This window comes from Nelumbo nucifera, chromosome 2, assembly GCF_055504915.1.
Source record: "Nelumbo nucifera cultivar China Antique chromosome 2, China Antique-T2T, whole genome shotgun sequence".
In the NCBI taxonomy this organism is placed as follows: Eukaryota; Viridiplantae; Streptophyta; class Magnoliopsida; order Proteales; family Nelumbonaceae; genus Nelumbo; species Nelumbo nucifera.
In genome coordinates, this window is record NC_142650.1 from 16,941,146 (window position 1) to 17,229,503 (window position 288,358).

Below are 288,358 nucleotides of genomic sequence, written 5' to 3' on the forward strand. Positions count from 1 at the left end.
CTTAAAACCCGGGCGAGGAGACAGGTAATACGCTCGCCTACGCCCAGAGAGGAAACCCGCTTGTTTCTTAAGCATTAAGATGGAAGAGAAGATTTCCAGGTCTAAAGGAAAGCCCTACTCGCAAAATAGGGAGATTGTCCCCACCAAATTACGAATGGAGTTCGGGTGAAGCTGGCCGACCGTAACGCCGAAGTGATTCAAGACCTCGACAAGGAGGGGATGGAAAGGCAATCGCAGCCCCGCAGCGAGCTGCTCCCGAAATATCACGATCTCATCAGGACCGTGTTCCCAAGGAAAGCTACCCGAAGGTATGAAATAAGCGTACTCCCCAGGCAAATTGTAATAGGTAATAAGGGATTGGAGCCCCTCAGGCGTCATGGTCAAGGGGCCAAACTTGTCTAACGTCCGACCCCGACGAGAGGTGGACGCCAAACTACCCGAGGCGACTCGGCCTACGGGTTCGAACTCTTCCTCGAGCTCTACCTCCGGCTCGCTAGGACTATCAGGGGATGCAACTCGGTTCGTAGAACCTACATCTGACCCACTTGAAGAACCGTCTGAGCTATTCGAGCTAGACATCGAGGAGAGAATGTGGATTCCAGGAAGGTACTCACCCGGAAAAAAGCTTGAACAAGACTACGGGAACTTGAACGAGCAAAAACCTTGAACGCGAACTGAAAGCCTGGACGCGAGCTGAAACTTGGACGCGAGCTCAAGAGGCAAAGCACAGAAGTGACAAAACGACTAGGGTCCCCCACTATTTATACCCATAGTGACCGAGAAGCAACAGCACAGATCAAAGCCAATCCGACGGCCCGCAGTCACGTTGACCGCACGTCTCCTAAGACCGAGACGTGATTGGCGCACGTCTTTCTGAAACTGACAGAGCGCCGGCGCATGTCTTTCTGAAACTGACAGAACGCCAGCGCACGTCTCCTCACATTAAAGGAGGCAACGACACGTTTTCAAAATTTTGAAAAGATGCCTGCTGTCATGTCTGCCAGCGGCGCGCTTTTTGAATTTTTGAAATAAAGCGCGCGCTGTCACGTCTGTCAGCATTTGTAGGCAGGTCGGCGCATTTCCCGCCTTTTGGGCGCTCGAAGAAACCCAAACAACCCTGACAACGCACCTCACGCTATCAATCAACTGAGATTCGAAGTACGAGACAAATCCACCTGCCACTTTGCGAACTCCCCGCGCCAAGGCAAGACCCTTAGCACGAGGAGTGGGGGGCAATTGATGAAGGAAGATTTGGCCCGACCTCGTAATCACTCAACACGTGGCAAAGGCAAACAGCGCGCCCAGGGCGCGAGCACCAAAGGGAGGAACCAGCAGTCCGAACTCCCTCCCAGCAGTTCGAACTCCCTACAAGGAGCCCGAACTCTCCCTTAGGCCCTGAGCCTCACACAAGGCAATGACCCGAACTGGCCCGCCTCATGGCAGTTCGGGACACTCCCCTATCCGAACTCAAGACTTCACCTCGCTCACCACTCCAGCACTTCGCCTCCAGAATGCCGAACTGAACAAACGTACCATACCTGACACCGAGGAGGTCCGTATCCAAGGGCGGCGCACCTGACTGACTTGGGATCTGACGCTTGACAGCTGCACTTCAACGGCCACCTGCCACCATCATCGCCAGTCGCAGAGACGGCTCCGACAAAGAGAGTAGTGGCGGTTCTGTCCAGCAGAGGGGATGACACCCGAACTGGTAGGAGCCCAGAGGTAATCATACCCGACCTGACAGAAGCTTAGAAGTGATTGCACGAGGTGGTTATAAAAGGCTCCCTACCCCCCAAGAACAAGGTATGTGAACTTTGCGCCATCTGGTTTTATCTTGTCTTTGAGAGAATTCTAACTTGAGCTTCAGAGCATTCATACCAGGTTCCCCCCAGAGCTTCCTCATCTTCTCCGTTTCAGGCTCCCTGTAGCTCCAATAAGAGGCAAGGTCGTTGACAGATAGGACTAGCCAGATTGCGCACCATCACCTCTTATTATGTTTCTGAAAAATTCCCAATAAATTATTCACAGATCAACTGCCAACTAAGTGACAAATTTATAGCTGATTGAGAAATCAGCATACTAATTCATTCAGCAATCCACCCTAACATCAGAGAGATGGGCATGGATATGTAAAGTATCTTGAAGATAACAAATGAGATCTATTATACTATGCAAAATATCTTTGCCAAAGAGAGGAAGTGTGCAGGTGCTTGTCTGGCCATCTCTTTATTCTTATCTTAATTAATGATGAAGGGGAAAACATTTAATCCTTATAATTGCCTTCCTAGAAGTGAATACAAATGACTCATAGTGATACATTTGTACTGAAGAATGGTTTGGAAACCTGTGTATAGAAAATTCTGGGACTAAAACCAGTTGTCTATGCATCTCTGCACAGGGCACAAAACAGGAATTAGAAGAATATAGTGCTTGTCCTGAGGAGATTGTTAGAGCAGAATGCCATGATAATTGCCATGGTCCAAGAGAAACATCTTAACATATATGCAAATTTAGCAATTCTACTTCAAATATAACAAGAACTGTGGGACAAGAGGATTTAGAAAATAGATACACTAAGAAAAATGGGATATAGATACAAGGTAGAGGAAGCAGAGTGAAAAACAAATTACAACAATGACTAATTACTTGCTCTTGTCTGAATAAAACCAACAAAACCTAAAGGAAGACCGCCCACATTCACACCATAGAGGATATAGATACAAGGTAGCTTCCTTGACTGGTGGAGGGCCAACCATACCATAGTGGATGGTTGGCTATAGGAACCTCAGCCAGATGATCAATACCACCCTGTTCCCCACCATAAGTATCTTACATCATCCTGGGGCTAATGCCAATGAACAATGAACATTAATTAATTCTGTGTTGAAAACATCATTCCATTAGCACAAACAGCTGCTGGCTTGTAGATTTTTTATAAGAAAAATGCTATGAAATAAGCATTTTATATCATTCAACAGATTTCCGTCTTGTGTTTGAATGATATATTGAAAGAGCTGAGTTCCTCGGTTCTTCCTCTCCAGACGGTGGAGTTTAGGGATAGGAGAAGATGATAGAGGAGAGGAAAAGAGGACAACAGGTCAACAGGATATTTCAGTAAAAATATGAGTTCAGGGATAGGATAACAGGTCGACAGGGTTTTTCAATAAAAATATATACAAACTAATTTACAAAAGGGTAAAATGGGTATTTCAAAAAAACGATGCTCCGGTTTACCGTTTTTCTGGGTCATTGACAGAAGGTAGGTTTTTGTCAAATTATTTAAAAATCCAAGAGAGGTTTTTGCTAAAGTGATGAAACTATAGGGTTTATGATTGTCAGAAACTTCAGGGAAGTTTTTGTATTTTATCCTTTTTTTAATACCACAAAGTCATACTAATGAAAACGATCAGTTTGTATAATTTAATCCCTAATAGGGAGGTAGAGGTCAAATTTCAAGGAAAGTTAAAACAGCTGTCAAAATCCATAGGAGGGGTTTAAGTCATTTATAAAAAAAATAACAAACATATTCATACGTGGCACCACGTGGCTGATATTCTCTCAGGCACCAACGATTCCACAATAACTCATAAAATGGTATCATCAACTTTTTAATTACAAGGGGAAAAAAAAGATAAATTCTCAAGGAGAATTACTAGAAAACAGCAGGTTTACAATCCTCCCAGGCTCCCACAATGCCTACTGGATTATAATCTTTTATCTCAGTGCCCATGAACGACACAGCATTTGGAACCGCATATCTGGAACATCTCCTTGTAATTTATTATTCACGGAGAGATGTAACCAATGCACGGCTGCAACGTGCTATGAGGAGTGAAATTCGAATTCTACGGGAAATACTCCAATTCCAAAGATTCAGGCGTAATACGGTAATACTATACTCCACAGGCTGAGAACTGAAACATTCAGATGGGGAAAAATTGGGTAAGAGGGCTGAGTGGTTAGGAAGACGTCAGCATCAAGAATACCAACATCCAATCTTCCGTTCCGCCTGCTTCACCTACCTACCCAAAGCGGCTGAGCCACAAGGCAGGAAGAGGATGCCAAGATGGCCAAATACTGAGATCCAAGGGCTAAACAACACATTCTATAGTTGAGACGTGGACAATTCGGTGGCCACGACTATTAGAGTTATAAACAGAACCTAACCCAGTTTAATGATCACCTCATACCCGGATAATAGTGTTGAGATTTGTTAATAATTAACACACTGCCTGCAGCAAAGAAAAGCCAACCAAAGGTTAACACAGAGTCATAGACTTATAAAGATTAAACCTTGTACTCCCACAGGATTTACATCCTTGACCTCTGAAGTATATTTTTTTTTCCTGCTAACCTCTGAAAAGCAAAAATTTCAGAACTCATAGGTCAGTTCATGTGCTACCGAGTGTGACCTAGGTTTTGGCAGTTGCTAATAAAACCTTAGACAGGAGGCTGACAATTTGGATGACATGGTCAGATGACCATATACACCTTGACCTTCCTCAAAAAAAAATAAATAAATAAATAAAAAGATGATATGCACCATGTGTACATGCAGCAGCTTACCTAGTATCACATATAAAACAACGCATCATATTGTGAAGCCTGAAAAGCCATTCTCTTACCAGCGGTTCAGTGGCCTTGCTATGGTCTTGAGAAACACATCTTAGCTTAGGGGTTCTTCAGTCCAGTTGATGATTTTCCAACACTGTAACATCTAGTTCCAAGAGATTGCTATACATTTTTAAAGATAGGGCAGAAAGTGGCCTGTAGACAACATGCCAGGAGTTGGAAATCCAAAGCAACATAACGTGGTTATTCTTCTATGATTTGGATAAAAGGTTACTTCAACTCTTTCTTTGCTGTCTTATACCTGTCTCTTCAAGCTGTGCTATATTTGGTACGCATTTGAATGTAGGTCAACTATATAGCCAAAAATAGAAGAGATGTCAGGAAAAGCTGCAATTCTTCCCTTTATATACAGTACATATGGATGAAATCCTCATTGGTTTCATACTCCAACCGTAACAGTTGTCCAAAAAGAAAACAAGGGAAAAAGGACTAACAGTAATCAACATGATAAACTCCTGAAAACCAAACGGCATTCTTTTATCCTCCAATGCATACGAGTGCTGCTGCTTGGATTCAGCTGAGTACATCTGTTCAAGTCGGGTAATTGTATCGCGTAAGCATTCCCATATCTTCCTCAGTACTTTGACCTTTTCTTGTAGAAAACTTTTATTGAGAAGTCGCCAGTATGTACAGTTCCATTCAGTTAATACTGTGCAAAGGTTATCCACAGAATCTGCTTCAGGAAACTGTTATGCAAATATGTCTTAGTAAACTTCGCTTGAAACTTGAGAGAAAAGTTAAGAGTTAAAACCTCTCAAGTGCAAAGCGAGATGCTTGTTCAGTGACAACTGATAACACGGGAAATTGTGACTTAAGCAATATGACATTTTATACACTATGGCACAGTAACTGGTTTCATAAATAGGGTAGATTGACTTGGACAATAAGCCAAGTGACCTTTCTACCATATGATAATATCTAATATAGATAACAATATGCAAGGTATTTGTTTCAATTTCAATATGCAGTATAATCTGCTAACCTTCTCTCTTTTTCTTATGTTTTTGTATTTGTGAATGTGAACTTTATAAGATAATAAAGAACTCAGATTCTGCTTAAAATTTCTATACTTCACCAAACAGGGAAGATTTAAGAGAGCTTTGCAACGTGATCATCTTTTTTATCCTTAAAATTCAACTTCAGAAGTATTTTCCTAGTTGAGTCAGGGATGACGCATCCACTTCAAAGGAGCCAGCTATCATCAATTAATTCCAGGGACCCCCCACGAAAGATGTACAGTTTATCTTGCTACAAAGTACTAGGGTTCGGCAGTCAGTAGAGGTACCACTTACCAGTTTCATCAAAATTAACTTGATTTCCAGTAGAAAAGATATCCCAAAAGAGAGCACTGAAGAAATAAAGGAATGCTGTGAACATTAAAAATCCACGGAAAGAACCAAATAGCTCAACAAAGAAACCAGCTCCAACTGTTCCAATGATAGCAGCCAATGTTCCAGCAGTATTTGACATTCCTGATACCAAGAAAGTAATCATTGCAATAGACTTCATTTTAAATGAACTGTCAACTTCTTCCCTAATAGATTTCAAAATTCAACAATAATTTTCGTATTCATAACTTGCTTATTCATTTGAATATTCTGGGTAATTTTAAGGGATCAAGCCTGTTATGTACCTGTGTTCAAGAGGGATTTGACCAGCATTGTATTTGTTTTCTCTCTTCACATATAGATTATTTTTTCTGCCTGTGTAAGTTGCATATGACATGACCATGTATTTCTCTTTGCATGACTACCTATTCTTATTTTGGTTATTGATCAGATTTGGAGTTTTCCTCTGCTTTTTTTAATCAGTTTGGATTTTTCCTCCACTTGTCCATGGATCAACTGATTTCTAGAGAACTTAACATAGTATGACCAACAATACATGCATTCTATGCCAAAAGAGAAATTGAAACAGCTAATCACTTGCTAGATCATTATCCAGTCTACACTCTACACCAGATAGCTGGGATCAACATTGAATAATGACCTTAACAGATGCCTTGTCTACCATGTAGTCATTTGTTGCAAGCATCTCCGATCTACCCCTCCCCCACCCCCCTCTCCAACCTGTTTCTGACACATGAATGGATCCTGTAACCAATCTAGATCACCCATCAGATAGAGGAACCTCTAAATCAGTCAAGTGGTCATTCACATAGTTCACAGAATTACTACCACCAAAGTCCAACTTTCTATTGGAGTTTTTCCCAGTTTATAACAGCCATTCAAGCATCAGTCCCCAGACTCTCCACGTAAACAGCATCTCAAACAAAGATTACTTATTTCCCAAAGAGGAAATCCAAGAACCAGAAGGATTGGCTACCAATGGCTGAACATTTCTGATGTTGTATAACATTTCTAAATAAAAAATACATCAGCCATGTTTATCAAGGGGCTATACAGTGGGAATATACAGATTATGAGTGATTAGTATTACTGTTTATAACCAAGGTCTTTTTCAGTGACAACTGATATACCATATTATCCGGCTAATTTTTTTGCCTAAAAGATCTCCCTTGATGATAGCCATCAAGTGACAACAAAATTCCCGATGCACCAGGAATTTGAAAGGATCTTTGGTTCTCTTTCTGAAAAATCTTTTCATGCCACATGCATACATGTTTGTGACTTAAGCAATGGGTACATAGAACCAAACCCTATAGATTAAAGAACCAAAAAGGATTGAAATATATCAACAAAATAAATAATGAAAAAATAGAAAAAGAAGTTCGATAATACCATGTAGAACACCCGCATACTGTGGAGCAATCTCCTGGTCATGGTCATAAAAGACAGGCAAAAGATTAGGGGGGAAGGGGAAAAAAAGCACGACATCCTCTTACTTCAACCATCAATTCTTCAACAATACCAACCTGAAGGTTTACAAGGAAACCAGAATGGCTGAAAGATTTCAAGCCAACAGCTATTGTAAGCCAAGCAGTTGCAATAGTCGGATTTTTCGCAGTATTAAGACCCAGTAGAGCAATACCAGGACCAACAAAACCAATTGACTGCATGGGAGGGACATATTACAATGTTATTATTAATTCCATGCGAATACATTAAGCATGTTAATAAAAATTCATGATTGAATGGACACATGCAGAATTCTCTTACCCTTTCTTTTTGCAGAGCCATCTCTCCTGTTTCCTATGGCCTTTTTGGCAAAAGAAATTTGGTAAGACTAATTCCTCCTAAAACTAGAGTTTTTTGTTGAAAGGTGGTGCATAAGAAAAAAAACAACAAATGTTCTACAGAGGAGACCATCTTGATCTCATTCATCTCATATGTTCTACCCTTGCTTAAGTCTGGATCTGCTACACATGGTTGCCACAGACAACCGTACCTGCAATCAGTGTGTGATAGGAGTCCATAACTCATGAAATTCCACTTGTCTCCAACATAAGGGTCTTTGCAAATAAACAATGTATACCTGTCACACAGATTGCATGTAGAGCAGTGTGTACAGCAACTTAGTAGTGAGTCTATTATCATCTACTAATCTCCTGTCCAAGTGTCACAGGCATTTGTCAGCATTCCTTTTCCTACTTTAGTTTTTCTTGGTTGCTATCAGAAGATACAGATACTCATTTATGACGTCATGCCAATTTTTTCTTCCTTCCTTGTACAAGAAGGGGAAGGATGATGTGAAGATGTTTGAGAGCAGCTAATGTGAAGAAAACTCGTGTGCAACCTAGACTCATCCAGGGTGGAGATGAACTCAAAAATCATTGAAGGACCACTGCTTTGGTCTACTCAGGGCCTATAGTTAGAGGAACTTCAGCAGGGTAGAGATTCTCTCTTTAACTAGTAGGATTAAAATTTGCTAGATTTTTTAAGTGCCTTTCTTTGGTGGAGGGAGGAAACTAAGTAGTAATAAGAAGGCTGAGTGAAGAGTGCTCCTTGGAGATCACATTAGAGAAGATATGTTATTCTTAACCTCCAAGCTGAATTCCTCTTTTTTGTGGGTCCCAAACCTGTTAACTTGGCGGAAGATGAATCATGAATTGGTCAGACATGGGACTAACAGGGAAATGGTATGGTGGTCCATCTGCTGCAATAAGTTTTGGCCTGTTATGTAATTTGATTTACCCTTTTTCTGGTCTGTTAACAAAATCTTTGATTCAGTTATCAATCAAGAAATAGACACATCCAGAAAGCTATGAAGAAATTGAAAGGACAAACAGATGACATGGTCTTAAATCATTCTTCATATCATCCTGCCAAACATTCAATGTACATAGGAGAATGAAAGAAAGATGAGTAACAAATTGAGCAAAATAATAAGAAACCATGATGATTCCATGTCGTGAAAATAAATATTGTCAGACAATAGAGCTGCAAAGACAATTTATGAGAAGTCTACTCTTTGAAAAGGAAGACTTAATTATAGTAAAAGAAAATCTCATTAAACAAAAAGAAAGGAAGAAGAAACTGTCTTAGGTGATAAGATGTCACAAAGCTGAACTAAAACCAACAATACCCACCCCATCCCTTACAAAACATCCTCTTTACGCAACTAAACCAAGCCAACCAAACAAAATAAGGCAAAGACCTTCTACACTGAATCCCCTACCAGATTCCTTGATGCACCCGAAACAGACTGGTTTCTCAATCAGAGAACACAAAACCCCTAAGCCAACCAAACAAAATAAGGCAAAGACCTTCTACACTGAATCCCCTACCAGATTCCTTGACGCACCCGAAACAGACTGGCTTCTCAATCAGAGAACACAAAACCCCTAAAAGCCTGGAGCATCCATTATATCTCCACAAAGAAACCCCTACCATCCTTTCAAAAGGAAGTTTTAAATTCATAAATGGATTCGTACTCCTATTTTCCTCCAAAGATCTATGATTATAGACAGTGCATTACAACATACAAAAAATACTTGACTCATGGAGAAGCTTAAATATAAACATTTCACAACTTTTGCCCATAATCCCTAGGGAGTGCATTTTGCCCTCAAATTAGGGGCCGTTTGGCATGCCTTTTTGGGAAGATCTTCCGGTAGCTCTGACAGTTAAAACATACATTGAGCTTTTGAATGAAGATATGAGCAACCCGAAGCTAGTTTGGCTACTGTGTGTCTTTCCGTGTCTTTCCGTACGAGAATAAAGCGAGAAAGACATGAAAAGCTCCATTTGGAGCTTCCCAAAATCAGCCCAAAATGGACTTCTTGCGTCTTTTCAGCGCACCGAGTTTGGCGGCTAGATCTGTTACACACCGAACGGAAAAAGACTGCGCGGAAAGACGCACCAAACAGGGCTTTAGATAGCAGAACCATGTAGTTATTAGTAATTTGTCCACACTTAATAGATATCATATTTTGTCTAATCCTCACAAATAACAATATAGTAGATAGATGAGATACCTGCATTACTTTGCGTGTAAAAGTGACACTTTTACCATTCTGAATCAGCATATCCGACCAGACACCAGAAAAGTATCCCAGAACTGCCATCATAACCCATGGAACAGCACTAAACCATGCGGCTTGTCTGAGGTCTACTCGATAAATCTGTTTCAGGGAATTAATATTAGTTCTCTTTACAGCCATGCATCCTCTGCACCCATCAAATATCATAGTTGATGGAAACATTGAACCCTTACTGTGTTAAAGTAAATGGGCATCCATGAAAGCATAACAAAGTATCCCTGTATGTGTGGAATCAAAGCAATTACAGAATTAGACATAAATAGATAAATAAACACAAATAAGTAATAATAACTTGGCTTCTCTATGAGTAATAATAAGATGCATAAGCATTACCCAGCTGTGCATCACATTTGCAGATATGAGGGCCCATGTGGGCATCTTTGAAAGTAAGCGCTTGAAAGGGGGGATCAGTTTGGACGTCTTTGAATTCTTCACTGTGGAAGGCATTGAAGATTTTTTACTCGTATTCAGTATGTACTCTAATTCAAATTTTGATATTTGAGGATGGTGATCAGGTGTGCTTGATGTTGCAGATATCCATACTAAAACCCAAAGAAACCCAGATAATCCAAAAATCACAAAAGGGCCAAATACACCTCCTTTTGACATGAGGATAGGAGAAAGTGTCAGTCCAATAACATTTCCTAGCTGGAATCCAGCCATTGCAAGTCCAACAGCTTGGGCTCGTTCTGTTAAAGGAAACCACCTGAAAGAAAAGTCAGTTCAAACAGCTCTAAAATCTAATTCTAGGCAACTTTTTAATTCAATATAACAGAGGTCAGGTTTTTGAAGCAAACTATCACAAATCTAAAAATAACAAGGACTGTGACTATATTGCTAAAAATTCAACTGGGAGTTCTAAACATTTTTTATCAGATGGAGTTAAAAATATTTCAATACCTTGAAATCATATTGTTCATACTAGGAAGTGCCACACCTTCTGCAATGCCAAGTAGAACTCGTGTGGCAAGTAAGGCCCATAGGGAAGTTTCTGCAGCCCAAGGAGTTAAAAAGGTAGCTAGAGACCATAAAGTTACACCACATGCCATAACTACCTTGCCACCATAATAATCCACCAGCGCCCCTCCAGCTATGGGTGACATTAGGTATCCCCAGAGAAAAGATGACTGCGATTAGTAATTGGTAAAGAATCAGGGAAAAGCCAACGTGCAACTATGGAAATGTTAAACATGACACACATTGGCTACTAGTTCATTAGTAACCAATGAATTTGCAGGCACAACTTTGGAAACTATGCTCAACATATTCCCATGGAGCTTGATCAACATATACCAATTTGGCTAGCCTTGTAAGGTGGCTGTCTATCCTTACATGCATCCAGAAACCCTTTCAATGGTCAATATGTCATACAATTTTTGCTTAATTTAGTCGCACTAGCTACCAAAGAGAAATATGACTAGGAAAAGACAATTTCCAAGAAGAAACGTGCATTAGCACCAAGAGACTGCAAAAGTGGAAAGCCATAGTGGTAAAAGACTGCTTTAAGCAGAAGATGTTTCCCATCATAACATTCGCAATTTATATCTAGAATTGGCAAGAGCCGTGCTGAGCTTTGCCCAGCAAGATTCAGGCTCCTAAACTAAAGTCTATGCCCGGGCTTGGCTCAAGCTAATAGCTCATGCACACCTGAACTCGTTTAGGTCCATATTTTGGAACAATTGGATTAAAATTTGTCTACAAATCGCTTGTCCAATCTTTTAAGCATTTTTTATTCATATATTATATATTATGAGATATAAGAAATAGGTGCAGCCGGTAATTAATATATCAGAAGTGAATATTGAATCCATAAATACAATTTATTACTTCTGGTACTCATTTTCGAATTACTTCTTTATGACTTTGCTAATTACAAAAAATAATAAACAAATAAGTAGATATTTTTTATTAGTAACTTGCCAACATTTTAGTAAAATAAATAAGTAAGTATTTGTTATAGCAACAGTAAACTTAGTTCGCCCTAAGTATATCAAAATACTTAGTAGAAAAGAAGATGTCACAAAAACATTAAAAAAAAACAATTCCATTTGGTATAAGTTTTTCATCTAAAACAAAAATTGAGAACCAACAAAACCTTGCACGATTTAAGTAACAACAAAGAAATTTATAAGCCAAAAAAGAAAGTCAAATTACTTGAACAACGCCACCAAATGACCTGCTCCAACCATGAGCCAGCGATAATGGAACAATAGCGACTGACATTACAACTCGATCCGCATTACAGAGGGCCAAAGCTAATCCAAGCATAAAAACAACCTTAACTCTTTCCGAAGTGATGAACTCGAAGAAACTCGGCGCTTGCAATTCATTCTCATCGAAGATAGAACCACTTGGAAATGACTGAGCATCGTTCCGAGAAACCCGAGCTCGCGTTGAAAGCAAGCGAAGGGCAGGCGCATCTCCTCGAAGCGGAGTGAACGGAGAACTCCGAGAACCAAAAACTTTGAAGCATTCTCCCTTTTCCAAGAAACGCGAAGATAACAGACCATTCCTAAACTGCTCCCGGCCTCTGTTAGGGCTTTGGAAGTTCAACGAACGAAGAAGAACTGATTGATCGAAAGAAAGTCGAAGACTCATCGTCTTGCGCAGAACCAACCGCCAAACTCAGAAAACATGAGTAGTCGGAAGTTTGGTCATTGGTGAAGTGGCGGAAGGCGTCTGCTGGTGCTGGATAATAAAAAAGGAAAGGAAAGAAAATCATTATTATACGTGCCTTACTGGTTTTGGGTAAATTACCTAAAATGCCCTGGCGTTGTCGTTTTTTCCCGCCTTGGCCTACGAGTAGGGATGGGTTCGAGCCGAGCCGAGCCGAATAGTAACAAGCTCAAGCTCGGTTCGAGACTATTCTACGAGCTCGAGTTCGAATTCGGCTTGGCTTGAGTTTGATTTTGAGAAAAAAAAATTTATAAAAATAAAAATTATAATATTTTTATTATATATATATTCGAGCCGGTTCGTGAGCCTGACGAGCCGAACTCTAATAAGTTCGAGCTCGGCTCGTTGCCACCCCTACTTATGACTCTTTTTTCACTCCATAAAGAGAAATCCCTGGACCTGCACAAACAAAAACTCGCCAGTTGCCGCCATTTCATGGTCAACCAGGACTGGCCTGTTTCCCTTGGTTCAAGCTAACATCAGCCCAATTAACAAACTGGTCAAGTTTTGATCAAGTGTTTATAACCCGGCTAAGTAAAGTTGATAATCGCAATGAACAATATGAGTCCAAATGTGCTCCTCATATCTCTTCACACCAATCTTATAACACATTCAAGCCAAAAATCAAAAGAACATCTCTCATTCTTGTATTATTATTCAAGGGAAGATGTTACCAATAAGCAATGGGATGTACCTTGAGGTAGATTTGAAGCTTGTTCGAGGAGTAAATCCCAATTCCAGTAACACATGGAGCTATCAATGGGCCTATCTTAATCGATTTTATAAGATAGGCTCAAAACCAAACCAATTATTAATATCATATTAGATCAGATTATACTTGACATTTATAATTGCTTATGATAATAACGGTTTAAAACTTATACACACACATACATATATATATACACACTAGCAGGCTCTCATGTGATACACAAGATTGGACTAAAAAACTTATTGTTCTATGGAGTTACACAACCCGAGGGTAGGGATGACAATTTTCTTCATCTCGCCAAGTACCCGGCCTCCCCGATCAGGCAGGGAGGGGAGGAAGATTGCTTTAGCGGAGATAGGGTGGGCATAGCATTAATAGGAATATTTGATTGGGGACGGGGAGTGAAGTCCACACCCCACCCCAACCCTAATTATATATATTAAATATATGTGTATATATATTATATTAAATATATAATATTATTTATGATATTTATAAAATTATTTATCAAAATATATTTAAAATATTATTTGCATTTTAAAGTTTCCTTTATTTTAAATAAATACCTTTCTAAAAACAAACATTTAATTAAAAAAGTTCAGGAATTCATGTCCCCGATGGGGAAGCCCTCTCTGTCAAGGACCGGGAATGTAGGCTAAAATTTTTGATAGGGATTAATTAAAAACTCGAGATTGGGATGGAGAATATGATCCCTGCCCCGAACCCACCCATTGATTATGGTAATAATAAATTTAGTATCCAATGCTTATGGAAATTATTAAAATTTTCCAATTATTTATTTAAAAAAATTGGAAGTTTTATAATTTAAGTTTCACTAAATTAAAAAAATCACTAATTATTGCTAAAAATTATAGTAAATATCAAAACTACTGAAAATATAAAAAAAAATTATATTTGTTGAAATTAATTCTCCACTAAAAAATTACTAAAATTTTTAATTATTGTTTAATAATATCATTAAATATTAATAAATTGACCAAAATTACTGAAATATCAATAACTACTTATTGCTAAAAATTACTGGTAATTTTCAATTATTAAATTTGTATTTATTAATATTTTAATTAATTATTAATTTTTTAGTAATTATTGATTTCAATAATTAATTTTCAAAAATTTCTGAAATTAAATTATCAAAATCAGTAATTTTCAGCAAGTAATTCTTAATAATTAAAATTTTCAATTTACCAAAATTACGAAAAATTATAGTTTGGGTGTTGACATTTATTAAATAATATTCATTAATATCTATAATTATTGAAAGTATAAAAATATTTCACAAATTAATTTAACTACCCAAATTAATTTACCCACGTTTTTGGCTTTTAGATGGTTTATAATATAGATTAAGAGGTGTTTTAGGAGGAATTTTAGATGTGAGAGATTGTTTAGGAGAAATTTTAGGAGGGGTTGAGTCAATTGGTAACAAGAGAGAGAGAGAGAGAGTGGAATTCTAGTGAAGAAGAGATGGCTGCCATGTGACAATATAGATTAAAAGGTGTTTTATGAAGAATTTTAGGTGGGAGAGATTTGGAATGGCACTCTAGTGTAGAAGGGAGGGCTACCACGTGGCTACATGGGAATAGGGATGCAAATGAATCGGATTGGATTCGAATCTGACCCGACATTGTTCATGTCCGATCCGAAAATCCAATTGGATCTGATAGGACTTAATCTGAATTCGAATCCTATCAGATCTTCGGATTTGATTTGATTCAACTTGTTTCTTTAAAAATTAATAAATTATTAGAAGAAAATTAAAATATACCAATTTAAATAAAGAAAAAACAAAAAATGCAAGTATTTTTTAATTATTTTCATCATATATATACATGTTTTTATAAAAATACAATATAAATAATATATTTATAAATAAATAAATAGCATATATATACATATATATATATTAACACATTGGATCGGATAGGGGTGATCCAAATTCGATCTGAAGATCCGAATTTGACCATAAGGGAAAAAGGATAGAGGTTTAAGGAGAGAAGAGAGAAGGGAAAATGGGAGAAAGAGAGGGCTGCTGACGTGGGACTATATATAGGGAAATATCATAAGAGAGATCCAATCATATCAAGAAGCTAACTCCCACAGGAAATCAACTGCTTATATGTTGATAAAATAAGTGTTTTAACCAAAATTATGTTATATATTCTACGTATTTTATACTTTTATACATGAAACATAAAACATAACAAAAATAAGGAGACTTTTATATATTATCAATTATGGTCTTAATCCACAAGAACAGTCTCAACCCAACAAAACCATAGAACCAGAACTAATGCAATCAGGACAATGGATTTGGATCTATCGGATAGAACCCAGAGATCACATCTCCGCCCCACAACGCCCCACAACAAATATCCGCCGTGTATTGGGAACATCTCCCAATGATGGCATCATCAGGACTGGTACTATCATCGGGAGATGGTCCCAGTACATGGCGGGGATGTGCTGTGGGGCAGCTCCCTATGGGGCGGAGATGTGAACTCATAGACCCAGCCCGTTGACAGCTCTAAGTACATAAACAAACCCCCTAACCCACCCAATCCCCCATGCGCACACAAAGTCACAAACAAGCACAGATGAGCTTAATACGCAGTACAGATGAGGGGTAAGCAAATGAAAACTCTCCAACTAGCTCTCAAGGGAGGGATCCGAATTTAACCCCCCAAGGCTCAAATAATAGATTCCTTTAATCAATTCGGATCTAAATTCACCAAACCCCAAGATCTGGTTAAGATCCATCGCAGCAAATTAATATGTATACAAATATAAATACAAATTATATTCATTTAGTAAAGATTTTTGCAAGTATAATAGTTTTAAACTAAAAGGGTGTAGGTCAAAATCAAATTCAAGTGTTCCAACAATATAGTTGAATGAAAATTTGTTTTTCAGTTAGATACGAGAGAATACGAGAGAAAAGTGGGATATATTTCTTTTTTCTGCCCTTATATTCTGAATTGAATACTCAGAAGTCTTTCTTCAACTTAAGAAAATAACCAAAAGATAGGAAAGGCAAAAATTACCACGTTAGTCATCAGTAACCCAGAATACATTATCATGGGTGTGACATCCCAGTTATTCTCTCTTCAACCAGGAAAATTCACATCTTTCCAAAGCATGTCTGTTGATTCCCACAACAGCAGATAGAAATTCCCGAGTACTACATACACGGGCAATCTAGCCAACAATGCCTGCCAACAGAATGAACTGCCAATCTATAGCACCTGGCTCCAATTTACAAAATTTATAGCTGTGTCTAGACCTTCTGCCAAATCAATTGCTGCTCCAATGTAAGTTGGTGGAGTTAGCTTCAGAAGATTGGTCTTTGCTTCCTTTGGCAATTCCAAGCCTTCAATTAATTTTTGTATGCTCTCTTTGGTTACTGCCCTTCCTCGGGTTAGTTCCTTCAGTTTCTCATAAGGTTCTGGGATGCCATATCTTCACATCACCTAGAAAATGAGAGAGAAATCATGGTATATTTGAGAATGAGTTTCTAACATAAACACTGAACAAAAAACACAGAAGGAAAAAGAGGAGGCTGGTTTGATATGCGCTCAAGTCACAGTGATCCAAAAGTTGAGAAATTTATGTGACAACAATGTTTCTTAAAGTATGATTCTAGTCTATAGGTCTGCATGACGAATAGTGAAAGACATCATCCCTAAATGTGCAAAAACATGGATACATGAGCAGTATGTTCTAAAATTCAATAGGTTCTAGGCTTCTAGCAACTATATATTATAGACCAAAAAATAGACGTTCACATTCATGCAGATGGTGAACAATACTTTTTGGTCTATAAAAATGTTGGCCAACAATTATAAGAGTTACCTTCTAGACCATTAAAAGGATGAAAACTATGTTAGTAAGATAAAGCTCAGAAAGTCAGAACCAACCTGGGTTTTGGGTATATGTTGAATCCTCTGTTTTTTAAGTAGTAACTGAAAAATATCATCATCATCATCACCCATGCCTTATCCCAACTATATGGGTAGTAACTGAAACATATACCTCTACTAAAACTGAAATGCATACCAGTATTTATTGGACAACTGTTGGTTGTAATACTGACATGCTTGTTAACTACTATCATTATGGAAATAGTAACCAAGGAAACAATAAAAAGTCACATGAAAAAGCCAATGCATCCCATCATATTTAAATGGATAAAAAATGGTACCTGGTTATAGATGACCAGGTGTTAAGTAAATTTTACAAAAACAAGGACAGTATGAGATGCTTACAGTCTGTATTGGTTCAGCAAGCACCTCCCATGACTGCTCTAAACCTTCAATTAAGCGAGGTTCATTTACCTGTGGTCCAAAGAAAACAACTGAGATCACACAGAATATGCGCAAAGGTCTCATTAAGCATTAAAATATGAAATTTTCAAATCTCAAATAACAAGATCCAAGATGTTATTCTCTCCCACTAAAGTTCATTCCAAGAGTATCAAGCTTACATCTTTCTTGTAGAAATAAACATAAGTGATACATAATGACATCCAAGAGAATACAAGTGAGAGCAACTGCATCAATTGGATGCTAATTAATGATTACTATAAATTACACAATCAATAGAAAAGATCACTGCATCTAAACTAATAGGAATGGCAGGGTCACAGTATAGCCAGCCAAGTGGACAGACATCTTCTACTCTCTTTTCAATCATGTTACTTCGAAACATGCTGCATAAGGAAAATGCATTCTGAAACTAACATAAGATCAACTCCATAGTCATGTCTTGCGTTCTACCATCATCAACTTGTTCTTGTAGTATTTGGCAACATAATAGAAAGATAAGATCCCTGTCATCCAGGGTGAACATATTGCTAAGATGAACCCAGAGCAGTCAGTTGTCAAGGTGTCAAAGCAATTCTAAGCAACAGTGGGGCACCTAGTCACCTAGGTGTAGGCGGGCACCAAGGCAACAAGAATTTTATAAAATAAAAAAAAAAAAAACTAAATTTTGGCAAGGTCCCTTATAATACCATTCAGCATGCATATTAATTGAAAGAATAGCAATTCACTTTATTAAGAATCTAAGAACATTAAAATTCATTAAAAAAGAATTTAAGAATATTAAATTCCTTTCAAAACATGGCAAATCATCATACCTAAGAGATAAAAATATTTTAAATATACTATTTACAATTTCATATCAATTAGCAAGTAAAGAAGGTTATAATCTTGTATTAGTGACATGATTGTGGAAGGTACTTCCAAAATTATTGTGAATCTTCCAAAATTATTGTGAATTGCCTAACAACAATCCAGGGCCTTGGCAGTAGAGGTGATCATAACCTGGGCCCAAGCCTGGCCCAGCACAAACCCCATGCCTGAAATACAAGTTCGGGCCTGGGTCTATGCAGGTCAGGCCAGGCTTTGGGCCTATGTCACTAAAAACATTATATTTAATAATATATAATATTTTATATTATATGACATAAAATATGTGTTATAATTTATATAAATATAAAATATTACGCATAAAATGCTATTTGTGTTATTTTATAATATTTATACATAATATATCATATAATATAAAATAAACATAGATATGAAAATATAAAGTGTATATATTGTAGAGAGACTGGGCCGAATGGGCCCTAGCCCATTAGTGTCTTTCTTATCAGTTCTTTCATGTTATGTTTTCTTATTGGGCCTTTTCTTTATGGGCCTTAGTTCTTTTTATGTTTTTCTAAGTTTAGTGCTGATGTGGACGCCTACTTAAGGGCCTCCTTGTAATTTATGTAACTCAAGTATATTTTATAAAAGATAAGAGTAGGGGAAAAGAGGAGACATTCAAACTCCTTTCTTTCTCCTTTCTTCTCCAATCTTCCTCCTTCTTCTTGCTGTCTCCTTCTTCTTCTCTGATTTCTTTTACTTCATTCTGAAATATTCTACTGATTTTATAGTTTGAATCACATCTTGGTATTAGAGCATGTCTATCTTCCCTTTCCTTTTTTTTCCCATACATCTTTTTTCTAATCGAAAGGTGTATGGAGAGATAAATTGCTGATTATTCAGAGATCTTGTTTGCCTAGTTGGTAAAGGGTTTGGAGAGTCAAAATCTGGTCGAAGATTGCCAAGAAAGTGGGACTGCAATTTTTTTTTCCCGAAACCCTAGCCAACTAGAGAATTTCCAGTTACAGGTTGAAGAGGTTGTTTGAGTGTGGCGCTCAAGGCTTGGAGGTTTCCTTTTTATCTCCAAAAGTGGGCGGCTGCAGTTGTAAGTCGTTTGGATAGCTCTGGTTTGAGTGGCTACCTCTTCTCTCTTTCTTCCCGGAGGCCAGGTATGGTGAAACCCTAGTTTTGGGGCTTTTGAGTGCTTGACTGACCTTAGTTAGGTCTATAAAGGTTAAAAACATTGTTTTTTTATTTTCCTTTGATTGATGGAGCAATCTGGAAGTGAGGTGAAGCAGATCCCAGTGTCGGGATCTAGTCCCGTAGATTCCTTTTTTACAGGAGTGACTACAATTAAACTTGATGGAACAAATTACCTTGAGTGGGCACAATCCATTAAGATTCATGTCTATAGTAGAGGTAAACTAGGGTTTCTAACGGGTAGTAAGGCGATGCCGGATGAGTCTGACCCTACATATGAAAAATTGATGCAGGATAACTATACAGTTATTGGGTGGTTGGTAAATTCTATGTAGCCCCATATAAGTCAACACTATCTGTGGATGACTTCAACCAAGGAGATTTGGGATAGTGTGATAGAGACATATTCTCAGAAATTAAATGTTGCAAGGGCCTACAAACTAAAGAGTGATGTGAAGAATTTAAAGACAGGGGGAGAAGAGTGTGGCTGTCTATTATTCGATGTTGAAGTCACTATGACAGGAGTTGGATGTTATGGAAACATTTGCATGGGAAAGCACCAAAGATGCCAAAATTTTCAGGAAATTTGTGGAAGGAAACAGGGTGTTTGAGTTTTTTACAGGACTCAATCCTGAATTTGATATTACAAGGCAGAATATCTTGGCCAAGGATGATGTGTCACTTGCACAGGCATACTCTATGGTGAGCAATGAAGAGTGCAGGCGACAGGTACAGCTACAGACCCCACCTCCTCCAGAACATTTTGCACATGCTGGAATAAAACCAAAGGGGCTGAATGAGAAAAAGGAAGTGATATGTGAATACTGCAAGAAGCCGAAACATACTAAGGATTCTTGTTGGAAGCTTCATCTAGATCTTCTTCCTGAGAGGTTCCGGAACAACAACAGCTCTAAGAAGGGTAGTCAGTCTGGAAAACCCAAGAATGTAAATGTTGCCACAGTGTCTGAATGTGAAGAAAAATCTGCTATGGAGCAGTTGGCAACAATGAAGGCAGACTTTGAGAGAGATGGGAAATTGATAAATCACTTGGAGTCTACTGTTGCACCTTCCTCCTCAGGCACCCCCTCTACATCCACTTTTGCCCATTCTGGTATTCGTGCTTCTTCAAATCATGCTACAGTCTCAGGTAATCGTAGAATTCCTTGGATTATAGATTCTGGTGCATCAGACCATATGACTAGCCTACCCAACCTTTTTTGTTCATACTAGCTCCTCTCGGGTAGAGAGAAGATTTCTCTTGGCGATGGGTCTCTTACTCCCATATCTGGCAAAGGGAATATTAAAGCCTCTGATTCACTTGTTTTATCCTCTGTCCTTCATGTTCCCAAACTTAGCACTAACCTTTTATCTGTTAGTAGTTTAACCAAATCAATGAACTGCAGCATAACTTTCTTTCCTACTTACTGTGTTTTTCAGGACCTGAAGTCTCAGAGGACTATTGGGAGTGGCCATGAGGCGAATGGGATATACTTGTTGGATGTCTCTGATCAAAGTCCTGGATTACCTAGTGGAGTTGCTTTGGAGTCTGTTTTATCAGAGGCAGTTAATAGAGTCATGATATGTCATTTTAGATTTGGTCATTTGTCTTTTTCAGCTTTGAGTCATTTGTTTCTAGAAATGTTTAAGGGAATATCCCTATCGAGTCTTCATTGTGAGTCATGTGAACTTGCTAAACTTTGTAGACAATCTTTTTCAGTGAGTAATAAAAGATCTGTTTCTCTTTTCCATATTATTTACCTGCTATGGGGGGCTACAAATATTTCATTCTTTTCATTGATGATTTCTCTTGTTACACATGGATTTACCTTTTGAAATCCCGGGATGAAGTACCAAATATTGTACAAAAGTTTCATGAACTTATTCTTACCCAGTTTAACACTCGGATCAAAATATTCCGATCTGATAATGCAAGGGAATATTTTGAGAAGAGTCTCTCCTCCTACTTTGATACCTTTGGAGTTATTCATCAGAGTTCCTGTTCCTACACTCAACAAAATGGAGTGGTGGAAAGGAAAAACAGACATATGGTTGAGGTTGCGAGGAGCCTTCTTTTTGCTTCCCATGTTCCTGTTAAATTTTGGGGCGATGCTGTTCTTACAGCTACATACTTGATAACCGAATGCCTTCTCAGGTTCTGGGGTTTAAAACTCCCTTTAGCTTGCTTTTTCCAAATGAAGATCTGTTTTTTCTTCCTCTCCGGGTGTTTGGGTGCACTTGCTATGTCCGTGTTCAGTCATCAAAGACGTAAGTTTGAGCCTAAAGCACACAAGTGTGTCTTTTTGGGATATGCCTCCACACAGGAGTACTGCTGTTTTAACCTAGTCCGTGGCACTCACTTTGTTTCTAGATATGTCACATTTGCAGAATCAATCCCTTTCTTTGGTACTTCTCTTGAGGGGGTGCATTCAGACGAGTTGTTTGCATCGTCACCATCTATTCCTCTTCCAATTCCCATTGAATCTTCCATAGAGTCTACTCCAGTTAAGTCATCTATCCCTGCTCCCCCTCCTCCTCCTACTCATCCCCCTTCTTTTCTTTCTCATCCTATTATCCAGAGGTGGTACCAAAGACAAACACTAAGAGACATGCAAGTTGCTTCCACGCCTTCAGATGTGCCTCTTGCTCCTCCCATCACTGCTGAGATAACAAGTCAGCCCTCTTCTACCACTTCGGATACCTTCCCTGACCTTGATCTCCCTATTGCCCTTCGCAAAGGCAAATGGAAATGCACAACTCATTGTATTTCCAAACACCTGTCCTACAGCTTCCTTTCCCCTTCTTACTATTCCTTCCTTGCCTCTGTTTCCACACATGTAACTCCCCGGTCTGTCCTAGATGCCTTGTCCAAACCAGAATGGAAAGATGCTATGATGACTGAACTAGATGCTTTGCATAAGAACAATACCTGGGAAATTGTGGATTTGCTTGAGGGAAAGGAACTGGCTGGCTGTAAATGGGTGTTCACTATTAAATATCATTCTGATGGTACTGTTGAGAGATATAAGGCCCGTTTGGTTGCTAAAGGATATACTCAGATGTATGGTATTGATTACTTAGAAATTTTTGCCCCAATAGCCAAGATGACTTCAGTTCGGGTTTTGCTATCTTTAGCTACTGCTTTTGACTGGCCTCTTCATCAGTTTGATGTAAAGAATGCCTTTTTGAATGGGGACCTAAATGAAGAAGTCTATATGTCTTTACCTCTAGGGGTGTATGGGAAGGAGATGCAAGGAAAGGTCTATAAATTGAAGAAGTCTCTTTATGGCCTTAAGCAGTCTCCTAGAGCCTGATTTGACAAATTTCAGGCTGCTCTTGTTGCTTTTGGATACACACAGACTCAGTCGGATCATACTTTGTTTGTTAAGAGGAGAGATTCCTTAGTGACCCTCCTGATTGTCTATATTGATGATATTGTGGTTACAGGAAATGATACTCAGGAAGTTGTTCATCTCAAGAGTTTTCTTAACACTGAGCTTGAAATTAAAGACTTGGGAGAACTCGGATATTTCTTGATTGAAGTTGCCAGATCTAAGGAAGGTATTTTCATTTCTCAACGGAAGTATGTTCTTAATCTCCTTGCAGAGACTAGGAAACTGGGGGCTCGATCTACTTCTACTCCTATTGATCTAAATCATAAGTTGTCAGTGACTGAAGGTGAACTATTGCCTGATAAGGGGGTGTTCCAGAGACTGGTTGGGAAGTTACTTTACCTTTGTATGACTCGGCCAGATATCTCCTATGCAGTTAGTGTAATCATCCAGTTTATGCATTCTCCCAGAGATCCACATTTAGCAGCTGTTGAGAGAGTTTTGTGCTATCTAAAAGGGACTCCAGGGAAAGGTATCTTGTTTGCTAAGCATGGACACATGAAGCTGGAAGCATACACTAATGCTGACTGGGCCGGATGTATTGCTGATAGAAGGTCTACTTCAGGTTACTGTGCTATGGTAGCAGGGAACATTGTATCGTGGAGGAGTAAGAAGCAGTCTGTAGTGGCAAGATCTTCAACTGAAGCAGAATACAGGGCAATGGCACATGGAGTTTCTGAACTTCTATGGTTGATATCACTTTTAGATGAATTGGGTATAGACTGTGAGAAGTCAATGATGTTATATTGTGACAACCAAGCTACTATCAACATTGCACACAATCATGTTCAACATGACAGAACTAAACATATTGAGGTTGACAGGCATTTTATAAGAGAGAGAGTTGCCTCAGGAGAAGTCTGTCTACCATTTGTTGCTTCTGAAGAACAGTTGGCTGATGTTTTGACAAAAGGTGTTCCTAAAGGAAAGCTGGTTCATTATATAAGCAAGATGGGCATGATGGATATCTACGCTTAGCTTGAGGGGGAGTGTAGAGAGGTTGGGCCGAATGGGCCCTAGCCCATTAGTGTCTTTCTTATTAGTTCTTTCATGTTATGTTTTCTTATTGGGCCTTTAGTTCTTTTTATGTTTTTCTAAGTTTAGTGCTGATGTGGACACTTAACTCCTTGAAATTTATGTAACTCAAGTATGTTTTATAAAAGATAAGAGTAGGGGAAAGAGGAGACATTCAAACTCCTTTCTTTCTCCTTTCTTCTCCAATCTTCCTCCTTCTTGTTGTCTCCTTCTTCTTCTTTGATTTCTTTTACTTCATTCTGAAATATTCTACTGATTTTATTAGTTTGAATCACATCTTATATATATATATATATAAATATATTTCAGGCCAGGCTTGAAGTGTTGGGCCTGGGCCCAGGCTGGGCTTGAAATGATCACCCCTAACTTGGCACTTGGCAGCATCGTCATGTTGTGAGAGAAATAAGGAAGTTGGCACACAACTTAAAGAGTTCAGTTTTTGTGGACAACAAGGGATGCAAACTGTTTGGCTGATGATTTAGCCAAACAAGAGGACAACAGGGAATACTTGTATTGGAGAATGGCAATTGAGGATGTATATAAATGGGATTGATGGGTGATTTTAATTAGATATAGTAGAAAGGTTTGGACAACCTGTTTTGATATAAAAACTGTAAAAGAAAGAAGAAAAGAAAGAGGAGAAAAGGTTTCAGCTAAGAAAGAGAGAGATGAGAGATAGAAGAGGATGGGAGAAGCTCAGAAATTTTGGTCTGGCAGCCCCTTTCATTAGATTATATACTCATAAATAAAAGAGAGTACAAAGACAAGTATGTCCTTAGTAAGTCGGCTACTTGTGAGAACTTAAAAACACTCTTAACTTAAAACATAAACTAATGGGCCTAAGGCCCAATAACTCCCCAACTATGCTATGTAAATAAAAAGCATGAAATATCAGCCCAAAACTCAACACTCCCCCTCAAGTTGGGAATAAATGTCACACATTCCCAACTTGCGTAGATCATGTTCCAGTTTGTTTCTTGCAACTCCTTTTGTAAGAATATCTGCAAGCTGCAAGTCAAATGCAACATATGGCAAGAAAACTTCTCCAGATGTCACCCTTTCCCTTATAAAGTGTCTATCCACTTCTATATGCTTCGTCCTATCATGCTGAACTGTGTTGTGGGCAATGTTAATTGCTGCCTGATTGTCACAAAATAGCATCATAGGTTCTTCAACCTCAATTCCAATCTCCCCTAACAAGGAACAGATCCAAAGGAGCTCCGAAACACCATGTGTCATGGCTCTGCATTCAGATTCTGCACTTTACCTTGCCACAACTAGCTGTTTCTTACTCTTCCATGAAACTAAATTACCTCCAACAAGAGTACAAACTCCTGATGTAGATCTTTTCTCGTCTAGGCACCCTACCCAATTAGCATCTATGTAAGCCTCTAACTTCAACTGCCTATGGCTAGCAAACAATATGCCTCTACCTAGGTGTCCCTTCAAATAGGAAAGTATCCTATCAATAGCCTCACAATGCTGAACTCGTGGGGCATGCATGTATTGACTCACCACACTCACTATATAAGAGATGCTTGGTCGTGTCATACGTAAGTATAGCAACCGCCCCACTAACCTCTAATATCTTCCAACATCCTTCACTAGTTCACCCTCTTAAGCATTTATCCTGTGGTTCTGACCAATAGGTGTACCAGCTACCTTTGCCCCAAGCTTTCCTGTCTCTTGTAGTAGATTTAGAACATACTTTCTCTATGAGATGAAGATCCCATGCTTGGACCTTGCCACTTCAATGCCCAAAAAGTACTTCAGCTTCCCAAGATCCTTAATCTCAAACTCTTTGTGTAGATTCTTCTTCAGGGTATCAATCTCACTTAAATCATTTCTTGTAACTACAATGTCATCTGCATACACCATCAAAACTGACACCAGTGAACCCCCTCCTCTTCACAAAAAGAGTATGATCAAATTGAGTTTGAGTATAGCCAAATACAACCAATGCTCTTCTAAACTTGTCAAACCAAGCTCTGAGTGATTGTTTTAAAACATATAGGGACTTCTTCAACCTGCATACCTTTCCTTTTTCCACATTATTGTAGAAGCCAGCTGGAAGGTCCATATACACCCCCTCCTCTGCAAGTCCCCATTGAGAAAGGCATTCTTCACATCAAGTTGGAAAAGTGGCCAAGAGTATGTAGCTGCTAGTGATAGAAGAATTCAAACTGAACTCATCTTTGCCACTAGTGCAAAAGTTTCCAAGTAGTCTATGCCATAAATCTAAGAATACCCTTTTGCAACTAGCCTCGCCTCATACCTTTCTTTACTCCCATCAGCCTTGTACTTCATTGTATAAACCCATCTGCATCCAACCTCCTTGCCATCAAGCAAATCCACAATCTCCCATTTCTGATTTTTAATCAATGCTTTCATTTCCTCCTACATAGTTGTCTTCCACTCAGGTTTGGAGAGAGCCTCACTATCACTCCTGGGTATAGACACAGAGCCAAGGGAGGAAAGGAAGGGTCAATAGAAAGGGGATAATGCACTGTAGGAAAGATAGTGTGAGATGCAATGAGCAATACACTTCATCTTCCCTTTTCTGAGGGCAATAAGGAGATCAAGGTCATCTGCAATGGCGTTAGGAGTAGGGGTAGTAGTATCAATAGGAACTAAATCATCAGGGGGAACAAGAGGCATATCTAGGTCTGTGTCAGTCGAACTTGGAATCTCCGATGAATCGATAGGGAGTGATTGAGTGAAGTGGGTTCCGCTATTATGGAATCAACCTCCATATGCTATCGTAGGTGTTGTGTAAAACACAGAGACAGGACGCAATGGAAGTGGCAAAGTGGGTGAGATAGGTAGGTCAGACACTGGAGTAGACAAAGGAGCTGGAACAGGAAGTGGTATAAATTGTTCGCTTCCTTCTCCAAAACGCTTCCCCTGAGAAGAACCCCCCGAGAAAAAAAAGTGTGGATTCAAAAAAGGTGACATCCATACCGACTCCCGGAGATTGAATCATAACAACAATACCCCTTTTGATTTCCTACATGCCCAAGGAAGACACACTTCTTTGCCTTAGGATCTAGCATTGAGCGGTGAGGACCAAGAACATGGACAAAGCACACACATCCAAACACCCTTAGAGGAATATGGAATGTCTCCCCCTCAGGAAAAAGAAGGTTGAACGGAGTGCTATATCCAAGAACACGAGAAGGCACCCAATTAATCAAGAACACTGGTGTAAGAACTGCATCACCCCAAAAACGAACTGGAACTATAGAACTCAACATCATGTTTCTTGCTACTTTCACAATATGTTTGTTCTTCCTTTTTGCTACACCATTCTGTTGTGGAGTGTATGTACAACTGCTTTGATGGATAACTTCATGCTCCAAAAGGTATGATTATAGGTTTTTTTCAAAGTATTCCCTAGCATTGTTTGATCTAAACACTTTTGCTCGTACCCCAAACTGTGTCAACACAATCTGATGAAATTGTTGAACCAAAGACAACCTCATCATGGGATCTCATCACATATATCAAGAGTACCGAGAATAATCATCCACAAATAGAAGAAAATACCGATAGCCACCCATAGAGGAAACATGGTATGGCCCCCACACATTAGTATGAACAATATCAAAAACAGAAGAACATCTTTTATTACTTGCTTTAAAGGAATGTTTACAATGTTTTCCAAGTTGACAGCCCTCGCACTCCAAACTGGACAAACTGACAGTCTCAAACAATTTGGGAAACAAAAAACGCAAAGAAGCAAAAGACAAATGTCCTAATCGATTATGCCAAAGCATAATCTGATCCACTGACTCTGACTCAATACTCCTGTTGACATGATGACTCTGATGACTGGGAAGCGCATCAAGAAGATAGATTCCATTCACCTCACGACCACTCCCAATCGCCCTCTTTGATTCCAAATCCTGAAAAACACAATGACCAGGAGAAAAAATCACATAACAGTTCAAATTCTTTGTCTAGCTACTAACAGATAAACGATTAGTGCTCAGTCTAGGAACATGGAGGACAAAATGTAGGGTAATGGTATCAGTTGTCCTGACAGACCCTTTCCCAGCAATGGGAACATGTGATCCAGCAGCTGTGGAACTCTATCTCTGCCAGAGCAGAGGTGGTATGAGGTAAAAATGGTAGAAATGTTGGTCATATGTTCTGAGGCTCCTGAGTCTATAATCCAAGGAGATCCCCCCTTACTTATAGTGGATACATAATTTGCAGTGGCATGTGAACTACCTGTATGTGCAAACGAGGTAGAATGACTACCTCCTAATCCACCTGCACCTTGCTATCCACCTGATACTGAGTTGGAACTGGTTGTATCCTTTTGATTCAGGAACTATCCATATCTCTCCAATTCGGCCCTCACTGCAACTGCCGCAACAAATTCTAGAGAAGTTGTAGTAGGTGGCCCTGATAAATCACCACTCACTACCATATTCACATTTCCCTTCTTATTTCTGAGACGGCTTAGTACAAGGTGTGGGTAAAGCTTCCAGTAGGTATCTTTGGTATGTTTGGGTTTCTTACAGTAGTCACAGATCAGATCCCTTTTGTCCTCCTCCTTCCTCGATTCATTTCCACCCTTATCCCCACTCGGCTTAGGATTCACTGTGCTAACCATAGCTGATTGCTCAAGGCCTGCGTTCCTCATCATCATATTTCTCCTACTCTCCTCTCTAGACACAAAGGCATATGCCTGAGAAAGAGTTACAGTGTCTCGGGAAAGAATATGTTGTCGTGCAATATCATACTCAGGGTTTAGTCTAGGGATGGCAATTTTCCCCATTTCCCCGATCCCCATGGGGATCTGCCCTGAATGGGGCGAGGATGGGGATGATTTCCCCCTCGCAGGGATGGGGATGGGGAAATTTTCATCCCCGTTAGCGGGGACGGGGAGAGCACTCCCCGCCCCGCGGGGACCCCGATCCCCGCCCGTGGGATCCCTACTAATATATATGTATATATGTATATATGTATGTATACATTATATATGTATACATACGTCTATATATTAATGTTTTAAAAATATGGTTGAATATGTTTGAATCTTTTTTAATAGATTGTAAATTTTAATTATTTTATTTTTATTTTTTAAATAAAATAAAAAAACAAAAACAAAAATTATTAGCATTATAAAAAATTATGGGGAATGGGGATCCCCGTGGGGATGGGGATGGGGATAACCTTGTCCTCGTTAGCGGGGATGGGGACGGGGACTAGGACGGGGATGGGGATTTTCGCGGGGACGGGAATGGAGAGAGGCTCCCCGTCCCCATCACGTCCCGTTGCCATTCCTAGTTAAGTCCAACTAAAAACTCAAAGACCCTATTCTTTTGTACTAGCTTCTAATAAGTTGTTGCATCTTTGCTACTTTCCCAAACCATAGTCTCCAAATGATCTATCTCCTGCCATAAGGTTTTTAGGGCTGAAAAATAAATAGCAATAGACTTATCTCCCTGCCTAGTAGCAAGCACTTGGTTTCTCAACTGCTAAGCTCTAGCAACATTTTCATTCTGTGAATAGGTTTCTGCTAACTCCATCCCAAATCTCCTTAGCTATGTTAGCCCATAAAAAGTTCTTACTTATATGGGGCAACATGGAATTACACAACCAAGTCATCACCATGTAGTTCTCCTATACCCATCGGGAATGGTTAGTTTCAAGTTTCTTTTCCTCACCGATGGCATACCCCAATTTCCCATGAGCACCAATAGCCATCTTTGCATATTGTGACCATTCTAAGTAGTTTGTACCATCCAACTTGATTGTAGTGACGGTTCCGGCCCCGAAGAGGTCTCTAGCACCTCCTTTCCCGGATCTCATTTCTCCTGAAAATTTGTTTTCAACTACACAGCCCTCCATAACTCTCGTATTAGGTTAGGAAATCAATTTGAGATGAAAAAGAAGGTATTTATCTCCTTTAGAAACTTCAAACACCCTCTTGGAACCCTAGAAGCCCCTCTTTCCAAAGATTCCTTTTTTCCGTGGGAGTGGGAGAAGAGAGAGAAGAGGTTGTCGCTCCCTCCAGAGACCTCCAAAAAGGTTGGGACTTGAACCGCCCCCTTCAGAAAACCTCAAGGAACCCTAGAAAACTAGAGCGCCACTTCCTAGGTCAAAATTGAAGAGTCCTACTAAAACAGGACTCTTCCCCTTTCTCCAGTTCTTCCTGATTTTGGTGTAAAACCCTAGATCAGCTACAAGGGATTGCAATTCCACCAAAAAATCCAAAAACTGGGCTTACCTGAAGTCTTCGACCAGCCCTTTACCTTATCATGCAGTCGACCGATCTAGGGCTGCATGATGGAGCAGCTCAAGAAATGTTTAAACTTGCTCTGATACCAAGTAGAAAGGTTTGGACAACCTGTTTTGATATAAAAACTGTAAAAGAAAGAAGAAAAGAAAGAGGAGAAAAGGTTTCAGCTAAGAAAGAGAGAGATGAGAGATAGAAGAGAATGGGAGAAGCTCAGAAATTTTGGTCTGGCCGCCCCTTTCATTAGATTATATACTCATAAATAAAAGAGAGTACAAAGACAAGTATGCCCTTAGTAAGTCGGCTACTTGTGAGAACTTAAAAACATTCTTAACTTAAAACATAGACTAATGGGCCTAAGGCCCAATAACTCCCTAACTATGCTATGTAAATAAAAAGCATGTTATATCAGCCCAAAACTCAACAGAAATGCTTGGGGTGCTTAGCACTTCCTAATGTACATTAAGGGCCCGTTTGGCGCGTCTTTCCGTGCGCTCTTTCGGATGTTTACAAGCTGGGAAGACCAATTTTTGGTCTATTCCCATTTGGCTCACAGAAGATCTAGCCGCCAAAAGACGGTGCACCGAAAAGACGCAAGAAGCCCATTTCAGGCTGATTTCGGGAAGCGTCAAATGAAGCTTCCCGCATCTTTCGCGTTTTAATCTCGCACAGAAAGACGCGGGCAGACGCACATCTGCCAGACTGTCTTCGGGCTGCCCAGATCTTATGTCAAAAGCTCAATGCGTCTTTTGACTGTCAGAGCTACAAGAAGATCTTCTCAAAAAGACGGGCCAAAAGGGCCCTAAGCATTTTTTTCTCTCAAGTAATAAACTAATGATTTACCAATCAATAAAAAAAAGATCCCATTTTGGATGTAATTACTAAACAAGTCTCAAACTGGAAACTTGGACAACTATACAACGCAATAACTAGAGTTGGGCTTTGCTATTAGAATAGATAGATCATCTTTGGAGTGTTCAAACGAGATATCGTGATCTACTCTGCTAAGCATATGTGCTTTGTTTAAGCATGCAATATGGAAGATCAGGATGCTACCTAGTAGGAGTTTTTTTTAAACCAATTCTGATTTGAGCAATTTTTCATCTTTTGGTCTCGAGGTAAACTGGGACAAATGACCGAGGCCAAAATTGGAACCCCCACCCTTTTATTCTGATTTTGCTGCAACACAATGTTTAACCTTTGCAGGTTTTCATTGCGTTCTTTTTAGTCATGTTAGTTTTTGGCTTTCAGCTTACTTCATTGCCTAGGAGACATACTCATACATCAGCTTACTTAGAATGTATGTGCCTTGATGATGACTCAAACTTACCTACATGCCTACCAACAGGAAGTTACCCAAGACAACTCCTTGGTAGAGATCACAAGATCAGTAAATACATATGCATCTAATGTAATTTTTATATGATATGTATCATGCATTTGTTCCAAATTGCATGTCCTCTACCAGCATATGGAGCACATTTTTAGCCTTTATGACCATAGAAAGCATTGCTTAAACCATTGGTTAACTGAACAGCTGCTGATCATCCCAAGGATGAGGAATTTGTCGCATCTGCAAGGTAACTGTTTACCATTTGTTCCAAATTGCATGTCCACTACCAGATATGGTATATTCCAACTTGGTCTTGACTTCTAGGAGACCAACAACCAGAAGAGAACCATGGTCCCTCTATATATAATAGTACAGCTTTGATATAGTTTTATTCTTAAACTAACCTCCATAAAGTGGTAGGTGGGTATCCAGCCCATGAAATATACTCTGTTCAAATTGTTATCAGATGCTAAGGTAGTTCCTTATTTATCTAACCAAAGCCAAGAATCAGCTGATTAGAATAGTTCTAGCACCACAACAAATATGGGTCTTGTCGAACTTTGATCCATTCATGGTCTTCATATCACCTAATTTCCACATTGAAGAACAACTTATGGGTGCAGATTCCTTGAACACAACTTCTTAAGGAATTGACATTCCGTGGAGATCTTGTAATGATATATGAAAGTCAAATAAGTTGCTTCCCCATTTGAAGAGGCAAGAGATCATATTTGTTTGGAATGACAATAAGAGTTAAACAGGCATCTGTGCATATAGCTTAGCTTGAGTATGATGACACCATTTTGTATTCATTGAACTTCTAAAACAACCTTGATATTAAAACTCCAAATGTAAACACCATGGAAGGCACGTGCTACAGAAATTAATTGTATGAATATCAAATTATCTAGTGGGAAACTTGCTTAAAAGAAGCCTATCTATTCAAATCTTTAAAACAAAGGAAAAGAAAAGATAGCAACAATGACATAGAAAAAGGCATTTAGAACCAATACATCTGCTTGGAGAAAATAACAAAACCGGCAATTTAATGCTTACCTGTAACTTTGCAATTCCCTGTAGTGCACTTTTGTAGGCAAGAAGAGAATGCCCTAATCCTATACCCATGTTCCTCAAGACTGTTGAATCAGTCAGATCACGCTGTAAATAGCATCAAACAAGAATCACTGCTTATGATCTACACTTTAATATCATAACCTTCTCAAGCTGCAGCCAATTACCAAACAAAGGTAACTTATTCTCAAAATAATATACCCTGCATGATCAGTGAGCATATAGTTACTAACCAACACAGTATTCCATCAAGACCTAACTGCCAAGGAGCTAGTAGGAGTTGGAAATTGGAGACTTGGAGTAGAATTGAATCATTGGAGAACAAAATTTGAAAAGGCTCCAAATTTTTGGAAACACACACACAGATTGATTGATTGATTGATAGATCCTATCATTCACAAATAAGCGAAGATGGTCAGTTTGACTAGACAATTATGTCCAACCAGATTAATTAATTATTTCTTGATATCAATTTGATTAATTATTTTTTTGGTAATAAAAGAAAAATATTTTATTAAAATAAAAAAGAAGGATACGGAGGATGGTGACCAGCAATCACCCAAGAGAAAGAACAATCAAGACTACACCTCCAAAAGACCGACTCCAGCTTCTAAAAAAGCAAAGAAAGGAATAACCACCCACAATACAAGAAGCAACAAAGACCAATAAACAGACCAGCCCTGCTGGACCAGAACATGACACACCAACACCCTACAACAGCTACACAAACAATGCCAAACTCCACAAGATTAAACTGAAACCTTTTTGCTTCTCCTGATAGCTGTCTTTGGTTTTTCACTTTTCTAGTAGGCCCAATTCCAAACAAACCCCCTTTCAATCTTGCAAATACTGATGAGATCCAGACGGTTCAAGAAATTCTCTGACTGTTAAATCTTCTATTCACATTAGTCTTCTTCTGTAAAACTGTCAGTGTCTTTTGATCATCATTAATTATTATGCAATTGTTTGTAAATATGTAATAAGTTTTTTGAAAAAGCAAAATATGTCAAAGAAAGCCATTAGGATAAGAAGAGGATTTTAGAGACTCCTTTTGAAATACAAACTAATTTGTCACATGAAAGATTCTTAGGTCGCTAAGGAAAGCTCACAAGATGACCTGAGCAGAAAACCTACATGCACAGATGAAACTGGCTTCCTAATCAGATCAAGTAGAGACTTTTCCTACACAACCTACTTTATCTCAGCCACATGGAGGAATTTTGTAACCAATCCAGACCATTCATCAGATAGGGAACCCTCTGTATTGCCCAAGTTTTGAATCTTGCAGTCCATATCAGCCTTATATCAACCTGAATTTGAAATTTAAAATCTTACAGTCCACAAAATTTTTCAATTTTTATTTAAAAAGTTATTCATAAAAGAGAGCTTATCTAGGAAATGGGATTCTTTTGAAACCAAAAGTTAGAGACTTAAAATCCAGGTGGCACTCTTTTATGAACCACCGTTCAGAATAAATTCCACTTAAGAATATCTTGAATTATAAGTGGGCCCTATCTAAGCAGTTTCTTTCCAAAGAACTGTATTGAAATGCACTCCGGATTGAAATAACAAAGAGGATAGTGAAAAGGAGTATTCAAGAAAACTTCATATATGAAACTACGTATTTACCTGCCACCGCGATATGGGCAACTTTGTGCTGAGGTGATGCAGAATAGCATTAGCCACTCCAAGGTTACCCTCACTGTTTTCAAAGTCAATAGGATTTACTTTGTGAGGCATGGTTGAAGATCCAATCTCACCATCTTTGGTCATCTGGAAAATGAAAGGACACTTGAGACTTAATACAAGAAGATTTTCATTTTCTAAACATTAAAAAGAGTTGGGTGCCATCAGGTGCTCACCTGTTTAAAGTAACCCAAAGATATATAAGCCCATATATCCCTATCAGAATCCATCAAAATATTGTTGAATCAGATTATTGCATCAAAAAGTTTTGCCATATAATCATGGGGCTCAATCTGCACCGCTCATGAACATGTCATCAACATTTTTTTATCAAAGAAAGACTTATTAATGTTGGATGACATGACATGAGTTAACATGTCATCAACATTAATAAAAAAATGCACATATCATCAGAGCTAACCAAAAGACTATTTCATGCTGTTCTTAATTTCCAATATTACATTACATCTGTAGGATTCTTTACCAAGTCTACCCAGATATTGAAATAATATTGCATGGATGCAGAAATTATATTTGAAGTTTATAAGAGCAATCATCATGCAGAATGGGCCAGTTGCCCCAAAAGCATACAACTGCAGGAACAATTATTCTTCTCCAGCAGTAAGCAGTACAGTAGGTCCAACTCCCACATGGATTCCCTAGATTGGCTTTTTCTACGATGTAGCAGCCATATCAGATGATTCTCCTCAAGTTTCATGTATTTTCCTCTGTTGAATGAACAAGGACAGCCATGTTCTCAGGCCTTTTAGCTTCACTTCATTTTTTTATTGTTAAATGGTAAAGGTTTTATTGATAATAAAAACTGTACAGTAAATATTTACAAAAGGTATGTTCTTCCTTGAACTTTACAGAGAAACATGGAACAAACACATTGATGATCCCCCACTGTTCATAGAAAAACCACCAAAATAGTAAGTAGAAAACAAAAAATATACTAACTCCTTCACAAGCTAAGAAGACAGCAAAAGAATTGGCAGATCTAGGAACCCAAGAGAACACAGATTTTAAAATGTCAGCTAAACAACACATTGCTTTTCCGATATGATGTTTTAATTGCCAAGGTCCTGCAACTCCTTCCACTTCTTTCAGCCAGGAAATGTTAATCTGGCCGTCAACAAGCAAACTTCAAAATAATACCCATCTCACTCCCTGAAGCACATCTCTTAATTATGCCTTGATAAAGTTTCCATATGCACCTCCATTATTTTTGGTGGGTCACAATTGTGACTTTGGCTTCCAAAGAGGTATGAGGGATTGTTGGTTTGAAAATTTTAATAAATTCTCATGCAACATAATTCACTCAATCAAGTGATTGAGTTTTTATTATTTTGGGTAAGGCCCATTCAGGGAATCATACAGATTGTCCCCCTTAATTGCATCTCCACAAGAAAGTAGATAACATCTTTTGATTCTGACTTGGAAAATTGAATGCATAGAACAAAAGAAAAGAACAATAGGGTACTTAAAAAGAACTTTTCATTTGTGTTTCTTTTACATCAAGTGTACAAGAATGAGAAGAAAGAAAAAGAAAATACAATTGAGAAACTATACAACAATACATTTCTCTCTTTTCTTTTTGATACAAAGAAAATTTCCTTCTCACTCCTTTCTTCACAATAAGTTGTAGTCAATTAAATGAAATTTTGACTGTAGACAGCCTTAATCCTTGGATTTTTGCATACAAAAAGGGAACTGTAGTCAATCAAACTGAATAGTTGATTGTAAATGGTTTTTATCCCTCTGTTCTTCATTTTCATTTGAAGGGAACCATAATCAGCCCTTGAGAATTAGACTGTAGATGGTTTAATCCCTAACTTTGTCTTGAAAGAGGGACCATAATCAACCAAGTAGAGGCACCTAGTTGTAAATGGTTTATTTCCCTTTATTTCCTTTCTCAAAAGTGAAAATAAAAGAGAGAGAAAGAAGGATACATAGAAGAAGACATATATAGGAAGTATTCATGAAGAGGGCTTTCCTTTTCCTACTTGTATTAGTGAAACTTCTTTTCCTTCCATGTCTTCTATTAACAGGTGTATTATATGTACTGTACACAGGCTTAGTACCCGCAGGGGTATTTTCGTAATTCTGTAGGCATATTGTTATGTACGGCCAGAATAGTATAAATAGAAAGCTTCGCTCGCCTGAAGCTAAGTTTTGTTGAGGCCTTAACTCAGTTGCCTCTTATTCTTCTTCCTCTTCTTTTTTCTTCTTCTTTTCTCCTTCTTTTCTTCTTCTTCTTGGTCTCCTGCTCAACATGGTATCAGAGCAGGTCCGTCCAGGCCTAGAAAACAACTAGCTGAGGACTCTCTCCACTGCTGCGAAGGAGCTATAGTACTGATGCTTGAAGACAAGGAAGAGGAAGCTTTTCTAGTGCTGCGGTTAGTCTCCACTGCCGAGTAGGGCTCTGCTACAAGTATGCTGACTGTTCAACTTCCTAGCACAGAAAAACTGTTCGGCTACATGTATTTTTTGCTGGTAACCGGGTTGCTTCGGCTAAGAGGACTATAGAAATCCATCCCAGATGTTCGAAGGAATGCTCTGACCTGAAGGGAAGTTCGAGTTCATGACTGTACTGCCTATTGCTGGTACTGAACCTTTTTTTTCCCTGTTTATGGCTTCTTGCACGACTGTCAATGTCCCAGAATCTGAGTAGGGACTGTTCCCCTTCCTCCGATTGTATGTTGCCCTAGTCTGCTCTCTAAGGGGCTGTTGATGAACCCTAGAACTTGAGTGACTGTTCGGCTGCCCTGGAAAGTGGATATCAGCCGATTAGGTGTGGTGAATCACCACTTATATTGCTGCTCCTACTGTGTTTTTTTTTGGGGGCTGAGAAGCTGTATCAAAGTTGTGAACTGTAGGTCATTCAGACCTGGTTACACTGCATGTGCAGTTCGTATATTGTTCTGTGGACTCCTACACAGTGTAGGTTATAAACCCTAGTACTGCAGCTGCAGTGTTTGTACTTGGTTCTCTGTGAGGCCGAAAATCAGCAAGTGTCTAGTTGTGGACTGTTGCATCTCTATAAGACTGTGCTTTGGTTTTGTGTATTTCTAAACTGTGAATCATGAGTAGTGAAGATTCAGCTACATCCGGAATCTCCACAATGCAGAATGGAATGAGAGGGAACAGTGATCTATCATTCCCTATGGCTGTTGTTCCTCTTGACGGGTTAAACTACCTAGAGTGGTCAAGGGGGATCAAGCTATACATAACTGCAAGGGGAAAAGTAGGCTACATAAATGGAAGAATCAAAGAACCATCTTCTGGAAATGCAGAACACGATAAATGGGATCAGGAGAACAGTATGGTTATGTCATGGCTTTTGATCTCCATGCAACCACAAATAAGGAAGAACTTCATGTGGGTTGAAACTGCAAATGAGATCTGGGATCAGGCAAAGTCCACATATTCTGAACTTCGACACTATGCCAAAATTTATCAACTGCAAGCAGCTTCATCTACTTGTAAACAGGGGGAGAGGAGTTTATTAGTTTATTACTCTGACCTGACAACTGTTTGGAAGGAGCTGGACCATTACCAGAATATTGAGTGGAAGTGTGAGGAAGATGCAAAATTGTATAAGAAACTTGTCTCACAGCAAAGGGTGTTTGCCTTTTTACATAGTCTCAATCCTATCTATGAATCCATCAAAGTACAAATTCTAAGTTCTAAGAATCTTCCTTCAATTCAGGAGGTCTATGCACTTGTCCAATCTGAAGAGAGCAGAAGGAACTTGATGAACAGCACCGGAGGGGATGCAATTGTGTTGGCGGCAAAGGGGGGTCCCCTTACTAGTGGTGGACCTTCTTTCAAGAGAGTGGATCACCAGAAGAAAGCAGAAGATACTTGTTGGGATCTCCATGGGAAACCGAAGTGGGCTCAGGATTTACCTAAGAAGCAAGGCCCAGATGGTATTAGAAGACCTAGGCAGCAAGGTACCAAGAAACACCACATGGCCAATATGGTTACTCGGGAGAATCAGCCCTCCACCTCCACTGTGACTCAACCACCACATGACCAACATAACTACTCGGGATCCGACCCAAGGGAGGATATTGTCAACTCCTTCCGTGACCATTTGAAGCTTTATGGTAGAACAATTCGCCAGATGGATGCTCCTCCCACCACCTCTTTTGCATCCACATCAGGTAATCCTGCCACAGCTTTCCATGTTGCTTCTCACGACCTTGACTCTCCATGGATCATTGATTCTGGAGCGTCAAAACACATGACTGGTATGTCCTCTTTCTTCTAAACTTATCACCCTCTTTCCGGAAGAGATAAAGTGAGACTAGCTGATGGATCATACTCTCCCATAGCTGCTCAAGGAACTCTCTCTCTTCCCCTTGGCCTTACTCTTTCTAATGTTCTTCATGTTCCAAAATTTCCTATGAATTTGTTTTCAGTCAGTAGTGTTACAAATTCCTTAAACTGTTCCGTGACTTTTTTCCCTTCCTATTGTGTGATTCAGGATCTAGCCTCGGGGAGGACGATTGGTAGGGGTCGTATGGTTGATGAACTCTATATGCTGGAGAATACGGTTGACCTTCTTGTTACAGAGTCTATGAGTCAGTTCAGAAAGAGTAAAATGTATTTATGGCATTGTCGTTTGGGTCACTTGTCTTTTGAGTCGTTGAAAGTTGTTTTCCCAGAACTGTGTAAGTCCGTGTCTGTTTCCAATTTTTCTTGTCAAACGTGTCAGTTAAGCAAGCATTGTAGAACTCAATTTCCTCAAAGAAATAGTAAATCTAAGTTTCATTTTCACATTGTGCATTTGGATGTGTGGGGCCCTGTTACTTTACCTTCTGAGAGTGGCTACAAGTACTTTATTACCTTCATTGACGATTATTCCAGATACACTTGGGTATATCCAATGTGAACCCGTGAAGAAGTACCAAAAATTATCCAAGATTTTCAGCGGATAGTCTTCACCCAATTTCAGACCGAAATTCAAATATTTCAATCAGACAATGCAAAAGAATTTTTTCATAGTGACCTCACGGAGTTCTTTGCTTCACATGGCTCACTTCACCGGAGCTCTTGTGCCCGCACGCCACAACAAAATGGTGTGGTTGAACGGAAGAACCGTCACCTTCTTGAAGTGGCACGGGGTTTACTACTCCACATGAATGTTCCCAAACGTTTTTTGCTTGAGGTCGTCCTTTGTTCTACATACCTCATTAACCGAATGCCCTCTCATTGGTTAGAGTACAAAGCTCCACATCAGCTTCTCTTTCCTGAGGCCCCTCTTCTTTCTATTCCTCCTCGTGTTTTTGGTTGTCGGTGCTTTGTCCAAAACCTATCCCCCACCCGAGGAAAACTGGACTCTCGTGCTATCCCGTGCATATTTCTTGGCTACTCATTCTCTCAGAAAGGGTATCGTTGCTTTGATCCTGTTTCACGGAAATTCTATGTCTCCATGGATGTTACCTTCTTTGAGGATGAGCCCTTCTTTCCTGTTTCTCCTTAGGGGAGTGTAGGTATGAGGAGAAACTGGTTCAACTTCCTCCTCTCCCTACTCCTTCTCCTTCTCCCCTTTCTCCCTCTGATCCTCCACCTTTCCGTGTTTTTTCTCGTCGTCGTAAAGGCCAATCAGGTTCAAGAGCTTAGGAGAATCCAGAAGTCGTACCTCAAATGCCATCAAATCCCTTGGGGGAAGATCATACTCACTCAGGTAACTTGACTCCTAACCTCCCTGTTGCTAATGATCTTGACCTTCCCATTGCCCACAGGAAAGGGGTTAGGTCGTGCACCACCAAACACCCCATTTCCAACTTTGTTTCCTATGAGAACATCTCACCTTCATTTCGTGCTCTTCTTACCTCTATTGACAGTATCCCTATTCCCAAGAATGTGGCAGAAGCTCTCTCAGTTCCAGAATGGATGAAGGCCATGAAGGAAGAGATTGATGCTCTTAATAAGAATGGCACATGGGAACTTGTTGATCTCCCTAAGGGAAAGGATCCAGTTGGATGTAAATGGGTGTTATTTGTTAAGCATGGGGTTTATGGAACCGTGGAAAGGTATAAAGCTCGTTTAGTGGCAAAGGGTTTCACTCAAGTATATGGGGTTGATTATGCAGAAACCTTTGCTCCTGTTGCCAAAATGAACTCTATTAGAGTCCTTTTCTCTCTTACTGCCAATCTGAATTGGGATCTACATCAGCTCGACATCAAGAATGCCTTCTTGAATGGTGACCTTGAAGAGGAAGTTTATATGGTTCAACCCCCCGGTTTTTTGGCTCAAGGAAGTGAACAAAAGGTGTGTAAGTTGAAAAAGTCTTTATATGGGCTGAAGCAATCACCAAGGGCTTGGTTCAGCAGATTTCATACTGCAGTTCAGGAGAGGGGATACAAGCAATGTCAGTCAGATCACACACTGTTTGTAAAAAGAGTAGAAGGTAAAATGGCTGCCCTAATAGTATACGTGGATGACATAATTGTTACTGGTGACTGGAAGGATGAAATTCAAAGTTTGAAGGGCTTCCTTGCCACTCAGTTCGAGGTGAAATATCTAGGACCCGCCAAATACTTCCTTGGGATTGAGGTTGCCCGATCAAAAAGGGGCATCTTCATCTCCCAAAGGAAATATGTCCTAGATTTGCTCAAGGACACGGGAAAGATTGGGGTTAAACCAGCTGACTCTCCCATTGATCCCAACCATAAGTTAAGTGACAGTCAAGGTGAACCACTTAAGGATGTGAAGCAATTTCAGAGGCTTGTAGGGAGATTGTTGTACCTCTCCATGACTCGTCCAGACATAGCATATGTTGTTGGTGTCCTCAGTCAGTTCATGCATGCACCTAGGTCCACCCATCTTGAAGCAGCGGAGAGAGTACTACGGTATCTTAAGAAGTTCCCAGGTGCTGGTTTATTATTCCAGAAACATGGACACTTGAGGGTTGAAATTTACACAGATGCGGATTGGGTTGGATCTCAAAGTGACAGAAGATCTACTAGTGGTTACTGCACCTTTGTAGGAGGGAACCTTGTTACGTTGAGGAGTAAGAAGCAAACCGTGGTAGCTAGATCTAGTGCTGAAGCCGAGTACTGTGCAATGGCACACGGAGTAGCCGAAGGTATGTGGATAAAGAATCTATTAGGAGAGTTGGGTTTTCCAGTTGGTAAACCCATGACTCTACTCTGTGACAACAAGGCAGCTATCAGTATCGCTGCCAACCCGGTACTACATGATAGAACAAAGCACATTGAAGTTGACAAGCATTTTATCAGAGAGAAAATCATCACAGGCAAAGTATGCACTCCATACATCAGCTCTGAAGACCAACTTGCAGACTTATTTACAAAAGGGCTAAACCATTCCAGACATCAAGGTCTCTGTGACAAGTTGGGCATGATTGATATCTATGCCCCAACTTGAGGGGGAGTGTTAACAGGTGTATTATATGTACTGTACACAGGCTTAGTACCCGCAGGGGTATTTTCATAATTCTGTAGACATATTGTTATGTACGGCCATAATAGTATAAATAGAAAGCTTCACTCGACTGAAGCTAAGTTTTGTTGAGGCCTTAATTCAGTTGCCTCTTATTCTTCTTCCTCTTCTCCTTTTTTCTTCTTCTTTTCTCCTTTTCTTCTTCTTCTTGGTCTCCTGCTCAACATCTTCCCTTGAGCACTTCTCTTTTTTTTATCAATAACAGTAATTTTATTAAAAACTTACAGAACTGAAAACACCTATTACAATATAGCCCAAAAGAAATTAGATCTTCCCACCCCCTGTTTAGCCAAGGTGTCAGCCATGGAATTAGTGCTCCTCTTGGCCCATTGAACCCTTACGATCTGAGTTAGCTGCTTGATTTTCTTTCTTTCATTTGAGAACTTCCACAGGCTAGACTCTTCCTTCTGTAACCAACTAACAGTCAATTGAGAGTCTCCTTCCACCAGCAGCTTACTAATATTCAACTGCTTAGCTCTTTTTACTCCTTCTAGAACTGCCAGGATTTCAGCTCTCAGAGAATCCCCCCAGCCTATAGATCTTGAGAACATAGCAATAATTTGACCCTCTTCATCCCTGAAAATACCACCTATGCCTGAAGGGCCTGGATTACCTTCACTGCTACCATCGAAGTTCAATTTGATGAAACTCAAATCTGGTGGAGTCCAAACAGGTCTAATGGCACTAGACATAGGAGCTGATCGAGCCACTTCTTCCCAGTTTCTAATGATGTCTCCTACTGAATAGGCTTCAAAAAGCTTCAAAGACTTGACCCAGTGTGCCACCCTAACATAAACAATTTCTATGAGGGCTTCCTTGTATTTTTCTTTGTCATGAAATAATCTTTGATTTCTTTCTTCCCAAACCATCCAACAAATAGCAGCTCTAGCACATCTCCACAAAATTTTACCTCTTCTTTAAACCCCTCACTGGAGTGGAACTGAACAAGCTTTGCACACTTGAAGGGGAGGGCCACCTACAACCAAATAAAGAAAAGAACCAACACTAAATCTCTGAAACAAAAGGGCAAGAAACAAGCAAGTGATAACAGCCTTCACCAATGTGGAGATAAACACCAATTAGGCCTTTTCTTTTGAAGTATGTCACAAGTGTTACACTTTTCTAGGATTGCTTCCCAACAAAAAGCACTTACCCTAGGAGGGATAGGGCTACCCCAAACTTCCCGAACTGGAAAAGAAGACCCAGGTACCGGACTAGGCTGTGTCAATACTTTGAAAAAAGAGGAGCAAGAGAAGATACCCGAAGGGACAAGAGACCAAACCCTAGAGTCCACACGGGAAGGTTCAAGAGCTACCTCATCCAAGATTTTAAGCAAATTCGAAATGGGTTCCAACTCAGAATCTCTGAGAGCCCTTCTAAGACCCAAGTTCCAACCAATAGCAGAATTAGATAGGGTAGCAAAGGTTGCTACTGGTTCATTTTTAAACCTAGACAGAGCATGCAAGGAGGGGAACTGCTCTTTCAAAGGAAAATCCCCCACCCAAGTGTGTTCCCAAAAATTTACCGACAAACCAGAACCAAGATCATACCTGATGAAGGGAAGAAAAGACTGAAGGATGGCATGAATGGACTTCCAAGGAGAGGCTCTTGAAGCCCTAGATGATAGTCCTGGATCCCAGCCAGCTGCCTCTTGCCCATGAATACTTAGGATTATTTTAGCCCACAGATTCTCCTTTTCTTTGGACCATCTCCATAACCATTTCCCTAACAGAGCTTCATTCTTCTTCTTCAAGTTCCCCAGCCCCAGTCCCCCTTCATTTTTAGCTCTTGTAACTAGCCCCCACCTAACTCTATGGTTCCTTTTCTCCTCCCCGGGTTCCCATAAAAAGTCCCTCATTAGTTTTTTCAATTCCCTACAAACTCCTTCAGGGATTCTGAACACCGACAAGTAATAGACTGGAAGGTTTGCCAATGTTGACTTAATCAGGGTTATCCTACCCCCCAAAGACAAGTAATTCTTCTTCCAAGAAGCTAGCCTTTTAGTGAACCTATCAATCACCAGAGTCCAAAAACTCCTTTTTCTAGGATTATCCCCTAAAGGAAGCCCTAAATACTTCAGTGGCCAATGAGCTATCTCACAACCTATCGCTCGGGCCCTTTCCTCCACCTCTCCTTCACTCATATTAATACCAATCACACAACTCTTATCAAGGTTTACTTTGAGGTTAGTCATTAGTTCAAACACTTTAATCACCATCTTTAGATTGCTCACCCCACTAATCTCCTTGCCATCACAAAACAGAATTGTGTCATTTGCAAATTGTAGGTTAATGACCGGAACCCTATCCCTCCCCACTCTCCAACCACTAATCAGATTTCTGGAGTTTGCCCTCTCAATAAGCCCCCCTAACACTTCAACAATTAGGGTAAAGAGGAATGGGGAGAGAGGGTCCCCTTGCCTAATACCCCGGACAGTTGGAAAGTGATCCACCACTTTGCCATTTACTAACACAGAATAATAGCAAGTTCTCTTGCACCACCTTTGCCCAAACCCAAAAGACTCTAAAACTTCCATCAACAAAGACCAATCAACCAGATCATATGCCATCTCCAAATCCAGCTTACACACCAACCCTTTCTCCCCTCTACTTCTGTAATCCTTCACACTCTCATTTGCAATTAAGATTTGGTCCACAATTTGCCTATTCATCACAAAGGCACCTTGATTATGGGAGATAATTGAGGGGAGCACCACTCTAATTCTTTTGGATAACACCTTAGCAATGATCTTGTAGAGGTTGTTAACCAGACTGATTGGTCTGAAATCTTTAGGGTGACAAGCCCCAACCTTCTTCGGAATTAAAGCAATAAAAGTAGAATTCAAGCCTGGGTTTATCACACCTCTTCCAAAGAACTCCAAGAACACTGCTTGAATATCAACCTTAATTATCTCCCAGCAATCTTGATAGAAGGCCATCGTGAAACCATCAGGGCCCGGGGTTTTAGATCTATCCATGGAGAAAATGGCATCCCTAGTTTCTTCTATGTCAAACTCTCTTTCCAACCACAACCTCAACTCATCAGGGAGCTTAGGCCAATCTAACCCTTCGATCCTTAATCTCTCTTGCAGAGGCTTTCCGGAAATGGACTTAAAGTGTTCCGCAAAAGCCCCAGCAATCTCTTGTTGTTGAGCTAAGACTGTCCCATCAACTTCCAACTTAGATATGGTGTTTTTCTTTCTTCTACCATTGGCTATTGCATGGAAAAATTTTGTATTCCTATCTCCTTCCTTCACCCATTTGTGTCTAGATTTCTGCCTCCAACTTACTTCTTCTTTGAAAATTGTGTCCTCCAAACTCTTCCTTAACTCCCACCTCAGTTCTTTATCCCGACCCCCAAAACATCCACTTTCCTCCTTCGCATCTAACTCTTCTATCTGGCTTATCAATTGCTGCTTCCTCTCTTCTATCCTCCCAAAATGTATAGTATCCCATTCCTTAATTTTGACTTTCATCTCTTTTAGCTTCCAATGGAATTTCATCCCAGACCAATTGACTTCCGGGTTACTTTCATTCCACCAAATTTTCACTTTGTCTTTGAAGTCCGGGTGAAGTAACCACATATTTTCAAACTTGAAGGGAGAAGGCCCACAGCCACCAAGATCAGACTTACATATCGTTATAGGCCAATGATCAGAAGTAACTCTAGGTAAGGCCCTTGACACCAAATCTCCCCAATGCTCCTCCCAGTCTATCTAATTTGGAACAGATAGGTTCATCTTGGAGATTAGACCAAGTAAAGCTATTATGAAGAAGGTTCAATTCCTTTAACTCAAAAGCATTAATGAAATCATTGAACTTCCTCATGTTGGTAGTGCTCCTTTGCCTCACCTTGTTACTTTCTTCGGTGAACCTAGTCACATTGAAATCCCCTCCTACACACCATGGCCCCTCCCATAGACCTCTAATATCTTCCAATTCCTCCCACAACTCCTTCCTTTGTTTGTAACCATTGGGGCCATAAACATTGGTGAGGACCCATTCAAACCCATCTGACACCTGTTTAAATTTGACCGAAATTGAGAACCTTCCCATTAACTCTTCCACTCCCTCCACTACTTCATCCTTCCACAAAGTAATTAACCCTCCAGATGAACCCCAAGAAGGGCTCATAACCCAGCTTAGTCCGTTCACTCTCCACACGCTCCTAGCCCATCTCTTATCAAATGACATGAGTTTAGATTCCTGATTTAGAACAATGTCTGGGTTTTCTTTCTTTAAGACCTCCTTTATTAAAGCTCTTTTCCTTGCACCCCCCAACCCTCTCACATTCCAGCTTACAATCTTCATTTCTTCAACACCTCTGCTTACCCCCACTCCCTTTCCTTCTAATAGCCTCCTTTTCTTCCCCTCCCTTTCCTTACTCTAGCCTCTTTGCCCTCATCCACTTCCAACTTCAGTTTCTCAGCTTCACCTAACCTTCTCTTCCTCCTATTCCCACCATCTTTTTCAACCCGTAAATACCCTTTCAGCTCATTTAGATCTTTCACCTTGCAACCTAACTTTCCTACAAATTCAGCTAATGACTCCTCTTCTATCTCTCCCTTATCTTTCTTTACCCCCTACCTCACTCCTCCTATTCCCTTCCTTCTCCTTCTCCAACTTACCACTGCCCTCCTTAGATTCCCCCCTAGCTAATTCACTTGAATCTGCTTTACCCACCCTCACCACCTTCTTACCCCCCTCCTGTAACTCCCCACCCTCCTCATTGTCAGCCTCTAATCCTTGGGTATTCAGTACAGGGGCACGACTAGAATCTGAAAGACTGACATCACAGGCAGAGCAGACATTAGTATCTAAAACCGAAACCACAGCCATACCTAGGTCTAAAAGAATAGGAGAAGAGACAATCGACAGGGTTAGTCCTCCCACTCTCTGAATAGGGCTTGGCTGATCGCCACCTAGGCTGACTTCACCCTTGTTCGTACTTCCGAGGCTCTGTCATTTATCCCCGCCTGTGCCATCTCTGCTCGAATTTTGGTGAGCAACCAAATTTCTCTTGCAGGTCCCTTGTCTTAAGTTACTGTCCTGGATTGATTCTTCCTTACTTAGTATTTGATTTTCCTCCTTGTCTTTCAAAGCACACTCGGCAACATTCATCTCTCCGCACCCAGTGGAGGTTTTATGCAGTAAGGGATCCTCTGCTGCAAGCTTTGAGTATAGTATATCAGTGTTTAAGGTGTCTTCCAAACTCTCCTTGACGTTCGTCACACTGAAATTCCGCTTCATCGTCTGAGTCTAACATCTCCTCTGAGCTACCACAACTGACCCAACCGCCGCCCTCATCTTCACCATCTTCCCTACATCTCCTTTGAGCTACCACGACTAAAAGAGATTTTCGGTCCCCAACAGTCGAATCTAGTGAGGAAGAAGATAGACACTTGGAATTGTCTATCAACAGCTGCTTATAAAAACGACTCACGTGATCACATGAATCCGAAGAAGTGTTGTGGGCCCTTATCTCATTATGAACAAACCGACCCGGAACTGAGCCAGTCGGGTCAGAATGTGTAGTGAGAAACTCGAACTTGGACCTGACGCGAACCACCCCTTGGTCTGACCGGGTTACTCCTTTAACCAACTCCGCATAGGACAAACCAGCTGTAAGGTTGTTTTTGTTTTCAAAAAAATTTGAAAGTTTTTCCAAAAATGCATCTTTACTTTCGGCATTCGACTTTTCAGCTTCCACATTTGATGAAAGCTTCACTCCAGCAGTTGCCACGTGTCCAAACTTCCTTTGCTCAGTCCCGCCAACTGTAATCCATATTGCCACGTCATCATCTCCTTCAAGCTTTGACCTCCCCATCCACTGCAACGTTTCAACTTCCGAACTCACCCAGACTTTATACCAGTATCCTTTTGCGCATAGTTGTAGTACCCTCAGAACTTCCTCAGGCTTCATTCCAGCAACTCTCAAAAGAACTGCTCTCAAATCTGTAGTCTTGTACGACAGAAGAACACCACCCATCGCTCGCACCAATCTCTCTAGGGTGAATTTTTGCCAGAGATGAAAAGGTAGCCCTAGCAGCTTCAGCTTGAAACTGCCCTCTACAGCAGCAACCTCATTCGAAAGGGGGCACCAATTTTCAATTCTAACAGGTCCTTCACTCGTATCCAGCATGGTGAAGTCCATCAACATCTCCCCCACATCAAGGATTGCTTTTCTATCGTTGAATGGAATAAGAGTGACCGTCTGGTTTAACCCAAGCTTCAACGACACCTCCTCTAACAGCCCCTTCCAGTCCTTTACCTCCTTCCTCGTAGATAAAATGAGTTTCTTCTCCCAAGCTCCCTTCTCCCCGGCCAAAGCGATTTTTGGTTCTGGTATTGTAAACGCCACTGTTGGCTTCCCTTGGTTTTCCACTGTGTCTTCTAAGCCCAACCTCTCCGGTCTCTTTCTTCTTTCTGTCATCTCTTCTTTCTTACTTTGTCCACCAACTACTTTCTCTGCCTGTACCTTCACGGTCCTTGATTCCTTGCCGATTAATCTCCTGTGTATAACATTAGCCACCGCTAACCATCCCTGCTGCCGAGCACCTTCAGGGATAATTATTGTTTGCCTTTTCCTTTTGTCGAACTTTTCTTCCAGAGTAACAAAACCATCCTTTGTTGTTCTTTCTTCTCTCAGCTACGTATTCTCTCCTGACCTGCCTTAGCATACCTTTCCACACTTCACTCCAGTTCACTTGGGCAGCTCCATCTAAAAAACCTAGAAACCAAGGAACAGCACCTCCCACCAACAAAACCGTTCCTCTCTTTCCTTCTCTAATCTTGATCGTAAAGTCCTTCTGGTAGAATATCTCCTCCAGCAGCATTTCTTTATTTTCTATTCTCAGAGCTTCTCTCCGCTTACCGGCAGGTGAGAACCCTTCTTGTCCTTCGAACTCCATGCTTGTTGATCTAGAAACCAAGCGTTGTTGTTCTTCACCTCATTCTTATAGCTCCTCACATTTGTTGATCTAAGAGAAGCATACCCATTAAGCCATTACAAGACTTGAGCACTTCTCTTTTCTTCTCTCTTTATCTTTGCTTTTCTTAAGAATCTCTTGAGATAATTTTCCCTGAAGAGTGTCTATGTTTCTCTCTAGCTTCCCCTTAAGGAGCTTAAATAGGGAGTGGGGTAGTTATGTAACTACCTCCTCCTCCTAGGTGAAGGACACCTTTCCTTCCCATTTAAAGATAGGGAACTCCCCACTTAAAGAGAGGGAACTCCTATACTGGATGCTTTTTTATAGTTTATTTGGGTTATTAAATTATTAAATATTATTTGGATTACAAAAATATGCCTTCAACAGGGATAATGAATTGAATCATCTCATGAGTCTTTTACAAATTCTTGGCAGTTTGTGCTTGGACCCTTCTAAACCAGATAGGTGTCTTTTTTAGGCCCCCCATCCCAAGGGTTCATTCTTGTGTGCATCTTTTTCAAGTCTCTTCCCCCTCCCCCATCCCAAGGGTTCATTCCTGTGTGCATCTTTTTCAAGTCTCCATCCCAAGGATTCATTCCTGTGTGCCTCTATTTTCAAGTCTCTTTTTGTCTTTCTTTGATCCTTCTCTTTTCCCTTAAAGAGGTTTGATGTAGACTCATTCCACCTAAAATAGCCTTTTGTTGGGAAGTGGATCATAGTAAGATCAACACTTTGGATATGTTACACAAAAGAAGACCCTCTTTGTGTGTATCTCCTAGCTTTTATGTCTTATGTAAATCCAATGGTGAGAGTTGTTACCACCTACTAATCTCTTGTCCTTTTGTTATAGATATTTGGTATTGGTTTTTCTCTTTGTTCAAGTGCAGGTGGAAAGGTAAACAACCCGCAAAAGTGCTTTGGCCCCTCCTCCACTTCAGCACCTGTTGACAGATCCTGCTACTGTTCCTTCTCCTTCAAATCTTGATCTCCCTATTGCTTTGCGGAAAGGTAAACGTACTTGTACTTCTCATCCCATTTCAGACTATGTTTCCACTGCTCACCTTTCTGCTTCTCATTGCAAGTTTATATCATTACTCTCATCTGTTCCCATTCCCAAGACTGTACAGGAAGAAACCCTTACCTCCCCAGGGTGGCGGCAAGCTATGGAAAAACTCTCTGCTCTACAACATAATCACACGTGGGAACTCACCACTCTTCCTCCTGGTAAGCACACTGTTGGGTGTAAATGGGTCTATACAGTGAATATCTCCCTGATGGCAGTGTGGAACGATTGAAGGCAAGGTTAGTGGCCAAGGGCTATTCTCAGTTATATGGTGTGGACTATATGGAGACATTCTCTCCTGTGACTAAAATTGGTTCAGTTTGGGTGTTGATTTCATTAGCTGTTATGTATGATTGGCCTCTCGTACAACTTGACATCAAAAATGCCTTCCTACATGGTGATCTTGTTGAGGAGGTGTATATGGAGCAACCACCAGGGTTTGTTGCTCAGGGGGAGGCTGGTAAGGTGTGTAGGCTCAAAAAGGCAATCTATGGACTGAAACAATCTCCACGTGCATGGTTTGGCAGGTTCAGTGAAGTGGTGAAGGCCTTTGGGATGAAACAGTGTCAGGTTGATCATTCTATGTTCAGCTATAACTCAAAGGATGGGAAAATCTTGCTAGCCGTGTATGGGATGATATTGTCATAACTGGAATTGACAGGCTGAAGAAATTCTTACAGGATCACTTCAATACGAAAGATCTGGGGAAGCTAAAGTATTTCCTAGGAATAGAGGTTGCGAGGTCAAAACAGGGGATCAACCTATGTCAGAGAAAATATGTTCTTGATCTACTTGAAGAAACAGGGTTGTTAGGTGCTAAACCAACAGAGACTCCTATGGAACTCAATGCCAAGTTAAGTGTGGATGCAGGTGAAGAGTTTGATGATCCTGGAAGATACAGAAGGTTGGTGGGAAAGTTGAACTACCTGACCATTACCCGACCAGATATATCATTTGCTGTGAGTGTGGTGAGTCAGTTTATGCAACATCCTCGGGTTCCTCACTGGGAAGCTGTTCTGAGAATTGTTAGGTACCTAAAGGGTGCTCCAGGTCGTGGTTTGTTATACCAAAATGAAGGAACTCTTGAGATAGTAGGGTACACAGATGCTAACTGGGCTGACTCTATATCAGACAGGAGATTAACCACAAGGTATTGTACCTTCCTGGGTGGCAATCTTGTAACTAGGAAGAGCAAGAAGCAAATAGTGGTGGCAAGAAGTAGTGCAGAAGCAGAGTACAGGGCTATGGCCCATACCACATGTGAACTAGTATGACTGAAGAACTTACTACAAGAGATGGGATTCTCAATTGACAAACCCATGAAACTATACTGTGATAACCAAGCTGCTGTTCACATCTCATCCAATCCCGTCTTCCATGATAGAACTAAACATATTGAAGTGGATTGTCACTTTGTGAGAGAGAAAGTGATAAGTGGGGTAATAACTACATCTCATGTGAGCTTAGGAAATCAGTGGGCAGATCTCTTCACAAAGGGATTGTCTCGGGGAAGAATAGATTACATTTGTAACAAGTTGGGACTATATGATATATACTCTCCAGCTTGAGGGGGAGTGTTAGAAAGCTCGAGTCAATGGTATTTTGGTCATTCTGGTTTATCTTCTTGAAAGTGAAAGGTCTATTGTATCTGAGTTTAAGTTATGTGTTCCATCTTCTATGAGGGACAAAATAGTCTTTCTTGTAACTCTAAGTTTTATGAATAAAATTCAAGTGGGTCGGCTAGGTGAGAGTGATTTTCACATTCTCTCTTCTAGTCTGGCCGAATACTCTTCTCTCCTTCTCCTTCTTCTTTCTCTTTTCTTTTTTCTTTCTTCTTCTCTACTTTGACCTAGAATCAACTAGGGTTTATTCACACAAAGGAATATCGCTATATAATTTTTCCCTGCGAACACCCGTTTTAGCCAACCAATCTGCTACAGTGTTTAACTCTCTAGGAATCTAGAACAGATTTACATTCATGGAGTCCATAAGATCTCGAGCCTCATCCAGGTAAAGTGCCAGCCTCCACGGCCCTCCATTTGCATCTTCTTGCTTAGCATGTGCATGTCAGTATTGAATAGTTATTAACTCTAAATGGGCAATGGATGAGCTCTCAATCATTTCCAACTCCCAATCTCTCACATGTTGAAATTTTAACCCTGCCCAGCCACAAAGACACTCACAACCCTTGTAACCAAAAAATTCCTTTCCTTTTTCTACTCATTCACATAAGGCATGGCAGTTAACTCTTTGTTTTGCACTTTTTTGTAGAGATAGAAATACATGAAGCAGGCAAAAATAACCGGTATGAGAAACCAAATCAAAACCATCAACTTGATTTAACAAACAAATTAAATGGAGATTAAATATACCTGGGTCACATAGGGGTTGAAACTTAATCCTAGAGATTTGACAAACTCTTCAGCAATGCTAAGCCAATAAATATCTGGATATGCAACAAGATGAGCATTGTAATTCCCAATTGCACCAGCAAACTTGCCCAACAACCCAATTTGAGAGATGTCCTGTCTTTCTTTACTTAATCTGGTAGCAAAAATCGCCATTTCTTTGCCCAAAGTAGTAGGTGGAGCTGTCTAGAATATGATAAATAACAAAACATCCAGCCGATTTAATTACATAAACGGAACTTGGATAAGGATAAAGCTAGGATGTGCAAATATGAAGAATCAAAGTAAAAACCAATTATTTAACAAATATCTAAGTGTCATTATCTATAATAGCATCCCTGTTACATAAATTTAGTTCAGAGGATACCAAAATGATTATATTATAATGTCAATAGCAGCAGAAAATGAATGGTATGTATAGAGTCAAATGCACACACATACACAGAGCATTCCAATGAATATAGAATAGTTTCAATACCTGGCCATGAGTGCGAGAAAGCATTGGAATATGGGCATTCTTTTTTGCCATGTTGCAGAATGCTTCAATCAACTCATCCATGACTGGGAACAACACACTGTTAAGAGCTTCTTTAAGAATCAGTGCATGTGCCAAGTTGTTGATATCTTCAGATGTACAAGCAAAATGAAAAAACTCAATTACCTATAAATACACAAGATAGAGATTTGACATATTTAACACTCTCAATAGGGGAAAACTAGTAAATTGTAACGCTTACATACACAATAATAGCAAACCCTAGCCAGATGAAAAGAACAATTAAAGAAACAAACCTTTGAGATCTCTGAATGGGATTGACACTTTTGCTTCAAGAAATATTCAACTGCTTTAACATCATGGTTAGTCATTTTCTCAATGTTTTTGATATCTAATGCATCTCTCATGCTAAATCCATCAATGACTCCTTGTAAAAAAGATTGAGCTTCTTCACTAAAATTTGGAACCTCCTTGACTTCAGGGATTTGTGAAAGCTTTATTAGCCATTTGACCTATAATAGACAAAAAAACATGTTAATTTGAACAGTATAAAATTCTTAAAGGTTGTTACATGAGACATAATAGATAAATATACTTCAAGATGACTGATGCAAATAGACCCAGTGCAACAAACCCATCTGCACAAAAGCAATTTAATAAAATTCATAGTTTTATATCATGCTTATCTTTCCAATTGTTTCCAGTCATTTCTTCCCTTGCTCATGGCAAGAAAGTTCAAAGTTCAATATCATGTAAAAGAAAATATAGACAATCCTAATGACCTGAATTAAAAAATAAGGAAAAATAAGTAAATGAACCAAAATCGAAAAGGAATTATTATTACATGGGACAACACATGAATGAAGTAGAATACCTTTCTATGGATTCACAGCCATTACCGGTATGAAAGAAGGGCCCAGCCAAAGATATATGTCTATCAAGTATTCCAATTTTTTATTTATTTTTTAACACTACCATTGTCCCTGTATTAGGAAAAAGGAGTGCTTGGAGGAATAATCCACTGAATAACTGATGAGGGGTGATTTGGACCAACCTACCAATAAGCAGACACGTGGACGCAACCAACTGACTATACATTGACAAATCACTTCCTGCCACCTCAGCAAGACAGGTCACCTCGGGTACCTCGGGCACCTCGGCTAGGGGTGAGGACCGAGTAGCTCGTTATGACCCAACTTGCCGAGGTGACACGTAGCATACTTCTAGAAGCAAGCCAATTGTCTTTGAGCTCTTCGGGATCACGCCGCACGTCTACAGGCCTTATCTTCATTTCGCCCGGATCGGGCGGACTTGATAAGTCTTATCGGCTATCATGAAGTCCACCTCCTGGTGCGGAACGGACTCCTAACAGCACGGGCCGAAGATCTCAGGGATGTTTCGTGAAACCTACGACAGCTCACCTATATAAGGGCATCTACCCCAGTGACACAAGGTATGCGTGATTTATTGCTCACTAGCCTATTAGCTATCAAACTTTCAGCTCGCACACATAAAGTACTAACTTAAGCATTGGAGCGCCCACACCAGGTAAGCCACCCCGGGTCCTCTAAGCATTCCTCTCTAGCAGTTCGACCGGCCGGCAGAGCAGACCGACGTCCAATCTGCCCTCTAACTAGGAGCTTCCAAATCGCACACCATCAATAACCATTTTCCTTAGTCTTCTTTTTTAATGGAATGTGTCGTTGATAATATGTCTAAATTATAGGAAAAATGCGTTTTTTTTCTGAAAAAGGTAAAGTATATGCTCGTATTTTTTCTGGTGTCCATCCAGAGTGCAGAGTTCATGCAACTAAGAGACGAATATATAACAAATGAATCGTTTTCATATAAAGAAATATATGCTCCCAACAAGACTAGGCTGCATGCAGGCGGGTGAATGCAGAACTGTACCTCAACTAGAACACGGAAGCGGATTAAACCATATTCACTCATAAAGGGAGCCAAGTCTTTGACCTTTCCCCAATATCGACCGTCCAATGATGATAAGGCCGTCAAACTAGAGAGTTCAAATTCCTTAAAACATTCGCCAGGCATACTTTTCGTCTGAAAGATGAAAGTTCACAAATTCCAAGTCTTTATCACGCTATGAAATCCACAACTACGTTTCAAATATTGAAATTTAAATGTTAGCATAGTCAAATAGTTATAATGAATCACCTCTGCTGCGAATATCTTGTTATCTTTCAGACAAGCTTTGCAGTTGAAAACTCTAGAGATGGAACTGTTGGAAACGTGAATTGAATAATTCAAAGGAAAACGTGAACTTGAAAGCGCCCTCCACTTGCAATGATTTGGTCTAGAGCTGAAACGCCACAGTTGAATGCTGTTACAAACCGTAAGAGAAGACCCAATCTCCATAGATAAAAGAAGAGGGTTCGGAGAAGTTGAATCCGCTAAAAAAAAGTTTGAAAATAACGAATTATGTGAACATCAACTAACAATAGATGCTCATTCGAATTCGTTGGAATATATGTTAGAATAAAATAAAAGCTATGACAGATAAAAAAATAAGGGAAATGAAATAATCTTAAGCGAACTTATGCTGTAGCAAAAAAAAAGCGCTCTCCGCTGCCGTTGTCTGAGAAAGAACAGAGAATTTTGTCCTTTTCTCCGATGCTCAGGCTACGTAGTCGCAGTTGGGCTTGTCGAGCGGGGGGGTTGGCTAGGATTTAGGGCTGTTCATAAGAAGGCCCAACCCGATCAACCCGGACCGGCCCAACCCGAGTCGACCGGGTTTACATCAGTACGGGTCGGTTTCGGGTTGTGCAAATTCCTAAACTGATGATTCGAGTCGGTTTCGGTTTTCATACAAGAAAATCGAAATCGATTTGAACCGAACCGACATAGTTCCTAGTTCAAACATAAAGTTCCAAAGCCCATTAGGCCACCTAGTTTTTGAATTGTTGCAAGAAACTTTGGATTAGTGAATAGTGATTAATGAACAACTTTTGTGATTAATTTTTCATTTAAATTTTATCATAGGAGATGGCTGAAATGATGTTCAATTTATGACTGTTTTTAAAATTAGCAAAATTTTATCATAGGGACGAACTTATAACCGAAATCGACCCAACCCGACTCAAACCGACCAGATCGGTTTTGCTTAACACTGAGTCGGTTTCAGTTTCTATGTCAGGTAACCCAACCAGGTCGGATCGATTGGAAAAACTGCAATAAACCGACCCAACCCGACCCATGAACAGCCCTACTAGGATTTTAAAAAGTGAAATTAACTGACGTGAGGGACAGATCTGCTGCCAAATAGGTCTGTAATCGGATCGGATGCACGCAGATCCGAATTTAATTCGATAATGAAACCCTCTATCCGAGACTCCGAGTTCGATCCGAACTTTGATCGGATGAACTCGATCGGAAGTATAGGATTTCGGATCGGGTTCCTATAGGGTGGGTGGGTCATAGCCAATCAACTGGTAGTGTGGTATCGATAAAAGAGATGAGCAATTAGATGGTATTAATGAAATTTCAGAGAGGTGTCTTGTATCGGTTATGAAAATCTCTTCAGAGATGAGCAATTATGGTATGAAAATCTCTTTTCATACCTTCTATTATATAGATTTTCCCCTCTTCTTTTCGCCAAAAGATCGTGTCCCAAAAAGATGCGAGACGTCTATTTTCGGTTAAATTTGGGAAGCTCTAATTTAAGATTTTTAGCTTTTTTTCATCTTGTTTTCATGCAAAATGATGCACCTCCAACCAAATGGTCTATGGGCTGTCAACCTATCAAGATTTTTATGTAAAAGGCAACTATGCTCTTTGGTTATCATAACTTTTAGAAAATCTTTCAAAAAAGACTTGTCAACTTGTCAATTGTGCTGAAATCTACCATAACTAAGCCTTTATGGCAAAGGATAAATCAATTCCATGATGGTATCTCTATTTTGCACAAGTGTGAGATCTGAATAGGCTTGGCATGCTTTCAGCATTGAGTAGCATTTGCATAAATATCGCTAACAGAATCCTTGTACATCATTAATGTATTATTTAGGCATCTCAAAAGATTAATATTTTCTTTTAGGCTGTGTTTGGTTTGAAAGAAATGTAAAAAAAAGGAAAGAAAAGGTAGAGAAACTTTTATAAACCTTGTATGAATTTCATCATCCTTACTTATCTTTGTCACTCGCAATGGCAATTTGATCGGAACATATTGAGCTCATTTGATCTACCCCATTGGGCCCCACCTTAGTGTGGGTTTTTTACCATTGATCAATGTTAAACAGGTTTTTAGGAAACCCAAAACCATTCAAAATGCAACGGGGCAGAGTTTATCCACATTGCATATATATAGTAATGGGACCTTATGCGATAAACGGAAAACCCAAATCTAGTAATTAGTGAATAAATTTAGTGATAATCTTAGTAATTAGATTTAGTAATTTTCAATAATTTCAGTAAATAATTTTCATATTTTCAAAATTTACTTATTTAATTTTCATATTTCAAAAGTTTCATACAAACTCATTAATTACTTATTTAATTATTATATCAAATGTTTATTTCATTGTTTAATAACTTTTGTAATTTTAATATGATTAATATTTAATTCAATATTTATTCAAAAAATAATTATTTCAATATTATTAATGAAAAATTTTAAATACCAAATATTTGAATAATTATTGAAATAATTTATTTGATTAAAATGGAATGAATTCGATGATGGTATAATTGAGTAATTAATTTCATTAATTTTGATAATCCATTATTTCAATAACTATTTAATAATTTCATTAGTTATTTCAATAATTTGGATAACATTAGTAGTTTGAATGACTTAAATAATTGCAATGAATTCAGCAAATAATTATGATTAATAGCATAATTTTACGAATTAAATAAATAATGTAAATGATATTTATAAACAAATTTAGTAGCAGCATAATATAGTAATTTCAATTATTATTTAATTATAGTAATTTTTACTAATTATTTATTTTTAAGTAATTATTATTTAATCATTTAATTATGAATTTGTTAATAACTTAATTAATTTAATAATTAATTACTGATAATTATAAGTATTAATAACTAATCTATCTATCTATCTATCTATCTATATATATATATATATAACAAGTGGTCAAGAAATTTTCTCCTTTTTTTGATTTTTTTGTTTTTTTAATTCCATGTCATTTTTTAAACAACCAATGAGATGCACTTTCCCAGTAACCTAAATAATCTCTTCTCCTAAACTACTTCCCCCACTTTCTCCAAAATTATCTCTAATTCCTATTTATCTTCTAAATTATCTCTAATTCTTATTTATCTCCACAATTATTTATAATTTAGTAGAGAGCTTCTCTCCTAAATTATCTCTAATTCCTATTTATCCACTCCCCTAAATTTTATCCATATCTATCTAAATAAAGTTTTCATTACAAAATTTAAGAATTATTTAAATATTATAACAAAATTATATAATAACTTTAAAATATTTATTAAAAACACAAAAATGATTTTATATTTTACAAAATATATCACGAAATTATGTACTAACAATTTAAATTATGTTTTTCTAGATTGTCAATTTAAATGCTTTTCAAATATTTAATAATATGTAATAGCTTTAAATAAATAAAATTCAAATAACAAAAATAAATAAATATTTTATAGATTATTTAAATGTTTAAATAACTAAATATTTATCATAACTATATTTTAAATAGTTAAAATAACGAAATTGTCTAATAAATAATTTTATATTTTTACAAAATATATCACAAAATTATGTACTAACAATTTAAATTATGTTTTTCTGGATCATCAATTTAAATGTTTTTCAAACATTTAATAATATGTAATAGCTTTAAATAAATAGATTTCAAATAACAAAAGAATTTAAATAATTATAACATAGTATTGAAATTAATAATAATATAATATATTACAAAATTAATAATGAAATTATGTAATAATAGTATAAATTATAATTTTATGGATAATTAAATTCATAAATAAATAATATTTAAATTTTAAATATTTTACATATTATTTAAGTATTTAAATAACTAGGTATTTTAAATAAAAAAAATATTTAATATAACTATATTTTAAATAGTTGAAATAAAGAAATTATGTGATAAATTTAAAAAAATTCTGAAAAATAGAAAAATAATTATAACATAATATTGAAATGAACAATGATTTAATATTTTTACATAATATTTTAAATAACTAATTTCACTTATATCAAGTAATAATTCGAGAAAATAACTTTAAAACAAATTAATATTTATTAATAATAATTTTAAACTCTTAATTTGTATCTATTATATAATTATATATACCAAAATTAATATTAATTGTATTTCAGTAATTATTTATTGTTTTCGTGATAAATGTATTTTTAATGATTATGAATAAATTTATTTTGTTTTTTTATTTAATATAAAACTTCCAATAATTATTGGAGATTTAACTACTACTAGTGAAATTTTTAAATTTAATTTATTGTACTTATTGTATTTTTGTTATAACTTATTGATTAATATTTATTAGAGATTAAACTATTATTTGAAATTAAACTATTTATTGACTAACTTAATATATTTTTAGTACTTATTGTATATTTGTAGTTATTGTATTTTTTCATTATCAATATATTTTCAATAATTGTGTATTTTTGCTATAAATTTTTAATAATTATTGGAAATTAAACTATTGTTGTTTATCAAAGATGAGACTACTAATTTAGCTGAAATTATGTGTTTATGAGTTGGTTCAGTTTGGTCGTAGGCTATTTGGCCAACCAAATTGACTTGCTTAGGTTGGGGAGTTGGTCAACTAAAACCATTTGACCTTTTGTGAAAATCGATCCACTCAAGTTGTATCAGTTTGGGTTGACTTTTTGGTTTAGTTAGTTAGTTTAACATATTTAAATTTTAATTTAGTTTTAAAAATTATAGTACAATTATTAAAATTTTAGATTTATGATATAAAACATTTTAGACTAAGAAATATGTGAAATTTCCCACTTTTCCATATTAAAAATATAAAATATTAATATATATATCCATGATTAGGTCATCCGATTTTGGTTGATTTACAAATGGACAAAGTGAAATTGATCCAACTTGGTTGAATTGGGAAATTTTTGAACCAAATCCAAACTAAAATACTAGAAAACCGACCAACCCAGGTCAAGTTGATCAGGTTGGTCGGTTTCACCAGTTTGATGAATAAACCTAACTAAATTAAATTTTTGTTATTTTTGTATTATACAAAATTTATTAAAAGTAGTACATGAAATATGAATAATTATTAATTATTTAAAAAGTTGAAAATATAAAACAATTGTATACTCTTATGTGATTCTATTAGGGTCATTTACTATAACACATCTTATAGTTTTACATACTTACTTAACCTACCTTATAGTTTTTATTTTATTAAAACATCCCATATATTTTACAACTTATTTATTTAATTAACATTTCATTAAGGAGTGTTTGTTTTGCCATTAGGCCCATGCATTTTTTATTCCAAAAATACTCTTAACACTTTTTTGTACAGAAAACAAAATTAACCAAATATAGCCAATAGATTGATTGCCAATGTCATATAAAGGGCAAAAATGATATTTTCATTTCACTTTTCTCTTGATTAAATTTATTTAAGTGAACATTAGTATCAACACTCTCTCTCTCTCTCTCTCTCCCTCTCCCTCTCCCCCCCACACACACATGACTCTCCTAAACTACCTCCCCCATTATACCCCATTTTCTCCTAAATTAGTTGAGTTCACATTTTTACCCCACAACGTCCCAGAGCACATCCCCACCATGTATTGAGGAAAGAGTTTCTCTCATGAATTATCTCTAATTTTTATTTATCCTTTCCCCCACTTCATATCTATATTTATCCAAAGAAAGTTTGAATCAACAAAATTAAAATTTATTTAAATATTTTAACAAAATTATATAATGACTTTAAAAATATATTTAAAACATACAAAATAATTATAATAGGTTTAATAATATGCATATTATTAATAATTTTATATTTTTACAAAATTCATCACAAAACCATGTACTAATAGTATAAATTATGGTTTTTTGGATTATTCAATTTAAATGTGATTCAAATAATAAAAAAATAACATAAATATCAAATATTATTTAAATATTTAAATAACTAAATTTCTTAAATAACAAAATATTAAAAATGTTTAAATAATTATATAACAAGAATATCTAATATTAAGTAATAACTTTAAAACAAATAAAATTCAAACAATGAAAAATTTTAAAAATTTTATATATTATTTAAATATTTAAATAACAGAATAATTAACATACTATATTTTAAGTTAAAATAATGAAATTATGTAATAAACTTAAAACATTACTCAAAAACATAAAAGTTAATTATAAAATAATATTGAAATTAATGATAATTTAATCTTTTGCAAAATTAATAACGAAATTATGTAATAATAGTATGAATTATAATTGTGTGTATTATTAAATTTAATAAATAATTAATATTTTAAAATTTAAATAACGTTATTATTTAAATAACTAAATAATATTGTAAATAACTAATTTTGCTTATGTCAATTAATAATTATAGAAAATACCTTTTAGAAAAAATAATATTTATTACTAATAATTTTAAAATATTATATATTTATATATACTCAAATTAATATTGATTGTATTTTTAGTAATTATTTATTATTTTTTTCTGGTAAATCTATTTTCAATAATTATTTATAAATTTATTTTTGTTTTGTTATTTAACATAAAATTTTTCAATAATTATTGGAGATTAAACTATTATCTGAGACTACATTATTTATTGGCTAATTTAGTATATTTTTCAATATTTATTGTATTTTTGTAATTATTTTATTTTTACTAGTTATATGATGTATTTTTGTTATCAATATATCTTCAATAATTATGTATTTTTGTTATAATTTTTCAATAATTATTGGAGATTAAACTATTATAATTTATTAAAGATTATACTATTAATTTAGTTGAAATTAGGAGTGTTCACAGGTTGGTTCAGTTTAGTTGTAGGTTGTTTGGCCAACTAAATCGTCTTTGTGATGTTGGGGAGTTGGTCATTCGAAATCGATTAACCACTACTAAAAAATGTTCAACTTGGGTTGTTCATTTTGTGTCAATTTTTGGTTTGGTTGGTTAGCTCAAAATATTTAAACTTAAAAATTAAATTTAAGCTTAAAAAAAAATACAGTGCCGTTATTAAAAAATAAATTTATGATATAAAATATTTTAGATTGAGAAGTATGAGAATTTCCCATTTTCCCGTATTAAAAATATAAAATATTAATATACCTATGCTCGGGTCGTTTGATTTTGGTCGATTTATAAATGACCAAAATGAAACTAAACCAACTTGGTTAGTTTGGGAAATTGTTGAACCAAAGTTGATCAGAAATACTAGAAAACTGATAAACTCGACTCGAGTTGGCTAGTTTTATTAGTTTGATGAACTGCCATAGCTGAAATTAATTATTGTTATTTTTATATTATAAAAAATTATTAAAAGCATTATATAAAATATAAGGCTCGTTTGGAAGGAGTACAAATACAAATATGTAGAGTGCAAAGCCTTGTATTTTGTATTTGTATTTGTACTCCTTCCAAATGGAGCCTAAGGGAAAATCTATGATGTGTGAAAGATATGGTATCATAAGAGTTTTGACCAATCAAATTCCACCCATGAATTTTGATAGATGACACATGAATGGTTACCACGTTTATGATACCAGTTGATTGGTAAAAAATTATTTAGATATCATATATTTCCCATATCATAGTGGAACCTAAAATATAAATAATTATCAATTATTTAAAATTTAAAAAATACAAAACAATTGTATACTCTTATGTGTTTCTATTATATATATATATATATACCTGTTCATGGGCCGGGCCGGGCCGGGCCGGGCTTTTAGTGTTCACTAACAGAAAATTAATAGGCCCGAGCCCGAGCCCGGCTCTGATAAAAAACCCAAAGCCCGACCTAATAAAAGAAAATCAAAATTTTCACATTATCTATTTTAATTCAGATTTTCCCCCCTATTTAAATGAACAATGGGCCTACAAGTGAATCAACAACCTTCTCAAATAAAAAAAATATATTCAAATGGACATCACATAGGGTTTTTACTTAGGTTTAACTATAGGTCGAGCCGGGTTTACTTAGGTTTAACTATAGGTCAGGCCGGGCCGGGCTATTTTGACAAAGCCCGAGCCCGACTCGAATTTTATACGGGCCGGGCTTTTTGGCCCGAGGTTAAACCCGCGGGCCAAAATGCCTGTTCAAGCCCGTCCGGGGGTTGGGCTGGGCTGGGCTGGGCCGGCCCATCGGGGCACCCGACCCATGAACAGGTCTCTATATATATATATATATATAATGTCTTTTTTAAAGCAATTCCTAGGTGGCTGCCCATGTAACAAGGCGATTAAGTGCTCCGCTCTTACCTAGGTTCGCCCTACTACCTTGAAAACTATCCACCCTCTAAAAAATGTTAATTTCAAACATGTGGATACCTATAAAAAGTACCAATTTCAAAAGATGAGACCCATATTAATCATTATAATTTAATTTCATAAAAAATTGTTAATTATGAATACTTTAAATGGCATATATACCACTCATTTGAATGAAATAGTTTACCAATTACAAACTTTATTTAACTTTTACAATTAAACAAGTAATAGAAAATATATATACCAATAAATAGTGATGCAAAATTATGGCATTACAAATGATTTGAGTGCAAAGTCTAACTTATTTATATTTTAAACTTTAGCTTATTTTGTTTGATTGCAGTAAAAATGAAGTAAATTAAGACATGAAGCATAATAAATTAAACCACAAAACAAAATTAAATGAGAATTTGCATCCCATGCATTTGTATTAATACAAATAAAATTGCATTGCAACCAAACACAGCATAAGTACATCCAACCAAACAAATCTCCCTGTGAATGATAAACAGTAAGGCATGATTTGAATGTGGAGTGCAGTCTATTCAACCATTTTTTTAACAATGGCCTATTTATTATTTAGGGTAAATTTCTCAAACTACCCTTATAGTTTAGCTAATTAATTGAGTATACTCCTATTGATTGACAATTGTCTAATGCTACCCCTAATACTCTTGACAATTGTCTAATTCTCTACCCTGACCGACAGGATTCGTTAATATTCCGCAAAATTTATACATACGTGACATGTAATTTTTTTAAATCCAAATTTACCCTTAGTCCTTCTCCATCTCCCTTATTATTCTTCTTCTTCACCTCGCACGCCCAATCCCCTCCAATTTGACTGCTTTGGCCTGGCTCTACTATATTTTGCTCAATGGCAATCGGTTAGACGACGCCATCTCTTTGCTCAACAAGTCCTCCCTTTTGTTTTCAATGTTTCTCAGAATAACCTCATCGGCATCGTTCCGGTCATACCCGCACTGTCCCACTTCGGCACCTCCTCCTTTTATTGGAACCAACACCATCCCCAGGGGCCGCAACGGCGTTTGGACAGAAAACAATGTCCCAAGAGCAGCATGAGTGAACCAGTGTGAATCCCAAAATGCAAGTGGCGGAGAGTGGGTGTTGTTATGTGCTGGGGTAGCTACAAGTTTACACCCAAAAGCCCCATCTCTCTCTCTCTCACACACTCACTCTCTATCTCTCTCATTCTCATGTTCTTTTTCTTCCATTATGCATTATCTGACCCTTCTCTCGCTTCTACAATACCTATTGGACAACCAAACCTGTCTCCTTTTTTTTTTTCCTGTCCTTAAAGCAATTGATGAAGGCTTCCGCTAACGCAATAGAGACAAAGCATCTACGGCAGTGCGGTGGGACTCGGTGCTAAGGCTGCTAAGTAGGGCGGGTGGAGAGAGAACAAGTGATGGAGAGAGAGGGAGAGTGAGTGAGTAAGAGAGAGGGGGGGCTTATGCTTTTTTGTCTGGATTTATGGATTCCCTAGAATATATATATAGAGAGAGAGGGAGAGAGATTACAAAACAAAGGAACCCATAATTGAGAAGAGAGAAAGGGGTGACTTTCAAAGACAAATTGCCTTTTAAGATGAATCAACTTTCAACGTATAAACGGTGAGAGAAAGAGGGTCATCATAGGTATTCGAGAGACCCAACCGGGAATGCACACCGAGGGTCATCGTAGGTAGATTTGCTAGTCTTCATTCGAATTGTGAAGGCCCAAGCCAACGAGAGTCCTTATGTGAAGATCTGTATGGATAGCCACTTGCGGCTCCGGATGCTTCGGTTGCACAATAACTAGAGAGGGAGATTATGTAATAGTAACAATTGGTGGAAGCTCTGCCATCTCAGCTATTTTCATCGACAAGATGATCTCCGTCATCGATGGTGACGATGGCTTCCTTGACATCCCACTGCGTGGGAAGGAGGTAAAGAGCGAGGGAGAAAGTGATAGAGAGGAGAGAGAATTGATTTTAAAGAGATTTAACGGAAAGGTAATACTGACATTTCAGCCATTTCGTTGATTTTTAACTATAATGGTAATTTCTTGAAACTGTAAGGGTAGTTTTAGACAATAGTTAAATAATAAGGATATACTTAGTCAATTAGCTAAATATAAGGGTGATTTAAGAAATTTATCATATCATGTATCGCTTGAGACCAAAAACACTGTGTCATGCTTCAACTACGGATTCACATCATCTGTACCATGCCAATAATAATCTACCACATCACCCTGTTTTTTCATTATAGGGAAAATGTCTAAAACTCACCATAAGCTTTCAGCATTTCTCTTAAACCCACCACAACTTTTCAAAATGTCTAAAACTCACCATGTCACTAACATGACGTTAAACTGACTAACGGACATTAATATATTATCATTTTAGCATTCATAGAAAAATATAAAATATATACAAAATAAATTAATGGGTGTTAATATATTACCATTTCAGTATTTAGACATGAAAAAAAGAAAAAAAGTCCAAAACATATTCTCAAATATAAAATACATAAAACATAGAAATTACAAAAAATATAAAAAATCATAGAAATTGCAAACAAAATAAAAAATTATTTTCAAATTATAGAAACTATAGAAATTGAAAAACAAAATCAGAAAATAAAAATTATAGAAAAAACACAAAAAATTTATAGATTGTAGAAAATAGAAAAATGTAAAAAAACATAAATTATAAAAACATAAAAAATATAAATAAAAAAAAGAAAATTAAAAACTTAAAAAGACTATTTTTCCTCTAACTCACCATCCAAGGGTAATTTGGTCATGAAAATTGTTATATATGCTGACATAAACAATTCTGTGCTGACATGGTGGGTTTTAGACATTTTGAAAAGCCGTGGTGAGTTTAACGAAAACTCATGTGAGTTGTAGACAATTTCCCTTCATTTTAGAATCCCCCTTATTTAAATAATGTGATGGATGGTTATCGATCGGGTACAGAACCAGACAGACGATGTGAATTCTTCAACTGCTCACGGCTCACCCAGAAACAAGTGACGAGTCGCGACAAGCAATTCCTTTTACAAATTGTTTACCCAAAAATAAAAATATTTTACAAATTTCAACATATTACCCGCCTTAACATATTCTGCTTGCCTATACAGGCCTCTCTGATCTTCCAACCTGTTGGTTAGCCTTCAATTGCAGAATAAATCTCCCTTGGCTCTCTAGCCTAGGGTTTTGCCGTTCGAGATGAAGATAAATCGCAAACGCAAAAGATCAGATTCAACTACAAAGGTACACCAATAATCATGTCTTCGTACATTGGTTTAGTAACGGGAAATTAAGACTAGAACGCTTCAATTTTACTTCTACATTATAGTTATTTCTTAAGATCAAGGCTTCAAGCTGCATTTTTTCAGAAGTTCAATCAGACATGATCTTATTTTTCATTTTCTTACGGATATAAGTTTCATCTAACATATTTCAAGAACAATAAGGGGAAAAACTCATCAGCTTCTTCTTCTTTCTCCTCCCCTTGCTCTTGCTATGTTGAATGCACAGTTGGTTTTAGAACAAATTATCGGCTTGACAACGAAGAATTGCAACGCACTGGCCTCAAACATCCACAGAGGAGACTGCATTTACTTGGCAGGATGCATTGTTGTGGTTTACAATGTAGAGTCAGGCACACAATGGCATCTCACAGTGACTTCTCGAATGCCTAAACCTTTGAGCTGTGTGGCTGTCTCACAGAATGGATGCTTCATTGCAGCCGGTGAGGTAGAACTTGACTACTCTGATACTCTCTCTCTCTCTCATATATTCAAAACTAAGGAAATTAGAAGCTTAATCTCGTTCAGATTAGCTGAAACATCAATTGGGCAGGAGAAAAGTTGAAGCTGTGATTGCTACCTATGGTATATATGCGTGCACTGGTCAGGAATCTGGAACACGGATCCTTAGGAGGCTTCCCATTGCTAAAATTACCTTAATAGGACGACCTTTTACATCCATTCCATTGTACTCATTTTCTTGACAATAAAAAGCCCAGAATCTAAGGAAAAGAGCAACCTGCATGTTGGGTGGTTAATACTATACCAAAACTTGTTACTAAAAAAAAGATCATCTGGTCAGTTTGGCTTCCAAAACTAGTAAATCTCCAAGGTGAGATCCATCAAATTATGGGTTGCAAGCACTTGTCAAGGCATAGGTATGAAACAGTTGTACAGACTACATACAATGTGTTAAACTCTCCTAATGCTACAATTCTTTGGAAGGAGGCATGAATAATACTCTTATAAGTTGTTAAATTGGCAGAATAGTGAAAAAGGTGTTAAACTTGTTCATGATTGTCACTACATCTATTATTTATCAAGTTGATAATAAATTGATCTAGATTAATCAACTGTTTCTTTTAATCCATGATTTGAGTTGTTTTCTTATGCATGAAGTGCATTTTGCATGCTCATTTCATTAGACCAACCACTTACCTATGCATTTTGTTTTTGGTTGAGGTGTGTTCTAATTACTGACCTTGCAAAGTTCCAAAGTTCCAAATATTTATTTTCTAATCCTAGTATTTTTCACAGTTCCACAATGAATCAATCACATTTATATTGCATCTTCATGTTGTGGTCTAATGTGGAAGCACAAACCAGACATCCTCGACTGCTTGCCTACTCAAACACAGAAAAAAGTTGTTGTGCTAGCGTATGTGGATGATTTTGAAGTATCTGTTGTTCTTATGTAGAGCACTTGAAAGGGAGAAAAACCTCTTTGACCAGTGATGCAGTGCAAAACTTGCAAGATGAATACTGGAAACAATTTCATTAGATAACAGCCTGGATAAGAAAAGAAAATAGGGTAAAAGATTTAAACCTCCTCTGATGTTTATGCTAAATACTAAGATCTCCCCTCTCTTTTCAAATTAGACCAAGACCTCTCCTTTCTGATGCATTAGCCGCTGTGTCTAACGAAAGAGTTAAAGTCTAATGTATTCCATTATTACATATCCTTATAGGTTTGAACCTGATATCCACCAGGTCATGAGGCAGGTTCTCTTCACATCATCTGCTACCATCTTTCAAGGTAGCTGATGCCAATCATATTTTAGGATGAATTTCCAGTACTGTCTTTCCTCTTCAGTTGTAACCATTTTCTCAAATTTTTGATAAGAATATGTTCTCTGCTGAGATTTCAGTACTACAAATGTTATCACTTGCTAACAGGAAGCAAGAAAAGAAAGCATAGCAGATATGTCAAGGTTTTGTTCAAGGTGCCAACAACCATGAAATTTGATATGGTTAATGTAAGAAGGAAGAGTGGAAGATGATATAAAGAAGCTAATGTAAGCTTGACAATCAACTATAAACTTCCATCCTAACCTCTTTCAAACATTGGAGCTTCTGACCAAGTAAAGCATTTGATAACACTAGGAGCTATGAACTCAAAAGATTGATGAGGACCAACCAAATTAAGGAGAATAATCTGTTACAATAAATATAAGACATTTATCGAAGAAATTGAGCTAATGTCAAACTAGTTTATAATTGAAAACAAACATGAAATTATATACCTTGAGTTTGTCAAACAGTGATCAAAATGATTCAAAATAGGCCACAGACTGATAAAAAACCATGGAATGGGAAAGTGGTAAATTGCTTTCTGAATGAATGGGCAAGTTTTTGGTGATTCGAGCTTAAATCATTTGTGAAGGCAAATGGCAAACACCTGGTAAGGGGCAATATTGGGTTTCTGAAAATATTTAACTGCATGTGACTACATGAGGTCACATGTGACCAAATCTTGATGGATTCCTAAGGGAGAGGAGGTTTTTCTCTGATGAAATCACCCCACAGGGGAAATCTTAGTATTCAGCATAAACGTGAAGGGAGGTTTAAGACTTTTACCCAAAAAAATACATGGAGTTGGGGAAGAGTTAATTGTTATTTCTAACTCATCGACTATTGGAAGAGTTACAAGGCATTGGTGGGGAATCCTTGGTCCCTTGCTCAATTTCTTTCCATAGATTTTCCAACAGAAGTATCTAGTGCCATGCAAGCACATTTCTTCATTATATTTGCACATACAGTAAATACCATGCATAATACTTTAGTTCTTTTACTCATAATGTCCTATTGATTTTTGAACTTAAAATTTTCAGTCAGTTAAAAGAAGGTTGAGTAGTTCTGTAACAGTATATTTGAAATAGAGTTGGGAACGGTTTTCAACTAAACCTTTTCTGTATTCAAACATCCAAATTGTGTTGTCACAGTCAGGGAATCAACCAGCGGTGGTAGTGTGGGAATACTCCTCTCGGGCTTTCATTTTTGAACTGAAGGGTCATCAACATGGGGTGTCATGTATTGCTTTCTCACATGATGGTTAGTTATATGGTCAGCTAGAACTTGTCTATGCCCCGATTTGTTAAAATGCATTAACTTAGGAAATCAGTGATTCCCAATTTTTTGTTTAAATTTATTTTCTCAGGAAAGCATCTGGTGTCTGTTGGATCTGTTCATGATGGATACCTTTGCCTTTGGGATTGGCGGAATGGGAGGCTGGTAACAAAGCTTAAAGCAAGTTCATCTTTGTCCTCCATTGCATCTATTGGCTTCTCTCAAAATGCAAACTGTTTTGTAACAGTTGGGAAAAGACACTTGAAGTTATGGACAATAAGATCATCTATGAAGTCTAGCTCAAATATTGGTAAAGGCTTGTTAACAATTGGTGGAAAACCTGCTAATCTTGGTTGTCAGAAAGGCAATTCATTTATTTCTGTTGCATTCACCCATTGGGCTGGTAATAGCTTGATAGATGACCAGTCTGCCAAATTTTGTCATATTTATGCATTGACAGATGCAGGTGAGATTCACACTCAAATTTAGCTCAACCTATTTACATATACACCTAACCTTGACTCTTGAGTATAATCCCTCTCTCTTCTTTAACTCTAGGTGTTTTATGTCTTTTACATTCTGGATTTTCAATAAGGAAGTGCATTGATTTAAAGGTATGGTGCTTCTCACAATTCATACATGGTATATGCAGTCAGTCAACTTATAGCTCAGCTATGTTGAACCATTTTTCAAAAAGAACAAAAAAAGAACGATTTTTGAGGCTTAGTGATTGAACTACCTAGATTGACCTTTTCCATTTGGGGTTTTGCCTCTATGACTTCTCTAGTTCAAACAATTTAATGTGGTTAATTATGGCATTTTCTTTTTCAATACAAGAAAGTTTAAAATGGGATTTTGTAGACATTTAAAAAAATGAACTTTTTTTTTGATAATTGAATTATGATTTTATTAATCGAGAAATGAGAGCTTTACAGGCATCCCAAGGAGAGGCACGAGGTGCAACCTCTCCTTAAAGAAAATTACAGAAAAAACAGTAGTGAAAAGGTTACAAAACAGCCCAGTATAAGCTTTCCCTATTTCAAAGAAGCCCATTCATTTAAAAGAATGAACTTTCTTTTCTACATATATCATGTACATAGGTAATGGCCACGAACTGTTTTGATTTGCCCAAGTTGAGTTTTAACAGTTGTTTAATTGGCACCAAATTAGGATTTTTTGAGATTGTTCTGTATTTTCTCTGTGCACTACCCTCCATGTTATAATTTTCACTGTTTCAAGTACTTACCTTTCAGGTTCAGAAAAGTTTTGCACTCTCTGTATCCAGTGAGCTTATTGCTTGTGCGTGCAGCAATGGAATTGTGCAACTGTTCACAGTTGGTACTCTCAACTATGCTGGAACTCTGCAATATTCTGAAGCCAAAAAACATCATGAAACATCAAAATTAGGCTGTGGTACAAAGTCCTCTGAGAAGGATTCTCAGCTCCCTGATGCAATAGCTTGTCAATTCTCAACTTCCAGAAAGCTTGGTGAGTATTTAAGTGTTGGAGATGTCTTGATTATAATCTAATTCCTTCATCCCATACTGATTTTTTATCTTTCCATTTTTCAGTTGTTGTTTATGGAGATCACAGCCTCTATATATGGGAAATAGACGATGTGAACAAGGTAATCTTAATATGTGTGGTGTACATTTCTTTCTACTTTTTGAGATTGATTTTTCTTTCCTTCTCCATAATCTGTAGATTTCATGCTGCCGATTTTCTAAAATGACCAGCGGTTGGTTATGGAATTCAATTTTGTGGGTTCCAATTTGATCCATTTAAAAAATTGTTAAATTTTCAGGTTAGTAAGTGTGACGTGGTTGTATCACATAGTTCCTGCATATGGGATATTAAGAACCTCTCTTCCGAAAGCATGTATTCTACTCTTGCATATGCTGGTAGGAGTTGTGCTGGTGGAGTATCTTTTGCAACGTGCTCTACAGATGGTACTATTAGGTTTTGGGACCTTGCTTTCCAAATCAGTTCAGTGAACAATGATGGAAAGGAAAGATTTGCCATGAACCAACAAATTGGTAGTAGTTCTTCAACAACTGAGCAAGTCAGTGCTATACATCTAGGTGGGTTTCCATTTACTTCATGATCTATGACAACTTTCTGTTTCTCTTGCTTGATTGACAAACAAAACGAATGGTTAGTGGGTCAAGACAAGTTTCAATCCTAGTTCTGTGGTATTGATACTTGTTTGCATCATGAAACAAGGTCGCTCTTCAATCCATGCACATATTATCTACTTCTTAAGATATTGTCTTTTCTAGGCTTTTCCATCTAGCATCACTTATTTCTCAGATATTTTCTATCTGAATTTCTATGTTTGGTCTGTTAATAATCTTCCTCCCCACCAGCAAGCACTGCAGTTTTTGAACTGGATGCCATGGAGCCAGGTATTGGCACTCAGGGGATTCGGTCGATGGCAGTTAGTTCAGATGGAAAGTATTTGGCTGCTGGTGATTTCTTGGGGAACCTCCATGTTTATAACCTACATACTTCTGATTATACATGCTTTCAGGTAAAAGATCCTAACTTTTACATGATGCATCTAGTAGAAATGATGGAATCTAGATGCACTAACAATGGTTTTAGTGAAGATAGCATGCTATTCAATCATTATTTAACATGCTTCGTGGACACTCTGGCAGGAGGCCCATAGTGCAGAGATCCTCTCATTGAACTTCAGCTTCCCAAGAAGGCATAGTGTTAATTCTGAACAAGAACATCATGAATTCTACTACTTACTTGCTTCAGGAGGAAGAGATCAAATAATAAACCTCTACGATGTCAACAGGTCTGACTTTACTACTTTTGAGTTGTCCTTTGTTAGGTTGTCATCATCTGATCTCCTGTTTATTTCAGGGGTTTTAAAGTTATTGCAAGTCTCGATGACCATTCAGCTGCTGTGACTTCTGTAAAACTTGCATGCAATGGTCATATGATTCTCAGTTGTAGTGCTGATCGGTAAGCTAGGTAACCAAATTTCTTTCAGTTTTCCTATGGGTTGGAACACATTTTGCCACTAACCTTCTTTTAAACAGGTCTCTTGTATTTCATGATGTGGCTATAACAGATGATGGTTGTAAGGTTTCACTTTGTCATCATCAAATTGCATCTCATGGCACAGTTTATGATATGGCTATAGATCCTGCAGTGGAGGTTGCTGTCACCGTTGGCCAGGTCAATTCCTGGATAATGTGAATTATAGGAATGCTAAGACTATGAATTTGTCAAACTCGTAGCTGTTAAGATGCATCATTCACGAAATATCATGGAATGATGTGGGGGCAGTGGATTGAAATAAACTTGTAACAAATCCAGATCCACAAGACATCTGATCTGTGTTAAATGCTGCATTTGTAGCAGTTATGGGTTTGGCCATCTTATAACCATAATTGTCAAGGTGACACCTAGGTGACAAGGCACCCATGGAGGACCACCTTGATTAAGTGCCTAGCTATTTTACATGGTGTTATGAAATATTTTTCGGTTCTTTTTTGAGATTATAATAATAAAATAGACATTATTAAACTAAATTATTCATTTTGTGGGTTCCGCTTTATTGTTTTCTTATTTGTTGGGGTTTGCTCAACACACATGTTGGTATATGCTTGTATTGAACCCTCAAAAATTTCAAAACTGAAACGATAAGCAGGGAAGAACCTAAAATTTTGTCCAATCAGCACATTCATCATCATCATCATCATCAACAACAACAACAATCCTTTTCTTCTTTTCCTAGGAAAAAAACAAGGGCTAAGCCCCTATATTTACTGAATTTTTTTCTTTTTTTTTTCTTATGAATATGTTGATTTTCTATTTTTTTAATATGAAGTTTCTACCTTTTTATGAAGATTATAGATAACTACTAGTTGTTTTTTGGCAAGAGATAACTACTAGTTGGTTACTATGGAACCTAGGGAGTTATACTTGGATTCATTGTTTTTAGGGAGAATGACGGTTCAGCCCAGGGTCAGAATTCTTAGGCCCAAAGTACAGTTGGGGTAGGTGCCAGCTCGGAATTGATGCCAATTCACGGGCGGGCATTGATGTGTAGAGTGGGGGTATTTGACATTTTGAATTTTTGTAGGTCTGCAGTGGAATTCAGAAATCTGCAATGGGCCTGTCCGTACTTTTCCGTTGTTTTTATTTCAAAATCCATTGACAAGGTGCCCCTTGTCACCTAGCCTCACCTTGGCACCTTGAAATACTTGCTCATAGCTTTTACATTACTTTTGGAATTATTATTTCATATCTAAGGAAAGATAAAGTACCACTTATAGTTCATAGCTATTTATTGTTGCAACTAGTCCTTAAGTGTGAATTTATTCTCAAGTATTTCTAACAGTGCTATTTTGGGTATTCCTACATCAATGCCAAACCATTTGGAAGATTGCCTTTCTTGGCAATGTATTATGTGCTTTACCAATATGCCAAAAGCCTTAAGACTGATGGAACACACCAAGCTGAGCGCTTTAACATTTTAGGACCATAACATACCACCATGCTTCTACAACTGATGTCTTGGTAGCTCTCACTCTAGTGGTAGGTAGCCCTCTTCACGACAGATCACACTTTGGAGGCTGCTTTCACTCTTCTCCAGGTAGCCCTTTCTGTGATGGCTTTCATTCTACTCTAGGTAGCCTTTTTCGTGATGGCTTTCAATCTACTCTGGGTTGCACTCTCATGATTCGAACTTGAGACGTGGTGGTAGGCTCTATACCAAATGTTGTGTGCTTGATCAATATGCCAAAAGCCTTAAGATTGATGGAACTTGTCAAGCTGAGCACTTCAACATTTTAGGACTGTAACATAATGCTTAATAGTTGATCTCATGGTAAGTTTCTATTTGCAGGACAAGAAGATAAAAACATTCAATATTGCTGCTGGAAGGCTTATTAAAATGTTTAAGCACGAAGAGAACTTCGGAGAACCAATAAAGGTTAGATACTTAAATGGTCATTGAGGCACTTTGTCAACGCCTTCATTATTCATGATCTTATGCCTAAATTAAATCCCTTTTACAGGTTACCATAGATCCAAGCAGCAGCTACATGGTTTGCTCATACTCAAATAAATCTATTTGCATTTATGACATTACACATGGAGAGTTAGTAGCAAAAGCAGTAGGGCATGGTGAAGTTATAACTGGTGTTATTTTCTTGCCTGACTTCAAGCATATTATTTCAGTGAGTCCTTTTACTTTGCTTAACTTTTATATAGTATTTTTGAAAATTCAATGTTTGCTTCTATTTAGTGCAACTTTAATAGTTTGAAGGCCCCACTAGTTATTCATTCAGCAAGGTAGTAGTTTTTAATATAAGATAATAGTCATTACAAGTATGATATGCTAATATTACACATTTGGTTGAAGAAAAAGATTTGCATTGTTCAAATGATTTTATAAAGTTTAGTAGACCTAGTTATAAGATAACCTTCATAACAGCGTTAAAAGATGCCTTAAAGCTAAAGGGTGTATCGTTCTGACAACACTTGGAAACTGTGCTGATACTTCACACTTGCATGGCACTTATTGTAGAATGTTGATGATGTTCCCAGCAAGAAAGTTGGACTTAACACTCGTAAAAAAGGTATCATAAGAAAGAACATCCAAGAGGGGAGCTACCATTTTTATTTTCTTATTTTCCCATGCTTCTAAATTATTTATTTCTGTACCCCTGTGCCATGATTTGTGGAGGTACTTGACATGCCAAAAACTTATTGATTCCCGGATAATAACAGCCATGCCATGTATCATGGTGATGCTGCAAAATTATGATAAATTCCAATTGGTGTTTTTATTGGTTGATACATGTCAAGGGCCTTTCTTTACTTTTCTTTCTTTCTTTCTTCTTCTAAAGAAAATGAAAGCTGACATTGGCTGTTGTCTCTTTGCACTATTAAATTTTCCAAAATGAAGAAAAAAGACTGATTACTTATTCCATTTAGATGATCTATCTTTCAGCTCCAACAGAATGTCCAAGTTCTGGACTTTCAAAGGTCCAAATGTCCAGAAATTGAGTGCCTTAGGAGCAAATATCTCTTAGCCCTACTAGAATGTCCACGATCTAGACCATGTCTTTGTTTACAGTGTAAATATGAACTTGATACAAAATTTGCACTTGGTTCAGATTTGTATATATGCTTGTTTGTGATTATTATTCACACACTTACCTGATGTAAAATTTATAATTTTTTCTTATTTGCACTCATTGGCAGAGCAAATTTTGCATCCCAAAAACTGATGCAAAATTTGCACCACCTTTTTAGTACCTCAATTTCCTCTCATATAAAGTAGGGACCGCATCATTTTATTTACATCCTACTAAGAACAAACAAAATACAGTCAAACGTCCACAAACAAAATAAAGGCTTTGGAAGCCTTTGAAAGGAAGAGGAGAGAAGAAAATGCGAGGAGAGTGGCAGATGCTCTTGAAGGAGAAAATTGGGATGAGGAAGGAAGCTGTGAAGAGTTTGGGGAGATTGAATAGTAATTGTGCTCCACTGCCATATCGTGCGAATGAAGTATAAGTGTCATCTATTGAGCTTGTCTTTTGTATGTTTGTTTGTTTTAGAATGGTTGGAGGTCTTCGGGGGGGGGGGTTGTGGGGTGTTATCTTAACACCTGATTCGGTTCTATTCCTTTTTTGTTTTCCCTTTAATATAATTTTTTCTTTTACTCATAAAAAAACAAAATAAAATCAAACCTGGAGCGATAGTAAACCAAAATTTACATTGAACACTGAACCCATTTGTATTCCCATGTATTTATATCAATGTAATTTCATTTGTACTGCAAACGGATGGAGCCTTTAGGAGTAAATGATTCACTTATTGTATTTATAAATTATATTATTTTGGAACTTATAATTTATAAAATATCCTTGAAAATCCTCAAGACCAAAAGCACATTGCAGATGCATGGATAAGTTAAATGTTCTTTTTAACTTGGACATTGAAAAAAGGTTGGCGGCATGGAAAAAGAACTATATCTCTTTAGGGGGTAGAATAACTTTGATTAGGGCCACACTTGCCAACCTACCCATATACTTATTTGATTAGTTTGGAGGTGGTGAGTCGAAGTAAGGAACATGGGGGCTTAGGGTTAGGGAACCTAGTTAATAGGAATGAAGCTCTTTTGGGCATGTGGCTATGGAGGTGGGCTTTGGAAAGAGAGAGATTGTGGCACGAGGTGGTGGCTAGTATCCAATGGCTGTTTTGAATCTAGTTGGGATGTTGGGATATCTTGATGGGCCTCACCCACAACACCTTGGAAGGCAATTTTAGGCATCCTCCCAAAATTCCTCAAGCTTGTAAGGTGTGATGTTTGCAATGGTAATTCCGTGCTTTTTTTAGGAAGATGTCTGGGTGGGTAACCAACCCCTAAAAGATCTCTACCCCTCCCCCTTTTCTACTTCCCCATTCTCCCGTTGTCTCTTAATTGGGATTTTGGGTTTTGCAAAGGTTTGAGGGATGAGGAATTTGCCTGTCTCTAGTTTCTTACTACTAGATGTTGTTTGTCTGGACCCTCTTAAACCAAATAGAAGAATTTGGTCTTTGTCTTCAAGTAGCTCATTCTCTTGTTCTTCTTTCTTTAAGTTCCTTTGTTCTACTCCTTCCCCTTTGGTGTTCCCAGTTAAAGAAGTTTGGTCAAGGTTTATTCCACCTAAAATTGTTGGGTTTTGTTGGGAAGTTTATTATGGTAAAATTAATACTGTGGATAACCTGCAAAAGAAGAGACCCTATTTTTGCTTGTCCCCCAACTGGTGCATCTTATCAGAACGAGGACTGTTTTCACCTATTGATCTCTTGCTCCTTTACTGAAGAGATGTGGAATTGGGTTTTTATGCTATTTGGGTGCAGGTGGAACTTGCCATCTGAATTAAATCTGCTCTTCGACCCATCTACTTTTGGATGGCCAACCAAGAGAGGGAAGTTAATGTGGAAATGTATTAGGGCAACTCTCTTATGGACCATTTGGGAGGAAAGAAATGCTAGAATTTTCTAGGAGGAGAGAAGCATTGTTGAAATAAAGGAGTGTATATTGACAAGGGTAATCCTTTGGTTAAAAACTACTGATCTCTTTGTGGATTACTCTAGTGATGATCTTCGAAGGAGTTGGGCAGCAGTGGCCTCCACTTCATCCAAGGAGAATAAACCTCAAGTAAGGTGGATTCCACCTTCGGAAGGGGTTGTAAAGTTGAATTTTGATGGGAGCAGTCAAGGCAACCCAGGACCTTCAGGTATAGGAGGGATCTTGAGGAATAAGGATAGTAACATTCTCTCCTTATTCTCAGGACCAGTGGGCGTTGGAGATTCAACAAGGGCTGAACTACCAGCTGCGGTACAAGGACTACAGATTGCCAACCGACTTGGAGTGACTAATTTGATAGTTGAGGGAGACTCTAAGGTGATAGTGGGATGGTTGTCGGACCCGAATACTGTTGTTTGGTAGGGACATCATCAAAAAAGTCAAATGGCTCACAAGAACCATGTTGATTAATTTTCAGTGGGTTAGCAGATCAGCCAATACTATGACAGACTCTCTAGCTAAACGAGGGGCTTCAAAGGATTCTTTGTTTTGGGCTACTTTGTAACTGTAATCTGGAAAAAAGAGTTGGAATTGATCCATCCTCGAGGGGAGGTAACACCTCGTGCCTCCTCTTAGGGTGTTTGTACCATTTCGGTTTCTATTTAATAAAATTTACAGTGATTCATCAAAAAAAAAAAAAAAGAAGGAAAAATTGAACCTACTGTGAACTGCAACAGCAGTATGCCTACATGAATTGTACAATTAATTCTATATTACTAAGGATATGTTATATGGTGCGTGCTGAATTGCAGATAAATAGGCAAAAGAAAAAGAAGGTTGCCTGACTTGAAGAATTAATACACAAGGTAGTATGACAAGTCTATTAATATAATATGTTTCTTAGGTATAAATAGACTTGTCATACTACCTTGTATTACATGCTTCTAGGGCTGCAAGTATGTTGCTTGACTTGAAGAATTTCAGCTACATTGGGCTCAGGTTAGGGTTTGGGTCCATTGAAAGTTTAACAAATTCCCAACCCAACCTGGCCTGAGTTGCATCCTACATGCTTCGATGTGTTCTTAAAGTTGGTTATGTTATTATGCATTGAGGTGATCCTTTATTCCAGGTAGGTGGTGATGGCTGCATTTTCATTTGGAAACTACCTGCTCCTTTGTCATCAAGAATGCTTCAAAGAATGAAGGAACATTCTGGTTCTTCTATAGACATGGTTCAAATGTTACCTTCAGTTGAATGTGTATCACATGAAGAGGTTCTTCATCCATGCAATATCAATTCTAAAGAAATCTCCATGCTGGATTTCAGCCAAGATGATCAAAGAATGGTCCAAGAAGGGGGCTTGGAAATTTCACCATTTAAATTCAGCATTTCAAGACTTCCAAAGTGGGCACAAGCCAAAATGCACCATTACCAGGTATAGGGAAATGGTAAAATTATTCCTAAAATAACATATTGTTCTTCATAATCTCCATGATATTGCCAATTTATGTCCTTGATTTTGACCCAAGGAAATATACAAATTCCTTTGTTGCAAAGAGGAATATCTCACTTCCTTGAAGTTGTCTAAAATTTCTTAGGATTGTTGAAATATCTAAGATCTTCATTACACAACATACATCAGAAGACTAAAGATCTTCATCATATATAATCTAATTATGTACCAACTCTTTGGATGCCCTGTCATTACTATCAGAAAGCAGAACCAGAATCAATCTCATCCTCAGTAGCTGGTAATGGTGGCACATCTACTCCGATGTGTCCTAAGGTTCACCCACCATGTAAAAATGATTTGGGAGGCAGTGATCTCACGCCCAAGGATTCATTTGGTATAGAAGCTAGTTCAAGTTCTTCAGTGCCTCAAGAAATTCCAAGGTGTGACACTATGACTATTAACAACTTTACATAGTGAAGCTATCTAGTTAATGGAAGTTGTTCTAAGACTATAACCTGTATCTTGCATATGCTTCAGACACTTGGACAATCGCTGGCTCACCATTCATACTGTCTGTCTTGATATGCTTGAATCTCCAGAAGAAAGAGATTTCAAGGAAGTGATAATGCCTATCTCCAGTCAAATATTGTGTAAGCTTAAAGCTTCCTCCTTAGTCATTTCACCCATTTAGTTTTTCTATTACTACAAAACAATCCATTTAGTTTCTTTATACTGCATAAATGATTTCAGTATATTGGCAATGGCATGTTGCTAACTTGCCATATGCAACTTAGGAATGATGTATTTAGGGTTGTCAGACAAGATCCTACATGTCAACATGGGCAAGCCCATTAGATGGACTAGCACATTAATCGCATGAAGCATATTCATGGTAGGATTGAGGATGCTGAAAACTTGTGCACCATGGAAACCACTACATTTGTCCAGCAAAAGGAGATCTCTTCCAAAATTTGAGCTTACAGTTTTGTGATCCAGGCAGCCAGGGATGTTGTCACCTTACACTAGCCCTCCTGGATTTGTTCTGTGCAAATATCCGAGGCACAGTCAGTGGCTTGCTTCCATAAAAACGCTTAGACAGGGGTATTACAGTAGTTAACTTGAAAATAATAATATGCATCTGTAAGACTATAACTAGATGCTGAAACATTTTTTTGTCAGTAGAAACATAAATTTCTATGTACCTATGCACTATATGTGATAGCAGTACATGCGCGCCTTTTCATTCGTCTAAAACACCTATGTAAACTTGCATCATCATATGAGTAGAAAAGGGCCATTAACCAATTCTGGTTCCGGTCAGTGTTGCATGAACTCTCCTAAATGGACAATGCGTGTCAGACACTGCACATATTCCTGAGGACACTTTTAAGTAACATTTCCTCTTTATCTCCAAGCTTATTTGACATAAGCAAATAGCTAATGTCATTTTTCATATAAAATGTTAATTAATCTTTAATAACAAAAACGATATTTTAGTTTTGCAGGTAAGTAATGTTAATAGTATATACTTTTCCATAGACATTTATGGAGAGGTGGACTGGATATGAACCTAACCTACAGAATCTTTTGCATTAAGTAGCTGCTCTCAGAGATGAATCTATGCTCTCTGTTCTCGCACTTGCCAGCCCAAAATTTACCAAGCAATGGTACCTGAACATATGGGCTAAAAAGATAAATGAAAAGTTTAGTATGTAGGACATGTAAGATTTAGGGGGGATGCTAATCCTACTCTCCAAGTAGAATAGAGATGCATTCTCACCATTGCATTCATATACCAAGCATGGTTCAAAGTATCAATACACCTGTGTATCGGTACTTTAACTGATACACCTTTTATTTAGTTTTTTCTTTTTCAACTTTTAGTTTTAAGTAAGTGTGTGTGTGTATAAAATTTAATATAAAAAGGATTTTGTAAAAACACAGGTGTATCGGGGCCCAAAGATATGATACGATGCGATACCTTACCTTTTCCAAAAAAAAAGATACGATGCGATACACCCCATATTGGGCGTATCGTGTTGATACTTTGAACCTTGATACCATGTAAGATGGTGTAATTACCAAATAACCCATGTGAAAAGAGTACATCTCCAATCCTATTTGCAAGAATATGGTTACCATCTTTTGTTTTAATTCAATAGCTATGAAGAGAAGATTTAAAAACAAAACCATAATGATAAAACACTATGCTTTTGGTGGATCATGGTAAGCTCTAAGAGAAGTCAGCTATTCACCACTAGAGGATCTGGTTAGTAACATCTTCAACTATGAATTGTTTGTTCTGTAGGTCCCACGTATGATGCACCTCTTCAGATGTTAGGATGCGTTTTCTTCTATGCCTATATCTTTTGCTAACTGATTAACATGAAACATTTGTGGTCTGATTGTAATACATTTACTATGGTGGCTGTTGATGATGAAGAACAACTGCCTGTTCTAATGCAGCACGTGACTCTGCTATGGAGGGACTATCCAACATTGACAGCATGGGGGCCACATCAGGTGATCCAACTATAATGGACCACCTCTCCGTGGAGCCTTACTGTTCTGGTAACCAGGTTGTGAGTGATGGCCGTGGTCACACTTCAAGTGTACAGGCATCAAGTTCTGTTGACACTGAGTGCAAGAATGAAGACCAACGCAGACTCAATGCAAAAACATATTATGAACTAGCTCCTAGTGAAGTACAGCTTAAATCATGTGCGGGAGAAAGCATGTTTCAGACATCTATGAGCAAGGCAGAAAAAGAGGAAAATGGCATGTGTCAAGATGACCTCTACAGCCAGCACTATTGCAATTTATCAACAGCAGTGAAGGTTAGTAACCCATTGTATCCTCGTGGTTTAGTCTCTCTCTCTCTCTCTCTCTCTTCAGACAGCATTTTTGCAATTTATCGATAGCAGTGAAGGTTAGTAATCCATTACATCCCCATGTTTTAGTCTAATCTCCCTTGTTACCACGGCTATTTTTCCCTACTCATGTTTTAGTCTCATCTCCCCTGCTTCCACGGCTATTTTTCCCTGACTCTGAATTTTAGGTTTAGTGCTATACCTGACTATTATTAGGCCTGTTAATGGGTTGGATCTGTGTCTGAGCTGATAAGAAAACATACAGGCCCTTTCCTGTCAAGACTATGGGGATGTAGAACTGATGCTTTGAGAAAATTGGGCTTATCAGGTCTGACCCAATAACTAATTTAACAACAAACCTGCTAATATTGTTGTTCTCTTTTCTCAAAATATCTTATTATATCAACATTTTTAGACATCTTATAAGAAGTTATTACAGCTAACCATGGGAAGCATATATAAAATGTTGGGGCTATCTTTGTCATGTTCTAATACATATATGTATGCATGTTATATATGCATTTACATTATCTGTTTGGGCATTAATTGTCTCATAACATGTAAGCGCAATCTTGACCCTATATATTTAGGACTCAGAATGCAAACCCAGACCTTGTGTTATACGGTTCAGGCATGTTAGCATTGTTCAAAGATTTTTAATTTGAATCAAGTGGATTTGGAATCTTAAAACTTTATACTTTGTATCAACCATACCTGGATACCCGTACAAGGGTTGTCGGGCACCTCAGCATTTAGTATAAATTTTGTATCTAATGCTGTATCCAGCCGTGCCCTTGCCATATCCGGGCAAAATAGCTTTGTATACTGTAATTATGAAGGATCTAATGATCTGTTAACAGAAAATAAATAGGAACTGTGTGTACCACTACACAGTGCCGTTCCTGTTAAAATTTACAGATATCCCCACTATGTGGTTTGGGATTTACAGTGCCAAAAATCCTTTCATAAAGGAGAAATATTAGGTGTTAGCATAATATTACATGCCAGTTATCTGGTTCGTTTTACACTAGGTACCGAAAGAAATTTTGTGGTTCTACACTTCTTCTTTGGTGTTGTTGGCGTCAATTAGTTCCTTTTGGATTGTTTGATTGGTCAAATTGATAATCGTGGCTATGGTTAGGTAATTTAATTGATAAATAAAATCTAGACCCCAGGCATTAGAAAAGCTATTTCATCAGACAATGTATTTCTGAACCTATGGTCTCTCTCTCTTTCTCTCTCTCCTTGGTATGTATTATACTATAGATTGTTAGCAGTAGATCTTACAAAAGGAGGTCTGTGATTGTATTGCTCTGAAAGACCTTCCATGCTGCCGGTGCGACAAGTGATGACCCCTAGGGAGCTTAAATTCCATGGTAGTGCCCTATGTCATTGTTTAGATAATTTTCCTCCCCAATTAGGATTTGTTCTTCTCTCCTTATACATGTATATAGTTGCATAAGCATATGAACTATATGATGTTTTATGTACACATTGTTCATTAAAAAATTACAAGATAAGAACTTTGTTGTTGACTCATTATCAAAGATGGTTTAGGTGTAGACACTGAATTATCTTACTGTGTCTGTACTGCTTTAGCTTAATGAAAGAAAACCATCAGTTAGGAGAAGTTACCCGAGACACTTTGTTATGCATTTTGATCATCTTACAGGCTGCAAGAACTTTTTGATGCACCTACTTGCAATTCAGGGAGTACATACATCCCTGAACCATAACACAGATGGAGCCATCCATCATGGTCCACCAAGTTGGGTGTTAGCAGAACATCAGTCATGTGATGCATGTAACTTGATATTCCTTCCAACTAAATAAGTTGGTGGTGCATCTTGTCTCCGAGACTTAAAAAGTCTAAAACACGCCTCCGGGCATTTTTTTAAAGGAAATAAGTTGATAATCAACAAAAGATTTCAAGTTAGAGGGCAAAGCGAATTCAAAGGTCATATTTGAAACATTTTGGTCATTGATTATGGACTTAATCCAACTATTAATGGATCTTTTTTTTTTTTTTTTTTACTTTCTTTACTTGATTATGGGTTTTGTAAAGCAGTTGATGAAAGGCATATTTGCAATTGGGTACTTTTATTTAACCATCTTATATGCATAACCAATGTGCTAACATGTGCTTACTTTAAATATCTATCGCAGGATGCAAAGGACTCGACAGGAAGCTTGGTGAGCACCAACGACACTTCCCAGCAAAGTGAAATAACTAATTGCCTTACATCAGATAACCTTTCGAACATGGAAGGTATAAAAGGAAAACAAAAGGAGGGAGTTATCATAGAAAGAAGTGAGATACAGGAAAAAATCACCGAGTGCAAGGAAGCATTACTTAGGTTAGATGCTGCAGCAGACTCTGCACTTCAGTTATTTGATGAGTTGGGGATCTTTGTCTCTAGAGAAGATGCATCGTTTGGCTGTAGGGCTTACTTATATGATCAAGCAGTGGGTCTCCTACCATCAATAAAAGAGAAAGTTAATGCTCTTGCTGATTTGATGCAGTCTGCCAAGAGGAATTCATGTTTAGACACTAGGGTGGAAACTTCCAGTTCGACATTTGAACCTCTGTTAGGAAAATTTGCAGAAAGTCTTTCACATCAGGTCCTTGAATTGGTGAGGAAGAATCTCTAATAATCACTAGAAAGTCTAGAATGCCTTTGGGTAACTTCATCTCAGATTCTTGCATCAAAGGTTCATTTTCAGATCTTTGGTAAATGGTAACACCTCTCAATATCGTGGATTTCTTCAAACATAATATGCTTCTCCTAAAAATCTCAAGGGAAGATAATGTGGAGGTATACGAGGGCTGCCATCCTTTTGGAGCATTTTGATGCTAAAACTTTTGACATAATAAAAGGTGAACATCGTTATTGGTGTTACATCAGGAGGAATGCCACATGGGATTTCTATGAGATAAGTCCCCATATGGTTGTTAAGGCGTTGCGTAAGTGATGCCATGAGATTGTCCATAAGGCGTTAAGGTGTTGGTGTTACATCAGGAGGTGCATCAACATTTTATCCCCCATTTCTTCAGTCAAGTTAAAGGCTGCAAGTATGCAATCCCCTCCTTATCTATGGTTAAAACAAGGGCTAGCGCCTTATTTTTTTTTTCCACTTATCCTCTTATTCCTCTTGTAAGATTTGAAGTTTGAATGATAGAAAGTCAAAAACTTCAAAAGAATATTAAAGAAGAATCACTTTCTAATGTTCAACTGAAACAAACAAAGCACATTGAGAAGAAAAATGTGTGCTTTGCATCAACTGTCATTCATAGTAACATTTGATGCTTAATGATGCATCGTCCAATTAGTGTCCAGTAGCAACAAACTTTATCCAATGTACAAAATGCATGCCATGAGGAATACATTTCTATCACAGGTTTTGATACTCATTCATCAGGTAGCAGCATCAGATTTTGCTGGGAATTTTACCATACAATGAATGGCGACCTTCTGCAATAAGTTCCCCAGTCACTTTGTTTTTAAATAAAATAACTGTTCCAGAATAGCCTCCCTTTTGCCCTAAAGCTCTGGAGGTAATTTCCAATTCATCCTGTAAATTCATAAACCAGAAACATAGGTTCCTCAGCACACTTTTTGCATTGGTTCTATATTATACTTTTCCAAAACAAGCAGAGTATAGATACTATCTTATGCTATCAAATGCAGTTTTATTACAGTACTCCCCATGAACCAATAACAGATGAGGATTAATAGAAACTTTATTATATATTACTGCTGACGATATAACATTAGAATAAATAATGTTATAGAGGGAAGCATTATAAAGTTGATGAAAAACATAGATAATTCATGATCATTGTTCTTACTATAAGTTGTCCAATCTTGGTTGATTAATGAATTTGTAAGCATTATAAATCCAAAATAAGCACTCCGGTAATAGATACAGCAGATCATGTATCCATGGGAATAACTGTATATAATTAATGTCAACTGATAAAAGAGAATTTCAATTTCAACGTAGAGCAGACAGCCTTACATTGGCCTTGGCAGTTGATAGGATTGAAATTGACATGTCCACAGAGACTTTTAATGGGAGATCTTCATCATGGACAGAAGCTTCTCCGACATCATCAACCAAGCTCGCAATGGCACCTGCGGACAAGTTTCCACTTGCATCCTGTGAAGGATTCAATAGTCAAATGCATTGCAAAGTTGAACTGCTTCTGGTGAATTTTGTTGAACAAACAGGACATAGTTCCCAGTGAAGTAGGTACGTTAGTGAATTACGTGATCTAGTTACTTCGTGCAAATTTTAGTAAAAGGGATAGAATTGGTCAATTAGGCATGGATTGTCTTCTCTTTCTTTTCATGGACTTGGGATACGAGGTCACATCCTTCAGATTGTTTATCTCAGTGGTCCTTCTTTCCTGAACATTTTCTGCGTGCAGTCATGAATAGAATTCCAAAGTCCAAAGGAATATTGAAATTGGCCTTGGATTGAGACCTAAATAAACCAGATTCTGCCAACGGACTTTAGTTATTTCCTCTTTTCCATGTTCGAGAAGAGAAACACTAATTCAAGTGTCGGATCAGATCTTGGATACACAGATGAATACTGAACACTAGACAAAGTTTAAGATTTGATCAGTCTGGAACTAGGGAGAAAGGTCGACTGTATACCAACAAGGGAGAAAGGCTGGAAAAAGAAGTTTAGATATTGTAGGTGTTTGTTGAGAAGCCGAGAGATTTGGCGTTCTTACAGTTAAGCGAGGCGGGACCTTGAAAGTGCAAGAGACGAAGCCAGGTTCGACCCGATCGACGCGGATGCCCCTGAGGATGAAGTTTTCGTAGGGACCGTCTCCGGCTGAGTGATGAGGACGAACGGCTAGTCGCGATGCGGTCTCCGACTCCTTCGTCATTAACCCCAAGTACTCCCTCGCCTTCTCCATTTTGGACGATTTTCGTGGTTTACCCTCGTAGGCTTTTGTTTCTTACTCTCCAAGATTTTAGTTTTTTAGACAGCTTCCTTAGTTGGACGCGTGTGACTGTGTGAGCAAATATATCACCGATGAACTAACAATTCTTCAGATATTAGGTTTTCTTTCTGTGTGGGTCTCTTTATCACTGTATTGACTTTTCTAGACCGTTCATCGCTATGACCCTCCAGAGTCCAGACCATCTGAAAAAAATATCAAGTGTCATGTTGTTAGATTTTGGGATGTTATGAATGCATGCATAGATCATATTATTAGGAATAATAATAATATGAGGATTTGTATCTAATTAAGGTCATGTTTGGGAGTGCTTAAGTGAAAAATAAGTGTTTAAAAATAAGTACTTATTTTTATTTGGCATCCAACTTTTTTAAATACTTATTTTTTAAAATAAGCACTTATTTTATATTGGGTGTTTGGTAATCTTTTTTTTTTAATAAGCACTTCAATAAGCATTTGTGACTATTTTTCCATTCATTTTCTTTCAAAATTTTAAAATATATCCTTTGAAAGCATTTTTATAAAAGCACTTTTATAAAAGTACTTATGAAAGCATTTTTATAAAAACACTTTCGTAAAAGTGTTTTCATAAAAGTGTTTTTACAAAAGCATTTTCATAAAAGCACTTTTGTAAAAATACTTTCACAAAAGTACTCTTCTAAAAGTGCTCTCATAAAAGTACTTTTCTAAAAGTGCTTTCATAAAAGTATTTTTTATAAAATTCAACTAGGGATAATTTTATAAGTGGTATTTTAAAATTCAACTAGGGATAATTTTGAAAGAAAAAAATTGAATAAATGCTTATTGTACAAGCACTTAAAAAACTAGAAATTTGGGCTGCACTTATTTTAGGTTTTACTTTACCTAAGAAAATATCATAACATTAATTAACCCTTCTTTGTTTTGGGTAAAGAAGAAAGGAGCTACACAAGATGGGGTAGCCATTCCCCCAAAATCAAAAGAAAAAATAAGATTTAAATCTCTACATGCAAGAAACTAAGATAAATCCATAAAGGTACCAAGGTGTCATAAATTTGCAATCCAATCCGTTGCTTGACTTATCTCTTTGCAAATGTGCTTATAACTTATCTTCAATTTGTCTTCTTTTGTAATCTTGTGGTAGTCTTTGATCAACGTAATGGTACTCCGAGGGATCTCACACTTCCTATTATAAGCTTTTAACTATCAATTTGGAATATCCTTCAATAAGGATGTTACAATCTCTCCACTCTCTAACCATAACATGAGCTTCTCTAGGCAAGGTTCAAAATATCAATACGCCCGATATGCCAGAGTGTATCGGGTGATATCGATACTGTTTTTCATAGTTTTTATTTTTTATTTTTTTCGAAACTGGTTCAGGGGGCTGGTTTAATTAAGGCTCATCCATCCCCTGAATCGGTCAGAATCCCGATACACCCACTATAGAGACATATCAAAGAAGTCTTGAAACGATACGTATCGGCCTGTATGATACACCCACTGTAGGGCTGAAACATGTCGATACTTTAAACCTTGTCTCTAAGTGCCAACGCTTGTGTTACATTGATAGATGCTTTTCCTATGGCATGAGCAATTTCTTGAGCAATCTTGCCCTCCACAATTTTAGGCTTTTAGCAATACAACCAATTTAAGTATTTCCATTATCCTTTGTTGATGCACCAAAATTTATTTTGATAAAATGGTGTTTACGGGGAGACCAAGCAACCCAAATTTAACTCCTAGGTTTGTTCACTTGGATTGTTTTGAGTTGACTCCAATAACTCTTTGAATTGGATCTAGTTTCTTTCTCGTTAACCCTTTGAAGGCACATACCTTGTAATCTCTATTTATTTTTTATTTTTGAAAAAGAGGAAATTACTTAAACCTCACTTGTGTTTTTGACAAATACTTAAACCTCCCTAGTATTATGACGTTTATAAAGACCTCATTTCATGTTTCAAATAATATGCAAATACACCCTTTTCATTAATTGTGTTGACAAAAAAAAGACCAATGAAATGCTTTAAAGTTTTGAAAATCCCATATTTACCCATGAAAAACTTTATTGGGATGAAGAGAGAACAACGGTGTTTACCATATACATTCATAACGAAGGGAGTGATGAGGGCGGATTTGGCCCTCCAATAACATTGTGACACGTGGCATTCCAGAATAACTGGGTGACACTTGAAACCACTTAGGCAACAATTTACCTTAGCCAAGATGATGGCGACCTGGCACAGGCGTCGACCTGGTGCCAAACTGGCGACCTGGCACTGTCGCCGACTTGGTGGCCTCGACCACAATTCAGATCGGCAAGAAGCACTTCGTCCAAGCCCGACTTGCAGTACCTTGTCACTGGTTGAAGTGACATCGACGCAAGGAGCGACCTCCCTCGAGGGCGTGCTGGCCTGACTGAGGTCCAGGTGGCGACCTGCGAGACGTGCTCGTCGACAAATTCGACATGCATATCTCAATACTCACACGATCCTTGGAAGTTGGCCCACGTACCGAACGTTTCGGAGGGTGGTCAACGTGCATTGCGGTTGCCTCTGGGAATCTCGGACCACTTAGACGACCTCTCGGAAATCTCAGATGCGGTGCGTGAAGTCCACACCAAACAATGCCTATATAAAGACACCAACCTCAATGGCTTAGGGGGAGCAAGTAAGCATATTCTAGCTCTCATACTTTATGATTTTTAGCTCGCAGTCTACTATGAGAGTACTGACTTAAGCATCGGAGCGACCTCGTCGGGTTAGCCACCCCGGGTCCTCTGACATTGATTCCTTGTAGGTCTCTAAAGAACTACAAAGCTCAACAATCAATCCAGCTCGACCCTTTGGTCAGCTCGGCACCTAATATGCAGCTCGACCCTCTGGTCAGCTCGGCACCTAATATGCAGCTTGGCCCTCTGGTCAGCTCGGCACCTAATGTGCAGCTCGGCCCTCCAGTCAGCTCGGCACCTAACCTGCCCCTAGCTTGGCTTGGTCAGCTCGACACCTAGTCCACTCCTAACTCGGCATCCAGGTCCTCACCCAACAAAATTCTCCACTTCGGCCTCTGAGTCATCGACCACTTGGAAGCAGACCGAATGATGATGTACTTAGCATGAAAAATTGATTCATTAGGAAGGTTTAAGTAAAATTTTCTTTTGGAAAATTAATATTCTAAATCATTGTTTTTTCATCTACTATAATGTGTAGCAAAAGATGGAATCTAGATTTATATTTAGGGAAATTTAGAAGAAGAAGTAGAAGATTCTGTTTAACCATCTTTGCCACTTATGCCCATGGGGAAGGCCTGGTCTTCAAATGAATTTTTATGTCAATGGGTAAACACAAAACCCGAACTTAAGTGCCCGTTTGGTAAAAGATTTAAAAGTCGGAAACAGGCTTAAAAGAGACGCAGAATTAAATTTCCGGTGAAACTATCTCATATAGTTTTTCAAAATGGCTCAATCAATGCAGCTCAATCAACACAATTTGCTTGGGTGTCCCACAAAGTGTGCCCCACAGCACATACCAACCGTGGATTGAGAATATCTCCCAAGATCCAGAGTCCACAGGAAGTAGGAGAGATGTTCCCAATGCACGCTGAGATGTGCATGTGCGGCGTCAATGTGAACTCTAATCAACGCCTCCCAGTCAGTCCCACACGGGCTCTAACGCACGCCGTTAAGTCGTTAAGCAAAAAACTAGATAGATGAAACAGTGGGGGCCCACTCCACATCTGGGAAAAGGGTCAAGACTCAAAGAGGCAAGAGCCACATATATTTGAACGATGGAAAATAGCCTTACCCGCTTCCTCTCTATCTATTCAGCATGCCACGTGGCAGAAGCCCAATTCACGGCTTATCTTGCCTATCCTACGCCCCATTCTTCTGTTGGGAAGTGAGAAATAGCCTCTGAAGAAAGCAAAGTTCTTGCAGAGTTTGATCAAACCGTGCAACCATGGAGACCAGCATCACATGCTACACGCGAGGGACGTTTCTGTCCAACGTCTCCTCTCAACGCTCAACTGTGCTGCCATCTCTACCTTCCATTTCTCGATCCTTCAACTTACGAGTAAGAGTTCAGATTACTTTCATACCATGTTCGAACTCTTTTGGCTGCATTTTCTTTTGTTGGTTTATTTAATCGTTTGCACTTCTCAAACTATAGAGCCTGAAATCAAGCTCCCTGTTTGGCGAATCATTGCGCACGGTGTCGAAATCATCGCTCAAGGTTTCCAAGACAAAGAGCTCTTCTTCACTCATCACTAGATGTGAGATCGGTGATAGCCTGGTAATTGCTGAATGAATTCATAGATTTTTTTTTTCCCTTTTTTTTTGCTGTGAGCATGCAGAGGATCAGGTTCAAGCCTCTATATGAATTATTTTGCTGCAAATAATTAGTGGAAAACAGAAAGAAAGTTAAAGAAGAGTGATTTTGATTATAAGATGGTGTGAATTGCAGGAGGAGTTCCTAACAAAAGCAACACCAGATAAGGGATTGATCAGGTTAATGGTGTGCATGGGGGAAGCACTGAGGACCATCGCCTTCAAAGTGAGGACGGCCTCTTGTGGAGGGACAGCCTGTGTGAATTCTTTTGGAGATGAACAGCTTGCGGTTGACTTGCTTGCCAACAATCTTCTGTTCGAGGTTGGACATGCCAAACTATCTAGATCCAAAATTTAGTGTTTCTGGTTGTAGTGTTCTCAATTGTTCACCTCTTAATTAGAAGAAGGTTGTTCATTGGAAATATCATCTATGACTGAGCTTAAGTTCTCTGGTTTTGATGCTTAGGCCTTGAACTATTCACACTTCTGCAAATATGCTTGTTCTGAGGAAGTTCCTGAGCTGCAAGACATGGGAGGCCCAGTTGAAGGTCTGCAATTTGTTCTGAAAATATATATTCCAACTAGCCCAGAAAGACTGATGATCTTTGGAATATATACAATCTTCTTATAATGGCTATTGGAATGTCAACAGGTGGGTTCAGTGTTGCCTTTGATCCTCTTGATGGCTCCAGCATCGTTGACACAAATTTCACAGTGGGTACCATCTTTGGTGTCTGGCCTGGGGATAAGTTAACTGGTGTAACAGGAAGAGATCAAGTTGCAGCTGCCATGGGTATCTATGGTCCTCGTACTACTTATATTCTAGCTCTCAAAGACATCCCTGGAACCCATGAATTTCTTCTTCTGGATGAAGGTTGGAATCACTTGCTTGAAACTGGATAATCGATTTTTGGTCAAGACTGAAAAAAAAACCATTCCTTTTATTTATTTTCTAACTGTTTTATACAAACAATTTCTCCTTGGCACATTGTTTAGGCAAGTGGCAACATGTTAAAGATACTACACAAATTGGAGAAGGAAAGATATTCTCTCCTGGAAATTTAAGAGCAACATCTGATAACCCTGCCTATGATAAGGTCTTCACAGATCATTTCTTTTGCTAAATTATTCCAATATACAAGCAGCCTTTTTTTTTTATTTTGACTTATCTGATCTTATTTCTTTTCTCCTAACAGCTAATCAACTACTATGTAGGAGAGAAATACACATTGCGGTACACTGGAGGAATGGTGCCGGATGTCAACCAGGTATTACAGATAGTTCCTCAATTGAGTCCTTGTTGTTGCATCTTAAAGCTATGACTCATTTTTCTACTAGCCCAAGAAACTCTGCCCAATACTTTCTGGGTTGTTGCATCTTGTGAAACACTAATGGATTGATTGCTTGTTTGCTGCAGATCATTGTAAAAGAAAAGGGTATCTTCACAAATGTGTCATCTCCATCTGCCAAGGCCAAATTGAGGTTGTTGTTTGAGGTTGCTCCTCTTGGTTTCTTGATTGAGAAAGCAGGGGGATACAGTAGTGATGGCACCCAATCTGTCTTAGACAAGGTGATCAACAATCTGGATGAAAGAACCCAAGTTGCCTATGGGTCCAAGAATGAGATTATCCGGTTCGAAGAAACTCTATATGGAACCTCAAGGCTCAAGGCTGGTCAACCAGTTGGAGCAGCTGTTTAAGACTTAAGTTCTCTTGTTTCAAATGTTTTCTTGACCAAATATCATGCTTATAAGCGTTTTCCATTCGAGTAGGAGATACAAAATTGAATATGTGGAGATGGGTGGATCAGTTAGGAAGAAAGGTCACCATTTTCTGAAGTGTCTTCTGAAATGCAACTTTTTTTTATACTTTGATGCATCATCTATTTTTCTCCTATTTAAGTTTTTTGACAAATATCTGTAAGTCATTCAAAGATTATCAATCTATCTTCGTTTAATGCTTATCAGGCTACTAAAGAATGCTAAGATTTTAACCTAAATGTCTACCAAAACTAGAAAAAGAAAAAAAAATTCATGGTGTTTGATTTTGTGGCCATTTATTTGAAAAACGGTCTTAGCTCATTACGTATAGGCATTTATTGCAAAATGTCATTTGGTAAGGCTTTATAAATAAAACTTTTCTTGGTTTGTGTGAGAGCTGTCCGTTGGGGGAAATAACATTTTTAATGTTTCCAAATACCCAACTGTTTATTTACTGTTTAACTGTCAACTTTTTTGTTTTTCAAGATAATCCACGGTACTAAACAGCGCCTTTGTTAATTATCTAAATGCAACATGCATGAAGGTCTTTCTTTTAGCAGCGCAAATTTTGTTATCTTCTGCACAGGGATCGCATATTTATTTTTAGAGTTGACACACTTGAATTTCTCATGGTCCCTATGCAATATTGAAGCTTCTCAGTTGAACTAACCAATCAAACAACTATAACAAAGTGCCAATTTTTTCTTGTATAATGATATTGTGGTTTTTTCTCCTGGTAAAAAAGCAGAACAACTGAAGAATAAAAGACAACAATATGTTGGATTTCATCTTAACACCAGATTAGGTACTCTACATTTCAGGCCAGGAGAGTGGCTAGTTCATTGGAGTTCAACCTTAGGCTTAGTTTGGGAATTGAGAGTGCTTAAAAATAAGTGTTTATCGAATAAACACTTACTTTGGGCTGAGACCGTACCAATAGACATTTTTTTTTTTTTCGTTTGAAAAATAAGCATGAAATAAGTGCTTATTCTGCGAATAAGCTTATTTGAGAAGCCCGGATTTTGGGCTTATTTTTAAGTACTTATTCAATAAGGGCTTATTTCCTTTCTGGCCTATCTTGGCCTGCCGCATTATTTTGAAAATATCTATATTATCCCTGTTTAAAATAAGTGCTTTTTCACCAAATGCACATAAGCATTCTCAAACTTAGCCTTTAGTCCATGAACATGTAAAACCTTGGTTGAGAATGATGACTACTATTGAGTTATTCTGCTGGTCTATTTTGCCAAAAACTGAGAAAGTATTGCTTTATTGCATTCTTTTCCTTTGCATTCCCATGAATTTGTAGTAATGCAAATAAAATTGCACTGCAACAAACGTAGCTTTAGACTCGGTTTAAAGGAGTACAAATACAAATATGTACAGTGCAAATACATATAAAATAATACAAAATACAAGATTTTGCATTCTACAAATTTGTATTTGTACTCCTTCCAAACTGAGCCTTAATTTTGTCTCAATGGCATTCCAATGTTGGTGCAAAATTTGCATCCTCTTACCTCATCTTGCTTCTTACCTTACTCCCAAGCAATAACATTCCTACTTAAGGGTGAGCATTATTCGGTTAAAATCAAAAAACTGAACCGAAAATTTTAATTTTGATTTTCAGATTTGAAAAATTGAATTAACTAAAAACCAAAATTTGATCCTATTATTTTGGTATTTGCCTTAATTTGGTTCCAACCGAATAAACTGAATGCTCACTTCTACTCCTCCCTCCATTCTCTTTCATATAAAGTGGGGACCACTTCATTTTACTTCTCACCAACAAGTAAGACAAAGTCAAATATGATAACTGATATGAAGAAAAAGTAAACCAGAATTTATACTTGGCCCATTTGTAATCCCATGCGTTTACATCAGTGCAAATGAAACTGGTGCTGCAAACAAACTGAGCCTAAATGTCAATCATACCAACGATTAGGCATAATCACCCAGGCAAATCCAGTTTTATTTTGAAAACAATATAACTTTCAATGAACAATTTTAGCTTGGACACTTTGGTGTTTGATTTGGTCTTGTTTTAAAACTTTGAGACCGATGAATTACATATTCCTTGGTAAGAGGAACTTTATCATGTTGACGAGAGCTTAAAAATTTCAGTAACAAAGCCTTAGCTGAGCTACTTTGAAGAATCCATTAAACAAAGCATCAACGGAAGACCATGTAAATGGAAAAGAATCAGTTTGGGATCTCTGGGTTTTTCTTCACCAAACATTATATTGCTTATATTGGGCTTTCTCTTTCTCAGTGGGCCTCATCTTATGAAGCCAAAAGCAGCAATATGGAAAGTTTCGTATGTGAGCACTTGGGAGGGCTTTTCTTTAGTGGATTCTCACATTACAAATAGGGGTATCGATTGGACTGGATTTGGTCTGGTCCAATCCGATCCAGTCCAATGTGAATTTATTATAAATGAACCAGGTCCAATCCAATCCAATGAATAATTTGGATCATTTTGGACCGGTCCAACTCAGTGTTCGGACCATACAATTTGTTCAAATTCATTTTAATTTATATTGGTTTCAACTTAAATCCGGTCTATTGACACCTATATTCTTATCTTATATCAATGGACAAGATATTGGCTTAATCCAACCAAATTCAATATAAATTTATTATGGCGGACCAGGTCCAGTCTAATCTAATAAATATTTTGGATCAGATTGGTCCAATCCACTGTCTTTTTGGTCCATCCAATCTGTCCAAATTGATTTTGAACTGGACCCCGTCCAGTCCAAAACTGGTCCATTGACACCCTTAATTACAAGGTAAGCCCCCACGTGGAAAGACAGGAAATTGTGTTTGGTGAAAACTCCTAAAAGCCAAAAAGCGATGCCATTGAGCGGAGAAATCGACTTTCTGGTGAAGCTAATTTAGAATTCCTCCCAAATGGGATCCTAGGCCCTATCTGGGAGGGTTCAACTCGAGCATTGGTTGAGTTGCTTTAGCTAAGTTGCTTTGAAGAACCACTAAAGAAGCATCAACGAGAGTAAATTAGTAAAGTGACCGAACAATAGTCAGTTTGGGCTATGTATTTTTCACCCAATATGGTTTATAGGCTTTCATAGTAAGGCCCACCTCGCAAAGCCAAAAGTAGCAATGTGAAAGCCCTCCCAAACAGGCATTTAATATTTAATTGAATTAAAACAAATAAGTGAGAAGAAAAAGATACACTGCTCTCTTCCAACTAGACCTGGCAATTGGGTTGGGTGGGTTGTGTTGTCAAATGCTAGACCCTAATTCTAAATGTTTGGGTTAGGGTTGACCCATGGGTCAATTCGGGTTATCTCAAAAAAATAATTGAAATTTAAAAAATAAAGAAAAATTACATAAAAAATATTAAAATTAAAAGAATTAACCTTAAAACTCCAAATATAAAATAAAAAACTTGAACATTTAACAATTTAAAGAGTAATCAATAAAAATTAAAGACTAAATAAAAAAAAATTAAAGAATGAAAACTTCTAACAATGCATAAATAATCCCCAATACTTGACAATCGAGTCAACAGGTTGACCCATGACCCAACCCAACCCAGTTTTTTTTTCGGGTCGGGTTGGGTCGGTCATTTTCACATTTGGGTAGCTGAATATGAGACCCTAGCCCTGCTTTTCAGCTTAGGTTGGATCGGGTTCGCGGGTTGATCAACTTTTTGCCAGGTCTACTTCCAACTCCTAGGACCTAGACCAAACTTGAGGAAGAATGGTTTAAATGAAGTTAACCCCAAATCCTAAGAAAGCTTATTAAATTTAACTCCAACTCAAATTGTTCTTCTCAATGATTCTCTTAGAGAGAGAGAGAGAGAGAGAGAGGAACCTATATCTTATGCCATCCCTGCACCATTCCATTCTCTCGAGAAAGGTTCAGAGAAAACTAGGGAAAATACATTATTTTGCTTCATGACTTGCAAATGTTGGGCCTGAATGGACTGATATCGATCTGGGCCTAGGCGAATTCAACAAAACTTCTCTCAAACCCAACAAATATGCAATGTGGGCGTGATCAAAATTTTCCAAATATCTAATGTTCTTTGGAACAAAATTAGCACAGCCATGAACCGGCATTTTCTCGAGGAAACAACGTTGGCTTCAATTCTTTAACAAATCAATGGAGAATTCTACTGAAAATTTTCGGTGAATTTGATAAAGATAATAAATCTCAATTAAAACAGCGAAGCTGGAATAGCTCAGTTGGTTAGAGCGTGTGGCTGTTAACCACAAGGTCGGAGGTTCAAGCCCTCCTTCTAGCGGTGTTTTCTCATTCTTTTTATATTCAAAAAAAAAAAAACAACTCAATTGAGATGTTTAGCAGATCTTAAACATAACAAAATTCTATAAATTTGTTGGGAATGTTGGCCTTATCTTCCAAAATAATTCCAAACCTGGCCACTTTTGCAACCAAAAAATTAGAGATAACCTTTTTCAAAATGGTCAACATTTTTGAATTTTAAGCATTTTTTCTTTCAAATTAACATGTTAAGACAACTTGCTAGCACGTTCTCAAAAGAATAAAGAACTCCGCAAGAGTATACCATTTGAGAGATATAGAGAGAGAGAGGTTGTAAAGGGATGGTCATAGGATCAATTTCCATAGGGTTGTACTCGATTCTTAGAGAATTTTCAAAAGAAAAAAATGGATCTTTCTTGTGTGAAAACTCTCTCTCTCTCTCTCCTCTTTCTTGTACTTCCTTTTCAAGCATAACTCATTTAGTCTCCTCACTTTACCATTAAAAAGAAAAGAAAAGGAGAAAAGCAAGACTACTCCCTTGCTTTTCCACTCTCATACCTTTGAACCCCATGTAGTGATGATTTTCATGCAATCTAATCTAAACTTTATTTTAATTATATTTCACTCTTCATATTATATACTCTATATACTCCTTTTTTGTACATTTCAAGGCATACCCCTAAGCAATTTGTCCCCCCCAACACATTAAATACTCACCCAAAGATCTCATTGGAATATATTTGTAAATCCCTAAGAAGCTGTTATTTAGGAATTATCCTCTTGTATGCTTCTATGCCTTTGTCTCCCTTTAGTAACATGCCAAACTCTACATTCCCCCTTGGGATTCCTTCACATTAAATATATATTACATGCAATGCAGCTTTTGTTATAAAATTACTTGTTAGTGTTCTACCCCAAGATGTGTGTGAAAATTATGAACACCTTATTGGTCCCTAAAAATTCTAAGCTCTTTCTTTGTTCTTTGTAAATGGGTTGTCATTCCATCTAGGGTTTTGAAATGGGAGAAAAAAGAAAAAAAAAATACAATTGTTTTGTGTGTGTGGGGTGAAGGCCTTCATTGGATTGTTGGCAAAAGAAGGTCCATCATCAGCAAACAAGAGGCATAAAGATCACATGGTATGGCTATTTCCTTTTTCCATCCATTTATCCTTGTAATCATGAAGGTGGTCCTTTTCTTTCTTTCCTTTCAAATTCTGTAATAATAGTAAGAATTCATCTACATGTAAATTCTCTTCTCGAACATACAGCCTAGCATTATAATAACTTGTAATTATACCCAACTATGGGAGGGGAAGCACTTCTTTTACTGTAATTATAGATTACAATGATCTAATGCACCGTTCTTCGATGTATTCGCCTGCCTCGATCGGACTCTAGGATCCAACATTGGTCCTAGATGCACCATCAAGAAACATAGTCATGATACTATTCTTTTGAAAGAACATACCTAAAAGGAGTATATGATTTAAAAAAGAATAGCTGCCTGTACATGGCACATTGTAGAATGGGAAGAGAACTTCAATGTTCAAACTAATGGAGATCCCTAAGAAGAGGTTTATTGGATGGTTTGGCCTGATTTTCTATCTGGGTTGTCTCTAGCTTATGGGCTAATGAGCTAAGCACCCTCATCTAATGAATCCAACAGAAGAGGTTCTGTGGATTCCTTAGCCCAGTTTTCTATCTGGGTTGTCCCTTGGTTCATCACCATGGGATTGATTTGCACATTTTCTCAACCCACCCTCTAACCCTGTGGTTTTTTGTATTCTTCGACATATATAATGCTTTGTGATTCTCTCTCTCTCTCTCTCCCCGATGGTTTGGGCTGGATGAATTTGGGCCAATTGTGAGTAACTGAGATTTTCTTTTGTTTTTTTTTTTCACAGTGGTAAACCAAGTCTGAGTTGATAGTTCTTGAATTCTTTAGCTTTCTTGCCGTCTTTTACCCAAAATTAGAACTTTCTTGGGAATTCCTTTTCCCTCTAGGTTGTCTTTGTTTTTTCCCTCATCAATAGTAAAACTTATATAGTTTTCATTAGAGATAAACGTGATATAAAGAATATAAATTGCATTTATTATATGGATAATAAAGGCAAGTGCTGAATAAAGAAGAATATAATATTATTTGGTTTTTTAATTGAGAATATGACAAAAAATAAAGATAAAGAAAAGAAAGGAAAGCTCACTCCCATGGCATAAAGCTTGCAAAAAGAAACTAAATACTCTGAGCATCGAATCTTCACAAAACATTATAAAAATAACCTTAAAAACGCCAAGAGCCTATAGTTCTCGAACCCTAGCCTTTAAATGCATGCTTCAACAGTATGATCTCTCCTCTCTCTGTGTGTATGGCTGTATCTCATCCTCAGACCAATAACCCTTAAAAAATTGAGAGACTGAGCATTTGGAGGAGATCCTGAGAACAGCTTTGGGATTGGGGTCCACACATGGGGCAAACAGTCTTACATATTAACTAGTGAATGAGGGTACAGTTTTGGTACTGTCAGCAGTCAGCTTATTATATTACTACTCCTCCATTGCTGTCCAAGTGGGCAGTTGGCCCACTTTCTAAATCCACTCCAACCGTCCAATTGATGGGCCTATGTGCTTGGGGTGGGCCCATCTTGATTGTGGAGATGTTATAACGGCGACGGTAACGGCTGGCAAGGGTAGATGCTTACTGCTTTTAGGGCCTTTTCTCCGGGGCCGTGCTTCAGAGAATAAACAGAGACCCTTCAGGGCTGATGGGCTCAGGCTCAGCCCGCAGTTTCTGACCCTGAGAAGGCGCTGAGGGGAGAGAAGCCTTGCGTAAGGGGAAACTGAAAATAAGCCTAAAAAGAATTTAAACCTCTTTATGGTATAGAGACAACCACCACCCCCTATTATTCTACCAAAGTAAGTATGTTTTCTTGTGGTGGAACCCACAAACATAATTGGCCCCGACCAAGATTGGACCAATTTTTCTGAGTCCCTTGCAATTAAATTCGGTGCTTTTATTGGATCAATGAATATACATGATACATGAGAGAGAGAGAGAGAGAGAGAGTCAAACCCATTTGGAAAGGAGATTTGGGGGAAAAAACGGCTAAGATATCTAGTGGAGAGAGGAGGAATTTGGAGATGGGGAAGAGGGGGCCATGAGAGAATATATGTCTGCTTTCTTTTATATATATATATATATATAAATATCCTCCTGTCACTCTTATATCCACTTTGGATTTATGACCATTTGTTTTCTCTTTCAGGTTTCAAAACAAAACCCTAGAAAGACAAACCCTAGAGACTAGATAGATCGACAAAAGACAAATCCTAAATATTTTTACATTTTCTTGTTCTAATTTTCCTTTTAAAAAATCATTATCTAAAGAACTACAAAGGGGTAGGTAAGGTGGAGGACAGAACTTCACTTTACGCCCCCCAAACACCACCCATGCACTAATGACTAATCCAATTCCACCCCCCCTGGCCCCCGTCCCCACTAAACGGCACGGCCTCCACAGGAATGGCGTGACCCCTCTTTCTCTCTCTACACACAACACAAGTCCACGTATATGATAATACCCATGTGAGCTTAGGGTTCCAACCATGGCAATAAATATAAACTTTCTCTCTCTCTCTCAGAGACTTTTAATGGATCCTCATCTCATGTCCTCTCCCAAACTAGCCGGCGCCCGGCGGTCCGCCTCGTGACTCTGCCGCGGGTTTCAACCCCTTCTATTAAATTCACCAACCACGTTTAATCTTTATGGGCTTACATTTATTTTTCCTTCATTCCCTTTCCTCTGCCCTATGTTTTGTTATTCCACATGTATATTCCTTAAATCCAAACCACCTGATCCAAGAACCCCCGGCCCCACTCAATCATATGCCCATAAATATACACCATCCGATTAATGACCTAAACGACATTTATGATTCATCTCAGCTGTTACGTGCAACCTCCTGGAGACCCCTTAACTATTAACTCTTATGTTGTGCCGTGCTCACCTCCCCACATTCACGTTTGACTTAATTTTTGAAGTCCGTGCTTGGCCCATAACCGGCCCAAATTCGTTCCCACTATAACCCTACAGTGCTCCGTAAGGACTGACCGTGTCCGAGGGAGGACCCCACGTGCGGCTAGCATTTCTTCGAGGGAACGGACGTGAGAGTTGAGCTTCAGGTGCTACCATCAAATCGTAGGTTCCTTCATTGGTTGGAGTGATTGAACCGTCCGTTCTTCCAGACTGGGTGGGGTATGAAAATCATGCCAATCCAATGATCATATACTAATGATCTATAATCTCTCATTGGCCACGACCGTATCAACTATTCACCAATCGGATTTGGGAAGAAGAGTATGAAGCACTGCCCACTTGTTCGCACTTCGCACTACACGAGGGGGGGATACGTGGTCCCTCCTTGGTTGTTGGATTACATCTGATCTACGCCGTGGCCCACTTCAATTTAATGCTTTAAATGTTATTTATGGTATGCTTCTCGCTTTATGGTTGCCGTTATGACGCCGCATTAACGGCCATTACACGTAAAATGTGGGCACAAAGATTTATTAGAAATGAAAATTACGAAAATGAGATAAAAAAAAAAGGAAAAAAGAAAAATGATGGTAAAGCAAGTTAACGGCTAACTTGTACAGAAGGATGTTGGTGTTTTGGTAATTACGAAAATTTTATTACCAGTCCTTGTCTATCGTACTTTTCCCCTTGATGAGCCCCACGTTGTCTGTTCTCGGGGACCTGAAATGCCAATCTCGAGGATCAATCAACGGTCCAGATTCGTGATGACGTATTCCTCGAGTCCTCGGGGGAAGATGATAAGAACAGCTCATGGAATCAAACACTCATTTGTTGTGGTACATTGAGATCGATAGTCTTCAGCTGCATCCCAACAAAACCCAAATATAAATGATATAGGAATCAATGAATCAGGAATCATTCACGTACGCACGAGCCATGAGTCCCGGGCAAAGTGGGACCTACGTGCGCCTTTCATCAATGCAACGATCGGCTCCCGCCTTGTTGGTATATCCACCGTTGAACCTGGTGGGCCACTCTAATCGAATTGTGATGTGTGAAGATAAGATCACGTGTTTTCTCTACCGTTTCACATGGAAGCGAAACCGACATCACAGTTATAGTAGAAGCGGCATCTCTCACCATCAACTTTTTCTTTCGAAGGCGCTGATCCAGATGCGTGGGTACACAACCAGTTGATGGCGAGTGATGCTGCAACAGTCATAATATTACTGCACCACACCATAATTCATCTTCCCTCCCCCAAGAGAGAGAGAGAGAGAATAAAAAGAAAAGAAAGAACGTACGAGAACCACAGGAGAGTTGTCTACCAAGTACAGAGAATCTCCAGCATTAGGGCCTGCAACAGACTACTGATCTCGACCGTCCATCTAAATATAATATTGGTGATCATTAACGGGCATTGGCATCAGCGGTTGTGCACCAGATAACCGAAACACTGAGTCTTTGTGTACAGTGATGCATATAATCAAGATCAGTAATTCTGTTAGGGGAGTCAGGGTAAAACGGGGGGGAGGGTGGATGACGTGTAATACGTACATGCATCATGCAACGTAATGCGTAGGTCGACACGAGCGCACTCATTTCGTAATTATAGTACAGAAATTTCCACCCTGGAAAATAATAAACATATGTAATTTTCATTCAACGGAGGAGAGAGAGAGAGAGAGAGAGAGAGAGGGAGGGAGGGAGGGAGGGAAGGAGGGAGGAAAAAGGGGTCCCGTAACGGCTCCCCAGGCGACATACTAGATGGGACGTTTTCGGCCAACCACGTTTTCGTTCTCTCTTTTTCTATATTTTTATGTTATTTCCTTCTGTCTCCCTGGTCCCTGCCCGCCCTCTCTCTCCCAAGTCTGGCGATGTCGGACTCTGATTGGTGGTAATTCGGTAATTTGCATTGGTTCCGAGTTTCCGTCTAATCCCGCGTTTTAGTTTGGAAAAAACGCGTGGTTTTGACTTTTAACGGTTGTTTTACTTACGTTGTTAGAAATTAGATTTCCGGCTACCGTCTCATCGATGAATCCTAACCGTTCATCATTATTTTATTTTTATTTTTTGTTTAATTTATTTCATAAAAATCTAAGCGACTAAGGGGGATAATAAGCCGAGCTGAAGCTCATGAGGGATGAATCACGGTCACGGTCAGCTGTTAAAATTGAAGCAGGGAGAAAAAAAAAAGAGAAAACGGAAAAAGAAAAAAGAAAAGAAAAGAAAAAGAAGGGGAAAAAAAGCAAAGTGAGTGAGAGTAGTGGGACTGGGGCGTGATTGCTCATCGCTTTAGCTTTTTCACTTTACAGGAATCTTTGAAAATCGGACGCGAGCGAGATGAGTAAAAAAGAAAAGAAGAATTAGGAAAGAGAGAGAAACAAAAAGGAGAGAAGTAGACAGGATAGAGAGATAACACGAACAAAGAAAGAAATTCCAACACAAGAGACCGAGTTGAAGAGGGTTTTTCAGGGGTTTTGTTTTTGCTTTTTTTTCACTCACTCTCTCTGTCTCTCTCTCTAAGGTTTCGTTGTTGGTGAGTTGTGAACAAAGGTCGAAGAAACAGAAAATACATCTCTTCTCTGTGAACTCAGTTCACCTGAGTTTGGTTGTAACATGAACAGAGCTACCAGTTGTAGGGTGGGCATTGTACACATTCTGTTATGAATCTCGAACTCCCCCAACCCCACCGTCTCTCCACCTGCGACCGTCACCCCGACCAACCAGTCACCGGATTCTGCCCCTCATGTTTATGCGAACGTCTCGCTGGGTTGGATCCAGCGACCCGCCGTAAGAACAACGCCTCTTCCTCCTCCTCCTCCACTGCCGCATCCGCCTTTAAAGCCATCTTCAACCGCTCCGGCGGTGGCGGGGACGCTAGCACCACCAATACCAACTACAACAATAGCAGCAATCGGAACAAAGCCTCTTCTTCCTTCTTCCCCGAACTCCGCCGGAGCAAGTCCTTCTCCGGCCCCAAAGGCGAGGGCTTCTCCGGCGTGTTCGAGCCGCAGAGGAAGTCTTGCGACGTTCGCGTGCGGAACACTCTCTGGTCTCTGTTTAGCCTCGATGACGAACGAAAGGCTGAGAGCAAAGAGGTCTGGGGTGACATTGAGGTAGAAAGCAGGAACCTAGGGTTTTCCGGGGTTGCAGGTCCGGTGTTCGAGTCGAAGGAAGAGGAGGAAAATGAGGAAGAAATTAGGGTTTCTCAGGATGCCGCCGCTCCTACTAATGTGAATGGCGTCGTTGTTGAAGAGAGAGCAGAAGAAATCGAAGAGGAGGAGGACGACGAGGAGGAAGAGGTGGAGGAAGACGAAGTGAAGACGATGAAGGATCACATAGATCTGGATTCGCAGACTAAGAAGCCTCCGGGAAGGGATTTGAAAGAGATTGCAGGCAGTTTCTGGTTGGCCGCCTCGGTTTTTAGCAAGAAATTGCAGAAATGGAGGAGAAAGCAGAAGATGAAGAAGCGTGGTGGTGCTGACGGTGCCTCCACTACAATGCGGGCCGAAAAGCCGTCCCGTAGACATTTCAGGGAGACGCAGTCGGAGATCGCAGATTACGGATGTGGACGGAGGTCTTGTGATACTGATCCCAGGTTCTCTCTTGATGCTGGCCGGATGTCATTTGATGACCCGCGCTACTCTTGGGACGAGCCCAGGGCTTCCTGGGATGGTTATCTAATTGGGAGGACATTTCCACGCCTTCCTCCGATGCTTTCGGTTGTTGAAGATGTTCCCGCCCCGGTTAGACGATTTGACAATCAGATCCCTGTCGAAGAGCCCATGAATTCCATCAATGAGGATGGGACAATCCCCGGAGGATCAGCCCAGACTAGGGAATATTATTCCGACTCTTCCTCATCGCAGAAGCGAAGGAAGAGTCTTGATCGGTCTAGCTCTATCAGGAGGATGGCGGCAGCTGTTGTGGCAGAGATGGATGAGACAAAGTCCATTTCGAATGCCAAGGTGTCTCCTGCCACTATTGATTTCGTCCATGGGGCAAAGTTGCTGGTCACAGATAAAGATTTGAAGGATTCTAACTCAAATTCTCTCAGGGATGATTGCTCTGAAAGCTTTGAATCAGCTTTCCGAGATGCCCCCTCTGTTGTTGGCGGTGGTGACAGGAAAGGCTCCAAGAAGTCACGCCGATGGAAGGCGTGGAACATTTGGGGTTTGATTCACAGGCGCAATGGCACTAAAGACGAGGATGAAGAGAGATATTGCAGGGCAAACGTAGTTGAGCGTTCTCTCTCCGAGTCTTGGCCAGAGTTGCGGAGAGATGCCAATGGAGAAGCAAGAGCGGCTTTCAACCGGAAAGTCTTCCGTAGTAACAGCAGCGTCAGCTCAAGAAATTCCTTTAACATGGGGGGATCCTTTAGCAGTAGTACAAGGAGGAGTATTGCTGACACCAACGGCAATAGTAAGAAGAAACGAGAAGAGTTTGTCTTGGAGCGCAACCGGAGTGCAAGGTATAGCCCCAACAACCTTGATAATGGCCTCTTACGGTTCTACTTGACACCGTTGAGGGGCAGCAGGAGGAGTGGGTCTGGAAAGAGCAGAAAAAACACACATTCTATTGCGAGGAGCGTACTGCGATTGTACTGAATGGAAGGTGCACCAGTTGTTCTTTGATCAAGTGTTGATTTACTAATTTTATTGTGTAAACACATATCTATATATTTCTTGTTGTTAGATAAAAGCACATCCTACTGTTGCCCTTCCTGTGCTTAGCATGCTTTTTCAATCTCAGAAATAATAATAAGAATTTTCAAATTATTTCATCTGGGCAGCCAAGAAACAACTTGTCTAACAGATGGGAATGTTGAGATGGATGAGTGACAAAAACTAGTAAAAACATGGTTAGGAATAGGCATATTGGTAGGAATCTAATTAAGAGTAGCTTTATAGGTGATTGAATGAGAAAAAATAGACTGAGATGGTTTGGTCATATGCAAGTTGATCCGGAAGATCTAGGGACAGGCTGAATAGGTCATGGGTCAGGGTAATCAGAAATGATAAGAGGGCCCATAATCTCACAATGGATATGGAACTGAGCAGAGTTGAATGCAGGAACAGAATGAACCCGTAGTTGGGAACAAGGAGTGTTTTGAGTTGAGTTGAGTATATAGAATATTTCATCTCTATCCTTGCTGGTGTTTAGCAGGTGAAAACAACTGTTTCTTCCCCCACCCTCCTGAATATGTAGTTTAATGAATCTAGGGAATGTAGAATTTCAAGAGTGCATAGTGTTGGTTTCAATCATTTTATAGTATCGAATTTTTTGGCTCTTCAAGATCGTGTCTTGTGTAGTTGTGTGAAATGCTGAAGCTTGAAATGCTTGATTTCAGGTTAGGATATTGCGGTTTAAGATATTGAAACCATTTGACAATGGGGCATGGAGGACTTGTAGTTATCTGCTGAATGAGAAGAGTGTCATTATAGAGTAACTTTTTATCCAGATTAAGGAAGTAGTTTCTATCACCATTTAGTAAACTTCGGATGCTAACTTGATGAGAACCCAGGCCTTGGTTACCTTGATCCAAAAATGGTATCTTCCAAGATTGGCCAGTATTAGTTTTTCAAATCTTTACTGATTTCTCATTGCTCTGGCAAGCCTAGCTGGGTTTGCCAAGTTTTGTGTGGTTTTTCCATTTTCCTTCCAAGTCTCTATTGATAAGGTTTTCTTTTTTACTCCCTTTATTTTCTTCTTCCATGGTAAATGGCAACACGTGGCCTGACATAGACCAAAACGTCTGGAAAAAATGATATGACTCATCTTAGGGAGATTGGTTGATTGATCTGAATTACCGTAAGAAGGTTGCAGTGTTGGATGCCATGTGGTCTATTTATATCATATGCCAGATGGTACACTTAAACTTCTCTATAGGTGGGATAATTTGGGTATCTTAAATTGCAAATTTGAATTCAAACTTGGGAAATATTGAGATGACCTTCTTATGAAATTTTATGCAACCTCCCCTACTCGCTATTTATTTATCCTTCATCTGTATTGCAATCCCACTCTTGTAAGTGATCGTGTATTTTCTTATTTACAGCCTTATTGTTTAGTTGGATATTAGATATCATGAGTTTTTTTCCCATTACAGGTTCAAACATCTGACGGTTCGTTTCCCCTCACCACTAGCAATCTGCGGAGTTCACCCAAGTGTAGTTTCATTTGATGAAGGTATTGCAATGTGGGGCTGTTATTGTCGGCAATATAATGTTCTTTTAATGATCTTCAAAATGGTTCCTTGGCTGGGAGCCATTCGAAAACTTCATGCTGTAATATGGATTGTGGAGCATTGTTGCAGTGATCAAGAGGGTCTACCCCTCTAAGACAACATACAAATGCTGTTGGTGTTAGCTGAGGACTAGTGCCAACTACCCATCATCAGGCATAGGCATTTGGGGTGGAAACGGAGACACCAAGTCAGTGAACAGCTAGCTAACTCTCTAATTGTTGTGTTTGGAATCTGGTTATGTTTTTTTTTTTTTTTTGTATATGAAGAGATGCAAGTAATACTGCCTTACTCGTTACAGAGCCGTGAGAAGTTTCTGATCTGGTAGGCATTTCTCAACGGCAAGATACCTAATCCCTAATTATGTTATTCTTATCCTCCATAAAAACCTTTTTACCCTTCCGGCTGGACAGAGATGGTGGTGTCTCACTTTTAGTGAAGCTTCAGCCGAATGCAAGTGAGGATAACCAGGAAGGTTAGCAATACAATCAAGTAACCGAATCCGAAGATAGACGACAATGGATGGTGTCTCACAGGTTGTCCTTGTTTCAGACTAGACATGTATGACCGATGGCTATAATCAATGCCCGGTCCGTGACTTTGGTCTTCTGGCTCTCAAGGCTTTTTCGCGGTTTACGAAGTTGTGGTGCAGTGCAGTAGCTTCATCTTCTGCATAGACAATGGTATATTCCATGGCTAGAGAAGATAATTCATGAATGAGTAAAGTGATTGGGTATTTTTCTGCTAATATTGATATTGATATAATATTTATTTATTTTTGGTGGGCCTGGCATTGGGATGTCCTTTGTAAGCAGGACATGATTTTCAAGGGATAAATTTGTTGGTATGTTGAGAGAATCAGAGTGTTTTGGGTTTGATCTTTTTCTTTGACAAGGTGCATTCTGTTCTTTACATAGGCTTTGGAGCCTGCTGCAGCTATGGTGTCTCCTGCCTTGTCGGGCACTGATGTGGAAATCTCTGAATGCCCATCTGATGGGGCACGCTGCATCAGACAACCGTACTGCCTGCTGCAAATTTGCCCCCAACCCCTACTGTTTATCTTCCTTTCTCTTAAATCCTGTTGATTGCTTTTAGTAAATTCGTTTAGACAAAAATATTACTCGATGGTGAATGACAACGATGGCTTTGGCTCTTTGTTTTTCCTAACAAAAGAGAAACAGTCATTTCATCGCATGGTAGAACGATAGAAGGTGGTGTGATCTCTATTCTCTAAGCTGCCAACACCAAGAGTGGCGTCGTGAGCTTTGTAGCTTGCGACAATTCTTCATAAAAAATACTCAGCCATCACTCTCCCATGTCCATGTATTCTCGCGCTGTGTTGTTTGGGAAAAGAATAGCTAAAGTAAAAAACCAAAGGGCAGCAAATATCTGAGACTGGGCAGCTGAGTTGACAGTCTGAAATGAGGCATAGCATGTGTATTTTCCTTGTCACCCTGTTTCTAGGACAAGCCTTGTATTATCCCATGGTAAAATTCGGTGGCTGAGACCTGTGGATGTGGTCCAATCGCGCCAGTTGCCGCATGGATTGCCACGTGGCAAATTTGGAACCGTTGACCGGAAGGATCAATCTCCAAATACCCCCTCCTGAAAATTAAATCCAATCTTCAGTAAGACCACACTCATGTTATTGACATGTCACTGAACGATTCCTAATCTGTCCGGTGAAATTCCGTAAAAATAGACTGATCAAAATTTGGATACTGTGCCAACTCTCAATTGGGGCATATTCGGTTTAAGCAATTCTGATATGCCAAGTATCCATTTCTTTGTGACACTCGTGGGTGTTGTCTGGTCATGATTTTTAGTAACGTTATGAAAATCAAGAAATCGAATGTATAAGCAGGTTTGATTCATAAATTATAAAGGAGAATTGTATGGGCTCTTGGAATAACTTTATTGTATTTGGTTTCAATGCAAATAAATTTGCATTGGTGCAAAATCATGGCAGTGCATATGATTTGAGTGTAAATTCTGATCTATTTTTGTTTTAAATTTTAGTTTATTTTGTTTGGTTGCAGTATAAAAAGCAGAATAAAGTAAAATTCAAAACAAAAATTTGCGTTTTTTATATTTACACTTACATGCATTTGTATTAGTGTAAATAAACGTCAAACACAGCTTAAAGATTTGTAATAAATATATTTAACTTCAATTGTTTACAACAAATGCCCTTATAGCTCAGTGGTAGAGCGTCAGTCTTGTAAACTGAAGGTCCGTAGTTCGATCCTGCGTGGGGGCATTCGCTTTTCGTTTTAAAACTTACGGTCCTTCGCTACGAACTCAAATGCTCAGGGGAGCAGGGCCCCACGGGAACGGGTGGGTCATATTGCCATTTCTACTAAAATAATAATATAATAGTAATAATAAAATAGTAAAATCAACAGTAATAGGAGCACTTTATTTAAGTCCTTCATACTCGGACCACTCGACTAATGTAGTTAAATCAACAGTAGCATTGAGTCCCCACCATTTTTGAGTCTCTCTCTCTCCCCTTATCCATTCATTTTCAATACAACCATGACTTTAAAATTAGATACAGACATGCTTTGGAAAGGCATGGATACATACAAAAAATATGAAACCCTTGAATACTATAATGTATTAGCAAAACACATTCAAATTTCATAAATACATTAAGAACAATAAATTTAAGGTCAACTAGCCATAGTATGTATGTATGTATATATGTATTAATGGTGTACATGCATGAAAGAATATATTACAATTAATATAGCGGGATGAATAGATATCATACAATGCGTTAATCAAGAGTCCAAGATAAAACATATGGACCAATTATATTTTCTAATTATTATATTAAGTATTTTCTATTTTATTATTTTTACTTTTTAAAATTAACAAAAAAGTTAACCAAATATTAAATTCTCAAATATAAATTATATTGTCGTTTAATAATTTATAAAAATATATAATCTTAACTTAAAATATATCAAATCTGTTAAAATTTCTAAGATATATCATATATAAATTCATAATTTTTAACTACTAAATAATTATTTAAATATTAAAATTTTTATTCTATATTTTTTTTGAAATAAAAATAATTTTTTGTATAAATTTAAATTAATGGACTTGATAGATTCAATTTAATATTATATTCTTGAATATTTTTATATTTTTTATATTTTTTTTTGTAAATAATAAATATATTGTTATTTAATGTTAATTAATAATTCTAAAATATAAAAAAAATTGTAAGATATATATCATGGGAAAATGTATGCATTTTAAGTACTAAGATAATTTGTATAAATTTCCTGAGATTAAAACCATCTTTTGATGTAAATATGTGGATTTGATAAATTATTTATTTCATTTGTTTATAAAATGTTAATTTTAAATATTATTTCTTTTAATTTTTAGTTGAAATTATTAAACATAAATATGTATTATTTGTTTGAATTAAATATGGACACAAAAAATAATAAAAATTATTTTATTTCATTAAATGCCATAAGACATGAAATGGCTTATCGGTTTGAAGTGTTAAGAGCTTCAATGTTACATTAGGTGATTTGGGTTCAATAGGTCATGTCTGATTTGAGACCATCTGTACCAGTCCCATCCCAAATTATTTATATATTAACAAATCAAGTGTTTTTAGTCAAAATAATCTTATATATTATTTATCAAATTAAATTATCCTTTTACATATAAAATAGAATAAAGATTACAGGAAAAAAAACTAAGAAACCTTTATAGCAGTTCAGGTCTAAATAGACAAGAGCCAGAACCAATCCAATTATTAACCATAACCGAATCACATCAATTCGGATCTGTTGGACAGAACCCATCCATTGACAGTCCTATCTCATTTGGACATATTTGGGATGTCCCAAGGACAAAATATGCTCAAAAATATTGAATGGATGGAAAACTAACTCCTCACAAAACCATCAATTCCATCTTACTTCACGGCGACCCAATTCTTGCCTAACTTCTAGTGTTAAGTAACTTATCAAGAATGAACACGCCAATATTCTATACACATGGTGTGGGTCTATGAATACAAAACACCGGAATGTTCGCTCTTGATAATCACTCTTTGCCTATTCTCTTCCTTACTATAGATTCAGCTAAATCATTGACAAGGTTCAAAAGACTGGATTGGTATTGTAAAGTATATCAATAAGACAACTTTAAGATGTATATTAAAATAAACTTTGGATATATATAAAATGAGGTTCGTTTGATTTGTAATCAGAATTGGAATGGTCCATTCTCATAATCTATTTAGTTTATACAGGAATGAGAATGAGAATTAGAATCAGCAGAAATGAGATTTCATTCCTAAGAAAGGGATAGAAAATGGTCATTCCCTCAAATGGGGGAATGTCATTCCAATAAGAATGGGAATGAGATTCTGATTCTGCCCAACCAAACTGTTGGAGTCAGAAGAGCGTATTCCAATTCTGATTCCAGACCAATATTCCTGCAAACCAAACAGGGCCTAAGATATACTGATGCCTGCAAAACTAATGGTAATAGGAACAGAAATCAGGATATATTTGGGAATGGAGACCAAGAGATATTTTCATATAACCTCCTCCCTCAACTTGATTTAATAATCCATAAAATGGAAGGGGTGCATTTTTAAGTCGCATGTGTGCAAAATAAGCTTATTCAGGGTGTGTTAAAATTTCTACTATATCTCATTTGTTTTTTTGCTGATGATGTTTTTTTTTTTTATTGCTTTAGTTAACCTTTTGGATTTGACTAATCAATTCTAAAATGTTTTTTAAGTCAGATGATTAATCTTAATAAATCTGTATGTGGCAAAAGTAATTTTCATGAAGCCTGTTCTTAAAGCTGTACCTAATCATGATATATCTTTTTAGGCAGCATTTGGCATTCTTTATTTTAAGGAATTATCTCTTTTTAGCTGTTAAAAATTCAGTGTTCAGCATTTTAACTACAAAAAAGAGATAAATCCTTAAAATAATGCCAAATGAAGCCTTATTCGATTTACTTAAAAAAATCATGAGACAGATGGACTTCAAAGAAAATTTTAGTGGTCTAATGGATATGATTTCTCTTGAGGATTTAAATGGATGTCTTGGGATGTTACTGTATAGTGGAGTGGGTCTGAGAAGCGCTGCGGATATTGACAAAGCCCTAATTCTTAAATGTGCTTGGAGATTTGTTAGCTCTTCTGATGAACTTCGGATTAAACTGCTTAGAGCTATGTATCTTACCAATAACAGTGGTTTCCCAACCATATTCGGCAAAAAGATTCTTTGTTTTGGAGATCTTCTGCTCAGAATTTAATGGAGTTAAAAATCTTTTGGGCTTTTTGGTTTCTAGAAACTCTGTTTTTACTGTTTGGAATCTGGCAATCTGCCATGGATTTGGAATAGAAACTGTTTTAACTCTCTCATGGGACTTCTCCTAGAACTCAAATGGCTATGACAGTGAACAACTTGATTTCGGAAGTAAATGATTGTTGGGAACTTGGGATAGAGATAAGCTTGAGACTCTTTTCTGTAGTTTTATAGTGGATGAGATTATGAATATTCATATTTTTAATGATGATTCAGACAATAAAGTCATTTGAGCTAAATCCAAGATTGGAAATTTTCTCTCCAAAGATTTATTGTTCTAATTCTTGGGCACTGAGGGGTTTACCATTGGACAGCTCTATCCTTTCAATTATTGCAAAGGTTAAAGAAATAGGAGGTTCGAGAATGATATAAGGGCCTGTTTTGGTTCACAGGAAGGGTTTGGAATCGGAATCAGAATGGATCATTCCAATTCCAATTATTTGGTTGGGTAGAATTGGAATCTCATTTCCATTCTTGCTGGAATGGCATTCTCCCATTTAAGAAAATGTTCATTCCCTACACTTCCTTTGGGAATGAAATCTCATTCTAACTTATTCCAATTCTTATCTGAACCAAACAGATTATGCGAATAAACTATTCCAATTCGGATTCTAATTTCAACTCCGACCGTAAACCAAATGGATCCTAAGTTTTTCTTTTGGAAAGTTTTTTGTGGTTTGGCAGGAATCACAGAAGTTTTGATGGCTAGGGGCTTTATTGTCTTCCACAAACTGTGTTTTCTGTAGTGATCATAATGAAATCTCATACATGTCTTTTATCAATGTGTTTATGTTAGAAGTGTGTGGTTCTCATCTCCTTGGGGCTTAAGAACTCTTTTTGACTCTTTAAGTAACTTGTCTCAAGTGATTTTGCATTACTATAATGACTTTAAACAGTTGTGTATGGAGGAGTTTCTGAATTGGCTGGCTGTCTCACTTTATTATATTTGGGTTGTGTGTAATTATATTGTTTTTGAGGGAAAATGTAAATCGGTATACTGGATCATTCGTAGAACAAACTGGATTATTTCTACTTACAGAAAAAATTAGTTCAAAGCTGAATGATTCAATAGGTTATATTTCTGTCTTCAAAGCCAAAGTAGCAGTTCTAGAAAGAGGCAGAGTAGTTTATTTGTAATCAAGTGTGATGGTGATGGTGCTGTGCTGCAAAACATAAAAATAAAAGGAGCCTATGGTTTTATCTGTTTCTCTAATTCAGGTCAATTCCTCCTTCATGCTGCATGTGGTGTATTTTAGTCCCCCTAAGAAGCAGTGGAGGATGAACTTCATGCTTTAGCTTTGATCAGACAGATTTTCCTTCAAACAAGTGGCATTCTATTTTTTTCAATAAAGAGCATCCAACAAGGATTGCTCTCAAGAAGTGATGGTGTTCTATTTTCTCAAGAAAGAACATCTAATAAAAGTTTATCCATTCTCAAATTGAAATTTTATTCTTCAAACACGTCTCAATGGTGTAAGCCCCATTTTTTTTTTAAGAAATAGGTTGTTAATTATAAATTAAACCTGATTTAACTTTTTAAAAATAAAGAACTCATATTAAATATACCATTAGATCTTAAAAAAATGATTATAGGTATTCTCTAGTTAACGAATTTTGTCAATTCCCGGGTTTTAGGAAACTCGGACCCAGAAATGGGACCTGACAATGGTTTGAACAATTTGATCGTCCAGATCAACTCAACCACCAGACTCCACCTTATCCATCCAAAAAAAAAGTACACTATTTTTCAAGCCAAATGGCAGATCTTCATTAAATAATGCTGAAAATACCAAGGTTCAAAGTATCGATACCTATCGGCCAATACGGCTGATACGCCCCTTTAGGGGTTGTATTGGGTCAGCCACCGGTTTAAAGGGTAACCAGGCCTTAAACCGAACCCACTGAACAGGTTTCAAAAAAATAAATAAATAAAACGTAAAAAAAATGTACTGACACATGGTGTATCGGCCCATGTCGATATTTAGAACCTTAGAGAATACAATCAAATACCAATAATAACTGGCAACCACAAAGGAACGATAGGACACAAAACAAGTAATCTACTTTGCCTGAAGAACTAAGTTAGCTGTGTTTGGTTTAAAGGAAAAAGTAGGGAAACCATTACAAACCTTGTATACTTTTTCTACCTTTTCCTTCAAACCAAACGTAAGTTAACAATGGAACAAGCGATATGAGCATTAGGAATATCCTGCAAGATCTTTGTAGACAGCATCAAACATCAAGAAACACCAACAATGAAGGTTGAGTGCCTCGTCAGAGAACAACTCTCATAACAATGACGTCCAGGACAAAACCTAATGAAACACTAATTACTCATGGTGATACTGGGGGCGATTGTGGGCTTGTCTCCCTAGGCCCGTGAGCAATAGTGATAGAGAAATTCTTGGACTGAGCTTGCTTCTTCGGGCTGGACCGTCCTTCGATGAGCCAACAGTGGAAAAAAAAGAACACAAAACCCGACCTTAATAATCTCCCCAACAAGAATTACCACAATACCACAACAATGATTTTATTTTTTGTTTGGTTCCCTCGATTGATATCATCTATATTAACCAAAATATAAGTTGTTAAGTTACAATTGGTATCATCTATGTTATAACTGTATAAGGAGTTTGAAACTATTCATTTTCTACAAAACCAAAACAAAAAAGATGATCTATCAACGAAATTTTGACATAGCTACAACAAGTTGTGAAATCATCGAATCCCAGTCAAGTAACGATTCTTCACATCATTACGACGACGTAATTTGAAACTACCATTTTTGCGGGATTTCTTTGAGTACAAAACCTCATCAGCTTCATCATCATCACTATCAGCCATCTCGGGGACCAATCTAGTCTGCATGCTCATACGTCTCAGGATGAAGACATTGAAGTAATAGCTCACTATGCTTTTTTTGCACTTCGATTGGAAGCGTTTCAAAGCAGGCTTCCAAAAGCTCTTACCCCTCGATGGAGGATTCGTTTTCACGAGAGATTCAAAGCTCCTCTGGTCATTAAATGACCATGATCTGGAAACTTCTTCCCCCATGCAATCAAATCTCCAGGTGAAGAAAGCAGGACCCAACTCAGATTGTAATCTAAGCCTCTCCTCGTTAATGTGGCATTTGATGCAGTCGGTGGATCCTGGAGATGTGCAAAAACAGGTGTTTGATCTCCCTTTTCCAATCAATTCATCAGATTCTATAATCTTGTCTTCGATCGGCCAAACCCGGGTGCCCAACCAACTTGAATTATTTAAACTGCTATCACCATTATACAAGTTCTTGTTGGGTGGACCAATCCACTCTGGCAGATCAGCTTGAAATGGAGGGCCAACAGGAATTACTAACTTTGGAACATTGTCCCCAATGAAATTCAGTAGCTGTTGTTCATAGCTCGATTTGTTTGAACCACTCAATGAGTCTGCTGAATCAAGTAAGACTGAAGCATCTTTGTTGCTTGGACTAGTTAAGTCTTGTAGAACAGATTGGCAGCTACTTGGAATATTATCAACGAATTTTGTTATCTTGGCTGATTTTTGAGTTTTTTCAGTTGATTGCCAAGGACTAGATGGGTTAGAGTCACTAACTGAATCATCAGAATCAATTAACGAGGCATCTTTGTTGGGTGGATTACCCCAATTCGTTCCATCATCCTGGAATGAGTGTTCAACAAGGACCTGATTTCTTGGAATATAGATTTCAAACTTCAATAAGCTCAATGAACAGCTTGAATTGTGAACCATCCGCCGACTATAACTTTCAATTGAATCAGCTGAATTTATTATGCATGGAGTTGAAGAACCAAAGGAGCCTTGTCTGCTTGGTCCTATAGAACTTTGCTCATTTGATTCCACTTTATTCAAGTCACAAGTGATTGTTGATGATTCCTGTACAAAATGAACTTTTCGCCTTTTCTGAAATAAAAGGAGATAAATATTTTAGTTGGATTAGAAATGGTAGAAGAAAATTATAAGATATGGAGGTGAAAAGATGTTGAAGACACTTGTACAAAAATTATATAAATTGCCTGAAAAATACGTTGAAAAAATAGTAATTTGGGGACATTTTATTGGACATGAAAAAATACAATAAAAGAAACACAGCAATATTGCATTTAAATATTCACCAAAAAACAAATGGTAAAATAATGAATAAATATTGTCAAAAGTAAAAAAAGAACATAAAAGAAAATGCTATTGAGGTGAGATGAATTGTCACTGGACATTTCCTCTAAGGCTCTGTTCATTTTATACCTGGGCAAGTGTTTTCCCAGGTAAAACTTTGCCTGGGTAAGCACACTTCCTCCATTCTTGACAGTTGAAACTATACATTTACCCTGGTAAAGAGAGATGAGAGGGAGAGACTAGAGAGTGCTTACCAACTTCAAATCTTCAATCAGCAAGTCCTTAAGTTGGTAACTGATACCCTAAGGTAGCACGGGACCCAGTATAGTGGAAAACGAACATGGGTAAGATGGCCAACTTATCAGTTGACCAACTTAACCCCCCCCCCCCCCCCCCGCCCCCCCAAAATGGCACTAGATACCAGCAAACAAACGAGGCCTAAAGTTGTCAATGGTGAACTGGAAAGGGCTTCCACTACTTTCAGATATGATGGTAGGCTATGTAGGGTGAAGGAAGACAGCATGCAGTCGACCAAGAATGAGCAGAAGATTAGGAAGAAAGAGAATAACACTTTCTGTTGGAACAAACAGCAATGAAATAGATTATTTAAAAGGAATAAGTGAGAGAGATATAGAGAAAGATAAAAGAGTGAAACATCTGGCTACAACTAAAATTCACTAAACAACAACAAAACCCTCAGCTTGTTAGCTTAAGAACCAATAAGGATAGGACAATGCAGGAGGGTGCTGAAATATTAATAAACAAAAGCTTGAGTGGACAGTTTGGAAGGTCTGGTTAGAGGTCTAAGATGGTCATAGGGTTGAAACAACAAGTAAGAAAGTCTATTATTCTAAGATAACTGCAGTGACTGAACAGAAGCAATACAGAAAGAAAGAAGGATGTTGTAAGAGGATAAAGGAGAATTAAAGAGAAATTGAGGAATCAGTTTATAATTGAAAGATTGCAATAGCAGGAGATAAAGAAGATCAAATTAAGATTAATAATATGAACAAGTTCATGAAATAAACAGAAAGCATGTTATAAAATAAGGATAGAGTCTAATGAAATCAACACCATTAAGTTTCTCTAGGAGTCAGCACCTTCAAGCTTGGACTCAGCACCAAATGATAAAAATTGTAAGAACAAATTTAACTATCATCTATTCATTCTCTCAAAAGAGCCGATTTGATACATGGGAATACTTGGAAGAAACATAATTTTTTTTCGACACAGTGAAGAAACATAATAGATCTTCTAAGATCTACAACATATTTGATTTTCCTAAACATAAAAAGAACTAAAATTACCTGTAATTGAAACTTATTCAATATATCTTAAAGATTTGAAGAAAATCTTGAAGATTCATCTATTATTAAGCATATATTTAGAATCCAATCGGAGTCTGCCGTTGATAATAACATTGATGAAGGGAGAAGAGGGGGCGAAGAAAAAGAAGATGAGTCAAATGGAGACGAAGTTATGGTAGAAAAAACCCATGGGTTAACAAGTCATTTGATGTGCAAAAGGTTGTAAATGCAGGTGTCAAAGTGGGCAAAGCTTTGTGTTTATTTGTCTTAGGAGAGGAATTTGTGAGAAATAAATCCAAAGAGTTCGAAGAGAGGTGCCCAATGCCTATAAGGGAAGCTGAGAAGGATTCTGAAGGAACTAATTCAAGGCCTGAAGATTTGAGCAGTGAAGAGAATTCTGCTCAACCTGCAGAGTTCAGCAATAATAAGAATGAAGCTTTGGAAGCAGGTCAGCTTTTTGGAGAAAAAAAACTCTGTGCTGGAACTGGAAAGGATTAATGAGAAGACTAAAAATTTGCTGGAGCTTAGAAAGGATAATCTTGCAATTAGAAGATTTAAGACTCAGAAGAGACATCAAACAGTATTGGTGTCAAATGTTTTTGATAGACTAAAAGGAGGGCTATTTGGGCTCGGTCCAAGAAAGAAGGATTTGAAATACAGGAAAAACCAGAAAAATAAATAGAGAAAAAATGATGCTGCTCTTATTTTCTTCAGTTTGTGGATGGGAAGTACTTGTTTGGGGTCTTTTTCCTGTTTCTAATCAACTGGCTAGCCTTTCAGTGTATGGAGAAATTTGGTGGTGATATGAGTTGGTTCAATCTGTTTGTTTTATTCTCCTTCAGGTGACTTCTGGTCACCTTCCTTGTATTTATTTTTTTATCTTAATAAAATTTACTTTATTACCAAATCATGTGGGGTTCACTTAAGTTGATAGCTAACTAATTGGGCTTTTCTGAAGGGCTGAACGTTGTGGTCCTTGGGCTCAAGCCCAATGGATTGTTTACTGCTACATCATTTTAGGCCCATGGAATTAGGCTAGTTTCACAAGGACATGGTGAAATTCAATTGTTGGTTCATTATGATAAATTAGTATCTGAAGTGAGAAAAGTATGTTTTTAATTTTCCTCTTCTTAGGCTCTGGCCCCATATCCCTCATTGAATAGATAAGTCAATAACATATCTGATGACACCCACATCTTGCAAAACAAACAAAGTTTTCACCTTTAAAAAAAGGCTGAAAAAAAAGTCACATGATTGCAACCATAACTTTGCAAAATTCAAAAAAAAAAAAAAAAAAACTGTCTACAACTCTTCAAACTATTATAACCCTTTAAGATGACTAACCCTATCCTTGCAACACTAAAAAACTAGAAAATAACTTAAAAAAAAATCAAATTTACCAAAATCTCAATCACCCAAGAAACAGGAAATTGTCATCAGCAAGGAAATCTGAATGACTTCAACATCTTCCTCTATGGTTTCTTTCCTTTGTTACATGACTACATCAGTTGCACTTGTGATTGCAAAATCCTATCACAAAACACCTTCATGTTGTTGCTTATCGTAGGACTAGAAATCAGGAAATGTCTCTTTGCAAGGGATACAACTCCCTAAAAGAGGTGAACGAAATGACTTCATTTTTCTCACCTAAAAGACATCATCATCATCATCTAAGCCTTGTCCCAATTATATGCAGTCATCTACACAAATCCTGTTTAGCCATTCCATTATGTTAAGTGTGACAGCTCTTAAAAACTATCAGAAAAAAATTATGAGCTCTTAAACCATCTAAAATCCAGGCCCTTTTTGGTCTGCCCCTAGCTCTTCCCATATTTTAAAAGCACTAGGGTCTTTTAGTGCTTAAGGTGCAAGGCTAGGTGTGCACCCTTTTGAAGCAAGGTAAAATTTTCAAAATGCAGTTTTGAATAATAAAAGAGATTTGCTGGGAAGTCTTCTATGGGAAAATCAATACTTTGGAAAACTTACAGAAAAAGTGACCCTCTCTGTCTTTCCCCAAATTGGTGTTCCTTGTATAAGGCCGAGAATGAGGACTGTTTCCATTTGCTGATCTCCTGTTCCTTTGCTACAGTTATATGGAGGTGGAGCCTTTGTTTATTTGGAGGTGGGTGGTCTATGCCTTCTGATTTAAGCTCGTAATTCAACCCATCTGTCTTTGTTTGGCACACTAGAAGAGGTAAGGTCATGTGGAAATGTGTCAGGGCAGCCACTTTGTGGACTATTTGGGAGGAAAGAAATGCAAGAATTTTCTTAGAGAAGGAAAGAGGGTTAGATGAAATGAAGGATTGTATCATAACAAGAGCAATCCATTGGCTGAAAACTGTGGATATTTTTGATGACTTGTGGAGGAATTGGCTAATAATAGCCAACACTTCAACAAAGAAGGATAGAATTCTGTCAGAATGGGTTCCGCCTTTGGAAGGTGTCATCAAGCTGAACTTTGATGGAAGCAGCCAAGGTAACCCCGGGCCTTCAGGTATAGGGGGTATCCTGAGAAATAAGGACATCAACATAATTTCCTTATTCTCAGGACCGGTGAGAGTGGGGGATTCCACAAGGGCAGAAATCCTTGCTGCAGTACAAGGAATTCAGATCACCAACCAGCTTGGGGTGGAGCATCTCCTTGCTGAAGGGGACTCTCAGGAGGTAACAAGGTGGCTCCTAAACTTGGATACCACCATTTGGGGCTACAAAGATCTCATCAAAAAAGAAAAGTGGTTAACTAGCAATATGAGAGTTGAGGTAAAATGGGTTAGTAGGTCTGCTAATTCTTTGGCTGATGCTTTAGCCAAACAGGGGGTTTCTAGGGAAGATTATTTCTGTGCTTCTTTGTAAGTTGTTATTAATTTGAAAATCTGTACTTAACTAGCCTGGAGAGGTTGGAACTCGTGCCTTTCCTCGGGGACTTTGTACTATTGTCTATCGTTGATTAATAAAATTATTTCAATTATCAAAAATAAAACAATAAAAGAGATTGCTTTAAAAATTTTATGGCTCAAATTAAAATACAAAAATGTAACATATAAAACATATTCAAAGTGAAACTAAAAGTAAAAGCAAACATATGTGGATTGTACTACTGTGCTTCAAGCGCACAACAATTCAAGCATGTGACTTTCAATCTGTTTTTATGCCATATATACAACGAGAGTGGCTTTGTGGTTTTAGTTGTAGTTCACTCTACTTTAGAATTAAGAATTAGATATTATTTTATGAGGGGGCAACAACTAATATTAAAACATCAGTGGGAGAGACTTAATTTTACAGTTATGATGGGTCTTCACCAAGGTTTAGTACATAGCCCTTATCAATTTGCATTTGTCATAGATGAATTGATTCAAAATATTCAGGAGAAAGTTCCATGGTGCATGTTGTTTGCGGATGACATTGTTTTAATTGATTAAACTAATGAAGGATTAAATGCAAAATTAAGCTTAAAATAAATATAACATGTAAATTTAGTACTAATAGGAGTGTAAATCAGGATACACTTTGGAATGGAGACCAAGAGGTAACTTAATGTGACCATTTCCAGTACCTTGGTTCAATAATTCATAACAAGAAAGAGATTGAGGATGTCAACCAAAGAATTAGAGCATGATGGGCAAAATGGAGGGGTGCATCTAGACTTTTATGTGATAGGTGAATACCGCTCAAGTTAAAAGGAAAATTCTATAAAACAATTGTAAGGCCAGTTATGTTGTATGGAGTAGAGTGTTGGGCAGCTAAGAAACATGTCCAAAAAATGAGTGGCATAAATGTGAAGGCTAAAATGGATGAGCGAAAAAACTAGAAGAGTTAGGATTACGAATGAAGTCATCCGTAGGAACCTAGGAGTTGCTCCAATAAGGTGATAAAATGAGAGAAAGTAGACTATGATGGTTCAGTCGTGTGCATAGAAGACCATCAACAACACCAATTAGAAGTAACTTGTTACAAGTTGAAGCGTCTAGTAAGCCTAGGGACAGACCGAAAAGGACTTGGGCTAGTAGTAAGAAATGATTTAAGCACTAATAATTTAACAGTGGATATGGCTTTAAACAAAATGGATTGGAGAAATAGGACTCATGTAGTTAACCAAATATAGTTGGGATAAGGCATGGATGGTGGTGAAGATGATGATGATGATGATAAATTAGATATCATTTTCATGAAGAATGCCTTATACTAAGAAGGATGAGGAAATAATACCAGCATAAGGGGGTTTTACCGATTAAAACTAGGTAAGTCATCCTTCCCATTGTCCCAAGAATGGCTAAGGTTTTTAATATCTTCCTTAAACTCGAATTTCCTTGAAATAATAAAGGAGTGACATATATAAACTAAGAGCTTAGATGAAAATGATTTCACTTGAACAAGGATTGTGATTTCAATTAGGAGAAAAAAAACTATTCTTTAAACATTAAAAAAAAAAGATAACAAAAATCTTTTCAAAAATGAGATTTTCTAGGAATTTTTTGATAAGTAGATTTTATAGGAAACTTCAAAATGGGGTTCTGTTGATTAAAACTAGTTAAGTCACCTTTCCCGCTGTCCCAAGAATGGCTTTAAGGTTTGTAATATCTTCCTTACACTCGAATTTCCTTAAAATAATAAAGGAGAGCAATTCATATAAACTAAGAACTTGAATGGAAAATGATTTCACCTGAAAAAGGTTTGCAATTTCAATATGGAGGAAAAAAAACTATTCTTCATAAATGAAAAAGTAAAGACAAAAAAGTCTTTTCAAAAATGAGATTTTCTAGGAATTTTTTTACAAGATTTTATAGGAAATTTCAAAATGGATTCAAGTTTTCCAATTCAAAGTGTTAGGGGAAATATATTCTTCAAATTGAACATCCAAAAAGGGTTAACATGATTAGAAATTAGTCATACATCTTACAATAGGTAGTGTTCCAAACCTTATAGGCCATGACATAACTTAATTATTGTAAGCTTCTGTAATACAATATAAATGAATATCATAAATGGGATTTTCTAAGGTGTCGTCATGTTTGTCCACTCTGCTAACCCCCTCAAAGGAATATCATAAAAGGGAAAGAATGTAAAGAAGAAGAAGATAAAGTTGTTCTTTTTTATTTTTCTTTCTTCCATCAATTTACAGAATGCGAAGACCTAGGCCACTTTTAGATAATTGGAATGATATATATTTTTATCAACAAATTAGTTTCGTTTATTAAGAATTGAATCAAATCATAAGTGTTTTAGCTATTTAGTAGTCTGGATTAAATCAGAATACAACTTTGCCCAAATTAAGTAGGTCTATCAACTTCCCTTTTTCCTACATCAGATTACAACTTTGCCTAAAATAAAGTATGTCTATCAGCTCCCTGTTTTGCTAGAACATCTGCCAATCCATTTGTTGTCCTTTTTACCCAGCTAAATTTTTAACTGGAATGATGTATTTCAACCAAGAAGAAACAAGGTCATGATTCTTTCCATAAACCATTGAATCAGGTTGAGAACTATATCATGTAAAACAACCGTGGCTTTAACCTTTTCTACCAAGAAAGCATGTTAACCAATGGCATAAACGGTTCTAGCCAATTCACTTTGAATAAGTCTTAGGGGGTCTGGGATTAGGGAATTTGGTCCTAAAAAATGAAGCTTTATTGGGAAAGTGGCTATGGAGATGGCCTCTGGAAAGAGAGTTTGTGGCATAGGGTTGTGCTTAGTATTCATGGCTATTTTGTCTCTGGTTGGGATGCTGGGGTATCTCATTAGGCTACCCAAACAACACCGTGGAAGGCAATACATGGCGTCCTCCCCAAGTTCCTTTAATTTGTAAGGTATGATACTTGCTCCGGAAATTTGGTTCTTTTTTGGAAAGACACTTGGGTGGGTAATCAACCTCTAAAAGACCTATTTCCTTCTCTGTATGCCCTTTCCCTTTATAAAAAGGAGGTTATCTATGTCTTTCTTCCCCTTCTAGTTTTACCTTTATCCTTGAACTGAGACTTTGGTTTTCATAGGGACTTAAGGGAGGAGGATCTTGCTTGTGTTATTGAACTTCTATCCATTCTAGAGAGTGTTTGCTTGGACCCCCCTTCTCCTGATAAAAGGGTGTAGACTCCTATCCCAAAAGGTTCTTTCACTTGTGCATCCTTCTTCAAATCCCTTTCTTTGAGTACTTCTTTTAAGCCATTCCCAGTGAAAGGAGTTTGGACAAAGCCTGTGCCCCCCCGCCCCAAAAATTGTTCTTTTCTACTAGGAAGTGTACCTTGGTAAGATTAATACTTTGGAGAACTTACAAAAGAAAAAGGCTTTGATTTATTTGTCCCCAAACTGGTGTGTATTGTGCAATTCTCATAGTGAGGACTGTTACCACTTACTGGTTTCTTGTTCCTTTGCTACAGCTCTTTGGGATTAGGTGTTTGTTTTGTTTGGATGTAGGTGGAATCAACCAGCAGGGGTAAAATCATTATTCTCACCAACTACCTTTGCTTGCCTAATAAAAAGAGGGAGGAGTATGTGGAGATGTTTTAGAGCAGTCACCTTATGACAATTTGGGAAGAAAGAAATGCTAGAATTTTCCAAGATAAAGAGAGGTCCTTTACAAAAGTGAAGGAATGTATCTTAACCAGGACTATCCATTGGTTGAAATCCTTGGCTTCTTTCAGCGCTTTTTCATTTGATGACGTCTGGAGAAATTGGGCCACAGTTGCACACACTTCGGTTAGAAAAAACCAAAGCCACTACAGTTTGGATAACTCCCCCAGAAGGTTTTTTTAAACTGAATTTTGATGGAAGCAACCAGGGTAACCTAGGACCATCTGGCATTGGAGGAGTATTGAGGAATGAAAATGGCAACATCATATCCTTATTCTCAAGCCCGATAGGGATAGGGGACTCTAGAAGAACTGAGATATTGGCTGCAACACAGGGAATTCAGATTGCTAATCAACTAGAAGTGGAAAACCTTTTGATTGAAGGGGATTCTAAGGTGATTGTGGGCTGGCTGTCAAATCCAGACTCGGTGGTTTGGAGTTATAGGGATCTCATCAAAAAAGTTAAATGTTTAACAAGGCACATAACATGTAGATATCAGTGGGTGGGTAGGGAGGCAAATTCTTTGGTTGTTCATCTTGCTAAACAGGGGTCTACTAGGGACCTTTTATAATGGGCAGCATTGTAATTTTATTTCTGATCTCTTATAACTGTTAGGGGAGACTGCATCTCGTACCTCTCCAAGGGATTCTTGTAAAATCTTATTCCTTTTGTTTAATGAAATTATTTTCAATTATCAAAAAAAAGTCTTATATTTGAACTAATAAGTTATGTATTTTAATTTAAACTAATAAGTTTTTTAAAATATTTAGTTTAAAATTAAAATTTGTATTTTTAATTAATATTATTTTTTAATATTTCTTCATTATTTTTATTTTTTACACTTTTTGCAATTTTTATTACATATTTTTTTTAATTTTGTGCCTTGCTTCAAAAAGGCATGCCCCTCACCTTGTGCCTTGCACCTTAGGCGCAAAGTTCCCTTTGTGCTTTTTTTGCACCTTGCACTTTTAAAACACTGATGATGGGAGATGGGTACTCATGTGAAATCTTCATACATTCTTCTGATGCAAAATTCAAGGGTAGTAGAACGGTATACTCATAAGTCATGATGTGACCAACAATGACATACAACACAAAGTTGAATGCTAACAAGCATTCTTTCAAATTAAATGTAAATATTTTGTTTTTAACATATAAACCAAATTTGACATTGATACAAAGAATATACTAATCAAACAATCCAAATTCCCCTTGTGTTCCAGGTTTTTCAATGTAAAATGGACAAAAATTTTTTACTCTAAAATAATTCAGTTATGTTTTCACCCCTTTATGGGAAAAATACTATTTTGTCTCATTTACATATAAGAAAAACAGCAGCCTTAAGGTTAAAACTTGTAATCAAATATTAATTGCATACACGTGATACATGTTACTCACTACTTATATCTTTGGATATATGCCAATAAGTGTCAAATGCATAAAAAATAAGTAGCCTTCTGACTTCAGTTCATAACATTGGTAATATCTAAAACCTACATAGAGTTTTTTCTGATTAATCCATCCCTTATTGCAAAAGAACTCTGATTAACACTTATACAAGCATTGGTATAGCTATGAAAAATGAGATAGGATGATGGAAAAGATATGATAGGAAAGAGATATGTATTCTTGAGCTTACCCAAGGAAGAAAAGAGCTATTCAAGAAAAGAACTTTTCGCACAGTAAGAGTCCATGATTGTTGGACAGATCCAAATGATGATTTTGGATTAGATGGATCTATAGCAACTGTTCTTAACTGTAGTAACTTGTCCTCAAACGACTCATTTTTCCATCCAGGAGTGGTAGAATCGGTATAAAAGCTGTGATGAGAACTTTGATTTATAAGTTCTCTATTTAAAGAAACCTTATGCCTTTTTGCTTGTCTGTGACAAAGCTCATCACCTCTTAACACTGACTTCTTCATGTTCAAGATCCAGGTTGGTTACCCTCAACTCCTCAACCCTTTATTACTTCAAACCTGATACCAAAAACTTCCCGTAGTCAACTTTTTGATTGAATATAAATTGACTAAGAAAACTAGAAAAAGATATTCTCCTTCAATCAAAATCTCAATACTTCTGGTAAGTAATATACAAATATTCAATGAGGACAGATAAAAATCAGTAACCCTGGATTGTAATTCAGATCTTAGTCCACACAGTGCTGAACCCCGAGATTGGCTCATTTAGCCAAAGTGGACCGGCCATATATTCTTTCAAGGATCAAATAGTTATGGGAACTGATTAAATTTACCCTCCCTGTGGAATCCACATGCATTTGCATAGCATGTCCTGAATTTGAATAATGCTAACCATCCGATTGTAAGTTGGTGGGAACAGGCGTAAGCATGCACTCTACACCATCACCATGACACCGTCATTTGTGGGTTGCAACAAGAGCCTGGGAAGGGTGCCATAACTTGGCTTGTCTGCATGTCTCTATGCTACAACTGCCCCTACAACGTTGCCATGGCCAAACAGCTAAATTGTGTGTTACACATGATACATTTATGATTTACCAAGACCAAGAGGTCTCAGCTCGAGTCAGCAAACACTGTGAAGCTATCTGTGTAGGAGCAACCGGTGAAACCCGTCCATGCAATCCACAGAAGAGCACCAAAGAATCATGCAGGTTGTTTCACAAATAAATCCTCAATAAGAAATTTAAAAAACGAAAATAAATCAAGATACCCACAAAAAAAAACCGAAGAAAAAAGCAGTTAAGCAACTATTTTATGTTTGTGAAAATTACTCAAATAAAACCAGAATACAATGAACAAAGTGACGACGGATGAGGCACTCCGTCAATATGCTATCTACAAGAACAAAAGAGATAAACGGATTAATGTTAATTTATCTTCTTAACAAAAACAAGAAATATAATTAAAAAAGGAAGAGTAAAAACGGTTAATGTGAAAAATGGCCGCACGATACTTGGGCGATTTATTAAAGATGGTCCCACCAAGAACCAATAAAAAAGCGAGCTTTTTATAGTCTTTGAGAAATCCTCTCAAATCACAAACACCGTTCATGGGGGTCTTATTCGAGTAGGTGATCGAAAAATCACAGAAACAAGACGGCGCCAGCATACTCAGTCGATGGATCTTTTTCCTCTTTCTCTTCTCTTCTTTTTTTTTTTTTTTGTTTCTTTTGTCATGTAAAGTAAAGAGGTTTAAAGGGTTCCAGAGAATGAGACCAAAGTCTGGAGAAGAAGAATCGATCTATAGTTTCTATCCGGAGATCATTAGGGTTGAAGCTCAATCAAATGTATTTTGTTTTATACAATGTAGGAAATAATCAAACACAAAATCATAACATACCTTAGCAGTGGCTACTCAACTCTTTCATGCCAAACTCTATCACTGAGAGGGCTCCTCGCCCTCCTAGACGGAAGGAACGCCTTCTCGCTCTCTATTTATAGGTGGAAAGGCCTGTCAACCTTGGTAGACTTGCAGCACTGGTCTACAGTGTTGCTGATCGGTTAAGAAACCGTACAAAACATGGCGTTTGAAATATTTAAAGAAGATCCGGAGAAGTACGGATACAATGCAGTTATTAGCCCTCTCCCACCTATAAAACACATCTGCCCGTAAATTTAGCATCAATTTAAGGTCAGATGCATTCCCCTTGTAAGGACATTGAAAAATATTTGGAAAAAGTTCGGAAACACACGAAACAACTAGCCCTCTCCCCCCTATAAACCACATCCTGTCCGTGAATTTGACATTAATTCACGGTCAGGATGCATTCCCCCTGTACTTCGGGCCTAGTAAATTCTGATCTGGACTGATTGATATTTCTCCCAAAATATTTTAAGTGCATGCAAGTCAATATGAAGCTGTTAAATATATATAATTTTAATTTTTTTTAAAAATAAGTCATATTATTAAGGTTAAATATGTAAATTATCTTGGCATTTTAGGGTTTAAGGCTTTTAACATATCATGTTTGGAAGTGTTTCTCCAATGTTTTTTATGTTTATGTGGAAAAATAAAATATGTTTGGAACTAAAAGAATAATTTTAAAAATCGACCCGGAAATAGAACTGTTTTGGCCATCAATTTTTGAGTCAACGGTTTGATCGTTCGGGTCAAACAGTTCAAATAGTCTAATTAGATTGGAACATTAGGGCTTCACTATCTTTAGGGCCTATTCATTTGCTTTGACATTTTAATCTCTCAAAGTACAATAATTGCATTAAGAGGTATATTGGTATTGGTAAACTTTTCTTTACTATGAACTTTGAATACAAAGAATGTTGTTCTAATTTCTGAAAATTGTCAAATATTCATTTTAACCCCATATATGATAATCTTTGTTTGTCTTTGGGATATCATTGAAAAATAAAAAGTTGCAAGATTCCTCTTTAAGAGATAAAAGGAAACGAACACTTTTTTTCCTCTTAAAATTGTAAGATTCCTCTTAAGAGAAAAGAGTTAAGAGGAAACAAACAGAAAGAAATAACTCAAAAAGAGACATGTGGTTGTCGACTAAGAAAAAGGAAAGAAAGAAATAAAGGAAGGAGAGAAAGAAAAAGAAGGAATGGGGAATGAGGAAAGGAGAGGAGCATCCAACGTTCACCTGTGATGGCAACAATGACAATGGTGGCAACGACAATAGAAAATGCAGTGGCAACTTCATCTCTTTGAGATTTGATTTCTCTCAAATTTGCAATATTGCTTCTCATGTGTGTGTGTGTGTGTGTGTGTGTGCCTGGGGTCTTAGTGATCTCATATCTGAGTATTAGTATCTTCCCAATTAAAATGTGAACCGCTACCCAAATCAAACGGGTCGACGGTTCAACCACTCAGATCAACGGTTCTTTAACCAAATCAACAATTTTTTGCCCTGGAATGAATTAAGGGTGAAACGGAATTGGTTGCCTGGACGATTTCTAGGCCAAATGGTCCAATTGTCTAGGTCAACTATGTTTAAAGCCCAAAAACCATATCTAGTCCAACTATGTTCCTCTTCCTCCATCGACAAAGCGTCGCCACACCCCCTTTGTCATTTGTCTTTTTTGTCGACGACAAAGCAGGTAACACCTTCCGTGCATTGTTCACCATTCTCCTTTCTTTCTTTTTTTTTTTTTTTGTTATACTTCGTTATGTCGATTCAAATGGTACCTGATGAAGGGTGATTTGGCCTGACCTAGTAAAAAGGGGACACGTGGACACGACCTGACCAAGAGATGACAACTCAACCTGACAAGTTTAGTTCACAACAATTGAGCTTGGGTATTCAGTCACCTCGGCACAAAGGCCGTCTCGGCTTAAGGCTCACCTCGGTGCAGGGCCACCTCGGCGCAAGTCTCACCTCGGCATCGAGGCACCTCGGTATTCAAGCCAGTTTGGAACTAAAAGACCGAAGTACCAGTTTGGAACCAACAACTCAAATCGCCACGTAATTGACTCCCGCGTAACCAACTCCAGAGGTCTCTCCAACAGATCCCGAATCTCTCGAGATCACGATAAGTTAACAGATCCCAACTTTTCTGGGATCACGATAAGGACTTATCCTGACTCCGCCAGTTTGGATGTTTGTTCATTCCCTAACAACCCAATCCGGTAACATAATACTTTTTTTAGTCAATAGGAAAGTATATGTCATTCAACGAAGAAACTTGTATGAATATGAATACACAAAATTGGTAATAATACCAAGCTAGAAAGCATATAGACAATTTCTTAGAGAACAAAATATATATAACTAATGGATAAAAGAGAAGAAAATAACTTTTGCAATTGACAAATGGTGAGTTAAGAATCACCAATAGAAGAAATAGCAATTCAGTGCAATTCCATCCACCAAAACTGAGAAAAAGACTGGAGGGATGCTCAAAGAGAAGGAAGAAATGTCAGAAATAGCATGAATGGAGAAAACCGCAAAAGATGGTAAAGCCCCAAATAACTGCATCCGCTACGAATAATGGAACTTGTTGGTGAACTGCAACTGCTACCAAGAAACTGCAACCGGTGGTGAAATTGATCGGGAAACTCCATAAATGGCAAACCAAAGCAGTGGTCGTGGCCACCGCCCAATAAAACTTAAAATGGGAAATATGAGAACACACTTTTCTAAGAAAACAAATAGCGGTCTCTAGTAACTAGCTTGGTTATCCTAAAAGGTTCATTTTTTATGGTTTTGTCTAACAAATTTTCAAGCTTTGACTTCTAGAAGCACTTATTTAAAGTCCCACCAAACACAACCTAAAGAAGTGTTTTTTTCAAAACGGTCCATTTTCAAAAGTGGATTTTTCATAAATTCGTTTAGGCCAAAAATCACTCCTAAACATGATCTTAAAGTATGTACCCTTATGAGTTTTAACAATATGACATAACCGTACGGTAATCAAGGAATTTACCAGGGCAAATAGCTGGCTTAAAAAATAATAAAAATATGCATAGAACAGTTTATGAATCGCCGATCTATAAGTAAGAAACTTGAAATATTTGGGACCGATGCTGATCCATTTGCTCAAAAAACCAATGATTTTTTATATTATTGATTTATCAAAAATTAGAGAAATTGTTTAATTGGTATCATTATCACAATGTCAGCTGATTGTTCGGAAATTTGTTTGGTAGCCATTATTAATAATGATTTTTGTGTTGATGGGAGCTATCAACCATATTCATGTTGGATGATGTCACATCATCTAAAAATGATTGAAATCAGTTTGAAAAAAGTAATCATTTAATTCATCGGCTTCTTTTCTCAACCCGTTTTTAATGATTGTTTCTAATTGATTTGCCAATTTCTCAAAAATCGGCCAATTTTTGAATTGTAAATGTGTCTCTAATGTGGCACCAATTTCCAAACACCACCAAAATCTATACCTATATTGAGGCAATGATCTAAAATCTATTGAAGAATTGTTTGATCAAAGGGTTGAATGGGCGAACAACTATATTATTGTGTATAAGGTAAGGTGGTTCATTCTATGGAGAATTTAAAACTTTGGATAGGTGTTTTTAAACTTAGCCAAACCTAAAGGTTAGAGTGGGTGGAACTTCCTAATTAGAATAGTGAAAGTTCCAGGTTTCTCAACCAAATTTAATCTTATTTTTCACTAAATATATAGCTAGATTGAGGCAATGCCCTAAAAAATATTTTATTTTATTTTTTATTCTATGTCATTTTTGAAACAACCAATGAGATGCACTTTTCTAATAACCTAAATAATCTCTTCTCTTAAAATTTATCCTAAACTACCTCCCCCACTTTCTCTAGAATTATCTCTAATTCCTATTTATCTTCTAAATTATCTCTAATTCATATTTATCTCCACAATTATCCCTAATTTAGTAGAGAGTTTCTCTCCTATATTATCTATAATTCCTATTTATCCTCTCCCCTACTTTTTATCTATATCTATCTAAAGAAAATTTGGATTAAAAATTTAAGAATTATTTAAATATCCTAACAAAATTATATAATAACTTTAAAATATTTATTAAAAACACAAAATATAATTTTATATTTTTACAAAATATATCACGAAATTATGTACTAACAATTTAAATTATGATTTTTTGGATTATCAATTTAAATGCTTTTCAAATATTTAATAATATGTAATAGCTTTAAATAAATAAAATTAAAAATAACAAAAAAATAAATATTTTATAAATTATTTAAAAACTTAAATAAATAAATATTTATCATAAATATATTTAAAATAATGAAATTATCTAATAAATAATTTTATATTTTTACAAAATATATCATGAAATTATGTACTATCAAATTTAAATTATGTTTTTCTAGAACATCAATTTAAATGTTTTTCAAACATTTAATAATATGTAAGAGATTTCAATAAATAAAATTCAAATAACAAAAAATTTTAAATATTTTATAGATTATTTAAATATTTAAATAACTAGATATTTATCATAACTATATTTTAAATAGTTAAAATAACGAGATTATGTAATAAATTAAAAAGTTTCTTTAAAGTAGAAAAATAATTATAACATAATATTAAAATTAATAATAATTTAATATATTCAAAATTAATAATGAAATTATGTAATAATAGTATAAATTATGATTTTATGTATAATTAAATTCCATAAATAACTAATATTTTAAAATTTAAATATTTTATATATGATTAAAGTATTTAAATAACTGAGTATTTTAAATAAAAAAAATATTTAACATAACAAGATTTTGAAAAGTTAAAATAAAGAAATTATGTAATAAATTTAAAAACTTTCTGAAATGTATAAAAATAATTATAACATAATATTGAAATTAATAATAATTTAATTTTGTACATAATATTGTAAATAACTAATTTCACTTATATCAAGTAATAATTCAATAAAATAACTTTCAAAAAAATTAATATTTATTAATAATAATTTAAACTCTTCATCTATATTTATTATATAATTATATATACTAAAATTAATGTTTATTGTATTTCAGTAATTAAATATTGTTTTTGTCATAAATGTATTTTCAACAATTATGTATAAATTTATTTTTTTGTTATTTAATAGAACACTTTCAATAATTATTGGAGATTAAACTACTATTAGTGAAATTTTTAAATTTAATTTATTGTACTTATTGTATTTATTGTATTTTTGTTATAACTTATTAATTAATATTTATTAGATATTAAACTATTATTTGAGATTATACTATTTACTGGCTAAGTTAATATATTTTCAGTAATTATTGTATTATTTTTCAATAATTGTGTATTTTTGCTATAAATTTTCAATAGTTGTTGGAGATTAAATTATTGTTATTTGTTAGAGATGAGACTATTAATTCAGCTGAAATTATGAGTGTTCATGAGTTAGTTCGGTTCAATCGTAGGCTATTTGGCCAACCAAATTGACTTGGCTAGGTTGTGGAGTTGGCCAACTGAAACCGATTGACCTTTTGTGAAAACCGACCCACTCAAGTTGTATCGGTTTGGGTCGATTTTTTGGTTTGGTCAGTCGGTTCAATTGATTAAACTTAAAAATTAATTTTTTTTTTTAAATTATAGTGCAATTATTATAAAATAAATTTAAAAATTAGATTTATGATTTAAAACATTTTTAGACTAAGAAATATGGGAAATTTCCCGCTTTTCCATACTAAAAACTATATTTAAAATATAAAATATTAATATATATCCATGGTTAGGTCGTTTGATTTTGGTTGGTTTATAAATGCCAAACTTGGTCGAATTGGGAAATTTTTGAACCAAAGCTGACCTAAAATACTAGAAAATCGACCAACTCGAGTCGAGTTGATCGGGTTGGTCGATTTCATCAATTTGATGAATAAACCTAACTGAAATTAATTATTTTTATTTTTGTATTATAAAAATTATTAAAAGTAGTATATAAAATATGAATAACTATTAATTACTTAAAAAGTTGAAAATATAAAACAATTGTATACTCTTATGTGATTCTATTAGGGTTATTTACTAGAACACATCTTATAATTTTACATATTTACTTAAAACTATCCTATAGTTTTCATTTTCTTAAAACATCTCATATATTTTATAACTTATTTACTTAATCAACATTTCATTAAGGAGTGTTCGTTTTTCCATTAGGCCCATGATTTTTTATTCCAAAAATACCCTTAACAATTTTTTTTGTACAGAAAAGCAAAATTAACCAAATATAGCCAACAAAATGGTTGCCCATGTCTTATAAAGGGCAAATATGGTATTTTTATTTTTAAGTTCTTTTGATTAAATTTATTTAAATGAACATTAGGGTCAACACTGTCGTTTTCCACTATCACCAAATGGAAGATTAATTAAATCCATCGCAAATAATAAAAAGGGTCATTTATTAAAATACCCTTATAGTTTCATGATTTACTAAAGTATACCCTATAGTTAGCATTTATTAAAATCCATTATCTCTAGTTAGTAGAGAGCTTCTTTCCTAAATTATCTCTAATTCCTATTTATCCTCTCCCCTACTTTTTATCTATACCTATCTAAAGAAAAAATTGGATTAAAAAATTTAAGAATTATTTAAATATTCTAACAAAATTATATAGTAATTTTAAAATATTCGTTAAAAACATAAAAAATAATTTTATATTTTTACAAAATATATCACAAAATTATGTACTAACAATTTAAATTATGTTTTTTTGGATTATCAATTTAAATATTTCTCAAATATTTAATAATATGTAATAGCTTTAAATAAATAAAATTCAAATAATAAAAGAAATTAAACATTTTATAGGTTATTTAAATATCTAAATAACTAAATATTTATCATAACTATATCTTAAATAGTTAAAATAATGAAATTATATAATAAATTATAAAAAATTCATCAAAGTTGAAAAATAATCATAACATAATATTGAAAATAATAATAATTTAATATATTACAAAAATAATAATGAAATTATGTAATAATAGTATCAATTATGATTTATAGATAATTAAATTCAAGAAATAATTAATATTTTAAAATTTAAATATTTTACATATTATTTAATTATTTAAATAACTAAATATTTAACATAACTAGATTTTAAATAGTTAAAATAAATAAATTATGTAATAAATTTAAAAAAAAATCTAAAAGTAGAAAAATAATTATAACAAATATTGAAATTAATAATAAATTAATATTTTTACCTAATGTTGTAAACAAATAATTTCAATTATATCAAGTAATAATTCAAGAAAAAAATTTCAAAAAAATAATATTTATTAATAATAATTTCAAACTCTTAATCTGTATTTATTATATTTCAGTAATTATTTATTGTTTTTTGTGATAAATGCATTTTCAATGATTATGTATGAATTTATTTTGTTTTGTTATTTAACAGAAAACTTTCAAGAGATTAAACTATTGTTATTTGTCAGAGATGAGACTATTAATTTAACTGAATTTATGAGTTGGTTTGGTCGTAGGCTATTTGGCCAAACAAATTGACCTAGTCAGGTTGGGGAGTTGGTTAGCTGAAACTGACTGGCCTTTTGTGAAAATCGGTCCACTCAAGTTGTATCGATTTGGGTTGATTTTTTGGTTTGGTCAATCAATTCAAAATATTTAAACTTAAAAATTAAATTAAATTTTAAAAATTACAATGCAATTAATAAAAATAATTTTTAAAGATTAGATTTATGATATAAAACATTTTAGACTAAGAAATATGGGAAAATTTTCCACTTTTCATATTAAAAATTATATTTAAAATATAAAATATTAATATATATCCATGGTTAGGTCGTTCAATTTTGGTCAATTTACAAGTGGCCAAAGTGAAATTGATCCAACTTGGTCAAATTGGAAAATTTTTTAACCAAAGTCGACCAAAAATACTAGAAAACCGATCAACTCGGGTCGAGTTGATCAGGTTGGTCGATTTCACCAGTTTGATGAATAAACCTAATTGAAATTAATTATTGTTATTTTTGTATTATAAATAAAAATTATTAAAAGTAGTATATAAATCTGAATTATTATTAATTATTTAAAATGTTGAAAATATAAAATAATTGTATATTCTTATGTGTTTCTATTATGGTCATTTACTAGAACACACCTTATAGTTTTACATATTTACTTAAACCTACCATATATTTGATAGCTCATTTACTTAATCAACCTTTCATTAAGGAGTGTTTGTTTTGCCATGAGGCCCATAGTTTTTTATTCCAAGAATACCCTTAACATTTTTTTGTACAGAAAATAAAATTGACCAAATATAGCCAATAGAGTGGTTGCCCGTATCTTATTAAGGGCAAAAATTGTATTTTTATTTTTATTTTCTTTTGATTAAATTTGTTTAAATGAACATTAGAGTCAACATTATCATTTTCCACTGTCATCTAATGGGGAAGATTGATTAAATCCATTGCAAATTATAAGTGGTGTTTTAGTAAAATGCTAACTATAGGGTAGATTTTAGTAAATCATTGAAACTATAAGGGGTATTTTAGTAAATTACCCTTTCTATTATTTAGCTTTTGCTTAATAAATACCGTGCATCACACGGGTCCCCGCTAGTTTTTGTTTATATGGTGGTTCATTCTATGAATAATGTAAAACAATGGATAGGTGTTTTTATGTTAAAGTTAGACTTAGCCAAACCTTAATGCTAGTGTGAGTGGAACTTCCTAATTAGAGCAATGCAAGTTATAGGCTTCTCAACCAAACTTGCAATCTTATTTTTGAGTTTTCACTACATATCGACACCTAATTTCGAGATTGTTGTTAGTGGAATCTTAAGTACTCTTAAGCCTCAACAAGGGCTAAGACAGTGATATTCTATTTCCCTGTATCTTCTTACACCTTGTACTGTGGTATCTTATTTTTCTTGAATCTTACACGAAAATATTCATGATTTTGAGTTCGTCATAATGGAAATTAGCATTAATTAATTTTGTTGTTTACACGTAATATTATTTTATTTGGAGAATGCTCTATCAATAAAGCTTTGCATCTTAAATCAATGTTGAACACCTTTGCTTTTGATTAGATATATTTTTTTTTGAGAAATCAGTTATATGTTTTAGAGTCTAATTATAGTGTATTTTGAATATTTGTTCCAAGTTAAATCAAAATTCTAACCAATCACATTAAAGATGTCACATGGTCTATTTACTTTTCACGAATTCATGCTTCACAATATGTACTTATCATAAAGAATTTTGACAATGCTAAAAATGTCACTGTCCATTTTGAATATTTGCTATAAGTTAAATTCCAACTCATTAAAGATGTTACATAGTCTATTTACTTTTTATTGGCTCATGTTTTACTTTATCATAATTCACTTCACCTTTGAACTATGGTGCATCAATTTCCATGGAACACACATAGATTTTGCCATTACTTAACTCAAATGTGCAAAGAATACTCCAATAACTACTTGCAAATTAACTTGGTATTAGCATCATGTCCCTGAACAAAAAGGTACTTGGAAGTGATTTATTCTTTCAAGATAAATAAATCTTTAATTGAGATGAGCTCATGGGCAAGGTGAAATTAAGGCTAAAGTGCAAATACAAACATGTACAATGCAAAATTTTGCATATTGTAATCAAAATAAGAAGCTTTCATTATAATAGAGAGAACTATGCATCATTTGGAGCTTGTTGGCTAATCACTAACTGCCCTTTACAGGCTACATACCTAATGTTCAAGAAAGAGTGGTGGTATATCTTGGAATTTGAATAATGGATCTCTCTCTCTCATAAAACCTCCCTCTCCTTGAATCCCAATTAGAAGATAAAATAATAATACAGAGATTGACACCCCATGGTAATAAATGCTTCAAGTTACAAATGTTTAATGTAAGCGTGATGTCTTCTTTCCATCCCCCAACTTAGGTGCAGTCAGGATTCAATCCCAAGTCTCCGCTACAACCAGCAAGAGGCCTTATCAACCAGATGATTAGCATTTTGTTGTTCTTCCTATAACTTGGCCTTTTGGGATTGTATGTGTAGAACACTTTATTATGTTGTATCATATTTTGTTATTCATGGGGAAATGTTCCCAATGCACGACAATATGCTATAAGGTGGACATGAAGAGCATCATGTGAATAGCAAATTTGAATTCTGCAATCAGATGGTATTTATCAAAAATCACCAGGAGGGGAGAATTTGATTGATCAAAGCACTTCCCGTATCATGTCTTTCTAGAAGCATAGATTTTCCCAATTCACACCGACTGCAGAAAATGAATAATAACCTCGGGCTTGAGCTAGCCATGTTCAAGTTATTTTTAGGTCCAGTCGATCCACTATGGAATTGGGATTGGACTCTCAACTCTTACGGTTGGGTTAGACTTTAACCTAATCTAACTATCCTAGAGCAGGGGTGATCATTTTTTACCTTGGCAAAATGGCAGGACCGCAACAAGCCTGAAAATTTATAGGTCAGTTATGGGCCTAACACTTCAGGCATGGCCTAGCCTGCAATATTTGCATTATATAATGCTACATATTATATATAGAGGAAATTTGTGATGCCGGAAAGACATGATACCGGAAGAGTTTTGATCAATCAAAACCTATCCTTGAATTTTGATAAATTTCAGTGTTTCACTGATTGGTTAACACATTTATGATACTGGTTGATTTGTCACAAAATTTTTGGATATCATGTCTTTCCGATATAGTTGAACCCTTTATAATGTTTTAAAATCTATGCTGCCAAAAAAGATATGATAATGGAAGGGTTTTGAGCAATAAAAACCATCTTATGATCTCTCAGAAGCGCAGAAGTCCGCCGTAGAGTTGTTTGGTAGGGGTGACTCCCCCCCCCCGCTTTGTCTCTCTCTGTTCCTAGAGAAGTTTTCCTTTGCTTTTTGTTTATCCCTTTTTTGTGCTTTTCCCCCCTTCTCTCTCGAGCTCTTTGTTTCCCCTCTCCTATGTTTTCATCTCTCTCTCTCTCTCTCTCTATATTTATCTATCTATCTTTGTTTCTCTTGAGATCTCTCGAGGATCATCCCTTTTTTTTTTCTCAGTTTCTCTCATCTTCTATGCTTTTCTTTGTTTGATTTCTTTCTCCGGGCATTCTGACGTCCTAGTTGACCAAGATAATGCTAGATGGTCGAGATAATGCTCCGACGATAGTTCATTCTCTGTTTATGTGTTTTTCCAGCATCCTAAATGGCTGTGATAGTACTTCGACGTCCTGGATGGTAGTTTCAATTCTCCGATTTTCCGGATGGTAGTTACAACTTTTTTTGGCAATTTCTAGCATTATGAATGGACGTTCCATTCTCCAGCGTTGTGGATGGATGTTACAGTTCTCCGGCTTTCTTTAGAAAACAACTTGCAATTAGCAGTTATTCGGTGTGCTTGGATGGCAGTTACAGATGATGTGTCTTTCTACAATTTTTTTTTTGGCGCGGTTGGAAGTTACTGTAGCTATGTAATTTTCTCTATCAATTTTCGGTTTGGTTGGTAATTCCTCTTGTTAGTTTGCTCGCCAGTTATGGTGGTTTGGAGATGTTCTTATCCACTTCTGTTAGTGATGTTAACTCACCTTGCTTTGCTTTGGTTGCAGAAGTTCTTATGATTCTCCTAATTCCATCTATTTATTTTGTTCTTGAGAATGTATTCCTATTCTTTATTTGGCTTGGTTAGCATCTCTTTGTACCAATCTCTTGAATGAATGGAATATGAGGTTTCAATAAAAAAAAACATCCTGTGATTTTGATAAATAACCACTTGATTGGTTATTGAACCCTAAAACTTAAATCTACATTCAACACACTTGTATTGCTATTGCTCTTGCTCTTTTAAGCTCAAAGTTCGACTCTAAGCCTTTTTAATTGGGTCGTTCTTTTCAGGCTTGGGATCTGGGCCGCATTGGACCCTGAGTCCACGGTTATACGAAAAAATACGGACAGGCCCAATCCAGATTTCTGATTTACACCACACAATTATAAACATACAAAATGTCAAAAACTACCACTATACACAAATGCCCGCCTTCCGAGCTGGCACCCACCCCAACTGATGGTAAATCCGGTCTGAACCGGCCATGGTTACCCTTGCACCTCTGGTTTTTTCGCTTCTCCCTCCCTCTGTCCTCTTCAAAGCTTTAAAATCAGGGAAGCCGTCGTGAGTTTTCTTCTTCCTCCCAAATCCTCTACTCGCCGGAAATCAAACAGTCGTCTTCGATCGTTTATCCGGTAGCAGTGGACTGTAACCACACTTGGACAACCATAGCTAAACAGAAAATGCCATAAAGATGAAAAACAATTTTGAAAATTCGTTTTTATTCGATGGCCGAGTTCCCCAAATTTCTTCATGCGAAGTACCTTCTGAAACTTCTCAAAGCAGAGAAGAATACTCTTTCGGCTCTTTCACTTTTCGAGTCGGCGACTCACCATCCGGGTTACGCACACACTCCTGCCGTGTTCCATCACATCATCCGTCGACTTGCCGACTCGAAACACGTTGGTTATATAACCAGAGTTGTCGAACTCATCCGTGTTAAGAGATGCAAGTGCTCCGAAGACGTTGCTTTATCGGTCCTCAAAGCGTACTCGGAGAATTCGATGCCCGAACAAGCATTAGATATTTTTCGGCGGATGGACGAAATTTTTGGTTGCCACCCAGGTATTCGATCTTACAATACCCTCCTCAACACTTTCGTTCGTTCGAACCAGTGGGACCTGGTCGAGTCGTTTCTCGCGTATTTTGAAACGGTTGGGATTTCTCCCAATTTGCAGACTTACAATGTTCTGATCAAGATTCTCTGTAAGAGAGAAAGGTTTGATAAGGCCAAGGGTTTGTTAGATTGGATGCGGAGAAGGGGCTTCGAACCGGACGCCTTTAGTTATGGTACCCTCATTAGTGCCCTTTCTAAGAGCGGGAAGTTGTCGGACGCACTGGAGCTGTTCGATGAAATGTTCGATAGAGGAGTTTCTCCTGATGTAGTATGCTATAATATTATGATTGATGGGTATTTTAGAGTCGGGGACGTCTCGAAGGCTATGGAGATCTGGGAGAGGTTGTTGAGAGCGTCGAATGTTTATCCTAACGTCGTCACATACAATGTTACGCTTAATGGTTTGTGTAAATGTGGAAAGTTTGACGAGAGTGTACAGATATGGTCTCGAATGATGAGGAATGAGCGTCGCCCAGATTCATTTACTTATAGCACTTTGATACATGGATTATGTGAGTCAGGGAATGTTGATGGAGCTTCAAAGATTTATATGGCAATGATTGATAGTGGCTTGGCTCCTGATGTAGTCACCTGTAACGCACTGCTTAATGGTTTTTGTCGATCTGGTAAGATTAATGAGTCTTTTAGATTGTGGGAATCTATGCAGAAGGCGAGTTGTTGCAACACTGTTAGTTACAACATATTGATTAGGGGTTTGTTTGAGAATAAAAAGGTAGATGAAGCAATTTCCATCTGGGAACTTTTACCAGAAAATGGTTGCCTTCCAGACTCAACAACCTATGGTGTTTTAATTCATGGGTTGTGCAAGAATGGATACTCAAACAAGGCATTGCAGGTTCTGAAGGAGGCAGAAGATAGAAACGAGGATCTAAATGTTTTTGCCTACTCCTCATTGGTTACTGGTCTATCCAGACAAGGGAGATTAGATGAAGCAGTTTTTGTCTTTAATCAGATGAAGAAACGTGGTTGTAAACCAAATTCTGAAATGTACAATTCACTGATTAGCGGCTTTATTCAAGCTTCTAAACTTGCAGATGCAGCCTGGGTTTTTAAGGAAATGGTCAGTAATGGTTGCTTTGCTACTGTTGTTACATACAACACTTTCATTAATGGTCTATGTAAGGCAGAAAGATTTGGTGAGGCCTCCACTCTTGTGAAAGAGATGCTGGGGAAAGGCTGGAAGCCTGACCTGGTCACTTATAGCTCTTTGATGGATGGACTCTGCCGAGACAATAAGATAGAAGAGGCTCTCCATTTGTGGGGTCAAGTCCTTGATAAGGGCTTAAAGCCTGATGTAGTTATGCACAACATTCTAATTCACGGTCTTTGCTCTGCAGGCAAAGTGCAAGAAGCATTGCAGGTCTACTCAGAGATGAAACAGAAGAGGTGTGCTCCAAATCTAGTGACACACAACACCCTAATGGACGGCCTCTACAAATCCAGAGAATGTGAAAAGGCATCAGAGATTTGGAGACAAATTTTAGAAGATGGGATGCAACCGGATATCATATCCTATAATATAGCTCTTAATGGGCTTTGTTCTTCTAACAGGGTATCTGATGCTGTGAGGTTATTGGAAAATGCCTTGGCCCAGGGTGTTATTCCAACTGCCATTACTTGGAGTATACTGGTTAGAGCAGTAATCAATATTGACATGCTCTTGTTGGAAAAAGAAACATAGTGCAATGAGTTCGTGAAAACTTGACTTTGCAGCTTGTGGAGTCTGATTTTCTACATCATGGGAAATTCTTGGAGATGATCCTATCATTACTTTTATCATGTGCAGTTTCTGTCAAAGAACGTTTCAAAATGAGTATGCCAATTTCAAGGACGTGAAGAACAAGTGATCATATTTTTAAGGAACTGTGGACATTAGTGATGTTTTCTGATAGCTCACATGCCATTGCTTACATGTTTCTAGAAGGTATCCTACAAAAGCGATTTAAGTTGTATATTAAGTTCTACAGGTTGGGAATTGGAATTTTCAGTGCATGCTTTATTTGGTTTCTAATGGTTACAAATTAGTTGTTGGCGATCTTCCTCTTGAAAAGAGCATACCAAACTCTTATTTGTGCAGGCATCAAGACAGAGGTGTAAGCAGAGCTTGTGGTATTTGGTTGTCTACAAGATGTTCTGTCAAGCACAGCTTGGTATTCAGTGGTCTACAGCATGTTTCTAGCACTTCAATGCCCTGGGTCAAGTAAGGGAACTTTTCACCTTGTTTCACATGGGGTTCTGACTAATGAATCATCAAAGGTATTTTATCTTGACCGGATAAACTCCTAAAGGATACTGTATTATTTCAAGAAACTGTTATTATAACAATTTATTATACATGCAATTTGGCTGGTAGCTGGTTTAAGCCCTTTCTGGGCCTACCCAGTCAAAGTTCCTGGTGACAGGGATGCCAAATGAAACTTGCTACATACAAAGAGGGTAATGTTTGGATACAATGTGGACTCGTATTGGATTCCCACCTTAGGTACCACATGCATTCCTGGTGTGTAGACATGATCTCAGGCCTATTGTTGTCAGAAATTATAAACCTGCCTTTCTTTTTTAGGTATCGCAAATAAAACTTGAAGCTCCTCCAAGTCACTGAATTGGATCAACTCAACTCAACTCAACCATGCTTTATCACAAGTTCACAACTAGTTGGGGTCAGCCACTGTAATCCTGTTTTTGCTGTTTCACTCTATTATGGGCCACATCTTTTGTTTTTTTCAAGAAAAAATACCTTAAATTAGATTTTTGAAAGATGATACATGAAGGCCATTGAGGGGTAATTGATGTAGTAAATCTGTTCCCCTCTTACATGCTTTAGTTGCTAATTGATGAGCTAAACCATTGTACTTCTGTTTACATGGTGTATTTGACTTATAACAAAAGAGGCTTGAAGCTCCACTACCCTATCTCTGTACAACTTTTGGTTCCAGTCCTGAATAGCAGAAGGTGTAGTCACAATATGTACTATTGCTTGTGGATCACAAAATACTTATAGCTCTTTAATATTTCTCTTTTTGGCTTCCTGGAGCCCTAACATGAGTGATTTCCATTCTGTTTCTTGGGGATGGTGAGCTGAGACTTTATGTCCTGCTGCTGCTATAACCCTACATGAATTCTGTATTAACACATAAGAGCTGGCAGCTCGACTTGAAGAATGCATAAAGGATCCATCCACGAATAGGGTATATGATGGATTATGAGGATGGAGACCCATGTCCTGAATAGTCATCACCCCTTGTGTTGAAGGTTGTGCATTATTTATGACAAAATATTTTGCTTTCCTGATAACCTACAAAAGATCAGGTGTTATATTATGATGCAACCTTCTATTGCACACATCCCACATGAGTCTTAGTGCAATAACAGCAACATGAAGATATTTATTTTTCTCATATTTTGATAGAACATTTGACGTGTGATGCATCATCCATTGTTGAAATGGCATATGCAACAATGTTGGAGAAGATCCTTCTATGTTAAGGTTTATATGGAGGCCTGTCCATACTGCTCTTGCAAAAGGGCAGTTGAAAAAGAGATGAAATGCTGTCTCCTTTTCTGTATTACAAAGTAAGCATAGCTTGCCATCTTCCTTTAAGAAGTACATCTTGTCTCTTGTGGAAATGCCATTGCAATATAGCTTCCAAGCAAAAATTTGAAACCTGAATGGGACTTTCAGCTTCCAGATAGACCTCCATGGCATCATTTGTGCGGATGCAGAGGGTAGTTCTCTTGTAAAACACAAGTAAGCAGATTTTACTGAAAATGTATGGGAGTTTGAGTGTTTCCAGAGTAAAACATCCTGACCTGATTGATGTGCTAGTTGTATTTTAATTATTTCCTCCACTGTCATAAAACGGCAACTCAGCAATTCAGGATTAAACTAGTACTTGTAAAGCCACTTTTCTTTCTTTGTTCATAATTACAATGAAATTGGAAGCATCAGATATGGTAACTAAGTTACATGATTTTGGTAATTACAGAGACATTGCCAAGATCGACTCTTGATGATGCAAAAGCAAAAGTAGCTTGATGTATCAAGCCCAAGGAGTAAGAATTCACTTGGGTCTATTGTATCATGCTATATTAATCCATGATTACTACCATTTGAAACTTTCAGGTAGAAAAATAATAGAATTGGTTCTGCTATTCTTTCTTCATCTACCTCACTTTTGCTCTTCTTCCTTTCTTGTTCTTTCTGATGTTGATGACATCATCTGCTCATAGGTGAATTGAGCAAACAAACCCACCAGAATAGCCCCCAAAACTGCAACTTTTCTCCAATCCAACGAAGTAGATATCAAAGCATCAGCAATGACAATGACCAACAAAGCTATTAATGCAAGATAAATGCTCCTCCTGATTTTCGATCCAGCATTTTCTTTAGTAAGTTCTCTAATCTTTTTTGTTTCCTCTTTTGCTTTAGCTCGTTGTCCAGGTGCTCTCTGCCTCAGATTTTTGAAGAACAGCCCTTCATTCCTGTCCTTTTCCATTTGATCTTCAAACTCTACTAACTTCCTCTCATTCTTCGCAATTTCCTGTCTGTTCGATGCCGCAGTTTCCTCGAGGGCTTGCATCCGGTTCTCAAGATTTTCCATTATCTGCTAATCAAAAAGCGAAGAACTGGTTATCAACAGGAAGGAAAAGTTTTTGGCAAACTACCCCTGCTCCCTATGCATTGGATGGACATAAAAAGGGAAGATGAACGGACCCGTGCCCCGGCTTCATCAAGATCCTTGAGAGCATTTTCCCCAATCTCATCAAACTCAGCATTAGCATCTTCTGCAAACTGGGTCAAATAAGCAGAGCGCTCATCTAAGTAATCTGTAAGTCGGACCTTCTGGGCTTGAAGCATCGCAATTCTAGCAAGTAGTTCTTGCTTCCGGGCATCTCCTTCGGGAGGGGGGGAGGACTCTGATCCAGCGTCAGAGGCCTTAGACAGAGGAAGGATGGAAATCCTCTTCTTGGTCAGATGATTCTTTTTGTAAACAAACACGTTTATTGTGAGAGATAAGGGGGTTTGGATGAATTTGAGAGTGGGAGAGAAGGGGGTTTGGATGAATTTGAGAGTGGGAGAGAAGGGGGTTTGGATGGCTTTGAGAGCGTTCATCTCGTCTTCTTTTCGGATAAAGTAGCTGCAAGAAATGCAAATTTAAGAAGTTGCAGTCTCTTTGAACCTCTCGTCTCCAGACGAATCAGGTGCATTATCTCTCCCTTTTTTTTGTCTCTTTTTGATTATTGAAAAGACAAATAATACCCTTCTTTGCTAGAATTATTACCAAATTGTCTTTTGCAACGTTTATGATGATTAATCCGAACTTGCCACGGCTCCACGTTTTACAAGTTACAAAGAATCGACACCTGTTCAATCCACGTTTCTTTGTAAGTTGTTACACAATGATACTAATTTCAAGGCTTATAAATAATTTAAAAAAAAAAATTTTAAGTTCAAATCAGCCCCCACAAGATTCCCCCCCCCCACCCCCACAATGTCCCACAGCAGAGATGTTTCCAATACACGGCAAAGATGTGCTGTGGACAGTGTGGGGGGCAATCTTGTGGGTGACTGATTTGATCTCAGAAATTTAATGACTCAGCTGTTCACTTGTTGGACTCCGAATCTTCTGCCAACATCACATGTTCCAACACTATCAATATGATCTGACACCCCACATCTACCCATGAGACTTCACTCGGCAGATCATATGGGTAGGGTGGGGTCATTTGGCATCCCTCTAGGCACGAGTTTAAACCTGTGGGGATTGGGGAAGAGCTGGCTTCCCGCATGAAGATCAAATCAGCCCCCTACAAGACTGTCCCACAATGTCTCACAGCATATCTCAGTCGTGTATTGAGAACATCTCGAAATGATAATGTCATCATTTGAAACACAGCGGGATGTGCTGGACGTTATGGGGAGTAGTCTTGTGGGGGCTGATTTGAACTTTGTTGAATGCCAATGGGCCCGTATGTATCTTTGTCATCATTAACCCACTAACCTTGCCAACTGGGTCTTATCATATTGCATTTGCATCTCATTCATGTGCCGAGGCCCGAGGGGGTGTAAATCCGGGGTGCTTGATGGGTTTAAGATCAACTCAGGCCCAGTTTTAAGAATTGGGCACAGGTCTTGAGTCTGGAATAAGTCTAAGGTCAAGTCTAATCTGTTCAATCAGACCGAAATTTGACATAGGGTTGCTGGGGTTTGACTGATCAATTGGGCTTATCTGGACCTATTAGGCCCAATGTATTATACAGTTGCATAAACCTATTTAGTATCGATAATCTAAACCTTTAAATAAGAAATTTATATATTTTTTATATATGCACTATGCATGTACATATCTACGCATGTGTGTCTGTAAGTGTATGGTTGGACAGGACTCAGGTTGGGTTAGTGATGGGTTAAGATCTGGCTCAGGCTACTTAAGGGTTAGGCCTGTGCCCAACACGAAAAATAAGATCAGGGTTTTGGTACCAGCTTGAGGACCAGAAAATCCAAACTCGAATTCCCACGGGCTTTGCTGTAGTGGCTTCGGCCTATGTATGAATGGGGTGTTATATGCTTGACCCAATTACTAAGCTTAGCGGTAGTAAGACATGGGTGCAACTTGAGCTGGATTGAGTTGGGTTTTCTGAATGGACCTGGACGGAAAGTCTATCTCGAATCTGTGTAAAATGTTAACTTGGGCCAACCTGAATTGCACCCCGAACTAGCATTTTCAGAGTCCAGATCACTTGCCAATAAAACGCATTCCAATCCTCTACTAACATGATTTTACAGTGCAGATCTCATACATGGTGGGTCCCAGTCTCATGGTGAGATGTACGGTGTTAGATCAAGTTGGTAGAGGATTGGAACGTGTTTTATTGGCAGAAGATCTCAACTCACATTCTTGATGCAGAGAGCCCATCCTTGTGCTTATGCGGGTTTGAACTTTGAACTCTCACTCTCACTTGGACGGATGCCCAGATCAATTGAAAGTTGAAACACATCTCTTCTTTCTTTTACGTTTTTGTCACCGCATAAATGAAATAACAAAAGTACAAGGTGTTTTCGAGGCTTCTGACCCTGTTTTATTTCGTTCCCATGCAAACAATTGAAACGATAGAAATGGATGGGGCTTTCTCTATGTTTTATTTCTCTATTGGTGGCCTCTTTTCCAGAGTTCCTTCTCTGGTAATCTTCCTTCGAGAGGTTCTCTGACCAATTTGAAGTTTTTTTTTTTTTTTGTGATATATATATATATATATATATATATATATATATATATATATATATATATATATATATATATATATTCGAAAACTGTAGACATAATTATTCGAAACTACAGATCGCCTGTTCAGCTGATTGCAGAAATAGTTCAGAGTTAAAAGCAATCAATTCTACCTTGATTTATATAGATGCTTTTTCTACCAAAAAAATAATAAACAAGTTCATTTTGCACGACATGAAAACACGGAGATGCAATTCCTTCAGAGACAGAAATGCGAACTGCCCCAAAAGACGGAAAAAAGACACTGACCTGAAACTATCATGGTAGTACAAGATTACAATACATCACTGGCCCCATTGAGTTTTAATTGAGTTCATAGTCTATGCAACCAAACAAAACTCTATGCTTTCAACAAAACATCTATTCAACAACAGCAGCTGGTGAAGTTAGGATGCTGTAGTTGGGGCCTCTATTGGATATGAATTACTTCAATTTGGATAACTTTTAGATTCTGTTCGTTTTTTGATAAATTATTTATCCAGGTAAGTCTTTTCTTGGAAACACTTTTTCCCAGGTAAGTACATTTACCCATTTCTTTTATTTTTCATGTAAATAAGGAAATGACCATTTTACCCATAAAAATCTATTATTAAAAGAGGTAGAGGTATTTTTGCCCCATTCAAGTATTTGTAACTTTCCCCCGTGGTAAAGTTATCTATCCACCTAGGAGATGGCTATCACTTATCCGAGTAAGTAATACTTTGGAAAATAAACTTTCCCTGGTCCCCACATAAATCTAAAAAAGAACATGGGTTTCTTGGTCAATTTCTCCCTTCTCAAAATCCAAAAAAATGACACCCCCTTAGATGGGTTTATCCAGAACTAAACTGACAAGATGCCAACCGAGACAGATAAGATATGATTATTTATTTTCTACTTTTTTTTGGCACTATGCTTGATAAAAAATCACTAAGAATTGCTGTCCTATGAAGCATTTGTTTTGAAACCTAGGAACATTGGTTAAGTAAGCTTCAATAATAATGAGTATTAATAAAAGCCATGTGGCATCACGAGATAAACTAAAGATTTGATAATAGTCTCTTGCCCTGGTTTGGTGACTTCTAGTTGTTTATAGGTGTTTCATTCAAGTGAAGATACCTTATGTTCTTAGCAAGGTTCAAAATATCGACGTGTATCGGCCCGTATTGGTTGATACGTATCATTCTAGGACCCCTCCGATACGTCCCTACAGTGGATATATCGAGGGTCTGACCAGTTCAGGGTGTGGAGGAGGCCTAAACCGATTCCCTTGAACCAATTGCAAAAAAATAATAATAATAAATAAATAAATAAACACTAAAAAGTTATATCGATTTGCCAGATACGCCAAAACCAGTATCTCTCATGGATTCTAAGGCATCACATCAGTATCTCTCATGGATGACCTAATTTTCGAACCCCGTACGGCATTATTATTATGTATGATTCATCCACTCTTAGAACTCGGAAACTCATGACAACTATTGCTTCAATGGCTTGCCCTTTCACAATGACCTCAGAAGGACTAAAGAGGGAGATTCAAGCTACATTAATGTACGATCTATATAAGAAAAGCTAAATTAATGTACCAACTTTGGAAGGAAGCCTAAGCAAGTAAGCATCCTTATTTCCACGGGTGGAGTTTAAAAGGGACAACAGAACGAGAGACAAAAGAATATGGGGTTAGTTGTTAGAGATTTGATGAATAAGCTGTGAAGCATCCTCTAGTTGTTGCTTTCAAACAACAAAAATAAAAATTATCCTTGAAAAACATTTCCCAACCATATTTGTTGACTTAACAAACTAAACATATAATGAGTTTCATATTGTTAATAACTTCATATTACCCAACACCTCCTTACCTTCTCAAAGTCGGAAATCTCCATGAAACCGTAATTAGAAGATGTTGGTTGTTGGGGGGTTGATTTCAAACCAAACTATCAAGGCACTTTGGTGCACATAATAGCATTACTGCTAATAACCATAAAATGGCAGTAATGAATAATTAATGTGGTAGTAATAATAGTGTTTTTCATTATAATCTTAACTAACATTGAAATTTAAATTAATTGGTGAAAGGGTGGGTCTTCTGCTCTTATTTCAATAACCTACTTGGAGCCCCAATTTGGGGGAAGATCGAGCCACTGTCAGTTGTCGGTCATTTGAAGGACTGCCCACTTCAGCTTCTTTGAATAGTTTAACCTAAGGGTTTTAAAGCAGCTGAACTAGTTTAATTAAATTTTCAGCTCAGCCCTCTCAAACAGGCCCTGAGATTCCCTTGCTTTTCAGCTTTGCACCTTTATATGCAAGGATGCTTTGCTCTTATGGCTGTGTGCATGTTCTTGGGCATTATCACTATCATTTGTCTAGCTCTCTTGTACATATAAGACATCTGAGCTCTGCTTCACATACAAAGTTATAAGCATGATTGCAGTTTATATTAGTCTATTGAGCAAATGGTGTGATCCCTACCATTTTTGTCATTTATAGGTAACCACATGTGTTTGAAGTTGGTATTTTTTATTTATTTTTTGTTTGAAAAGTGGATAATGTGTATTAGGAAGAAGGTTTATATTTGAGAATAGAATGAACTACTCTTTAGATGCATTTTCGTAAGAAGATAGGATACGATTTTCTCAAGTAGAAATTCTCTAGTATTTAAAATCCTTAGAATTAATTCTAATTTGGGACTTATATAAAGTTTATAAATTAGTGTAAGAGCACGTGTACAATTAAGTAATATATGTATTTTGATTTAACTTTTATAATTTGCATGGAGCCAATGCAAGTGTATGCTTTATACAATTACAGATTTATACTAATTTTATATTAAGCTATTGCTATTTTAATCAAAATGGATTCTAATTGGACATAACCGACTAATTCAAATATTTTTTTATATGAGATTGAATTTATGGATCTCTTAGATTCTTATTGGGTTAGATTGGACATACCTGGCCCTATCCGAATTGTATCCGATTTGTTTGCAGCTCTATAATTAGGCTTCAAAAATATTTAACTTTAAGACGTTTAAACCCACCTACAATTCTACGAAAGGGCAAGGCAGGGCAGCTCATAAAAATTGTTTTTTATTCTATTTGAGAATAGAAATAACCATTGTTTTTGAACCGTTATTGATTCGGACGGTTGGACTGTTCGACTTGAAAACCATCCAGGCAATTGGTTTTATTTCACCCTTAACCCGTTGGGTTGGTCAGAGAACCATTGACCCGGGCAGTTGAACCATCGACCCATTCAACCCAAACAGCGGTTCATGGGTATGAGAGAGAGAGAGAGAGGAATGAACTCTAAGATCACTAGATCCCAGATACAACAAAGAAGAAGAAGAAGAAGAAGAATGCATAGGTTGGAGACTGGAGAGAATCATCACCGTCACCATCATCATCGCCGGTGAATGTTGAATCCTCCTCCTCCTCCTCCTCCTTCTTCCCTCATTTCCTCTTTCCTCTTTCCTTCTTTTCTTTCTTTTCTTTCTCTTATTGCTTTTCTATTCTTTCTTTCTTTCTTTCTTTCCATCTTTTCTTCTTTCTTTCTCCCTTTTTTTTTTCCTCAGCTAACAACCACAACCTCCCTTTTCTCATAAAAACCTAAAGCCAAACCATTCAAACTGTTTGACCCAGAAACCGATGGTCACAAAGATTCCATTTTTAGGTCTTTTTTTTTTGGTAGAAACTAGCAAGATAAAGTTCATTAAATTAAACACAAAGTACAAAAAACATCATAAGTTAAGGTCTAATTAAGTCTTGGTTGGCCAAATCTTGGATCCACCCAGGTGGATCATGGACAAACAACTCAGACTCTTTTAGACCTCTCCTGGCTAGCATTTGTGCAGCAACATTACAAGATCTATTTACATGATTAAAAAGAGATTGCTTAATTTGCAGTTAGTAACTTAATATCCATGCACAGAAAATTTGCGTCCAAAGCCATATCCAAATTTCCTGTCTTCAAAGCCTACACCAGGGTTTGGCAGTCATATTCCACAGTTATATTTTCCTCCTTGTACATACTAAAAACCTCTAGACTGCTGAGGATCGCCATCACTTCTGCCTGAATGGGAGACGAAGCAGTTGATTTACCAAAAACTGCAGCTATCACTATTCCTTCAGCATTCCTTAGAATTGCACCAAAATCTGAATTTCCAGGACACAAAAAGCTCCCATCTACATTCATCTTGAGTTTCCCTGCTCCTGGTGCTTCCCAAAAAGAACATCTCTCCTCACTCTGGCTTGGATGTTGAGGAGAAGAATCTTGCAATTCTACTTGAGAAATCATCACTCTCTCGCCACATCCTGTAAGAAATAGCAAGGGTAACTCTGAGAATTGGGTCTACATTCTAAAATATTTTACCATTCCTAGCCTTCCAGATATGTCATAGTAATAGAAAAGAGAAAGGAAGCAGTTCATCTTTTTTGTCTCTGTCTTTTAAGCACAAGTCCAACCAAGTTGAGAGCCATTGATTGAAAAAAGTAAAAGGTCTACCCCTTAATCCCAGAAAATTCATGTGGGAACCAAACCAAGTTGCATTGGCATGTTCACAATCAAATAAGCAATGTATAAGATTAGACAAATGCTATTATTAGAAAGTTTTCTTTTATATAGGTTTTCTTTCACTGCTAGAGCATTTTGTAAGCATTTTCAAATAAAGTTTCTTATTTTTGGGTCAATTTTTGCTTTCCAAACTTTAGTCCATTGCTTTTTCCCTATATCTACTACAATGACAGGGTTTGTGGTCTCAATGGTTGGCTTACTACTATTTGATACTAGGGCATAGTACCTAGTTCTAACAATATATAGTCGTTTCGGATGATAGGTCCATTTAAGTTTATCTTCCCAGTTTCCTCTAGCTAAATTTACACCCATAATGTTTTTAGCAATAGCCTCCTCAAAATTTTCTTCAACCAATTTTGTCTTCCATTGTCTACTATTCTCTACCATGATGTCTTTAACCCATATCATATTTGGGTTATTTGGCCTAGGCCCCATAATTCTAAAAGACTCAATCTGGTTTAACCATGGGGTCATCCCATATTCTAATTTTAGTACCAGAATTTACAGCCCAACAAGTTCCTTTTTGGAGGACCTCTCTTGCTACTACCATACTTTGCCTTTCCCAAGAACCCCTAGTAGGCAATCTATCAGTTAGGAAGTTTATTCTCTTTAAGTATTTGGCTTTTATAATCTTAACCCATAGGTTATTTTTTTCATTGCATAATCTCCAAGCTTGCTTTGCTAACAAAGCCAAGTTAAAATTATATGGATCCCTAAATCCCAACCCTCCTGCACACTTATTTTTGTTGAGAACCTCCCAACAGACCTAGTGTGTTTTCCTCTGTTCTTTTGTTCCCCCCCACCAAAACTTAGTTTGGATTTTTTTAGTTCATTACACACTTCCTTTGGAAGGAGAAAACAGAACATTGTGTAGTTTGGGATTGCACTAGCCACTACTTTAATCAAAACTTCTTTCCCAGCTTGAGATAGTAGGGATTCATGCCATTTAGAGAACAATTTTCCAAATCTTTCAATTAAGAAATTGAAGAGGGTTTTCTTTGATTTACAAATCTTTGTGGGAAGCCCTAAATATATAGAAGGAGATTCTATTCTTTTCATTTTTAGAAATCTTGCCAATAGCCTTTGCAGTTTATGATGCAAATTTCTACTGAAAAAAAACTTCTGATTTAGAGAAATTTACCTGCTTCCCTGAGGCTTCTTCATAAGATTTGAGAGCATCCAATATACTTTGCCCTTCCCCCATCTTTGCTTTAGAAAATATGTAACTATCATCTACAAAAAAAACAAGTGAGAGACAATTGGACAATTTCTGATAATTGAAATGCCATTTATTTTCTTTTGAATAGCAAGCTCTGTAAGATTTGTAAACAAAGTTTAAGAACAAAGTAAAAAGAGATAGGAGGACAGAGGATCTCCCTACCTCAACCCCCTTTCAGGTTGGCTTTTAAAACCTCAAAAAGAACTACTCTTTAGATACTTTCTTTTAATAATGAATCCAAAAGGGCAAATCAGCTCACGCACGGTTTATTCAATGTGACTACACCCATGAATCTTTGGGGTGATCCAATGGGTTCTCACTAAATAGACAATGAACAATCTAATGTGTTCATCATTTATTGGCTTGAAAATAGAAAATATCACCATTTTTTTACAATGTTTTAGCTGTCTGATTTTTTGAGCCAACGAATAAGCCCTTTTCTTTTTATAAATATATGAAAATAATTTCTGTTCTTTGCTTGGTGGAGTGAAGGATTTGTACATGCTTGCATTACTCTCCAGTCGGAGGCCGCTTTTGGGTGGCCATGGTCATCCTATCAGGATACCTGTTTGTGTTTGAACTCAAAGAAGGAACGCTAGCAATAATAAATCTAATTTCTTTTTGTCTTTTTGGCTCGTATTGTTTGAGTTTGGAATTTGGAACTTGTTTTAGTTTGTCACATCATACAAAGTTCTAAATATCGATACGGGCCGATACGTTGTGACCTGTGTTGGTATTTTTTCTTTTGTGTTTTACTTTTTTTTTTTCGAAATTGATTAGAGAGATTGGTTTAAAGCGCGACTATCCTCTGAACCAATGGCTGACCCAATACAATTCTTATAAAAAACATATTAAAAACCCATCAGCACCATACATATCGACTGATACGTATAAATACTTTGAACCTTTTATCATTTATCCAATCCGGGCACTTGCTGCTTTGTCTTAGTTTTTGTTGATTATATAGCCAGATGATATTTGATAAAGTGATATGGGACATAGCAATTAGGGCTGTTCACGGGTTGGGTTGGGTCGGTTTACTGTGGTTTTTCCAACCGATCCGACTTGGTCGGGTTACCTGACATAGAAACCGAAACCGACCCAATGTTAAGCAAAACCGACCTGGTCGGTTTGAGTCGGGTTGGGTCGGTTTCGGTTCTAAGTTCATCCCTGTGATAAAATCTTGCTAATTTTAAAAACAGTCATAAATTGAACATCATTTCAGCAATCTCCTATGATAAAATTTAAATGAAAAGTTAATCACAAAAATTGTTCATTAATCACTATTCACTAATCCAAAGTTTCTTGCAACCATTCAAAAACTAAGTGGCCTAATGAGCTTTGGAACTTCATGTTTGAACTAGGAACTAAGTCGGTTCAGTTCGGGTCGATTTCGGTTTTCTTGTGTGAAAACCGAAACCGACCCAAATCATCGGTTTAAGAATTTGCACAACCCGAAACCGAGCCGTGCTGATGAAAACCCGATCGACTCGGGTTGGTCGATTTGGTCGGGTTGGGCCTTCTTATGAACAGCCCTAATAGCAATCAACCCAATATGTATGATTTTATTCTTTTTTTTTTTTAACGACAAAACAACTGCCAGGTTAGAAGAAAAAGAAAACAATCAATCGGTGTTTTATCTAGTATTAATTTTAAACCCCTTCCTCAAGCTTCAACCGTTTTTCTCTCTGATCAAATGAGTCAGTGCCTCAGTAGTTCAATTGTCTGGATCAACCGGTCAACCTGTGATGCCATCAATATAAAATTTAAAAATAAAATAAAATAATACAGTAGCCTGCAAGAACTCACATTGAATGGGTCAGATGGGTCAATTGTTCAATCGTCCCGATTAATAGATTATTGACCAAGTTTATTAGGGGTGTTGTTCGATTAACTATGGCCCATGGGCATTTATTTCAAATCAAACCAATTCTTTGATTTTTGCAATGTCCTGAAACTGAACCAAATCAATCAGTTAACCTGGTTTTTATATTTATAATATGCATTATAAAAAAAATGCATAAATATATAATATTATATTAGCTCATTTAACTAACGTGGTTTGTTTAGGTTAATCAAGACCGAACATACTGATTGGTTAACCGGATTTTTCAGTCCGATTTTTTTATTTTGTTGAGCACTCCTAGAATTAATAGGTTGGGTGTTGAGTCGAATTAGAAGTGTGAATGACATTGTTTTGAAAACCAGATCGGAGCGGGTGGTTGGACCAGTTGACAGGAGATTAGTTCTATTTCACCCTAAAACTGTTTTTTGGTCAAAGCCATTGATTTGGTCAGTGGCCAGTGCGATCCAGATAATGGTTTTGGCCTCATTTTATTTATTTATTTAACTTAGAGTGGATTATTCATTTAAACTGTACGATCTAATCATTTGACCTGTGAATCGGTCTTAGAACGGTTCCATGTTCAGTCCGGTTTTAAAAACCTTGTATGAATATATTAGTGGTCTGACCTTCACGATCAATGACGGATTGATAATGCTGGTTTTTTCTAATTTGACCTTCACATATGGTAAAGCATGTATCCAGTTCAGTCACAATGTTTGCCAAAGACTCACCCTCATGTAGCGGTGTCAATTGGACTGGATTTGGTCTAATTCGGTCCAGTCCAATGTTATTACAAATGGACCTGGTCCAATCCAATCCAATGAATATTTTGGACCATTTTGAATTGGTCTAGAGACTGTCCAATCTGTTCATTATTTTAGATTGGTTTCAACTCAAACCTGATCCATTGACACCTATGTTCTTATCTTCTATCAATGGATCAAATATTGGCTCAATCCAATATAAATTCATTATGGACAAACCAGGTCCAACCCAATATGTCATATTGGTCCATCCAGTCCATCCAAATTTAATATGTCTTATTGGTTCGTCCACTCCATCCAAATGAACTTTGATTTAGATGGATTCAACCCAAAACCGGTCCATTGACACCCCTACCCTCATGACACCAATGGATTATCTTCCAGTACTCACCCCAAAAGGCTGCAACTCAAATATACCTGCCAAAATATTTATTCTATTAACATGGAAACATTATAGAAAGTGCAAAAAGCCCATAGGTCTTGAGGGCCTAGAAGTATCAAAGCTAGCTACTTGTGAACCAGAAAATCCACCAACCAAATTTCCTGGATGGAGGGTTGTAGCCAATTGAAAATGGCAAATCTCCAGAGCTTAATAGCTTTAACATCGAGGATTATCACAGTGGTTGATATGCTGTACTTTATGTAATATGCAAGGCAACTTAGGCCAAATTTGTAGTATTCTACTCACAATCTTCTTCTTCAAGAATCCCCCGTTCACCTAACTAATTAAAACGACATGGAAGCAAAGCCGCCCTCATGTCTTTATAAGGATGTGCTGGTCAGTCATAGCCAGACTACAGCGAGAAGAGCTAGAGGAAAAAAGTGAAAGAGCAAGAAGAGAGAAGAGACATAGATTAAAGAAAGAATAATGGTGTCCTGGGTTCGGCTCTTGCTACTAGTGGCCTTCCTGCTTCCTGCACTCGTTGAATGCAGGATTCGTCACTACAAGTTCAATGTAAGTATAATTTTTGACCAGTTCCTCTTGGCATCAAAGTTGAATGGTACATTACAGCTTGAGCTTGGTTTAGAATAGCTATTTTGAATAGGCATAGCTATTCCATTTCCAGTTGTTTGGTTAATCATGGCAAAATAGGAATCCCATTCTCATTCCTGTTAGAATGACATTCTCCCATTTGAGAGAATGGCCATTCTCGGCCCCTCCCTTAAGAATGAAATCTCATTCATTATTATTATAATTTCTATTCCGATTCTTATCTGAATCAAACAGATTATGGGAATAAGTTATCCATAATCAAACAGATTATGGATATAGATATGTTCCACCTCAAAACTTGTTTTTTTCTTTTTTAATTTTTTTGGTTTAGAGTTAGCAAGAGCTAAGGGGCTGTTGCTTGGTGTAATGAGAAAATTTAATGCTGCAGATGGACAAGTGTGAGAGTAGTAAAAACTCATAAATGTTTAATTTTTTTTTTTTTTTTTTTGGGGGGGGGGGTGTCACTTTCTTTGCTGAATAGATATGTTTAATTAGAAGAAGTGTTTCTTCTGTCAAACAATAAGATCTCATTCAAATAAAAATGGAATTGAAAAAGGAAAGCAGTTTCTTCTAATCAGAATTGTTTTTTCTTGGATTTCAAGTTATAATAGATTAATTTTTTTTCTGGGCTTTGTGGTTAAGGAGTTAGGTCCAAACGTTATAGAGAAGAAATTAAGTAATGGAAGGGTAAGCTCGCAGATGATATTAACGATTAATTACCAGCTGCCTCTGCGTATACAGCACAAGTGTTTCAAGCAGTACTGAATTAATTCTAATGAAGTTTCATGGGTGACAACTGACAAAGAATTAATGAATCATGGATATGGTTGGTTTAATTTCTGCAGGTGGTGATGAAGAACACAACGAGGCTCTGCTCAACCAAGCCCATCGTCACAGTGAACGGGCGGTTCCCAGGACCCACTCTCTATGCCAGGGAAGATGATACCGTGCTCGTCAAGGTCGTCAACCATGTCCAGTACAACGTTACCATCCACTGGTAAGCCCAAATGACTACTTTGCTACCTACATTTTTTCATAATCCCTAGAGAAATTCGAATTTCTGTTAAAAAGTCAGAAGGGCAACATGGTCATTCTACTCGGTAAAATGACTGTTTTGTTTGTTTGTTTGTTTTTTTTCCACCTTCCCTTTCATCCTTTTGGGTTGGGTAAGCACTAAGCAAGCTAGCTTACTCATCAACCTTGACAAACTGACATTTTGATCAAGCACATATAAGAGGCAAAAGTAGTCTTAAGTCTGGATTGATAATAAAAAATAAAAATAGCTAAAAGTGGAGAAAAACAAACACTGATTAGTCTCTGTAAATTATGTATGGCAGGCATGGCATCCGGCAGCTTCGCACAGGCTGGGCAGATGGGCCGGCCTACATCACACAGTGCCCCATACAGCCAGGCCAAAGCTACGTCTACAACTTCACCATTACGGGCCAAAGAGGCACGCTTCTGTGGCATGCGCATATCCTCTGGCTAAGGGCTACTCTCCATGGTGCCATCGTTATCTTGCCCAAGCATGGCGTTCCTTATCCATTCCCCACACCCCACAAGGAAGTGGTCGTCATCTTAGGTGCGATTTAAAGACCTCATCAATAATATTCTCTAATTAATTCAGGTGCAGTTTGGCAAGTTTTTTTGAAAGATCTTCTTAACAAGTAATTCGGTCTATCGGATTATTATTTTTTTTTAAAAAAGCATTTAGAGATTATTTATCACATGGAAATATCAGAAAGCTTCATTTGAAGCTCTTTAGATTTCCTGAAATTTGGTGTTCTTTTCGAGTCTTTTGCACATACATCTTATGGTCTTACTTACGAAGGAACAAAAATCCCAAAGCTCCTCGTAGGAACAAGGTTCAAGTCTATATTGGTCTGGTAGGATGCCTCAGCTGCATACATCACTGCACTTCCACTTGATACCTATCGTAATGATAAACGGATCGTCTCGTCGTAATCTTTTCTTGGATTCTCAGAACTTCTGTTTTTCCATCCCCGCAGGGGCAGAGAACCCGTCGCTGTCTCGGCTGAAAAAATGCCGATTTTCGGTCTTTCCTTACGTTGATAGACTTCCTACTCTCACTTTCTCTTCCTATACCTTATCCATTAAGGTTCGAAAAACTGACCTGGAACTAGAACCATTTTGGCGACCGATTTTTGAATCAGCAGTTCGATTGTCTGATTCAAACGGGTCAATGGTTTGATCACCTGGATCAATAGGTCACTGACCAAGTCAACGATTTTTGGTCAAAAAGCAGGAAAACCAGATGCATAGCCTGGGCGGTTCCTAAGTCGAATAGTTCAAAAACACTGCTACCCACAGTACATTGCGATCGCGCATCTCACAACAGAAAATGGCGATGTGGCTGCAATTCAAGGCGGGTAGAGTGTGGGTAGAGATTAAATGGACACGAAATTCGGTTTTGCTTCCAAACTTTGTCAAAACAGAACGAAAATTAAAAGACGGCACAGAGAGATTTGCCAAACGCCGACTCAATACTTTCTTCACAAAGGTGTAGATTAGAGGTTGTTATTTTTGACTTGATTCTTGGAAAATTGTAGGTGAGTGGTGGAAGTCCGACGTTGAAGCTGTGATCAATGAGGCTCTCAATTCTGGTCTGGCACCAAATGTTTCAGACGCACACACAATTAATGGCCAACCAGGGCCAGTCCCTACCTGCCCTTCACAGAGTATATACTTGCTACTAGTGAAAATGATCTCCGATTCTTTTTCATTTATCAGAAGTCTCAACAGTAGTTAATTTCCTTTCTAATTATCATGCGCAGGTGGATTCAATTTGAAGGTAGAGCCTGGCAAGACATACATGCTACGCATCATCAATGCTGCACTGAATGAAGAGCTCTTCTTCAAGATCGCCGGACACAAGCTGACGGTCGTCGAGGTTGATGCCGTCTACACCAAGCCTTTCAAGACCGATACCATAGTCATCGCCCCCGGCCAGACCACAAACGTCCTCCTGGAAACGGGCCGCGGCTCCGGGAAGTACTTAGTTGCTGCCTCCCCTTTCATGGACTCGCCTATTGCCGTCGACAACATGACTGCAACCGCCACCTTACACTACTCTGGCACCCTTGCTACATCGGCGACCACTCTCACCAATCCTCCTCCTCAGAATGCCACCCCTGTAGCATCCAACTTCATCGACTCACTCCGTAGCTTGAATTCGAAGGAGTATCCCGTCAAAGTCCCACTGACCGTGGATCACTCTCTTCTGTTCACCGTTGGCCTCGGCGTCAACCCATGCTCCACCTGTCCTAATGGGATCCGAGTAATTGCAGACATCAATAACGTAAGCTTCGTCATGCCGACCACCGCGCTGCTCCAGGCACATTACCTCAACATAAGCGGAGTGTTCACCGATGATTTCCCTGCCAACCCACCCATATCGTTCAATTACACGGGCACCCAGCCGGCCAACTTACAGACTATGAACGGGACAAAGCTTTACAGGCTGCGTTACAACGATACAGTACAGCTTGTGTTGCAGGACACAGGGATGATAGCCCCAGAGAACCATCCCGTCCATCTGCATGGCTTCAATTTCTTCGCAGTCGGAAGGGGATTGGGAAACTACAATCCGAAGACAGATCCTGCCAAATTCAACCTCGTCGACCCCATCGAGAGGAACACCATCGGAGTACCGTCAGGTGGTTGGACTGTCATCAGATTCAGAGCCGATAACCCAGGTAAAGAAATTAATTAACAATTCATGACTCTGTGTAATCAATTACATACATCATCATCATCTCATTCTTAACTATTACTTCTATTCTCGATCAATTTGTAGGTGTTTGGTTCATGCATTGTCATCTGGAAGTGCACACGACGTGGGGTCTGAAGATGGCATTCGTGGTGGACAACGGAAAAGGCCCCAATGAATCCCTGTTGCCACCTCCAAGCGACCTACCCAAATGCTAAGCAAGCCGAAGGCTTCACATACAGTTCTATTGTTTTGACAAGTCTTCAGTAGGGGAAGAAAAGGAAGAAGGATTAAAGGTGTTGATGAAGAGGTAGAAGATGAAGGAATTAAAGGTGTTGATGCCTGGTTTATTCCCCCTCAGGTTCAATGGAGGAGCTGCTTAGGCCGAGTTTGAATAATAAAACCAAGAAACCTTTTTTTTTTTTTTTGTATAATGTTTTCATATTCACAAGATTGCAATGTGTATTTATGTATCCATCAACTGAAACTTTCCAAGTGAAAAAGTATCTTCACAACTTTTCAATATATTGGATATTCAGCTTTATCCTGATCAAGTTGGGGGAAAAAGTTCTTATAGCGATGAAAAATTCAGAAAAGTTCATTTTTAGTAAAACGTGAAAATATTTGGGTAAAAGACTTAAACCTCCCCTGTGTTTCTTCTAAATACTTATACCTCCCTTGTAATTTCTCAAAGGACTTCAACCTCCCAGGCTCCCATGTGAAATGATGTCACCAGGACAAATAAGACCCCTCTCTTATCTATCTTCCTTATTCCGTTTGACTTAACAGTCATATGTCTTATATATTTAATTTTTTTTCAAAACTTCACTTTTTCCCTTTAACAAATTATAAAAATAGTTAAATAAAAAAACTCAAAAACAGTTGGGTTTGAGGCGGTTAGTGGCGGAAAGAAAGAGACCACCACCCAGGTAGAATGAAGCCTAAACTCAACCCGGAAAGAGGAAGTGAGAGAAAGAGACTTGCAGAGAACACAGCCATGGCTTTGTCGACGTTGTGGTCCTTCTTGAATCCATCAAAGAATTGGTTCGCTGCACATGAAATCCCTCTTCAAACGTCTCAGGAAAAACGGTCGAGCTTCAATATAATGACCTCTATGACCCGATGTACGATCTGGACATCAAGGAAGCTTTGGCTCGCCTTCCTCGCGAGATTGTCGATGCGAGGAACCAGCGTCTCAAGCGCGCCATGGATCTCTCGATGAAGCACGAGTACCTTCACGAAGATTGTAGGCAATGAGACACCATTTAGGAGCTACCTTTGGGGGCATTGCCTCTCTATCAGCGCACCATCCTTTGATTGTACTGTTATTTATATCTCGGTTGTTACTTGCTGAGTACATCTTTAAAAGAAATAAGGACACTATTATTCTATTGGAATCTTTAAAGAGGACCATGAAAGCTGAGAGTTTTGGTTTGTTTTATCTACATGCAGATCCTTTGCTTTTGTGGATCGATGCTTCACTTTGAAAATTAGAAACACAATAAAGGGCAAAAGTGTCTTTTTATGAATTCTGTCAAATAAAGTTTATGTCCAATTAGAAAACACAGGGGAAGTATAAGTATTTATGAGCAAACTTGGGGAGGTTTAAGTCTTTTAGTTGGTAAAAAATAAAACTTATCTCTTTTTTTAATTTTATCTCTTCCATTAACTAATTCCCGGTAGTTCCACGGTCAAAATTAAAGGAGGTATAAGGTAATACTTAAACTTGAGGGGATGTCCAAATATTTGATTGAAATTTTGAAATCCCTAAGTCTTCGTTTGTTGTGATATAAATGCCGAACCGGGATTTATGTAATCAAGTTTGGATTTGTAAGCATTTGTTTTATATGAAAAATACAATGATTAAGAGGACAAAAATGTATTTTCTTACAATTTTGTATCCTAAGGAGAGGATTGAGGTGTAAAACATGCCATGCTGAACCGTGTTTCCCTCTTTTGGGATATTTTGGGGGGTTGGCCCGGCATGGCCAATGAATGGAGTCCGTGTGGGTTTATGCTGGGTCGGGCTGGTCTATGGACCATGCCTTGGGCCAGGTTGGGCCATAGACCGGGCCAAAGTTATTTATTTAAAAAATTGAACAAAAAACTTAAAATTTTAATTTTATATGAATATTGAATTTTTGATGTATATAATTGCTTATATATACAATAATCAAATAAAATAGTATAATAAAATTGAAAAAATTGTTTATTTTATTAATATATTATATTCTATATATTATAATTATATATAAATATTATATATTTATATATAAATATATATAATATATATGGGCCATGTTGAGCCATGCCACGGGTTGGGTCGGGTTATACCAACCCGCCAGCCATGAGCAGCACGTTACAGCAGTACAAGCCATGCCGGCCCGGTCCATTAACGTGAAACCCCAAGCCCGACACAATCCATTGGCCCATACAATCATGTTTATAATGCTAAATTAGGGTTGCATTTCAAAAGAGACGATGTTCCCTAAACAGAATATAAACACAATTAAAAAAAAATGAAAGGTGAAAATTCTAAAAAATAAAAAATTCAAATTATTCTATTATTAAATTCATTAAACATTTAAACATGGTTTTCGTTAATTCCCAAATAATACGGATATTATAAGTATGAATGTGACTTAAAGGAGTCGCACCACATTTGAAGTCATTTTCAAGTACAATTCAGAGCTGGCAAAGTATGACTTTTGCGAGATCAAATCAGCCCCACATGATTGTCCCCCACACCGGTCTCAATACACAGGGGATGTGTTGTGAGCCGTTAGGAGAAGCTGATTTGAACTCGATTTTTGCATATTTAAATCTTGTATCACTGACACATTAGAAGGGACTTAGGGATGGAGCAGGGTGCACGTGAGACACACCGAGCAGCCAGATAAGGAGAGCCTCAATTTCCATGTGTTTGAATGTGAGTATGTGACATCTCTCCCTTTTCTGAGCCCAGAAAGACATTTTCACTCTAGCCCAGCCCGCTCGACCCGGACCTGCATTAAGCCTTCACACAATGTGGGTCAGGTCTGGGCCAAGCAAGCCAGACCTGGAAATTGGTATATATATCTTTTATATATAGTACAATATCTTCCATATTTAGTATACATCATAGTATATATTAGTATCTTAGTATCTTACATATAAGTTACGATTTTTACTAAACAAGTAAATATATATTGCATATGTATATGGGATTCAATCCCAAGCCTTTGCTACAACCAGCAATAGCCTTTACTATATTAATATATACATAATAAATTTTTAGATCTTTTTTGTAATATTGATTATAAAGTTTAATTAAAAGTTTGACATTTTTAAATATAAATACTATTAGGGGGATGTTCTTTTTTTGGATTTTGAGAGGGGGAGGGGGGGGATCCCATTGACCAAGAACCCCATGTTCTTTTTTCAACTTTATGTGAGAATCAGGGAAAATTTATTTTCTTGGATATCACTTACTCAGGAAAGTGATACCATCTCCTAGGTGGGTAAATAATTTTCCCACACAAGGGGAAGATTCCCAACACTTGAATGGGACAAAAATACCCCTTTTAATAATGGATTTCTATGACTAAAATGTCATTGCCTTATTTACCTGGGAAATAAAAGAACATGGGTAAATGCACTTACCCAAGTAAGTGTTTCCCAGGAAAAATTTACCTAGGTAATTGCATTTACCTGGGTAAATAACTTACTGAAAAGGGAACGTGGCCTTAATTCATAATGTGCTAGCCTGGGGACAGCCCTAGACATGTATCATCAAGCCCAAGGTGTAGGCTAGGCCAGGCCCAAGTAGACCTCAAGGTCATTAATACTTGCAAAAACCCAGCCCATGATCATCCTTAGTTAATCAATACAATTTGGCATATAACTGTTATTTGTGGTTATTTATAGTTGAAACAGATATACCTTAATTGACGTTTCTTGCTCTAACAAGGTAAAATCTAACCATTTTAGCTGAATTGATTCTCATACGTTATGTGACAACATACATCTCTCACCAATTTGTATGGATCAACCTAAAACCTTTTCCAACTAGAAACAGCAATGATATCGATCACAACCCAAAAAAGTAGCCATTTTCTGTTCTGATAATTTGCTTATTATGGATAGAAAAATTTAACCCTCTAGGCTCCACTTGAAAAGAAATATATCTCACTGGTAGGATCAATTCGAACCATTCACATTAGGGTAATATTCATCAATTATTGTCCTTTCTTTATTCTTAGGGTTGTGTTTGGTTTGACAGAAAAATATGAGAGAAACAGAAAGCTGAACGAAAATTCTTTTAAGTAAATATGTTAAATATTTAAGAATTTTCCCTCAACTTTCTTTATTTCTTATTTAATATCAAGCCAAATATAGCCTTAAAGGTGTTTCATTTATACACTACTTTTGTTTTCCTGTTCTTTCAAAAATAACTAGTAGGGGACCTATAAGATGCATGGGAAAACCCAATGTCTAATTTGCTGGTAAAAAGGATCAAAAGGATATATTGAATGTCGACTGTTGGTAAATTTCCAAAAGTATATATACTAAATTATTGATTTTTTAAACATATTAAGTAATTTATTTTCTTTTTAAATATAGTATTTACAAAATTACACTAACTTATCTTTTATTTTTCAATATAAGTTAATTAATAATTTCCTTTTCTATAATTTTCCAATATTATACTAATTTATATTAATAACATAAATAATTTGTGTAATTATTGGTTCAAATTACCGTTTTCCTTTACCAATACTAATTTATCTTTAATAATTTAAAATGAAAATCACACAATTTTTAAATAATTTTCCAAAATCTATCAAATGTAATAGAGTTTCTCAAATTTCCAAAATAGTCCAATAATTTTCAATAATTATTTACTACATTTTAAATAAATTTTCCAAAATTACATTAATATATTTTTTATTTTCTTCTCCAAAATTTTCCAAAATTATGATATTTTGTTTGCTAATTTGCAAACTCCACCAACTCTTTCCTGGGACTATAATTGTTGGCTTTATTTTTCAATTTTAATTAATTTTATAAAGAAATTATTGGTTGAAAATTTTGTATATTCATTGATTTCTAGTAATTCTTCTGGAAAATAACACAATTTAATTGTTAGTGTAATAAAATTAATTTTAAGAAATTGTAACTATAGTAAAATATTTATTATAATGATTATTTAATTACTACACCAAAATTCCAATAATAATTATTTTGAAAAAATAACTAATTTCACTAAACTAATAATTATTATTGGAATTACAGTTATTTCAAAATTACTATAATTACAGTATTTTGAAAATAAAAAATTTTACTATAATAATTAATGTAACTTAATCATTATTATTACACTAATAATAAAATTACACTAATAAAATTACATTAATAAATTTCTGAAAATGTAAATTCCAATGATAATTAACACTGTAATTATTATCAGCGATAGAATTCCAATAATAATTATTGTTATAAATTTCCGTAAAATAATAATTTACACTAAAATTTCAAAGATAATTATTTCTGTAATAAAGTTAATATGAAAAACAAATCTGTAATTAGAAATAAAATTTTCATTACAATAATTATTGCAATTGAATTATTACAATAAAATTCCAATAAGATTTATTAGTGTAACAAAATTATTTTTAAACAAACAGTAATTATTACACTAATAATTATTATTGGAATTTCTGTATTTCAAAAGTACTGTAATTACAATAATTTCAAATAACAGATTTTATTGTAATTTATAAATCTGTAGTAATTATTATCTTTAAATAATGGAAATTTGTGTACTTTAATAATTACATTATTGGAATTGATACAAAATGGAAATTTGTTAATTATGTAACAATATTTATTACTATTAATTTCCATTATTTTAAATCAAGATTCACAATTTTTTCTATTATTAATTTTTCAAAAATTATTAGATAATGGGAATTACTATTTGAGATTATGAAAAAGGGAATTAGTTAAACTACACTAACAATTATTTTAGTGTAATAATTATAATTATATTGATAATAATAATAATTTCAGTAATTATAAATTTTGAATAATTACAATAATTTCCATAATATTCCAAAGATTAAAAAATGTCATAAAATTCCAAAATTGCACTCACTTATCTGTTATTTTCAATTAAAATTAATAAATAATTTTCTGAAAATGTAATAATGAGAATTAAGCTAATTTTCTGAATAATCAATTATTAGTTTTCAATAATTATTTTTTGGTTGAATAATCAATAAATTTTCAATAATTTCAGTAATATATTGAATAATCAATAAATTATCCATAATTTCCAAAAACTACACCAAACTATCTTTCATTTTTGAATGAAATTAATCAATAATTTATAATTATCTGAAATCATAATTATAATTTTTAGAAATGTAGTTATTTCAATATCTTTTACTAACAATCAATTACTAAAATTTTTAGAAATTATTGATAAATATTAATAGTAGTTTATTTATAAATTAATTATTTGTATTTATTTTCAGAGATTACTATTATTATTTTTGTAAATTTAAATGAATATTATTGATTAGTAATTATAAATAATAAATTTATTAATAATAGTAATGCTTTAATTGTTCTATTTTATTAATTATTGCCTGATTAATTAATATATTAATTATAGATTATTGTAATATATTTATTTATTAATTAATGCATTAGTAATTTATTAATTATCTCATTTACTAATCTGGTTGACTTGGACTTGTTCTAAAAATGAAGCAAACATTTGTAGTCTAGGGTGTTCGTCGAAACTCTACTTGTCCCATTCTCTTGAAGCATTTTAAGAGGGGATAGGGTTGAAAATTGAAAATCAAGGAGGGGGTAGGATTGGAAACCCCCAAACTCTATTTGTCCCATACTCCTATTCTCTTGAGGCATTTTAAGAGGGGTAGGATTGAAAATATAAAATTAGGGTGTTGGACGAAACCATTCTTTTCAAGCATTTTAAGAGGGGATAAAATTGAAAATATGAAATCAAGGAGGAATAGGATTGGAAACCCCCAAACTCTACTTATCCCATTCTCTTCAGACATTTTAAAAGGGGATAGGATTGAAAATATAAAATCATGAAGAGAAAGAATTGAAAATATAAAATAAAGGTATTGGACGATTCATCCATTTCTTCTTTTTCATGAATGGATAAGATACATCAGCAACAAAAATGTTATTGGATATCTGTTCCCTCATGAAAAACATTTTAAACTTGATTTAGGAAAGCCTGAGCTTTCTAAACACAAGCAAAAAAATATATTTTAAACATGTTTTCATTTCACATGTGTTGTTTTTAATGCTCGTTGACATCACACCAACTTTTATTTGAATTGACATTTGATTGCTTAAATGAACTTTTGATTTTATACTGATAAAATTACAGTTGCAACCCAAAAGAGATGACGTTTCCTCATCAGAATATAAACACAAACTTTGCAAACGTGAAGGACAAAAAATTAAACCAGCTGCATGATATCAACTCATTATCAGTTGAAAATTTCGTAAAAATGTAAAATTGAGATAATTCTATTATTAGATTCATTAAACACTTAAAATATTTTTCCTTGTTTTTCAAACAATATGGATATTACGAGCATGAATATGACTTAATGAGTCACAACACATTTGAAGTCATTTTCAATTTTGTGAAGACTTATTTCCTTCATATTTAATTTTTGCTTGTAGAACTTTCCTTTCTTTCTTTCTTTTCTTTACTTTTTTTTTTTTTTAATATGACACAGTACAAATTAGAGGGGATTTGGGTGGGACATTCTACCAGAAGAGAAGCATATAATCTACTACTTTACATATATTTTCCATGTGACAATTAACAAATTAAGATTGTCTTTACTACCAGTGCTGTTTCTATTTGAAAATAAAGTTTTGGGTTGATAAAACATATATTGGCAAACAATTGTTATTTGAGTTTATTTATAGTCAAAATTGGTATATCTTAAAAATGCATGTATAAGAGGTTGTTTGTAAAAACATCAAATTAACATTTCTTACTACAGAGGTGAAGTGATTATATATGAGAAATGAGAAAACATATCTCTCACCTATTTGTATCGATCAACCCACAATGGTAGAAATTGCAATGGTACCCATTAGAGAATAAGGCCATGTTTGATTCTACTCTCATTATTGCTCATTATTTTCTATAATAAAATTATATAATGGATACAATTGGGCAAAATGAGAAAATGTTACTACAAACCAAACACTTTTCTTCAAAATAACAAATTCTTTTCATGAAAAGAATGAAAATGAGTTTTAAACAAATTTCAAATATATTCTTTTTTTATTAATAGAAATAATAACAATGGTATACATACAATACTCATATCATTAGCAAATATATAGTGGAAACATGTGAGGCTCACATCAACAAAAAATAAATCAACTATGTGGACCCCACATCAATAACACAAACTATGAAAGAGAAAAATACAAAAACAAGAAACTAGAAAAAAGCATTTTGCATTGGGTTGTAGGGCCACAACAAAGTGAGGTCATTGTGGTTGGGGTGTGTTAGGAGCCGCCACCTAATGTTTACACAAAAATTAAGAAGAAGAGATGGAAAGTAAGAAATAGAGGAAATTTTAAAAACATTTTGGTCTAAGAAAACATGAAGGTTTTAGTCTTAAAATTCCCTAATAACTCTAAAATAATTAGGTGTAACCAACCTAGGTAAGGGATGAGTGTGAAAGGGGTTAGGCACCACACACTTACCCAAGGTTGAAGCCCTGACCTCTATTTCATTCCCTCGTGCCTTAAAACAATGTTAATGCAAATAAACTACAAAGTTGTGAAATAAAGTAAGGGGTACCTCATTTATTGCTTAAAGCCCACTAAAAAAGTCTGGGGAAATAGAGCATTGTATTGCTTATTTGTCCCTGTCCCTGGAAAGATTAAGTCCTAATCTACATGCTTAGATGCAATTATACATAGCATGTTATAATGCAAGTAACAAAATAGATAAAAACTAAAATAAAATAAACTAGAGAGAATGACGATTCAGCCCAGGGGTGAATTTTGGCAAGGCCTCTATTTTTAGAGATGGTCTTGATTTGAACCTAAATAAGAGATAGGGGTGAATTTTACCTACACCCCCATCATTAGCTTTAAGGGGGCATTCTTTTTTCGGATTTTGAGAGGGGGGGGGGAAGTTGGTTATTTTGGTTTCCATTGACCAAGAATCCCATGTTCTTTTTTCAGATTTATGTGGGGACCGGGTAAGTGATACCCATCTCCTAGGTGGGTAAATAATTTTCCCACCTAGGGGGAAAGTTGCCAACACTTGAATGGGACAAAAATACCCTTTTAATAATGGATTTTTATGGTTAAAATGGTCATTGCCTTATTTACATGAGAAATAAAATAACATGGGTAAATGTACTTACCTGAGTAAGTATTTCCCAGGAAAAACTTACCTAGATAACTACATTTACTTGGGTAAGTAACTTTGCGAAAAGCAAATGAGGCCTAAAACTTGAATTTTGGAGGAAAATTGCTCTTGGAATGAATCAGAGTGAGTTTAAGGCTTGCCAAAACTTGTCCAAACTGAATGAAAATTTGAGGGTTTGAGTATGTACTTGATCCTTTCTGAGTCCTTGTTCATGAATGGTGCTTTAACCAATTAATTTTGTGTTTCCTGCAAGGTTTTGATGTGAAAAGGCCAAAATGCCTTTGTTTTTCTTTTTTACTTTAAGGGGGTGTTGATAATTGCATATAGAAAATATAAAAGAAAATCTAAAGGAAGCAATTAACACATATTTAGAACTCATTGCTGAATTAAGTTGTCAGTTATTCAAATGAAGAACAAAGCTTGGGATTTCTAAACAGAAATGGAATTTAAAAATTATATGAGAAATTTTCACTTTACTATCCTGAACTTTGGGGGTAGTGTCAAGTTAGTACCCGAACTCTAAAACGTGTCAATGTAGTTCCCAAACTTTTGAAAACTGTCAATTTAGTATCCACCATTAATAATCCATCAGTTAACCAATGCACGTGATGTCACATGTCATTTATAACATTCTGAAATTCCAAAATTACCTTTTAAAGAGGACTGTTCATTGTCTTCTTCCTTGAAACTGAAACTAAACTAGAGCAACGATTTTCATGTTACATACGTAATCAGAGGAACATCCTTTAAGCGGGCATGACGGCAGGGCTGAAAAGACGAATTTAGTCAACAATTCTACCAGCTTTTCTGATGGCACAATTGGAACTCCAAGTCTAACTGAACTACATTGCTGCTGAAAAAGTTGGCATGGATCTTAACATCTGACGTTCCTTGAAAACAATGGAGAACTCAAGTTGAACTTCTGAAGCTTGTAGCTTCTCCATGAACATTTTATCATATAACTAGTGAAATTTTCAGTGTTCGGGAAAAAATGATAGGACAAATAGTAGGAAGAAGGCTGAAACTGTTTGTAATGGATGCGGGGACCATCTCCGAGAAATCTAAAACTGTAATAATTACATTAAGAGGTATATTGGTATTGGTGAAGTTTTCTTTCCTCAAAACTCTGAATGCAGAGAATGTTGTTCTGAATTTTGAAAATTATCAAATATCCATTTTGACCCCATATATGAAAGTTTTTGTTTGTCTTTTTGGGGGTATCATTGAAAAACAAAAAGGTGTATGATTGCACTTTAAAATATAAGAGATAAGAGGAAATGAACAACCGTTTTTCTCTTAAAGTTAAAAGATTCTTTTTAAGAGATAATAGTTAAGAGGAAATGAGGAGGCTCTTCGTCTCAAAGCATAAGAGGTCGTGATTTTGGGAAGTTATCTTTTTTTGAGTCCCATGATATTCAAACTAACAATGGTGAATTAATTAATAGGGATTAATTAGAACTAAGTCATCATTAGGTAGTTGTTGTAGACAATGAGTTTATAATGGAAATTGTGTTGATGTTGTATAGGAGTACAACTTTGTTTGTAACATTTGAACCATCTTGCATTTCTATAGAATAGGGGAAAGCTATGAGTACCATTGCCATCCATCTAAACCATATTTTTTTCATTTATTTTCTTGTGTGCCCTTGAAACTTGTATATTTGTTCTTCTTTCTTTTTCGTAAGGGGTTGACGCCTCCCCATAAGAGGCCTTTTTTCTTGTAAAGACACTTGAGTAAATGAAACTTAAGTTTTTTTCCAAAAGATGCTATTCCTTTTGTTTGGGCCTGTGTGCCCCTGAAATTTGTATATTTTTTCTTCTTTCTTTTTTGTAAGGGGCCGACGCCTCCCCCATAAGAGGCCTTTTTTTTTTTTGTAAAGACACTTCAATAAATGGAACTTAAGTTTCTTGATGTTCTTCTTTTTGTAAAAGGGACCGATGCTTCCCCCCGAAGAGCCATCTTTGTAAAGAAACTTGCCATCATTTAATAAAGTAATTCTTTATTGCAAAAATATTCTTTACTTAGTCTTTTGTGTGGACGTTACGTATTATAGTCTTTTAAGCCGATGTCGACACCATAAGCCGCTCGATAAAAGCTATTGAAGTCCTGGAACTCCTTGCCTTAGCAAAAAAGAAAGAAGGTAATTATGGCCGAGGCTAGGATCATGGTCAACGCTTCATTACGCAAGGGCTTTGTGGTTGAGATCACAAGTGGTTGCTTTAGTGGGGAAGTGTTGTTTACTTAGTGTGTCATTCATCGTGTTTTTTATTAAGTAATTGGTCGACCTTGGCGCTTTGGCCTCCAAAGACTCGCTTCTTTAAGGGTCTTTGAGGATGAGGCTGGGGTCGTGGCCTAACTTATCAACAGTTGCTGGGGTCGACCGGTAGAGGGGTCCTGGTAGCTAGAGAGCACGAGAACGTTTACACAAAGAAAGATCTGGGGACGAGGTCTTCCACCCATATACTCCAGTTGAAAGGTGTTGGGTCCTATTACTTACTTGATTTTGTAGGGCCCTCATCAGTTTGGGCTAAGCTTTCCAACGTTTGGCTCGAGACCATGACTTTTCTAAGGGTGAGATCCCATTCCTCGAAGTGATGCTCTCTGACTTGGGACACCGGCATGTCCTGAGCCTTGCGGGCACGATGATCGTTGAAGAGGTCGCGAAGGTCAGAAACTGGATGAGATCCCCCGCCCTTGGAGGGGGACTGTAGTGGCCCGAGCAAACGCCATTGTTCCGGCTGGTCACTGTGCGATGGTGTTGACGACTGAGATTCTTGTGCTTGGTGTGGGACCCCACGGGGTGCCCCCTTGGTTCCCTGGTCTTGAGACGGGGTTGTTGTTATCTGACTGGTGACACCACTTGTTGTTATCTGACTTCGAGGGGTTGGCTTCTCAAGGCCGGCCAAGCACTGGCTTAACGGGGTACGGGCGGATTGCCCGCTGTGTTGTCCATGGCTTCCAATGGGGCGGCCACCCTGTGGGTAGCTTCTTGCCAGACACCCTATATTGTCCAATCGCTGGGCTAGGTTGTCCAACCTGTTCAGGACCAGCTCGAACTGGTCAATCGTGACTAAGTTCCGGACGTTAGGGATGGGCCTTGCTTGTCAGCCATTTCAGGGACACGAGTTGATTAAACTAGGTTTATTTTTTCTTAAGGAAAAGTTTTGAAGATGTTCCTATAGACGACGCCAATTGTTCCTGCCAAATATGGAGCTAAGGGCAACAACATAATTTCTAGCGTCTGATTCCGACGGTGTTTCAAACAATGCTCTCTTGTCTGGTACTATTTGTGTAGAAAAAATGTTGCTCCATACCATGCATTGGAAATCAGGAAAGTGTGGTATGGAGCAACACCGAATTCAATGTTTTCTGAGAAGACGACATATTGCTGCCAGCAGTGCAATGATGTGGCATCAACATGTCATCATCTTGGACTTTGGATAATATAGATCAATGTTGAAAATGTTGCTGGCAGCACTGGTACCAAACAAAACCAGTGCTATTTTCTTAGAAAACGCTAATGTAGCAGCACTAGTTCCAAAGGTACTTACAACTCCACATGCCCAACACCGTTTTTTATGAGAAAATAGTGCAATGATCCTAACACCAATGCCAAACACCAATTAAAAATCCCAAAATTTGGGGTTCTTCAAAATGGGCTTATTCTCTTGAAAATGCACTTATTAGGGTTTTTTACCAAATGCCCATATAAGTGCCTTTTCCAAGTATTTTTTTTGGAATCAAGTGATTTTCTCGATAAGTGCTTAAAAGAAGCACTCCCAAAGAGGACCTAGTTAATTAGCTGAGTTGCCTTATAATTTTATCCAACTTACCACCTCTTTGATAGAATTTTTGTTTGGAAGAGTATTAATCAAACAAAAAATAAGCTGAAAACAAAAAGATTGAGTATGGAATTTGAACGGAAACTATGCATAGGCTAAAAAAAATAGCTACAACATAGTTACGATCACCAAAGAGATGCTCTATAGTTTCTACTACTGAGTTATAGCAGCACACAATTTGAATTAGAATTAGTCCACCTAATGACAGATTTCAAGGGAAGAAAATCCCGAAGGCAAGGCCATATGAAATGTTTGAATATGTGAAGAATGCATAACTTCCACGCATATTTTAAACAAAACTTAACAGTTTGAGGAAGGAGAGGCTGAGAGGAAGTCCTTAATTAAATCCCATGAGCCAGTTAGGTAGAGAACACTCCCTTTATGATTTTTCATCCAAATCCAAGAAACTTTAGAGTCTAAGGCTGTGTTTGGTTGCAATGCAAATAAATTTGTACTGATGCAAAACTATGGTAGTGCAAATGATTTAAGTGTAAACTCTGACCTATTTTTGTTTCAAATTTTAGCTTGTTCTTTTTGATTGCAGTAAAAATGACATAAATTAAGAGAAATAGGAGCATCACAAATGGCATGAGCGACTGGACAAGTAAATAACTAATTTAGGAAAGAACCTAGTGTAACCAGATAACCAACCCTAGATAATAGTTGCCCTAGATAAGGTGAAACGAATTTCCAATAGGATGAGTCTTAAGAATTAATTTGATAAAGAAATAAATGATTGTTCTTGAGGTTCATTTTGGAAAGAGTACAAATGTAAATATGTATAGTACAAATACATAAAAGACCATACAAAATACAAGATTTTGCACTCTACATATTTGTATTTGTACTCCTTCCAAATGGAACCTCAAATACTTAATGTGCCGAAGTTTGGACCAAAGCTTATCTCACGATGAGTCAGGAACTTGTAGGCTAACTTCTTCAGGAAAGAGGAGTTAACAATAGCCGTGTCCCTAAACCCTAAACTCCCTAGGGCTTGGGTTGGTAGAGCTTATACCAAGAGACCAAATGATAGGAGAGAGAGAAAGAGAGTTAAAACCTAAATTCCTTTAGAAGTTAGTCGAATTTTATCAATTTGATTAACAATTCCCTAGGGAATTTAATCATACTCATACAATGGGTAGGGATGTTTTGAAGTATATATAGGATAAGAACTTGCTTCCCTGCCATAGAAAGAGCATGCAGCAGAAGCCTTCCAGTGGCTTAGTTTGGATTGCAAATTATCCAAGATAAAATAAAGAGAGGTATATTTATTATGGTGCAATAATAAATGAATGCCCTAATGCTTAGATTATGGAAACGATGCTTGATAATTTGGGGGTGGATTTTCTTACTAAACACCAAATTGACTTTTCACAATTAATAACTTGACCAGACATATTTTGAAAAAGTGACAAAAAAAGGTGTCTTAGATTATCTAATTCATCTAAATGAGCCTTCATAAAGTATATGCTATCATTTAGGCAATGTTTGGTTTGAAGGAAAAAGTAGGAAAAGGTAAAGAAACTTTTACAAAACTTGTATATGTTTCTTTACCTTTCTCTTCTTTTCCTTAAGTTTTTCTTCAAACCAAACATAACCTTAAGAATAATAGATGAGAGAATGAGGAGCTTGAGAATTTATTTTGATAATGTGAATAAGACCCTAATCTTCTCCTTACCCTATGAGTACCTGAATTCACTTTTACTATAACATGGTTTTTGGGTAGGGTTAACACTAGCATAAGACATCACTTCATCTATTTCAAGGTGGGGCCCGAACATTAAAAGCTTTGAATTCCTTGGTTATACTAAAAGATGGTTGACTAGCTAGTACTAGCACTCACCTACTGGTGACTTTTGTGAATTCGGATTTCTTCCTCACACCCACCTCACATCACTTGTAGTTGTGCATTGGATACCCCCTATAATGAAAACATACTAGTATGGGAGATGTTATGCAATGTGCTATATAAGTGGGTGCATGGAGGATTTTATGAGTAAATCCGAACTCAACTTTCACTACTTTTTATCTAGATCTGCTCCTTATAATAGTGCCCCTTTCATCGACCTTACAACATTTCTCAATCATGCATAAAGAATGTCTCCCGTACTAATGTTATAATTCATTGGAGATGTTCCCATTACATGGTGGGATGTACCTATGAGATCAGTGTGAGATGAGCTTTGTAAAGAGCTAATCTCAATTTAGAGAAAATGGTTCTATTCAAGGTAAGCATGAGATGAGATTGGCGCCCTATAAATACTCTACATGCATTGGGAATATATTCCCTATTTGTCATGACGGGATGGGTCGTGGGCCACGCTTTGTAGGGTGCTGATGCCAATTCGGTGAACATGACCTTATCACCGACTTCGTATCTCCTACCATGCCTACCCACCTAACACGATTTCCTTGCATTGGAAACATCCCATAATAACATATAAGGGGATGGGATGTTAATGTGTGGGTAGAAAATCCGGATGTCATCCATCATGAATACTTGAATATAGCTGTTTTGTTGGTAGCAGATCCCTACCATCCCATCAGTTCGGATCGGCTCATAACACTATACTTTTCCAAAGCTTTCTGTATCCGCACATCTCATCATGACGGGATGTGCGATACAGATCATGTTAAAACTTGATGGAAAAGTATTTTGTTGTGAACAGATTCGGATTCGATTCCCACATCTAATTTTTTGCCACGTCATTTTCTTTGCTCGCTCCGACATATTAAATCGAAACAGCAAGCAAAGCCGGGGGTTTAGGCTTTTAGGGTTTTGTGGTTCATACTTAATAATGGGAGATAAAAACCCTGACTCCTAGACGATCAAGCCAGGGCATCGAATTCGGTCGTTTGTCTCTGGAAAAAAATGGGGTTGAATTTATTCGAGGGATCTGGTTCAGATGATGAAAACATTTCGAAGATTGAAATCGACAAACAATTCGCTCGTCGTTTCGAGCACAACAAAAGACGAGAGGATTTGCAGAGACTAGAGGAGTTGAAGAAAAGGGGACTGGTCGATAACTCCGAAGACGGCTCTTCGGAATCTGAAGACGACGAAGACGAGGAGGTCTTGATCAATTCAGGTAAAGGAGAATTACAGTTCTTAGATGCCCTTGTTAAGGTCAAGAAGAAGGAACCGATAATTAACCAGAAGGATACTAAGCTCTTTGAATCTGAAGATGAAGAAGATGACGAGGAAGAAGAAGAAGAAGAGAAGCCCAAGTCATCGAAGGAGAAGCCTATGTATTTGAAAGATGTTGTTGCGAAACAGTTGATCGAAGAGGGCCCAGAATTCGATGATAATAACTCAAAATCCCGTATGAAGAGCTACTCGGAGGAGCAAGAGGAGCTTCGACAAGCTTTCTTAAATGCGGCCGAAGAGGATTTTGATGGTGACGAGGGGGATTTTCTGATAGAGAAGAAAAAATCCCAAGTAGAGGATGGGGAGGATGAGGATATCAATGAAATTCAGAAAAGGTTGGATGAGTATTTTGGTGAGGATGAGAAGTTGGACGAGAATGAGATGTTTTTGAAGAACTACTTTCTGAACAAAATGTGGATCGACAAGGATGCTAATAAAGGTGCAAAATCTTCTGAAGAAGATCTTTATGGGATTTCGGAGGATGAGGACGAGGTAGAGAAGCAAGAGAAGTATGAGGCGGAGTACAATTTCCGGTTCGAGGAGGGTGCTGGAGACCGGGTTCTGGGTCATGCCCGCTTCACGGAGGGGTCTGTGCGGAAGAAGACGAATGCAAGGAAGCAGCAAAGAAAGAGCAAGGAAGAGAGGTTGGCTCAAGCAGAACTCGAGAGGAAAGAAGAACTGAAACGCTTGAAGAATGTAAAGAAGAAAGAAATAATGGATAAGCTCCAAAAGATAAGGGCTATCGCGGGTATAGCTGAAGGCGGGGATTGCGCTTTGAATGAAGATGATCTAGAAGAGGATTTTGATCCTGAAGAATACGACAGGAAGATGAAGGAGACATTCGACGTGGATTACTATGATGCGGTGGATGCTGACCCTGGTTTCCGTGGTGAGGGGGATGAGGACAGTGTTGATATTGAGAAACCGGATTTTGACAAGGAAGATGAATTGCTTGGGCTTCTGAAAGGTTGGGATGTGTGTGGATCTGGTGATGGGTTCTTAGCAGCTAGAGAAAAAATTTTAAAACGGAAAGCAGATGAGAAAGATGTTGAACTCTCGGATGCACAAGACCAAGAAGAAGACGAAGAAGAAGAAGAACTGCCCCAAGAAGGTAAACGCAAGAGGAAACGTAAAATCTCTCTCTATGAAAAGGTTGCTCTTGATAAAGCAATGGAGGAGTACTACAAATTGGATTATGAAGATACAATAGGAGACTTAAAGACAAGGTTCAAGTACACTTCAGTTCTTCCCCAGAGATATGGTTTAGGTGCTTCAGAGATTTTAATGATGGATGACAAGGAACTAAATCAATATGTTTCTCTAAAAAAGATTGCTCCTTACCGGGAAAAGGAATGGAAGGTGCCAAAAATGAAGAGATACAACTTGAAAATGAAGAATAAGTCAGAGTTGCAAGGCAAACATATGAGAAACCTGAAGGCTGGAAAGCACAGAAAAAAGGGTGATGATCATGCTGCAACTTTGGCAAAACATGTAATGGAGCAAGATAAAGCTGAGGCTGGGCAACTGAATGGTGAAGTGGGCACCACATCTAGGAGAAGCAGGAGAAGGCGCCGCCAGGCTGAACTAAAACTATCACAATCGAGGCTTATGGCATATGGAAAAATTCCCTCTAAGCCCAAAAGTAAGAAAAAGCAATAATATCTACAGCTTATGTACATCAAGGAAATGAGGTAAATCCTTGAATTTAGTTAATTCTCTGTTCTATTTCTTAATTGTTTGACTGTGCTTTATAACGATTGTGGAGTTTAAGGATAGTTTTTTCTTCCTATCTAGTTATGTTTTGCCGCATATATTGATTCAACAGCCTTTTGAAGTAAATGAAAAATATTAATACTATGTTGATTAAGTTATAACTTTGTCTCTGCTTTATAATGACCGTGGAGCTTAAGGATAGCTGTTCCACCCTTATCTATTTATGCTTTTATGGGATGTATTGATTCAACAGTCTTTTGAAGTAAATGAAAAATATTAATAATTTAATACTATGTTGATTAAATTATAACTTCTGCTTCTCTTTCTCAACCATTGTTGTAGGAGCACCTTCTGATATTCTAGGCAGACTTCAAAATGATTTTTAGTTAATAGGTAGATAAGCTTCAATTGATTAGTAGATTTTTTCAGCACTTCCCATTTGATCTCAAGATAAACCATAAAATTTGAATGCAAATGTCTTTATGTCTTCTAGGAGGCATGTTTCTGGCTCTTTCAATCGAATTTGACCTGGAAATTGGAATTTAGTAATGTACTTTCTTTAACATGCCACTAAATTTGATTGCAAAGGTCTTCATTTCTTCTAGGAGGCATGCCCCTCTGAATTGACTGCTGGTGTAATTGGATATATGTTGGTGGTTTAAACTGTTGGGTCAACTTATAAAACTGTCAAAAAGTTTGGATGAGTTATTGAATAGCAATTCGTTGACCTATGCTAGCTGTTAGAAACTTTTAGCGGTCCTTAATGGTGTTGTGCTGTTCCACCTGTGCTCTGTGCCCATGCCTTTAGATACCAATATGATACGCCATGTATCAGGTGTATTGTGTTGATAATTTGAATCTTGCTTGGAATGCATTTTCTCTGTTGGGACATACTTTTGAATTTGGGTTAGTCACTTAGTCTCATGCAACCTTATGATCTATGACCTCCGGAATGCTTCATGTGCCTCATGCAAACCTTATGACTGAGAAGAAGAAAAAATAACAAATCTGAGAAGAAAAAAAAATATTGGTCTTAAAGTATCCATGCAAGACAAAAGGTGCAAGTTCCTATCTCAATGAGCATGGGTTACACTGTGTAGCTATCTTTGATCACTTATATTCAATATAATACTTTACTGTTAAAAAAAATTATAGATGTGATAAAGATTAAAAAGTTATGGCTCTCCTACACCTATTCCTATTCTCAAGGAGGCTTATACCTTATGAATTCTGAACTATGCCTTCCGCCTCAGACTGGTGAAATGCATGTTGTCATGCCTATGTGTTTTAATATGTTGCTTATGATGATTTACAACTTAAAGAGAGAACAATGAAGTCAAAAGACTCAATGGAAATATAGATCACAGGATTCAAGACAGTTATGGTGTCTTACTTTGGGTGGATCTAGCTTGCTGATTAAGCCAGCAAACTGATATGGAATTATGTCTTCAAAATTTTAGTTTTATGGTCAGCATATTTCATTGGGTTAGTCCACCTTCTATGTCTGAACTAGAACACTCTGCCACATTTACTAATTCAATTTTATTTATTTATTTATTTTTTGCTCAAGTTTTAATATTTTAGTTTAAAAGAATCCCAAGATTAGTGCCTTAGCCTGAGGAAATAATTGCAAGTTCCTTTGGATTCTAATAACTTGTGATTTTTAATTTGAGGACTCCATCTGCTTTTTAAGTTCTCTAAAGGAGATGTTCTTATCTTGTGAGGGTGAGGATTAGAATATTTAGACTTTGAACATTCTAGGTTTTTTCTCTTGTGTTTCCTTCTTGACCTTACTTGAGTTTCCTCCCTCAAACATTTTCCTCGAAATCCCTTTTGAGCTAGCACTACACCTCCAAAAGTAAAGGCTTTTGTTGGGAATGTGCATTTCAAATCTTTAGCACATAAGAGATGTTCCAAAATGAGCAAGTAAAGTATTGGTATTGTACTAATATCTGTCGAAGTCAAATTTTTACAATCACTAACTATATACTTAAAGGACCTGTTCATTGGGATATAAAGTGATTATAGTATCACTTCTCTCTCTATCTCTCCCTCTTGGCCTCTCTCTCTCACAAAGAAAGAGGGAAGTTTTGTTGGTGGAAAGATCAAGAGGCCATGGAAATCCAAGTGTTATGGTGGTTTCGAGATAGGCGATAGCGGCTAGGGAGAGATTTTTGCAAAAAGCGTAGTCAAAAGAACAGAGAAGTGGAACAAAGTCTTATGCAGACATGGCCAAACTACCAACTTGGTCAAAGGAGGGTAAGGTGGTGCTGAAGGTAGGGACAGTGTGTTTCTACCTAATCACAAATGGTACGGGAGAGAGCAAGAGAAAGCAGTTTTTGGAAACTTGTCTGGTAGTGGTTGTGGAGACGTCGCTCTCAGTTGAGGAGTTGCAAGTGTGGGCCTTGAGAAGTTGGGGTTTAACGTTGGGGGTTAGGATGAGAAGGATGGCGAAGAATACATTTCTTTTCACCCTACCTTCAATAACAGAAGCTAGAAGAATCTTAAACATAGGAGTAAGAAACACCGGAGGAGCGAAGGTTTGGTGAGGATACTAAGGGCTGTTGGCGAATGGAAACTGGGCCCTCAGAGTCATACTGGTTAAAAATTTTTGGACTTCGACTTCACTTGTGGAGCGAAGGTTTGGTGAGGAAAATTAGAGACCTGTGTGGGGGCTGCTTAGAAACAGACGATTTTGATGAAGCAAAACAAAAAGTCAAGTGGGTGCGGGTGAGGGTGAAATGGAGAGGCTGTCCACCGGCAGCCGTCAATTTAGTGGACGGAGAGAAGGTTTATGTGGTTGCAATACGAGCCAAAATCGCACCAGAAATTGCAGCTTCAGTGTATGATTTCAAGGAAGCAGTAGAAGTGGTGGATGAATGGTCAGTTTGGGAAGAAAGGAACAATAGGATCTTTAAAGGAGTGGACGCATCCAAGGAGGAAATTGTAGAAAGGATAATCATTATGACTATTCAATGGTTGAAAACTTTGGATTTGTTTAAAGACTTCTCAGCTGAAGACATTTACGGGAATTGGGAAGTGCTGGCATCTACAACTTCCATAAAACCTACTGTGCAGGAATTGTGGTCCCCACCAACACAACAAAGAGTGAAACTGAACTTCAACGTGAGTTTTAGAGGTAACCTGGGCCCTTTAGGTATAGGAGTATTCAAAGATGAAAATGACAGAATTGTGGCTATGTTTTTCAGGACCAATAGGAGTGGGGGACTCATTGAGAGCGGGGGTGATGGCCTTGCTTCAAGGTGTAAGATAAGCCAAACAATTGGGGTTACACTACATTGAGATAGATGGAGACTCTAAATTGTTGATTGAGTGGCTGCAATCTGGTAAGTTGGGAGCCTGAATTTATAGACAACCCATAAGGGAAATCCTCAACACAACAAGGGAGATCGGTGCATGCTTCAAATGGACAAGGAGATCAGCTAATGGTTTAGCTGACAGTTGGCTAAACAAGGGATTGTGAGGGAGAGAATGTTCTAGGCAGTTCTGTAAGAAAGATTACTGGGGGCCCAACATCTATTTAGGGAAATCCTCAACACAACAAGGGAGATCGGTGCATGCTTCAAATGGACAAGGAGATCAGCTAATGGTTTAGCTGACAGTTGGCTAAACAAGGGATTGTGAGGGAGAGAATGTTCTAGGCAGTTCTGTAAGAAAAATTACTGGGGGCCCAACATCTATTTAGGGGTTGACAGCTGTACTTATTTATTCTTAAGTTGTATTAATGAAGTTACCATTTCTAATAAAAAAGGGCGTTTAAGGTGTTAAGGGGAGAATGTATAGGCGAAGAGGTTCTAAGAAAGATAAAGGGTAAAGAAGTAATTGATTTGGAAAAGGACAAAGAGTCCATGGAATCATCGGAAATGTCTACAGCTGTTGGAGCCAAGGATGGAGATACCCAGATTGGTACGCTTAGAGATGAGGGGTGCCACATAGTGATTGCACAAACGAGAGAAGATGGGATCTTGAGACAAGAGGATGAAGTTGCTACGAGTAAGATCTGGGACCGTAGGATATCTGAACCACCTGGCATAGAAATTAATTATAGGGGACGAAAAACGGCCAAGTGGTGGTAAAAATGACTTGGAAAACCAGATTATGTTTAAACTTTTGAATGAAGACACTTTCTTGGAAACTTTGACGCTTAAAAGTGTTGGTAAATTGGAAGGATTGCTTATATATGAAAGGTTGCCACTTGGAGAAGCTCGGAAGGGCTGGAGAGCACTAGTGGAATGGTTAAGCGAAAGAAATGTTGTAGATGCTAAGCGGATCCCATTCTGGATTAGGCTTAACTTTAGTGTCTGAAGGCTATTGAGGGAGATGGAACGAGAGGAGAGAAACTTCAGGCCGGTGGGGAAGTGGAGGATGGAGATGAGTGTTGAAGCTAAACATTTCTTATTTGAGCAAGGATGGACAAAAGGTAAGGCATGCTTGAAAATCATAGAAGGTAATAGGGCAACGATATTCATACCAAAGGAAGCATGTTACTGGTTGAAAGGCTTTGTTGATGGAGCAGTAAACACTATTAGGGAAGAAGGTGGAAAAACTCAGTGGCTTGTTGTGGGAAGAACTATGAAACAACACTAAGAAGAAATGAGAGAGGATGGTTTATCATGGTTACGAAACACTTTGGCACTAACAAAAAACAAATGATTTGTATACCGGAAGGATAGAGGGGACAAGGCTGGGCTTCCTTCGCCAATAACCTTCAGGCGTTTCTCTTGGAAGTAGAGAGGAAGGTTGCAGAACAGAAGGATAACAAGCCGTGTGAAAGTGTTCCAACGAACCATGGTACTCTGGAGAATAACAAGAAGCAAAGTCCATCTTGTCAAGAAATCTTGGTAGCAAGTTCAATTGGATTTTGGAAATTAGCACTTGAAGAAGGGAGAGGCAAATGGGAACATAGAATGGTATTAACGGCAGATAGGACTGTAGGGGATTGGACGAAAGTCTTAGAGGTAGTTGCAGAAAGACTAGGCTTAGAAGGTGATGCTGTCTTATTGCCGTTTACTGAGAAGAAAGCCATACTTGATTCTGGTGACGAGAAACTGAGCTTCAATACAAAACTGGGTTCCAAGTTGCAATGAAGTTGAGCCAAAGGACGGCAACCTCGGGATCAAACTTTTAGGGCTTCCCTTTAATCTCTAGAACGAATTGACCTTAGGAAAAATTGTCAGAGCCTTTGGGGGAATTCTATTGGAGTTAAACCTGAGAAGTTTGCATGCTGTGGAGATCATAGTCGCAGGGATTAAGCCTGAGAACCTATCGTGTTCTTTTGATGTTCTCTCCGATGGCGCCTAGTACAGAGTTTGGCTGGCATCGGAAGTTGGGGCATCTCTTTGGGGAAGACGAATAGAGGTAGGAGACGATGGTGAGGTCGCAGGTTGGTCTACACATGGCACCCAGGGAATGGTGAAGAAACCTGATGCGCGTGATAGAGTAAAAGAGGAGAATGAACAGTCATAGGGGGTTACCAATTCTTGAAGCTTACCATTTAAAGTTATTAATTCAAGATTCTTTGCATTAGAGACAAGGTCTTTTGGTGGCCCTTCCTATGCTGACATGGCCGAAAGGGGAAATAACTCGGTGAGTCTCAACAAAGTAACTCAATATGAACCGGTTGGGAGAGCGAGTGAACCAAAACTTGGACTACATGCCACCATTAGTGGCCCACGTGATTACTTAAGGTGTTACGTGGGGCATGAGAGACTAAGAGAGGTTGTAGACTAAAACTCTCTTCTATCTTCTTCCAGGCAAGGGTTAGCCGAACATGATGAGTCACAGAAAACGCAATCAGGAGGAAAGTATCCCTTGAGTTGGACCCATCGGCTGGACTTTAACGAGCAGACCTTCAGTGTTGTTGATCACCCAAACTCGCGCTACATTAGAGACAAAATAGAAGTAAGAGAGGAGGAAGACCAAGGGTGGATAAGTTGCAGCTCGAAAAGTGATGTAGAGGGGAGTTCAGAAGAGATTGCTAGTATTGATAGTTTGGAAGAGGAAGGATTCCATGAAGGCCAAAATAGAGAGACATTAAACTTGGAGCATCCTTTTTCTTAGAGATACGGTGGGAGCACAAAAGAAAGACTTGGAGTTTCCGGTGAACACGAACAAGGTGGACCAAAGCCCAAATACGGACAAGCCTTTACCAAGCTTTAGCACCGTGCAAGTAGCTAAAAAGGAGTTAGGTCAAGCTAACCTAGAACTGAACAAGGGTACATCATAGAGGTGAATATCCGGGCAAGGGAAAAGGTCTTTGTGTAGACCACTTGACGGGGAATAGTTCCCTCCAAATCGAGGAGACAGAAAGATCCAATTTTTCTTTACAGGGATTGAAAACCAACCACCCTCATTTGCCCCTTTCTCACAACCCTCAGTCGAAACTAGGTAACTCTGTCAACTCTGTCAATTCAGTTTATGCTACTAATGAGTGTTCCGTGTCCCTTGTCCCAGATTCCATTTCCAACCAAGAGTCAGAGGCCCATGGATAGGAATCCACAATGAGGATACAAGGGGAGAAGGAGGGGGAGACAACAGTGGGAATAACATGTGGGAATAAAGGGCTTTGGGGAATCATTGAGAGAATAGTGAGTGAAGTGGAGAGGAATGAATTGCAAAGGGTGGGTACAAATGGGGCAGAAAGAGTTCCTGGTGTAGAGAATGAGATAAGGAATGAGGAGAGTAGTAGTAGTGGAGAGCTTGGAAAAGTAGGACAAGGGGAAACTTGTAAGGAAGATTCAATAGCAGAATGTGTGGGAAAGCTAGGGTGTAAACTGAAGAACCCGAATGATTTAAAAGCCTTTCTACAAAAAAGAAGGATAGAAAGATTAAGAAAAGAAAATTGAGTGAAGTTGAGAGATTGAAAAGAGATAGTGAGGGGGATAAGAAGTTTGGGGCGCGAGGGGACAGAAGGAAAGGGATTAAATGTGAGGGGGCTTGGTAGTGCGAGGAAGAGAACAACAATTAAAGAGGTGATTAAGAAGTTTAATCTAGATGTGGTATTAATTCTGGAATCCAAAGGAATGAATTTTAGTTGCAGATGGGCAAGAAGTGTTTGGAGAGCTAGGGGGAATAAGTGGGCGGCTGCTCCATCGTGGGGATCCTCAGGTGGGATTGTGACATTGTAGAAAGAAGATATGCTAATAGGAGTGGAGGAGTTGATAGGTGATCATTCTGTTTCTTTAAAGTTCAAGCAGGTGGAAGATGGTTTTGAATGGGTACTAACAAATGTTTATGGCCCCAATGACTATAGGTAGAGAAAGAATTTGTGGGAAGAGTTGAGTGATATTAGGGGCCTCTGGGATGGACCATGGTGTGTGGGAGGGGATTTTAATGTAGTGAGATTCATAGAGGAAACCACCAATCCTAGACAGAGAGTGACAACAAGTATGAGGAAATTCAATCAGTTTGTGGATACATTTGAGCTTAAAGAATTTCCACTCCGAAATAATACGTTCACATGGTCAAACCTTCAATCAAGTTCAATATGCTCTAAGCTGGGCAGGCTTATATTTTCTATGGATTGGGAGGAACATTGGGGTAATTTAACATCTAGGGCACTTCCTAGACTTACCTCGGACCACTGGCCTATAGTGATGTGTAAGGAGGAAATGAGAAGTGATGGACCTGCCCCTTTCAGGTTTGAAAACATGTGGTTGATCCATCCGGGCTTCATTTAGAAAATCAGGTAGTGGTGAGAGCACTTTAATCCGCTAGTACAATGGGAAGGAATGAGGTTCCACAAAAAGCTTCAGTTCTTAAAATCCCAAATAAAGGAGTGGAACAGGTTGGAGTTTGGGAGAGTGGAGGAAAGGAAATAGATCCTGTTGGAGCAGATAGAAGAACTGGATATGAAGGAAGAAAGGGGGATTTTTTGGAGAAGAAGACAGAGAGAGGAAATGGAGTTTAGGGAAGCAAATGGAGGATTTATTGCTTAAGGAGGAAATTAGTTGGAGGCAGAAATCTAGGTGTAAATGGTTAAAGGAGGGGGATAGGAACACTAGATTTTTCCATTCAGTGGAAAATGGTAGGAGAAAGAAAAACTTCATCTCAAAACTGAAAGTTGAAGGAGCAGTCATATCCCACCCGGTAGAAATAGCAGAGGCCTTTGTAAGTCACTTCAAATCTATTTTCAAAAGACCTCTAAATGAAAGGATTTGGTTGGAGGGTTTGGATTGGCCGACTCTAAAGTGCTGAAAACAGAGTCTAGTTAGAAAAGAGATTTGAATTGGAGGAGATAAAGGAAGTGGTTTTTTCAATGGATAGAACAAAAGCTCCAGGTCCAGATGGTTTCACAATGGCTTTTTATCAGGATTGTTGGGATATTGTGGAGAAGGATCTTGGGTCAATGTTTGAGGAGTTCCACAGAAGGGGAATAATTAACCTGGGTTTGAATTCCACATTTATTGCTCTGGTACCAAAGAAGAATGAGGCATCACATCCAAGGGACTTTAGACCTATTAGTCTGGTGAATAGTTTGTATAAAATAATTGCAAAAGTGTTGTCTCTAAGGGTAAAGAAGGTTCTTCCTACCATAATTGCACATAACCAAGGTGCTTTTGTGAAGGGAATACAGATTATTGATCAAATCTTGATTGCAAATGAGAATCTGGAGATCTTTAGGAAATCCAAGAAAAGGGAGTGGTTTGCAAACTGGATTTGGAGAAGGCTTATGACATCATTGATTAGTCTTTCCTATTGGAGGTGTTGAAAAGTTTTGGATTTGGAGACATTTGGTGTAAATGGATCTGGGGTTGTGTTAGGAGTTGCCACTATTCTATTTTGGTGAATGGAATTGTGGTGGATTTCTTCCCTGCTTCGAGAGGAATAAGACAAGGAGATCCACTATCTGCTTTTCTTTTCACTATGATTGCTAATGTTCTGGGGAGATTGATCCATAGAGCGGACTCGAGGAATTTAATAAAAGGTTGGAGAGTAGGAAGGGAAGAGGTACCACTTACACATCTGCAGTTTGCAGATGACACAATTTTGTTCTGTGAAAGTGGGGACATCAATTGGATTCGGAATTTAAAATTGGCAATACAACTCTTTGAGCAAATGTCTAATCTCAAGGTGAACTTGGATAAGAGTAGTATGGTGGGTGTGAATCTGAAGGAGAGGGAGCTAAGTGAGTATGCAAGCGTGTTAGGTTGTGCAACCTTGGATTGGCCTATGACTTACTTAGGCCTCCCCTTGGGGGATAACCCTAAGAAGGTAAGATTTTGGAACCCGGTGGTAGAGAGATTTGAAAAAGGGCTTGTTTCTTGGAGGAAAAATTATCTTTCCTTGGGGGGGGGAGAGTTGCTTTGATTAGGTCAACCCTAGCTAAAATACCTGTTTACTTCCTTTCAGTATTTAGGATCCCCACAAAGGTGTCTTAACATTTTGGAGAGATTAGTGAGGAATTTTTTTGTGGGAGCCTAGAGAGGAAAAATAGGACCATAGGGTGAGATGGGAGTTGGTAACTAGATGTAAGAAGCTAGGAGGTCTTGGGATAGGGAATGTTAGGAAAAGGAACATGGCATTGTTGGGGAAATGGTTATGGAGGCTTCCATTGGAAAGAGACAAATTGTGGACAAAGATTGTGGCTAGCATACATGGGCTCGAAGACAATGGTTGGGAACCTGGAATTTTGGCAAGGGCTACAGCTACCTCTCCTTGGAAAGCCATTTACAAATTGCTTCCAATCTTCTCCTCTTGGATCAGGTATGGTCTTAACTCCGATTATAGAATAAAATTTTGGGAACAACATTGGGTTGGGGACTCACCTTTGATGGACCAATTTCCTTCTCTGTATGCTCTTTCAGATTTGAAATATGAACCCATATCATCCTTATTATGCCCTTCAGGCTCTCCTTCTGGTTTTGGGTGGAACCTAGGTTTGAGAAGGGCAATTAGGGTTATAAACTTGGGTCACATCATGTCTTTGTTAGCCATCCTTAAAAATGTTTTCTTGGACCCTAATAAGGACACCAGATTTTGGGTTCCTTCCTCATCAGGTATTTTCTCTTGTGCTTCGTTTTTTGAGACATTAACTTAGCCTCCTGACCCTATTGGGTTGTCCTTCCTGGTTAAAGAAATTTGGAGTAGGCCCATTCCTCCTCGGGTTGGTAGTTTTTGTTGGGAAACTTTCCTGGAAAGAATTAGCACAAATGACCTACTTCAGAAAAAGAGACCCAATTCTTGTTTACTTCCTAATAGGTGTACTCTCTGTAAAGTTGATGGGGAAACTGGTTACCACCTTATGGGTTACTTGTTTGGTTGCTAAAACTGTAAGGGAGTGGGTTTTTTCACTCTTTGGGTGTATTTGGATTCCCTCTAGGAGCATCCAAAGCTTGTTCTCTTCTTTTTTCAGATGGTCGAAGAAGAGAGGGAAGATTATGTGGAGAAGCATCGGGGCAGCAGTGTGTTGGTCACTATGGGAAGAAAGAAACTTGCGAATATTTTCAGAGAAGGAAAGAACCATGGAAAACTTATTAGATGAGCTGTTCTCAGGTTTTTCTGTGGCTGATCTGGTAAGAAATTGGAAAGAGATAGCTTCCTCTGCCCTATGTAAGAGGACTCGTAGTCCTTCTTGGTCCCCGCCTCCCTCTGGGTTCATAAAACTGAATTTTGATGGTATCTGCTTAAGGAACCCAGGGCCTTCAGGGATTGGGGGAGTGTTTAGGAATGAGGATGGGGTTATCATTGTCATGTTTTCAGGCCCAATTGGAGAAGGAGACTTTCTTAGGGCTGAGGTTCTTGCAGCCATGGAAGGTATCCAAAGAGCAAGGGAGTTGAATATCAGATGTTTGGTCCTTGAAGGTGACTCGGAGGTGGTGATTAGGTGGCTAAAGGAAGAAGGCAATGGCTTGTGGAGTTATAACAATGAGAAGAAAAAATTCAAATGGCTGAGTATGGATATTGTGTTGCATTACAGCTGGGTGAGGAGGGCTGCTAATTCATTTGCTGATGGGTTAGCCAAGCAAGGGGTGAATAGGGAATCTTTCTTTTGGGCTAACTTTTGAATTTTTTCCATTGTATTCTGTTGGTGGGGAGTTAAGACATTTTACCTCCCCCTTTTGTACCTAAAGTTTCACATAGTTTCATATCATTAATAAAGTTTCCTGTTCTGATAAAAAAAATGTTGTAGATGCTAACCAGAAGGAGGAGGTAAACTCGACAAGCTTAGCATCTCAAGGTTAGAAAATACCCCAATTGAACCTGGTTCAAGCAAAAATTAGCGGGGGGGGGGGGGATCAAATCGGACTAGGGATGGAAACGAACCAGGAGGGGTCCAAAACTCCAAGAAAAAACCTCGACTCGAGGAACTTTCAGCACCATTGATTCAGAACGGTGAGAATGTATGAGAAGAACCTCTTGTTTCTCCTTTTGAGGGGGAGGGCAACCAGTCAATAAGCCAACACATATGGGTTTTAAACTCAAAAAATATGCTCTTATCGAAGGGTCAAAAAGGTTTATCACCATCAGATCCTGAAGAAGTTGGGGGTGAAGACGACCTAGGATCATTGGAAACACCTACAAAGGAGGTCGAAGGTGACCTGCTAGGGATGCAGACCCAAGACAACAGCATTGAAGTACAACCATTGGCGGTTGTACCTACAAAAACTTGGAGTTCGTCAGTTACATATGAAAATAGTTTGGTGTTCTCAGGTAAGGGGAGAAAAACTCATAACAGGGTATGGAGGAAATGACAAAAGGCTATCTAATGGAAGTTGAGAGGAGAATTTTAGAGGAGAGAGGAAAGAAGGGCAGAAAAACTGAAAGGGAACTTTTTGGACTCTTGGGGATTTAATGATAAAGTGGGCACTCCAGGCAGGGATGAGGGTAACAGAAGGAGGTAAAGGGGTAAACTGCTCTCTTAGTTTTCTTTCTCTAATCTGACATCATGAAGTTAATTTCCTGGAATGTATGAGGCCTCAATTCTGGTTGTAGGTGGATAGTGATCAGTGCTCAAGTGCGGAAGTGGAATCTAGATGTGTTATGCCTTCAAGAGGCAAAAATGGAAAACATGGAAGAAGCTCAAATCAGATCAATTTGGGGTAGTAGAAACTGTGAATTGGACTTCATCCCATCAATCGTTATAGTAGGGGGTCTGGTCATCATTTGGGATCCAGATGTTTTGAGAATGAAGGATAAAATTAAAGGAATTTTCTCTTTGTCCATTTTGTTCCAATTGTGTGAAGTTGATTGGGAATGGATCTTTGCAGGGGTTTATGGGCCAAAAGAAAATGGCTTAAGGAGTTTGTTTTGGGCGGTATTGGATGGGGTTAAGGAAACTTGGGAGAAATTGTGGGTGGTGGGTGGAGATTTCAACACTACCAGATTTACACATAAGAAAAGGGGGGAAACAGGGTCCCAAGGGGCCAAAGGGGTTTTGGGGAGTTTATGAATAGATGGGAGTTGGATATTCCACTACTAGGAACGAAATACACTTGACAAACAACCAGGAGGAGGCAATATTAGCAAAACTGGATGGATTTGTGGTTTTGACAGATTGGGAAGAGAAATATGGCCACTCTCCATGGAGTCTCTTCCTTGTTTGCTTTCGGAGCACATGTCAATTTGTTTGGGCAGCTGTGGAGTACGACCTAAACCATCCTTGTTTAGATTTGAGAACCTCTAGTTAGAAGAGGATTGTGAGTCTACTAGAGTTGTTGTGGTCTCAATTCCACTTTGAAGGATCAGCAAGAAGTTAAATAAAGTGCCTTAAGGAGAAGATAAGGGTTTGGAGGAAACTGGAATTTAAAGGGGTGGAGTTGAGGAATAAAGAATGTTAGATATTATTATGGAGGTGGATAAAGCTGAAGAGAATGGACAAATCTCAGAGGAAGATAAAAGAAAGAGATGGAGTGTCAAAGCAAACATTGACAAACTTGCTTTCTGAGTGGAAATGAAGTGGTGGTAGAGGCCAAATGGCCGAGGGAAGGTGATAAAAATACCAGATTTTTTTCACAAAATGGCAAATGCTAGACGAAGAGAAAATATGATAAAGAAGATGGTCATAGAAGGGGAAGTGGTGGAAGAAGAAAAAATTAAAGAGGTAGTAGAATGTTACTTTTCAAAGCTTTATAAGGAAGTATTGAAGAGAAGGCCTAAGGTAGATGGGTTAGAATTCAGCGGTTTGTTCGAAGAACAGACGAGAAATTTAGAAAGGGTTTTCACAGAACAGGAAGTGTGGGAAGCAATAAATGAAATGGAAGGGGATAAAGCCCCTGGCCTAGACGGCTTTACGATAAAGTTTTTCAAAAAATGCTGGGTCTTTTTTTTTTTTTTTCTAAAAGGGATACAATGGCAGTCTTCTCAGAGTTTATTCTTCATTTGCTTTAGAAAGAAGTCTAAACTCTACTTTTATCTCTTTAATTCCTAAGAAAAAAGGGGCTGAGGAACTTAAGGATTTCAGGCCGATCATTCTTATTGGTAGTGTTTATAAAATTTTATACAAAGTGCTAGCAAAAAGATTGAAACAGTCATGGGTTATGTTATTTCAGAGTTCCAGGGTGCTTTTGTTGAGGGAAGACAACTAGCGGATGGAGTTCTAACAACAAACAAACTAATTGACTCCCGGATTAGGAGTGAAAGAGCTGAACTGTTGTGTAAATGGATCTTGAAAAAGCCTACGGTCAAGTAAATTGGGGTTTCCTGGATTATATATTAAGGAGGATGAATTTCAGCTCCAAGTGGATCAATTGGATGAAGGTGTGTGTTACAACTCCTTCATTCTCCATTTTGGTTAATGGCATGGTCTGTGGTCATTTCAGGAGTTCAAGGGGTCTAAGACAAGGCGATCCCTTGTTTCCCTTGCTATTTCTCTATGATGGATGTTTTGGGAAAATTGACTTTGAGAGTAGTATTAGGTGGTTTTTTGGAGGGTTTTACGGTGCGAGAGAACATATTAGAGATTCCCTTGCTACAGTTTGCAGATGGCTCAGTTTTCTTTTGCAATGCTTCTCAGGAGCAACTAGTGTTTTAAAAGCACAAGTCGCAAAAAAGGTGTAGTGATCAAATTGCGCCTGAGGCGCAAGGCAAGGCACACACCTTTTTAAGCAACGTGCAAAAAATAAAAAAGCTAAAAAATAAAAATATAAAAAAAATCAAAAAATGCCAAAAAATAAAAAAAAATGCAAAAAAACCAAAACATTGTTAAACATAATATTAATAAAAATATTAACTTAAATTTTAAAATAAATGTTTTGAAAAACCTATTATCTAAAATTAAAATACATAAATATAACATGCAAACCATATTCAAATGAGAATTTAAAAATAAAATCAAATATATAAAACATTTTCAAGCATATAAAACCCACTATCTCTTTTTTTTTCTCAATTGCATCACTTCAAGTAGCTAATGTGGTGTAAAACATATTACATTCCTGATTCTACGAGCTGCCTTTGTGCCACACCCCTTGAGGCAAGCCCAAACAAGTCCACGTTAAGTCTCAAATTCATAGTACCAGAGCTTCGAGAACCCCCTATTTGGTAATGTTGTTCATTCATTCATCCTAATAAAATATCTTCTTAAAAAGCAATTAAAACTATAAAATCATTATTTTTTTGTGTGAGAACTAAGAATTTAAGACCTAGCGTGGACTTGTTTGGGCTTGCCTCGAGGGGTGTGGCACGGGGTCCGGCCGCTAGGCACAAAAAACAAAAAAAAAGCGTCAATATTTCAAAAGGTAGTGTATACAGCATGGAAGGTGATTTCTTAGTATGGAAGTACTACCATGGATGAACACTATTAATAATTATTACGATCTCATCATAGAAGGTGATTTCTTAGTATGGAAGTACTACCATGGATGAACTCTATTAGTAAATCAGGTTTTGGGAATCACATTCACTTTTGGAAGGATGTTTGGTGTGGAGATACACCATTAAAGGTAGTGCATACAGCCTTCTTTAACATTGCTTTGAATAGAGATGCCACAATTCAAGACTATGACAAAGTAGTGGGTGGCAGCATAGTATGGGTACACAATGCTTTTGACATAATGTGAATGATTGGGATGTACTCTTGTAAGTAGCTGTTGGAAGCTCTTAGTGGCTGCTATATACATCTCAGTATGATTGATTGTATTTAGATGGGAGGCAAATCTGGCACCTTCTCAGTTACGTCTTTCTATCCAATACGAATTTGCTCTCCCTGCACCTCCTGCAGGCTGCAGTGAGACCATCTTTCTAGGGAGTTTATATGACAAGTCCATACAATAATCAATAGTAGTCGGCTGGATTGATCTTCTCTAAAATTGAAATGCTAAGGGAAACAAGAGCTGTTGCGTAAGTTAAAGATGAGTTTAAGGCTGAAATTGCAAAGGTTGTATGTCATAAGCAAATTGGCCTAAAGGAGTAAAAATAAGGGTGAATAAAGGGGAAATAGCGGAATGATCTATATCAAGCTGAAAACTCAGATTGCTTTGTTTTTGACACTTTGCTTATGTGTACCCAACAGAATGGTTTCTTTGAACTTTAAAGTGGTTTCAACAATTAAGAAAGAAAAGACATAAAAAACAATTAAGAAAGAAAAGACATATAAAAAACAATTAAGAAAGAAAAGGGAAATAAATATACAATGAGTTGTTCGAGGACTATAGAAATTTAAAACTGGAACAACAAATAAATAAAGGAACAGTGAGTGATCAAGAAAATTAACAAGGATTGGAGATAATGATTCGGCAATGGAGAAAGAAAGAACAATAGAAATAATAACAGATATTCAGTAAACCAAAATTTAACCAAGAAATACAGTACCTGCTATCAACAGAGGATAGGTCCTAACAGAATCAACACAACTAGTTTCTCTAGGAGTCATCTCTTGAAGATGGAGTCAATACCTTCGTACATTTGGAGTTGGTACTAAACATGGAGTAATTTGATGGATCAAATGAGCTAATACATGCAGTAATTTACTTGAGAAACACTGGATTTTCTAAGATCTATAAAATATTTGATTTTATAGATGGCCTTTGGAGTGGGGGAGACTTTGGCAAGAGGTTGTTGGCAATATTCATGGAAGTGCAGGCAATGGCTGGGACATTGGGGTATCTTCGAGGGCTATTTTGGCTTTTCCTTGTAAGTCCATATGTGGAGTGCTTCCTTGGTTTTTAAGCCTTGTCAGGTGTGATGGTTTTGCTATGGAGATAAAGTTCTCTTTTGGGAGAACCTTGGATAGGCAACTCAACCTTTAAAGATCCCTTTCCTTCTTTGTACTCTCTTTCTTTGTTAAAAAAATGAACCTATCCACTGGTTTGTGTTTGACTGGGGTCAGTTGGAACTTGGGCCTAAGGCTGCATTTGGCATTCCTTATTTTAAGGACTTGTCTCCTTTTTAACAGCAAAAAAAAAAAAAAAAAAGGAATGCCAAATGCAGCCTAAGGAGAGATGTGAGAGATCATGAGCTTGTCAAGGCAATCTCACTCCTACAAATTCTTTATTCTGTTTTTCTGGATTTTTCTAAGCCAGACTGTTGGGTTTGGACTTTTGGACTCCCCATCTTAAGGAAGTTTTCTCTTGTGCATCTTTTCTTGTCCTGTGAAAGAAATTTGGTCAAAACCCATTCTCCCAAGGTTGGGGCTTTATGTTGGGAAGTCTTTCATGGAAAAATTAATAATTTGGATGTCTTGCAGAAAAGAAGACAATCTGTGTATCTCCCCATGTTGGTGTACCCTTTGCAAATCAAATGGAGAAAGTTGTTTTTTGAAAAGTAAAAGAAAAATTTATTGATAAAATAAAAAGCAGATTACAACACTAATAGGGGTGTTAAGATAACACCCGAGCCCACTACCACAACAGCAAGGCTCCCAAAGACACAAAACTAACAAAAAGAAAGTTGTTACCACTTTCTAGTATCCCGCCCTCTTGTTGTAGGTATCTAGAAAAGATTTTTGGTCTTTTTGGTAATAGGTGGAGTATTCTCCCACAGATTGGTAGTCTCTTTGACCCTACGATCTTTAGCTGGTTGCAGAGAAGAGGTAAAATCACGTGGAGATGTGCTTGGACTGCATTGATTTGGACAGTATGGGAAGAAAGAAACAACAGAATTTTCAATAATTTGTAAAGAAATGAGGAGGCAATGTGGGAATGTGTTGTAAATAGGGCTATACATTGGACTACATCGTTAGACCTTTTCTCAGACTCCTCTTTTGATGATTTATGGCAAAATTGGGAAGTTGTAGCAAGAAGTTCTGTTATAAGGGATAAACCGGTTGCAGTCTGGACTCTACTGAAAAATAATGAAGGCCTAAATTTCCAAGTAGCAAGGGCGTTTTCTCTGAAACTTGTTACATGAATAAAAACAACAAACATAATTGTATTTTTTTTTTTTAGTATCATCACCAAGATTGACTCATGAAGGATTTTTTGTTTCACTTGGGGTCCTTTTGATTTGCCATCGGAATTGGAATTGGAGTCAAAATCCCTCCGAATTGCAATGGTCTATTCCTCCTGCCTGTGTGGTTCATATGGGAATCAGAATTAGAAATGGCTGGAATGGATTCTGAGGGGGGGAGGGAATGATCACTCCCTCAAATGTGGGAATACCATTCCACCAGGAATGGTAATGGGATTCCCACGAACCAAAAAGACCCCTAGTTTTTTTTGGATAGGTGACTTGTCGACTAAGTTTTGGCTCTAGAGAAGCCTCCTAAGCCAATAAGATTTGAGCAGACTAGCTTTATCTGCTACTCGAGTAAATGGTTTAGGAATTTTCTCCCCGGCAGCAATCAGTTCTGGTGGTTGAGCGATAAAATTTATATGAAGCATCCATATATTCTTCATTTTTCTTCTTCACCATCTTTGAATGCTGAAGGTAGTCAATTTGCATGCATTTGGACCTTGGTTGACTCTTCATTTGAAGCTACGTGTTAATCTTTCCCTGTCTTCAATAAGGTTTTGCTCTTATATGGAATTCCACCAAGCAATTGCTGGGTCCGAAGCTTCACTGATTTGGGACTTCTACTTCACCTCTATAGCTGCCTCATCTTGTTCTGTTTTTGGAGAGAACTTTTCTAGTCTGAAGACTTCCAGTCTGGTCCGATTGAATTATTTTTCCTGTGCCCAACATGGTATGCTGCCCTTTTTGGTTAGGCTGCATGCTTCCCTATATTACTACAGGTTCATAAATGCGAGCATAAGTAGGCTCATATATGTGGGAACATAGTGTAAGGACATTGGACATGTATTTTTGGCAAATGTTAGTGTACTATAGCATTTGAACAATGAAAATCAGTTTTTCCTTAAGGCTGTGTTTGGTTGCAAAGCAAATTTATTTGCACTGATGCAAAACCATGTCAATGCAAATGATTTTAGTGCAAATTATGATTTATTTTTATTTCACATTTTACCTTATTTTGTTTGATTGCAGTACAAATGTAGTAAAGCAAGACTTGGAGCAAAATAAAGTAACACCTAAAACAAAATTAAACCAGAATTTGCATTCTCATGTATTTGTACTAGTGCAACTAAAATTGCACAGCAACCAAACACAGCCTAAGTCTCAGTTTTGTAAGAGTACAAATACAAATAAGTACAGTACAAATACATAAAAAATAATATAAAAATGCAAAGTTTTACACTACATATTTGTATTTGTACTACCGAACTGAGCCTAAACAAATGCTGACTTGGGGTGAATCTTGTATCCAAATTTACTTCGTCATTATCTGTTTTGTAAGATCTTTCCTTTAACCAGTTACTTTTCTGTAGCTGATATTTATGAGTTCTACCTGTTACTAATTCTGGATCTTATTTTAGATCAGGAATGGGTAGTCATCCTATGATCGAAAAATTGAATGGAGCTCCATGTAAGCTCATATTTGGAGATGTGAAGGTGAAGATTTCGAGTTATGTAGGTCCAAGGAAAAAGGTAAGGTGTTGGTGGTCGTAATTGACCATATCAGTGATCGTTCTTTCATCCTTGCCAAGATTGGAGAGCATATGGCTTGGAATCTTTAGTGGATGTCAGGATTTGTTAGATATAAGATACCAGATTTTGTAATTGATCGAAAAAAAAGAACAGATCATATTTATCTTAGGGAACCTGGTAATTCCATCAACTCAAATGTCAACTTCTAAGAAAACCCAATTTTGTGTAGGGTGGGTTTTCTTTTCTCTTGTCTTTCTCTTTTTCCTTTTATTCTTGGACAGGAACTCGGTTAGCTGCATTAGGTGGTCGGTTTTTGTGGCAAGATACTCAAGTCTCCATTATTTCGGTACCAATCGACATGCCTCATACCAAGGTTTTTAAAACTGAACTGGACAACAAACCGTTCAGGGTCCGGTTCTCTGGTTAAATGGGCCGATCATTTGAACTGAACGGACAGCCCATTCTAACAAAAAAAATTAAAAAAAGGCCAAAAATCATAGGATGTTTTGACCACTCTGACCAAACCAACAGTTTTTGGCCAAAATAATGGTTTTGGGGTAAAACGAGGTGACCGGTTTCCGAATTTTTTGGTCCAACCGTCTGGTCCGGTCTGATTGTGAAAACCATGCCTGATACATCATATATGACATTGGTGCTAGGCCCCAAAACGATAATTTTTTGGAACACTCAATCGCGGCATACTTTCCCGCCCCTATCCTCCCTCTTCGCTCCGAGTTTAAATACCACTTCATCTGGGGACCACGGCTTGAAAGTGAATGTTAGCCATCTGATTTAGAGAACCAAGATGGTACAAGATAAGCATATGATGGTTTTGGGCCATCGGATGGTTCTCTCATACGAGTGGTTTGGATCCTATTTTGGTGCTGTTGGTCGTCAAAGTTGAAAACTCCACGAATGGAACTTGGAACTTTGGAAGTAGGAACCACTCAGGGTCCCTTTCTGTTGTATTATTGCATTTTGTCCCTTTGCTTGATCCCCCCACCTTTATTTATTTATTTTTTTCTTTTTGGGTAAACCTGGTTGGTCCCAATTTTTTTTTATTCTCTTTTGGTAAATCTGTTTGGTCCCATTTGGGGCATCGCAAGTGTGGTTGTGCCCTCTCGGTGAGCGAAGAGGCAAAGAAGGGGTGTGAACTGGGACAAACCAAACCCAAATGGAATTCGACCCTTGAGAAGTGGGAAGAAGAAGAACCTCCCCATAATACCTTACCAACTTTCCTTACACCAGATTGGTGGGTATGGTTGGTTGAATAACAGGGCTCCTCACTTAGTTAGATCTACTCATCTGCTACGTGTCTTTCAAAATTCCTGCAGTATCATCATTATTGTTAAAAGTAACGCAATTAAGGGTTATGGTCATTTTAGTGAACATAATGAGTGCAGAAAAGGGAAGAGTTGTTCAATCATTCAAAAGCAAAACTCTTCTCTGGTCCACCAGCTTCTCTTTTGCCCAAGTAAAAGATGATAGCCATGGCAAAATGATTAGGGTTTGAAAAAGTCTTTCTTGAGGCACACACCCACCCCTCTAAAGTCAGAGTCCATGATCTCAACTCAAGGTCCCCAACTCCCGCATTAAAAAAAAAAAAAAAATTGGAGAAAAAAGCCTCCTTTACTGAATATCCCAACGAAGATCCTCTCTCTCCATGCTTTATGATGTCGATATCCGATTGAGTTGAATCTTCCCACAGTTCATTAACATGTTAAGAAGAGTGTACTACAGAAGGACAAAATGCGCCTAGGATTCCAAGATCCACCATGTTGCACATGCACACCTCATCTAGCCTCTGAGCTCCGAAAGGGAGTTAGCCTTTTAACTACTTTCCAACGGCGATGCATCTCTTCTTCACGCAGATGGTTAATGGCTTTGCTTGTAATTTAGAAGGGCCGTTTAACTTCTTAATGTCAATCAAATGATATTATCTTGTTAACGAAGCAAGAAAGAATGAAATAAAGATTGAAGATATGGAAAGCACTGCCTTTTTGACCCCCACCAAAGCAAATTCCTGTCAATCCTGATCGCAGAAGGCCCCCCAAAAGAATCTCTGTTTGGTCCGAGTGAGATACGTACCAGTGAAAGTGTGTTCAATTATATGATTTCTCGATTGGGTGGAACTAGGAAAAAGTTGGACTCCTTTGTTGCTCAAAGCTCAGTCACAGAGCCATAAGAACAATGAAAAAACTGAATACAAATACTAAATAGGCCTGTAAACGGAGCGAATTCGAATCGGATTATGTTATTTTCGAATTCGAATTCGATTACAAAACTAATGATTCGAATTCGGTTAGATGTTTGACGGATACTCAAAAGTAAAAACTGAATTCGAATTTGACTTAGATAATCAAATATTTGGTTAATTCGAATTCGATGGATTAAACCTAATTCTTGAAACCAAACAATCCAACACTCTCATTCCCTTTGAATGAACTATAGAGAAAGGAGAAAATATATTGTTTCAACTTTAACAATCTATGGAGAAAAACCTGATTCTATGAATGATGAAGACAGACGGAGAATAAGGGGAAAAATAAAAAGAAAACAAAAAACTAATAAAATCTATAACAAATAATAAGCCTTCGGTAACGTAGAGAAAGCAAGAGAGATGAAGGAAGAAAACATCATATGAGATCGGAGACAAACTTGTTTCTATGAATGATGAAGACAGACGAAGAATAAGGGGAAAAATAAAAAGAAAACAAAAAACTAATAAAATCTAGAATAAATAAAAAGTCTTTAATAACATAAGGGTCGAACTAACGACTGTCTGCTTAGGAAATAAATGTTTTATCCACTGAGCTACAGGCGCTCAACGACTTGAACAATATTAAGTATCGTTATTATGTCTAAAACAATAATAATTGATTGGTGGGCCATCATCCCCGGATCATTCCGTATTGGGTATCAATCATACTATCAATATTTGTTTGGATTCATGTATTTCCCTGAAGATGGCGGTGGCCCACCTTGTATTTAATTTATTTTTGTATTGGAAGCTTGCTATAAAACTGAGAGCTCAATTCTTCCGATCTTTATCGAGGTCCCTCAAGAGGGTATCATTAACAAGTAAAATTGGAAGCCACTTAACACCTATACCCCACCTTGTATTGACATTTATTCCATGTAAGGCCAAATCAAATTGTTAAAAGCTACCCATATAATGGCACCAGTCCCTTTAATGCAAATGTTGGACAGTTGGAAGTATCCATGATTAGACTATACATAATGATGCAATGAATTTTCTATGCTATATATACATGGAACCACTCTCCCAACACCCACATACGTAGGAACATCTAGGCCATCACCCAATATTGGTCCTGGGTCTTGATTGTTGCTGTCAAATGTGGAGCTGAAGACAATAATGTAATTTTTAGTGTTTGAAGCTGATAGGTTTAACTTGTTGAGAGAAAGAAGATATCAGAAGCCCCGGAAGGTATCCTAGGGGCGAAGATTCCAACGATCAAGTTAGTCGAGAGTTGTGAGGAGTTGGACCAAGCAAGAGATGAGATTTAAAGCTTAAGTTCTAGCGTGTCTTTACTTCAATGTGGGAGCCATTTTTATAGTTGCAGTTGCTTGAGAGGAGTAGTAGTTGGGAGGTCGAAGCGGTTGGTGATGGGTGGTCAGGATGTGCCTGGCCGACGCCACGTGTTGAGATCTGTAGGTCAGCCGGATGCCCCTACATCATTTGTCCCCCACTCTTGAGGTCGTAGCGACTGAGGTTAGATGGCGGGTTGCGTTGAGGCCTTGGCTTCGCCTTCGACTGTAGAGCTCTTCTCAATGGATTGTGTGGTAATTGCTCCTCTCTTCACCCTTTGCGTTAGTGAAGGACCATCTTAGGCCGAGGGGACATGACCGTGGCCCGTGCAGGCATAGGCTATCCGCGTTCATTGCTTGTGCCTCGCATGGGCATTGATGTCACCCCTCATATGTTCGTACGCAGGACGGATGTCAGGGTCGACCGAATGAGGCCATACACAAGATGGTGCGGGGGTCCGGTTCGGCGTATTCTTGACCAGAGTTGATGGGAAAACTGGCCCCATCTCTTGGTGTCTGGTGTGTCTGGAAACGTGTCGTTAAACACTCCGGAACACCAGTTTAAACATTTATAATTTTATTCCAATTCTCAAACAACTACTAACGCAGTAAAGTGATGAAACAAGTCGTATCCATAGGGAAGCAAGGGAAAAATAATTACGTACTCAGATTCGGGAGAGAGAACACAAAGGGGAGTTGCAAAAACATAAAATTAATTAATTAAAAAGAAAAAAAAATGGAATTCATTAAAACCAAATCTGAATAATACTGAGAATAACATGTGCATAAAAATAAATAACAGAAACAAATAAATTAAAGGAACGAAATAAAAATGTCTGAGAATCCGATCAGAGGTAGCAGTCTCCGGATCTCTCCTTTGACACTCGAACTTCTCGAGCTAGGCCTTCCGTCTTACCTGGCCGAATTTCAGATCTGCAAAAAAGAAATAAAACACAAATTAAATCTAATAGAAATAAATTTGCAGGAAGGAAAAAAATTAAACTGAAAATTAAAGAACATAAAATAATTCTAAAACTGAAGAAAAAATGGTTGGGATTCAAATCTAGAGGTGGCAGTAGTGGTGTTGGCGAACTGCAAGTAGGAACCCCTCCTCTTGCCTAGGCATCCTCCTCTTCCTCTACCCTTGAACTTCTCAAGATCAACATTCCTTTTTACCTGGGTGAATTGACCAACCCCTTCTACAGGGCCCCTGGGACCCTTTTTATAGAAAATGATGGACACAACTGGAAATAGGGAGAAAGATGGAGGGCGGCAGCTGGGATTTTGCAAAGTTAGGGACGCCCTAGGGTTTCTAATGGATGGCTAAGATGGTTTTGAGGTGATCCTATGGCTGAAAATAAAAGGAGAGGGCGCCCAATATTATGTAGGGCTAAGATTTGGGTGCCCAGAAATGGAGGGTGTAGATTAGAACATCTAGGGTTGAAGGGTTAAGATTAAAAGAATAGGTGGTGCCCTATATTGAATGGTTGGGATATAAGATGGAGGGAGTGGCTGAGATTTGGAGGTGAGGATTAGTAGAATATGTGGCGTTCTAGGGTTTAAAAGTTATAAAGGAGAGCCCTAAAATGAGTGGTTGAGATTAAAAGAGGTGGAGGGTGGAGATTAAACACCTAGGGGCGGCTAGGGTTTGCTAAGAGTGGAAAGATTAGGTTAAAAAGGCTCCCTAGGGTTTGCTAAGGAGAGGGGAGCATGGTAATACAATAGGATGGGCGCCAACTGGGTTTAGCAGATAGGAGGTGCCTTCCTGTTCTTAGTTCTTTACAAAAACACCCCCTCTCTCAGTTGGTCTTTACACCACTTCCCAAAAGCTGCACTTCAGGCTACAAAACTTCACAGTTTTCTACATATTTTGCACAGAGACCCTTAGAGGTCACATAATTGATTTTAACTGGGAAAATGGTACACTTTGACTATTCTAGGGCCGAAAATACCCCTGAATTGATGCCCTTAAGGCATCAAAATGCAGGGTTATCACACCCCCCAACTTAAACATTGCTAGTCCCTTAGCAATGCAACCTTAAAATTACACCGAGTATATAGATCTTTCCCATTACAAGGTCATCCCTAACAGAATTAATCAAGCATCCTGATTCCAACATTCTCAAACTCTGTATAGATCGGTATTGGGCTTTAGGGGTAAAACTGTCTTATTTTGAATATTACCGAAACATGGCTATAAAATCTTATTTATCCTTCCATTTGCAGATTGTCTTGATAGAATGAGATTGATTTAAAATCAGACAGGTATTATTCTTATCATTTTTTACAGCGAATTTGTACCCCTGAATTTGTTATGCAAACTTATTTTTTTGTTACTTTCCACCGTTTTACGCGAATCTCAACACTTGCCTTAGGTGAAGAAACCCAGTTACTAAGTGTTAGGTAAGTGTTTTTGGCATTCCCTTTTCCATTTGACATGAATCTTGACACTTGGCTTAGGTGAAGAGACCTGGTTACTAAGTCTAGGGTGTCCATTGACTTTTTATTCTCTCTCTCTCTGTTTTTTTTTTTTTTTTGCAAACAATGTTCAGGATAGTCCACTGTTTCTAACAATTTGAAGAATTTTTGTCTAATGTCTTAGTTTTTCTCTTCTTATCTTTATAGGGGAAAACTTGGGAGTATTTTCCAATTTCTAAACGATTTTGACAATATTCAAATAAGACCAATTTTAAAGATTTCAGTGAAATTTTAGTTCTACATATTTAAAGGCTTAGCTTCACGATTTTTTTTTTTCATTTTTCAAATTTTTTCTCTTTCCTCACCCCCAACTTAAATGCCCTTGTCCCTAATGGCATGACTAGAATGATGCAAAAAGGATTTGGGCCAAAGGGAACAATGGATAGGGTTTTTCTTGAGCGGTTCAAGGTTTGCCACTTTGTCTCGAATCAAGAAAAGAAACAACAATTCTAACACTACAGACAAAAATCAACTGAAAACTACATTGGGTTGCCTCCTAACCAACGCTAAGTTTAACATCGTTGCTAGAAATGAACATCTTAAGATTATCGGGATGTGGTTCAGTTCCTAGGTTAGGGTCATGTCTAGGATAAAATCCAATGGGAAGTGACAACCCTCTACCCTAACCATGACATCGTCAATAACACTTCGAGGAGTGTTGATTGACCAACTAGCGAGTTGTAGAATTATTGGGGTTGATTTTAACTCATCGATTCTAAACCTATCATAAATGGATGGAAGCAGATTTATATTGGCCCTAAGATTCACTAGTGCCCAATCGAAGGTGATTCTAGTGATGACACAGCTTATGAGAGGAGCACTAAGGTCTTTCATGTTCCGGGGGAGTTGATTTAGGAGAGCTACGCTAACATTTGTCGAGAGCTTCATTTTTTGTGGGGCATATTATGGCTCCATCATTTGAATACACAACTCTTTCAAGAACTTGGCATAAGCTGGGACATGTTGGATTGCATTGAGGAGAGGGATGCTAATATGGACTTCCTGGCTCTCCTCATTAGAGCTGTTCACGGGTCGGGTTGGGTTGGTTTACTGAGGTTTTTCTAACCGACCCGACCTGGTCGGGTTACCTGAACTTGAAACCGAAACCGACCTAGTCGGTTTGAGTCAGATTGGGTCGGTTTGGGTCGGTTTCGGCTCTAAGTTCAACCATGCTTGACAGAAACTCAACTGCAATAATGGGGGTGGACCAAGTTAGAAACTTAGAATAGAAGTTATCAAGAAAATAGAAAGTCAAACAATATTAGAGAAAGAAGACTGAAATTTGTATATTTCAAGAAACCTTCTAATCTAAGTAAAAAAGGACACCTAATTCTAATTGTAATTGGTTGCCTGTTTGGTGTAAAAGACCATAGAAACTAGGATCTTTTGATTCTTTTCTTTAAACTTTTCCAAAAAAAATCCTTGTCTAGTTGTCTTACAATACTTGCCATTAATGTTATTCATAACTAGAAGACTAGAAATTAAGTTAGGTTGTAATTAGGATAGAGACAACTTAGTTAAGTAGAAACTAAGTAGGTTGTAACTACTAACTAGGAAGTAGGAACTAACTACTAACTACTAAGTCGGTTCAGTTCGGGTTGGTTTCGGTTTTCACATTGAAAACCGAAACCGACCCGAACCATCGGTTTATGATGTTTTACAACCCGAAACTGACCGGTGTTGAAGATAACCCGGCCGACTTGGGTTGGGTCGGTCTGGGTTGGTCAGTTTGGTTGGGTTGGGCCTTCTTATGAATAACCCTACTCCTCATTGTGACTTTCTTTGTTCTTTAGCACCGGCCCGTCTGTGAGTGCAATTGGAAAGGGAACTGCATGTTGGTTTACTATAGGCTCTTCTTCTAAAGTATCCTTCCCTTCTTCTTCTTCCCCCAACTTAGGGTCTTCCTGCTCATTTTCTTCTTCAATTTTCTTTTTCTCACACAGGTCCTCTAAAATCCTCTCACCCCTTAAGGTTGTAATAGCCTTGGTATTTTCAAGCTGAGGGTCCTTAGGAGGTGGTTGAACTTGTTGTGGAGGAAAACCCGGTGGCTGATTTATAGGACTCACAACCGGTTGACTTAGTAATTGCCCTACTCTTATCCTCTTCTTGGCTTCGGCTAGCTGTCCTATTCGGCTTTCTAATCTATCGATGGACTGCTGCTGATTTAGGATCAGTTGTTGAAGCTTCATGAATTGGTCATCGATGGTACGGGTTTGAGGAGGTTGTGGGTAAGCCTGATACGGTTGAACCGGTTGGTTCCTAGGGTACACCTACTGGAATGAACTCTGTACTTGTGTCCTCTGAAAATTTTGGGCCATTGAGTTAGATGGGTGGTATTGCTGTTGGGACTGTGTATAGGTTTGACATGGTTGAGCCATTTAAGTCCCAGGGTAATCGTTGTACTTCCAAAGAGTATAGGCTTCAAACCATTGAGAGTTGGGCTGATTTTCCCACCCAGGGTTATATGGAATAGAGAGCGGGTTAGCATTGGGTTGGAAAAATCTATTGGCCACAAGTACTTGGTTTGGAATAACTAGTTGAAATGGATCCGCCGCAGAGCATTGTCTGACATGATGGGTTGGGCTTGCATCGATGGAACATGATGGATATGATGACAAGGTTGGGTATGGGCCACTTTGTTGACGACGTGCAAGGACTTCGCCAAGTCTTTGGGCCATACCATTAATCTTGTCCAGTTGTCGAGACACGTGATTCCAATCTATTTGTGGCTCAAGTTGGAAGTAATTTCTCATTCCACAAACTCCGGGCATTGAATTAATTTTATTTTAATCCCCTTTTTCTTCTTTTTTTTTTGAAATTTGAAATTTATATTTTGAATTTTAATTTCAAATTTAGATCTTGAAATTTAAATTCTGAAATTTAAACTCAAATTTGATTTTTTAATTTTTTTTAATTCGAAATTTAAATTCAGGTTCAGATTTTGAAATTTAAATTCCTAAAATCTAAATTCAAGTTAGAATTTTTAATTTTTTTTCTTTTTTTCTTTTTTTTTAAAGGCAAACAAATCAACCACACGACCTAAGGTTTCCTAAACTAGTGGTTTAACCAATGTGAATCCTTTTAGGTTCACTTGGAATTACACCACTTCCTTTGGTTATCCAGGTAAGAGGTGGCAATGTGGGAAGCTCCCTTTGCTCTTGCAAAGACCAAATTAAGTAACCACAAAACCCACTTAGGTTTTGCCATTTATCCTCTTTCCTTAGACACCAACCGCTGGAAATGGAAAATAATTTCAAAACACACCTTTGAACCAAATGTGAGGCTTTCCCGAAAGGATCCTTCTATCCAAATTTTAAATTAGGGTTAGGGTGAACCACACGTGAAGGGTGGTGATTTTTGGGCCAAGGAAGGGTGATGAAATCCCCACCTTATCTTATTTAAATTGGATGCCCTTAAAGGAATTAACGGAAAGACAAAGTAAACACAACAAAATGCAACTAACTACAATGCATGAACAATTATTTCTAAGATGCAATTCAGCAATCAAACCAAAAAGAATAAAACAAACAACCAAAAAAAAGGAACAATTAAAATTCTAAAAAGAACACCTAACACATTCACAACTAACAATAATAATTTCAGCAAATAAATAAACCTATATGATTTATGCTCTAGAATATCAAACCCTAAATAATGGAATGAAAATGCAAGAGAAATATTCAAATTTTTTTGATTTTTCTATATTTTTTTAATACAAAATTTAAAGTTTTGGGAGTTTAAATTCAAATTAAGATTTTGAAATTTAAATTCCAAAAATTTAAAATTGATTTTTTTTTATTTTTTAACTTTTTTTTAATTTTTTTCAATTTTTTATTTGAAAATTTAAAATCTAAATTTCGAAATTTGAAATTCATTAGATTCAGATTTGATTTAAAATTAAAATTTAAACTCAGATTTGGAATTTAAACTCAAATTCAAAAATTTAAACAATTTTCTATTTAACAATTAATTATTCAATTAAACAACTAAAAGAAAAGAAATTAAATAAAGCAACAAATAATAATTGCAAACAGAAAATAAGACAACCATTAATTATGCTAAACAGAATTAACAACTACCAAAAAAAATTCTAACAAACTAATTGCTAATCTAAAAATTAAACTGAAAATAAAATGATCAAAAAGAAAATTAGGTAAGAAATAGATAAAATAAAAGAAAAAATATAAATATAAAAAAATTAAACCAAAAATAAAATAAACAAAAGAAAAAAATTATGCTGAAATTTTTTTATTTATATTTTTAATAAAGAAAAACACAAATCTAAAAATTAATACGAAAATAAAATTAAGAAAAGAAAAATACGCTGCAAAAATAAATAAGATGAAATAAATGAATTTTTTTTATTTCTTTTATTTTATTGTTTTTTATATGAAATAAAAGAAAAAAAAATGAATCTAAAATTTAAACAAAAAATGAAATAAAATAAAACAAACAAAAGAAAATTTTGCTACAAGAAATAAAATAAACAAATTTTGTTGTTTTCTTTTTTTTTCTTTAAATCTGAAATAAAAGAAAACACAAACCTAAAAAAGCAAAAAAATTGAACAATAAATTAAAATAAAGAAAGAAGAATAGATCTAGAAGCAAAATGGAAGAAAAATAATACTAAAAAAAATCGGATCTAGAAAAAATTAATTAAAAAAATTTAAAAATTCACTATTCTAGCAAAAAAAGATTTCAAAAATTAAAAATAAAATGGGGCGACTACACCTGAAACACAATCCAATTTCTCTTGTCTTCTCTTCTCTCCCGCAATCCCACAATACTCTAGTACCCCACCTTTCACTATTCCGTCCTGTAGAATCAAAGAGAAATGAGAGCTAAACTGAGATAACGAATCAAGTAATAAAACGAAAAAGAAAAAATAATGAAACAAATCCAGAAAAAGTAAGTAAAAGTTTTTCTCCGTACTTCCCCAGCAATAGCGCCAAAAATTTGGTGTGTTTGGAAGCACGTCGTTAAACACACTGGAACACCAGTTTAACCATTTATAATTTTATTCTGATTCTCAAACAACTACCAATGCAGTAAAGTGATGAGAACGGGTCGTATCCATAGGGAAGCAAGGGAAAAATAATTACGTACTCAGATCCGGGAGAGAGAACACAAAGGGGAGTTGCAGAAATATAAAATTAATTAATTAAAAAGAAAAAAAATGGAATTCATTAAAAACAAATTCGAATAGTATTGAGAATAACAAGTTCATAAAAAGAAATAACGGAAACGAATAAATAAAAGGAACGAAATAAAAATGTCTGAGAATCCGATTAGAGGCAGTAGTCTCCGGATCTCTCCTTCGACCCTCGAACTTCTCGAGCTAGGCCTTTCCTCTTACTTGGCCGAATTTTAGATATACAGAAAATAAATATAACACAAATTAAATCTAATAAAAATAAATGTACAGGAAGGAAAAAAAATTAATCTGGAAATTAAAGTAATTCTAAAATTGAAGAAAAAATGGTTGGGATTCAAATCCAGAGGTGGCAGTAGTGTTGTTGACGAACTGCAAGTAGGAACCCCTCCTCTTGCTTGGGCGTCCTCCTCTTCCTCTACCCTTGAACTTTTCAAGATCAGCCTTCCTTCTTACCTGGGTGAATTGACCAATCCCTTCTATAGGGCCCTTGGGACCCTTTTTATAGAGAATGATGAACACAACTAAAAATAGAGAGAAATATGGAGGGCGGCGCTGGGATTTAGCAAAGTTAGAGACGCCCTAGGGTTTATAATGGATGGCTAAGATAGTTTTGGGGTGATCCTATGGCTGAAAATAAAAGGAGAGGGCACCCAATATTATGTAGGGCTGAGATTTGGGCGCCCAGAAATGGAGGGTGTAGATTAGAACATATAGGGTTGAAGGGTTAAGATTAAAAGAATAGGTGGTGCCCTAAATTGAATGGTTGGGATATAAGATGGAGGGAGTGGCTGAGATTTGGAGGTGAGGGCCTGAATGGTGAGGATTAGTAGAACAGGTGGCGTTCTAGGGTTTAAAAGTTATAAAGGAGAGCCCTAAAATGAGTGGTTGAGATTAAAAGAGGTTGTGGGTGGAGATTAAACACCTAGGGGCGGCTAGGGTTTGCTAAGAGTGGAAAGATTAGGTTAAAAAGGCTCCCTAGGGTTTGCTAAGGAGAGGGGAGCATGGTAATACAATAGGATGGGCGCCAACTGGGTTTAGCAGATAGGAGGTGCCTTCCTGTTCTTAGTTCTTTACAAAAACACCCCCTCTCTCAGTTGGTCTTTACACCAACTTCCCAAAAACTGCACTTCAGGCTACAAAACTTCACAGTTTTCTACATAATTTGCACAAAGACCCTTAGAGGTCACATAATTGATTTTAACTGGGAAAAATGTACACTTTGACTATTCTAGGGCCAAAAATACCCCTGAATTGATGCCCTTAAGGCATCAAAATGCAGGGTTATCAGTGTCTTTTTGTCTCCCGAGGTCAGTGCTACGTGGAGCTCGTCGGTTCGAGCTATCATGTCAGTAGGTCCATGGCCATTGGATCAATTTGATATGAGTCATACATTTTTCTTTAGGTAGGGAGGTTGGTTGAGCGACTCCTCCCCATTTTCTTGAAACCTTCTGCCTGGAAGCTACTAAGGACACCTCGTCTATCAACAACCAACCCCTTAAACTTTCTTTAACAAACATCTTTAGGTAAAGGATTCTGGTTGTGAGACTTATAACTTTCCTGACTGGAGTATTCCTAGAAGCACTCCTAGTAGTAACAGGAGTGATAGTAGTGACTTCGAGAGCTCCTCTCGGACATCCAACACCTGAGTGCTACGGGAGAGAGTCACGTCTCGTGGGGCCGAACGCGATCAACAGAGTGCGAGCTTTGCTTATCAGTGCACTGGTTCCATGAGGCTAAAGGTCGATGCCCTAGGGAATGTTCTTAGACACCCTAATGTGGAGGATGTGGAAGAGGTTGACAAACCCATGATCGATGAGCAGGCCGAGGTGTGATGTTGGAGCGTTATCCCCACTCTAAGTTAGACAACACTCTCGGAAAGGTGCAAGTTAGCGCATTGGCCGAGAAGTACTACATCCTGGGGAACTATAGGGTTAAAGTCCACTGTGTGGGTAATAAGTTGTGGCTTTCTCTTGAAGGGTAGGTGTTTGTCCATGAGCATTACTTTCACTTTGGGTTGCGGTTTCCCTTTTACCCCCTCATTCTTGAGATCTTGAACCATTACAACCTCACCCTTATCCAGCTCACCCCCAATGTCGATAGGACGATAGTGGCCATATTAGTGATGGTTCATTTCCGAGAGGTGACAGTGACACTAAATATATTTCTGTGTCTGTTCGCACTGAGGAAGCACCCTGACGAGGATGGATTGTTTTAATTCCAAGGCCGACGGGGAATGGTGGTGGACAACCCGTCATATGTCCACAACTGGAAGAAAAAATTCTTCTTTGTCAGTTGCCCCCAAGGCTGGTCCTCTCGGTTTTGTTGGGGAAACCAGATACATTGACTGGAAGGATTAAGCCACGTAGCAACAATGAAGAGAAGGTCGTGATGATTCGACTTCAGCTGGGTCAGATGATTCACGTAGAACCCTTGGTGATGGCCGGCCTTAGTCCTATCCCCCTTAGTATGGACGCTCCCACTGTCTGCCAGTTCTGAAGTTGCTTACGTTTTCTAGGCGTTCTTCTTACCTATTTGCTTCTCTTGTTAGCAAAATGGAGGGCAACAAGAAGGCAAAGTTGCTGCGGCAACATCTAAGAGGGTTACCTAGAAGGGAGAATGCCACGACGTCCACCAGAGGAGGGGGCAACAAGACAAAGGGCCGAGGCCAAGGCAGCCTATAAGAAGACACAGACACAGAAGCGCCTTATAGAAACGACTTGAGACCCTCAAGTCAAAAGACTTCAGCTGTGCGAGCGGTGCCGAAATGAGGGGATCTTGGGTGGGCCACATCAGGTAGAGCCTCAATTGTCTGATTCCCAAGAGAACAAACAGCTAACCACTCGTCGGACCTTTCGGATGACATGGAATATCCTAGAGGGGGACTCCTTGTCGGCTCTCGGCGTCGACCGGTAGCTAGCGGTCGACATGGTCCTTCTTGGGAACCGCCAGTCCTGGACTCAATATTTGGTGGTCTCGATCCGGGACACACTTTTGGACAAGGCCATTGTTGTATGTGTACACTTCTTCGAGTCCGTTGCATTGCCCAGGTCTTCTTAGCGGTATGTGACTGCCAATTTTCCTTTCTTATGTGCAGATGGTCTCTTGCTCAGTCGACCTTTGTGACATTGTTGAGGTGTTGATCTAGTAGCTTCGACGGGTGCAAGAGGAGATCAAGTGCCTAAAGTAGCAAGCGACTAAGGCGCAGTTCGATTGGGAGGCGGTTGAGGGCTAGGCACGCAACGAGCATAAGCGTTGCAAGAAATTCGAGGCCGGGGCAGCCAATTACATGGAGCTCATGAATGAGATGAAGTCCTTGGTGACAATGGAGTAGCAGTTGGACGAGTCGGTCGTAAAGGTGGTTGAAAAATATAAGACCTCAGAGGAGCACAAGACAGATTTGACCCCTTTTGCCTTCTAGGCTTACTTAGAGGGCTTTGACGACTGCAAGGCCCAAGTGATGAAGTTCCTTCCGAGCTTCAATGTCGGCCAGCTGGATCCGTTTGCCACTGAAGCTCAGCAGATAGTGGACATACTGGAGACAGACGAGAACCCAACCACTGATTTCACCGCTCAGACTGGAGGGGGCCAAGAAAATTTTTTTCTTTGTTTTCTTTTGTTTGGGCTTGCGTGCCCCTGACACTTGTGTATTTTTCCTCTTCTTTCTTGTAAGGGGTCGACGCCTCCCCCATAAGAGGCCTTTTTTTATAAAGACACTTGAGTAAATGCAACTTAAGTTTCTTGCCAAAAGGTGTCCTTCCTTTTTCTTTTCTCCTCTTTTTTTTTTTTTTGTTTTGTACTAGGGGCCGATGCCTCCCCCCAAAGAGGCATATTTGTAAAGAAACTTGCGATCCTTTACTTCAAAAAGTGTTCTTTACTCAGTCTTTCGTGAGGACGCTTCATATTAGAGTCGTTTAGGCCGATGCCGACACCAAGAGTTGTTCTTTACTTAGTCTTGGAACTATTTGCCTTAACGAAAAGAAGGAAGTCGATTGTGGTTGAAGCCCACATCATGCTCAGTGCATTACTGTGTAGGGGTTTTATGGCCGAGGTAACGAGTGATTGCCTTAGTGGAAAAGTGCCGTTGACATAGTGTGTCGTTTGTCGTGTTTTTTATTAAGTAATTGGCCGACGTCAACTCTTTGACCTCCAAAGACCCTCGCTTCTTTAAGGCCGAGGCCGGGATTGTGGCCTAGCCTATTAAAAGTTGTTGAAGTCCCAAAAGTTCTTGCCTTATCCATAGAAGGTCAAAAGGTAGTTAGGCGTATGACTCGCAAAGTGTTGTATGCCTTGGGGCCGATGTCTGGTCCGAGCTCATATCCTTAAGGAAGGTCGTATGCAGCGATTGGTTGACCGAGGAGGTCGTTGTCTAGTCTAGGTGTATAACCTTAGAAAAGGTTGTATGTTGCGGTCGAATTGCCGAGGGGTCCTGGCAGTTGAAGGGAACGAGAACATTTACACAAAGATAGATTCGAGGTGAGAGAAACTTGTACTTCTCATTTACAATTTTCTGCTAAGGTATTTCCAACTCTATTGATAGTACATTCGGAGATTCTCAGAGTTTCAGGTGTGAGGCACTAGTCTTCCTCCCATATACTCCAGTCGAAAGGTGTTGGGTCTTAATACTTGCTTGATTCTATAGGGCCCTTCCCAGTTTAGGCCAAGCTTTCCGATGTCGGGCTCAAATCATGACTTTTCTAAGGACAATGTCACTTTCCTTGAAGTGATGCTCTCTGACTCGAGAGTTGTAGTATCTTGTGACTCTTTGTTGGTATGACGTACCTCCGATTTGGGGTTGCTCTTGGACACCTTCTAATAGGGTGAGGTTGTTCCTTAACTCTTCACTATTCTCTGCTTCCTTATATGCCTTGGTTTAAAGTGTTGGCTAGCTGATCTCGACTGGGATGACAAGTTGAAGAGGGTTTCACCCGTGGTAGTATGAGGTGTCATTTGGTATGCCCAGAGAATATTGTACAGTTTGTTTGCTCAAAGCCCTTTGGCTCTATCTAATCTCGCCTTCAGTCCGTCTAGGATCATCCTATTGGTGCCTTTGGCTAGCCCGTTAGTTTGAGGGTAGCCGACCGAGGTGAAATCCTGCCTTATGCCTACGCTTCCACACCACACTCTGAATCATCAAGTGATATTCTGCCAAAAAAAGCTCTGAATCGTCTCAGTCGTAATGGTTGCCAAAGATTCGGCTTCAACCCACTTTGTGAAGTAGTCTACTGCCACGACAAGGTATCTCTTATTCCCTGTGGTCGGGGGGAAAGGTCCAAGGAGGTCCATACCCCATTTTGCAAAGGGCCAGGGGATGTTGAGGGCCGAGAGGGTCATTGTAAGCCGATGAAGGATGTTGGAGTGCCTTTGGCATCGGTCACACTTTTGTACCAATTCAATAACGTTCTTTTGGATGGTCGACCAAAAGTATCATTGTCTGAGTTGAAAACTAGTGATCATTGAGGAGGTCACAAAGGTCAAAAACTGGTGACGGAGAGGCGTGGAATCGGCCTCCTACCATTGGAGGGGGACTATTTTAGCATGACCACTCGTTGTCGTCCTGGTTGGTCGCAGCGTGACGGTGCTGATGGTCGTGATTCTTGCGATCGGCATGGGACCTTATTGGTTCGCCCCCTCGAATGGGGAGCCTAGGGGTCTTAGAACTGGGCTTGCTAGCTTGTTGGCTGCTACTATTGGAATCTGAGGGGTCAGCCGCTTTCGGCGGGGCGGCCACCCTATGTGTGGCTTCCTGTTGGATGCCCTATATTGTCCAATTGCTAGACCAGGTTGTCCATCCTGTTCAGGAGCAACTTAAACTGGTCGATTGTGACTAAGTTTTGGATGTCAGGGACGGGGTCTTGCTTTTCAGCCATTTCAAGGACACTAGTTGATTAAATTATGTTTGTTTTTTCTGAAGGGAAAGTTTTGAAGACCTTCTCATAGACGGTGCTAATTATTGCTGCCAAATGTGGAGTGAGGGCAACAACATAATTTCTAGCGTTCGAGGCCGATGAGTCCAACCTATTGAGAGAAAGAAGATGTCAAAGCTCTGATGGTCAAGTTAGCTGAGAGCTGTAAGGGGTCGGACCAAGCAAGAGAGAATACTTAAAACATAAGTTCTAGCGTGTCTTTACCTTAATGTAGGAGCCAATCCCACGTGTCAGGGTCCACTGGATGGCTGGAATGCATCCATCTGATGTCGCGTGTTAAGACTTGAATAAAAATAATAAGAAATGGTTTAAACACCCGTAATATAACATGGATATATGGCGCTGGAGAGAATGGAATAACAAAACAAGATTCATGTAGCCGATTGCATATGGTTAGGACAAGTCACAACCTCATTGATAACTTATTCACAAAACAGTAAGGCAATCGATTATCGATTCAATCACTTTAACTGTTATCAAATGACCCTTAATAAAGCTCAAGGGTTAACAAACTAAAGTGGTTCTCTACATCTAGGATAATATAAAATCCCAGACTAACAGAGTTAGAGGTTTTAACTTCTAATGTAAGGCTTCAATACAAGGGCCAACAATTTTAAGTATAAAGTTGAATCCATCTTGTTTCATTATCCAATAATGCTGTGTTTGATTTGGAAGAAAAGATAGGGAAATGAAGGGATATAGCATACAATCCTTGTATTCTCGTGCCATGAAAATACAAGGATTGTATGCAACATAACCAGAAGCTGACCCAAACCCGTTGTAGGTCGAAATTTATAACCCGTCCAATCCTAACCCGATTGGAGAAACACCAAATCCATTTTAATAGAGGGGGGCCCATTGATATGGACCACACAAGCCAAGTATTGGATTGAAAGGAGTGGAGAAAGCACTTCAATTATGCTCAGAAGAACCAATCACCACCACCACCCACCACCGGCATTGTCATGTACTTCCCCCCTTCCCTCCCCAAGTACCCCTCCACCCACATATTCCAATCAGCAATTGTTGTCAAACTCATGATCATGTCACAATAACGTCTTAGACATCATCCATCACATCATGCTGGATTCTAGAACTCTACTTCTGTCTTTGTATTATTGTACGGTTCATCAAATTTAGATAACAATATTATTTAGTCAATATATCCCTTAATTTACAAACTAACCCTCATAATTTGAGAGGATAAATCTACAAAACCTAGACTGTTATTGTTGTCTATAAACCCTAAGAACCCTTTAATCTGTATCTATCTAATGGGCCTCTATAGTGTTATAACAATAATATCTCTCACACACACAGTCACAAACACATTTGATCAGAATCTCAAACTAATCCCAGTGGAGAGAAGTTTGACCAAGAAAGCAGAGAGAGATAGAGAGAGATGGAATACAGAAAGGAATAATTCGATCACAATTCTATCAACATTTGGGGGGGGGGGGGGGGTGGGGGGGTTCTTTGTACATTTAGCAATTGCTAGAAAATTGAAGAACAGAAGCACAAGCAAACCTCCCATCCCAATAGGCCCACTAGTATGTATAGGTTTATAAAATAGCATTTCCCTACAAGGCAAGGCTGTGATCCACACTGTACATCATATGTTCAATCCATAAACGTTAAATAATGTTGGAGGTGGGGCTCACATATGGTCTTCCTTCCTTTGTACAGCACCAAGATAAATCCCTGTGACTTTTTGTTGTAGCAAGTTGCACATACACACAGCCACACGGGTTTTGATGCACAGGCCTATCAGAGTGCCCTTAAATCTCAATCACCATCACTGGTTTCTTGCCTTTTGAGATTGAGAAGGAATCATCCCATTTTTGGAAAAATAAATATACTTTCCTCTTCCTCAATTTTTACTATTATTTTTTTTTTCATTATTTATACATGAAGTCACCATCACTCCCAACAATATGATCCTACCCCTTTATGGCCCATTGGGTCTTGGTCAGAAGAAGAATCAGAAAAAAAAAAGAAATTATCGTTTAAAATAGTAGAAAAAAAAACAGAGCTTTGTACGGCTTAATCCCATTTTAATTAGGACTTTCAAAAGTTGATTAATCATAAAATACTGATTTTCCTTCCCTCAGAATATTTGGTGGGTTTGATTTGTTAATTTAGAGTTGTTTTTAGATTAAAAAACCGAAGCCGACCACTTATCAAGACCCCATTTGCAAGTACATTCAAAACAATTTTTTAGTTTTTCTGTTTTGATCTTTAATAACTAAAAAACGAATTCTGCTTCAAGATGACCGACTCTGTTTAATTTGAAAAATCCATAAATTTATGTATTAGAATAAGACAAAAAGCACCGACTTTCAAAAATCTCTTGCTTTCGTATGAAAAATTAATTACAATAAATAAAAAGATGGATAAAACCCTTTAGCTTCTAATTTCTATGTTATATCACAAGTTAGAAACTAAGGTTCCGTTTGATTCGTAGGAAGAGGGGTTTAGAATTGGAATTAAAATGGGTTATTTCGATTTCAACTGTTTGATTGGATAGAATTGGAATCTCATTTTCATTCTTGTTAGAATAATATTTTTCCATTTGAGAGAACGGCTATTCCCCCTCCCTTGGCAATGGAATATCATTCTTATTGATTTTAATTCCTATTCCTATTTTTGTCTGAACTAAACAAATTATGGGAATGGACCATTCCGATTCTGATTTTGACTGCAAACAAAACAGACCCTAAGACTAAACCTTTTAATAACAACTTTCATATACTCTAAAGAGTGTTTAGGGTCTCAAGAGTACAATTTAATAACCTTCTCTGCATCTCTTTTTTGCTTGATTATCTTTTTTACTATTGATCAAAATTTTACTCAATTGTTTAGATAGATAGCATTCTATTGATTGGATAGGCACATCGAATCAGAAAACTGAGAGGATCCATTGAATTGGTAGCCCCTAGTTGAGTTATGTGTGACGCAAAGGAATCTTGCTGGGGCTCAGGGCAGTGCATATGGGCCGACATTTGGGTTTTTTGGAGAATCCCAGCCCAACAGCCGAAATTCGTCCACTGTTCAAAGCTTTTCATGTAGAAGGAAAAGACTTGGGAATTTGGATGCAAGCTTTCATGACTCAACTGGGGATTACATATTTCTTTTTTTTTTCTTTCCTGTAAAGATTAAGGGTTTCTTTTTTATTTTTTATTTTTGTTTTCTTTTGGATGATGAAGTAAGTGATTATTCTTCTTGTTTCACAGCAGATTCGAGTTCTGCTTTTTTGTTGTTTTTATCCAACCGAAGCCCAAAATTATAAATTTTTATTTCTGTTTCTTTTCTTTTCCCTCTTCCATATAGGTCCAGTTGTATAAAAGAAACATATTAAAGACAAAAGGTTCTTTTCTGTAATCATAATCTGTATTGAGTGTTTTAATAGCTAGATAGATAACTTTATTGAGTAGAGTATTTCAATTACATTGACCAAATTCTTTTATATATATATATATATATATATATATATATATATAACCAGCCAAAAGGCCTTTAATGCCTTCTTTGATTCAAAGGCGAACCTTTTATAAAAAAGAATAATATGAATAAATAAATAAATAATATCACATGAGATTTCATTCTACTTTTAAATGACTATAGTATCAACCATAAAGCAAGATTAGTTCTCGGTGATTTCTTCCTTTCACTTAAATTTTCTATTCTCCACTTAACTTACCCTCTTACCCCACTCCCAAAAATAAGAACAAAAGGGAGAAATCCTGTCCACATCGTCCAGAGATCCCATATAACTGGGACAAACATTGAGTAACTGCCTTTTACTCTTAAACTTCATTAGCAAACATAAATGTGTGCTTCTTTTTTAATTTTTTTATTATTTAATTAACTAAGTAATAAGTTGAGAAAGCTATATCTCTCTTAATTATTTTAGTTTTTTTTGGATTTTGAGAGGAGAGAAAGTTGGTGAATAAGATTTTATTTTCCATTGATCAAGATACTCATTTTTTTAGATTTATGTGGGGTTTATGAAAGATTTATTAAGTGATACCCATCTCACGGATGATTAAGTAACTTTCTCACATGGGGATAAAATTGCCAACACTTGGATGGAACAAAATTGCCCTTTTTAATAATGGTTTTTATGACTAAAATGGTAATTATCTTATTTACCTAAGAAATAAAAGAACATGGGTAAATGTACTTAGATAATTGTTTCCTAAGAAACACTTATCCAGGTAAATATAATTATCAATCCGGAGTGGTAGGGTGCACACGAAGCTGGTCATATCATGGAGAGCCTTTAGTTCTCTAAGTTTGATCCTGCACTTTTTTGTGTTGAGGGTGACAAGCAACCATCTCAACTATTGGATCATTGGCTTAAGGTGAAGAGACACACCTTAAGCTAAGTGCATTAAATAGATCTAATCAATGTGATATCTTGATATTGAGGTGAATCAAAGGCATTCCATGCGTTAAGGCCCTATTTGGCAACATTCCGTGAGGATGTTTCTATCGTTCCTAGTGTTCTCGTGAAGCAGGAATGCATTTGGTACAACAAAAATGAAAGAAACAAGCTATTCTCGCATGAGAACGTGCAATTCTTACAACATTAGTGCATATTAAAGAACATATGATATCGATTTTCATGTGAGAGAAGGGGTATGTTTGGTATTTCACGTGAAATGATAGAAACAAGCCCTAAACAGCCACCTTTCATTTATTCGACAGTACGTCATTACCACTGCACATCTAAGAGGAGGGAACTCCCTTGGCTCCTACTGCATCAACAATCGGATGACGAGCAAACGATACAAAGCTCCGGCAACATTTTTGGCCAGATTCACATAAACAGGTAGGTGTATTCCTTCCCGTCATACCTGGTTTACTCGTCATTGCTCTGGCTAGATTCACCCATACTAATCTTCGACAACAATCATCTCTAACAGATGTTGAGTTTCCATCATCTGAATTCATTTGTTCATATTATTTTTTTTTTACTTTGTTGGATATCTTGAAATGCGGGGTTTCTATTATGTCGATTGAGTGAGGTTTCTTTTCATCTAAATTTGTTATCCGAACGCCATTCCTGTTTTTGCCAAACACCTCTATTATTCCCAAAGAGCAAGAAATAAAATTCCTGTTCTAACACATGAATTTCTAAAAGAACAGAAATAGATGAAAACATAGCCAAACAGGGCTTAAATTTCTCCTCCACCAAAAGTCTTTGGGTACAAGGGACAATGAAGTCACCACCATGTGACATTGCCAAGCATTCTTTGGTGAAAGATAGTAAGACACATCAGCTTTGTTTTGACAGTTGATGCAATTGAAAAGGAAAAACTTTCATTATTTCGATGAAGGACGCAAGTATCCTTCTATGAGAATTCAGATTTGCTCATCACGGAGTGATCTCTACACCAACCTCACAGAGCTTTCAGCGCCATACATTAAGAACATCTCACATACTTGTTTCTGTCATTCATGGGATGATGTTCCAAATGCATAGCTGCAATTTAGTATGAAGTTAGTGGGAGGCATGCTTTAGGAGCAAATCGGATTTCCTTCCAAGCACCCTACCCTACTGATGGACACACATACAATGTTCTATTAAAGCTGGAATATTTTATTTGAGGGTGATGTAAGAATAATTTATATATTCACAAGTGAATTGTTCCTGTGTTCATGTCCATCCTGAAATGAGTGAAGATAGACAAAATAGTTTTCTAAACAGTCCTGGTGATTATAAAGAGCCATAAGCAAAAATTCTGTGCACATAGAGCTTTTGTTTAATGAGAATCCTATCACCATTAAAAGGCCAATTTGGTGATCAAATGACATGAAGAAGCTGTCAATTTCTCATCCAGAAAGAATCATCAAATTACTACTCCAACCAACCTCAATATCCTTTAGTGACAAGCTCGACTACCCAAGTTGATCTTCTAGCTAGGTCGGTTAATTACTATTCTTTTTTATCTTATGAGAGCTTTGGCGTGAAAGGTATAGAAGGAGATTTTGAGGGCAGGGGATCATCTAGTGAGGGAGGTTTGTGATCATCTGATATGAGGCTGGTCTTATAGTTTTTTAAAGTTCAACACTCTCTCCAGGGAGTTCGGCTTCAGTCAGGGCAAAACCCATTTGAGCAGCTTTTACAGTCTTGCATTAAGAATGGTGTGAGTACAGACTTGCCCTAACAGAAGCTGATCTCCTCTCCAGATTCCAGCGATGACACACAATAACTAACCTGGAATTATGATTATGAAATGGTTAAAGCCCATCTCACATGGTTTCAAGCTAAATATTGAGGGTGTGGCGAGGGGGCCGGTAGTAGATCTAGGTGACCTGCAATTAGAGTCCGGATCTCCCGCCAACAAAACACATTTAAACAACTCTATCAATATGATTAAAGCCACATCATACATCTCATATATGATTTATCCCACTTTTATGATGGATTCCATTCTAATGGTGATATATGTAATGTCATATCACATTGATAGGGTGTTAGAATATGTTTTCTCGGCAGGAGATCCTAACTCCAGTAATTAGCTTATCGAGAACATCTCCAAAACACAAAGGGTGAGGCTTACATTTAATGGATGGGTTAAAATTATGCGATGAACTTGGCCTTACCGGATGTGGATTGAGATTGATTCGGAGGTGCTGGTCAATATGGTTAAAAGGTTTGATTCCTTGCCGATGGCGATTGTGGGCCATAATTACATGTGGGGAGAAACCATGAGGTTGTGTAGGAGGGTTGCTTTAAAGATAAACCATATGTGTATGGAATGCAACTGAGTAGAAGACACTTATATAGCAAGTTACGCCTGTGACGTGGGTGGTAATTTTATGTTATGTTTTGACTGAGTGATAATTTGTCGGAGTCTCTTAATAATAGGGTTAAAAAAGACCAATTGGGAATCCCTTGGATGAGGACCAAGAAGATTTTGAAGGTAATCCAGCTTGTACTAATTTGTATATACTATGGACAGATGATCTTCTTGTATAGCTTCTCTACAGGGGTAAGATTGGCAATTAGTGAGCTGGGGTTGGGTTTTGTATGCCTTGTCCTCAATCCCAATTTTAAAAAACCCGCCCCAAACCCTAGTGAGCTGTGGGCTTTGTATCATTCAACATTTATAGTTTTTTTTTATTTGTAAAACCGAGAAAAGTAATAATTGCAATTGATGTAACCGTTTTTGGTTACGTACCATTTTTTGTGATGTATAAATTTTTTGGCTAAGTACCTCGTTGTTTGACCCGGTGGTGACGTGCCTTGGTGATAAGCTACTTGGTGGCGAACTCCCTGGGGGAGAACTGCTTGGTGACGAACTACTTGGTGGCGAACTACCCAGTGGCGAGCTCCCTGGTGGAGAGCTACTTGGTGACGAACTGCCAGGTGGCGAACTGCCTGGTGGTCCTCCCTGGTGGCGAACTGCCTGGGGGCAAACTGCCTGGTGGTGCTCCCTGGTGGCGAACTGCCTGGGGGCAAACTGCCTGGTGGCGAACTCCCTGGTGGCGAACTACCTGGGGGCGAACTGCCTGGTGGCAAACTGCCTGGTGGCGAACTGCCTGGTGGCGAACTGCCTGGTGGCAAACTGCCTGGTGGCGAACTGCCTTATGACGAACTGCCTGGTGGCAAGCTGCCTGGTGGCGAACTGCCTGGTGGCGAACTCCCTGGTGGTGCTCCCTGGTGGCGAACTGCCTGGGGGCGAACTGCTTGGTGGCGAACTCCCTGGTGGCGAACTGCCTGGGGGCGAATTGCCTGGTGGCGAACTGCCTGGTGGCGAGCTGCCTGATGGCGAACTGCCTGGTGGCGAACTCCCTGGTGGTGAACTGCCTGATGGCGAACTGCTTGATGGCGAACTCGTCACTTGACTTGCTCCTAGGCGGTCTGCAACTCAGAGGATGGTGGAGCTCCCTGGTGTAGCGCAACCCGACTACCCTCCGCGTGAGGTGATTTTCTCTCCTTTGTAGACGGCGGGAGTTGAGGGACCTACGAGAACTGAATCAGAGGACCCGGGGGTATTTTCCTGGCGGGGACTCTCCGATGCCTAAGTTAGCATTCTGATTACAGAGGGCTTGGAGAGAAATGAGAGAGCTAGAGAGCGGGGGTTACCATCCTTTTTTCTCCCCTCTGGCTTTGGGGGTCGGAGTCCTTATATAGTGCTGCCCTCGCGGGTTAGGTGGGTGAAAAGCCTTCAAATGGTAAGACGTCATATCCCATCAGAACCGGGGTACGGTGATGAACTCCTCGAGGTTGTCAGGCTGGCGCTTGTGCCAGGCGGCCAGGTCGGCGCTTGGGCCAGGTTGTTAGGTCGGCGCCTATGTCAGTCAGCGGGTCGATATCCGGGCCAGGTTGCCAGGTCGACGCTTGTGTCTGTCGGCGGGTCGGTGGCCGGGCCAGGTTGCCAGGTCGGCGCCTGTGTCCGGGTCAGGTTGTCAGGTCGGCGCCTGTGTCAGTCGGCGGGTCGGTGTCCGGGCCAGGTTGCCAGGCCGACGCCTGTGTCCGGGTCAGGTTGTCAGGTCGGCGCCTGTGTCCGGGTCAGGTTGTCAGGTCGGCGCCTATGTCTGGGTCAGGTTGTCAGGTCGGCGCCTATGTCTGGGTCAGGTTGTCAGGTCGGCGCCTGTGTCCAGGTCAGGTTGTCAGGTCGGTGCCTGTGTCTGTTGGCGAGTCGGTGTCCGGGCCAGGTTGCCAGGTCGGCGCTTGTGTCCGGGCCAGGTTGGCTGGTTGGCGCCTGTGTCCGGGTCAGGTTGTCAGGTCGGCGCCTGTGTCCGGGCCTGATTTCCAGGTCGGCGCCTGTGTCCGGGCCAGGTTGCCAGGTTGGCGCCTGTGGCAGGCTGATCCGGCCAAGTCACGCAGGTTGCGCGCAGGTCGCGCCAGGCCAGCCAGACCGGTGCCCGGGGGGGACACCAACTTGGTAAGTTGTTGCCTGGGTGCTTGCCTAGTTGTCACGAGGTGCCACATGTCACAATTTCACTGGAGGGCCAAATCTGCCCTCGTCAACAACCATTTGTGATAATTAAGCGTCATTAGGCACCACATTAGCATAACAGTGAAAAAACGCCTAACTGTTGGGAGAAGGTTTAAAAAATAACTTCCCCAAACGGTAGGCCTACACAGAAATCAAAGTCATCTTTTGCTATTCTCGATACGTACAAAAGAGCATGAGAGGGGAAATACTAAAGCGACGCCTATATGCCAACGTTTATTGAAAAAACGCCCGCACTTCCAAACACACGCTTTATTGAGCATTTGTAAAGGGTATGGGACATAGTTTTTAAATATTATTGCATTACTTTCTTACCATATCTAGGGTTATTAATGGGTGAGATTTAGATTACATTCAGATTTAATCCGACTCCCCTATCTCTATATTTTTTGTCTCCATTTGCATTATTATATTACATATAGTCGGATTCATGCTTTATCCCAGCTATTTGGGGTTGGTTACATGAATCCAGTTTCACCAATCTGTTATATTTAAATCCATATTCATTATTAAATTATTAGTGCTTAAATCATTTCTTGCTATTTCTACCCGTATCATTTTTGGCCTATTCCAAGCTATTATAACCCTTTCAATATGTAATAAATCACTTCTTCTAATTAATGCAGTTGATGGTCTTTTATGCACATTAAACCCAAATATGATCTGATTATTAAGTATATGCTTCAAAAAATGGTGCTGCTGATGTGTGGGTGTCTTTTTTTTTCTGTTTGGAAATGTTGCTGTCAGGTATGACATTTTCTGGAGCAACAAACAACACTTTCTATTTGGTACCAATGCTCTATCTGTTTTCAATACTAGTACTCATTATAGGAAATCCATGTCAATGCCATATCACATCTTCGTTGGCAGCAATGATTTGCAATATGAGAAAATGTCAAATTCGGTGTTACTCCAAACCATATCCTTTTTGAAGCACCGTTTTTTATAGAAAAACAATTCCAAACAAACATTTCTTGGAACACCGTTTTTTCTAACATAACACTGATGTATCACCATTTTCTGGAGCAACTGCATCAATGCCAAACAGAAGCTAAATGAGCATAAGTTTTATTGGGATCCTTGCAAGATATGGTCTTTTTTGTGTTTCCTTGGTGCCATCAAAATTGATGCCCACCATTCCAATATTTGATGTAGTTTCACTTCACGTAGCATATCTGGATTGATTCCCACCTGAGCTTGGATCCACACTGATTGAGCTAATGTACGTTCAAAAAGATAGGTGTTCATGTCTCCACTCCTTGGTAGAAGCTACAATATTCTTCCTCCACGTTCATTTACCTAACTTCAAATAGTTGGTGGAATAAGGCCTTATGGATTTGAGGTGCAATTTTCATCATCATATCTATAAAAAATGTAATGATGCTGTTAGCATTCCTTTAACTATATATAGACAAAATAGTCCTTGAACTATTTTGGTTCTTTATGAAAAAAAGAAATAATAGTACAAAATAAGGTATTGTTTGTGTGGATTTCTACCGGTTACCTCTTACCCAAAAATTAAAAAAAAAAAAAAAGCAAAAGAAAAAGGAAAAAAGAAAGTATATACTGGTTACCTATTAGTTGGATACATTGCTGAATTTGTATTTACATGCTTAAATTCAAAATATAATTTGTATTTATATGTTTAAAGGCGCATTCCTGTTGAAGATGTCAACTGGCTCAATTGATAAGGTTTGAGATTTGGGATTGAATCCCACCTTTTTGGGGTTCTGTGGGGTTATGAGATTCCCCTTTGCCACCTCATTTACCAATTATAAAGGTAATGCAACAAGTCCTCATGAAAATAAGAATATGGCAACTGTTTCGTTTTGTCAAAATTGGATTTAGTCCTCACAAGACCGTTTTCCCACAATCCTCATAGTCCCTTATGACCCTACATTGAAAATATCTTCACATGAAAAAAAGCATAAAAATATAGAGATATTCTTAATATAGGCTGTAAAAGGCTGTGAAGACGGTGTTGTGAGGATTGAATCCGATATCCATTTGTTGATAAAAGTAAAACTCTCAGGACTCCCCCAGTCCCCAAGAGAAATTATCTTAAAGAAAATGAATTTGGAGGTTGGAGTTTTATCTCGGTTCAAACTTCAAAGTTCTTTTTTTTCTTTTAATTTTTTGATATAAAATGGCTCAAAGTTTAACTTCTCCAAATAGTGCCGGTGAGTCCCAATAAATTTTGGGCTTTATTTCGGCTCAAAGTTTAATTTCTATCTTTGACCTTACTTCGAATTGGTGAATTCCAAGTTTGTGTTTGTCTAGAATTTTAAATCTATCTCTCTCTCTCCAAATGTTAAAGGTTAGCAGGTGGGGTATATGATTGTATGTCGCTTGAGCCTGGCTCCACAAACTCACTCCCCACCCACCATGAGAGAAAGGAAAGCAAGTAAAAGCAGAAAAGATAAAGAGAACCAAAGTACCCATACTAAATAAAGTAAATCGGGTTTTATTTCGTTTATTTTGATAAACTTTTTGTTAATAACTAATAACTCCAAATGATATTTTTGAAATTGTCCCGCGAAGCAAATTAGTTTTGTTTTTCTCATAAGCAAAAGCAATTCCTTTTTTAACTCTTCCTATAATTTGAAAAGTTAGTTTCCGAAGCAAAGTTTTATACGAGCGATACTAGTTGACCATTTACTTTGGTGCAATTAAATGTAAAGCCCACAGATTCATAAATGAAGCCGAAACAAAAATTAAGTGTGGACTCTGTTCATGTCTTGTCGTGAGGTATGCAATTTTGCATCTCAGAAAGGGCCAAATCTGCTATTAAAAGCTACAAATATCTTTATCAGTCCATTGAACCTAAGGGTGCAATTAAGTTGAGCGGGTTGGGTCGGGTTTATGATCAATTTGGGCCTGGTTCTAAAATTTGGATTAAGGCCTAACTCTGGATCGAGTTTGAGGTCAAGTCCGATTTTTTTAACCCGAATTCAGCCTGCATTATAATTTGATGAATTCAGGTTGGGATTAGGGCCGGGTTCAAACTACCTAAGAACTAGGTCCAAATTTTATTTAAAAAATAAAAAAACTCAATTTCTTAGACCCGAATCCAACTCGTATAAAATTTCGAGTTGGGCTGATTTGGATTCAGGTTGAGCCCACCCAAATTGCATCCGTAATTGAAGGTCGGTTAATAAGTTCATTTAGAGGACTCAATAATGACTGAGCCAGGCGGTTGTGGGGCGTCCTAGGCGTGCAACGGTGCGAAAGAGGACAAAAGAAAGGGTGGGAGAAGTTGGTCACATCAGAGAGGGACCGCTATGTTGTATTGGTTGAGCTGGACCCATTATTAGGTTGCTTCCAACAGAGAGAAGGATGCTAGCTCCCACGCTTTGAGGAATTTATAAATTAAGCTACTACTGGTGAAATTTAATAGCTCTGGGATTAGAATCTCTCACCATGCATGGTCCTCCTCATTACGTACTATATTACTGAATGGAGCCTGTTATTATTGTTTTTATCTAATACATCTATTTATCTATCTATCTATCTATCTATATAATCAAATGGGTGATGATGTACATAATTAAATGGTTTTCATCATCATCTATGACAAGTTGTAATTCCAAATCAGTTTCTGAGGTAAAAGTTCACTAAAGACTATGTCCTTCAAACGTTGAATTGGAATAGATTGTGGCATACACCAATAGAATTGTTCCAATCTGATGATGATTGCCAGTGACATTCTCATACTTTGTTCTTTCTCTTTGTGGGGTTTTAGGGGGTGAAAGAAACAGAAGACAGCAACAAAAAGAAGATGATGGTGGGAACAAAACATTGGAGAAAAAAGAAGGTGAGGCCCAAAGATGTGTAAGATGGTTGGTTGGGAAAGCTAGAGAAAGATAAAAGAAGAGGGTGAAGTCTCTTGCTTTGACCTTATTCCCTTATTTTAATTGAGCAACTACTTTTAATTAATCAAATTAGGGTAACTGTAACTAAGTGTGGCCTTTTAACCCTTGGATTGATATATACTAGATGGAGATCATATTAAAGCCCATACATGGTTGGATATTTTTGCAAAGTAGATTCTAGTCAATTGAAAGGACTAGTGTGACTCCTAATTGGTGGGTTGAGTTTCTGTGGGTCCAGAGCATTAAGGATGTTTAGTTGATATTTAGGGACCACATCATACCATGTTTCGTTCAATGAGAGGATTAATACCCACCATTAGAAAGAATTAACAAGTAATCTCCATATTGCTTTTGGAGCTTCTTCGAGAGTTATTTTTTTCCCTCTACCAAAGCTACTTGAGTTGTAATACAACTTTTTTGCACTGTCAACAGTGAAAAGGTAGTGTGATAATCAAACCTCAAGCTGACTTTTAGTTCAATTAACCTCTAAGAGTGAACCCATAAACTGTTGGTCCCAGTCCTATAAGATATTAATATATTAATATTGAGATTAGTGTTTGAAAGAGAAAAGAATATCGCATTAACTGATGTTTGGCTAAAAACATTGGTCTGTTTATATTTCATTGGTGACCACGGATGCAGGAAACTTTAAGTTGATATTAGACATGTGGCAAGTTAGATACTGTTGGAGAGGTTCAAGCCTTTGCAATTGTGTGTGTTTTTAATTTTTTGCGAAAGACTAATTGTTCATATTTAAGTATACACGGAAAATAGTTTATTAAATACTTAGAAACTCCTAAATAGTTGAGTTATTGAGTTTAATTCATTTTGGTTTAGATCTCACTTTGCTCTATATATTTTGGGTCCGGATTTGTTGGAGACAAAATCATATACAACGGGCTGGGCAATCTTTCATAAGTAAACATGCCCGTATTATATATGCAAAAGGTGTGGATTTTATGAGACCCCATGTGTATAGAACACTAGTATGTTCATTCCTCATAGTTGCCTAGCCCGCTGTGCATAATTTTGCCTTCAGCGAATGCTGAATCTATTTATTTAGATAAGATTGGAATATGTATCAAATTTTCAGGATGTAAAGTTTACACTCAAGGACGCACAAATCAGACTCCTTTACCCCCTATCTACTCAACAAAGAAAAGACCTAAAGGTGTTTTCAAAACTAATAATGGAGAAAAGCTTACACCCAGTCCACTTTTACACTTGTAAGGAATGCAGCCTGAAGAAAATTTTCATTTTATAAGATGTAAATATATAGATCATTGCATGGTTGAATGGTTTTGAAAACCGGACTGGATTGAAAAACCTGGGAACTGGTCAGGTAATCAGTTTCATTTCACCCTATGTCGTTTTTTCGCCAAAAATTATTGATTTGATCAATAACCCGCTGATCCAAACAGTTGCACCATCGGCTTATCAACCCAGACAACAATTTTTGGTTATTTTTTATTTTTTTAAGTTATAACAAACTATCGGTTTGAACCAGACGATCAGATCATTTGACTCGAAAACCGGTCCTAGAAAGGTTCCGTGTCCTGTCCGACTTTAAAAAAACTTGTTCATTGGGAGATGGAGTTAAAAGTATAAAATGAATAGAACTCAAATTAATGACTATTCCTTTTGCCTTTTATACCTTGGCAATCTTCCTCCAATTCTATATTTAGCAACAGATAGATGCTTTTTGCTTAGGGGCTGTTTGAAACAGCTGAAGTGGTTAAACTGCACGGCTTATTGTTTTATTTTTTAGTGAATAAGTTATTAAGAAAACTGTGAGCTTTCGAAACTGGATTAATTACTATGATAACCTCAAATACTTTATTGTTTAGGTATTTTATATAATTAAAAACAAAATAAGAATTCGGCCACTTCAACTATAACCAAACAACAACACCTACAGTGATGGAAAAAATCAACTCGCGCGAGAGTTGATATCCAACGAGGGAGAGAGAGAGCACAAAGTCATAACTCATAAAGCTATTTGGAACAGAAAATCTCCTCTCTTAGGTGGGATCTATGATTCTATATTTCTATTCAGTATGAAGCCCAATCAAAGCCACGTGGCAAGCTATTCTTGTCCACAACACGGGCACTGATTGATGCAATTTTTTTCCCTACCTACAGGCTACAGCATAAAAGTACTTCCCATGCAAAAACTTATCCAAACAACTTCTTAGTTATCAAATTTTTGTTCGGTTTTCTTCTCTTTTCATTGCCCATCATACGGCCTAAATCAAGATGGACATGAATTGATTAGTGGAGAACAGGTTAGCATCCATCATTCACAATGGGACATCGCTCCAGGGCTCCAGGCTGCATTTCATCATTTAAAACTAGAAAATAACAACAATATTTTTAATCACATTTTAAAATAATAATTAACACACACAGGGAGAGAGAGAGAGAGAGAGAGCGGTTTATTTTAATACGGAGGGGAACTTTTTCTCCAGACTCCAGTTGAGTTGACATATCGCAGAGCCCACAAACAGCATAACCATCCAATCGCAGCCGAACACCTTCAACTTAGCTCTCTCTCTCTCTCACCCCCTTCTCTCCTCGGTAGCCTCTCTGTAGAGTTTGTAGGTATCTCTTCCAACGAGGAGGCGAGAGCTGGCCAATTTGATCCATTCTTTCACGCTTGTTGTCTACTTGCTTTTCTTTTTCTTTTTTCTCTTTTCTTTGTTGCTCTAGCCTCAAGGAAAAGGAAGAAAGAACTGAGCTTTCCCACCTTTTTCTGTTTCGATAATTCAGATTGTCCTCTGTTCTCACAGTTTTCTCAGTTGGGTTTCTGGGGTTGCTCTTGTGCTCATCTGGGGCTGGTTTCCGTAGCTTTTATTGCTTCTTTTGGTGTTAAATTGGTTTGGTGGGAGAGTGGATTTAAAGTTGCCAAGGCAATTTCGCTTCAAATTTCTCCAACTTTTGTAATTCATAATTTGGAATCTATTTCATTTTAATTTGAGTGTTTCAGATCTGATTGGCGGCCTTAGGGTTTATTTATGACCAGTAAAGATCTGTACTTTCTTTATTCAAATAATTTTTCTTTCGAATTTTCGTCGATTTTGGAAAGTGGGTCTTTTCTAGATTCTTCGGGTTATGCTTCCATAAAAAAGGTATTCGGATTCCCTGCAAATGCTTCATGATTTAAAGCCTGTTTTCTCGTCTTAAAACCCCCACCTCTGCATTTCCTCTCTGGGTTCTCCCTCCTTTGCTCTCTACTTCTCTGTTCCATCGAAATCAAAATCTCGAACCTATTCTCCGGAATCGAATTATCAAACTGTAGCAAACTCAAGGACTTTCCTCTTTCCGTGGAAGGAGAGAGAGGGAGGCTGACTGGCCCCCCGCGAATTCTGAGATTATTATTTTTTTTTTCATCGGATTGGTATGAGCTGTAATTCTGTGCTGTAACTGTAATTCGGAAACGATGAGATCGGGAATGGAAATTCTCTCTCCGGCTTCCTATCATCATACCAACTCGAATTGGTTTCTTCATGAGAGAAAGAGCAGGGCATGGACCCATGAAGAGAACAAGAGGTTTGAGGATGCTCTTGCGGTATATGATAAGGACACTCCTGATCGATGGATGAAGGTGGCGGCAATGATTCCAGGCAAGACCGTGGAGGACGTGATGAGGCAGTACAATGAATTGCTGGTCGACGTTGGCCATATAGAAGCTGGCCGGATCCCGATTCCTGGGTATCGCACCCCTTCTTTCACATTAGACTGGACCAACAATCGTGGGTTCGACGGGTTTAAGCAATCGTTTAGCCCCGGCGGCAGGAGAGCTACCTCCGGTCGGCCCTCTGATCAGGAGAGGAAGAAAGGGGTCCCATGGTCAGAAGATGAGCACAGGTAAGCTATCATGTCGTGTCTCTGAATTTTACCGTTTGACAGTTGTTGCAGGTTACTTACTATGTCATGTTTAGAAAATCTGAAGTCTTGGAATTTCAGTTGTTCCTCCATGCCTGAGTTAAGCCATGTAGCTTTGTGATTTTGGATTTTAACTCATGGCGTCTTCATTATTTCCCAGAGCCAGAGCTTACAACAAAGATGAATTCAATGAACGCTTAACTTGTTACTGTTTACGTGTCTGTACTTTTTGGCTGGCCTGTAACATGAACTCATTAATCTGATTGTTTGCAGTTAAACTTCTCTGCTCGTAGTCGTCGACCTGAAATTCTTTCTTTTGCCAGATTCTAGTTTCCTTTGAGCTACTGACTGAATTTGGTTTTCTGGGTTTTGGATGACCAACACAGGTTGTTTTTGTTGGGCCTTAAAAGGTATGGTAAGGGAGACTGGAGAAATATCTCGAGGAAATTCGTTGTCACTAGAACACCGACTCAAGTAGCTAGCCATGCCCAGAAGTACTTTATCAGGCAGCTTTCAGGAGGAAAAGATAAAAGGAGATCCAGCATCCACGACATCACAACTGTCAATATCACAGACACTAGACCTCCCTCACCGGACAATGATAGAGCCCCTTCACCGGATCATTCTATAGTGCTTCCCCAGCAATCTAATTTGGCTGTCACACCCAAAGTACAGTTTGATTGGAGTCAGCCAAACAATGGGCCTGCCATGGTTTTCAACCAAACAAATGGTAACATGTTCATGTCACCTTCTTCTGGGGTAGCTTCTTATGGGCATAAACTACAAGGGCAACATCAACCAAGAGAAGCTTCTTATGGATATCACTTTGGACCTCAGCATTCAATATTTCAGATGCAATCCTCACAATACCACCAGATAGCATGACTGTCTTTTGAGTTCTCAATGCTTTTGTCATGGTTTCTATGTGAATATGTGGATGTAGACTTGAAGTAGTTCATAGTATCAGAAAAATAGGAGATAAGATCATATATTGTGCTTTGAGTTTCAAAGCCTGAATCTTGAAACTGAGGGAGAGGATTTTTGAACACGGGTTTCTCTGTGTTAAAGATTTCATGTTGAATTTGAGGTGTCTTCTTTGGATCAGATATTCTAATATGGGGTTGAAGGAGATGGTAAGGAAATGCAGAGTCATTTGTAAATATGCCTTGATGTTATGTAAGAATTGACATTTTGGGGAAATGGCATTCAAGCAGTAGATTTGATCAGATAATGGGTTGTCCAGTTATTATATGATCTGTTTTACTTTAGGATGCTTTCCCTCAAGATGAAGATTTCTATACAGAGAGATCTGTATCAGCGAGACGGTATCTGCAGTTCATGTTACTGTGATGAATGAAATTGCTCGAACCAGTGAGATAAGCTTCTTAGAGTTTAAACCAAAGGATTGATATATTCCAGGGATCATCTGCTTAAAACTAATGATAGGTAGAAAGGATTAGAAAATGGGTTTATTTTAAAGTTGTTAATATTATTAGTTCCATCATCAAATATATTTGATTCCAAAGTACCACCAGTCCTAAACCTTTGTACCTCTTGTCTCCATTACTTTGAATTATATTATTCCTGTCTTGTTCTCTATTCCTTGAGCAATTAAATCCTTCGCAGGTTTGGTTATCCAATTTTTTTCAACTCTAAATTTGGGAAAACCAAAACTAAAGCTTCTGCATCTGCAGACGGACATGAAACCAGTAACCAGACTAATAAAATTCTCTGATGAGTTTCAAGGATTTGCAGCATTGGAGACCAAAGTATGGTCCATGGCATGGAACCATCATGTCCATTTCATAGGTAAAGAACCGAAGCAGTGTCAATCAGAACTCCATGTCATCAGTAGTTCAGTTCAACTTGGCCTAGTCACACACCACTCTATTTAATTTGGGTAAATTACCTAATTCAGGATTTGTACCTCCCAATTCCAATATGGCCTAGTTGACTGAGCTTGACCACCTGACCTTAGTAGAGGCTGAGTCATATATTCCACTAGCGTCGGCATCTCATGCTTCAATCGTCTCCTTTTTTCCTTGTTCCCTACTTATTTTTTCACGAGGGCATGTTGGCTCAGAGGAAGATCCTAATCCTATTTCCTAAGTGGGTATTGGTGGTCTAATGAAATAAACCCAAGAGAATGCATGAAACAGTGAAAATATCCCTATCCCATCTGAGATTGCCAATGTTATGTACTCCACATCTCCTGCAATCCTTTCTCCCTTATCCCTTCGTCTTTAGATAATTTTCTCTCCTTTTCCCGTCGGCAGTCTGTGTATCCGGAAGGTACGGAAACCACCAACTAAACTAACAAGAAAGGTTTCAAGTGTGCTGCTGCTGCTTCCAGATATTTTTGCTAGCATTATGGCTTTTGTCTAAGGATTAGGGTCCTCTGCTTTTCGCTATGCAGGAAACAAATCTTCTATCAACTTTCCTTAATCAAGGTGGCTGATGTATGTTGGAGCTTGAAGCTGGGGCTTCAAGATTCTCTCTTTATTTTTGGGAATGAATATCATACGACCTTGAGTTTTCCTTAAGTTTCTTTTCAGAACAAGAACCTTCTTCCTAATTAAGCGTTCAATGTTCAAATCAGATCAATGATTCCATAATCTGACGAGGCAAACGTAGGGTGGTTTGATTATTTAACAATGTGTGGTTGAATACTGGATATCATCTAGTAAAAAAATAAATAAAAATATCTAGTTGACTCTGGAATTTTCCACGTGGCAACCAGAGTGGTTATCTCATGGGGCTTCAACACTGTCGCCCCCACCACCATCGCTATTTAAGGTGAAGGTTCAGGTGGCGTATGATAACGTTGGAAAACTTTATTTTTTCAGAGGTTGGATTTTGTTTGTATTAACGTCGGTGTTCAGTCTAACCACCCTCACTATCACCAGGATGAAGTACAAGATCCTCTTTTTCCGTCAGTTTGGGCATTTTTTTTTAACTCAAGGCCTTGAATAGGTGATATACATAGCGGGGCATAAAGCTGACTTTGATGGAAGTTGAATTATGGGGCATGGCAACCCAGAAGCAGAAGCTGCCCATCTCATCCCTGAAGACCATATCAATTATCAACCTCAGGTTGAAACAGAAGGCAGTCTCAATTCTCAAACTAAGCACCAAAAGTAAATCAAAGGATGTTTTGGGTTAACCCATGGTTGTGGGTCTTATGTATTCAAGAGAACGTTTGATCCCTCTAGATGAATTTGATCAAGGAAGGAACCACATCCACATTGCAGCCAGTGTTCATCACACTCACTTAAATTTCAGCTGGGTATGCCTCTGATTGTCTAGGCGCTTTTTTAAATTAAAAAATTGTAAACCTGAACAGAGTTGCAAAAATCAAAAGATATTCCATAAATGGAATTTAAAAGTTGGCACGGCCAGGAAGTAAACACAGCCAAATGAAGAGAACGAAAACACAGAATTATTCCAATCATCTCTGTTCAAGCTGATTGTCTGTCCGAGTTAATTCCCTGTATGAGATCCATGCAATGGTGAATTCCGTTGCTCCAAATGCATGGCATCTAATGGGTCCAAAAGTTTGTCTGAATGTACTTTCGCAAGCACTCCTTTCCCTTAAATGAATAATTTATCTCAGAAATTGACAAATGAAATAAACACATTATATTGATCACTGCTCAGTTGTATGTTTTTTTATGCTTTTTATTTTTCTTCTTTCTGTTGTTGTTGTTATTGGAGGTGGTGTTGGTGCTTTGGCTTTGGCTTTGGCTTTGGTGTTGCTGGTTGCTATTACAAGCATTGCTGTTGTTTTGCTGCTGAAACAACCATCATGAAAAGAGTAGTGCCCACCCCATGACATTAGCACATATAATTTTGGCCCCATTCACCCAATGAGAAAAGAATTCAAAGTAACATTACAGAGCAATATGATCAACCCAACTAACTTTTCCCAAGGTAAATGACAAAACTACCCACTTTCTTTTTTCAAAGGAGCAGCCTTTTCTGCAAGTTGCATAGGAAAGCACTTTGGCCACTTTATTCTAATTTTGATCAACTCCTTAAGTTGATTAAGACCACATACATAGCCTCACAACTTTATACTTTTGGTCGTATTGATTTCTTTCTCTCTCTCAAACAATATTCTGATTCTTTTTTCTCTTCAACTTTCTTTCAATGACCATGCACTAGAGTGTTTAGTGTTTAGTGTTTACAGATCAAGCCTACTACGTACGGAAGAAAAAAATCAAAATAATCAAAAGAGAAAGCTGAAAGCTTGGCAGAGTGGTTCACGTGGATCAAACTTCTTTCTTCTCTACAGTTAATAATTGAAACCAAGAAGAGGGAAAAAAACTCTGATCACACTCTTTTGTAATGCATGGAAGGAGGAAGACACATTAAATCTTTTAGCAATTAATTAATATTTTACCACAATTTGACAGGTAGGTACTTGTACAAGTGACAAGAAGAGACATACTTCTGCTACAATATCTGAATAAATAAAGAGCAATTTGGAGGATAGATTAAACCAACAAAGTATTAAACACGTAGCTCCCTTTGTCATGTTAAAAATGTTAAGGTTCAAAAGTTTGCTTGTGTAAAGTAGTTGAAAGTTGAAATACTCAAATCGGAAACTTGGAATGGTGGACAACAACAACAATAAAGAAAAAAAAAATCTGTTTTCATGTATTCTGCTCTATAGAAATGTGGGTACATTCCTTCAATTTGCACCAAATCACTTCTTATGGTTGATGCTATTATTGGTCCACATGACAACTATATGATCATGTCACTTTGTTAGGTTACCATTGAGTTCCTTTGCAAGCACCCATTTCTGATTTTGTCCAGAATGGTCTTTCCACCATCCATCTGGGCATTCTCATTCCAAACATACTCTTATTTTATGGATGTAACAGTTCTTGACCTTCTAAAATCCTTCATAAAATTTCAAAAGACTGCTAGCATCTGCATCAATATCTACCCTACCATATCTCTTGTAAGGACAAAAATGGTGTTCCCGTCTTATGGTTTCTCACAATGAGATGTTTCCTAAATTTTAGACATATTAAGTGCATCACAGCTTAAAGAAAGTCTGCGTAGCCATAAAAAAGCCTAGAACCCAAGTTTTAAAAAAAGTTAATTTTTTGTCTCATGTTTTTTATCATATCTCTCATTCAAAATCAAATTTGCAATAACTCAGTAATTAAATCCTAATTAATTCCAATATTTGAGGCATCTTTCTTGGCCACCCCATATAATTGGAATAAGGCATGCATGATGATGATTTGAGACATCTCTCTTAGGTGATCTTTAGTACTCGAGTCTCTCCAAGGCATTTCCACGGGAGCGGAGTCAAGAATTTTTCATGTAGGGGACCAAAACTTAAACTGGATTGGGAGTATTAATTATAAATGGGCCATTCGAGGGGGGGGGGGGAACCATTGGGATGGGCAGTGGGGGGAGAGGAAATATACATGGAAGAATGGAATCTAAATCAAGATTCCTAAGACATGTAAGTGTTTTGCTCTCTCTTTCTCTCTCTATCTTTTTCTTGTTTGGTTGACCGTTTTCAAGCCATTTCAAACAACCCTGAATGACTCGAATTCTGCGACAAACTTTTGAAAAAAAAAACATCATTTTGACATTTTTTGCAATGGGAACACTTCCTCCTTTTAACATCATTTTAACATTTCTTGCAATGGAAACGTTTTTACCTTTTTACCTATGTTATGAGTAACTAACTGACACAAAATAACAATATGAAATATACAAAAAACCATAGTTAACGGAATTCCAAGGCGTGGCCATGTGTAAGAAAATGGCAATTATACCAAACATCACCCTAGCTAACTCCTGTATTTAAGACATCCCTTTGATTGACTCTTAAATTTAAGGCATTTTGTTCCTAAGCCATTTATTGATTCTCTACACCATAACTTTTATGGTGTAAAACTAAAAAATGAATATTTAAACCTAAGACTTTAGGTTGAAATACAATAGATCCACCACCCGACACAAAATTGGAAATAGAAATTTGATGCGTGTCCAAAAGTTTGACTTGGCAAGATGAGAAAATATGGGTTCATGGACATGTTTATACTTTATACATGCAAAAAAAAATGTTGACTTTATACTAAAGCAATGTTGAATTAAAAAAAAAAAACGGCATTCATCCTGTACATGTAATTGTCTATTTATGTCAAATAAGGTCGAAAATAAAAAGAAAATGTTACATAGAAATATCCTCAGCAATCGATGTTATGTCAACATTTTCTCTTGCCATAATTATATGGGTTGCTTCGATTCCAAATTTCAACTTGTAGAGGTTTTCTGTTCTTAATCCATGTCCTTCAATTTTTTGAATAATTTGTAAACGGGTTCAACTATGATGCTGGAAAGACATGATACTAGAAAAACATATAATAAAGATGGCAATTTTTTCCATAAACCGGGACCCCACCTCGAACAATGTGGATTTTCCTTGATCTTAAACGATGATGGAAAAAATACTTTTACCCCAAATCAGAGATAGAGCGGGAACAATGCATAAAATTCCTCAAACCGATGGTAAATTAATAAAATATCCCTATATTTAATATTGATTTTTAAAATATCTCTAAGTTTTTCCCAAATTCTTAAAATTGTAGTCCCATAACTCCATTTCTAAAGTACCTCTAATTTTCATAACTATTGCTAAAATATCCCAAATTTCCATAATTTTATTTGTAAAATATCCAACAATTGGATTATTTTTGGGTGATTGTATCAGGATGGGGAAAATTCAGGGATTTCCTGTCCCCCGACGGGGAGTGGGTGCCACGCCACAAGGAATGGGGCAGGGACAAGGAGGGGGTGCCCTGCTCCAAACCTGCCTTGTTGCCATTCCTACATATAACCAATCAACAAGCATCACAAAAGTGGTAACTAACCAAGTGGGTTTTCATCAAAATTCATTCATTCATCATCATCATCATCATCCACGCCTTATCTACATGGGGTCTGCTACACGAATCCTATTTCACCAATCCATTTTATTTAAAGCCATATCTACTATTAAATTATTGGTGTTTAAATCATTTCTTACTACTTCTATTCATGTCCTTTTTGGTCTACCCTAAGCTCTTCTAACCCCTTGAATGTATAACAAATAACTTCTTCCAATTGGCACATTTCCAAACCATTTTAGTCTATTCTCTCTCATTTATCACCTATTAGAGCTATTCCTAAGTTCCCACTGATGATTTAATTCCTAATCATCTTTTTTAGTTTTTCCATTCATCCATCTTAGCATTCACATTTTTGCCACATTAATTTTTTGGACAAAACACTTTGCTCCATACAACATAACTGGCATTACTATTTTATAGAATTTTACTTTTAATCTAAGTGGTATTTGCCTATCACATAAAAGTCCAAATTCACCTCTCCATTTTGCCCATCCTACTCTAATTCTTTGGGTGACATCCTCCTTAATCTCTCCCTTAATATAAATTATTGAACCAAAGTATCGGCAATAGTTACATCAAGTTATCTTGGTCTCCAATCCCAAATGTATCTTGATTTACACTCCTATTATTACTAAATTTAGATGTCATATACTCTATTTTAGTCATACTTATTTTAAAACCCCTTGTTTCTAAGGCATTTGTCCATAAGCTTAATTTTTCATTTAATCCTCTATTAATTTCACCAAAATTCATTAAGCTTGGTTTGCAAACAATACAAATATGTGCACAATACAAGGTTTTGCACTCTACATATTTGTATTTGTACTCCTTCCAAACTGTACCTTAGTAACAAAAATTATATTGGTTTCCCAGGGATTAAAGTATGCATGCATATTATAGTTCTCTTTTTTTAATGTCTTCCAAGTTTTTCCAGGTAGTTCACATTTCACATAAACCATTAAATTATCTACTTCTCAAGTGTATACACCTTATTCATAATCATTTAAGACTTATATTTAGTGCTATAGATGTAATATTTGGAATTTATTTTGAGTTTTTCAAGTGCATCCATGTATATCTTAAGTTTTCCATCATATCCATGCATGTCTTGATTTGTCTCCGATTGCATTTCTGATACCTTGAACTTTTGTTAAAACAAAACAATTTGTCGTAGCACCTACATACATGTTGAAAGCAAATGCTAATGTAATTCCTTTGTCCAAATCTGTGCCTCTTCTGTATTTTCTGTTCTTTTATTCCCCTCCATTCTAAATTAGCTCAGAAACTAGTAATTACCATTAGAAATCAAACTATGAAGTTTGGAGGTTACTTGGTTCTCAGACCAAAACCGAGAGGAAATAGAGGATCATAAGACTGATCTCCCTTATTCAGCGGCAACTGATCCACCATTCTGGGCCATGACATGGGGAGAAGACCCTCAAAATCATAATCGCCAAAGATAACATCGGCCACTCCTCTTCCTTCACTACCTGGTAACCAGGCAGCAACCAAAGCCTCCATTCTCTCCAACAGCCATGGCTCAAGAACTAGGGGCCTTCCAGATATCAGAATCACTAACGTGGGAACTCTATCAGCAACTAAGTTTACCATGTCAATACCATTGAAGGGGATGGTGAGCTCTGAATTGTCACCCATGCTCTCCACATATGTTGCTTCTCCTACAATAACAATGGCAAAGGAGAAACCTTGACCCACAAATGTGGCTGGTGATGGACATTCCTCATAGATCACTTCTGTTTCATCTCCTACTGCTTCTTTAATGCCATCCAAGATGGTTGTTCCTATGACAAAGGATTTAATGTGTCATGATAAAATCCATTCAATAAAGGATTAAGGGTTACCCAAATAACATAGGCATTTCAAATTTGCAATTAAAATTTGTTTGAAAATATTCTGTTCCAATTTCTGGAATCTTCAACAATGATGTTAAGACCCAGATACTAGCAAAAATAAGTATTAAAACATACTATGAGAAACATCAATAAAAAACATTCTAGAAACTCCAGAATTGGCTCCTAAATTACTAGGATAAACTAAAGTTCCAATAGTATCCAAGTCTATGGTTAAAAACAGCTACGATTTATATAAAGGGACTAACCAAGATCTGACTCTCAAAGCTTAGATCAATTTCAAATGGATTCCCACATCCATCTGATCATTAACTAAACCATGGTTTAGGGAAATCTTTTTCAGATAGAAATATACCATTGAACTGAGGAACAAATAATATCCCCCTCATGCAAGTCAACTTAGACTACCACATGAAACCTCTACCAATAGTGATTTTATTTACTTTTAATAAATAATTAACAGAACATTGATAAAGCTCATAGAACATACCAGTTGTAATTCTGCCACTACTCCCTTGCCAGGTGATTGACCATCCCCCACACTGTAATCCAAGATCATCAGCATGTCTTCCTGCAACAAGAATCCTTTGTGCTTTTCTATCAAAAGGAAGAAGTGGCTTTGCTGGATCCTTTCCATTCTTTAACAGAACAAGTGACTTGCGTACTGCTTCCTGTGCTAATTTTCTATGCATCTGAAGATGGATAAGAAATGGAACTAGATATTAGTTCATAAAACTACAAGTTAGACTACTAAAAATCACAAGTGATCGGGCAGAATGAAAAGCAGCAACTTCCTAAAAATGTCATATAAAGATATTATTGCAAAAAAACCAAATATTTCCATGCATATCTTGATTATTTGGGCAAAACTAGAATCAACTATATACAAGCTTGAAGCTTCTTTTAGCAATAATAACGCAAATAAAGTAGGCATTTCCAAAAATGTCAATGGAAACTACATTGCTTGGGAAACGTGATACTAACAGATGCATTATAAGAACTTGAAAATCATCCAGAAGTCAGCACACTCAAGTCAGCTACAGAAAAGGTTCCAATGCACGAAGAGTTGGATATGGTCCTGGCTATCCAGGATCAAAGGATGACTGTATACGGACCTAACCTTGAGCATTTTTTGTATGTAAGTGGCTGCTCTCAGACTATCCACATTCTTATGCTTGTCAGACTGAGACTTTCCCATCACACTAAGCAATGGTTCCTCATAAGGCTTTATTTGTTTGCAGTGCAAATTCAAACCAGATGCAAAATTTGCACCTACTTTTAGATTTGCATGCATCTGTCTGTAACTGACTTTATACCCCTAGCTAATGCAAAATTTGTAGTCATTAATAATAAAAGTTTTCCATCCCAAAAACCGATACAACATTTACTCCCTCCCAAGCAAATAAATCAAAGTAAAACCTGAAACAAAAATAAACCTGAATTTGCACTCAGCCCATTTGTGCCCCCATACATTTGTACCAGTGCAAATTGAAATTTGCATAGCAAACAAGAGGAACAAAGTACGGAAAGAAAAGGTACATGAAAAAAAATCAAAATTAAGTTTTCCTGATTGGAGGAAAGGATCAGATGGTTAGGTGGTTATCTAAGGATACCAGATACAGAAAACATGGTCGGCAATTTTGTGAAAACACAAGGTTCAAGATCCATGTAGTAAAATCTGGATAGCATACCTTGCAACCTGAATTTGCACTCAGCCCATTTGTGCCCCCATACATTTGTACCAGTGCAAATTGAAATTTGCATAGAAAACAAGAGGAACAAAGTACAGAAAGAAAAGGTACATAAAAAAAAAAAAAAAAATCATAAGTCCAGTTTTCCTGATTGGGGGAAAGGATCAGATGGTTAGGTGGTTATCTAAGGATACCAGATACAGAAACATGGTTGGAAATTTTGTGAAAACACAAGGTTCAAGATCCATGTAGTAAAATCTGGATAGCATACCTTGCAACCCACCATATCTAGCAAAGATCTATCAGTAAATGGATGTTCAAATAGTCCAGCAACAAATTTTACTCTTAGGATTCGCTCCACTGCATCATCAATCCTACTCATAGGTATCTCCCCTGATTCCACGAGGTATACCAGAGCATCCATGAATTCATTGTATCTGAAAGGCACCATCACCTGAAAGTTTCTCAGCCATGAAAATGAGAATAATTGCTTCTAGGAATCTTTATTTATTATTTTTTTTTTGAGATTCAGCGTTTGGATTTCAGTCACCACCATGTCCACTCCTGCATTTATTGAAGCTGAAATGCAGTAATGATAGTTTGATCCGTGAGGTTGAGAGAGTCGGTCAATTCCTTCCCAGTCAGATATCACAAAACCCTGCAGCAGATATTATGGTCCTTAAAGTTTCTTGTAGATTGACTGAAAAGTGGTAAAGTACTAGCACTACCAGAAGCAAAGTAGTAAAGCTTGGAGAATCTAAGAAAGAAAATGATACAAGAAGCTTGATGGTTTGTCCTAGGATTTTAGAAACTAAACAGTTCCTTGTCATTCTTGATAGATAAAACTAATAGTGAGGGCTAGCAAGTTGGAAAATTACCAATGTAGAACATATTGTTTACCTAATTCAATTGATTTACTTCTTGGGGTCAAGCCAGGCCATTTTCAGAGCATAAGGAAAAAAATCAAACTTTGGTTGAAGGAAGCAGTCAAGGTTATTCTTTTTTTACCTTGAAACCAAGCTTCCCCTTCAAAATACATGTTAAGAGAAAATAGTCACTATGCAGTTTTCTCCCATTCCAACTAGAATAGGATGCCATGATGGTAGAAACTCCCTGAGACAGGCACTCTAGGTAAGGTTCCATATGGTTCCTCTCCAGTTCATCAAATGACAAAATGGTATTCCCCTCATTTATCCCTCTGTCAGTACCACCATCTCCAATAAAATGCTTGGCACATGCTATAACATTTTTTCTGCAATAAAAAAATGGTCCAGATGAATTATTTCACTTGGATAAATACTTGACAATGACAAACATAGATATGGAGTACCGAGCACACAGCATTAAGCTTAACAAAACTGAAAGAGTAGCATTTTATACAGTATATCATTACTTCATATAATCAGTAAACCCTATCTAACCCTTAGGGTTTGGTGCACGAGGCATATTAAATATTCTAGTCATTTTGTACACTCTCTAGGACCATATCTTCTGTAATAGAATAAGTTCCCCAATCCTTTTTAGATTCTTCAAGTTGCAGCACATGAATAATACTATATTACCCAGATATGGCAAGAATGGTTCTGGAAAAAAGTGTCAGGTCACAAAATTTACACTATAATTGAAGTGTTAGGGTTGTTTATCCTTAATTGGGTTTTGTGACAGGTTTAGGTTGAGGCCAATCCATGGCAAACCCAACCAGTTGGCACTGCAGCATTGAAACATTTGCACATCTAGCCTTGGATGAGTATAGGTGTATATAGATGTACTATTCCTAGGGCAGGTTGAGTCAGGTTCCATATCCCATTTTATTTAGTTGGGTTGGATTCAAGGCCACGTTTGGATTGATCAAAGCCTCTGCCAAGCATTGGTTTTTTTTTTATCAATATCAATGAATTTTATTAAGGATTGAGAAATTACATAGAAAAGGAGCTAAAGAATCTTAACTCCCTAATGTACACCCAAACCGTAAGAAACTTACAAAACAGCCCAAAAGATGGAGTTTATGTTCACCCCTTGCCTAGCTAAACCATCTGCCAATGAATTTGCACTTCTCTTTTCCCATGTACAACGAACTTCAATGTCCTTAGTCATCCACTTGAATTTCCACTTTTCGTTGCTGTAATTCCAGAGCTTAGAGTTGTCCTCTTTTAGCCAATCCACCACAATTTCAGAATCACCTTCTATGATCAATTTTTTAATATGCATGTTCTTGACCCTTTGTACCCCTTCAAGAGCTCCTAGTATCTCAGCCCTCAAAGAATCTCCCACCCCAATTGGACCAGAATACATAGCTAACAGATTCCCTTTTTCATCTCTTATAACTCCCCCTATTCCAGAGGGCCCTAGATTACCCATATTGCTGCCATCAAAATTCAGTTTGGTAAAGCCGTGAGGTGGAGGTGTCCAGAAAGAACTTGAAGCCTTCTTAATTGAAGCTGGATCTGCAATCTCCTTCCAATTTCTTAGCATCTCATCAACCGAGAAATCTGTAAAAAATTCCAAGCTTCTCTTGCCGAGCATTGGTGATCTAAGTCTTTATCTTCTTTTCCCATTTTTTTTTCTTTTTACTCCACTTCTATATCGTATGATTTTTTCTTTAATGAAAAGTACAAACAAGAAAGATATCTAGTTATGGCTTCTTGTTTTTTACCTTCCAGCAACATAAGGGTAGCCCTTTGGGTGTCCTTCAGGAGGAAGCCCCTGCAAGCCGACAACTACCAAAGTCATCTTCCTAACAACTTCAGTGTCTTCACTGAAACTCTCATAGCATCTTCCCCATCTGGGGTCTTTGCAGACCTGTCTCAACCAATGAAATCTGATGTTGGACAAAAACAAATTAACAAAAGTAACAATATGATTAAAAATAAACTTAAATGCTTGTACCAAATAACAATTATTTTTATTTTTATTTAATATGATGAATATATAACATTAAAAATGTTCTCAAATGCTTTTGACAAAGTTCTATACATTTTCATTTTTGGTGTTCTATCTTTTTTTAAATATTTATTATTCAATTATGACATCATGGGTTTCTTAGAAAAGTTGGATCATTGACCCACCATCTAGATAAGAAAATAGCTTTGCTTTTGGATTAGTTTTAAATTAGGGAAAATTATAGTCAGAACCGGATATACATTTAAAATTAAGCTACAAGTTAGTCCAAAAATCAACAAAACTCTAACAAACCGGCTCTACATTTTAAACTATAAAAACCCCTGCCATGTCATTGGAGGCTTATGTGGCTATTGCCAACATGGGACTCTTAATCCATGTTGGACACAACAAAAAGCTTATTGCCCTTTAATGCTGGGTGATTGGGAAAATAAGAAAGTGGTTTTTAGTTTCTCCTGCTCTCTCTCTCTCCCTCTCCCACTCTCTCACTCTCACAGTCGTCTCTCTCTACTCAATGATTGTGTGATTTGAAAAATAAATAAAAAATGGTTTTCGGTTTCTATATTTACATTATCTCTATCAATTTCTCTCATTCTCTCTACCTATCATTCTCCCTCAATCTCTCTCAATCTATCGTTCTCCCTTAGTTTCTCTCACACTCCTTCTCTTGCTCTTTTTTTTTTATTTTCTTACACACTTATATGGTATTAATTAGACCATATAAAAGAACATGAGACTAACTTGGTATAATTCAAAAATCATTACACCGATTTGATAAAAGTTCACAAGAAACTCTTGGCTATGAAATTTACACCAACTTGATAGAAAATTATAACTTGATTGTACAAGTGGTTGGTCCCTTTAGTTCTTTTATACAGTCTGATTAATATTATAAAAGTTTGTAAGAAAAAAAAAAAGAATGAGAGAGGTAGTGGCAGAAAGACTGAGAGAGAATGATAGAGATTGAGGGAGAAGGAGATATTAAACGAGAGGGAGAGTGAGAAAGAAGAATGAGAGAGATTGAGAGAGAGAGAGAGATTGGGAGAGAAACCGAGGTTTTGATTTGGCTAATACTAAAGCTAAGAGAATGGGAGATCAAGAGATGACTGCGAGAGTGAGAGGAGGGAGGGAGATCGAGAGATAGAGGGAGCGGGAGAGAAACTAAAAACCTATTTTCGATATAGGCTTTTATTTTGTGTCCAACATGGATTAAGAGTCCCATTTTGTCAACAGCCACAAAAGCCTCTTATGACATGGCGAGGGTTTTTATAATTTGAAATGTAGAGCCGGTTGTCAAAGTTTTGTTGGTTTCTGGACCAACCCACAACCTAATTTTAATTGTATAACCGGCTTTGACTATAATTTTCCCTTTAAATTATATATTTCATTTACATTATATAAATAATTTTTACGATCACACAGTCACACTTAATTTTTGTTTGTCTATGATATCATTTAACCCAAACCACTAACCCACCACCCAAAAAGAAAAATAGTTTGATTTGTAGGTTGACATTAAATTTTGTATTATATTTCAATCATTGAAATTTTTTTCTTATGTATAATACTTATTTTTGTTCAATATAATGAATGCATAATATTAGAGATGTACCAAATATTTTATTTTTTATAAAAATATAGCATTAGATATGTGCCCAAAATTTTCTCTATCTTTTTTTTTGTTATTTTTGTGATTCTTTGTATTTTCTATTTTTAAAAATTTTATTATTTGACTATGACATAATTTCATTTGTAGGTAGATTTTAAATTGGCATTCCATTTTCATCATTAATAAAAATACTTCTTACATTTCATACTTATTTATTTTAACAATTTTATTATTTAATTATGGAATTATTTATTAATCCATTTAACCCCAAATGATCGAATTGCTTGCCCACCATCGGGAAGGAAGGAAATGGTTTTCTTTTCAAATTGCGTTTCAAACTATTTATTTTTATACTATTAAAATTAATATTGTCGATTTAACTACAAGAATTTAATGATTTGAAAAATATATCTTAAATATAAGATTTAGTGAGAGAGAATAGGAAAATGTTTTTATTTCCAATTGGTTTTAAGTTTTACATTCAATTTCCATCATTAATAAAAACATTTCTTATTTATCATACTTATTATTGTTTAATATGTTTGTTAATAATGTTCCCAATTTTTTTACATTTTATCTTATTTTTGAACTTTATTATTTAATCGTGGTAACATGGATTAACCCATTTGACCCAAAATGGTTTAATTTCTTACCACCACCTGAATGAAAACTCTATTTTTTCTAGGTAGATTTTAAAAGTATAAGGTTTCATGTTATTGGAATTATTAATTTATTAAGTATGGATTTAATTAATAGAACTTAATGATGAGAAGAATAAAAAATAACTTAAATATAAGATTCATTGAACATGAATGCAAGTTAATAAATTTAATATTGGATTTATTGAGAGGGAATTGAATGCATTGAATATCATAAAATTACCTCTTTTCAACTCATTTAATATCAATAACCGATTACCCTATTTTCCCTTACTTTTTATCAATAAATTTAAATATAAAAGGGTAAATTTTGTCCTAAAAAATTGCAGAAATATTCTTGAGACCATTCATGCTTTATATATATATAGTAGGTCTTTTTACATTGGGATTTGTGGTAATATTAATAGAGAACTCATTTACTTGCAGAGTGTTGTGGAACATGTTTCAATTCTGCCTTGAGGATTATAAGACAATACTGATACTGCAATAGTCAGATCACAGGGCAGTCCAGTTAATCTGAAGTTCAACATTCACCTACACTCCAGAACAATCTCTCCTCATTCCCACCTCCCAACCCCGCCCCCCCCAAATATAGACAACACGTGTGTGTGTGGTGTTCAAAACTTCTTCCATCAGGAGTTCACACCTTAATCCTATAACTTTAGATTTGATGAGATTAGTTATGGGAACAGAAAACATTCCAAATGATCTAATGTCTAAAAGGTGTCCAAAAATGGTAGAAATAATTCCACTAAGAGATGTTACCTTCTTTCTTTGGAAACTATAAAGTATGGAAATGCTTTTACCTATCAAAGGAGAATAAAAAAAAAGAGGGGAAATCATTTTTGTGGAGATTTAGAATGGCAGCAGTCCTGGAGAATGCGGTGTGAAAGAAATGCTAGAATTTTGGAAATAAGAGGCAAGAGGTTTTCAACCATCATTAGAAGTATACCAGTAAGTGTGGCACATTGGGTCACTACAAGAGATGAATTCAGTGGTATCTCAATAATCTCCATTTTAAGGGCATGGAAGCAGGAAGTTTATTAAATTCAACCAACATTGCACATTTTACATAAGCAAGTGTCAGCTAGATAATTGAATGTCTCATTCAATAGGATGCCACTCTTGCTGATGCACTGGCAATAAATAGGAGCAGGCAGGGAAGAACTAGAATGAGGATTGCCTAGCCTGGGGCTAATCTAAGTCTAGCATAGCATTGTATTTTTTTTATCAGTAACAAAAACACATTTTATTAATTAAAGAGAAGAAGAAGAAGAGTACAACACATGGGCAGCCTCGGCTACCCCCCTACAACTGAACCAAGGAACAAAACAAACAACTTTGCCTTCTTAACATTACAACTGGGCCCAAAAACACTGTTCTCTGCTACTCCTTAATAAAATCTCTTTTAATCAGGAGATTTCAAATTTTTAATTCAATGCAACTAGGGCAATGAGGAATAATTCTTTTTCACAAGATTATTTCAGAATTTCTGATTCTTTTCAAGGGCAATGAGGTAAAATTCTGCTAAGTATTAGCATTATTTTCAAGGGTTTTCTCTTGTGAAAATCACTATTCACCAGGATTTAGAAAATTCAGCAGCAGAACATTAACCTCCCTTGTATCCATCTCAAAATAGTTGTGCAAGAAGTACAAATATGATTTAGTTTAGCAATAGTGACAACCACTAAAATACTTTTCCTAGCCCCATTGTCACCCCTATAACCATAGCATTTGACAGAGGTAGGCAGACAGGGAAGAAGATAGATTTGGAGAAGATAATACAGAAATTCAAGTTGGTAAGAAATTGGATTTGCTTTTCTTAGGTGGTGAAAATTTTGCTAGAAAAATTTTTAGGGAGATAGAAAGAAGGGGAGTTATTGCTGATAAAATCTATTAAGTTCTCAATGATGTGGTAGTGGGTACATTTGGTTTTGGGGTTTTGAGGTGTACGTGAAGTGGTTTTTGTTTGTAGAGTTGGGTGTAAGGTATTGTCCATGAGGGGTTGGGGTATGGATGTCAGTAAGTTAGTTAAGCAATAAGCCTGCTTTGACCCAACTGGCCAACCCTACTGGGTTAGGGTTGGGTCGGCCTTAATTGAGTTCGGTGTCCCATTTTATATGGTCAAGTTGGGTTTGGGTTGGGACCGTTGGGCAAAACTGATATCTAATCTGACCCATTGATATCTCTATTAGGGGGCACAGTTTTTGATGGGTTAATCAAGGAGGCGCATTTAGGTGTTGTGATTAACTCTGCTAGTATCTACCAAAAACAAACAATTAACTCTGCTAGTGTAAGTTTGTCTTACAATGCCAGTCCCAAGCTCAACTAGAGGAACGTTGTGTCAGGTTGGCAGCCAGCATAAAACTTTTCCCAAATTCTTATGGTGGCTACAAATTATGGCATACAAAAGAAGTCAATTATAGAAATGGAGTAACAATAATATAAGGATCTAAAAAGTGAAAAGTGTAAATGTTAAAAAAATGGAGAAGAATAATTTTAATTAAACTTGTTTTAGGTAATTAGATGAGGAATTAACGTAATTAGCACTTATGCACCTCCAGTAGATTTAGAAGACAATTTTGGAAAATTTTATAAGAATAATCCAAGTGATTCCAAATATAGAAAAAAACTTTATAGGAAAAGATCAAAATGGGTATGTTGGGAAAATAAGTGCAAGATATGATATGATAAATGGAGGATTTGAGATTGGAGAAACAAGAGATACAATTTTAGAATTTGCAACAGCTTATGATATAGCAATAATAAACACATGTTGAAAAGAATGATAAACATTTAGTAACATTCAAAAGTGGATAAAGAACAAGTCAAGTAGATTTTTTTCCCTTCCTAGGAGAACAAAACGAATGATGTGTAAGGATTGCAAAGTTATTCTAAAGGAAAGCTTAATCACACAACATAGACTAATGGTGGTAAAGGTGTGCATTAAGAAATTAAAAAGAAATAGGTAAAAAGTAGGTTTCTAAGAATTAAGTGGGCAAACCTAAAAAGAGAGAAACTTGCACAATTTAGAGGCAGACTAATAGAAGAATGCAAAAGGAATTTAGATGGAAAGACTGATGATATGTTGCTTAAAATTGCCTAATTGTAAAACAAAAGGGAAATAACAAAGTGCTAAAGAAATTTGGTGGTGGAATGAAGAAATTCAAAATGTAATTAGAGTAAAACAAGCATGTTATAGAGATAAGAAAAAAAAGATACAAACGTAGAAAACTTGGAAAAATATAAAAAACATAAGTGAAGAAAACTTAAGGCATATAATTTTATCATAAATTAGATGCTAAAGAGGTATAAAATGAAATTTATATATTAGCAAAGATGAGTGAAAGAAAAGGTAGAGATTTAAACTAGTTAGGTGCATCAAGGAGGAAGGTTAAAGAGTCTTGGTAAAAATTATAAATTGAACATGTAAAAGGCACTAATGGAGGAGAGATTAGCAACACTAATAGTGTTAAAAATAACATGTACCTTTGTGAAATTAGAATTACTTTAGTGAAGGAAAAACTAAATAAGATGAAAAAGGTACAAGAGAGGTAGGCTTGTCATGGCTAACTAAACTATTTAATAAGATTATGAGAAAAAATAAAGATGTCTAATGTATGGAGAAAGAGCACTATGGTGCATATAATCTATACTACTTTAAAAAGCACAAATGGCCTCAAGAATATTTCTGGAATTTTCTAAGGACAAAATTTACCCCTCTATATTTAATTGATAAAAAAATGAGGGCAAATAGGGTAATCGGTTCTTGATATTAAATGAGTTGAAAAGAGGTAATTTAAAGATATTCAATGCATTCAATTCTCTCTCATTAAATCCAACATTTAAGTTATTAACTTGCATTCATATTCATTCAATCATATATTCAAGTCATTTTTGTTTTTCTCATCATTAAGTTCTATTAATTAAATTCATACTTAATAAATTAATAATTCCAATAACATAAAAGCTTATACTTTTAAAATCCACCTAGCAAAAATAGTGTTTTCATCTAAGTGGTGGTAAGAAATTAAATCATTTTGGGTCAAATGGGTTAATCCATGTTGCCATGATTAAATAATAAAATTAAAAAATAGATAAAATGAAAAAAATCGAAAATGGGAACATTTTTAACATACATATAAAACAATAATAAGTATGATAAATAAGAAATGTTTTTAATAAAGATGGAAATGGAATGTAAAATTTAAAACCAATTGGAAATAAAAGTATTTTCCTATTCTCTCTCATTAAATCCTATATTTAAGATATATTTTTCTCATCATTAAATTCTTGTAATGTAAATCCTATATTTAAGATATATTTTTCTCACCATTAAATTCTTGTAATTAAATCCACAATATTAATTTTAATAGTATAAAATAAATATTTTGAAAACAAAACCATTTTCTTCCCTCCTGATGAAGGGCAAGCAATTCAACCATTTGGGGTCAAATGGATTAATAAATAATACCATAATTAAATAATAAAAATTTAAAATAATTAACTATGAAATGTAAGAAGTACTTTTATTAATGATGAAAATGGAATGCCAATTTCAAAACCTACGTAAAAATGAAATGATGTCATAGTCAAATAATAAATTTTTTAATAATAGAAAATATAAAAATTAAGTGAGATAAGTAAAAAATATTTTATATAATGTAAATGAAATATATAATTTAAAGGGAAAATTATAATCAAAGTCGATTGTACATTTAAAGTTAGGTTGCAGGTTGGTCCAGAAACCAACAAAACTCTGATAACCGGCTCTACATTTCAAATTATAAAAACTCTTGCCATGTCATCGAAGGCTTATGTGGCTATTGCCAACATGGGACTCTTAGTCCATGTTGGACACAGCAAAAAACCTATACCAAAAATAGGTTTTCAGTTTCTCTTCCACTCCCTTTGTCTCTCGATCTCCCTCCCTTCTCTCTCACTCTCACAATCATTTCTCAATCTCCTGCTCCCACTCTCTTAGCTTCGGTCTATAGCCAAATCAAAACCTCTCTCCCCCTCTCTCTATTGTTCTCCCTCAATCTTTCTCATTCTTCTCCCTCACTCTCCCTCTTGGTCAATATCTCCTCCCTCAATTCCTATCGTTCTCCAGTTTGTGTAAATTTCATAGCCAAGAGTTTCTTATGAATTTTTATCAAATTGGTGTAATAAATTTTGAACCATACCAAGTTGGTCTCATGTTCTTTTATACGATCTAATTAATACCATATAAAAAAGAGAGAGAGAGAGAGAGAGGGAGCATGAGAGAAACTGAGGGAGAAGGAGAGATCGACCGAGAAAGAGAATAAGAGAGATTGAGGGAGAAAGATAGGTAGAGAGAGAGAATGAAAGAAATTGATATAGAGAACGTAAATACAGAAACCAAAAACCATTTTTATTTATTTTCAAATCACATAGTCATTGAGTAGATAAAGGCAATTTCAATATAAGCTTTTTGTTGTGTCCAACATGGATTAAGAGTCCCATGTTGGCAATGGCCACATAAGCCTCCAATGACATGGCGAGGGTTTTTATAATTTGAAATGTATAGCCGGTTGTTAAAGTTTTGTTGGTTTATGGACCAACTTGTAGCCTAATTTTAAATGTACAACTAGTTCCGACTATAATTTCCCTAATTTAAAACTAATCCAAAAGTAAGGCTATTTTCTTATTTAGATGGTGGGTCAATAATCCAACTTTTCAAAGAAACCCATGATATCATAATTGAATAATAAATATTTAAGTTTATTTTTAATCATATTGTTACTTTTGTTAATTTTCAATTTCGATCTTAACTATGATATATCTAAAATTCAAGTAATTAATATGAAAAAAAAAATCACATGCAACGCATGTGCTTAATTACTAGTTAAAATAAAAGGCAATATACATCGTTGTAATAATCATCAAAGAATTAATCTCATGAGCCACATTATGAAGTTTTGGGAAAGTATGAGCAAAGGTTGCAACATGAAACAAGTATATTAGATAACCAATTTGGGATTATGCCAGATCAACCATGGAAGTAATCTTTATTTTGAGATGATAGATAGAAAAGTTTAGGAGAAGAAGAGAGATTTTTACATGGTGTTTATTGATAGAGAGCATATAATAGTGACCTTAGAGAGATAATATGGTGGGTTTTGGAAAAGAAAGGAGTTTAAAATAGGTAGGCAGACTTAATCAAAGATATGTATGAGAGGGCAACAACCAATGTTAGAACACCTATGGGAGAAACATCAAATTTTAAAGTTACGATGGGTCTTCACCAAGGCTTGGCACTTAGTTCTTATTTATTTGAACTAATCATAGGTGAATTGACTAAACATATTCAAGAGGAAGCCCCATGGTGCTTGTCGTAGGATTGGAGAGCAAGGGATGACTCAATGTGGCATTGTTTGGGAGGAGAGAAACTCACAGATCTTCTCAGAAAAGGAGAGAAGCTTGGAAGTTATATTGGAGGTCATCCATATTAGGGTGATACATTGGTTGAAAACTTTGGCATTGTTTGCAGAATTTTCAGTCGATGATATGCTAAGAAACTGGAAGGAGATTGCAGAATTAGCTTCAGCTAAGAAGGCATCAAACCCTTGTTCGATTCCTCCACCTAATGGCTTCATTAAACTGAATTTTGATGGCAGCAGTATGGGTAATCCAGGGCCATCCGGAATAGGGGGAGCAATAAGAGATGAACAAGGGAATCTGTTAGCTATGTATTCTAGACCAATAGGAGAGGGAGATTCCTTGAGGGCTGAGATACTTACAGCTCTTGAAGGGGTACAAAGAGCCAAGGATATGCATTTTAATAAGATGATCGTAGAAGGAGACTCTGAAGTTGTGGTAAACTGGTTAAAAGAGGATAATTCTAGGATATGGAATTACAGCAATGAAATGAGAAAATTTAAGTGGCTGACTAAGGATATTGAAATTCAGTATAAATGGGTAAAGAGAAGTGCAAACTCACTGGCAGATGGTCTAGCTAGGAAAGGGGTGAACAGAAACTCTATATTTTGGGTTGTATTGTAATTGTATTTTGGTGTTCAATAGTTGTACTCGGGAGATAAGATTGTTTAGCCCCCTTGCTTTGTAAATTTTCATAATCTTAATTCAATACAATTCACAGTTATTGATCGAAAAAAAAAAAAGAGAGATGACTCAATGTGACTTTTTTCATTACCTTGTTTGATAATTCATAACAAGGGAGAGATTTAAGAGGATGTCGCTTATAAAATTAAAGCAGGATGGGCAAAATGAAAGGGTGAATCTAGAACCTTATGCAATAGGAAATGCCACTTGGGTTAAAAGGAAATTCCTATATAACAGTTGCAAGACCAACAATACAGCATGGAGCAAAGTGTTGGGCAATCATGAAACAACATGTCTAAAAGATGAGTGGCAAAAACACATATACTGAAATGGGTGAATGGAAAAACTAGAAAGGATGGGAACAAAAATGAAGTCATTTGAAGAAACCTAGGAGTAGTTCCAATAGGAAAAAAAGTGACAAAAAGTAGACTAAGATGGCTTGGTGACGTGCATAGGAGACCATCTACAACATCTGTAAGAAGGAATTTGCTGCAAGATGAACCTGTTTCTACATTTCTTGTTCCTTCTAGTTCTATTACTGGTTTTGATTGGGATTTAGGATTTAAAAGGGGTATAAGGGATTCAGAATTTAATAATGTCCTGAATTTTCTACATTTACTTGAGAGGTTTTCTTGGATCCGTCCAAACCTGATTGCCATTTTTGGACTCAAACCCCCCACTGGAAACTTTTCTTGTGCTTCTTTTCAAGGTCTTAACCCAACCATCCGAAAGTGTGGAGCTAGTTTTCCCTGTTAAGGAGGTTGGAATAGGCCTATACTTCCCAGAATAGGAGGTTTTTGTTAGGAAGTGTTCCTGCTGCTTATCCCCAAACCAGTGTCTTCTCTGTAAATCCAATGGAGAGTCTTACTATCACTTATTAATCTCTTTCTCCTTTGTATCTTCCATTTGGGATTGGTTTTTTTCTTTATTTGGGTGTAGGTGTGTTGAAGTCATTTTTTTTATTCAAATAATTTGTAATAAGTGGGCTAGCTAATCTACTAGTCAAATCATTAAAATTATAAAAAAGTATCCCATATGGGAGTTTCCCCTCTTAAGTGGGGAGTTCTCTCTCTTTAAGTGGGGAGTTCCCCCTCTTTAAGTGGGAGGGACAGGTGTCCTTCACCTAGGAGGGGATGGTTACATAACCACCCCAGTCCCTATTTAAGCTCCTTAAGGGGAAGCTAGAAATACATACACACAGAGAGACTCTTCGGAGAAAATTTTCACAAGAGATTCTTAAGAAAAGCAAAGATAAGGAGAGAAGAAAAGAGAAGTGCTCAAGGGAAGGCAAGGAAGGACAAATCTCACTAATACAGGTAGAGAAAAGGAAAGCCCTCTCTGTGAATACTCCCTATTTATGTCTTCTGCTATGTATCATTCTTTCTCTCCCTTTTGTTATTACTTTTGAGAAAGGAAAAAGAGGGAAATAAACCATCTACAACCAGGTGCCTTTTACTTGGTTGATTATGGTCTCTCTTTCAAGACAAAGTTAGGGATTAAACCATCTACAGTCTAATTCTCGAAGACTGATTATGGTTCCCTTCAAATGAAAATGGAGATTAAGGGGGAATGAACCATCTACAACCAGGTGCCTTTACTTGGTTGATTATGGTCCCTCTTTCAAGACAAAGTTAGGGAGTAAACCATCTACAATCTAAATCTCAAAGGCTGATTATGGTTCCCTTCAAATGAAAATGAAGAGCGGAGGGATGAAAATCATCTACAATCAAATGTTCAATTTGATTGACTACGGTTCCCTTTTTGTATGAAAAATTCCAAGGAGTAAGGCTGTCTACAATCAGAATTTCATCTGATTGACTACAACTTATTATGAAGAAAGGAGTGAGAAGGAAATTTTCTTTGTATTAAAGAAAAGAGAAATGTATTGTTGTATAGTTTCTCAATTGTATTTTCTTTTTCTTTCCTCTCATTCTTGTACACCTGATGTAAAAAAAAAAAAAAAAAAAAAAAAAAAGCAAATGAAAAGTTCTTTTGAAGTATCCTATTGTTCTATGCATCCATTTCTCCATGTCAGAATCAAAAGGTGTTCTCTACTTTCTTGTGGGGATGTAATTAAGGGGAACAATCCGTATGATTCCCTGAATGGGCCTTACCCAAAATAATAAAAACTCAATCACTTGATTGATGAATTATGCCGCATGAGAGTTTATTAAAATTTTCACACCAACAAGGTGCAACTCTCCGCTAAATGTGCAAAGCTTGTTTGCCTCCACTTTTTTCAAATGGCCAAAGAAGAGGGGAAGATTGTTATGGAGATGTGGAAGAGCTGCATTAGTTTGGACCATTTGGGAGGAAAGGAATGCAAGGATTTTTTTCAAAAAACAAAAAGGAAAGAAGCAAAGAGGATATTGTTGAAACCATCATTGTTAGGGTAGTGCAATGGGCAAAATCCTCGGAATTATTTGACGATTTTTCAGCATGTGGCATTATGAGAAAGCGGAGGGAGGTGGCATGTTCAAATAGAAATAAGCTTGTTATTAACCTTGGTTGGTCCCCACCAACCTGTGGATTCACTAAGCTGAACTTTGATGGGAATAGTGCAGGCAATCCAAGTCCCTTAGATATTAGTGGTGTTTTCAAGAATGAGGTGGACAACATCATTGGTCTATTCTCAAGGCCAATATGTGTTGGCAATTCTTTGAGGGCTGAGATGTTGGCTTTGATGGAAGGACTGCAAAGAGCAAAGGAGAAGAACATCAATAATTTGATTATAAAAGGAGATTCAAAACTGGTGGTGAATTGGCTACAAAAGGAAGAAGCCAAATTTTGGAGCTATAGCAATGAAAGGAAGAAATTTAAATGGTCACACGAGGCATGGATGTGAGATTTAATTGGGTCAAAAGAATAGCTAATGGTTTTGCTGATGTCTTGGCAAAACAAGAGTTGGGGAGAAATCAGTTATTTTGGGCTCAATTGTAACTTTTCATTGAATTTGGGGAGAGTTAACAGATTTTATCTCTCCCTCTTTGTATTCTATTTTTCAGATTAACGAAATCTGAAGTTATTGGTAGAAAAAAATATATATGAAGGGGCAAGAAGGGCTAAGGGCAACCAACAAGGACATCACTTGAAGTAGTAAGAAATGATTTTAAATGCTCATAATTTAATAATGAATATGAGACTAAACAGAACAGAATAGTGAAACAGGACTCACGTAGACAAAACAAATAGTCCAAGTTTTTAGCATGAGTGTGGCCCAAGCATCCATGCCATAAGTGTCACACATTATTACAAGTAGAAGAAAAACTAGAAGTAGTAGACAACACACAAGAGTTTGATGAAGCTCTCACTTATTTTCAAATTCCCGGGCAAACAACCTTCCAAGCCTATGCCCCTTCCCCTTCAGCTCCCCAGTGTGCTAGTCTTGGATAAAACAGCTATCACAAGTAAATAGAACATTACTGCCATTATCAACAAGTTGTCTAACAAAAATAAGACTAGTAGTCAACTTAGTCACAAAAAAGGTTTTGGGGAGATGTAAGGGTGTAGATTCAAAAGTGGATAGAAATAAATCATCACAATCACATATAGGAAGAGAATCACCATTAGCAGTAATAATGTGGTTAATAGAGGTGTAGGGGTTAGAAGACTGACCAAAGGAAGCCCCAGTCATGTGGTTTGAGGCCCTAGAGTCAATAATCCACATGTGTAAAGGAGAAGAACACAAGCAGACTTACCAACCAGTCAGTCGGTCCAGTTCAATAGCAGAAAAAGCAAAGGAAATAGCCAAGAACATAAGCTCACGAATCTTATCTTTAGTCAAATTTCCTTGTGAACCAATTTTGTGAGTTGATGAGGAAGCAGTATCGGTTGGAGTTGGTTAAGCTGAGCCTTATGTTGTCCTTTATTGAGAGGCATTCCATTATAATGTGTCCCAGTTGTTTATAGTAGGTGCAGAAATTTTTCTTCTTGCAATTGGATGCCACATGCCCAAATTCCTTGTATTTATAGCTTTGCATCTTTGAAAAGTCCTTCTTCCCCTTCTGTTTGGTAGCCAAGAAAACAACATCTATTCCATGTTCTTTCTTCTAATCAAGAGCAGACTGAGTGAGGAGTCGGGTTTCCTCTCTTAACAACTCTCCAAGTATTATGTCAAGATCAGGTAAAGGCTTTCTACTAGGTGTGTTTGATCACACTGTTTCATAATCAGATCTGAGGAGCATCAAAAAATGCATAATCTTTCTCTTACTAAAGCGTTTCTTCGTAGTTTTCACACAACAATCTATAGAAATATCTACAAAGTGAACCAATTCATATTTAGTCCAGAGGTTTGCAAAGCCAGCATAATACTCTTGAATCCATTTCTCTCCTTGAGCATAGGAAAATATATCAACTTCAATCTGATATTGCCTAGACATGTTTGATTGTTGATAGACCTTTTCAAGGTATTCAAACATGTCATGGGTTTGAGACCCCTCATTGGAATATTAACACCCATTGTGAAAAAACCAAAATCTATGACACAACCTGTGCATTCTCAGTTTTCCATTGTTTCAGTCCTTTGACATCATAGCATTGGGTATGGAATGTAGAGCATCAATAATTCAATATAGCCCCACATACCCTTCCCTTCAACAAAATATTGGAAGTGAAACTTTCAAAGAGCATAGTTACTTCCATCAAATCTGACTGAGATGATTTCGTTATTTTCAAGACCCATATCGAATAAAATACAGAAAAAATAGTTGAAGCAAGCAATATAAACTAAGAACTAATCCAAGAGAATCAAAAAAGAAGAGAAGAAATCTCTTACAGTCGAGTAAAGATGTCCAAAGCACAGCAAGACTGGGATCTGAAATCACAGTCCAAAAAAAAGACTAGCTGTTGTTGCCTAGAAGAGATCTATAGATCTCTTTCAATCCTTATCCAAACTTGATGCAACTTTCAGAATATGTAGAACAGGGCCAAGTGACACTTCTTTTTAAGTTTTATCACAAACGAAGGCCTTTCAAGAGAGATCCAATGAGATTTCTCTTGTTGGTTACACAAAACAGAGAAGACTGGTTCTTGGATTGATCAAAACAGTCCAGAACCAACTGCAGATGTAAAGAAACCTCAAACAGTCTGAAATAAAGTGGAGATGGATCAGAGAGCAACCTGCTCTTATACCATGTTAGTTTGTGAGAGAGAGAGAAGGCAGAGAGACAATCAAGAGACTTCAGATCTGTTAGGGTTGATCAATATGATCAAATCAACCCAAAAAATAGAATTTATATTAATAAGTGAATGGACAGGATTGTCCTTACAAAAGAAATAAAGGTATAAAGCAGTACAAGACAGAACACTATTACACACGCCTACTAGTTTACAATAAAGAGAGTAAAATTATAGAACTACCCTCCATCTTGTAGAGAAGATAAAGGGTAGTTTTGTAATTCTATTGTATTTATGTTCTTCTTTCTTGTACTGTAATAGGTGTGTACATTAGTGTACAGCTCTTTTATTTCTTTGTGAGGACAATCTTGTCCATTCAGTTAAGTTTAATATAAATACCTCTTTTTGGGTTGGTTCGATCATATTGATCAATCCTAACATATATGAACTTATGTCTCTTCTTGTTCTTTCAACTTCTCACGAACTGACATGGTATTAGAGCGGGCTGCTCTCTAATCCATTTCTCTTCTTTCTTGATCAGTTTGAGAGTTATCATTATTGTCGATTGGTTTTGGACTGTTTTGATCTTTCCAGGGACCATTTCTCTGTGTTTTGCTCATCTAGTAAGAGAGATTTCATTAGATCTCTTTCATATGGCATCAGTTTGCAGTAAAATTTGAAAGGAAGTGTCGTCTAGCCCTCCTCATCACATTCTGAAATTTTTATTGAGATCCGAGAATATTTGAGAGAGATCTATACATCTCTTCTGGGGCGATAGCAACCAGACTTTCCTTTTTTTATGAATGAATGGTATTTTATTGAATAGAAATAGAAATAGTACAAGCATGAAGCACCCTAAGAGGAGGCACAAAGTGTTTCCTCCCCTTAAAGGTGGTTCTTTCCTCCCCTTAAAGGTGGTTCCAAACCCAACTCTTTTCAGATTGCAGTTACAAATTAGCCAAAAACAGAGAATCCTTTGAATCCCCTTGTTTAGCTAAAGAATCTGCCAAAGCATTTGCCAATCTACTAACCCACTAAAAGCTAATTGGCATGGTTCTCATAAGCCATTTGACTTTTTTGATAATGTCCCTATATCCCCAAATAACAGTTTCTGGGTCCGACATCCATCCCACTATCACCTTAGAGTCTCCTTCAACTATCAAATTAGTCACTCCAAGTTGGTTGGAAATCTGTAGTCCTTGTACCACAGCTAATATTTCAGCCCTTGTAGAGTCTCCATAACCCACTGGACCAAAGAATAAGGACAGAATGTTGCCATCCTTATTCCTCAAGATCCCTCCTATACCCGAAGGTCCTAGATTGCCTTGACTGCTCCCATCAAAATTCAACTTTACAACTCCTTCCAAAGGGGGTAACCAACTTGCTTGTATTCTATTTTTCTTAGATGATGTAGAGGCCACTGCTGCCCAACTCCTTCGAAGGTCGTCACTAGAGTAATCCGCAAAGAGATCAATAGTTTTTAGCCAAAGGATTGCCCTTGTCAGTATACAATCCTTTATTTCAGCAATGCTTCTCTCCTCCTAGAAAATTCTGGCATTTCTTTCCCTCCCAAATGGTCCATAAGAGGGCTGCCCTGATACATTTCCACATTACTTTCCCTCTCTTTGTTGGCCAACCAAAAAAAGACGTAGGTTCCACCTATACCCAAACAGCATAAAAACCCAATTCCAAATATTTACTGTAGAAGAGCAATAAATCAGTAGGTGATAATAGTCCTCATTCTGCACTTTACATAAAATGCACCAATTGAGGGACAAGCTTGAATAAGGTCTCTTTTTTTGTAGATTGTCCACAGTATTAATTTTACCATAATACACCTCCAACAAAAACCAGTAATTTTAGGTGGAATTAGCCTTGACCAGACTTCTTTAACTGTGAACAACAAAGGGGAAGGAGTAGAGCATAGGGACTTAAAGAAGGAAGAACAAGAGAAGGAGCCACTCGAGGTCAAAGAACCAGACTTACCTTTTCTAGACTGTGTTCTCAGTTTTCTCCTATTGCCGTATTTTGGATAATCTCTTGTGACTGTAAGAGGTTTCTTCTCTCAGTTTCAGACTCTCTTGGGTTTGTTCACTACTTATTTTGCTCGCTTCAATCAGTTTTTGCTTTGTATTCTTTTTTTTTATAATTAAAATAAATGCTTTGTATTCTTTTCGACATGGCTTTGGAAAAGAATGAAATTATTTCTGTCAAGTTCGATGGAAGCAACTATGCCCTCTGGAAGTTCCATTTTCACTATTTTGTTGAAGGGAAAGGTATGTGGGGTTATATTGATGGTTCCACTCCCATGCTTGATGCCGGTGATGTCAAAGGGCTGAAACAGTGGAAAAGTGAGAATGCTCAGATTACTTCATGGATACTTGGTTCTATCTCTATGGATGTCAATATTCCAATGAGAGGACTCAAATCAGTCCATGACATGTTCAAGTGCCTTGAAAAGGTATATCAGTAATCGAATATGTCTAGGCAATATCAAATTGAAATCGATATCTTGTCTTATGTTCAAGGGGAGAAGCGGATTCAGGAATACTATGTTGGGTTTGTGAATCTTTGGACTGAATATGAACTGACTCATTTTGGGGATCTGTCTACGAACTGTTGTGTGAAAACTATGAAGAAACACCTCAACAAGAGAAAGACTGCATTTTTTTATGCACCTCAAACCTGATTATGAGACTCTACGCTCCAGTATACTGAGTAGAGAGCCAGTGCCTGATCTTGATGCAAATCTTGGAGAGTTATTAAGGGAGGAAACTCGTCTCCATACCTTGTCTGCATTAGATCAGAAGAAGGAACATGGGATTGATGCAATCTTTTTGGCTACAAAACAAAAAGGTAAGAAAGACTTCTCGAAGATGCAATGTTATTAATGCAAAGAATATGGTCATGTGGCATCCCACTACAAGAAGAAAAATTTTTGCACCTACTACAAACAATAGGGACACATTATAATGGAATGCCCAACCAAGCCTCCCAAGAAAGGACAACATAAGGCTTATCATGCCTCGGCTGAACCAACTTCTACTGATACTGTCGTCTCCTCATCAGCTCACAAACCAAATGCACAAAGAAATTTGATTGAAGAAAAGATTCATGAGCTCATGTCTTTGGCTATTTCATCTGCTTTTTCTACTTTTTGACTGGTTGATAAGTCTGCTTATTTGTGTTCCTCTCCTTCTCACTTGTGGGTCATTGATTATGTGGCCTCAAATCACATAACTGGGGCCTCCTTTGGTCAATCTTCTAAACCTTACACCTCTGTCAACCATATTATTACTGCTAATGGTGATTCTCTACCTATATGTGGTTGTGATAATTTATTTCTGTCCACTTCTGAGTCCAAACCCTTGCATCTTCCCAAAACCTTCCTTGTGCCTAAATTGACTATCAACCTTATTTCTGTTGGGCAATTTGTTGATGATGGTAATAATGTCTTATTTACTCGTGATGGTTGTTTTATCCAGGACCGGCACACTCATGCTAAAGGGGAGCTAAAGGGGAAAGGGCGTAGGCTTGGAAGATTGTTTGCTTTGGAATTTGAGAATAAGGAAGCTTCTTCGGATTCTTGTTTACTATCTACTACCTCTAGTTTGTTTATTTCCTCTTGTAATAATGTGTGGCACTTATGGCACAGACGTTTGGGTCACACTCATGCTAAGAACTTGGATTACTTATTTTCTTCTAATTGTTTGCCTATGACTACTACTTCATTTAAGAATGTTGATAAATCCCGTTTAACTTGCTGCGATAGTAAAAGTCATGTTTTACCCCTCCATCTTCTACTGAACATGCTTCTACACCTTTTTTACCTTGTTCACAATGATGCGTGGTCGTCTCCAATTATTTCACGCTTGGGTTATAAATATTTTGTGTTATTCATTGATGACTGTACTCGATACACATGGGTTTATTTTCTTTGAAAAAAATCAAAAGTTTTATCCATGTGTAAGAACTTTCATGCTATGGTAATGACCCAATTTAAAAGAACTATTAGCATTTTGAGGTCATATTCAGGGGGAGTGTACCATGATGGTGAAGATGGTGAGTTTCAAACATATCTCAAACAACATGGTATTTCATCCCAGAGATCTTGCCCAAGTACTCCTCAACAGAATGGAGTATCGAAGCGCAAGAATCGCCACATTGCTAGTATGGTGAGATCCTTGATACAAGACTTTCATGCTCCCCTTACCTTCTGGGTGGAGACGACCTGAACTGTTGTTCACCTCATCAACATTCTTCCTACATCTATGCTTCGAAATTCTTCTCCCCATCAATCCTTATTTCATCGCCCACCAAACCTATCCATACTTCGTGTCTTTGGGTGTGCTTGTTTTGTCCATCTCCTTCCCCATGAACACACTAAATTAATAGTTCAATTCATTCATGGGATATAGTATGGAACACAAGGGATTTCTTTGTTATGATCCCAAAGTCCATAGATTGCATATTTCTCGCAATGCCATCTTTCTTGAGAACCTTTCATTCTTTAAACATATTAGTTAAATGCTTGCACCATCCATTTCTATTCTACATAACTTTGGCTCTATAGGTGATTCTCCTCCTTCATCTCAGCCACTTCAGATTTATTCCAGGAAGCATCCAGTTCGCCCATCGCCTATTCCTCCTCCACTTCCAGCAACAGTAACTAGTCACTCCTCTCCATCTATTACCACTGTAAGATCATGTTCTCATCTTGAGGATTTACCTTCATCTATTCCTTTACGTCAATCATCTCGTATTTTCCGTCCAGTTGATCGCTATGGCTTCTTTTTTAGTCACAGCTCCTTCTTAGCCGTTTTGTCATCCACGGATATTCCTAAGTCTTACAACCAAGCCATAGCAGTTAAGCATTGGAAAGATGCTATGGATTCAGAGGTTCAAGCCTTACTGGAGAATGATACCTGGGAACTTGTCTCTCCTCCCCTAGATGCCTCCATCATTGGTAGCCGATGGGTTTACACCGTGAAACTCAAATCATATGGTACTTTGGACAGATATAAGGCCCGTTTGGTTGCTCAATGCTACAAGCAAGAGTATAGAATTGACTACAATGAAACTTTTGCTCCTGTGGCTAAAATGACAAAAGTTCGTTTGCTCCTGGCCATTACTGCTCTTAGACAATGGACAGTTCACCAGATGGATGTCAAGAATGCCTTCCTCCATGGACATTTACAAGAGACAATTTATATGAAACCACCTCCCAGCTACTGTGACAACCCTCTTTTGGTGTGTAAACTAAAAAATCCTCTATATGGTCTTAAACAAACTCCACGAGCTTGGTTTGACCGCTTCCATACAGTAGTGTTGGAGGTTGGTTTTCAGTAGAGTGCTTCAGATTACTCTCTGTTTACTTACAAGTGAGAACAGGGGTTGACTCTTCTTTTAGTTTATGTTGATGATATCCTTATCACTGGAGATGTGGACGGTATTAACAACCCGAAGCTTCTGCTTAGTAACTCCTTCAAAATGAAAAATCTTGGGCCAGTGACCTACATTCTTGGGCTTGAAATTCAACGATGTCATCAAGGTTATTTTGTCAACCAACAAAAATATGCCTCTAATGTGGTGACTCTTGCTTGCTTGACTAACTCCAAACAAGTTGATACCCCTTTGGAGCTTAACTGTAAGTTGAGTAAGGATGAGGGTGATCTTCTCCCTAATGCTACTCTATATCGGCAGCTTGTAGGTAGTCTTATCTACCTAACCATGACTAGACCGGACATTTCCTATGCAGTCCAGATCATGAGCCAGTTTGTATTTGCTCCACATTAGCCTCACTTTTTTGTAATTCTCCTGATTATTTGTTATGTCAAGGGCACTCTATCACATGGATTATTTTTCTCATCCTCCTCCACTCAGCTCCAAGCTTATGCAAATGTCGAATGGGCATGTTGTCCCGATACTCATCGCTCAACTACTGGCTGGTGTATATTCCTTAGTGATTCCTTGGTTTCTTGGAAATGCAAGAAACAACAAACTGTTTCCAAGTCATCTACTAAAGCCGAGTATAGAGCCATGTCCTCAATATGTAGTGAAATAGTTTGGCATAAGGCTCTACTTCATGGCATGGACATTGATCACTCATTTGCTATTCCTCTGTTTGTTGACAATATGAGTGCAATCAAGATTGCATCCAATCCTGTATTTCATGAGCATTCTAAACATATTGAGGTGGATTGTCACTTCATTCATGACCTCCACACGGGTCACATCTCTCTCCCACATGTTTCATCAAACCTACAGCTTGTAGATCTCTTCACCAAAGCTATGACCAAAGCCTGACATAATTTCCTTGTGGACAAACTGATGCTTATACCCCAACATCAATTTGAGGGGGAGCATAGAGAAGATAAATGGTAGTTTTGTAATTCTACTGTATTTTTATTCTTCTTTCTTGTATTGTAATAGGCGTGTACATTAGTGTACTTCTCTTTTATTTCTTTATAAGGACAATCTTGTCCATTCACGTAAGTTTAATATAAATACCTTTTTTTTGGGTTTGTTCAATCATATTGATCAACCCTAACAGATCTGAACTTGTGTTTCTCTTTTTTCTCTTTCAACTTCTCACAAACTGACACATCTTCTCTACAATTTCTACTTGGTGAAGCAATGTATACATTGGGGGAAGGTTCGATCTAGTTTATTGTGCATTTTGGGGGTGTTTTCTTGTCACTTCTCATTTGTATTTCTCCTTTTATAAATTTGGGAAGAAATTAGTGTTATTAACAAAGTTTTAAGACATGCCAAATAGGGTCTATAGGTGTGCAAGCTAGGTACCTGAATTGAAAATTGTACATGAAATTGGGCCCAGGCCCTTTCAAATTTTAACAATTGTGTGACCTGAGCCCACCCAATGCTGGGAAAAAAATCATTGGCAAAAAAGTTTATCCTGTTACTTGATTGTATTTAAATGGACGGTTGAAAATGCTTTTTTCTTTTAAATCTCGAGTGAGATTGTTAAAAATCCTCTTACTTTGCTTTTTTTCTATATGGACATTGTTTTCCAATAACACATCCAATAGTGGGTCATGATCATCAAAACATGGAGCAAGTGGCAAACTATGGCCTCTGGACCCATATCCACAATGTGTATCCCATGCCTAAGACACTACAAAATTAGAAAATAGGAACAGAGGTAAGCTAATGAATGAGGAAAATGGAGAGGGCTATTGCATTCAGCAATTTTTCTTGCATTTCCAAATAAAAGAAGAGTTGTTGGAACTTGGAAAGACATGTAATAGAGGGAGGACAGTTTTGGAAAGAAACTAGCTCCCATTGCACTAGTGGAAAATGGAGAAAGAACAGCTTTCTGGGTATATTTGTTCTTCCTAAACAAGCACCCTCTAGGTCATTGTTAATACAACCTCTCATCTCATAATCATAACTTCATTGTAAAGAACATAAGGGAAGAATTATGAGATAAAACTAATTATACCTGATGATTTTCATATTCAGTTGAGGCTCACAGGAGATGTTAAATTGAGCCCTTTAAAAGCTCAACTCTAAGTTTCTTCATAATAATTAAATTATTTTCACATGCTCAGAGCAAATAGGAATGGGGGATAAAGACTAATGCACTGAGAAGCATATGACATATAGAAGGATAAGAAACAAAAGAGAAAAAGAAAAACCGAATGGATATAGAGAAAATGGATGATCCATCCAACAAGGTATACACGACGAGAGGGAAATAACATTTCTAAAGAACAAACAAAGAAGGGAAAAAAAAAAAGAAAAAACAACTGAGTAAATATACAGTTTGAGTAAAACTTACAGCAACACATGGAGCAAACGTATATGGTATGCCCGTAGCTCTAACTTCCAGGGCAGTCGCAACCCCAATCCTTTGAACTAAATCTGCATCTCTATAGCTCATCCAAATAATTGGATATTGAGTGAGATAAGAAAGTGGAGACACACGATAGGTTTTGATGGTATTTGTAACTTGTGGATTAAGTTTTCATCATCTTTTCCAGTTGAAGCAAAGACGAGCAAGAAACTCATTGAATAGGTACCAAAATTCAGATAATTAGCTAAAAAATAACCTGGTTGCCCCAAGGCCGATGTTGTGAGGGAAGATGGTAGCACCATATACATTATTGTGGCCATGAACTGCATCAGTAGCATAGAGAATCGGAACCCCAAGGCGCGACTGAATAGCTGCCTTCTGAAAGGAATCAACCATATCGGCCCAATCGGTAGCCGAGGCGCCATCGAATGGAGCACTGCCACCGCCACTGAGAACACTACCTGCAAATTGCATTCGTGAATTGAACGAGGAATGGCAGAACCTTTTGAACCCACAATAACAGAAAGAGAGGGAGTACCGATGCATAGGTCTCTAATGGCGGAAGGATTGGCAACAGATCTCTCAATCTGGGTCATCTGACCGAGTTTCTCTCTCAACATCATTCGAGAGAGAAGATCTCTAACCCTAACCTCCACGGGTTCATTACTGTTTCTGTAGATGCACTGGGGTTCCTCCGTTTTACTCATCTCAGCCTCTGTCTAGAGTATAGACTACACTACAGACTTCCCCAAGTTTTTGTCTTACTCATTGGATTTTGATCTCCTTTGCCCACTCAAAAAAAAACTTGAGAATTGTAAGAGGTAAATCATGTATACTTTTCTCTTAATGGGGTGACTTTATATAGGCTAGCTGTTGTGAGGATTACAAATCACGTTCGAGATCTTTAGCTGGAGGTAGTTTTACGCCCAAAAATGGATTCCATGTAAGCGGATAATGTCTATCCGTGATGTGGCATTGTAATCTTGAGGAAGTCAGAGACCCACTTGTGGGGGAGGTTGCCTCGCACGTCAAGCAGGTCGTTAGCTGAATTCAGGTCAGGTTGGTGGAAGCAGGTCAACTCTCGTGCCAACCTAATGTCTTGCCAGGCTGTTCATAGTTTGGTCTATGAATAGTGTGACCTTTTTGACCGTTGATTTGTCACCACATCATATCATCCATTGATTTCCCACGCTCATGGCTATAAATAGGGGGTCCCATTCACACTATTCTAAGATTTCTGGCAAGAGAGTGAGACAAACGATTGGAGGGGAATTCTACTCAGAGGTCGTTAGTTTGATAAGCTAAATCCGGTCATGCGAGGTTAATTTCTATTTTCCAAAAAGCTGGTGAGTCTTTTTCCCTCTTTTAGTCATGTCTTCGAGTAAGTCATAAGGGGGGTCCTCTTATTTTGCTCGGACTGAGGAAGGGACTTCAGCACGATATTGGTGAGGTTCCCATATTGGGACCTCAACTTCTCAGCAAGAGTCGGAGTCCAGCTCCTAGTTTGGTCCCAACGAGCTAAGCGGGGAAGAAATCGTTAGTTTAGTGTTTCATTCCGCATCCCAAATGAGTTCAACTATATTCTACTTGGCCCGGACTAGTTCCCTTGGAGCCACGGTCGAGGTGAAATCTGTGTCTTTGAGGAGGCGTTGATCGCTAACCTCTGATTTCCTCTACACCCATTCATTGTCGAGGTGCTCTTTCTTTACAGTATTTCTTTGGGAAAACTCCACCTGAATGCCATCCAAACCCTCATCGGAACAATTTCTCTCAGCTACCATCTTATCTTCCCTCTAGACATAGATGTCTTCTCAGGTTGTGCAGTATAAAGAAGGTTCCCAACGAGCCCTACTATTTTTACTTGTCTTTCCGCCAAGGTTATAAGCTTTTGGGAGGTTTTCCCACAAAGGCGAGGGACTGGGAGAGTAAGTATTTCTTCCTTTCTCAAAAAGTCGACTAGCCTACAGACACCATTTGGCGACATAGGGCGAGAAATGTCTCTGAGGTCGAGTTCAGTGACTAGTTGAGTGTTGAGGTCCAACGCCTTGTACGTCAATAGTTAATGATAGATCAATTCTTAGCCGAGCCTATGCTCGTTTGAGCTACCCTAAGTCCCGTAGGTAAGTTGGCCTAATCGTCACTTGTCTTTTATATTGAAGGTTACCTTCTAGTTCGGCTAACTCACTTTTCTTTTGTGTATTTCCTCAGAGATGGCGAGTACTACTTCCCTCCTGACAGCGGCCAAGAGGCCCTCAAAGAAGAAGAGGACGCCTAACTCCTCAGTTCGCTCGTCAATGGAGGGTTCATTGGTCGGTGCCGAGGAGAGTCTTGCTACACGCATGCCCAAGGTCGTCGACCTTGAAGGGGTCGGCAACCCCATGTCAATAGAGCCCGCTTAGGTCTCCACAAGTCCAACCACCCCATCCCCTTAGGTTGCCCCAGAAGAGTGCACTACCGGTCCCTCTCACTCTAACATACCTCATTTCATACCCAACATCAACATTTCAATTATAAACCATCTCATTGATCCTTTAGTTGCTCTGCGAATAGGGAGGGGAATCCTTCTCCCTAAAGACTTCCAATACTATAGTGGGCTTGATCTTGCTGATGTCAACACAAGAATGACTCGGTGCATCCTACAAGTGTGTGATCTTTAATTTTGATGTCTGGTTATCTTTCTTTTTGAGCCTTATTGTTATTGTTTCTTTTTTGCAGGCAAACTCAATGGACCAAGTCTTGCTAAATCAGGTCGCCTTATCCAAGTGTGAAAAGCAGGAGATGCAAGTGAACATAGAGACCCTACAAGTCTAACTGGAAGGAGCTCGCTTGAGCGCTAAGGCAACTCACCGTAGTGCAGAGGAGGACCGCCAACGCTTCTTCGAGCTCAACGCCGACATGTAGCATGAGTTGGAGCAACCCAAGGGGACCATTGCCACCCTGGCCGACGAAGTGCAAACCAAGGATCGTCAACTGGAAGAGTGGTGAACTAAATCTACTAAAGATATTCCTCATGCCAAGGTTGCAGTAGTCGAGCGTTTCCGCTTGTCGCCTGAGTATGAACCGAAAAAGATCGATAATGTTCTTCTTTCTATGAAGAGGGTATTCAAGCTATGCTGTAGTCCCTACATCCCAATTTCGATTCCAGTACTCTATCCATTAGGTCGATACCAGACGAGCTACCCATGCAAGTCAACCAATAGCCTCTAACTCTAGATAAGGAGGATGGTGAGGTCACAATGTGGTGGAGGACGAGGGGACGGACGGGGTTGACGATGATTTGTAGGGCGATGAAGAAGAGTAACTGCTAGTGGGGAGTCTCTGTTCATGTTCTTTGGAGAATTGTTGTGCCTGAAGAATGCTTCTTTTTTAGAGCTTTCGTGCTCTAGAATGATTTTTTCTTTGCCCATTGTTTTTTTTCGAATGACTGTGTATCCTCTTTCCTTTCTTTTTCTTTCTTTGAATGAATGGATCAATCTTTCTTGTATGCTTTGCGCCTTCTTTCCTGCCCTTTATTTTCCACCACTAGAAAATAGGGTAAGTACTAAAACACGACCCGAGGTTGTCAGGGTGCACCTATGTCCAGGGGTGCAAGTCGAGTGGGTTCGGCCGGGTTTATGGTTAACCCAGGTCCGAAACTAAAATTTGGGATTAAGGCCCGAGCCCGAGGTCAAGCCCGATTTTCCTAACCCGAGCCCAGCCCGCCCTGTAATTTGATGCACTCAGGTTGGGCTTGGGTTGGTCAATGAACCCACTCTAAAATTATCAATAGATAAATGTGTTTATGCAAATATATACATATATTTATGTATGTATGTAAATATGTATGCAAAATATCTATACAAATGTTATATATATGTATGTATATAATTGATTTTGGCTTGGGCTTCCTAAGGGCTAGGCCCGAACCTAGCCCAAAAAATAAAAAACCTTGACTTCTTGGGCCTAAGCCCAGCCCGAGGACCAAAAATCCAAGCCTAGCCCGTGTATAATTCAAAGTTGGGCCGATTCGGGCTCAGGATGGGCCTGCCCAAGTCCCACCCGTACCTCTATCTAGGTCTTGAAGCAATTGGACTTGCGATTTTTGCTAAGTCAAAATGTTGTCGGACTATATATCTTCTCAACTAAGTCGAAGTGTTGTCGAGCTGACGACATCTTCCAAGTTCGGCATAGGGGGCCTTAGAGCTGAAAGCAGTTTAGCTTTCCCTTATTCATTTAGATTTTTTACCATGTCGCCGTAGCGGGCAGCCTACACTTTGCTTTTGCGAATGCAACCTGAAAACTCCAAACTCCTCAAAAGTAGTATCTCCTTAAGTTATCAATGTTCCACGCACGGGATACCTGCCTACCCTCCAATGTTTTGAGCTCATACATGCCTTCACTGATCACTTTGAGTACTTTGTAGGGGCATTCCCAGTTTGGACCTAGCTTTCCTACACTGGGCTCAGGTACCATAACCTTCCTGAGTACCAGGATGCCAACTCAAAATTGGCGTCTCTTAACTCGGGCATTGAAGTACCGATCTACCCGTTGTTGGTATGCCATAGTTCGAATGTAGGCTAATTCACGAACCTCCTCCACTAAGTCAAGGTTAGTCCACAGCTCATTCTCGTTAACTTCCTCATCATACATCTCAGACTGCAAGGTCGGCACTTCAATTTCGGTTGGGATGACAGCCTCCATCCTGTACGTAAGGTTGAAAGGAGTCTTGTCGGTTGCTATCTTGATAGTAGTTTGGTAGGCCCAGAGAACACTAGGCAACTCATCCACCCGCACACCCTTAACTTGGAAAAGCCGAGCTTTAAGTCCGTGGAGGATTGCCCTGTTTGTCACTTTGGCATGACCATTTGCTTGGGGGTGGGCCACCAAGGTGCAGTTCAGTTGGATTCCCATCTCGACATGCCAATTATAGAACTTGATGTATTCGAACCGCTTTCCATTGTTTGATATCAACACATTGGGGAGTCTGAATCGGTAGACAATGTTCCTCCAAAAGAAATTATGGACATTGAGCTATGATAAATACCATCGGCTCAACTTCCACCAACTTAGTAAAATAGTCAACCACTCAACCGCAACCACCAAGAACCTCCTCTACCGAGTCAGCAGGCTGGTGTGGTATATTAGCATTTCACTAACACTTGTCACACTTCTGAACTAACTCCACTGCGTCCACCTTCATTATGGACCAGTAGTAGCATTCTCTTACAGCTTTCTGGGCCAGCACCCTGGCCCCCAAGTGTCCTCTGTAGAAACCTTCGTGGATTTCATATAGCACCTGGTTCACTTCTTTTGGTCGCGAGTAGCGTAAGTAAGGGATTGTGAACGACCTGCAATACAGTTGTTCGCCAATGATAACATAGTGATCTAATTACCACTCTACCCTCCAAGTTGTGTTGCATTTCGCTGGTAGGCTCCCGTTGCACAAATAGTCAATGAGGGGGTCAATCCAACTCAGTCCCGTAGCCAAAACAGGAGTGTCCTCTTCTACCACCTTTTTTATGATAGGTTGTGGCAGGTCTTTAATGTAGACCATTCTCTTTGTGATGTCCATTGCACTAGCCAACTTCGAGACTGCATCAACCTTGGGATAGGACCATAATGTTATGGGCTAAAAGTAAGGACGCAATTTACAAGTTGCTAGCACCAGCGATAAGGCCAACTTTTCGATATTCAGGTACCTCGTCTTGGCAGCATGCAGAACTTTATTTACATAGTAGACAGATCATTGCACCCTGTCCGCCTTGCGAATTAAAGCCGCATTGACTACCTCGTCACTCGCTAAGAGGTAGAGTTTTAGCTTGTCTCTAGGCTCCGACCTAGTTAGTAAGGGTGGTGAACTCAAGTACCTTATCAGCTCGTCAAATGCGAGATGTCACTCTTTATTTCACTCAAAACCTTGGTTCTTTTTTATGATTTTAAAGAATGGAAGGTACCACCCATCCGACTTAGACATAATCCAGTTCAAGGTGGTTAGCTGGCCTATTAGCATTTGGACATCTTTAATTAACCAAGGGGGTCTCATATCTAGGATGGCCTAGATTTTTTTGTCTAGGTTGGCTTCGATGCCATGTCGGTTCACTATGTACCCAAGGAACTTGCTAGACGTGACCCCGAAGATGCACTTGTTCAGGTTGAGCTTCATGTTGTATTTTCTTAAAATATAAAAAATGCAATTTAAGTTAGCAATTAGAGAATTTGAAAACTATGTTTTCACAATCATATCATTAACATATGCTTCTATTTTATTTCCAATTGGGTTAGAAATTACTTTAGTTACAAGGCATTGGTAGGTCACTCCAACGTTTTTTAAAGCAATGGGCATAACTTTATAACAATCTAAGCCTTACAAAGACAGTTTTTTCCTAATCGGCTGGATCCATCTAGATTTGGTTGTAGTCTGAGTAAGCATCCATGAAGGTTAACAACTCAAACCTTGAGGTCACGTCTATCAAACGGTCTATCATAGGGAGTGGGAAGTTGTCCTTTGGGCAAGCTCTGTTGAGGTCGGTGTAGTCGATCCACATGCGCAATTTGTCATTGACCTTCTTCACGAGCACTGGGTTTGCAATTGACCTTCTTCATGAGCATTGGGTTTGCATTCTAGCTCGGGTATTGGACCACTCTAACGAAATCTATTATGAGGAACTTCCCTACATCCTCGTTCACTATCCTCCACCGTTCCCAGACGAGTTTCCTTTTCCTCTATAGGACTAGTTTGACTAAAGGGTCAACATTTAGCTTATAAGTTATGATAGGGGGTCTATGTCGGGAATTTCTACTATCAACCAAGTAAAAACATCTAAATTATTAATTAAAAAACTTACCAGTTCAAAGCATAATGGTTTTGTGAGACGGGCTCTGATATGCACCATCTTCGCGGGGTCGGTATTTGAGACCGACACCAGGACGATGTCATCCACAAGGTGAGCTCTCTTGTTGCCGTTCTTCGGGGGCAGCTCCAAGTCAACATCAGCAACCTGTTTTCTTTCTCTTTGAGCGTGGCCACATAACACTTCTGTGACTCGAGCTGATCTCCTCAAACTAGTCCCACTCCGTAGTTTGTCAGGAATTTCATCCACTGATGATAGGTCGACACCATGGCTCTGAGCACATGCAAGATTGATTGGCCCAAGATGGCATTGTAGGGCGAAGGAGTCGCGACTACTAGGAAGTTGTGGTTGAAGTGCACCTGGTTTGGTAGCAAACCCTTGCCACTAGCACTTATGCGGCGTAGAGGCCACACAACTTCTCTCCACTGAAGCTAACTAGGGAGACGTCGGACGATAATAGGTCATTCCTCTCTAGCTTCATCCACTTGAATGCCTCCAAGAAGACGATGTCCGCCGAACTACCGGAGTCGACTAGAATCCGTTTATCACTAACTTGACCACGATGGCGTCATCATGCGGATATTGGATCCTGCGAGCATCATCCTTGGTGAAGTAGATCACTTCCTCCATGTGAGGGCACTTAGGTGGGTTCTCATCCTCATGCACGAGCTCCCAAACTAAGTTCTTTCTTGTTGAGCTGTAGCATCCTGCCACAATGAACCCACCCATGATCATATTGATCACACTACGAATGAGCCGCTCTACTGGTGATGGGTCTCAGGGAGGTTGGTCCCTGTTTTGATCCCTGCTCAATTGCGTCACTTCTCTGGGCTGGTCAACAGGTCGGTGGCGGGCTTCCTACTTAATGAACTGCTTTAGGTAACCTCAACGAATCAACTTCTCGATCTTGTCCTTGAGATTACAACAATTTTTTGTATCATAGTTGATGTCTTGGTGGAAGTGAGAATACTTGTTCAGGTTCATGTTGGATGGGTCTCCCCTCATCCTACGTGGCCATTTGACATACTCAACTGTCTTTATTTGCATTAGGATTTCTCCCCTCTTTGTGTTTTAGAACAGTGTAGTTGTGGTTCTAGACAGGAAGGGTGCGAGAATGCCAAGTTGAGGACTTGCTACCTTTGTAAAGGGACATGCTCTTTCATGGAAACCTGCTATGCCGACTACGTGGGGACCTGTTGCATCTCGGTGACTTGCTCTTCTGTCGTTGCTCGTTGCTTCCAGACTCATCTTTCAATATCTTTTGCTTACCGCTCAGCTTTAACCGAGACCCGAGCGCTTCTTTGGCCTTCACGAACTTGGCGGTCCGGTTAAGGAACTCCTCCATAAAGGCCAGAGGGTTCAACACAACCTCCCAGCGCAAGTCAGGATGTCGAATGTTGTTGACTACCGTGGTGAGCTGTAGGGCCGGGTTGAGATTAGGGATTTGAAGCCACTCCAGGTTAAACCACTTGATGTAGTCTTGGAACTTCTCATCAAGTTGCTGATGACATTCAGTAAACAAGTCGCCGACTTCAGGCACTACTTGCTCGTCGCGAAGTGGGTGATGAAGAGGTTTGCAAACTGACTCCAACTCTTAATGGAGCCCGCGGCCCGCCCCGAGTACCACATCCAATCCGCATAAGATTCGAATCTGATGTGAGTATGACAATATCAGATTTCCAAAGATATTGGGTGCAAATGTAATGTAACTGACTTCGATCTGATTTCAGCCCTAACAAGAGATGGTCGTAGCTGCATTGCCTTGTGGGTAGTGGATCTGGATTCCATTAGAATGGCCATGTAACGTTGACAATTTCAAATATGATTGCTACTTTCTGTTCAGGGGCAAGATAACGCTACCCTGTCAAATATAGGCGATAGGTAATATTGATACAAGCTCGTTTGGCCAGCTTTCATTTCCAACCGTGGCATCCACTTGATTATCAGGGTTTCTTTGTAAATGCAAACCGGTTATACTTTCTTTGGTTTTACCCATTTGTGCATTTAGGTTCCATTTTGCCTTTCTCTCTTCGACTCCAAAGCAAAAGTGCAACTTTTGCGGGTTAGAGTTGGGATTTTGTAAAAATTTCAATGGGCCCAACCCAAAGCTAGGGTCTGGAACACTGTAAATTGTTAACTCGGGTTGGGCCAACCCGACATGCACCCTTACTTGTTCATCCTAGTTTGCTTTGCTTGACGCCTGGACCAGAGATAAAGACGGTCCAGTAGATTGTAGTTGTATACTGGCAGTCATAGTGACCTAGTGGGTTTATTTTTTCTTGGATTAATGTAATAGCTATATTAGCAAAGCAAAATCACCAGATATATTTTTATAAAACAGTGGCACAGAGAAGGAAGAAGAGAATTTCCAACTTCACCCATCCGCATTCAACTTGAGGATTTGCACATTTTCTTACATGTACAGACTACAGAGCAACATTTTTTGTTCATTCATGAAGTTGACGTCAAAGATTACAACAAAGCATAGATAAAGAAAACAATAAAGAACTCTCCAAAATTGATCGGACATTATCTTGTAGATACCACAAATGGACGACGCCATACTCAACCACTGATGCAGTTCAGATAAAACCCGTTCAATAAACCTCCAAAAATTTGGAAAGAAAAAAAAAATGGGCTACCAAGGTACTTGCAGAAATTGATGCCTGTGGATAAATATGATCCAAAAAGCAAGTCTTGCCGGTCTTGTCTGATGAAGCTATACTCAATCGCATAATATTTTTTTCATCATCCCAACATAACATCAAATCAGAGTGCCCGACGAAAAATGATGGAACATACCATTGAATCAGATTTGCTGATGGATTCCCAGAAAGAGGAGATGGCTGGGGCAAGAATTTAAGGATACTTTCACCGAAAGAAATGCTTTCAAATTACGAGTTGGAGACAAACTTAATACAAGAAAGAGGGCCCCTATTGGCTGGTGGATGATATTACAAGAAAGACCTTATGAACATGGCATGTTATAGATCCTGTTACCAGTACAAGAGATGGATATACAAAGTTCTATGTGTTTACCATGGAAGGGGGGACCAATGGAATAACACTTTCCGTGTAGTCTGTTCTTGGCCCGGCAAGAGAGTAGTATGCAAGTATTTGGGCCGGATGGTCAACTATCTCCTCTCTTTGTCCATCATTAATGTTGACCCTTCTTGCAGGAATTAACTCGATGTTCCAGAAGGGACGAGCCATGGCCAAGAGGTCACTACCTGTTGCAGATGCTCCATACCCTTGCACCCACAAGTATCTCAGAGAAGATAGTCGCATTACAGCTAGAGCTAGTGCACGTTCACTGAAGCAACAGCCCCTCACTTCAAGTTTCTGTAAGCTAGGACAGCCTCTTGAGAACTCCAGAAGCCCATCATCTGATTCTCCCACATATCCCAGAAGCATCCACCTCACATTCTGGCTGTACTGCCCTATATAACGGAGACCCACATCAGTCAAGCCCCTTGGTCGTAGATAAAGAGCAAACCTCCTAAGCTTCTCACAACCCCTCAACAGAGCTCGGACCCCGTTGTCAAGTGGCAAGTCTGTTATCCTTTCTTCACGGTCAAGCAAAACTAATCGGAAATCACAGAGATTTTTGCAAAAAGTCCCAATAGATTCCAAAGAAGCATTGGTTATGTCAGATACATAGACAGCCAGGTATTGCAGCTCAGTACAGCCTTGTGCCAGAGAAGATAATCCTCTTTGTGAAACTAGGCCTTGTTCATCCTCCATTTCCTGATCATCTGCACCTCTCTCAATTCTAAGCCTCTTTAATTTTTTACAATTCTGAGCAAGAACTTCTAGACCTCTATCTCCAATCACATTTCTTGCCTATTCATAAGATAAAAAACAGGAATAAATTAGCAGCCTAATTCCCAAACCATGATGGTAAAAATAATGAAAGAAGAACTGTTTTCAGATTCTACCTCCAAAGTTTCTAAATTGGGGCATCGTTGAATCAGTTGGCAATGGTCCTCTGTATCAAGCAAGGCATACAGGAGATCCAGTTTCTTGAGTAGTGATGCAAATGGAAATACTATAGACATTTCATTCCTCCCCATGTAGCCGAGACCCAAGCGACATAGTCTTGAGGGGAATGGAACAACTAAGTACCTATCAGGTTGCTCATTGAAAGAACCCCCACCAAATTCCTCTAATGCAGATGCAGCACGGAAGAAACCAACTAGGTCCAATATCTCAGGTTCACTAATTTTAATTGAAACTAAAGACCGGCAATTCCTGGCTATCAGTTCAAGGTCTTGGACACTGATTTTCATGAGATCTGTCATATAGAAGTTCAAAACCTCAAGCACTGTGTTGTTTAGAGCAAGATCATGGAGCCACTCACCATCTTTCTCATCTATCATACTCTCTTCTAAAAACAATGTTCTTAGAGCACTGCAGAAGCATAGGTAGAGATAGAGGAAAAAGAGAATAAGTCACTTAATACCAATGATCATACATGTCTAAAACAACAATTCAACCATTAAAATGCATAAATAAAAACAACTTCAATACATCCAGACAGTTGAAATTTTAGTGAAATTTCCCTGTCCAAATCCTTACTTTACCTGGGCACAATGGGCTAATGCACACACACACACACACATGCATCAAAATATTTATGGATCCTCTTCCCCTGAAAATGTCTAAATCAGTATCATGCCCACTACCAGCAAAACTGATATTTCATATTGCAACACATGCATGATGGTCAAAACATATTCAAGATGATGCTACATGAAACCAAGGTGACCAAATAGCCAATAATTATGACCCAACAATGGATTGTTGAACTGTCATTGGACTAAAAATGAAATGGAAAATAAAACAATACATGATAAATCAAGAGCTGAACATTGCTCAAAAGAATTTATAGAAAGGTTTTAGAGTAATGATAGAAGGCAGCTCAGCTATCTCTGAAACCCCACTACAGACAAAGTACAGTCCATGAACAATATTATTGTCCTTCAACTTGTTTCTGTGAGTCCCGCCATGTCTCTAGCACATGGCAAAGGCAGTTAGCAGTTAGCACTGCTCTAGATGTCATCATCATCCTCTATGCCTCTACCCAACTACATAGTGTCAGCTACATGAGCTTGTTCTGCCATTTTGTTTTGTTCAGTGCTTCAGCATCCATGTTCGTAAGACTTTGGTTAGAAGCTTAAATGCCAGCTGCCAACCTGGCACAACCTTCCTCGGTTCCTCCTTTATCCAGGCTCGGGACCGGGAGTACAAAACAAGCTCACATTGGCAGAGTTTAGGACTGCTCTAGATTTCAACCCACAAAGGGGGTGTCTGCCAATGTGTATGGTTTTGTTTTCGGAACAAAATTATATTGTTTTTGCTGATGTAGCAATTGTTTCTGTTAAAAAAACAAAACCATAAACATCAGCGAAAACATGCAAAATAGGGACAAAGCAAAGAATGACCAGAAGATTAATAAAGTGCATATTTCAGAAGATAAGCAAAAAAATTTTTTTAATGGTGAGCCCACTCACTAAAACCTCGAAATTTGAAGATATACCAGAAAGGCTGGAAAGCCTATTGACCAATAGAAGCTATCTGTCTTGCCTTCTCACATGTGCAGGGTTTCTCCAACATCTACAGGTTCCAAAGCTACTACTGTTGCAAATCTGAGTAAAGTGAGTTAAGATAATCCTCCAAGTTTAAATTAAGTCATTGCGTTTTGAATGATAAGTAGGGTGTTAATTAAGAAAGATAAAACAAGTAAACATGAGAACTTCGTTCAAAGTCACCATTTAGTAGAAGAATATATTGAACTTTTCCCAGTCTTTTGTGATCTTGGGTTCTAATCTAAGGTTAGTTACTTCTAATGAGTAGATGGAATTGGAGGAGTGGGATTAAATTTTTTATCTTCGTATTAATCAACAAAAAGAGAAACAAGAAATTGATGGGTGAGAAGATTTGCTTCATTATTTGAAAGCTACTGAGCTCCTAAAAAGGATATGTAAAGAGAATCACTTTGAAATCTAAGAATTTTTCTTTCTTCCTTGTCTTGCTTCATTTCATGGTTCATGCATAGTGAAAACTCGTCCAAAAAAAAAGTTCTATTAACAAATTTGGGCAAAAGCAGAGGAGTTGGACACAAGTAGATCTATAATGGCACTTTCCAGAAGTTTTTCTTTCTTCCTTGTCTTGCTTCATTTCATGGTTCATGCATAGTGAAAACTCGTCCAAAAAAAAGTTCTATTGACAAATTTGTGCAAAAGCAGAGGAGTTGGACACAAGTAGATCTATAATGGCACTTTCCAGAAGTTTTTCTGAAGTTCGTACATAAAAAGCAACATATCATATTGCCACATTGTTTCCTAGAGGGAAAAAAACATTTTAATTTGACTGTTAGCATACTTTTTTTTTACTATTAGCATGCTTAACTCGTTTTAAAATGTATTAATTCATTGAACTGCACTTTCTTTTTTTTTTTTTTTTGAGAAGAAGGCAAACAATTTTTTCCATCATACCCTGCTTTCTTTAGCAGAAAACTTTATCATGGCACTTCCCCTGAAGCTTTAGCACAAAGAAAAGAACTTAATTGCACTGCAAGAAGTTCCTGTGCTCCCTCAGAAAAATATACAGCTACTTTTTTCCCAATAGAACTTCAGCTAAAATAATAGGATATTCAGACAAAATTGCTCCCTGGGTGGAAGAAACAAGACTGCTTTCATTTCTTTTAAGTCAATGCCACCTTCCAACTTGGGAATGCACTCCATCCTCCTACTCGTAGCTAGTTTTTCCCAATACATCAATGTTTCCACTGACACCACCAGAGATCCCACTTTTGCTATCATTCACCACCACTGATGCTACTTCCATCAACTGCCATATTGCTATAACCAAGCTCACCACCATAGCCAATCCTGGGGTTGCTTTTACAATAAACCACTATCTCAACAAGGTGATGAAGAGTTGAAGACACATCATATCTATGCAAAAATTGGAAAAGAAGGGAATGGAGAGGAAAGCCATTTGAATTGGGGTCCTATTAAAAAAAAGCCATTTGAGTTGGGCATATGTCAGAATTTAGAGCAAGTTACTTCACCTGCTTCTAATTGGATTAGATTTTTTTTGCTTCTTTGGGTTCTTCTTTTTTATTGGCTGGGTTAATCATAAGGTTGATGTATTCAGGCTGATTTTAACTATACATTTAATCCATAATAAACATGTCTAAACAGGTTACAACTGAAACTGGTTAAGACCCAAACCCAGGGTTAGAGAGATACCAATTCAATTGAGTCGGTGACCAGTTAATATAACCATTGTTTAGAATACTGACACATATGTAGCACATTAGTAATGCCAACACATAAATAAGAGAAGTGATACATTTAACATATTCACATAATTTACATATTGCAATTCCTTAGCACATAGTGCAATAAAACATTTTTCTTAAAAAAACAAAAATTGTCCGTCATAAGGTTGCAGGGTCACTATATATTTTTCCGCATGTAAAAGGATGTAAAAGGATGACCACTTGTTTCAGGACTCCAGATCTGCTAGAAACAAGTGTAACCAGGCTAGCAACACCAAATCAGAAATAAGCATGACAGAGATTTGTACTATTACAAGATGTGTAGCAACTGATGTGTTTACTTCTTGATGTAACCGTTTCTGGTCACGTATCATTTTTTTGTGATGTATCAATTTTTTTGGCTAAGTGCCTCGTCATTTGACCTGCTCACAGGAGAGGATGGTGGAGCTCCCTGGTGGTGAGCTACTTGGTGACGAACTCCCTGGTGGTGAGCTACTTGGTGACGAGCTCCCTGGTGGTGAGCTGCCTAGTGACGAGCTACCTGATGGCTAACTACCTGGGGGAGAGCTATGCCGAGCTCCCTGATGGCGAACTGCCCGGGGGAGAGCTATGCTGAGCTCCCTGGTGGTGAGCTACCTTGGTGGACTCGTCATTTGACCTGCTCCTAGGCAGCCTGTAACTCAGAGGATGGTGGAGCTCCCTGGTGTAGCGCAACCCAACTGCCCTCTGCATGAGGTGACCTCCTCTCCTTTGTAGGCGGCGGGAGCTGAGGAACCTGCGAGAACTGAACCAGGGGCCCGGGGGTATTTACCCGGCGGGGACTCTCCGATGCCTAAGTTAGCACTCTGATTGTCAAGAGCTTGAAGATGATATTAGAATGAGAGAGCTAGAGAGCAGGGATTACCTCCATTTTTTCCTTCTCCCCCCTTGCCTTTGGGGGTTGGAGTCCTTATATAGCGGTGTCCTGTCAAATCAGGCGTGACTGCCTTTGTCAAGTCAGGCATAACCGCCTCTGTCTCTCTGTCGCAGTCGTCGCTGTCAGAGCTGAGGCGGCAGGTGCAGGCGACTGTTGCAGAGTACGGCTCTGCCAGGCAAGGCGCCGCCTGGCAAGAGACGTGGGCGCAGGTCTCCAAATCTGTCAGGTACGATTGTCAGGCAGGAGATCTTCCTACGATACGCCAAACTACTCTTCTGTACCGAGCTACCCTACAAGTGGCGAGTTGCCCGGGGAAGCTATGCCGAGCTGCTTGTGGTGAGCTCTGCCGAGTTGCATGGCTCCTTGGTGGCGAGCTCCTTGGAGAGCTCCTTGGAGAGCTCTTTGGTGAGCTACCGAGCTCCTTGGTGAGCTACCGAGCTCGTGGGGTATGCATGCCGAGTTTATCGGTGGGCGTCTTATGGGTTGCCAGGTCGGGTCGTGTGCCAGGCTGATCCAGGTTGGCTAGGTCGACCAGGTCGGATCATGTGCCGGGCTGATCCAGGTCGGCTAGGTCGGCCAGGTCGGATCATGTGCCAGGCTGATCCAGGTTGGCTAGTTGTCACGAGGTGCCACGTGTCACCTGAGGCATATGCCTCTAGCGCAACTCATGAAAAAAGCGTATGAGGTGTACGCCTCTTGCACCTAAGGCATATGCCTCATAGGTGTCAGCACATCTGGCATATATGCCTTGGGGCATTTTGGGAGCGCCTCGCCTGGAAGCGTTTTGGGAGCACCTCTGGCATACACCTCCCACGCCTTTTAAAACACTGGTATAAACTAAAACCACCTCTACATGGGGGAAGTTAGAGATTGAGAACTAGAAATTCATCAGCCCAACACAATGAAGGTAGTCTAGCATAACCAATCAGATTGGGATCCATGACACATCAAATCAAAACTTACAGAATGACAACTTTATGCAAAAAGGTTATGGTCTCCAGGCCACCCCAGACAAGACCCTGGTAGCTGGAACCAGCATAAGAAAATGGCCCTTCAATAAACATAACATAAAGGAAGGGCTATTGCTTGGTTTGATGGTTGACATGTGGGAAAAAAAAAGCAATCTAACACAGTGACACTAAAAAGGCAGATGCTTTGTGTGGAAATGCCAAAGGTTAGGTTCGTAAACAATTCACCACCCCCAAGTCCTTGAATAGCTAGGACCAACATATGAGAGTGGGTCTGCATGTTTGTGCATGTTCTTACTAATTTAGCTATTAAGCTGCCAACCCAACCAACCCAATTTTATAATAGAGCTAGGTTAGGGTTACAGTAAACAGCTACTCAGGGGTCATAGGTAGACATGTTCATGGGTCGGGTGGCCCGACAGCCCAGCCCGGCCCCCAGACATGCTTGGACATGTTTTTTAGCCCGCGGGTTTGATCTCAAGCCTAAAAGCCCGGCTTGATTATTTTCTGGGATGGGCTCGGGATTTGTCAAAAAAGGTCGATCCGACCCAAATTTTGTATATAATAAAAATATATAATTTCTAAACCCTAACCCGACTAACCCTTTCCCTCTTTTCATTGATCTCACTTCTCACTCTCAAAGTCTCAGTCTAAGATCAACAAACCAATGGTAGCTAGCAAGTAGCAACCACCGGCGCCACCAACGAACTAGTAATCTCTGACAAGTCGGCGTCGAGCATAAGCTAACAGCAGCATGAGACAACCTTTTTTTTTTACTTTACCTTCTCCGGCGAACTCAAGTAGTAGCGAGCTAGCAACCAAATCCTCTTGTCTCTTGTTGTTTTTATCATTCTCTAGCGGCAACAAACTAGGCTAACAGTGGCAACTGGCGAGTGATCGGGTCCTCAAAGTCCAAACTTAGTTTTTTTTTTTTTGAGTTTTTGTTGTTAGGTTGAGCTTCGGGCTCAAGCCCGAGCTTCGGACATTTTATGAGGGTCGGGCTTGGGCCTGAAAAGATTCTGTTAATGAAGAGTGAAATCCTGGCCCAACCCATGAACAGATCTAGTCATAGGCAACCCTTACCTGAAGCAATTACATGAAGCATTTTGATAAGGAGTCTTTTCTTGGTGCAGTGGTAAAATCACAGGCAGACAAGCATGATAAAATGGGTTCAAGTCTACAGCACCTAATTTGTCCCAAAGAAAAAGGCCAAAGTTTACATTCAAAGCCAGTCTACCCCTACCAAGACCCTAATAGCCAAGGCAATCATTGGATGACCCTTTTTAGATTATCAAATGCTGGACTAACTCATTAAAAGTAAGAAGATAGTCATGTAGTATGATTGACATGATGTAACATAGCTATCCAAGGGAAATTTGTTTACCACTGCATACTTGACCCACAAGAAGATCCTAACAATGTTGAGGATACTAGACTACTCAAAATTTAGAGCCTTTAAAACACAAAATTTGATACATGTCCATGCTTAGAATTGACCAATTAGAAGTCAAATCTGTGCTTATTTCAAGGTCCTTTCCCTTACAGCCTTTTCCTGTAAAAGAGGTTTGGGGCAAACCCATCCCACCAAGAATTGGAGCTTTCAGTTAGGAAGTTTTTCATGAGAAAATTAGCATGCAACTCGATACAAAAAAGGAGACCTGCTTATTGCCTTTCTCCTCATGGGTGCTCTTTGCAACGCAAATGGTGAAACCTGCTATCACTTACTAATCTCATATGCACTTGTTACTTATATTTGGCATTGGTTCTTCGCTTTGTATGGGTACAAGTGGATATTAAGCCTATTTGCTAGCACAACTTTTGTATGGCCAAAAAAAATGGGTAGAATTATGTAGAGAAGCGTAAGGGCTACAGTTGCTTGGGCAATGTGAGACAAGGGAAATGCAAGAACATTTAAGACGAAAGAAAGAAGCAAGGAACTCTAATTAAATGCATAACCATTAGGATAGCTCAATGGATAAAATCTTTTTTTTTATCAGCAACACAAAATTGATTCATTAGATTAAAAATAGAGATACAACAAAGAGTTGTGAGCACAAAACAAAGCCCAAACAGAAACTATTCATTATTTACAGAATTGCCGAAAACATAGGTTGTCTTTGAGTTCCTTGCTTTGCAAGACCATCAGCCAAACTGTTTGCATATCTCCTAAATTCCTAATCCACCTTATTTGGATCATCATATCTTTAAAAATGTGCTTGAATCTCCTGAATTCATTCCTTAACTTCCATATGATTCCTTCCCCCCTTTTCAGCCAGCCCACAACTACTTTTGAATCACCTTCAATAATCAGCTTAGTAATCCCCATTTCTTTAGCTTTCTCTACTCCATAGACTGCTGCCAATAATTCTGATCTCACCACATCGGCTCAATGGATAAAATCTTTGGTTTTAAAAAAGAAAAAAGAGAGATAGGGAAAGATATAAGACACCTTATCTTCTAAAGAAAGTCTGTACATATATATGTACTTCCCTTTGGTTCATTACTAATCAAATTTGAGAGCTATTGATCAAAAAAAAGAAAACCACCTTCTAGAGAGACCACCTCTACCAAATTAGACAGAGAAAAGGAATTAAGAGGAGTGTTGAAACTTAACATGAGAACTATGCACTCTGTTCTTGACATTCTTGTTTCATCCATGATGCTCTGACCACCCAAACCCTACATGTCCAACTCTCACTTCAAAGAAATCAATGAAATCCATTATATTAGATACCACGAAGGAAAATTCAAGAAAGAAAAGGTAAAAAAGGAGATCCAATAATTCCAAACTATCTGCCAACATATTCAGTCTTGTCATTGGATACAACTTTAGTTTAAATTCTATACTCAACAACATATCCAGTCTTGTCCTTGCTGTATCTGGGTAAAATAGCTTCAGATCCAATATTATCCTAAAAGAAAACTCTATTTCCAAATGTTTAGACAATGAACAAATTACATCAGCATGCATATCCAATGCACAAAGATTTCAATACACGCATAAACAACAGTGGGGGAGCTCATGTCCAACAACTTGGCTCCATTTCAAACAGGTTCTCTCTTCTTTAGTTTGAAGATGCTAAATTTCTCCTTCGTTTCTTACAATTTTGGTGGCATTTGGTTTATGGTTCTAAAAAGGGTGGTGTGGTTCTAGAACCATATGATAAGTGAGCATTGGTTGTATGGTTCATGTGCACATGTACTTTCACTATCTACTTTTGTACGGTCATAATCAAATAGAGAATATTGACTGGAGCTATGTTGGTGTGTGAGGCACACCATAGAACTGCCATGTCATGCTTACATCAGTGAACCGTGTTTCCTAGGTGAAAAATCTATAAAAAAATTGTGTTCAAATTTCAAAAAAAGAAAGAGGCCATTTTGCTGATTCAGGAACCATGGGTTGCTGGTTCCAAAACCAGCAATATCATACAGAACGTTGGTTGTGTTCGTGAACCAATTGAAACATGAACACAACCAGGAACTTACCACCCCTGTCATACTAATTACAAGTGCAGGTATTCATCCCTAAATATCTTCCCTATCCATTAAGTTATTATCAATATAATGTAAGAACATTTTATAGGCAAGTAAGAAAAGCATGGGGATTGTTTCATGCTATTAAAGAAATTCCGGCGCCAGTGGACAACCTATTTTGTTAGTCACCATCCACCCCTCCTCTTTGTAAAAGAAGTTAAATAAAAAAGAATATCTTTCCTTTTCTTCACAATCAGTATCAAATTAAACATAATTGTGATATATCTACTGGAATTAAAACAAAAACCAAGAAATGTTGCCCCTTTATTATGAAAGTAAGTACCTGCAAGATCGCCCAATATGTCGAAGGCCATCTGTAGAAAATCCAGAACACTTGTCGAGTTTAAGTACCTCGAGCATGTAACCACGAGCTTGAGCTAGAACCTCCAGATCATTATCCTTGACTATCATCCGTCGGAAATGAAGCGACTTTAGACATTGAAAATCCCTTGCGATTTCATTAATCCATGGACCGGCATATCCTCCCCAATCCTCCGGTATGAGATTAAACATTGCAGCCCGAGGTTTCCCCTTCAGTTTCAGTGACTCAAGACACCTAAACCTTCGTGCTAGACGATCAGG

The 288,358-nt window shown here is 37.8% G+C and overlaps 14 protein-coding genes, 1 long non-coding RNA gene, 2 other non-coding genes and 1 pseudogene across 41 annotated transcripts in view; 10 read left to right on the forward strand and 8 right to left on the reverse strand.

Annotated features, from left to right (window-relative positions):
- Positions 1–4,906: 4,906 nt before the first annotated feature.
- PHT4;3 (phosphate transporter 4;3) lies at positions 4,907–12,773 on the reverse strand. 3 transcript variants are annotated; one of them, XM_010258374.3, is made up of 9 exons: positions 12,233–12,773; positions 10,979–11,205; positions 10,412–10,784; positions 10,252–10,296; positions 10,013–10,159; positions 7,511–7,648; positions 7,377–7,410; positions 5,928–6,107; positions 4,907–5,284 (listed from the first exon to the last, which is right to left on the reverse strand). In XM_010258374.3, exons 1-9 carry the CDS (start codon positions 12,674–12,676, stop codon positions 4,953–4,955), a joined length of 1,920 nt encoding a protein of 639 aa, XP_010256676.1. In that variant the 5' UTR covers positions 12,677–12,773; the 3' UTR covers positions 4,907–4,952. The 3 variants fall into 3 exon arrangements, with proteins under 3 accessions (XP_010256676.1, XP_088753503.1, XP_010256677.1); XM_010258375.3 differs by having other exon boundaries at positions 4,951–5,321; XM_088897377.1 differs by lacking the exon at positions 5,928–6,107.
- A 3,647-nt stretch (positions 12,774–16,420) lies between these two features.
- LOC104597007 (uncharacterized) lies at positions 16,421–55,631 on the reverse strand (annotated as a pseudogene). Its single transcript, XR_016082780.1, has 10 exons — positions 55,148–55,631; positions 54,881–55,033; positions 53,266–53,481; positions 52,952–53,134; positions 52,438–52,659; positions 34,775–34,891; positions 34,542–34,685; positions 32,898–32,999; positions 17,753–17,821; positions 16,421–16,957 (listed from the first exon to the last, which is right to left on the reverse strand). The product of XR_016082780.1 is annotated as an uncharacterized LOC104597007 (transcript).
- Positions 55,632–66,429: 10,798 nt separating this feature from the next.
- Positions 66,430–87,420, forward strand: LOC104597005 (Transducin/WD40 repeat-like superfamily protein). 4 transcript variants are annotated; one of them, XM_010258372.2, is made up of 21 exons: positions 68,251–68,325; positions 68,483–68,550; positions 69,737–69,845; positions 69,952–70,025; positions 70,108–70,326; positions 70,419–70,474; positions 71,114–71,348; positions 71,432–71,487; positions 71,665–71,941; positions 72,227–72,390; positions 72,521–72,666; positions 72,735–72,836; positions 72,914–73,052; positions 74,728–74,814; positions 74,900–75,061; positions 79,034–79,339; positions 79,619–79,797; positions 79,895–80,007; positions 81,824–82,194; positions 84,394–86,481; positions 86,660–87,420. In XM_010258372.2, exons 5-20 carry the CDS (start codon positions 70,149–70,151, stop codon positions 84,877–84,879), a joined length of 3,057 nt encoding a protein of 1,018 aa, XP_010256674.1. In that variant the 5' UTR covers positions 68,251–68,325; positions 68,483–68,550; positions 69,737–69,845; positions 69,952–70,025; positions 70,108–70,148; the 3' UTR covers positions 84,880–86,481; positions 86,660–87,420. The 4 variants fall into 4 exon arrangements, with proteins under 4 accessions (XP_010256672.1, XP_010256673.1, XP_088754586.1 ...); XM_010258370.3 differs by lacking the exons at positions 68,251–68,325; positions 68,483–68,550 and adding exons at positions 66,430–66,756; positions 67,024–67,242 and having other exon boundaries at positions 69,952–70,326; XM_010258371.3 differs by lacking the exons at positions 68,251–68,325; positions 68,483–68,550 and adding an exon at positions 66,430–66,756 and having other exon boundaries at positions 69,952–70,326.
- LOC104597006 (Thioesterase superfamily protein) lies at positions 85,396–87,160 on the reverse strand. Its single transcript, XM_010258373.3, has 3 exons — positions 86,972–87,160; positions 86,248–86,388; positions 85,396–85,800 (listed from the first exon to the last, which is right to left on the reverse strand). The coding sequence occupies exons 1-3, from the start codon at positions 87,158–87,160 to the stop codon at positions 85,657–85,659; spliced, it is 474 nt and encodes a 157-aa protein (XP_010256675.1). The 3' UTR covers positions 85,396–85,656.
- A 3,616-nt stretch (positions 87,421–91,036) lies between the features above and the next one.
- Positions 91,037–93,468, forward strand: SBPASE (sedoheptulose-bisphosphatase). The gene is made up of 8 exons (XM_010258369.3): positions 91,037–91,254; positions 91,351–91,473; positions 91,645–91,830; positions 91,975–92,056; positions 92,161–92,382; positions 92,505–92,605; positions 92,705–92,776; positions 92,926–93,468. The coding sequence occupies exons 1-8, from the start codon at positions 91,141–91,143 to the stop codon at positions 93,205–93,207; spliced, it is 1,182 nt and encodes a 393-aa protein (XP_010256671.1). The 5' UTR covers positions 91,037–91,140; the 3' UTR covers positions 93,208–93,468.
- A 3,998-nt stretch (positions 93,469–97,466) lies between these two features.
- TRNAN-GUU (transfer RNA asparagine (anticodon GUU)) lies at positions 97,467–97,540 on the forward strand. Its single transcript has one exon. It is a non-coding gene; the product is annotated as a tRNA-Asn (tRNA).
- A 6,353-nt stretch (positions 97,541–103,893) lies between these two features.
- On the forward strand, positions 103,894–108,657 carry LOC104597003 (protein OCTOPUS-like). Of its 5 annotated transcripts, XR_016082817.1 has the most exons (4): positions 103,895–106,169; positions 107,665–107,744; positions 107,872–107,989; positions 108,101–108,657. XR_016082817.1 is itself a non-coding variant. In XM_088898834.1 (2 exons), exon 1 carries the CDS (start codon positions 104,219–104,221, stop codon positions 106,160–106,162), a length of 1,944 nt encoding a protein of 647 aa, XP_088754960.1. In that variant the 5' UTR covers positions 103,894–104,218; the 3' UTR covers positions 106,163–106,169; positions 106,906–107,640. The 5 variants fall into 5 exon arrangements, 2 of the variants coding, with proteins under 2 accessions (XP_088754960.1, XP_010256670.1); XR_016082816.1 differs by having other exon boundaries at positions 107,872–108,657; XR_735130.3 differs by having other exon boundaries at positions 103,896–106,169; positions 107,665–107,989.
- Positions 108,658–109,987: 1,330 nt separating this feature from the next.
- Positions 109,988–110,059, forward strand: TRNAT-UGU (transfer RNA threonine (anticodon UGU)). Its single transcript has one exon. It is a non-coding gene; the product is annotated as a tRNA-Thr (tRNA).
- A 5,631-nt stretch (positions 110,060–115,690) lies between these two features.
- On the reverse strand, positions 115,691–128,790 carry LOC104597002 (uncharacterized). Of its 4 annotated transcripts, XM_010258364.3 has the most exons (5): positions 128,487–128,790; positions 127,919–127,982; positions 127,421–127,732; positions 126,807–127,145; positions 115,691–117,083 (listed from the first exon to the last, which is right to left on the reverse strand). In XM_010258364.3, exons 4-5 carry the CDS (start codon positions 127,089–127,091, stop codon positions 115,881–115,883), a joined length of 1,488 nt encoding a protein of 495 aa, XP_010256666.1. In that variant the 5' UTR covers positions 127,092–127,145; positions 127,421–127,732; positions 127,919–127,982; positions 128,487–128,790; the 3' UTR covers positions 115,691–115,880. The 4 variants fall into 4 exon arrangements, with proteins under 4 accessions (XP_010256666.1, XP_010256665.1, XP_088753155.1 ...); XM_010258363.3 differs by lacking the exon at positions 127,421–127,732; XM_088897029.1 differs by having other exon boundaries at positions 127,421–127,982.
- Positions 128,791–140,599: 11,809 nt separating this feature from the next.
- LOC104597000 (Pentatricopeptide repeat (PPR) superfamily protein) lies at positions 140,600–146,025 on the forward strand. 7 transcript variants are annotated; one of them, XR_016083097.1, is made up of 5 exons: positions 140,600–143,249; positions 143,403–143,581; positions 143,889–143,985; positions 145,312–145,378; positions 145,556–145,695. XR_016083097.1 is itself a non-coding variant. In XM_088899352.1 (1 exon), the coding sequence occupies exon 1, from the start codon at positions 140,916–140,918 to the stop codon at positions 143,004–143,006; it is 2,091 nt and encodes a 696-aa protein (XP_088755478.1). In that variant the 5' UTR covers positions 140,600–140,915; the 3' UTR covers positions 143,007–143,254. The 7 variants fall into 7 exon arrangements, 1 of the variants encoding a protein (XP_088755478.1); XR_016083100.1 differs by lacking the exons at positions 140,600–143,249; positions 143,403–143,581 and adding exons at positions 143,588–143,807; positions 145,887–146,025 and having other exon boundaries at positions 145,312–145,448; positions 145,556–145,714; XR_016083096.1 differs by lacking the exon at positions 145,312–145,378.
- On the reverse strand, positions 145,203–146,640 carry LOC104597001 (8-amino-7-oxononanoate synthase). The gene is made up of 2 exons (XM_010258362.3): positions 146,040–146,640; positions 145,203–145,929 (listed from the first exon to the last, which is right to left on the reverse strand). The coding sequence occupies exons 1-2, from the start codon at positions 146,436–146,438 to the stop codon at positions 145,495–145,497; spliced, it is 834 nt and encodes a 277-aa protein (XP_010256664.1). The 5' UTR covers positions 146,439–146,640; the 3' UTR covers positions 145,203–145,494.
- Positions 146,641–157,772: 11,132 nt separating this feature from the next.
- Positions 157,773–162,254, forward strand: LOC104596999 (laccase-4). The gene is made up of 6 exons (XM_010258357.3): positions 157,773–157,943; positions 158,828–158,979; positions 159,320–159,564; positions 160,553–160,681; positions 160,778–161,698; positions 161,800–162,254. Exons 1-6 carry the CDS (start codon positions 157,857–157,859, stop codon positions 161,928–161,930), a joined length of 1,665 nt encoding a protein of 554 aa, XP_010256659.1. The 5' UTR covers positions 157,773–157,856; the 3' UTR covers positions 161,931–162,254.
- A 15,279-nt stretch (positions 162,255–177,533) lies between these two features.
- Positions 177,534–198,983, forward strand: LOC104596998 (KRR1 family protein). Of its 4 annotated transcripts, none has more exons than XR_735127.3 (3): positions 177,652–179,830; positions 197,759–197,934; positions 198,623–198,983. XR_735127.3 is itself a non-coding variant. In XM_010258354.3 (2 exons), exon 1 carries the CDS (start codon positions 177,864–177,866, stop codon positions 179,796–179,798), a length of 1,935 nt encoding a protein of 644 aa, XP_010256656.1. In that variant the 5' UTR covers positions 177,534–177,863; the 3' UTR covers positions 179,799–179,830; positions 198,623–198,983. The 4 variants fall into 4 exon arrangements, 2 of the variants coding, with proteins under 2 accessions (XP_010256656.1, XP_010256657.1); XR_735128.3 differs by having other exon boundaries at positions 198,628–198,983; XM_010258354.3 differs by lacking the exon at positions 197,759–197,934 and having other exon boundaries at positions 177,534–179,830.
- On the forward strand, positions 186,374–189,751 carry LOC148801958 (uncharacterized). The gene is made up of 5 exons (XM_088897799.1): positions 186,374–186,625; positions 188,185–188,340; positions 188,440–188,516; positions 188,636–189,086; positions 189,722–189,751. Exons 1-5 carry the CDS (start codon positions 186,374–186,376, stop codon positions 189,749–189,751), a joined length of 966 nt encoding a protein of 321 aa, XP_088753925.1.
- A 32,084-nt stretch (positions 198,984–231,067) lies between the features above and the next one.
- LOC104596997 (transcription factor DIVARICATA-like) lies at positions 231,068–233,798 on the forward strand. Its single transcript, XM_010258353.3, has 2 exons — positions 231,068–232,554; positions 232,959–233,798. Exons 1-2 carry the CDS (start codon positions 232,127–232,129, stop codon positions 233,455–233,457), a joined length of 927 nt encoding a protein of 308 aa, XP_010256655.1. The 5' UTR covers positions 231,068–232,126; the 3' UTR covers positions 233,458–233,798.
- A 6,806-nt stretch (positions 233,799–240,604) lies between these two features.
- Positions 240,605–269,086, reverse strand: LOC104596995 (uncharacterized). Of its 3 annotated transcripts, XM_010258349.3 has the most exons (9): positions 268,776–269,086; positions 268,494–268,698; positions 268,223–268,313; positions 245,708–245,853; positions 244,063–244,306; positions 243,608–243,712; positions 243,326–243,508; positions 241,854–242,055; positions 240,605–241,294 (listed from the first exon to the last, which is right to left on the reverse strand). In XM_010258349.3, the coding sequence occupies exons 1-9, from the start codon at positions 268,942–268,944 to the stop codon at positions 240,819–240,821; spliced, it is 1,821 nt and encodes a 606-aa protein (XP_010256651.1). In that variant the 5' UTR covers positions 268,945–269,086; the 3' UTR covers positions 240,605–240,818. The 3 variants fall into 3 exon arrangements, with proteins under 3 accessions (XP_010256651.1, XP_010256652.1, XP_010256653.1); XM_010258350.3 differs by lacking the exon at positions 268,223–268,313 and having other exon boundaries at positions 245,708–245,872; XM_010258351.3 differs by lacking the exons at positions 245,708–245,853; positions 268,223–268,313 and having other exon boundaries at positions 268,776–269,085.
- Positions 269,087–277,427: 8,341 nt separating this feature from the next.
- LOC104596994 (coronatine-insensitive protein 1-like) overlaps positions 277,428–288,358 on the reverse strand; it is a 12,370-nt gene continuing 1,439 nt past the window's right edge. The window contains exons 1-3 of the mRNA XM_010258348.3: positions 288,060–288,358; positions 279,006–279,477; positions 277,428–278,910 (exon numbers count right to left, since the gene is read on the reverse strand). The exon at positions 288,060–288,358 is cut by the window's right edge and continues 1,439 nt beyond it. Of these exons, the coding sequence (XP_010256650.1) occupies positions 278,095–278,910; positions 279,006–279,477; positions 288,060–288,358 (1,587 nt within the window). The 3' untranslated portion in view covers positions 277,428–278,094. The remainder of the gene's footprint in view (positions 278,911–279,005; positions 279,478–288,059) is intronic.
- Positions 282,163–288,053, reverse strand: LOC148801959 (uncharacterized). Its single transcript, XR_016082317.1, has 2 exons — positions 282,897–288,053; positions 282,163–282,866 (listed from the first exon to the last, which is right to left on the reverse strand). It is a non-coding gene; the product is annotated as an uncharacterized LOC148801959 (long non-coding RNA).

Bases quoted from the DNA above. Each gene is read 5' to 3' on its own strand.
- LOC104597005 (XM_010258370.3), top strand. From the start codon at position 66,712: ATGAAGATAAATCGCAAACGCAAAAGATCAGATTCAACTACAAAG. The intron at 69,846-69,951 runs GTTAGTTATATG...TTATTTTCTCAG, and splicing joins TATTGCTTTCTCACATGATG to GAAAGCATCTGGTGTCTGTT. The intron at 73,053-74,727 runs GTCAATTCCTGG...TTCTATTTGCAG, and splicing joins TTGCTGTCACCGTTGGCCAG to GACAAGAAGATAAAAACATT.
- LOC104597006 (XM_010258373.3), bottom strand. From the start codon at position 87,160: ATGGAGAAGGCGAGGGAGTACTTGGGGTTAATGACGAAGGAGTCGGAG. The intron at 86,389-86,971 runs GTAAGAACGCCA...AATCCTTCACAG, and splicing joins AGGTCCCGCCTCGCTTAACT to GATGCAAGTGGAAACTTGTC. The intron at 85,801-86,247 runs GTAAGGCTGTCT...ATGAATTTACAG, and splicing joins TATCAACTGCCAAGGCCAAT to GATGAATTGGAAATTACCTC.
- SBPASE (XM_010258369.3), top strand. From the start codon at position 91,141: ATGGAGACCAGCATCACATGCTACACGCGAGGGACGTTTCTGTCCAAC. The intron at 91,255-91,350 runs GTAAGAGTTCAG...CTCAAACTATAG, and splicing joins CTCGATCCTTCAACTTACGA to AGCCTGAAATCAAGCTCCCT. The intron at 92,057-92,160 runs GTCTGCAATTTG...GAATGTCAACAG, and splicing joins CATGGGAGGCCCAGTTGAAG to GTGGGTTCAGTGTTGCCTTT.
- LOC104597003 (XM_088898834.1), top strand. From the start codon at position 104,219: ATGAATCTCGAACTCCCCCAACCCCACCGTCTCTCCACCTGCGACCGT.
- LOC104597002 (XM_010258363.3), bottom strand. From the start codon at position 127,091: ATGAAGAAGTCAGTGTTAAGAGGTGATGAGCTTTGTCACAGACAAGCA. The intron at 117,084-126,806 runs GTAAGCTCAAGA...CTTTTATTTCAG, and splicing joins ATAGCTCTTTTCTTCCTTGG to AAAAGGCGAAAAGTTCATTT.
- LOC104597000 (XM_088899352.1), top strand. From the start codon at position 140,916: ATGGCCGAGTTCCCCAAATTTCTTCATGCGAAGTACCTTCTGAAACTT.
- LOC104597001 (XM_010258362.3), bottom strand. From the start codon at position 146,438: ATGAACGCTCTCAAAGCCATCCAAACCCCCTTCTCTCCCACTCTCAAA. The intron at 145,930-146,039 runs GTCCGTTCATCT...TTTGATTAGCAG, and splicing joins TTGATGAAGCCGGGGCACGG to ATAATGGAAAATCTTGAGAA.
- LOC104596999 (XM_010258357.3), top strand. From the start codon at position 157,857: ATGGTGTCCTGGGTTCGGCTCTTGCTACTAGTGGCCTTCCTGCTTCCT. The intron at 157,944-158,827 runs GTAAGTATAATT...TAATTTCTGCAG, and splicing joins TTCGTCACTACAAGTTCAAT to GTGGTGATGAAGAACACAAC. The intron at 160,682-160,777 runs GTATATACTTGC...TATCATGCGCAG, and splicing joins CCCTACCTGCCCTTCACAGA to GTGGATTCAATTTGAAGGTA.
- LOC104596998 (XM_010258354.3), top strand. From the start codon at position 177,864: ATGGGGTTGAATTTATTCGAGGGATCTGGTTCAGATGATGAAAACATT.
- LOC148801958 (XM_088897799.1), top strand. From the start codon at position 186,374: ATGAGGATACAAGGGGAGAAGGAGGGGGAGACAACAGTGGGAATAACA. The intron at 186,626-188,184 runs GTGGGAAAGCTA...GCTTTTTATCAG, and splicing joins AAGATTCAATAGCAGAATGT to GATTGTTGGGATATTGTGGA. The intron at 188,341-188,439 runs GTGAATAGTTTG...GCTTTTGTGAAG, and splicing joins ACTTTAGACCTATTAGTCTG to GGAATACAGATTATTGATCA.
- LOC104596997 (XM_010258353.3), top strand. From the start codon at position 232,127: ATGAGATCGGGAATGGAAATTCTCTCTCCGGCTTCCTATCATCATACC. The intron at 232,555-232,958 runs GTAAGCTATCAT...TGACCAACACAG, and splicing joins TGGTCAGAAGATGAGCACAG to GTTGTTTTTGTTGGGCCTTA.
- LOC104596995 (XM_010258349.3), bottom strand. From the start codon at position 268,944: ATGAGTAAAACGGAGGAACCCCAGTGCATCTACAGAAACAGTAATGAA. The intron at 243,713-244,062 runs GTAAAAAAAGAA...TATCTGCTGCAG, and splicing joins AGGGGAAGCTTGGTTTCAAG to GGTTTTGTGATATCTGACTG. The intron at 242,056-243,325 runs GTATGCTATCCA...ATCCATCTTCAG, and splicing joins TAGATATGGTGGGTTGCAAG to ATGCATAGAAAATTAGCACA.